At 47.0% G+C, this 281,263-nt stretch overlaps 13 protein-coding genes and 3 long non-coding RNA genes across 37 annotated transcripts in view; 10 read left to right on the top strand and 6 right to left on the bottom strand.

The window, feature by feature from the left end:
* RNF5 (ring finger protein 5) overlaps positions 1-5,380 on the top strand; it is a 10,268-nt gene extending 4,888 nt beyond the window's left edge. For all 4 annotated transcript variants that reach the window (XM_079964152.1, XM_079964153.1, XM_079964151.1 and 1 more), the window contains one exon: positions 3,817-5,380. In XM_079964152.1, coding sequence (XP_079820278.1) covers positions 3,817-3,905 — 89 coding nt within the window. In that variant the 3' untranslated portion in view covers positions 3,906-5,380. The remainder of the gene's footprint in view (positions 1-3,816) is intronic.
* A 2,221-nt stretch (positions 5,381-7,601) lies between these two features.
* PBX2 (PBX homeobox 2) lies at positions 7,602-49,107 on the bottom strand. 3 transcript variants are annotated; one of them, XM_079963745.1, is made up of 9 exons: positions 48,589-49,107; positions 46,181-46,266; positions 25,393-25,637; positions 23,147-23,337; positions 18,886-19,021; positions 18,576-18,624; positions 17,958-18,046; positions 17,147-17,233; positions 7,602-14,410 (listed from the first exon to the last, which is right to left on the bottom strand). In XM_079963745.1, the coding sequence occupies exons 1-9, from the start codon at positions 48,795-48,797 to the stop codon at positions 14,318-14,320; spliced, it is 1,185 nt and encodes a 394-aa protein (XP_079819871.1). In that variant the 5' UTR covers positions 48,798-49,107; the 3' UTR covers positions 7,602-14,317. The 3 variants fall into 3 exon arrangements, with proteins under 3 accessions (XP_079819871.1, XP_079819869.1, XP_079819870.1); XM_079963743.1 differs by having other exon boundaries at positions 18,480-18,624; positions 48,589-49,099; XM_079963744.1 differs by having other exon boundaries at positions 18,480-18,624; positions 46,181-46,254; positions 48,589-49,096.
* Positions 49,108-59,489: 10,382 nt separating this feature from the next.
* Positions 59,490-128,364, top strand: LOC307205407 (complement C4-A-like). Its single transcript, XM_079957734.1, has 41 exons — positions 59,490-59,633; positions 65,373-65,559; positions 65,790-65,979; positions 68,839-68,909; positions 72,073-72,161; positions 73,848-73,930; positions 75,142-75,238; positions 77,030-77,135; positions 78,415-78,538; positions 79,857-79,972; positions 81,493-81,663; positions 83,877-84,056; positions 84,538-84,720; positions 84,870-85,019; positions 88,084-88,210; positions 89,819-89,890; positions 91,269-91,469; positions 92,590-92,701; positions 93,691-93,761; positions 95,194-95,333; positions 96,726-96,935; positions 98,662-98,713; positions 100,185-100,274; positions 100,876-101,079; positions 101,647-101,722; positions 103,584-103,740; positions 104,048-104,188; positions 105,083-105,254; positions 105,398-105,612; positions 106,377-106,535; positions 107,151-107,210; positions 109,160-109,253; positions 109,767-109,950; positions 110,428-110,518; positions 113,042-113,116; positions 115,092-115,197; positions 118,360-118,449; positions 120,720-120,812; positions 123,564-123,647; positions 125,695-125,827; positions 127,609-128,364. Exons 1-41 carry the CDS (start codon positions 59,557-59,559, stop codon positions 127,748-127,750), a joined length of 5,175 nt encoding a protein of 1,724 aa, XP_079813860.1. The 5' UTR covers positions 59,490-59,556; the 3' UTR covers positions 127,751-128,364.
* Positions 108,574-108,832, bottom strand: LOC307209238. Its single transcript, XR_013835461.1, has 2 exons — positions 108,740-108,832; positions 108,574-108,678 (listed from the first exon to the last, which is right to left on the bottom strand). It is a non-coding gene; the product is annotated as an uncharacterized lncRNA (long non-coding RNA).
* A 3,401-nt stretch (positions 128,365-131,765) lies between the features above and the next one.
* LOC307208572 (uncharacterized protein) lies at positions 131,766-142,100 on the top strand. 6 transcript variants are annotated; one of them, XM_079963310.1, is made up of 6 exons: positions 131,766-131,919; positions 134,740-134,908; positions 135,966-136,070; positions 136,809-136,910; positions 137,475-137,576; positions 138,331-142,100. In XM_079963310.1, the coding sequence occupies exons 2-6, from the start codon at positions 134,896-134,898 to the stop codon at positions 139,710-139,712; spliced, it is 1,704 nt and encodes a 567-aa protein (XP_079819436.1). In that variant the 5' UTR covers positions 131,766-131,919; positions 134,740-134,895; the 3' UTR covers positions 139,713-142,100. The 6 variants fall into 6 exon arrangements, with proteins under 6 accessions (XP_079819436.1, XP_079819439.1, XP_079819434.1 ...); XM_079963313.1 differs by having other exon boundaries at positions 131,772-132,011; positions 136,812-136,910; XM_079963308.1 differs by having other exon boundaries at positions 131,772-132,011.
* A 2,060-nt stretch (positions 142,101-144,160) lies between these two features.
* Positions 144,161-162,462, bottom strand: LOC307206331 (uncharacterized protein). Of its 2 annotated transcripts, XM_079959519.1 has the most exons (6): positions 161,821-162,462; positions 154,850-155,225; positions 152,040-152,153; positions 150,532-150,651; positions 149,328-149,429; positions 144,161-147,608 (listed from the first exon to the last, which is right to left on the bottom strand). In XM_079959519.1, exons 2-6 carry the CDS (start codon positions 155,013-155,015, stop codon positions 145,300-145,302), a joined length of 2,811 nt encoding a protein of 936 aa, XP_079815645.1. In that variant the 5' UTR covers positions 155,016-155,225; positions 161,821-162,462; the 3' UTR covers positions 144,161-145,299. The 2 variants fall into 2 exon arrangements, with proteins under 2 accessions (XP_079815645.1, XP_079815646.1); XM_079959520.1 differs by lacking the exon at positions 154,850-155,225.
* Positions 162,463-162,542: 80 nt separating this feature from the next.
* LOC307206342 (uncharacterized protein) lies at positions 162,543-182,764 on the top strand. 2 transcript variants are annotated; one of them, XM_079959545.1, is made up of 5 exons: positions 162,543-162,638; positions 163,246-163,776; positions 169,764-169,870; positions 176,720-176,846; positions 179,424-182,764. In XM_079959545.1, exons 1-5 carry the CDS (start codon positions 162,590-162,592, stop codon positions 181,415-181,417), a joined length of 2,808 nt encoding a protein of 935 aa, XP_079815671.1. In that variant the 5' UTR covers positions 162,543-162,589; the 3' UTR covers positions 181,418-182,764. The 2 variants fall into 2 exon arrangements, with proteins under 2 accessions (XP_079815671.1, XP_079815672.1); XM_079959546.1 differs by lacking the exons at positions 162,543-162,638; positions 169,764-169,870 and having other exon boundaries at positions 163,561-163,776; positions 179,424-182,763.
* On the top strand, positions 164,175-168,172 carry LOC307209280. The gene is made up of 2 exons (XR_013835506.1): positions 164,175-164,696; positions 167,799-168,172. It is a non-coding gene; the product is annotated as an uncharacterized lncRNA (long non-coding RNA).
* Positions 182,765-184,378: 1,614 nt separating the features above from the next.
* Positions 184,379-192,829, top strand: LOC307208540 (uncharacterized protein). 3 transcript variants are annotated; one of them, XM_079963215.1, is made up of 6 exons: positions 184,379-184,494; positions 185,979-186,052; positions 187,810-187,936; positions 188,490-188,567; positions 189,688-189,801; positions 191,131-192,829. In XM_079963215.1, the coding sequence occupies exons 2-6, from the start codon at positions 186,026-186,028 to the stop codon at positions 192,534-192,536; spliced, it is 1,752 nt and encodes a 583-aa protein (XP_079819341.1). In that variant the 5' UTR covers positions 184,379-184,494; positions 185,979-186,025; the 3' UTR covers positions 192,537-192,829. The 3 variants fall into 3 exon arrangements, with proteins under 3 accessions (XP_079819341.1, XP_079819343.1, XP_079819342.1); XM_079963216.1 differs by having other exon boundaries at positions 184,423-184,508; XM_079963217.1 differs by lacking the exon at positions 188,490-188,567.
* A 4,575-nt stretch (positions 192,830-197,404) lies between these two features.
* On the top strand, positions 197,405-197,881 carry TOMM6 (translocase of outer mitochondrial membrane 6; the record flags this gene model as incomplete). The annotated part of the gene is made up of 1 exon (XM_079967147.1): positions 197,405-197,881. The coding sequence occupies one exon, from the start codon at positions 197,405-197,407 to the stop codon at positions 197,621-197,623; it is 219 nt and encodes a 72-aa protein (XP_079823273.1). The 3' UTR covers positions 197,624-197,881.
* Positions 197,882-200,474: 2,593 nt separating this feature from the next.
* On the top strand, positions 200,475-207,687 carry LOC307208981 (uncharacterized protein). The gene is made up of 3 exons (XM_079964046.1): positions 200,475-201,100; positions 203,321-203,410; positions 205,256-207,687. Exons 2-3 carry the CDS (start codon positions 203,374-203,376, stop codon positions 206,008-206,010), a joined length of 792 nt encoding a protein of 263 aa, XP_079820172.1. The 5' UTR covers positions 200,475-201,100; positions 203,321-203,373; the 3' UTR covers positions 206,011-207,687.
* A 3,607-nt stretch (positions 207,688-211,294) lies between these two features.
* LOC307207830 (uncharacterized protein) lies at positions 211,295-220,273 on the bottom strand. 3 transcript variants are annotated; one of them, XM_079961963.1, is made up of 4 exons: positions 220,162-220,273; positions 216,920-217,615; positions 214,684-214,810; positions 211,295-213,211 (listed from the first exon to the last, which is right to left on the bottom strand). In XM_079961963.1, the coding sequence occupies exons 2-4, from the start codon at positions 217,544-217,546 to the stop codon at positions 211,845-211,847; spliced, it is 2,121 nt and encodes a 706-aa protein (XP_079818089.1). In that variant the 5' UTR covers positions 217,547-217,615; positions 220,162-220,273; the 3' UTR covers positions 211,295-211,844. The 3 variants fall into 3 exon arrangements, with proteins under 3 accessions (XP_079818089.1, XP_079818090.1, XP_079818091.1); XM_079961964.1 differs by having other exon boundaries at positions 220,168-220,264; XM_079961965.1 differs by having other exon boundaries at positions 216,920-217,610; positions 220,162-220,262.
* A 2,584-nt stretch (positions 220,274-222,857) lies between these two features.
* Positions 222,858-233,534, bottom strand: LOC307208761 (uncharacterized protein). Its single transcript, XM_079963701.1, has 7 exons — positions 233,447-233,534; positions 231,897-231,986; positions 229,527-229,622; positions 227,798-227,917; positions 226,411-226,488; positions 225,861-225,962; positions 222,858-224,805 (listed from the first exon to the last, which is right to left on the bottom strand). Exons 2-7 carry the CDS (start codon positions 231,961-231,963, stop codon positions 223,448-223,450), a joined length of 1,821 nt encoding a protein of 606 aa, XP_079819827.1. The 5' UTR covers positions 231,964-231,986; positions 233,447-233,534; the 3' UTR covers positions 222,858-223,447.
* A 5,533-nt stretch (positions 233,535-239,067) lies between these two features.
* On the top strand, positions 239,068-252,692 carry LOC307206470 (uncharacterized protein). Of its 2 annotated transcripts, XM_079959781.1 has the most exons (7): positions 239,068-239,615; positions 241,886-242,012; positions 243,494-243,607; positions 244,095-244,208; positions 245,351-245,452; positions 247,394-247,483; positions 249,673-252,692. In XM_079959781.1, the coding sequence occupies exons 1-7, from the start codon at positions 239,409-239,411 to the stop codon at positions 251,625-251,627; spliced, it is 2,709 nt and encodes a 902-aa protein (XP_079815907.1). In that variant the 5' UTR covers positions 239,068-239,408; the 3' UTR covers positions 251,628-252,692. The 2 variants fall into 2 exon arrangements, with proteins under 2 accessions (XP_079815907.1, XP_079815908.1); XM_079959782.1 differs by lacking the exon at positions 244,095-244,208.
* A 2,558-nt stretch (positions 252,693-255,250) lies between these two features.
* LOC307206529 (uncharacterized protein) lies at positions 255,251-269,191 on the top strand. 5 transcript variants are annotated; one of them, XM_079959890.1, is made up of 9 exons: positions 255,251-255,576; positions 256,897-256,957; positions 258,402-258,539; positions 260,367-260,493; positions 261,085-261,192; positions 261,352-261,432; positions 262,727-262,828; positions 263,148-263,249; positions 266,298-269,191. In XM_079959890.1, the coding sequence occupies exons 3-9, from the start codon at positions 258,516-258,518 to the stop codon at positions 268,409-268,411; spliced, it is 2,658 nt and encodes an 885-aa protein (XP_079816016.1). In that variant the 5' UTR covers positions 255,251-255,576; positions 256,897-256,957; positions 258,402-258,515; the 3' UTR covers positions 268,412-269,191. The 5 variants fall into 5 exon arrangements, with proteins under 5 accessions (XP_079816016.1, XP_079816013.1, XP_079816014.1 ...); XM_079959887.1 differs by having other exon boundaries at positions 256,897-257,032; XM_079959888.1 differs by having other exon boundaries at positions 256,849-257,032.
* Positions 269,192-269,193: 2 nt separating this feature from the next.
* Positions 269,194-271,451, bottom strand: LOC307209253. The gene is made up of 2 exons (XR_013835479.1): positions 270,985-271,451; positions 269,194-270,282 (listed from the first exon to the last, which is right to left on the bottom strand). It is a non-coding gene; the product is annotated as an uncharacterized lncRNA (long non-coding RNA).
* Positions 271,452-281,263: the final 9,812 nt, after the last annotated feature.

Raw genomic sequence — 281,263 nt, 5'->3', positions numbered from 1 at the left:
ATGGAGGACACCTCCAGGGGTGAAGTCAAACTGCTATGTTAGCAGCATCAAAGTGACCTCTCTGAGGCTCAGGCCTGGGCTGCCCAAAGGACAAGACCCACCTCTCATCTTCGCTGATGTGGTGCAAAGGAAAGCAGAGCAAGAGTTTTGACAACAGCTTGGCTGCAGCAGTTGCCAGAAGGAGGCATGCAAAGCACCATCCAACTGTCTTAGGGACTCTGCTCCGGATTTGTGTAGGGTTTACTCCCTTAGCCTTTCCTACTTCTGAAGATATCCCGCAAGGCAGCATGGGTTTTAGGATCAGACTTTTCCTTCTCCTACCTTCCCAGGTGGGTGAGCTTCACCTGTCCCTCCCTTCCGTGTATGGCATGTGCAGAAACTGCCTTCTCGACGGTTGGACCCACTATTGGTCTCATCCACCGAGTTTGCCAGAGCCTGTCTTCACATGAAGGGGACGTCCCTAACACACTGAGGGTTTGAAATCCATCAGCTGCCCTCACCTGGTTTAGCTGGCCGGTCGAAGCCATTCCTGGGGTGTGACCACTGTCGCACGCCAACAGCTTTTAGGAGCCGCAGGTGAGAGAGCTGAGTGCAGGATGGGGAGCAAAGGTGGGCAAACTACCCCAAAAGGAGCATGATGTGTCCCCCGGCAGAGGTACTACCCCTCCCCTAACACCCTGTACATCCCTGGGATTACTGTATTTTTCGCTCTATACGACGCACTTTCCCCCCTCTTAAAATGAAGGGGAAATGTGTGTGCGTCCTATGGAGCGAATCCAGGCTTCAGGAAGCTATCCGCAAGCCTGCGGAACTCCCACCGGGCTCCGCAGGCTTGCGGATAGCTGCCTGCAGCTCGAAGCCCGGGGAGCGTGGCAGGCAGCTATCTGCAAGCCTGCGGAGCGCTCCCCCAGCCCGCAAGCTCCAGGAGTGGCGGCAAGGCTGCGCAACCATGCCTCCGCTCCCAGACCTGTTCTGGGGGCTGGGGTTGGGGGAAGCTCGGGCTTCCCCCGCCCCAGCCCCGTGGCTAAAAAGGAAGCCGGGTGCAGCCTCTCCCGGCTGGAGAGGTTGTGCGTGGCTAAAGAGGAAACCAAGACAGCCAGCGGGATGGATTAAAAATTATTTTCTTTATTTCCCCCCCTAAAAACTAGGTGCACCCTATGGTCCGGTGCGCCCTATGGAGTGAAAAATACGGTAATCCCTTGTGTTTTCCCATGCTACCCTTTGTGGGTTTTACCCAGGTAAAAGCTGCATCCTCACTCTGATTTGCAATGTCTGTGCTAAGTTCAAGTGTACCATTTTTTTGCGGCTGGGCTTGGGCAAGCCACCATGTCTCTCCCTGCTAAGCTGCCACTAATAGAACTTGGCAGCAGCCCCGTGCTGGGTCACGTTTACACAAGCAGGTGCTTGAGTCTTAACCTGCGCTTGAAATCCTTACCGTTCCACTTTACTGGCTTAGAGAAGGAGTTGTTCCACCGTCACGCTCTCACACGCGTCCCTTTCATGTTCCTCTCTCTCCAGGGCTGCGTTACTTCCTTCTGAGTAGTAGCATCGCTTTCCTTCTCTGTATTTGGAGAGGGATTTTAGCTCGGCATCAGAACACTTGCCTTGCATTCACAAGGTCCGAGGTTCCATCCCATAGTGGTATCTCCAGTTAAAAGGATTGCTGGTGGCATGTTCTGGGAAAGGATCTCTCTTTCTCTCTCTCTCTCTGCCAGAGATCCTGGAGGAGCACTGCCAGTCAGAGCAGACAGTACTAGTCTAGATTGTCTAGCCTTAATCAGTATCAGGTCGCTTCCTACCTTCTCTTCCTGCCTCAAGTCTTAGGGTAGGGAACTTCTGATCTGCAGGCCATGTTTGGCCCTCAAGGCTGTTTGGTCTAAGCCATGCCCACCCACTCTGCAATCAGCTGGTTGTTGGGGGCTTGCATAGCTCCAGGCAGGGTGTTTTGCAAATCCTGAGCACTGTAGCCTTTGTAGCTCTAGCAATACATGGAGATCTGCCCTGATTATCATGACACATCCATAATTACCGTATTGGCCTGAATATAAGCCTCACTTTCCCCCCAAATTCTGACTTAAAGTGCGACTTAAATTCGCAACCTTACAAAAATTGGCTTTTACATTATCACTGCTGAAACAGACAGACGTTAAAACGGAATGGGTGTGAGTGCCTGCAGAATTTTAAGGGAGCAGCTTATATTTGGGTATTGGCCTTTTTTTCTTTTCCCCCCTTGAATTTTAAAGGTGCAGCTTATATTTGGGTGTGACTTATATTCAGGCCAATATGGTATAATTATTGTATAATTATAAGATTATTGTATAAGGACGTGTCATTTGGAGGGATCATTCTTAATTTTTGCACATTTCTTCAGTGACTGGTCATAAAAAAAATGTTTTTGGGTATGAAGAATTCAAATTGGCTATTATTTTTGTCATCAGACAACACTAAGCTTGGTAAGTCTATGTTTGATGAAGAAGCCCATAACTTGCTTTCGGCAAACCAAATAATTTAAAATTTAACTTCTGGAAATGTCAGGTAATACCAAACAATGATGATGATGATGATGATGATGATGATGATGATGATGATAATAATATATGAGACGAAAGATACTTCTATTCCACCCCCAACACAATAATCTCTGTGGAGAGGATACTTGAGGTGATAATACATAAATAAACATATTGTTTGTGTACTATGCACTGCATATGAAACATTAAAAATGTACCACTAGACATGTTACAGTAGTTATATGTTGTTCTTGTATTTAAATGCAAAACAATAAAAATCGTTGGGAAAATAATATGAATAACAGTAGTAATAATGAGAATAGTAATAATAGTAATAATAATATATTACTGTAAGTACTTGGCAATCATTTTTAATTATTTCTATGCAGTCTTATACACATTTTGCTTACCAAGCAAAACTAGATGATGATGATGATGATTAATTAATTAATTAATTTTCTTATCTGTACCCCACCCATCTGGCTGGGTTGCCCCGACCACTCTCAGCGGCTTCCAACACATATAAAAACATAATAAAACATCAAACTTTAATAAGAACAATCTGATCCAATATTAAAAAGTCACAATAACTTTAAAACAGACAACTCATATCAAATAATGCAATTTTCAGTAATCCATTGGAAATTATATTAATTTAACCAAAATATCTTTTGAACTCCCAGGTCATGTTGCAACTTTTTTAGCATCCCTCATTTTTGGAATTTGAAAGCTGAATTCTTCAAATACGTCTCAGTGTATCATCTTATTAGAAGGGGTGTGATGACTGTGACTGTCATGAGGGACCCTGCACTTTTGAATTTGCCACTACACTTACTGCCTGGAAATGGATTTATATGAAAATGGTATCGGCTACCTTAACTTTTGGGGACGCGGGTGGCGCTGTGGGTTAAACCACAGAGCCTAGGACTTGCCAATCAGGTTGGCAGTTCGAATCCCAGCGACGGGGTGAGTTCCCATTGCTCAGTCCCTGCTCCTGCCAACCTAGCAGTTTGAAAGCATGTCATAGTACAAGTAGATAAATAGGTACCACTCCGACAGGAAGGTAAACAGCATTTCCGTGCGCTGCTCAGAAGCGGCTCAGTCATGCTGGCCACATGACCCGGAAGCTGTACGCCGGCTCCCTCGGCCAATAAAGCGAGATGAGCGCCGCAACCCCAGAGTCGGCCACGACTGGACCTAATGGCCAGGGGTCCCTTTACCTTTACCTTGAATTTTGCATTTACCTGTAATGGTATATGGTGCCTCCTCCTAACCTTGAGCTCCTCCGTCTCTCTTTTTTGCTTAGACGCAGAAGCTGCCCGCCCATCCAGCTGGCAGGATTCGCTCTTCCTCTTCATTGCCATCTTCTTTTTCTTTTGGCTGCTTAGTGTCTGACTGGCTGGACTCCGCTGGACTTGCCCTGTACTAAAAAAAAGAAGAAGTCTATCAGAACAGGATAGAAGGACTTTCAAACTATGGGGAGGGGAAGGGGTAGCTGCGGGGAGGAGGGTGGAATCATTTCCTGCCTGCGCCCAGGCGAGGCAGGAGGGGGCTGACCTGCAGGGTGGAGGGCAAGGTGGCAGAGCCGGAGCCTGGTGTTTCTCCCTCCTCAACCTCCCTCCTTGATCCCCCTACGCAGAATTAAAAGTATAATAGGGTGACTTGGGGAGCTGACGATGCAAAAGAGGTGTATATTTGTGTTCAAAGTGTATCTGTGTGTATGTGGGGGCGGGGGGCAAGTCGTAATTATCAAGGTGTTTTAATTGTTTCCTCTAATCGCCCTTGACTTGAAGCGTTCCAAAGTTTGCCTGGATTGCAGGTGGGCTGTGTTAAAAAAAATAATGGAGAAGATGTAGAAGAAGGTAGCCGTCAGGAGCTGTGGGGCCCGGGAGCCAAATCCGGCCTGTCAGTCCTCTGCTCTACTCGCCCCCCATGATATTTTGCTCACCTGCATTCTCCCTCCTTGCAGGCCAGAGGGGTTTGGGGTGGGGGCTATCACTTACTCAATAGCATTAGTGGGGCAAAATCCCACATTTGCAGCCAGACCACCCTCTCTTAATGGCTTAAATGCATCTCTTGGCAACTAGGCCTCAAACAACGACAACAAAATCGAGATTCGTTCCTACCTGTAAGCTTACAGTGGCATGAAATGCTACATAGTGGGGAAAAGGGGGCGTTTTTAGAAGGGGAAGAGAGCTGTGGTCTCCCTCCCTCTTTTCTTTATAGGGGCAAAAAGCCCACCACACCCACCTGCCTCAGCAGGTGTTGCGGTAGGGGGAGCAGAGGCAAGAAAAGTAGGGCAGTGGGGTGATAAAAGCAAGAGGTGGGCTATGGCAATGGAGGGCGCCACAGGAAAAACATCTGGGCTTCTCCCCCCCCCCCCCGCGCATTCCTGTGGCCAACCACTGGGAGGGAAATGGGCCTCAGGTGTGTTAATTTAACTGGTCACAATGAAGTTCCTTGTGGTTAGTTTTATATATAATAATAATAATGTTCCCGTCTCACCCCTTTAAAAAAATTGACTTCCAGAGATGTAAGAAGCCACGTGCTTTTACAGACTGTTTTATTTTCTAGGCTGGTGACGAAGGACTAGTCAACTGGCTGTATTTCTCTCTTTCCCCCTGGTGCCCTCCCCTCAATCTTCTGAGGGCGTATGGTACAGTCAGCGCTGGCGGGATTTGTTACTGCTTGGGTTGGGATGGGGGCGGGGGGAGTAGCCTTGGCTGGACTAACAGTATTTAATTGCCCAGAAATCTCTGTTGGGGGGGGGGACTCACCCACCCACTTCCCTTTCTTCCCATTTGGGTGACAAGAGGGAAGATGTGATGTAAATTAACCGATGCTGTAATTAAATTAACCTGTGATTCATATCTGCTTGTGAGTGCAGTCTCCTTGCTGTTTTCTGATGTTGCGAGAGGTGTGCGTGTGGGAAACATTGGGCAGGTTGATCAAGAGATGATTTGCGCAACTCATTCCGCTGACTTGTGTGATGCGGTGGGGCTGAGGGAGTGCCTTATGTAAGCAAACAGAAGTCCTGCAGCCAGGTCAGGCCAAAGGCCCTCGTCATCCAACATCCTGTTTTCAAAGTGGTCCACCAGATCGTTTCTGGGAAGCCCCCAAGGACTACCTCTCTCCGTACGAACCTACCCGGACCCTGACATCATCACCTGAGGCCCTTCTTCATGTACCTCCTCCAGGACAGGTTTGGAGCATGGCAGCACGAGAACGGCCTTTTCTGCAGTTTCACCTTGTTTGTGGAACGCTCTCCCCAGGGAGGTTCAGGTGGCACCTTCCTTATAAATCTTTAGGCACAAGGCAAAAACATTCCTCTTCAGCCATTGGCAGACTGACCTTCTATGCCCTTTTAAATGTGTTGTGGGAGGGGGGATTGTTGGTTTATGTTCTTATTTTTATTATGTGTTTTGTTTTGTTTTGTAATTTTATGTTGTGAAACAGCCTGAGATCTATGGATCAAAAGCGGTATACAAATTTTAATATTAATAATAGAATTGTAGAGTTGGGTCGGTCATCTAGTCCAGCCCCCTGCAATGCAGGGATTGTTTCCTCAATTTGGGTCTCGAACCCACAACCCTAAGGGCCACATGATCTACCAACCGAGCTATCTATTTGCTCCCTCTGCATGTTGCATTATTATATAAGCCTGTTTTCCTTTTTTCCTGAAAAGGCCCCAAAGTTGTAGTTTTATGGCTTTGAGCGGTTCCAGTCCCTTGTTTTCATTACCTTTTCCCAACTGCTGTGGGAAAACACAGGGATGGACAGATCTGGGTGTCTTGTATTAGATCAGCAGAGGCTTCTTGTCCCCCAATTATTTTACAATAGAAACAACGCAATGACTTATTTCCACCCAATTTCAGCCACTGAAATGAAACTACCCTGGAGCGCATGTTTTTGTAACAGGACTATGAGTTTGGTTGAGTTCTTGGTACTGAAAACCAAGCCTTGAGCTCAGAATGTCCTCAGTAACATCCTGTTATTTAATCCTAAGTGAATTCTAAGTCTCTTGCACCAGCTTCTGGTTGGTAGATCTTGGGCTTTTTTAATTATTATTGAATTTATATACTGCCCTATACCCAGAGGTTTCTTCTGCTTAGAAACAACCACCCAGATGAGATCCAACAAAGTGGAACTCTTCCCCCCCTTGCTTTTAATAGGGGAAGACACAAAACTATTCCCAATTTGAATGCACCAGAAATGGGATACTGCTAAACTTATTTTCAATCCCTAGCAATGGAATTTGTCTTCCCACCCCACCCCCCATCCACTGCTACTGCATTGAGTTGTTAAAAAAAATTCAAGCCATTGTCACGCAAGCACTCTTTCCTGTTTGGTTACATCCCAGATCCCATCAGCTTCTGAAAAGTTTGCCCTGGCTTATGTTAAGAACATAGCATCTGTGCTGCATCATGCCAAAGGCCCATGAGGTCCAGCTATGGAATTCACGCTCAATGAAGGTAGAACAGCCACTGATAAGACTGATCAGTCACAAATGTGTCTAAATCCTTTCAAAGCCACCCAAATTAGTGACTTTTGAGCGTGAATTCCATAGTTTTAACTATGCGCAGTGTGAAGAAGCACTTTGTCTGCCCTGAATCTTCCAACGTTCAGCTTTGTTGGGTGTCCCATCTGGAGATCTAGCGTCATAAGACAAAAACTTGATCCTCTTTCTCTCCACAACATGCAGATTTATGCCCCTCTTATCCGGTCTCCTTATTTGCTCGGTTTGGGGAAATCCTTTTGGAAGGCTTCTCAAATCTGCTTGGATTTCCATCCTGAATAACCGGGTCTTGTCTGCAGTGATGGCAACCATGCCCTATAGAACACAGTCATCTAGCCCAGCCGCCTGCAATGTAGGCTTCTGTTCGCTCCTAACTCCAGATCATCCATGAACATGTTAAATAGCAACAGCCCCGTCCTTTGTGTGGGATGGGGGACACCTCCAGTTTATATTGCATTTACTCTTTAGTTCCTATTTGTTAGCTGAAGATCTAGAGTGCACACTCTTTCTGTAGTATGCCTGCTAACTCAGAACTCTTTAAGTTCTCTAAAGTAGAAATAATGGGAAAGCACCAGTGGAAAAAAATATATTTTATTGTTTAGGCAAAACTGTACAAGAGAGTGATGGGGGGAACCTCCAGAGTATATTTCCCCCCCACAGCTGAAATCCATCCTTCCTCTGAAGCCTCCAAAGGCCCTCTGTATTTGTAGATCCCTTTGCTTAGGCTTCCGTCCGCAAGGAAGTAACAGACTCCACCTCAGGGAAGCCAACTTTGGGGGTGGGGATGGGACCTCTGTGACTTTCGACAGTAAAAATCCAACAGATGCTTTCTTTCTGCATCACTGTCATTACTACACTGGGGAAAAGGCAGTCACACCACCCAAATTAAACAATTGCATCCATGCCAAAAGGGCAGGGAGCCAGTTTTGGTGTAATGTTACTAAGACGGCTACTTTGCCCAGAAAAGAGCCCATTTTGATCTTTGGGTAGTTAAAAATGCAGGTGAGTGGGACATTCAGTGTTATAACACACTCTGTGATGCTTAGGAATAAAAGGGACACCATAGCCCACTCCGGGAGAGGAGTGTTCAAAAAGCATAAAGAAAAATAGGGGGAAATGGAACCACCATTTTACCACATTATCTATCCTTTTATGCATGTTAAGACATGAGAAATCTTGAACATGCACCTTGAAAGATCCTGTGTGTATATTCTTGCCCAGACATCTTAATTAACTCTCCATTTAACATCACCGCCACCAAGGTAGCCAAAGGTTAGTCTTCTGCACATACTTGGGAGCATAACCTATTAAACTCGGCAAGACTTGCTCCCAAGTAAACATTTAATGGGCATGCTTTAGTTCTGTCAGGGCGCAGTTTGGGGTTTGCAACAGAATCCTCAGAAACATTACCCAATGACAATTCCCAGAATGCTTTGGGGGAGGGAGCCATGACACTTCTGTTGGTAAAGCCTGGCTTCAGATTTGCAGTGGCAATTCCCTGAGACTTAGGGGATCATCGCAACGACAAATCTCAATCATGGCTGTAGCAAAGGAAGGATCCCCCACCCCAGCCAAATGAACTGAAATTTGGGGTTCATTCTTCCAGCGTGGCTGGAAAATCTATGGTCCTTTCAAACTCCCGTCAGTCATGATGAGGGTCACAGCCTAACATCACACGGGCCAATGGATCTCTATCATTGTCCTAGTGACTCCTCACTCCCCTTCTGCTGTTCTTTCTCTGTTAACATGCCTCTGTGCGCCTCTTAAATGCTTTTGTTCTCCCCCTCCAGCTCACCTATGCTTCCATGTGGGTCATGGGTTTTCCCCTTGGCTTACAAAAGGGCTTTTTATTTCTGTAGTGGGACAGAGCTGGGAGCAGATTAGATCCTGCCATTTCGTAGCCTCCAGCAAGAGAAACGCAAACAGCAAAAGCTTCCCGTTTGCTCCTGCGGCTGGGCATGTTGGGTGCGCACATGCACTGTATTCCAGTGTAGGGTGAAGAAAGCGCAGAGGCGCATAAACCACTCCACAAACAGCACTGGTCACCTTTTTAAGAGTCTCACAAGGGGTGGAAATTGCCACAATGGTGGTTTCCATTACAGGTACATCATGTTGGAACCTCCTGAAATATTAAGGCTGCCCCAAAAGAGTCTCAAAACCTGCGTCTTAAATGGTGTATAAACTGGGCAGGGCTGACAACCAGCTAGTCAGGTGAGCAGTATTATTTGGTGCAGTGGTTCCCAAATTTCTGCACCAGTTTGTTAGATGTTAAGGTGCGCACTGGGGGGAAAACCAAAAAATTAAAAATGGGGAAAAGCCACCGCCCCCCCAATCATTGGTACCAAAAGACAACCACCAGAAATGTGAATCTGGCTCATTCATTCTATCATTCTCATAAGTGTGCCATTCAGGGCCTTTGCTAAAAAAATAGAGGTGCCAGTACTCAAATGAAATGCTGAGGGTGCCAGCACAAAATGGTTGCCATGGGCATCCAAAAATAAATGAATGACATGGCTCTGTACTGGTGAGCTCTGTCACACACAAAAAGCACTGCTTCTAGCTAATCTGGACGGGTCGGCAGGAGAACCAGGTTCTGGAAATCTTCCATTGCCATCTTGTTTTGTATAACTACACCAGAAGGCTGCATATTGGAATGGAGGAATGTCGTGTGAATCCTTCCCCAGTCACACAGACCGTTTTCCCAGTCACATACTAAACCACCCCCTCACCCCACTTGCCTCACCTGGTAAAATATAGAAGTTACAAAACATACAATCACACAGAAATAATTAAGCCAACCCCCACTATTACTGTTAAAAAGAAAGAAAATACTGTGAAAGGAAAAAAACTACACATCTAGTTTGGCCTTAAGGCTGTAACTTATGTTGTCAATTCAAGTAGATCCAATTGGAATTTGTGTGCGGGAACTGTTTCAACATGGGTGTCCTAACCTCATTTATCTTTCCTCGTGTTGGCAGACAACCAGCCATTGTTTTAGGATTACCACTTAAAAGAGAAAATCAAAACCATAAGGAATAAGCTGCAGGGCCTGGTTTTGTTTTGTTTTGTAAGAAACAGAACAGGTACATCAGTCGGAAATTGGCCAAGTGGCAATCCTAACCCCTCGGCCTAAGAAACAAAATGGCTGCCGTCAGCCACCAAGGACCAGAACAGAGATTAAATGTTGTGCTAGGCAAATTGCTCCAAACAACTTTGTAAGCAGCTTCATGTGGCAAGCTGTGTGAAGTGGTTTCTCATATGGTTCAAAGCTATTCCAACCCGCTTCACAGTGGACATTGGCATGGTGAAAAAAAAAAACCCAAATAAGAGCTGTTCACAAAAATGTATTGGCACGTAAGCGCTTCTGCCACAAGACATTTTGAGCTTTCCCCCACACACTGCAAACTGGTCTGAATGGTGCAAAGTGTGGTTTGGTCTCTATGTGGGCTTATACAGATACCCAGCAAACAGATGTGTGTGTTTTGGGGGGTGAACCAGACTTTCCTCCCCACTCATTTCCTCCTCCTTTTACCCAAATGAATCCCAGGGCAAAAATTGTCTCCAATTTTATAGAAGAAAAATGATGATAATAAAAGCAAAGGCAATCTAGAGCAAGAAAACAAAACAAACCCAAAACAGAGTAAGTCAAAACGGCCAGTCAGGGTGATGAACCCCAATACCCTCAGTCAAAGGGAACGGGGCAGGGAGGTTTTTTGGGGGGTGTCTCACAGCACTGTTCTCCCCCCAAAAAAACCCCCACAGGGCACACAGAGGTAGCAGGTTCAAAAGGTCTCTGTCCCAAGACTCTATTGGTTTCTTGCGCCATGAGGTAATAAAGCTATTGGACTGACTAGCATGGAGCCCTCCCTGCAAGCAAGGGGGAGAGCAACTCGAAAAGTCTTATGTGGGTTTCCGTTGCTCCTAATGGGTCTCTCGTGCCATCAGGATTTGCGCCTGTCGCACCCAATGTCCACCCGTGGGTCTGAATCCCTTCGGCTTTGGCAACTTCCACAAGCAGGCCTTTCCTCCGTCCTTTGGACCATTCCTTCGTCATCTTTTGCAATCCGATTGCCGTTATCCACATTCCGTCTTTTGAGTCTTATTTTGGTATCTTCTCATGTCCAAATCCTCTTTTCTGATCCAAGTACACATTCCTCTTGTGAACAGGTGCCGCTGAATGTGTGTTTTCTTCTCTCCCCCCCCCCAATCTATTGGATCTTTTCTACTTTATAATCCTTTCCCATTAACTCTTCTAATTTCCCTCTTTCCAGTCTGCAATCTCCTCGTTAGTTCCCAACTCTTTCAAGTTTCAATATTCCTGCCCTTCAGATTTGTCTTCCTTAGTTCATATTCTCTCATCACGAGATTTTAGCTTATCTCCCTACCATTTCTGCTTTCCCATTGTTTCATTCCCACCTCTCACTACTTTTGATATCGCTCTCTCCTATTTCGTATTTCTCACCCACTATTTGCTCTTGTGCACTTGGATCCATTCTGTGTGGTTTTTACTAGATTTAGTTTACTAGATTTTCCTTTTCTCCCTCCTCAGCTTCTGCCTCTCATTCAGGCCATTCGCTTCCCAAACAAAACTATTTACACACTCATACCATTTCTTTCCATCACAGTGGGGGAAACGCCTTACTCAATTCTGGTTAAAACGGTCCTTTGAAATATAAACTATACTAGCTTCCCAAGCATCGCTAGTGACCCCTTTGGGCTGGAATTCATAGGAGCAAAGGGAGGGAAGGAAATCAATGAAGATGGGATACTGGAGTAATGCTTTTGGTTTGTTCAAATCCTCCATATTTGCATTGGGCTAAAGGAAAAATGGGAGCATCAACTCAAGTGAGCTTTTCTGCACAAATCAGGATTCTGGAGCAGGCGGTGGTTGCACAACAAATGACATTTCCTATTTTGTTCCCAAACCTCCCCTAGTATCTGTCCCTTCCTTTGAAAGACTATTGCGCTGCCAGAGCATTTAACCAGAATACGCTGTCCCTGGCAAAATGCAATTTCCCTGGCTGGTACTGTAGCACTTTCCTTGTTTTCCTACCTTCAGTTTCTCCATCCCTTGCAGATCTGCCACAGAGACTCTACCCAGTTGCAGAGGATTCTGGGAGTGTTCCTGGGGCATCTGATCAATCCACACTCAATCAAGCCATCACCAGATGTGAATTGAGAGAATATACCTTCAACCAAGCCTGCTGTCACCCCCCCAACACTCTTTTGACTGGTGGTGATGGTGGGCAGATACCCTTTCAAGGACACCCATCCATCAGGACCCACTTTCAGACCACAGGGGCTTCAAACCCCATTTTAAACCATACATTACATTAAGTCCCATCAATTAACCTGGTGGATTTTTAAAAAAACAAAAACTGCAAGCAGGACTCTTGCCAATAAAAAAGCCCCCTGAAGCAATTTCAGTAATGGCAGCTTTCCTTCCAAGGCAAGCAGACATTTTTGGGTGTGGAGGGGGATTTTTGGGAACTGCTCCACATGTCTGTTTTTAAAAGTGAAGAAATGAAATGGTGCATTTAACATAATTTATAGTTTGTCTCAGATACACAGCATATCTATTTAATGGGAAGGGATACTGCTATGCCCAACCTGTATCTCCACCATTCTGTAAACTCCCTTGAAAAAATATATTTAAAGGTCATTTTCTCCATTTTGAACGAGATTAGGGCCTGCACAAATATCACACAAAGAGGACTGTGACATTCAGAAACCGATCTGATTGTGCTTGGGTCAGACCAGGCAGAAAAGCCCTAAGATGGTGATGGGTGGAGAAAGGGAAAAGAACTTAACAGGGTGGAAATATCAAGAATATAAGAAACAGCAGAGGAAAAAAACTCAAGAGAGAAACTGTACACACAATAAGAAATGGTTACAATGGGAAAAACTGAAAGAGAGAGAGAAGAGGCCAAAAAAACCCAAACCAGCTCAGAAAGCAAGAGATTTGACAGAAAGAAAAGCAGACCCCCATCACCCATAATGCAGCTACAGTATACAGCATGTGTAATGTGGGGTGTGCTGGGCTCTCTTAGCCCTTTGGCTTCCCCCACAACTTCTAGTCCTGCCTAGGAGATAGGAAGTTTGTGCTTATTACTACTTCCCCTCCCCTATTACCTTGAACCACCATTTTGGAAAGCCAGCCCCCACTGTCTTTCTGATAAAAGGTACCATGGTATGTTCTGTCTCTTTAGCGGGGAACCTTTGGCTCTCCAGATGTTGATAAACGACATCTCCCATCAACCCAAGCCAGCATGGCCAACAGCTGAAGCCCAACAACCGTTGGAAGGCCAAAGGTTCCTCACTTCTGGCCTAATGGAAGGGCCCCTCACAACTTCTCTTCAGGGCTTTCTGAGTCAGATGGTAGCCATCTTAGATCTTCATACCCACGGAACCTATTCACTGAGAGGCATAACGGTTTCTCCAGCCTAGGTGAGGGTTTCGCCATGGCTCCACACAATCTTGCAGCGAGGCCCTTGTATCGCCTTACATGTTCGTTTTCTGCCAAAATATTTCATAAGGATGTTGGTGTCTCTGGTCAGCACCAGCAAAGGAGATGCCCAGCTTGAGTCCAGCCAGGATCCATGCCTGATTTCTCTTCTCTCTTTCTCTCTTTTATATATACATGCCATGTTCAAATCTCGACAGGAAGACGCCACAGTTTGCTATCTTGGAATCATCCCATCATGGAGAGATGCCAACTTAAGCTCTCTTCAGCCAACGTCTCTGCTCACCCTACTACCATTGGTTCTGCCATCTTGAATCGCAATCCCACGATAAGCAGTTTAGATGCCATCTCGACGCCCCTCGGGCAGGTGTGCTTATCTACAAGGCCGAGCCAGCAGATTATGATATCGCATTGCAGGTACATTAGCTCATCTGCCTAGCCCCTCCAAGCAGACGGACCGCTTGAGATAGCCCCTCCCACCCGCTCCCCACCCCGCCTCCCACCGTCTTGGGTCCCCTTCACCGCTTCTAGAGTTGCGTCTTGCTTATTAAGAGGTGCTGTTCAGGATCATGGAAGGATCTTGGATCACAACGGGTGCCATCTTGAATTCATCGTCCCCATGGAGTGTTGCCACCTTGAGTGCCAAGAGATGCTGTACTTGCTTCCCTCCCCTGCCCCGGCACTGCGGGTGGTGCAGTGATCTCCTGCCAGGTGGGAGAAAAGACGAGTTCTTTCCCTGCCCAGCCTAGTTCAGCACTAGGGTTAATTCCCTCCCCTTCACTGGAGCCAGGAAGAAAACGACAGAGGAGGGAGCGCAGCCCAGCAGGATCAGTTGGAGGTGTCAGAGTGGACACTACCAGGACCTTCTGTTGGGGAGGTCACAGAGGATGGGGTGGCTGCTTCCTGCCAGCCACCATTGGCCTGGTGAAAAAAAGGAGAGAAACAGTTGTTACCCCCCCCAAAAAAAAGTAGAGGCACGTTAATTTGCAGTTTCTTGCAAAGTTCCAACCTGCTAAACCTCTTTTCCTTTCCGTGGGAGTTCTCCTAGCTCCGCTTTCCCAGAGACCGGGCGGAGTGTTTGTTCCCTTGGCACCATTATAGACCATTAGGTGTCAGCAACTTGCCCAACTCTTCTCTGAATCCCTAATTTTGCTATCAAAAACAGTTCTACGGAAGAAAGAGTTCAGGGGTGGGTGGGTGGGTGGGTGGGTGGGGGTGTATGTATGTGTGTTGACCCCCTTTATTTTATTGGATCTAATGAGCAGTCCGTGCAAACAGCAGATCACGTGATAAAAGCTTCTCCTGGACCTTTAACTACTTTGGACTCAGATGAATCATTTTACTAAGCTTCACCAAGTAAGAAAGAAAACCTCGTATTTCTTTCTTTCCATTGAGGAACGTGCGCATACCAGAATGTAAAACTGGGCACATAATGCAGCTCCACAATCATCTTGGGCTTGTCCCTTTAAACAGGCTCCTAGGTCGCACGACTCTACAGTGGTACCTCGGGTTACATACGCTTCAGGTTACAGACTCCGCTAATCCAGAAATAGTACCTCAGGTTAAGAACTTTGCTTCAGGATGAGAACAGAAATCATGCTCTGGCAGCGCATCAACAGCAGCAGCAGCAGCAGCAGGAGGAGGCCCCGTTAGCTAAAATGGTGCTTCAGGTTAAGAACAGACCTCTGGAATGAATTAAGTATTTAACCCGAGGTACCACTGTACTTAGGAAACATGCTGGAATGCTTGCTGAAATCTCAGAAGCCACTCTGGTGTTTGAAGTCATTGAATGGGGCAGGGCTCCCACTACCTCACCTCCCCCATCGCTAGCAAGGCCAGAATAAAATATTTGAGTGAATTGATATTTAGCCTTTCCTGACATAGAACTGTAATTATGTTTAGCACCGAGCATGTGTACAGCTGTGGTTCGAGTCTAGGCTGTCCCCAAAGATAGTGGTTTTCTTTAGTTTTACTAGCAGGAATGCAGTTTATTGATGTGGGAGCATTCAGATATGCAACCGCCACAAGCTGCTGTTATACATTTCACCACACTGTGCACAATCCTCTACCCTCACTTGGGTTCTTGTGAGGTCCAGGAGAGCCTGGAGAAGAGGAGGTTAAGGGGTGATATGATAGCCATGTTCAAATATATAAAAGGATGTCACATAGAGGAGGGAGAAAGGTTGTTTTCTGCTGCTCCAGAGAAGCGGACACGGAGCAATGGTTCCAAACTACAAGAAAGAAGATTCCACCTAAACATTAGGAAGAACTTCCTGACAGTAAGAGCTGTTCGAGAGTGGAATTTGCTGCCAAGGAGTGTGGTGGAGTCTCCTTCTTTGGAGGTCTTTAAGCAGAGGCTTGACAACCATATGTCAGGAGTGCTCTGATGGTGTTTCCTGCTTGGCAGGGGGTTGGACTCGATGGCCCTTGTGGTCTCTTCCAACTCTATGATTCTATGATTCTAGGAATAATATCTTCAGTCCCTGAATCTCCTCAAACCAAATCTTCTTCACACGCAAGGCATAATTAAATGTCAGCCTGGAAGCTGTGGCAATGGCCATCAAGCTCAGATCGTTTTAAAAGGGGATTAGAGGGAGGATTTGCGAGGTGGAATCCAATTGGTGTCCTTGCAGCAAGGGGGACGGCTTTTGCATACGGAAATCGGAGGGAGGGAATTTTTGCAGATATCCCCCTGCAGCCCCAAAGAATTGGGAAGCCTTCCAGAATAGATGGAAGGGCTGAACAAGGAACTGGCAAAATCGCCTTCGCCTCCTCTTCTCTTAGCAGATTCCTCCCCATCAAAAACACACCTCTGTGAGTGCTGGGATACCAAATGGAGTCCACCCATAAGAGAATGGCAAGAAACCACAACTGGTTAAATGAAATCTCCACATTCAGAAGCAGTGTATCACCGAACAACCTTTGCCAGGCTATTGCATTCCTGCTCTGCTAGTGGCTTAACCACTGTGGAAAACGGGAGTTGGACTACGGTCTATATATTTCAAGCACCTATGATACCACTTAAAACAGTCACGGCTTTATTGAACAGTATTAATTGTTTTGATGACTCTGTCACTGCAGTTTGCTTTATTTATATGCTATTGTGTTGGTTATTATAATGATTGCAATGTTTGGTTTTTTTCAGTGCTATTGTGATTACTGTGAGCCGCTTTTGAGCTCAGCGCTTGTTGTTGGAAAAGCAGAATGCAAATATTAAACCAAATCAAAATTAATGCCTTTCTGTCAAAATAATTTTGGGAACTGTAGTTTCTTAATGGTGCTGAGGGGCCAGGAGACTGCAATTCCAGCTCACAAAGCTTCAATTTCTCTGTGAAGTGGGACTGATTGCTTGACCGCTCTGGGAATTATAGCTCAGTGAGAAGGAATAGGGGTCTCCTTACAACTCTTAAACACCATTAACAAACTACTGTTCCCAGAACTCTTTCAGGAAAACCACGAGTGCCTAAAGTAGCATCACAGTGCTTGAAATGTTTGGTGCAGATGAGGCCTAGGTGGACCTTTGTCCTAATCTAGCAGGACTCTTGTATAGTGTAAGCCCTGACATGAAAGCAGCACAAAGCAATACCTTCCAGACAGAACAAAGTTACCTCTTCAGTGAGAACCAGGTGGGTCAAGTCTCCCGACGCACAAACTCACCCTCATTTCTCGTGGACTGTACATCTGGGTGGCAGCCATGCTGTCCCCGTAGCCCCCTGGCCCCATCGAGTGACGCATCGATTCCACCTAGTAGTTGAGGGAAGACACATAAAAAGGGCAGAATGACAGCAGGGATGGGGAGAATAAGACAGGAGCAGCAGTTATGTTGGGCTGAAAACTTCTCATGAAGACTTGAGTGGGTGTTAAGAAGGATCGAGCCATGTGGAGTTTACTCAAAACTGTCAACTGATTTAAGGCACTGTTTTGCTATGTAGCGTATATTTTCCACTTTACGTCAATCTTTCCTCCCTCTTTTTTTCTACAGGGGACAGGGAAAGTTTGTTAAAATTGCCAATTTCCTCTAATTTTCTTCTCTTTTCATTTTTACAGAAAAATAAGACTTCTGCTAGTATTTTGGAAAGTGTTGCGGTTTTTGGGGTTGCAAACCTGGAAGTAACCCGTTCCTGTACTTCCGGGTTTCGGCGGTCTGCAACCCCCAAAAATGCAAACTGAAGCGCCTGTAACCCAAGTTATGACTGTACTGGACCGAGGCCATTTAGGGCTTTAAAGGTCAGCACCAACACTTTGAATTGTGCTCGGAACCGTGCTGGGAGCCAATGTAGGTATTTCAAGACCGGTGTTATGTGGTCTTGGCGGCCGCTCCCAGTCACCAGTCTAGCTGCCCCATTCTGGAGTAATTGTAGTTTCCGGTCACCTCCAAAGGCAGCCCCACATAGAGCGCATTGCCGCAGTCCACGTGGGAGATAACTAGAGCATGCCCTGAGCCGTCCCAGGAGGGAAAGGAACTGACCTGTGATGTGGGATACGAGTCTCCATTCAGACCCTGAAGGCCCATGAACATATCCCCAGAGCTGGAGAGGTTGAAGGAGCCGCCGGAGCCTGCCAGAAAACAGAGGAAGGGGCGGGAGCAAAAGACAGCAACAGGGTGACTGGGGGTGGAACGCACGGTTGCTTCGAGCAAAGAAAAAGGTGAACACCACTGCAAAAGGCAACTAGCTGAAGAAGCAAGCCGAGACGACCTGCCTGCGGGAGGAAGCCTTGGCTACTCCAAGGCCGACGGGCGGGACGCAAACACCGGTGTGTCGGGGAGCGGGGTGTGAGGGGGCACCTCGCCGCTCTGCGCCCAGGAGGGGGCGCGCACACTGACCATGGAGGTGTGGGGCAGGGGGCGCTGGTGTTGGAGGGATCTCCTTCGGGAACTCCAGCGCATGTTGGAGGGGAGGGTTCCACGTTTCTCCAACCCCAGCGAGGAGGACTCCCGCACCAACATGGGGTGTGGCGGAGCTTTCTTTTCGGGGGGGAGGGGAGTTACCCGCGGAGGAGGGGGTGTTGGGGGAGTCGCCCCCACTCTGTGCGGCGCTGACAGCCGTTTTCACGGCGTAAATATTGGCTTCCTCTTGGAACTTGCCGATGTTCTTCTTATAGCGGATGCGCTTGTTCCCGAACCAGTTTGAGACCTGGAAGGAGGGAGGGAGGGGGGAAGTCGGGGGGGGGAGGAAAGGTCAAACATGAAGGGACGGGAAGTGGGGAGGGAATGAGGGGGGGAAAAGAGGGGTGGGGAGGGAAGGGGAGGGAAGGGGATTATGTATTGACAGGTCAGCCAAACAATGAGCTTTTCCTCCCCATCCCAGCCAACCCTGTCCCATACTCAGGGGCCTCTCTAGCACAGCCTGGGGCCTGACCCCCACACCTCACCCCCCCAACACACACCCTGGTACCTGTGAGACTGTGATTCCACACTTCTTGGCAAGCTCCTCTTTGGCCTCTTCGCTGGGGTAAGGGTTGCTCAGGTGAGAGTAGAAATACTCATTGAGCACCTCCGTAGCCTGCTTGCTGAAATTGCGCCGCTTCCGCCTGCGAGCGAAAAAAAAGGATGCGCAGGGTTGGCAGAGGCAGCAATTTGGGAAGAGGAAAAGGAAGGCAGTCGGGGTAAGCAGTGGGGTGGGTGTGCAGCATGTGGAATCCAGAATTATTGTTGCTATTTATGAAATTTGCATTTCGCCCTATACCCGCGGGTATCGGGGTGGTGGAACCGAGCTACAGTGGTAACTCGGGTTAAGTACTTAATTCGTTTCAGAGGTCCATTCTTAACCTGAATCTGTTTTTAACCTGAAGCACCACTTTAGCTAATGGTGCCTCCTGCTGCCGCCGCACCGCCAAAGCACGATTTCTGTTCTCATCCTGAAGCAAAGTTCTTAACCCGAGGTGCTATTTCTGGGTTAGCAGTCTGTAACCTGAAGCGTATGTAACCCGAGGTACCACTGTATTCTTATTTATTAAATTTGTACCCCACCCTTCCTTCAAAAGGAGCTCAGGATGCCAAGTGATCAAAACAATTTCGGGCCCCACATTTCTCTCCACAGTGTAGGACTCGAACCAATGGCTTCAAGTTACAAGAGAGGAGATTGCAACTAAACATCTGGAAAAGCTTTCTGACAGTAAGAGCTGTTCAGCAGTGGACTCCCACAAGAGGTGGTGAACTCTTCTTTCTCGGAGGTTTTTAAGCAGACGTTGGATGGCCATCTGTCCTCGATGCTTTAGCTGAGATTCCTGCAGTGCAGGGGGTTGGACTAGATGACCCTCAGGGTCCCTTCCAACTTTACAATTCAATGATTCTAAAAGGCTTGTAGGAAGAGGAAGGTCTTTGGCAGGCGCCACAATAGCAACAGAGACCATGTCTGCCTGACATTTGATGGGAGGGAATTCTACCGGCCAGGTGTCACCAACTTGAAGGCCTATACAGTGGTGCCCCACAAGACGAACACCTCGCAAGACGGAAAACCCGCTAGACGAAAGGGTTTTCCGTTTTGGAGGCGCTTCGCAAAACGAATTTCCCTATGGGCTTGCTTCGCAAGACGAAAATGTCTTGCGAGTTCCTGCGGGGTTTTTTCCCTCCCCCCCCCTTTTCTAAGCCGCTAAGCCGCTTATCAGCTGATCCGATAAGCCGCTAAAAGCGCTAATCCGCTAAGCCGTCAATGGGCTTGCTTCGCAAGACGAAAAAACCGCTAGACGAAGAGACTCGCGGAACAGATTAATTTTGTCTTGCGAGGCACCACTGTATTGTGCAGTAGACTCCAGAAAAAGTGGCATCTGCAATAGGCCCTCAAAAAGTTAAAAAGACGTGAGGAGAATTAGAGGCTGGGCTATATGCTCTGATAAAGTGTGTGGCACAGCCCTTCTAGGCTTGACAAATTGCATGATTTGAACATCCCTTTGTGTGTTTTGTTTATTGCCTGCTTGTGTGGGAGACTAACATGCAAAAGTCAATGCATGTCAGGGCAGAGGCTTGGCCAGATACCAGGCCTGATACAAGCATACAGAGGTTTTGCAGAAGTGCTGAAACAGTCCACTGTGCACCCTTGGTGCGCCATTCAGCTTCTTCTGAATCAAAGATTTATATTTTATGTTGTTTTAAGAAGACAGGAATCTAGCCCTTATGGCTATAGCATCTTTCCTAAAAGTATGTTAGCAATGCCTGTTGAAACCCCGGGGGGGGAAACAGAGAACCACTGAGGTTGCCAGAGACTGGGGAACAGGTCTTCAGTGTTGTCCCTAGATAGTTGCCTCTCTCCCAGCAAATGCAGAATTATGCCGAGAAAAGGTAAAGATTTAAACACCAACATTTACTCAATTTGCATAATTAATACAGGTGGAGGAATTAAACTATAACCGATGCAAAATTTTAATTAATGAAGAGTGGACAGGTGCCCTAGAACTCATTCCCCTAACATGCTAGATTTCCACAGCTGGACTACTGCAATGCACTCTACGTGGGGCTACCTTTGAAGGTGACCCGGAAACTGCAATTAATCCAGAATGCGGCAGCTAGACTGGTGACTGGGAGCGGCCGCCGGGACCAAATAACACCGGTCCTGAGAGATCTGCATTGGCTCCCAGTACATTTCCGAGCATAATTCAAAGTGTAGGTGCTGACCTTTAAAGCCCTAAACGGCCTCGGTCCTGTATACCTGAAGGAGCGTCTCCACCCCCAATATTCAGCCCATACACTGAGATCCAGTGCCAAGGGCCTTCTCGCGGTTCCCTCATTGCGAGAAGCCAAGTTACAGGGAACCAGGCAGAGGGCCTTCTCGGTAGTGGCGCCCGCCCTGTGGAACGCCCTCCCTTCAGATGTGAAGGAAATAAGCAGCTATCTTCTCTTTAAAAAAGACATCTGAAGGCAGCCCTGTTTAGGGAAGTTTTTAATATTTAATGCTGTATTGTTTTTAACACTCGATTGGGAGTCGCCCCGAGTGGCTGGGAAAACTCAGCCAGATGGGCAGGGTATAAATATATTATTATTATTATTATTATTATTATTATTATTATTATTATTATATGCGGAAGAAGCACTGAAATACTTTGCCCGGGGTCATGCTATGGAAAGAGCAGGGGAGTCCTGCTTTGGAAAGAACATTCAAGGTGAGGCAGCTGAAGGGTGGAACGGGCCGTGAAGCCCCACTTCTGAAATTATCTCCCCAGCGAGGTTTGACTAGAAGCAGGGGTAGTCAACCTGGTCCCTACCGCCCACTAGTGGGCGTTTCAGGATTCCAGGTGGGCGGAAAGGGGTTCTACGCCACATGTTACTGAAGCATTGGTGGGCGGTAAGGAAATTTTACCATCAAGAAAAAAATGAATTAGTGGGCGGTAAGTATAAAAGGTTGACTACCCCATGCTTTTTGATGGCTTTTCTGTACAAAGTGAAATCCTCTCTAAGAATATAAGAACATAAAGGAAAGCCCTGCTGGGTCTTGCCTAGTGTCTAGGGGAAGCCTGGGCTGAGTGCTGCAGAGCTCTTCCCACCTGCGATTCCCGGCATCAGCTATTCAGAGGCATATGCTACCTCTGACAATATTATTGATTTCCCCCCGATGAAAAATTCAACATGGTGGAATGTTTTATCCTGCTGTTTTTCACCCTTCTCGTGTATCAAATCGTTCACGTAGTGTCTATTTATTTATTTATTTATTTATTTATATATTTTTTAAACTATACCCACAACCAAACACCACAAACTGCTCTGGAAATACTTATTGAAAGGCAGCGTGCAACTTAAAAATTTAACAAAATCAAGTTTCAACAGTTCTGCTCGCCACGGCAAGCCTTCCTCCCAACTCTGAAGCTGCGGAGGGAGTGGAAATTTTGTGCTAACCCCTGCCCCTCTCTCCGGTTCCAAGGAAGGACGAGGACTGGGTTGGCAACTGTACGGCCACAAGGGTCAAGCCAGCAGACCTTGATCTCTCTTCCTACTCCTAAGTGTTGCTAACCAGCATGGCCTGAATCCCTTCCTGGTCTTTTTCACAGGGCAGAGAAGCAAAAGGAGCTCTGAACCCCTTAAATAGGCAGCAGCTGCAGCTGGCATTCTTCCTGCCTCTCTTAAACGAGAGATGTTAGGTGCTGGCGGGATGCAACAACCCACAAGCAGCAGTGGCTTGTGCCCATTTGGAGTGGTAGGGGAGAAGGCAAGGAGACCAACTCTAGGGGGCACCAGAGTCAACTTATTCGAGTTTTGTCTCTGTCCTTCCTGCCAAGTCCGAAAAGAAGCAACGCCATAAGAAGGGCAGGCAGTGTTAGAAACTCAGTTATATAAATGTAAAGGACCCCTGACTGTTAGGTCCAGTCGCAGACGACTCTGGGGTTGTGGAACTCATCTCACTTTACTGGCCAAGGGAGCAGACGTTTGTCCACAGTTTTTCCAGGTCATGTGGCCAGCATGACTAAGCTGCTTCTGGCGAACCAGAGCAGCGCACGGAAATGCCGTTTACCTTCCCTTACCTATTTATCTACTTGCACTTTGACGTGCTTTCGAACTGCTAGGTTGGCAGGAGCAGGGACCGAGCAATGGGAGCTCACCCCGTCGCGGGGATTCGAACCGCCTACCATCTGACTGGCAAGCCCTCGGCTCTGTGGTTTAACCCACAGCGCCACCCGCGTCCCTAAGGTAAAACAAAAAACCACTTCAGATATAGATGAAGTAGTAACCTGGCGTCGAGGAAGCGGGATCTCAGGATCATGACAGCCTCGCAGGTGCTTTGCTTCAGCTGCATCTGGATGGAGCTGAACTTCCGGTGGATGATGCTGACCATACGCTCTATCTCCTTCGGCGACACGGGGCGCGTGCGGCTCTGCTCCCGAAGGAGGTTCATCACATGTGTCGTAAACTCGTTGCAGGCCTGACGAGGAGCAGGTGAGAAAGGGGAAGAGGCTGAGTTGGAGGAGCAGCAGCTCCCATACACAAACCCAAGGAATATTAATACCCCCCAAAAAAATCCCTGCCGCCAACTCCTAATGCAAACGTAGGGGACCTGTGCCCCACCCAGATGTTTTATTATGTATTTTTGGTTCTCCTTTTGCATTTTTATGTTGTGATCTGTCCCGCAATCTTCTGATGAAGGGTGGTACAGTGGTGCCCCGCAAGACGAACACCTCGCAAGACGGAAAACCCGCTAGACGAAAGGGTTTTCCGTTTTGGAGGCGCTTCGCAAAACGAATTTCCCTATGGGCTTGCTTCGCAAGACGAAAATGTCTTCCGAGTTCCTGCGGGTTTCCCCCCCTTTCCCCCCCCTTTTCCTAAGCCGCTTATTAGCTGATCCGCTGATAAGCCGCTTAACAGCTGATCGCTAAAAGCTGCTAAACCGCTAATAGCGCTAATCCGCTAAGCTGTCAATGGGCTTGCTTCGCAAGACGGAAAAACCGCTATACGAAGAGCCTCACGGAACGGATTCTTTTCGTCTTGCGAGGCACCACTGTATACAAATTTAATAAATAATGGCAATAATGGCAATCACATCCTTACCTGGTTATGACCTAGAAAGCCCTGTCTGGTTTTGTCCCAGGCTATCTGAAAGATCGTATCTCTCTATATGACCCTGACCAGGTGCTAAGATCCTTGGGTGAGCCCCTTCTCTTGATCCCACCAATGTTGGACTCATGCTTGGAGGTGGTGAGAGCGGAAACCTATTCTAGGTTGCTCCAATATTATGGAATTCCCTCCCAAGCTGTGTTGGAAATTAGCCAGGTACGTTTCACTACTGGCATGGGTCCAATTGTGACGACATGGGAGATTTCTGGGCACCAGGTGGGCAACCACTGTTTAAAAACCTCTGCCTTAAGTCCATAGTTAATACCATTTCCATTTCCACTGTGTGTGTTTCTCTTTTTGCAAACTGGCTCAAATAAGCTGGTGGAAAAGCAAGCTACAATCGAGCGATGCAGCTGAGCTTATAGAATTGTAGAACTGGAAGGGACCCCAATGGTCACCCATTTCAACCTCCTGGCAAATAGACATTCCCTTGTGCTGAGTGTAACCTAGATTTGGTAATTCTTCACAGAACTCTAGCCCAACGGTTGCCATCAATTTGATTTGAACTGATTTTATAATGAATTGATTTTAGAATGCTGCATTATTTTACTGTTGTTAGCCGCTCTAAGCCCGGCTTCGGCTGGGGAGGGCGGAATATAAATAAAATGTTATTTTATTATTATTTATTATTTAAGATGCCGTTTGGCACCTAGTTTATACATCTGAGTTTCCAACACTGCTCCCAAGAAAGGTTAGAAACATCTGGCTCCCTCCTTGTTACGTATACTAAGAACTTCCTGTTCAGACAGGCCTTTGAAAACTGCTGCGCCGCCAATCGACTGCTAAGCAAGCTGGATTTTAAACTGGCGCCCCTAAACGTGTTTCAATGTGGTTCCAACTCCTCGTTGTTAACTGGCTTGCTTTTCCATTTTACAGTGGGTGTTCTTGAACATGGTAGAAGCCGCCGCAAGTCCCAACTTGGGAGAAACGCAGGGCAGGAAAACAACGTATATAGTCTGCACCACCAGCATCCTTAAGGTAAAGGTAAAGGTAAAGGTACCCCTGCCCGTACGGGCCAGTCTTGACAGACTCTGGGGTTGTGTGCCCATCTCACTTAAGAGGCCAGGGGCCAGCGCTGTCCAGAGACACTTCCGGGTCACGTGGCCAGCGTGACATCGCTGCTCTGGCCAGAGCCAGAGCCAGAGCCGCACACGGAAACGCCGTTTACCTTCCCGCTGGTAAGCGGTCCCTATTTATCTACTTGCACCCGGAGGTGCTTTCGAACTGCTAGGTTGGCAGGCGCTGGGACCGAGCAGCGGGAGCGCACCCCGCCGCAGGGATTTGAACCGCCGACCTTTCGATCGGCAAGTCCTAGGCGCTGAGGCTTTAACCCACAGCGCCACCTGCATCTCTCCTGCATCCTTACCTGCTCGTATTTCTCCAGCTCCGAATGGTAGATCTGGCGGATCTGGGAGAGCTTGTTGCGGTAATCGGAGTGCTCAATGGAGTTATCTGGGGACACCCCCCCTGCCGCCGCGGCCGCTGCTGCCGCCGCCGCAGACCCACCCCCTTTCTCTGGGCCGGCCACCCCCTCGGCCAGCAGCATATTGTCCAAGCGCATCAGCTGGGGGTCCACTGGCTCCTCCTCCTGGGAGCTTCGGATGCTCAGTCCTAAAAAGGTAGACGGCAGGGGGAAGGAAGGAGTTAACGGTGGAGCGGCCATGTTCACACACACACACACACACACACACAGGCTTTCCCAGCCCCCCCTTTTCCTGCCCTTCCTTGGTGGGTTTCCCCTCCTCCCTCCCCCCTCCTGGTGCCTCCTTCCTCTTTTGTCGCTTGGCAGGAGACTAGGTCACCCCGAGGTCGTTGCCACGGCGACGGCGGGCCCAGAAAAGGGGTAGCAACTTTTGGCAGACAGACACAGAGATATGGGGGGGGGGCAGAGAGAGAAGAAAGAAAGAAAGAAAGAAAGAAAGAGCAGAAAAGAGGCCTGAGGTTGAGCCAAAGAAGCAACATATTGAGGATCCCTAGGAGAGAAAGGGGAAAAAATAGGGCCCCCTAACTCAACCCCCCCCCCAAGCACCACCTTCAATGTCAAAGCTGCCTCCGTTTAGGGACTGGCTCTGTTTTGGCTTTGAATTGCCACCTGATCCGCATTTTCCACGGAGGAAAAAGAGCCAAGACTCTGGGGGTACCCCAGACTTGATTTATTATGGCACTGAGCTTTCAGGCCCTAATTGTTTTGCTAAGTCTCTCTAAGGCAGGGGTGGCAAGCCCAGTCTGGCCCACGGAGCGTTTCCTGCTCTCTCCCCATCCCAAAGACCCTACAAATGTTGGCGATGAGAGGCAAAGCCACACAAAAATTCAAGGAGGGCGGCCGATCATTCCACCCCCCACCCTGACCATTGATATGATCAAATATCAATCATTTGATATGCAAAGAGAGGAGCGGTAGCCCTCTTCCCTGCATGCGGCCCCCGCCCCGCAAGGTTAGCGGCCCCTGGTGTTGCAAGACTCTTTGTTGATCTCGCATATATTTAGCAGCCGGGTGTCTTCACCGGCCAAAACGTCTGTAGGTCAGGCCGACCCTAAAACACAGCACAGGAGCAGGGGCCCAGTTTAATGTTTTAAAAAGGAGTAACACGGCTGCCAACTGGCCAAAGCAACAACAAAACCCGAAGCGAGAAACCACCTTGCCTACTCCTGTCCCTTTAAGAGAACTTTGCTGGGCAGAAATCCATGGCCCAGCGCCAGACAGGATCTCCAAGCCTATGGCTGCACCTCAAAGTCCTTTTAAAGAGACCAGCCGAATAGCTAAAGCACTCTCAGACCACTTTAAACACTCCCCAAGAAAGCTGGGAACTGTAGTTGGTTACTGGGAAGAGGGACAAGCTCTTAAACCACTCTGCGAATTGTAGCTCTGGGTTGCAGGAAGCTATGGCTGTTTAAAGTGGAAATATTCCCCTCCCAGAGCTACAATTCTCAGAGTGGCTTAACAGCTCATCCCTCTTCCCAGGTACTGCTGGGAATTCTAGCTCTCAGCACCCATAACCAACCACAGTTCCCAGGGTGCTTTGAGTTGGCATAACATAGTAAACTCACTTGGGGGGGGGGGACACACACGACAGAGTGTCTGACAAACTGCAGAGATTAGGCAGTAGAGCAAGGGTCAGCAACCTTTTTCAGCTGTGGGCCGGGCCACTGTCCCTCAGACCATGTGATGGGCCGGACTATATTTTTGGGGGGGAAATGAATGAATTCCTATGCCCCACAAATAACCCAGAGATGCATTTTAAATAAAAGCAAACATTCTACTCATGTAAAAACACCAGGCAGGCCCCACAAATAACTCAGAGATGCATTTTAAATAAAAGGACACATTCTATTCATGTAAAAACATGCCGGTTCCTGGACCGTCCGCGGGCCGGACTGAGAAGCCGATTGGGCCGCATCCAGCCCACGGACCTTAGGTTGCCTACCCCTGTGGTGGAGTTCCCAGGCAGGCCTAAGTGAGAAAAGCAATAAAAGCAACCACACCAGCTATTTTACACCCCCCCCCCAACTCCTCCAGAGCCTCCCCTCCAATGCAAGAGGCAAAACGGGGGCTTGGAGCCAGGGAAAATACTCTCCATCTGGTCAGGCCTCAAAGTGCCATGTGAGCCACAGAAAAAGACAGAATGAAATTGGGAGGCAGACAAAATGCTCTCTCCCATGGGGAGTTGGGCTCGAGATATTTTGATGCCCGAGGCCAATATGCCCACCCCAATATGGCAAAGTTTTCCCCTCATACATATTAACAGGGGGCAGGATTGGGGCGAGGCGGTGGGAGGGCCATAGGCACAGCAACAGATCCCAGTCCTTTTCAGCCAAATCCTGTCCCGACTGTAGCATTTTTCTAGAACCCTAACTAAGGCGGTTCCACAAACGGGAAGCAGGTGCCCCCTCTGCTCCATAATTCAAGCAATCCTTTTGCATTGAGAATGCGGGTCCAGCATCCTGTTTGCACAGTAGCCAACCAGATACCTATGGAGAACTGGCAAGCAGAACCTGGGTGCAATAGTCCTCCCCTGCGGTTTCCAAAAATGTTCAGAAGCATATGGCCTTAGACAGTGGAAGGACGATGTTCGCCACCATGGTTAGTAGCCATGCGTAGCCTTAAAGGTAAAGGTAAAGGGACCCCTGACCATTAGGTCCAGTCGTGGCCGACTCTGAGGTTGCGGTGCTCATCTCGCTTTATTGGCCGAGGGAGCCGGCGTACAGCTTCCGGGTCATGTGGCCAGCATGACTAAGCCGCTTCTGGCAAACCAGAGCAGTGCACGGAAATGCCGCTTACCTTCCCGCTGGAGTGGTACCTATTTATCTACTTGCACTTTGAGGTGCTTTCAAACTGCTAGGTTGGCAGGAGCAGGGACCGAGCAACGGGAGCTCACCCCGTCGCGGGGATTCAAACCACCGACCATCTGATCGGCAAGTCCTAGGCTCTGCGGTTTAACCCACAGTGCCACCCGCGTCCCTTCTGATAGCCTTATTCGTCAATAATTTGCCTAATCATCTACTAAATGCATGCATTTTTAAAAAGCAAGGCAGCCCCTATAGAAGCATGAGGTGGGGAGATGCACCACTGACAACTACTTGAAACACTGGAAAGCGCATCTGTCAAATGCACTGGCAAAGGCCGGGGGAAACTGAACTCTTCCCACGGGAGAAAATCCTCTAGCCAAGTACATGGGTATTTTGTTCATTTTGTTCTTAGCACAGTTCTAATAAGATTATTGGGACGCGGGTGGCGCTGTGGGTTAAACCACAGAGCCTAGGGCTTGCCGATCGTAAGGTCGCTGGTTTGAATCCCCGCAATGGGGTTTGGTCCTGTTGTTCGGTCCCTGCTCCTGCCAACCTAGCAGTTTGAAAGCACACAGTGCAAGTAGATAAATAGGCACAGCGTTTCCGTGCTCTGCTCTGGTTCGCCAGAAGCGGCTTAGTCATGCTGGCCACATGACCCGGAAGCTGTACGCCGGCTCCCTCGGCCAATAAAGCGAGATGAGCGCCGCAACCCCAGAGTCGTCCATAACTGGACCTAATGGTCAGGGGTCTCTTCACCTTTAGTAAGATTATAAGGAACTATACAATGTATTATGCTGAATACAGCTACTTTAACCTGACAAGATGCAGAGAACAACATTTTGAAAACTGCGCAGTTGTCCAGGATTTTTCCAAAACAAAACAGATAAATATCACTTGACTCGGGAAGGGGGGAGGGGAAAGGACAAGCGTTGATCCTTCCGGCACCTCTCACTTTAAGCTCCCAAAGTCTTGTTTTTACAGGACATTTGTGCACACCCCTGTGCCTTTCACCCAACCCTCTTTTCTGGTTGAAGAGGTTTGGTGGGTTTTCTAAAGCCACACAAAAAATATGTTTAACCAGTAGGAGAACCGGGAAGGGCGACCCAATTTGCAAACCACATAGAACTCTTGCCAGTAGAGTATTGCCTTAAGTATGCTCATGATAGCAGACCTTCAGGTGGTGTGGCAGATTATAAGGAGAGAGAGAGAGAGAGAGAGAGAGAGAGAGAGAGAGAGAGAGAGAATGAATGAATATGCCTTGCATATGGCTATAAGGCTCAGGTGGCAGGTGGCGCTGTGGGTTAAAGCCTCAGCGCCTAGGACTTGCCGATCGAAAGGTCGGCGGTTCGAATCCCTGCGGCGGGGTGCGCTCCCGCTGCTCGGTCCCAGCGCCTGCCAACCTAGCAGTTCGAAAGCACCTCCGGGTGCAAGTAGATAAATAGGGACCGCTTACCAGCGGGAAGGTAAACGGCGTTTCCGTCTGCGGCTCTGGCTCGCCAGATGCAGCTTTGTCACGCTGGCCACATGACCCGGAAGTGTCTCCGGACAGCGCTGGCCCCTGGCCTCTTGAGTGAGATGGGCGCACAACCCCAGAGTCTGTCAAGACTGGCCCGTACGGGCAGGGGTACCTTTACCTTTTACCTATAAGGCTCAGGGTGGAGGTGATGGGGAAAAATGTTTGCTTGAGATCCCAGAGCCACTGCCAGTCAAGAGGTGGCAATATTGGGCTAAACAGACAAATAAGTTTACCTGGCATAAGGTAGGTACTTTCATTGAAGGAGTAGTTTCAATGTATTAATGCCCCTGTATAAACTTCTACTATAAAGTACCCAAATTCTGCTCCTTGAACGCTCATTTCAGAGGGGAGTAAATTCGCTGCTGTTTCCCTACAGTTTTTTCCCCTGGCAGTGAAAACATATTTAAGTTAGAGGAGGAGAAGTGTGGGGGGGGAGGGATAAATCATTTTCTGTTCAGGAGGGTGAACAAGGTTCAAAGTCCCACTCATATCCAGGGATGAATTGCAAAAATAAGTAAATAAAGTAAGTAAGTAATTTAAGTAATTTAAGTAAGTAAGGGGGCTATCCAGCTACATCACTGAGTTATTTAAGTGCAAGGATTTTAATGGATCTGCCCCGAATTTGAATGATGTTAAACTATCACCCAGTGCATTTTAAGAGTGTTTATTGCGGCTGCTATTTTTATACCTCACTATAATCACAGCTGTGTTATCAACACAGGACAAACAGGCATCTCTTTTGCAGCGAATATTTATGAGCCTCTTGAGGCACATTCTGGCATTCTAATCCTCGGGGAAATTATGATTGCCCCAAGGGAGAGTGGGGCACTAACTCTGCCCTCCCCTCGTCACTTTCCACCAGCTGAAGGCAAAATACCAGCAGCAGGGGAGATTGCTCTACGAATCTAGGTCCCCTACACAATTTAGGATCCTGCATAGCCAGGGGACTAAATCAAACAGAAAAGCTACACAAGCAGAAAAAGGTTAATACTCGCAACTAGCAGAGGGCAAGGGGAAGTGGGGAAGGTAATACAAAAATGGGGAATTCGTGTAAGGGAGATTGGGTCGATCTTAGAAAAATTCTTTTAAGCATAATGATTAATGTATATAAGTTAAAGTTTGATATATAAATTGAATTAAGTATAATAACAAATTAGGGTTAAAAATTAGGGATAAGAACTTGTTGAATAAACATTTGGACATGGAATACAAGAAGGGGAGGCGAGGGGAAGTCGCAGAAAAAAGTTATTGAAAATTAGGATTTTAAAGGTTGAATGTTTTTGTTTTTTTTAACTTTGCTTTTTCTCTTTTGCTTTTTTCTTTTTTTCTTTTTATCTTTTTTGGAAAATTGTTTTTGGCTTTTGTGTATTATTTGAAACTATAATAAATATCATTAAAAATAAATAAATAAATAAAAACTGCTTCAGGATGAGAACAGAAATCGTGCTCCGGTGGTGCGGCGGCAGCAGGAGGCCCCATTTGCTAAAGTCGTGCTTCAGGTTAAGAACAGTTTCAGGTTAAGAACGGACCTCCGGAACGAATTAAGTACTTAACCCGAGGTACCACTATACTCTCATCGCCAAATAGCACCTTAAACCTAGGTTACAATTGCCGCAATTAAATGTCTAGGCGCTATTATTATCACCATTTCTATACCACTTTATATTTTAAAGAACAAATCTCAAAGTGGTTTACGACACATTAAAACATAAAACAAAACAATCCAGAATAAAACAAATTCAAGCGTCAAGAAAAAAATATTTCGCATCCTTCTCTAAGTGACATTTTGCTTCCCCCAGTCACCAGTCCAGCCCCTAGAGATTTCCACGTGGTCGCAACTGGATCTGCACCCGTCACAAAACACGCCTAATTTCTAATTTCTAACACTGGTCCCAGGTTTGATCCCCAGCATCTCCCTTTCCTGCAACCCTGCAGAACCACTGCTGTTCAGTGTAGACCGGCCGTTCCCAAATATTTCCCCTTAGAAATTGCTGAGGACCACTAAATGATTTTTCTGACTGTTATAGTAGCTGTAATGCACTGTGCTAGATGCTGCGTGGTTTTTAACGGAGTTAAGGTTCAAACTTTTATCTCCAGCCTCCCGTTAACTTGGCTTCCGATCTTGTCCACTTCTCTCAAGTGCTTCCTCCCCCTATTATTTATTATTTGTATTATTTGTATTTATTTTTATTTATTGAATTGAATATACTGCCCTGTACCTGGGGGTCTCAGGGCGGTTCACAGAATAAAATCAAGATATAAAACCACAAAATACCTAATAAAAATAAAAAACCACAACTCAATAGTCCCCCCCTCCAAAAAAACCCACCACATTTTAAAAGGGCACAGGATCAACCAAAGGCCTGGTTAAAAAAGAACATTTTTGCGTGGCACCTAAAGGTGTGTGATGAAGGTGCCAGGCGAACTTCCCTGGGGAGAGCATTCCACAGACGGGAAGCCACTGCAGGTAAGTCCCTGTTCTCGTGTTGCCACCCTCCGGACCTCTCAAGGAGGCGGCACACGAAGGAGGGCCTCAGACGACAATCTCAGGGTCACTTCCCCCAGTCACTTCCGGGCCATCCTGTTCACCTTCCCGGAAGATTTCTGGATTCCAAGAATGATGAAGCAGCAGCAGAGCCTGCCATCCTGAATGAGACTCATGGACCACCTCTGGGCCGTGGCACACAGCGTGTGAACCCTGAGCTAGATGCACCAATGATCTAAGGCGGCACCTTTTCCTCCTAGCGTGCTCCCCGCCTTTCCACCCATTGCATGAGGTGTTAGAACGCATGGTGTTAGAACACCAAAATCTGCCGCTCACAGTCCCCCAAGGTGAAGAGAGGATCAGCTATCCCATAATCCCGTACATCGGTTAAGAATGTATGCAGGGACGTTACTTTAGGTCTCTGCAATGTTTCCACTTGGTCCTAATAAAAGGTATTTCCCCTGCTGCTCCCTTTTTAAGAGGATGTTCTATAAATAGCCACCTCTCTCTGGCTGCGAAGATAAAATCCAGAGCCATCCCGACTGTGTTTTTCAAGCATCCTTGGGGAGGTAGCTGCAAATGACCGCTGGACTTCCAGCAGTAATTCAACACCAAACTACGGCTGAGTGTTAACAGCTGAGGAGTGGCAGGAACGCCCAGCGGAGGCTGAGTGATAACTATCAGGGTGAATCTACCTCTGCAAGAGGCCTCCCCAACCTGGCGCTTCAAACTACAGCTCCCACCAGCTCCATCCAACTTGTTTTACCTAAAAGCATGTTATTTTGGGTCCCTGTATCTTAATAAAATCCATGTTCGGGTTTTTCATAAGAGCTGGTTTGAAGAGCCTCACGTGGATTATCTCAGTAATGCTTTCAACAGACCCTGCAAATTTTGTTGGCAACCATCAGTCTCGAGATACAGTGGTGCCCCGCAAGACGAACGCCTCGCAAGACGGAAAACCCGCTAGACGAAAGGGTTTTCCGTTTTGGAGGCGCTTCGCAAAACGAATTTCCCTATGGGCTTGCTTCGCAAGACGAAAATGTCTTGCGAGTTCCTGCGGGGTTTTCCCCCTTCCCCCCCCTTTTTCTAAGCCGCTTATCAGCTGATCCGCTAAAAGCCGCTAAACCGCTAATAGCGCTAATCCGCTAAGCTGTCAATGGGCTTGCTTCGCAAGACGATAAAACCGCTATACGAAGAGCCTCACGGAACGGATTAATTTCGTCTTGCGAGGCACCACTGTACAATGGAGTGTGCCACTGAGGGTGAAGTCAAACTGCTGTGAATTAAAAAGTAAAGGGACCCCTGACCATTAGGTCCAGTCATGACCAACTCTGGGGTTGAGGCGCTCATCTCGCTTTACTGGCAGAGGGAGCCGGCGTACAGCTTCCGGGTCATGTGGCCAGCATGACTAAGCCACTTCTGGCGAACCAGAGCAGTGCACGGAAATGCCATTTACCTTCCTGCCGGAGCGGTATCTATTTATCTACTTGCACTTTGAGGTCTTTTGAACTGCTAGGTTGGCAGGAGCAGGGATCGAGCAAAGGGAGCTCACCCCGTCGCAGGAATTCAAACCGCCGACCTTCTGATCGGCAAGCCCTAGGCTCTGTGGTTTAACCCACAGCGCCACCCGTGTATTATACAATTGTGGAGTTGTAAGGGATCCCAAGGGTCATCTAGTCCAAGCCTCTGCAATACAGGAACAGCAAAACTATGTCAACTGCTTTGATACTCTTATTGTATGTGGAGGGAGGGCTGGGTGTTGACGGTGATTTGTTTATACTGTTTATACAGTTCAGATTACTTTTAGAGGCTTCACAAACCATGGTTTATGGCGCCGAAGGGTCTCGGGGCTGAACACTCCTCCCCTCCACCTGAACCAGGGAACTCCGGCTTAAAAACAAGCCAGGATCTTTGTGCCAAGTGCGATGGGGGAGAGAGAGGAATGAGCTCTCTCCACACCAGTGCTCCTTCCTGGCTTCACAGACCGCAGTTTATGTAGCCCCAAAGGCCCATCTGAACTGGGAGTTAATGGCCAAGCACTAAATTTTATCAAGAAAGTCCCTAGCCTAACCTCTTTGCCACTCTTCACAATGTCTCCTTGTAATAAATCAATTCTGCTTCCTTGGAGGTTTTTAAGCAGAGGTCATGTGGCCATCTCAACTCCTTCCTCCCCCCACCAAAAAAACCCCTTTTTGCTTCTTTTCCCCCCACAGCATTTGCCCACAGTTCCCCCTTTTCAAATTCACAGAATCGTAAGAGTTTGAAGGGTCAGCTTAGTCCCACTCCCTGCAAGGCAGGAATCTTTTGTCCAATGTGGGGCTCGAACCCACAACCTTGAGATTAAGAGTTACCTGTCACAGCCTAGCCTCCCTCGCAGGACTGTTGTGTGGACAAAAAAAGGAGTGGCGCAGAGGTGAAACCACTTTGATTGAGCTCCTTGGGAGAAAAGGGGAGATAGAAATGGAATAATAACTAAATAAATGCTAAACTGCACTAAGTCCTACCCTATCCCCGTCCTGTCTATTTCTGCCTGCCCTCTCATGTCAGACATCCAAATTATTCACACATGACCACACTCTCCCAATTACAGGCCTATAGGACCTGTTTTATGTTCAATCAAAAGATGTGTGTTGATTTAAACAGGCCCAATTTGCATTTATTTTGTTTTATTGCAACTTGCACAGCCTTTGCAGCTGCCAGATCTCCTCAAGGGCGCCATTTCACAACCACAGCTGCCAAGGGCACCAATTTAACTGCCAGGTTTCGCAGGCTAAAGATAAAAGAGGGGGAACAAGCGAAATTCAGCAAGATCCAAAGCGCTGCTCTTGAACACATTCAAGATTGAACCGTGTTTTTTATTTTTAAAAAAGTGTCCTCCATAAAATAGAAGGGGTCTGTGGATCCTGCCTTCCACCATCCCATTACTCCTTTCAGAAAGACACTCTTCCCTGGTCTACAGGGTTAAATATACATATATTGGAATCACAGAATTGTAGAGCTGGGATGCCAAGGGTCATCTAGACCAACCCGCTGGGCTGGTCTAGCGTAATGTACATGTCGTAATGTACATGTTAGCTCAGTACTATGTTCTTCCATCGGACTAGATGACCCTCAGGGTCACAATTCTATGATTTCTAGGTTCAGAAAGGTTCCACTCCAAGGATAAGCCCAGGCCAGGTGTGAGGAAACACTGGCTCTCCTGAGGTTGCTGAACCACCTCTCATGAGCCCCAGCAAGAATGGTCCAGGACAAGGGATGATGGGAGTTGTAGTTCAGCAGCACCTGGAAGGCTGAAGCTTCCCCACATTTGATCCTAAACAAATAAATATATAAAGCCACTTCTGGGCAGCTCTCACCCTTGGGCAACTGGCCTGTCCTATCTGAGCCAAAACAAGGCCTGAGGCCTGTGCTGCTGGGCCTGAGAAGCTTCCACTGACAATAATACTTGTATTTTTCTTTCTAAACCCTAATAAAAACTTTATTATTATTTTTTTAAAGAGCTCGCATTTTAAATATAATGTTAACTCTGGAGTGAGGATGCCATCATGGGAGATTCAGATGGCAGCCCCGTTTTTAAGTCTCTTTTACTATCAAGGGGCCCAGCTTGGCTTCTGTGAAGACACCGCGGACCCCGACAAGAGAGCAACGTTCACCACGAAACAACAGATTCCCATGTATGTGAGGAAAGCTACTGCAGCTCCTCCAGATGCAGGCGAGCATATGGATCTCTAAAAATAAAGGAGCCGTGGCACATTTTGCCTCCTGTGGAGGACGCCGGGCCTTGCCTCCCACCTTAACAATGAAAGCAACAGATGCTCTTTCCAGCCATGGGAAATGCAGCTAATTTATGTTCTTTCTAATTTATGTCTTTTGGGGAAGGGCTGCAGCCCAGCGGAGAAGCATCTGCGCTCCGTGTTGAAGGCCCAGGTTCAATTCCTTGGCATCTCCAGGTAACAGGCGAGGGGGAAATGCCTACTCCCTGAAATTCTGCACAGATGCTGCCGGTCAGTGTAGACAATACTGACCTGGGGGAGTCGATGGTCTGAGTCAGAATAGAGCAGTTTCTTATATTCCCCTAGTCCATCCACGCACCCAAAATCTTTAGGTGGGCAAATCACATACTTTTCTTAAGTTTTAAAAAGGTACCACCAACACCCATGTAGATCAGCGGTAGGAAGCCTTTGGTCACCCTGATGTTGCCAAACTACAACTCCCATCAGCCGCAAGAAGGAAAGCCAACGATGAGGGAAGATGGGAGTTGTAGTTCAGTAAACATCCGGGACAGCAGTCACGAAATTAAAAGACACCTGCTTCTTAGGAAAAAAGCAATGACAAACCTAGACAGCATCTTAAAAAGCATAGACATCACCTTGCCGACAAAGGTCCGTATAGTTAAAGCTATGGTTTTCCCAGTAGTGATGTATAGAAGTGAGAGCTGGACCATAAAGAAGGCTGATCGCCGAAGACTTGATGCTTTTGAATTATGGTGCTGGAGGAGACTCTTGAGAGTCCCATGGACTGCAAGAAGATCAAACCTCTCCATTCTGAAGGAAATATGCCCTGAGTGCTCACTGGAAGGACAGATCCTGAAGCTGAGGCTCCAATACTTTGGCCACCTCATGAGAAGAGAGGATTCCCTGGAGAAAGATTGAGGGCACAAGGAGAAGGGGACGACAGAGGACAAGATGTTTGGACAGTGTTCTCGAAGATACCAGCATGAGTTTGACCAAACTGCAGGAGGCAGTGGAAGACAGGAGTGCCTGGCGTGCTCTGGTCCATGGGGTCACGAAGAGTCGGACACGACTAAAGAACTAAACAACAACAAAACATCCAGGAGCCCAGAGGCTCCCCACATCTGACGTGCATCTGTATGGGATGACTTTTAAATGTTTTTTGATGAGAAATAATTATTCGTTAAATTTGTATACTGCCCTTCATCCAAGTATCTCAGGGCGGTTCATGAGATAAAATAAACATCGTATTACACAGAGACACGCACAACCTGCTTTTTAGAAATAGCTTAAAAACCGACCAGGACAGGTGATACAGAGGTGAAGAAGTGACATCATAGGGCCCAGCCAATCAGCACAGGGCACAGCCGGATTCTGATGGGAACATGTGACAGCCAATCAGCATAGTGCACAGCCAGCTTCTGATGTGGACAGGAAGGGATGGGTTTCCCCTGACTCAGAGGGAAAGGCTGCACTTCTGTACAAAACTAGTATATTTATTGCTCTTCTGTACAAAACTTCTATACACTTCCCTGGTGGGCTGAGTGCTTGTGTTGATGCACCCAGCTTGGAGCAAAAACATGCTTGCCCCGGAGGTAGATGCAGCTGCTATACAGATGGGGCTCCCCTGCTCCCTAGGAGACCAGGCCTTAAGGAAAAGGGTCTCCTTTGCGGATGTGGACCTGGCCTGAAGAGAGACTCAGGTGAACTTCCCAGCTTGAATAGTGCCTGTTGACTATGCCGGCCAAGATGCACCAAACCCAGTAAATCCCTCTACCTGCCTCTGACCTCACATCTGGTTCTGGCCACTCCAAGCCTTTACTGCCGCCTTGGAATTCGACCTTCCGTCTGCCTAGAACTCTCTTCTTCACATCTATCGCTCATCTTGCCTGCCCACACCCATAGCTGGACTGCGACTGCAGCTTGTCTCAGAGCTAGGGGAAGGCCCAATGACATTCTCCCCCCATTCCCAGGACTGCACAACTCTGCGCTCAAAAAGGCAGCCTGCAAAAACAAGTTTCTGGACCTCATGGTTATGAAGATGCACATAAAGCAGCCTGGGACATAAGGCCCTAAAAGTTATTAGCCTATAAAAATGTTTACTAGCCTACTGAGGACCTGCAGATGGTTTACCCGCTGTGTTTACATGCTCATTGTGCAGGTGGGAGCTTTTTTCTTCCGAAACAGGGATGGGAAGCTTTTGGCCCACCATTTTGGCCTGCAAAGGCCATGTCCCCCAACCCTACCCACCTGTCAATCAGCTGCTGGGTGGGAGGGTGAGGTCCAATTCTGAGTTGCACAGGCAAGTTTCCAGCAGCGAACAGGCGCTCACAGCCAAATCCCCTCACGAGCAGGGATTAAATCCTGCTCAGTTTGGCTGTGCATGTCTGTTGTTTGCTAAGTAGAGACCTGCACAGCCAAAGCAAGCAGCTCCAGGTTTTTTGCAGCATCGACTTGCAAACCTTTTCCCTGTACTACCAAAGGCAGAGCTGGCAACACCCCTTGCACTGTGGTTTACGAGTGCCCGGCGTGATGTCATTATGATGTCACATGATTGACAAGCAGGCTGTCCCTGGAGCCAAAAATCTTCACCCCTGCTCTAGCAGCTCACTCTGGTTTCTGTGCTGGGCACAGGAAAAGAATGGACAATGCCGTCGCTCCTCTGCCAGTCTACACACTTGCTTCCATGCACGTGTCTGTGGCAACCAGGCTAGTCCTTAACTGCAAGGTTCCTTTAAATAGTATGAGCAATGTGAGCCAGAAGTTTTAGAGACTAGAGACAGGTGTGGCCAATTAGCCTTTCAAGCAATTGTCAGAAGAATGCCAGTGTATTGCATAACTTCCCCCTTCTCCTTGCCAAACCAAAGCAGGATTAATTATGCAAAATGAGCAAATTATGAACATCTGCATCAACTCAGTCTTTTTTTTTTTTTTTGGTATGGAATTAAGCTTTCTTGCGAAGATTTGTTTTTTAAGCAGAGAGAACATACCTTGCTCTGGATCTTGAGGGAATGAAGATTTGCTTCTGGCAGTCAGGGAGGGGCGCAGCTCTAAGCCTCCCCGAAGGTTCCAGGTACGGCAGGGCAAAGGTTCAAAAAATAAATAAAACACCCGTGCAAATGCGTGAGGCAGCCAGTGGGAGGGGAGAATAATTAAAAAATGGCAAGACTTGGCATGCATACACGCCCTTTGTACAATTAGCGTGATTTCAGTGCCACTTCTAGACTTTAAATGGCTTGCAGCAAAAACGTTTAAACCGCAACAACTCCAAGCCACTTCATTCGAGTTGTAAAACAACCAGAAAATGACCCTGTAATTAATCCTGCTTTGCGAAGTCAAGAAGAATACTATCTCTCGCTCGGCATCTCATCCTAAGGGGGCCAAAAAGATATGAAGACAAGAGGTTTCACATGAGGAGCAAGGATTCCACTAAGCAGGATTCTTCAATTGCTGGGGGGGGGGGGGTTGGACTAGATGATCCTCAGGGTCCCTTCCGAATCAAATTCTGTGATTCCAGCAAGAAAACACTGCTCTGGCGAAGGATAGCCCTGATTTGGTGAGATTCTCAACAGGACATCTCTATTTGGTTTAAATCTCTCTCTTTGGAGGGGGGGGGGGGTCATATGAGAGAAGGTGCTCAGTCAAATATGCCAGGGCATCTATTCCTGCATTTAAGGGCGTTGGACTAGACGACCGTTGATGTCCCTTCCAACTCTACAATTCTACGAATCACCCTGACAAAACTGGTATAGTACATTCCTCCCTTGGGGTCCCTTCGCACCCCATAATTCTTGGATTCCAACAGCCAATGCAATGCATTCGAGACCAGCTTCAGTTTCCAGACTGTCTGCAAGGCCAGCCCTCCATGCAACTGATTGCAGTAATCAAGCCAAGAAACTACAGTGGTGCCCCGCAAGACGAACACCTCGCAAGACGGAAAACCCGCTAGACGAAAGGGTTTTCCGTTTTGGAGGCGCTTCGCAAAACGAATTTCCCTATGGGCTTGCTTCACAAGACGAAAATGTCTTGCGAGTTCCTGCAGGTTTTCCCCCCTCCCCCCCCCCTTTTCCTAAGCCGCTTATCTGCTGATCCGCTGATAAGCCGCTTAACAGCTGATCGCTAAAAGCCGCTAATAGCGCTAATCCGCTAAGCTGTCAATGGGCTTGCTTTGCAAGACGAAAAAATCGCCGCTATACGAAGAGCCTCACGGAACGGATTAATTTCGTCTTGCGAGGCACCACTGTACCAGCGGATGCATCACAGCATCTATCTAGATGCTATCTTGCTATCTAGAAAGAGGTGCAACTAGCTGGAAGAGGTGAAACCTCACACCCGGCTGCAACTACCAGAGCAGTCTTGATCCCCAAGTACGGTTATGGTTCAGATTGAGATGGGATGCAGAAAATCAATTTCAAAATTTTAAAATATGGAAAAAAAATTGCTGATTTTCAGGACCAAAGTCCTTTCAGAGCAGCTTGCAATCACGACAGCATGACCAACCTGACCTTTAAAACCACATACAGATAAGGATTTTTTCCAAAAGCCAAAAGGTTAGCAGAACACCATAAAGACAAAAAGAGGACCTATTACAATGCCAGGCTGCTTGCATCCATCATAGAGTCGACATACAGCCAGCCAGCTTGCAAATAACACAAGCAAGTTTAAACCATCCCAGCTACCTAAACAAAGGCAGATTGAAATGGGAATGTCTCCAAGGCTCAACTATATGGACACAGCCAAACTATGTCATCTCCAAGGGAAGGAGTCCAACAAGGGAAGGAGGGGCCACCAGGGTGGATAAAAAATCAATGATTATATTTTTTTAAAAAAATCAGATTTTTTAAATTTAAATCTATTTTTTTATTATTTAAATTGGATTTTTAAAATAAAATGCTTTTGGAGGAAAAATCTTTCTAAAGATAGTCTTCTATTTAAGTCACATTATAGTTCAAAGGCTATTCATCAGGAAATAAGGATTTGTTTTAGGATAAGGAAATAAGGATAAGTTTTTCATGTGTGCTAAAACTCAGTGTGTGTGTGTTTTTAAAAACTGTTTAAGCACACCAGTTAACAAACATGGATACATATGCTATAATGTTACTGTTTTAGTTAAATAAGTTGTTTAAATTGTTATTACGGAATTGATTATTTTTCTCCTTCCAATAATGTACAGCAGAAAAGTTGTCCAAATATAAACAGTTAACTTATTAAACCTCACAATAATTTCATAATTATCTGTCTATGTATTTCTAATAGTATAACCAAATCTGTAATTTTTTATAAAACTGTAAAAACTAATCTGAAAATTTCTTATTCCAAAAATGAAACCTTCCTCTGGTTGTAAATATTAAGATGATACCAGCAAGAATCAGTCTTTCTGTAAAAAAATGATTTAAATCAAGTCTTACTGACTAGTGATTTAAATTGATTTGATTTAAATCAAATCCACCCTGGGGGTCGCCACCAAAAAAGGCCCTGTTTCGTGAATTCACTAACAGGTCTGCACGCAGCGTCTCTGCGGCCCAACATTTACACCAATGTGAGACCCTTAAGGCCTTCTCCTGGAATCGACAAAGCTTCTAAACACCTGTATATGCACACCTATTGCCCTCTTTTCTCCTGGGAAAAGTACATAGAGCTAAAGGAGGAAGTTGAAAAAGCAACGCTCTCCCCCACTTCCTCTTTCGCCTTTAGGCGCTTTGCAAGGCTCAGATTACTTCTACTGGCTCCCACGGAAAAGCATTCACACCCTCTCTTTTTCTGTCTCTCCAGTTCGCAAGAAAAGGGATCAGAGGGGGTTGCATCCATGGCCCTTGCTCAAAAAAATACAAATGTGCCCACAAGCCGCCCCACAAAAAAAGTTTGACAGCCCCTGATTTAGTACAAGAATGTCTGAGCTGTCTAGCTACATTGCCTTACGTAGGAAGAAGATTCTTAAACTGGTTTATAACTGTTTAACCCAAAAGGACCCACAACAGGCTTTTTCAATATAGGCCTCACTACTGTCCTCCATTAAATGCAACTGGAAATTTTGGCTTCCTCAATGAATCATTATCTGCATCACCTCCCCTATCTAATTGGTATCAAAAGCACCAGGGTGGATCAGTCCAAAGGCTCACCTATTTTAGCATCCAAGTCCTACCCCAATTTAAAGTTTAATAGATTTATAAGCCACTTTAAGAAGACATTCTTCACAAAGCTGTGCATGATAACAAAAGCCACCAAGGAGAATAATTTCAAAACATATAGAAAACCAAACTTATTTTGTAATATTCTAGAACATAAGCCCTTCAAGCAGCGATTTATTTTTCCCATTTCTAAAGTAACAACGAACGGACACAAACTTCAAATAACTATAACCCGGCAACTTCCAAGTTTTTAAACGTGCTCAATTCGTTCTCTCAGAAAATAATTTCCAACGCATCCTGAAAAAATTCCAGTGCACATTACCCCAATTTCATAGGAACACTTTCCTAATTCAAATTTGTATGGGAAACCCACACCGGGGGCAAAAAATAAACATACTTCCTGAAATTTAGAGCATTATCTCTACAGTCCAGTTTGCATCAACCGCAAAAAGATACAAAGAAAAAGGTAGGTTCTCAAGGACCACCAAAAGGAAGGAGCCAAACTGTCCTCCCAGGCAACTGAATTCCTTAAGTATGGGGCCATCGCCGAGAAGGCCCTGCTCCATGTCCTCACCACACAGATCATCTTAGCTGTCAGGCACCTGAGCAAGGCCTCTGGAACAGATCTTAAGGCTATTTTCCCAGCAACTGGTATTTCAGAGGCATAACGCATCTAAAAACCGGAGGTAGGATATAACCATTATTTCTTGTTACCATGGATACATTTATCTTCCTTGGGATCAACTGCCTCTGAATACCAGTTGATGCAAACCACAGGTGGGGAAAGTAGTTCTGTTGCATTCAGGTCCTTTCCTCGTGGGCTTCCCATCGCAATATCTGGTCGGCCACTGCGAGAACAGAAGGCTGGACCAGACAGGCTCTTGGGCTAATCTAACAGGGCATCCTCTAAGCTAGGTACCCCAACCTTCGGCCCTCCAGATGTTTTGGACTACAATTCCCATCATCCCTGACCACTGGTCCTCTTAGCTAGGGATCAGGGGAGTTGTAGGCCAAAGCATCTGGAGGTTGGGGATGCCTGCTCTAAGCGCTGGCCCACTTATAAGACAAGGTGAGGCAACTGCCTCAGGCACCAAGATTGACAGTAGATCCAGCCTCTAAGAGAAGCATCTGACAGAGACTGACGCACTGGCAGACGGATACGGCACACACCTGGGAGGCGGGCCCCAATGTCCGCCTCTACAGTGGCCTCCTGGCCAACAGGAGGCGCTGCTGGTCTCCTCCCACCCTTGCTCCCAAAGTGGATCTTTATTGCCCCCTTGTTCCCTGGCAGGGAGGGGACACCATTTTGTGGTTCACCTCAGGTGCCAAAATGCATTTGTGCCGGCACTGGCTCCTCTTATGTTCTTATCAATTTTTTAAATTTAAAGCCGTCTTTGTCACCATTTTATGGCAGAGAATCCCATAGTTTAACTACATGCCCTGTACTTCCCCTTTTGTTCCTGAGGGCAGATCCACACTATAAAGTACACTTGACACATATTCAGAGCACACAAATTGCCCCCAAAGGATCCTGTGTACAGTGGATGCTCGGGTTGTGAACGTGATCTGTGCGGGAGGCACGTTCGCAACCTGCGGGCTGCGATTCGGCACTTCTGCAAATAGCGCGATTTAGCGCTTCTGCGCATGCGCAACTGCCAAAACCCAGACGTAATCCGTTACGGTACTTCCGGGTTTCGACGGGTCCGTAACCCGAAAAAACGCAACCCGAGGAGTCTGTAACCCGAGGTATGACTGTATTGTCAAGGGTGCTGGAAGCTGTAGAAGAGGAAGTTGCAGTTCCCAGGATTCTGTGAGGCAGGCAGAGTCATGTGCTTTGAATGTGAGTTGGGCATGTTTTAAAGGTATGGTACGGATCTGCCCCAAATCTTCTGTCAATCACCTTCAGAAGAACACTGAAAATTGAAATTGACCCTCTGGTAGTAGGAGAGCAGGAGAAGATAAACGTCTCCTTATCCATTTTCTTGGCGCCATGCATCAGTTTATAAACACAAACGATGCCTTTTCCCTTCTGACAACAGATTGCAGCGCTCATGTTTCATAAGCAGCCTTTGATATTGCAAGCTTCCACCCAGCATCTCTGCTTTGGGTGATGTTGCAGAAGCAAAACATCCATCTCATATGGAAACCACAAGGTGCTTTCCCCAACTTGCAATGCTTCAAATACGATTACACTCCAACGCCCATCAGCCCCAGTGAGCAAGGCCAAAGGTCAGGGAAAATAGGGAGATGCAGCCCAGCGATATCAGGAGCGGACCAGCTGCAGGAAAGGAAGCAAACCAAAAGCCGGAACCTTCTGCACATTTATTCAGAATCAAATGCCAATGTACTCAGTTGGTCTCCCTCCCAAGGAAGCATGCACAGGCTCCCATTGTCTGCACAAGCCCCACCGAATTTTGTGGAGATGATCTCTGAGCAAAGTTGCACAGGACACGGCTGTGACTGCTTGCCTAAAATAGGGACCACTTCAAAGGCAGGAAACTTTTTCAAACCGATTTTCTTGGCGACCTTCTGTGGGTCACATGACGTGGGTGAGTGGGGCCGAGCAAGAAGACATTTATTAACACACGCCAAAACATTCAGTCCCACAGCTTTCACCCATCGTTTTTTAAACCTCCGGACCTATCTTTGATCCCGAAATGCAAAGAAATGGGACTCGCTGTTCATATTTTCCTGCATCTCTCTCTCCCATCTATGACTTTTACCCCCTTTTAAAAAACACAACAACCCACCCTAAAGCAGCTGCTTACAGAAGGGACGAAAATGGGAGGAGCACCATCGGTGTGACACAACTTATCCCCGAGTGCACGATCCGCTTGAGAGTTCCAACCCACCGGTTGGAAGATCAGCAATTCAGAGCTCACGTTTGAGCAAAACAAAACAAAAAGTATTCCCACTCACTCTCTGAAACATAGATTAGTGTTTCTAGAATCCATCTTAATGCTTTTCTGGCTGCAATCCCACTCCCAGCGAGGCCTCCGAACTCCTATTGACTTGAGTAGGATTTAAGCAGTTTAAATAAACGAGCAGATGACCAAACGAGGCCCTAAAGACAGCTGGCCATTACTTCGGATACATGTGGCCCAAATCCCGGCAGCTTAAGACTGGATGAACTTTAATGACAATCCCAACACACACACACACAAACCCTTCGCTCTCACTCTCTCCTTTTCAGTAATCCTTTTAAGGCTTGGGCTGCTGGGTTCTTTTCACTTTTTAATCTGGGCACAGCACAACTTCCAAGGAGCTGGCAGGAAACTCCAGTTTCTCCTCCCTGCCTCTCTCATGCAGAAACACAGCCTTAAAGGCACTTTGCATATCCCACCCCCCTCAGCAAAAGAACACCCCACAGGGGAGCCTAAAACTTAAGAAGCAAGCCAGTCAAGGAAGCATCCCAAAGCAAGGGAGAATTTTGGGGAACACAATAGTGACGGGAGGAAAAGGCCGGGATGAAAGTTTCAAAGACAGGAGGGGAGACCGGGGTGGGTGGTATTTATTTCTGTGGACAAAAGATCCTGATGCTACCAGAGACCCCCTTTATGGACTAAGCGACCCCCATTACAAGTGAGGCAGTGTGAGCAGGGGGGGGGGGGGAGAGATAGGGGGACATTTCCATCCTTGCACAAAAAAATACAACATGGTCAAACAGCGGACGGGTGGAGGCAGAGAGAGGAGGCAGTTGTTGGGGCAAAGTTGCTACAAAGAAAACCAGGCAGGCGGAAAAAGAAATTTCAGACGCTTCAAGATGGCGCGGGAGACGACAGGCCTCTGGCAAAAACCTCTGGAGGGAAAACACCAGCTCTTCTGCCTTCCTCCTCTCTACCACAGACTCCCCATAATCCCCATTCCAATCCCTCCTTTTCTCCGCTCGACAATATAGTGGGTTGTGGGGTTATTTTGGTAACAGGTTGACAAATATATGTGTGTGTGTATTTGAACAACAACATACAGCCGCCCCTCTCAAACCCGGAGCCCAAACAATACAGTACCTGTCTTTTCTTTGATTTCGCAGAGGACGGTGAAGAGAGCTGGCTTCATGCGGTGACAATTCAGGGCATGTTTCCTGCAGTTTAAACAGTGGGAGAGAGAGCAGATAAAGCCGGTGGTTTTTGAGGGGAGGAAAGACTGGATTTGGAGTTGTCATAAAGAGAAAGGAAGCCTCTATCCATTTCCACAATAGCTCGCAGGCCTGAGCCTGGCAAATCAATCAATCAATCCTCGTTTATTCGCACATATACTGTAATGGAGTCCCCTCTCCGCCCCGAGTAATTCCCAGTATAATTCCAGCACCTGAACAGCCTAAACAATAAAAATAATATATATTTCCTTTTGTTGTTGAATGGTTTCTAAGAATGTGGAGGGGTGTTCAGGTTCAGTAAAATGGGCAAAGTTTAGTCAAGTTAGGGAAGGTAGACAAAATGGGGGGGGGGGGGTTTAAGCAATGATCCCTGTTTACCCTTCACTGGAATTACATTTTTGCATTGCTTTGATTCCTCCATCTCTCATCTTTTAAAATCCATTTTATGCAGTATAAAACAAATTTCAAACACTTTCTTCTGATATATAATTGCAGCCTTTGATATTCTTTTGGTTATATAGCTTTCCCCAATTCTAAACAATAACTCAGTTCACAAAACATTGGACTCATGTTTTGCAACTCAGAAATTGAATAAAACCTGGATATACCGGACAATCAAAGCACACATTCAGAGAAATAATCTTCAAATTAGTTTGTTCCCCTGCCCCAAACAGAACTCAGTATTTAGACCATCACACAAACTCACGATTCTCCCCTCAAAGCACAACTTCCAAGTTCAGACCAACACAGTGTCCTGAGAGCCCTTTTCTCTCTATAGTGCTACAACTTCCACAAACCAAGAATTCAGCACAGAAAACCTCTCCGCAGACCTTGATATCTACAATTCACCTCACATTGGATTTAATCCACATAGCTACACGGATCATAGGAAATAAAAAGACACCCCTGAGGATTTTAACTTTCTCAGTATAAAATACCTCTCTTCCCAACAGCCACTTCACAACCCTTAACCACACTGGTCTTGCATTCTCTCTCACAAACACGGTGCCAATTCCCAGCAGGGGGGAAAAACAACCTCCCAGGAATTTAGATGTCCAGACCTTTTGATACAAACCACTCCACACACAAACTCATATCTGAAACCAAACTTCTGGCAATCGTTCTTTCAAACAGAAACCATCTGACCAATAATATTGCCTCTAATCTAGAGATTGGCCTACAATATAAAGTCTTTTTTTATATAAATAAAAATAAAAAATACAGCAACCACACAAACTTATTATTCAAAGTTAGACAAAAGTCATAATTTCAGCATAAGACCTTTCAAAGAGTTTTATCTGCAAATAGGTAATTCTTTGCTCCCTCCAGCTCACCAAATATAATGAAAAATTTAACTGTTAATATATTTAACTACACAACAGAGACCCTCTAAAACATCAACCTCAGGGGTTTGGGATACCCCTGAACCAAATGTGAAAATCTGGTGGCTTGGCTAAGTGAACAGGCAGGGAGTGAAAAGCCAGGCTACTAAAACATCTGGAAGGGAAGCAAGGTCTAGTGGTTTAAGCAGAAGGTATGGGCCACAGGAATAATGTGAGCAGCAATCCCCAGAATCTCTCTCTTCAACCAAATTCCAGATCCCCCTATTATTTAAGCTGGGATTCCACACCAACCACCCCTCCCAAACCAGTTCACCAGCAACACCATCCTGTACATATGTACGCCCCACAACAAGCTGCAACCCCCTGAGAGTATGTTCGGTTACCCTAAAATGGCCCAAATCCCAAATGGAACAGGCCCCAGCAACCCTCTCTATAATCCACGCTTGGCTCCCCTGAAATCCGAACCTCTCCTTCCCAACTTCTCCACCCAACAAAAACAAGAGCCAACTTGCTCCAGACTTCCAGGCCTCAGGCTCTCCTCCTTTCAGAAGAGGCTCCACTCAAGTTCCCCCCAACAAACAAGGGAATCCATTCTTAACCCACAACCTCATCTTTCTTCCCCATCAAGTTCCCCCAAATAACACCCCCTCCACGTTCAGTTCCTGCCCAATCCAGCTTCCCAACTCCCAAATCCGGATTTGGGAGAATACCCCAATAAAACTGGAGCATCTCCACCCGAAACCTTGAACTTCCAAGTCTCCACCCAGGCGCACAACATGCGCCCCCGAGATCCGGCACCACCAAACTCCGCTGGATAGCGCGGGCCACCCCACGGCCCCCAGGTCTCGGTCCCACAGCTCGCATCCCAAAGTACTCCCCGCCACACACAAAGGGAGAAACCCTCCCAGGCAACTTTCCAGCACCCCCCTCTCCCCCACCAGCCCGTGCGCCCCGGAATGGCGAGAGGGTAACCAACTTTGCCTGCGCCTCGTCCAAGCTTTGGTCGGTGATGGTCATGATCTGTTGCAGGATGTCGCCGATGTCTTGCTTGCGCGGCTCGCCGTTATCCGAGGGGGGCTCGTGGAGGGAGTGGGGGGTCATGCTGGGGACCCCCGGCACGGCCGGGTGGCCCGGCGGGAGCCCCACGGCCCCCCGAGCTTGGATCAGCCTCCCTTGGTCATCCATTCCGCGGGGGTGCAAAAAGCCACCAAGGCAAAAACTGTCCAGCCGAGCGCGAGCGAGCGCGCACACAAAGACGCCGATCCTAAGGCTGCCCAAATCCGCAGGCGCCCGGGCGACGTCGTCGAGGCACGGCTGGGTTTTGTATAGCTATATCGATCTACAGATAGGTATATGCAAGATCTAGAGATCTCTATTATTCCATCTTGGCTGCGCACTCCCACGGCCCCCTTCCCTTGGAGACTTTGGGGCTGGGAAAATGGAGTCCCACACAAGGGCTGGAGGAGGAGGAGGAGGAGGAGGAGGAGGAGCTGGAAAGAGGGAGGGAAGAGGAGGAAAAAGGAGGAGGAGATGGAGGAGGAGAGAGCAGCTTCTCTGGGCTTTCCTCCCTCCTCCTCCTCCTTTCTTCTTGACGCCTCGCCTCCTTTTCCAAGCTGGCGCTGCTGTGTGTATATAGAATACATTTACTGTATATGGAACAGCGCGCTCTCTCTCGTCTCTTTGCTGCCCCCAGCCGGCTCGCTGGAAGAAAAGAACCTGGAGGGGGGCAGCGAGAAGGCGCAAGAAGCCAGCCGGCTTCCTTCCTCTGCTGCTGAAGATTAGAATACTGTATAATCATAGAGTTGGAAGGGGTCCTCCGGGTCATCTAGTCCAACCCTCTACAATATAGGACTATGCAGCTGGATCGAACCTGCTGCAGCCTTGGAGTTATGAGCTGGAGAGAAAGAAAGAAGGAATGGATGGGCGGGATGCTTATGCACAGTATCCTTAAAGCACATGACCCCCCAAGACTCCTGGGAACTGTAGTTCAGCCCCTTGCAGAGCTGCAGCTCCCAGCACTCTTAACAAACTACAATTCCCAGGGATCTTTTTTGTTTGTTTGTTTGTTTGTTTGTTTGGAAGGGGGGAACCATGTGCTGTAAATGTGTGTGTGTTCCCAGAGCAGGAGATTCTTCATCTCAGGGTTGTGGGTTTGAGCCCCATGTTGGACAAAAAGATAAAAATAAAAATAAAACGATAAACAAACTGGGGTGGAGGACCTGGAGGGATGATGGGAGCAGCCATTTTTACAAAGAAAAAAAATATCAAATTTATGGGCCCACCAAAAATGTTTGGGCAGGCAGATATGGGCCATGGGCTAACCAACCCTGACCTCGAGGGGTGTGTGTGTTATGTACTGAAGTTCTCACCCTGGGCCAGCAGGGGGATACTGTAGATAGTTCAGGTCCACATATGCAAATAAGGGATCCAAAGTGACATTCAGTGATTGGATAGTTACAGAAAATGGTTACTGTTGTGTTGTAGTGGAGTTCTATATAAGCAGGCTGGCTGAACCCTTCAGTTCTGTTCTGGCCTGTGAATAAACAAGAGCTGTTTGAAGAATCGCTGTGTCATCTGATATGTTCACCCACAACTTAACAGTGGGGCAGACCCCTACACCCCTAAAGGCTGCCCAGACTTTTGGACATAATTCTGTTAGTCTCACTTGTTTGTGTTGTATTGAGAATGAGATAAGTTCAGCAGAATTCTTCTGTTGTAAAGAAGACTAAGTAATAGGTGCTGAGTGAACTTGAGTATGAGCCTGAGGGGGCAAAATCCTAGTTGCTTCTGACCCTATAGCGTTGCCTCATGGATATCCACTCAAGTTGTGTGGGGACGAAAAAACCCACTCTAACAGAGGAATAGAGAACCATTTTAAGGGAGGGAATTTGCATTCTCTTCAGGTCCACTTTCTTTGGGTCGCATGCCAGTGTTGAGTGAGGCCAGAGGCAAACGTGGGTGGAACGACGAATGTGGATTTTACCTTTATGCTACTACTTCCCAGGCCTAAAAAAAGGGCTCTCTGTCCTCCCACCCTGGGCTACAACCTCTCAGCCAGCCTAAGTGCTGCAGAGCTTTCCATTTATGAGTTGTTTGTTCTAAACAACTAAATAAACACAAGGGATTCACATCCCATCCCAGGCCTGCTGTCACTTTCCATGTAGCAAAACCAAAAAGGTTTTCCGTGTAGGAGAAACGTAGTTTGTGATGGAGGTATAAGCCTCGTACAAAGGAGCACCGTGTATCCTACCCAGGTTTCTACTGAAGTTTAACATGAGAAATGGGAATTGGCTACAAAATTTAAAATCTTGGCTTTTGTTACGAAACAAGAAGGAACAAGTTTCTAGGGCTCATGATTCCAGAAAGAAACCTTCTTAAAAACGTGGTGCCAATACCTCGCTAACCCTCTTGAGCCAGAGCTCAGTCGAATGTATAGCAATCAGCAGGTGGAGCTAGCGGAAGCCAAATAAAATTATGCAAACTAAGGAAAAGTCTGCACTGATGCATCAATTATACAGATTACAGGCATTCGCTTTTCTTGGCATGGGATTTGGACAGGATCCCAGCACTTTTTAGGGCACATGACATTCTGTCCTGGTCACTCTGTGTCCTTGGATGTGACTGAAATATACAAAACGCTGAGGTAAAATGGGGAGGGGGGTGGGGGTTTTTTTGGTGTTGCCTCTTCTGTTCCCCCTGTACAGTGGTACCTCAGGTTAAGTACTTAATTCATTCCGGAGGTCCGTTCTTAACCTGAAACTGTTCTTAACCTGAAGCACCACTTTAGCTAATGTGGCCTCCAGCTGCCGCCGGAGCACAATTTCTGTTCTCATCCTGAAGCAAAGTTCTTAACCTGAGGTAATATTTCTGGGTTAGCGGAGTCTATAACCTGAAGCGTATGTAACCTGAAGCATATGTAACCTAAGGTACCACTGTAAAAAGAACCCCCCCCCCAGCTCTTTGGGAGCTGCATTCAAGAGGGTGCAAAAGTATCCACACATCCAAAGTGAAGGTATCGTGACTCAGAAAGCATTGATCTCACTATGCATTAGCTGCGTTTGATGTCAGTGATGTCATCATGTGGCCAGGTAGGGTTAGCTGTGAAGTAGTGTTGATACTACTCCAGTGTAGGGGGAAATTGGTGGCAAAGCAGCATGAAATGGGGGGATCAAACTGTGCCCAAGACAAGCAGCAAGGATTTGAGAGGAGACATTGCATGCTTTCAGAGAGCATTATGCTACACAGTGTTCAGATGTGAAAAGGAAAAGGTGTGGGTGTACTCTCTAGATTTAAAGCAGACTCCCCAAGTGTCACTCTATTCCAGGGACAATCCTGGATTTACAGAAGCTGTCCCGGTTTCTGATTTGATCCCAGAATGTTCTGCTTTTCCTTAGGTTGCCCTTATTTTCACTGCAGAAATGTCGGAGGGTATGAAGTTAACTGACCTCCAAGCCAAGGAGATAAGTAATAAGATTTCTTTAGAAGAAATCTGAATAGGGAAGCTTTTTTTTAGTGTGTAATGTTTTGTTATGTTTCTATAGAAGCCGTCCAGTGTGACTAGGGCAACTCAGTCAGATGAGGGGGGGGGGGATAAATAGTAAAATTATTATGGAATAGGACATAGGTAGGCAAACTAAGGCCCGGGGGCAGTATCCGGCCCAATCGCCTTCTAAATCTGGCTGGTGGACAGTCAGTGTGTTTTTACATGAGTAGAATGTGTCCTTTTATTTAAAATGCATCTCTGGGTTATTTGTGGGGCATAGGAATTAATTCATTTTTTCTCTCTTCAAAATATAGTCCCGTCCCCCCCCCCCACAAGGTCATCGGAGACATGTTTGAGGGTATGGAGCACACACAGAAATATCCAAACAGATCAGACTTTTGTGATAAGGAAAGTGATGGGGAAATGTGCTAGAAAGGGCAGGGCTTTGATGTCATGTCATCTAACCGTCCTGCAAACAAAGCAGGATGGATGCTCAAGAAGCGGATTATCTGAATGCCTTGAGTCAGGCCTTTGCTCCATCTAGCTCAATATTGCCTCAAGTGACTAGCACCAGCCTGGAGACTCCAGATCCAGTTGTGGGTGAACATATCAGACGACACAGCGATTCTTCAAACAGCTCTTGTTTATTCACAGGCCAGAACAGAACTGAACTGAAGGGTTCAGCTAGGCTGCTTATATGGAGCTCCAGTACAACGTAACTGTAACAACTTTCTGTAACTATCCAATCACTGAACGTCACTTTCAATCCCTTATTTGCATATGTGGACCTGAACTATCTACAGTATCCCCCTGCTGGCCCAGGGTGAGAACTTCAGTACATAACACCCGGGGTCTGCTGCATGCAAAGCTCATGCTCTGAACCTCTGATCTACAGATATTTCATAATCGTACGGTGAAGTGTCTCCCCTGCCACTTTGGCCTGTAAAGTGGAGTGATATCCATGTGCGTTACACGCACAAAAACCCCAAAATAAATGTGGGAAATGCTGGTTATGGAACATCTCTCTAGCCCACATACACACCCAGACCTGTTTGTTTTGCCTTTTGTGGGGGAAATATCCATGAATAAAATTCATGGCAGAGAGGGGTTGTCTAATGCCACCCCCACTGATGGCTCTGATGGTGGACTCGTTGGGCCGCGGGCCTCATCCAGCAGGGTCTCCTTATGTTCTTCATGTTAAACATGCAGAGCAAGGGAAGTGGCAAAATTGAAAAGCTTGCAGTTTCTAAATATGTTAACTGACCGTAAGTAGTTTCAGTTCCCGCAGGAAGCACTTCTTGGGCAACATTAGTGCACGCGTTCGATGGTCAGCTAAAAATCCGACTTGGCCTTCGCATCCCTGGTTTGGACTTCCTAGAGCAGGATATGTGATGGTGGTGCAGCTGCTACGTAAAATAAGGTTATCAGATGTTTTTTCAATGAATCCGGGGACACTTTTCAACTAAATAGATGGATTTTGTCAGGGGGCTGATTTGTAAATCCGGGGACTGTCCCCCGGAAACGGGGACGTCTGGTAACCTTAACGTAAAACCTAATCCACACTGGCAGCATTCACTCTCCTTCCTTGGAGGTTTTTAAGCAGGGGTCGGATGGCCATTGGTCATGGACGCTTTCGCTGAGATTCCTGCATTGCTGGGGATGGACTAGATTACAGTGTTTCCCAACCTTGGGCCTCCAGCTGTTTTTGGACTACAGCTCCCATCATCCCTAGCTAGCAAGACCAGTGGTCAGGGATGATGGGAATTGTAGTTCAAAAACAGCTGGAGGCCCAAGGTTGGGAAACACTGGACTAGAAGACCCTCAGGGTCCCTTCCAACTCTATGATATAAGGCACTAAGATACCACTTTAAACAGTCATGGCGTTCTGCCCAGACACTGAGGTCCCGCGCCGAGGGCCTTCTGGTGGTTCCCTCGCTGCAAGAAGCCAAGTTACAGGGAACCAGGCAGAGGGCCTTCTCGGTAGCGGCACCCGCCCTGTGGAACACCCTCCCACCAGATGTCAAAGAGAAAAATAACTACCAAACTTTTAGAAGACATCTAAAGGCAGCCCTGTTTAGGGAAGCTTTTAATGTTTAAAATATTATTGTATTTTAGTGTTTTGTTGGAAGCTGCCCAGAGCAGCTGGGGAAACCCAGCCAGATGGGCCAGGAATAAATAAATAAATTATTATTATTATTATTATTATTATTATGGCCTCCCTCAAAGAATTCTGGGGAAATGTAGTTTGTTAAGTGTGCTGAGAGCTGTCAAGAAGCCCAGAACCGCAGTTCCCAGAATGGTTAACAAGCAATCCCTCTGGCAACTCTGGAAATTTCACCTCTGCAAAGAGAATAAGGATCTCTTGGCAGGGATGGACTTGGGTAATCTTTCGCAATATGGCGCTCTGTGTGAATTTGCCAACGTTTAGTGCTACCAAATGGATCTTGTTTTTGCACCGTCTCAGCTCGGCGCCCGTTGGGGGTGGGACACACCAACCGCAGTGCCTTAAATCCGGCGCTGCTGTTACCAATGCTCAGCAACCTTAAGTGGCTACAGTTCCCATGATTCTTTCTGGGGAAGATACTGGTTATTGTTTAAATGACACTGCTTTAAATGTGTAGGGCAGATGGGGCCAGATTCTGCATCAGCCTGGCAGTGTAGAAACGTTTTCAACAAACTGTTTAAAAATTAACACTGAAGGCCCCTGCAGAATTTCCACCGGAAGAGTTTTCCACAATAAAGAAGGCTTGACTGCATGTTGATGTTCGTATTATGACGAGCAAGATTTTTGACACTGTTCTTCTGTGGAATGACAGTCAACACCTAGGGGGCTCCCAGGCCATCTTCCAGCTCAACGCTGACCCAAGCCAGACCTGCTTAGCTTCAGCAAGGTTGCTGGGTCATGGGCCCTGAGGTGAGGGAACGATAACATTGTGGGCCAGTTTAAGTCTGTTGACCTTCTTTCTCTCTTTCAGCTTGATTTTGTTACCCGGACTGAAATTAACTGTTAGCCATCTGCAAGCAATATTTGCATTACGATAACTTGCTGTCGTTAAGCAAATAAGTCTTAACTGATCTAAAAAGAGGACCTGGGAGCAGAAAATACGGGTCCCAAACTAAATCTAAAACCTCGCTCACACTGTGTATTTAAAGCATTATGATACTCCCTCTTAATAGTTGCGGCTTTCCCCCAAAGAATCCTGGGAACTGTAGTTTTGTTGAAGGTGATAAGAGATGTTAAAGGTAAGGGTAAAGGGACCCCTGACCATTAGGTCCAGTCATGACCGACTCTGGGGTTGCAGCGCTCATCTCGCTTTATTGGCCGAGGGAGCCGGCGTACAGCTTCTGGGTCATGTGGCCAGCATGACTAAGCCGCTTCTGGCGAACCAGAGCAGCACACGGAAAGGCTGTTTACCTTCCTGCCGGAGCGGTACCTATTTATCTACTTGCACTTTGACGTGCTTTCGAACTGCTAGGTTGGCAGGAGCAGGGACCGAACAACAGGAGCTCACCCCATCACGGGGATTTGAACCGCTGACCTTCTGATCGGCAAGTCCTAGGCTTTGTGGTTTAAGCCACAGCGCCACCCGCGTCCCTAAGAGTTGTTAAAGGTAAAGGTACCCCTGCCCGTACGGGCCAGTCTTGACAGACTCTGGGGTTGTGCGCCCATCTCACTCAAGAGGCCGAGGGCCAGCGCTGTCTGGAGACACTTCCGGGTCACGTGGCCAGCATGACAAGCTGTATCTGGCGAGCCAGCGCAGCACACGGAAACGCCGTTTACCTTCCCGCTAGTAAGCGGTCCCTATTTATCTACTTGCACCCGGGGGTGCTTTCAAACTGCTAGGTTGGCAGGCGCTGGGACCGAGCAGCGGGAGCGCACCCCGCCGCGGGGATTCGAACCGCCGACCTTTCGATCGGCAAGCCCTAGGCGCTGAGGCTTTTACCCACAGCGCCACCCGCGTCCCAGCGCCACCCGTGTCCCCAGCGCCACCCGCGTTAGGAGGCCCCAATTCCCCCCACAGAGCTAAAATTCCAAGAGTGGTTTTACAATCAATCCTTCTTTCCTGGGAACTCTGGGAATTGCAGATCCTAGTAACTGACAGCACCCTTAAGGAATCACAGTTCCCAGGATTCTTCGGGGAAACGCCACCATTGTATAATAGTGCATTAAATGGTGCAGATGGATGTAGTGCAAGTCGCTTGTGGGAGTCATGGGCACCCAAAGGACCTGTGTGAGATTGGGTGTGACTGGCCCACCCCAGCCACCCACCAATCCGGGGCCCATTTCCTGAACTACAACTCCCATCATCCCTCACCACTGGCCATGCTGGCTGCAGCTGATGGGAGCTGGATTCTCCACTTCTGAGTTAGGGGAACCAATGGCCTGGGTATTTATTAGGCAACGTCTTTCTCTGTTGTGTATAACCCTACTCTCATCTCAGTTCCCACAGCCTCCTAGAAGCCGTGCCTCCTAGCAGGGCTGGGGAGCGTGGCTGACACAACAGTGAGGCAAACACCTTCTGCACATGCTCAGAAACACCTTTATTCTCTTTCTCACACGCACACAAACACACACCAGGTACCTGTTTCCCAGAAGTTGCGTGGGCGAAGTGACAGACAGGACGACCTCAACAGCTCAGCAATCAGATTCTAAGACATGCTGGCTCATTTTTCTTCCGCTAATTAGTCCCCTAATTACAAGGCTGTTTTGCTTAATTAAAACCGGAGAGGGAGAGGGAGTCAGGAAGGGGGGGATTTATTAGGGGGTTCCACTCCTCGCTCCCAATCAGCGCTAATTAATATCATCTCCAACTGCACGCTTAATGAGCCACTAATTAACGAGGGAGGGAGGGGGAAGGACTCATTCATTCTCCGCTCACCTGATTAGCTAGTCAACCCCCCAAAAGACATGAACCTGATTATGATGATTGGCCCCACACGAACCTTTTTTTTAAACAGGCTTAGCCAAGGCCCCGCAGAATCCTGCCTCATTCCCACACACTCACTCTGCCAAGGGCAGAACTTTCCCTGGTTTCCAACCAGGAGTAACTTTCTGTTTATACAGGCAAGTGGATTTCTCGTAAATCACGTGGGTCCAGTTTCCAGCAGTGGGAGGATGCGAAGAGGAAGAGAAGCAACCAGAAATCCCCAGGGCAATGTCTAGTTTTTGAGTGTGCAAGCTGGGGGTGCGGGGTGGGCTTTTTGAGAGAATACGAGGACAGAGCAGCACTTCTCTCTCCACCCCCAACCCCACCCCACAAACAGGGTTTTATTTACCCTTAGCACAGGGAGAAGGAACCTGTGGATTTCCAAATCTGGCTGGGCCAAAATGGCTACCAGCCACATTGTTGTTGTTGTTATACCTTGGCTGTGCATTTATCAAGGGAGGGGGTTGTAAAAACATTTTGTGCCTTGAATGTGATACTCTGTACAGTGGTACCTCGGGTTAAGTACTTAATTCGTTCCAGAGGTCTGTTCTTAACCTGAAACTGTTCTTAACCTGAAGCACCACTTTAGCTAATGGGGCCTCCTCCTGCTGCTGCTGCGCCGCCGGAGCACAATTTCTGCTCTCATCCTGAAGCAAAGTTCTTAACCCGAGGTACTATTTCTGGGTTAGTGGAGTCTGTAACCTGAAGCGTTTGTAACCTGAAGCGTATGTAACCCGAGGTACCACTGTATTAGTGCATTATTAGTAAAGGTGAGCTGCTAGCTCAGTACCTAAATGCATGCCACCCACTCATAAATTTACTATAAAATGAAATAATAATCATAGAATCATAGAGCTGGAAGGGACCCTGAGGATAATTTCCTCCTAATATTTCTCTTTTCCCTAATATGCATTTCTGTATGATATTGTTACAGAAGTTGGGGGCCTGCCCAGTGGCGTAGGAAGGGGGGCGGAGGGGGCAGTTCGCCCCGGGTGCCACTCTGGGAAGGGTGACAAGATGGCCGTCTGTACGTGTTGTCAGTATCTCTGTTACATCCCTTATGGTCACCGCACATGTGCAGTCCGTCCGGGATGCTGCTCTCGCGGCAGCCTGTACAGTCACTGTGCAAGCGGCAGCCCAAATGGACTGTGCATGTGCACCATTCTGTACGGAGTGTGCATGTGCGGAATGCCACACCTGCGCAGTCCGTATGGGATGCTGCACATGCGCAGTCCGTGCAGGCTGCGCCGCCCCAGGTGCCAGAGAGAGGTCCTCTGCCACTGGGCCTGCCCCCCTCTCTGCCGAATGGTGGCAAGCGCCCATGGGTTCCCAGGCATACACACGCGGTCTGTGTCCATTTGGAGAATAGAAAACATGATGGAGACTGTTGTGCTTTCTCCCCCCCAACCCAGACATTTCCTTTTGAAATGTAAAAATCTGCCCAAATGGGCATGTTTAGGTTTTCCCAGATGTATGGCAAGTCTGGGGGGGGGAGATGGGGCCACGGACCCCCCGGGTGTGTTCTATGGACCCCTAATTGGGAACCACTGTACTAGACTATGTATTCTCAGACACCTGCCTTTTTCATACCTGTTACTCGGCTGGAGACCCACATTGCAAAATTCAAATGGGTGCCAATTTCAAAGGATGGCTGTGTTTGCAGTACCCTTTTGGAAAGTGCCATGAGGTAGATTTGCCTCAAAACATGAACGGAGACGATTATTTATGTATGTGACGGCAGCAGCATGGATACCACTGTCCCAGAGATGGAAAAAAAGATAAAATCCCAACCAGAGAACAACGTCTGATGAAGGTGATGGACTACGCCAAAATGGCGAAAATGACTGGGAAAATTAGGAATAAGGAATGGGAAAAAATTACAATTTACCTAAGAGAACACTGTAATCAACTGTAATCAACTAAAAACTTTGGCAGGATTTGAGTAACGCTTGTAATGCACTAAAAACTGAGGTAGAAATGGATTATTTTAAGAAAAGCAGAGAAATATATGATGCAGCTGGAAAAGTTTGAAGATGGAAACCATGGAAGGGTGGAGGGCATAGCTGTCAACGTTTCCCTTTTTTAAAGGGAAATTCCCTTATTCCGAATAGGATTCCTCGCAAGAAAAGGGAAAAGTTGACAGCTATGGTGGAGGGAAGTCTAAGGATTCAGGAAAGCCTAAATGTTGATGATTATGATTAGTGTTTGAATTCAAACGTGTGGTGTAAAACTGAACAAAAAAGATTACAAACAATAAAACATGAAGGGAATTTAATTTCTGTGCTCTGCATCCCTAGCTCTCCCTATCTGTCCCTCTTAAGTTTTCCTTTTCCCTGGACTTGTTTGCAAAATACCTTGTCTTAACCCGCTTGAGGGCAGGGCTTTGGGCCATGAATGGTGCTCACAGCAGCTGCACATCACTCCCCCTCTGACCCCGCCTCTTCTGTCCAGCCCGGAGACTGAATTGCAACATCCCCTTGCAGCCTCAGGCAGAGCAGCAGAACTGTCCACTCTGCGCGGTTACAGCCCAGAGATGGCATCTGGGAAGAGGGTGCCTCTCTGGCTGGCATGCTTCGGGGCTCTGGTGACTCTGAGCCATGGCGCTCCAAGGTGAATATGTTGGGCAGGGACGTGGCTTTGCCAGTCCCCAGTCCCCTTTATGACTCTTGTCTCAAGAATAGCTTCTGTTTTTCTGCATGGGCTTTAAGAACGACCTGGCAAACAGAAGTTCAACAGGTGAAGGGTGGGGTGGGTGTATTGCATCCTTGCTTCACTAACAGTTACCTGTTGAAGTTTTGCCTGTTGCCCAGGTGTCAAAGGCACAGGAAAAGTGACAATGCTTGCTCTCTTCAAAGGCATCTGCATGCTCTCAGTAATTCGGCTGTCTGCATGTTTCAGTTATTTTAACCATGTCTTAGGCTGCAATTCTATGCTCCTTTACCCGACCAATTGGGCTGCTATTGGCATGTTATTGGTCCTCAATGGAGAAAAACAAGTTGTTACAATCGCAGGAAATAAATATTAATCCGCATGCATTGCCAGTGATTAAGCAGCTGGCTCTTCTTCTTTAAAATGGATTGATTATGAAGGATTTGGTTTTGTGTTAATGCACTATTTTATGCATGATATAATTTGATGCAATTTTTATGCAGCAAATAAGGTTTTATGTAAAATATGCTGAACTTAAAGGGAGGTGGGGAAAATGTCATATAATAGTGTTATCTAAGCATCGGCTGCTCTCGAATGTAGAAAGTAATTTGTTTCCCCTCCAAACTTGTCAAGTATTGCTTACTTTGATCAATACATTATTGTCAATTTTTGTGATTAGATTTATTTCACAGGATAGTATGTAACTCTGAGGGCTATGGAGTGCAATCTTGGGCATTTTACTCAGAAAGAAGCACCACTAAATTCAATGGGATTTTATCTCAAGTAACCGTGGGAAAGGTTACAGTTTAGCTAAATTCTTTTTGGGTGCCTCCAGAGTGTAATAATTTTGTGGGAAAGATCCAAGCCCATGCTGGGACGTTCAGGGTGGTATTCAGTGTTAGTGCTACTCAGAGTAAACACATCAAAATTCATGAAGGTGACTAACTTTTAGTAATGGGTGCACTCAGAGTATCACTTGGAATCATAGAATTGTAGAGTCAGAAGGGACTCTGAGAATGATAGATAGATAGATAGATAGATAGATAGATAGATAATTTATTACGGTCAAAGACCAGCTCACCTAACATAACACAATAAAAACAGCGTTCACAAAGATAAAATATACAATCGGAGCAGATTGCAGCCATAGCTCATGCGTTAAAATTGAGATATATACCTACACCCGTACAACTGAGATTTGGGCCATAGCTGTCAACATTTCCCCTTTTTTAAGGGAAATTCCCTTATTCCAAATAGGATTCCTCACAAGAAAAGGGAAAAGTTGACAGCTATGATTTGAGCTACCCTGAGGATCATCTAGTCCAACCCCTTGCAATGCAGGAAAATCCCCATACGGGGATCGAACCTGCAAGCCTGGCATTATGAGAACCAAGCACTAGCCAGCTGAGCTATCCAGACTGAACATCAACCTTAGGTCTGCACCATTAAAGTGGATTAATAAGCTCTGTTGCTGTAGAGCAACGCATCCTGTTAAAAAGGGGGAACCTGACTTCTTGTGGTTTATAAAGCATCGGTTTCTGCAGAGCCATCAGCAGATTGGTATGTGCCTTTTTTCTTTTTCTTTTGCAGAACCAGCAAAAAAACAGTGCTGTTTACACACACACACACTTTTATTATTTGAAGCATTTTCTTTTAAAAGTGATAGTTTGTTCAACTCGGGAATTCCCCAACTCATTATATCTAGATGGCGTTAAGGAAACAACACTCAGTGGAAGGCTGCCAATATCAATATTGCGAAAGAGTGGAAATTTGTTCCCACTCTGAAATCTTCTTTTTTGTTGCTTGCGTTTTGATTATTTATCAGGGAAGGAACGGGGTTGGGCCAGAAGCTCGGACACAAACAGAACTGGGGGGTTGGGGGGTTGGGTTGGAGCCCTATGCTCAGTTTCCTGGGAGTAAGCACTCTGCTTCTGATACACTCCACCTTCCTACCCACTTCTATCATGAATCCTCCTTCTACAACGGTCTAACTTGGCCGACTCTACTTTCTTTCCCCACTCAAGAAACCCACTTTTGCCGCAGTCCCTCCCCTTAAGGTTCTATCTCCATACAGGGGTGCAAACTTGAATAAAATAATGTGGGGGGCCAGGTAAGGCCCACCCTGCATAATTGATCACATGACACAGTGCACCCACACTATTTGAATGGGAATACCCATTAACTTTGTGGGGACTCAGCCCCCTGAATATTTTATTGTGGGGGCTGAAGGCCCCCTTCATAGGAGTTGGCTCCTATGCATAGCTGTCAACCATCCCTTATTTGGTGGGAAACTCCCTTATCCCAGCGCCGTGTCCCGCTGCTGTCCCTTACTGATGATGTCCCTTAAATTTCCCAGGTTTCATGCTCGCCCAGCTCGGGAGGGAAGCAGCGGCTTAGGGTCCTCCGCCGCGAGAGCGCGCGCATGAGCTGCCGCGTCTTCGTCTCTCCCTTTTCCCACTCGGGCACGTTGTGAGGAGACGGGTGGCGGTAGGCGGGCAGGCAGCCCCTCTCTTGCAAGACTTCCGCCGCGCTGCCAGGGGAAGCTGGAGGTGGCGGAGGCGGCGGCGGCTGAGGAGGTGGCCTGAGGGAGAAGAAAGAGGAGGGGATGGGGAGGGACGCAGAAGGGTGGCACTTCAGTGGCCACGGCGATGCCACAACTGCCTCATGCCGGGCTCATGGGCGAGAGTCTTTCTCCCTCCCCCCTTCTCTCTCGGGCGGGGAAGGGCCGATGGAACTCCTCGCGCCAGGACGATGGCAGCCCCAACGTGCAGCTTAGCATACCCTTCAACCAGTGCAGCATCTTAATGTAGTGATTTCCCCCTCTGCATCCCTTTCATAACTCTTTCATAACTGCAAGAGCAGCATGGCTCCATGAGTGCCGGATTTATGTATAAGCTAAGCAAAATCCCTTATTTTGGCTGCTGATCCCTTATTTTTGAGGCTGCTGGTCCCTTATTTTCAAATCTGTAAGTTGACAGCTATGCTCCCATGTCTCCTCACCCTCTAAGATTTCTTTGATGAAAATAGGGACATCCTATTTGATAATATTGGGCACCGATCAAACATTAAGCATTAAAATACTTCTCTATGCATGGCTGTCTTCAGATGTCTTCTAAAGGTTTATAGTTACGTATCTCCTTGGCTTGGGGTGGGTCACATGACTCCATACCTTCCAACATTTCTCCAGTGAAAATAGGGGGCGTCCTACCATACCCTCCCAACATTTATTTGATGAAAGTAAGAATGTCCTAAGAAAAACTGGGACATTTCAGGGTCAAATCAGAAACCGGGACAGCTTCTGTAAATCCAGGACTGTCCCTGGAAAATAGGGACCCGGAGATCTGTATCTCTCTTTTGCAAACACACACATACATTTCTTCTTCTACTTTGGCAATCACTTGTAATCAAGTAAGATTGTCTTCCATAAACACGGTTTTAACAATGAGTCCGTAAGTAACTGTGGAGGCCAATTCTGGATCCACACATCCTTCCACAGTGGGGACATTGGTTTCCGGGTGGGAGCTGATCACGATGTGGAATTGCCAAGCGTGCCTTCCTCTTAGCACATTTCTCCCTTGCGTCCTGAGTTCGAGTGTCTTCAAAGCCCACGACACCTTTTGGTAAAGGCTGTTGGAGCACTCGCAGGCCAGTGCTTCCCAGTTGTCAGTGTTTATACTACATTTTTAAAGATTTGCCTTGAGACAGTCTTTAAACCTCTTTTGTTGACCACCAGCATTACGCTTTCCATAAACACACACAGGAAGAACATGTATCCCTCCCTCCCAGACACACATGCATACATTAGGGTTGTTGTATTTCAAAAAGTGAAAATCAGGACATAGTTGTTTAGTTATTTTTTTGCCCGAAGTTGTTGAGGTCCTTTTGGTTGTTGTTGTTTTTAAGGGGAACCAAAGTTGCTTAGCTTTTTTTTTAGTTGAAGGTACAATAATTTTTGAGTTTTGAAGCTTTTATTTTTTAAAAAATAATTTTTTATTAACAAACCAATCAAATCACATTAGTTCTAAATTACAAAGCCAAATTTTAAATTTTGTTGGGGGTACCCATGCTTCAAGCTCAGAAAGGGATCCAATCATCTCTTATTGCTGCTGCTTTGATGTTCACAGTTCTGTCCATATGATGTTTACAGTTCTGTCCATTCCTCTCTTTGTTGTTTTCCTTTACAAATCAACTCTTCTTATTGTTATCATATATTTTTCCTTTCTTTATAATGAAAGTCTCCACAAGCGAGTTGAAACAAACGTGTTATAGTCCTGTGTGGATTTTCACATTAATCCAAAAATCATATTCAGACAGCAGATGCCATTTCAGCACTTCCAAGGAAAACAGTCTTAGCGTCTGCTCATTAGCTTTTCACAGACTTGTCGCTCCCACTTCAATCTTTTTCAAATAAACACAGAGTCAAGTATGATAACAAAACCATGGCTTCCTCCCCCCTCTTGATCGTCAATCCTGCAACAAAGCCAGCCTGTCATGGCGAATCTCTTTTTAGAACTGCGTCATTCCAAAAGCCTTCCATTCCTTTCCAGATCTTCCACGACACAGAGTTTTGAAGCTTTTATTTTTTATTTTTTTTTATATAAATATTTATTGAAATTTTTTTTAAATACAAAATGCAAAAATGATAAACAATATAACATGAATCATAACACATTTTTCAAAACTTCTTTGGACTCCCTCACGTCTCCCACTCCCACTTACATCATTATTACCTTTTTCCAGCAATTTATCATCTTGTTTACATTCTTAAATCTCATTCAATTAATTTAATCTAATAATTCTCCAAAAAAATTTATATTTTCCTCAATCTCACTTATCGTCAAATTCAAATCTAATTCAATGGTAGGCAGTTATTTATGATCTAGCTTCCTTCTTAGCCTTCTGCCAAATTACAATACTTTTGTAAATAAATCTTGAATTTCTTCCAGTCTTCTTCAACCCTCTCTTCTCCCAGGTCTCGAATTCTACCAGTCATCTCGGCCAGTTGCATATAGTCCATCAGCTGCATCTGCCACTCTTCCAGTGTGGGTACAGAGTTTTGAAGCTTTTAAAGGGCATTTTTGGCACGATTTAACCCCCATTATTGGTTTTCCAGGATATTTGGCCGATTTCCGAAAAATAATCCAAGACGCCATTTTCGGAGGCGAATTCCAGGACATGTCCTGGAAAATCAGGACATATGGCAGTCTTAGCATACATACCCTTTCTCCTTCCTTCCTTCCTTCCTTCCTTCCTCTCTCTCTCTCTCTCTCACACACACACACAGATAAAACTTGCTTCCCTCTGCCACTCATGCGCTTGCCTGCCCAGGCTGTCATTCATATTCACAGTCTATTCCATATAATATATAAATGAGCATATGAAGAATTTGCTGGATCAGGCCAATGACCCACCTGGTCCAGCATCCTGTTCTCACAGCGGCCAAGCTGCTTAGAGGTTTTTGCTGTTAAATCCTGTTAAATTTTTTTTTTAAAAAGAAATACTATTGAAAAAGAAAATAATAATACATGCCAAAAGTATGCACCTGTATATGATCTGGTTTGTTCCTCCCTCCCTTCAGAGCCTTTTCTTGCCTGTCGCAGCTTGCAAAAGTGTTTGGCATTTTCAGAGCCGCATGAAGAATGGCTGCAGGAAGGAAATAGTGGGGCCAACTCTGTTACTATATCTCTGCCCACTTTGCAGGTTGCTGATGGTGGCGCCCAGCGTGGTGACGGTGGGGGTGGAGGTGTCGATCGCCCTTCAGGTAGAGGACGCCCCTCCAGGCGGGCTGTCAGGCACCGTTTATCTCCAGAATGAGTATACCAGGACACTATGTTCCCACGAAGTGCGCTTCACGGTCGGGCCTGATATACAGAAAGTGACCTTGAAGGTAGGAGATGCTGCTGCCCTCCGGAGATAATTCCTGGTTCTAAGCAATCGTCAACACCGGCAACTCCTAGAGCTACCTGGAGCCCATTGAAACTGATTGGGCGGAAGGCAAGGATGCCAACACTAGGGGGAGCCAGAGCCAACAAGAGGCAGAGTGTTTTGCACAAGCAAGACCTTTTGCCTCTCCCGGGGCCTTCTCTCCACTGTCTCACCCCTTTCTTGTTTTCTCAGGTGACCCCCGAACTTTTTAGGCAATGTGGCTTAACTCAACTTCGGCGGACAGGCTACATCCAGCTTGTGGCCCGCAGCTTTCAGCTTCCAACCCCGAACGGAGTTCAAAGCCTCAACCTGCGGTGGACGGCCCGGAAAGGGTACCTGCTTCTGCAGACCGACAAGCCAATCTATACCCCTCGGCAAAAGGGTGAGTCCTTGAGCATTTTGGTGTTGCTCGGCCGACGTTTTCCATTTGCAGGCAAATTATTATTAATAATAATAATAATAATAATAATAATAATAATAATAATAATAAATATATTATTTATACCCCACCCATCTGGCTGGGTTTCTCCAGCCTCTATAAAGCCCATCTTTTCCCTCAAAGTTCATTCCAGGCACTGTCGCCTGTTACCGATGGCTGGGAATTGTAACTCTGTGAGGGATAAGACAACAGCGTCCACAATTTTTTGAGGGAAAGCTCATAGATCATAGAGTTGGAAGGGACCCTGAGGATCATCCAGCCAACCCCGTGCAACGCAGGAATATGCTGCTGTCCCATATGGAGATCGAACCTGCAACGCTGGCGTTATCAGCACCACGCTCTAGCCAACTGAGCTGCCCAATTACGAGTGTGCTTTGAGTGCCCGAGGCTGCATACACACCAAATATTTAAAACACATTGTCCCCCACCCACCTCAAAAAGCCTGTGAACCATAGTTTGCTAAGGGTGCTGGGAATTCTAGGGGTTCTTATGGGTTCCAGGCAGCACGGTCTTAAGCCTATCCAGTGCCATGGTGCAAAGATCCCTCTGGTGCCCCCCAGCAACTCCAAAACAAAGGAGGGAGCAGTGGAAAATGTCCTCTGCCTTCTCCACCGCCCTGATCCCCTGCATGGTGGCGGCGATCAAGCAGGGAAACAGGCTGGTGGACATGATCTCCAGCGTCGGGAGTTGGCGTGGTGCAGCTGGCCGGTGTTCAGGGAAAGGGGAAAAGCCACGCAGCTCCTCCACTCGTTAGGGTGCCCCTGAGAAGCTGGCACCCTGGCGCAACGAACCACTAAGCCCTATGGGAAAGACGGCTGTGGTTCCAGGATTCTTATGGTTGAGGGAGATTACTTTAAATTCATAGCCTGGCATGCAGCCTTGGAACAGCAGCCAAGTGTGCTGCGTACATTTGGGGCTCATCCGAGGATCCCACTGCCTATGCTGCTGTTCTGTACTTAGAGGAGGAGCAGCCTTTCCCAACCTGGTGCCCTCAAGATGTTTTGAACTCCTAGGTCAGCCCCAGCCAGCACAACTATGGCTGCCTTCGGGCCCCACCCCCTCCCCACCAGACACCCCCTTTCTACAGTTTTGTGATTCCTTATTGCCTTATCCAAAATGGCACTGTGAGAGAACCACTTCTATCGCGGCACGTGGGTTGGGGAACAAAGACCCACCTCACAGAATCCTTTGCCAAAACCCATAGCCTGACTCAATGTTGTCCTTTTCGTGTACACGGCAACGTCTATTTGCATGGGTCCAAAGGTGAAATAGCAAAGTCCAGTTTGCTCCGCACCTCACGTTGCACACCCAACCCGGCTCAATTGCTTCTCAGCCTTTGTAAGCAAAGCCCTGCGGATTCCCACACCAGCACACAAACACACACACAGGAAATGTGGCTGCCAAGTAACTGCCAAGGCCGAAGCCAGTACATAATACTCTGCAAAGGCAGCCGCTTAAGTTATCAATGTAACTGGGATACAAAAGCAACTACACTTTAGAGTAGGATTAAGCAGTTTAATGTGCAATGCCATTCTAACTCTTCTTGTGTTGCTGTATAGGGAAGTATTTAATGTATGATATTTTATTATCCTTTTATATGTGTTGGAAGCCACCCAGAGTGGCTGGGGCAACCCAGGCTGGATCTACACTGACTGCTGAATTGCAACTTATTACCAAACTTAAAACCATGGAGAGATCTGGTCTGAACAAAGACACTGGATTCCACACTGTGAGAGCCAGTGTGGTGTAGTGGTTAAGAGCGGTAGTCTCGTAATCTGGGGAACCAGGTTCGAGTCTCCGCTCCTCCACATGCAGCTGCTGGGTGACCTTGGGCCAGTCACACTTCTCTGAAGTCTCTCAGCCCCACTCACCTCACAGAGTGTTTGTTGTGGGGGAGGAAGGGAAAGGAGAATGTTAGCCGCTTTGAGACTCCTTAAAGGGAGTGAAAGGCAGGATATCAAAGCCAAACTCTTCTTCTTCTTCTTCTTCTTATCTCATTATACATGACAAAGCCATTTTTCACCTTCTCACCCCTTGCTTTTTCCTGCAAGACCTATTGCAGTCGTTAAGAGTCGTCAACAGGCTCATCACGGCTATCTGCCAATCACCCAATCCCACCACCCTTCTGAGTAATACCCCTCCCCACCTTCTCACTATATAGAAGGGTCTGGTGACTTCTGTTTCAGTGTATCTGAAGAAGTGTGCATGCACACGAAAGCTCATACCAAGAACTAACTTAGTTGGTCTTTAAGGTGCTACTGGAAGGAAAATTTTTTTATTTTGTTTTGACCTATTTAACGTTATTCGAACGTTATTAGATATATCATTCTAAAACGTCACAGGGCATACTTGTAAATTAAAAGTGTTTCTTACCTTGTTTTCTCTGTAAAAATGTTGTTTTCTTGCTGCCAATTCCTGGTTGCTCTGCAGTGCTCTCTGTTGTCACATTTTAATGACGCATTGTGAACGTTAAAAGTAGGACGTAATGTATCCATTGATGTTATGAAAACCCTTCCTTAATATTCTAAACCATGAGTGTAGATCCACCCCCGGTCAGATGGGTGGGATACAAACGGCTTTATTTCAGCCAGAATTCGCCACCTCTGAGCGGGCACCATTGCCATTATAAGAGAACAAGGGAGGCGTTCATGGTGAGTTCCAGAACCTCTTTTTCTAGTAAAAGATCACTGGGTACAAACATTATATTATTATTATTATTATTATTATTATTATTATTATTATTTATTATTATTATTTTCCTACTTCTTCCTCACACTTCATTTTTGGTTCTTCTGTTTCCAGTGAATTTCCGAGTTTTTGTCCTGGATCACAAACTGAGGCCAACTTCCGAATCCGTGGTTGTCACTGTGCAGGTAAATAGGGCGTTGTTCCAAAATGCAAAGGCATGGGAAGTCGAAATTGACACTCCCTATCAAACAATCCATAGCCTGGCATGCTGTTCTCACAACAGCAGACCAGATCCCTGCGGGAAACTTGCGAGCGGGACTTTAGTGTGACACAAGCACTGTCCCCTCTTGTGGCTTCCAGCCTCTGATGAATTTATCTCAGTCTCCGCTACCAGGGAACTCTGGGAACTGTAGCGCTGCGAGGGGAACAGACGGCCTCAGCACCCATAACATATGTTAACGGAGAAATCTGAGGGCTCCCTTGGACAAAAAGCAAGGACACCAGCCAGGAATACCAGAGCAAAACAGCAGCCAGTAGGCTTGGTCTTTATTGAAGACTGTCGCGACAGTACTTCCACCTGCCACAAGGTGGAACAAGATGGAAGCCCTGAACAAAAGAGCACCCAAACTTTTATTAGCTGCCAATCCCCATGTTACACCCCCCCCCAAACTACATCACTCATACATCACGGTTACATCATGAAAGGGGAGGTCTGGTGGCAGTAATCTGAGCATCCTGGACCCTGCCCCATGGTTCCCCTTCCCCTCCACCAAACACCCATCAAGTGTAACAAAAAAGATATTTACATTTCCCTATTTCCCAGCCAAGTTAATCACATCCTTTTGTCTTCCTCTGGGTTTGTTATTTCTGGAATGGCTACCTGTCTGGCACTCAGGTATCAGGATGCCAGGGATTATCACTCAGGCAGAGGGGCTGCTGAGTAGCTGAGCTCACATGTCTATATGAATTTCTGATGCTTCCCCTGTGAGCCAGTACATAGATACATCTATCAGTGAATTCTTACATTTGGTATCGTGCAGCAAAGGCCCTTTGAATAGATAGGAAGAAACTGTGATGAAGTGTTTTGTGGGGACAAATCACAAAAGTCACAAAAGCGATTGTGCTGATTTTGGTAGTGGGCTGCATGTGCATGATATCTGCTGGAGGGGCAACCCCCCCCCCAACCTATACATAAATTTCTGCAACACATACTACCAGGGCTTTTTTTGCAGCCAGAATTTGCTGGAACTCAGTTCCGGCCCCTCTCAGGTGGGAACCATTGCCATTCTAAGAGATGAGGGAGGCATCCTGAGACCTCTTTTTTGAGAAAAATAGCACGGCATACTATACTTCCCAGGATTATTTGGGGGAAGCCAATACAGTTCAACCCCTCCCAATAAAATATTTGAGGGGCCTGCCATCCCAAGTTAATGGACACTGCCATTCAAAGGGTGGGTGCGCACAGCATCATGTGATTGATTATTTGGGGCGAGGCTCCCCCCCAATATTTTACAGTCATACCTCGGGTTGTAATTGGTAGGTTGGTAGGTTTCTGGATGAAACATCGGCTCTGGATCCATTCCAGTCCGGCTTCCGCGCTGGTCATGGGACCGAGACGGCTCTGGTCGCCCTAACAGATGATCTCCGCAGGCAGCTGGATCGAGGCAGGTCGGGGCTGCTGATTCTTCTGGACCTGTCAGCAGCCTTCGACATGGTCGATCACGAACTCCTGGACCACCGCCTTGCCGACGTGGGGATCCAGGGCACAGTCCTTCAATAGCTGCGCTCGTTTCTCTCTGGTCGGGGACAGAGGGTGGCGCTTGGGGGGGAATTGTCATCGCGCCACTGCTTGGTGTGTGGAGTGCCCCAGGGTGCGATACTCTCCCCGATGCTTTTTAACATCTTTATGCGCCCCCTCGCCCAGCTTGTCTGGAGTTTTGGGCTGGGTTGCCATCAGTATGCCGATGACACCCAACTCTATCTGTTGATGGAGGGCCATCCTTACTCGGCCCCAGACACACTGATCAGATGCTTGGAAGCTGTGGCTGGATGGTTACGTGGGAGCCGGTTGAAGTTAAATCCTTCGAAGACAGAGGTCCTCTGGCTGGGACGGGGCGATATGGGATTGAGGGGGCAACTCCCATCTCTTGCGGGGGTGCAATTAGTGCCAGCATCGTCCGTTAAGAGTTTGGGTGTAATCTTTGATACCTCCCTCTCTATGGAGGCACAGATTACAGCTATAACAAAGGTGGCATTTTTTCATCTCCGCCAAGCTAAGCAGTTGGCCCCTTATCTCTCTCGCCCTGACCTAGCCACTGTGATCCACGCGACGGTCACCTCCAGACTGGATTATTGTAACTCGTTCTACGTGGGGCTGCCCTTGAGACTGACCCAGAAACTCCAGCAGGTGCAGAATGCCACGGAGAGACTCCTTATGGGGTCTTCGCTGTGAGATCATAGTCAGCCGGTACTATACCAGCTGCACTGGCTCCCGGTGGAGTACAGGATCAGGTTTAAGGTGCTGGTTTTAACCTTTAAAGCCCTATACGGCCTAGGACCCTCGTACCTACGGGACCGCCTCTTCTGGTATGTCCCACAGAGAAATTTACGGTCTGCAAATAAAAACATCCTGAAGATCCCAGGCCACAGAGAGGTTAGGCTGGCCTCAACTAGAGCCAGGGCTTTCTCGGCCATGGCTCCAATCTGGTGGAACGCTCTGTCACAAGAGACTAGGGCCCTGCGGGACCTGACATCTTTCCGCAGGGCCTGCAAGACAGAGCTGTTCCATCAGGCCTTTGGTCAGGGCGCAGCCTGACCCCCTCCTCTGGCAATCTGCACAGAATTTTGCTTAATGGTTGCCATCAATTTGATTTTAATTAATTTTATAATGAATGTTTTTAGAATGTTGGATTATTTTGATTGTTGTTAGCCGCCCTGAGCCCAGCTTCGGCTGGGGAGGGCGGGATATAAATAAAAAATTTTATTAGTAGTAGTAGTAGTAGTAGTAGTAGTAGCTTCAGCTTAAGCATTTTTGGGTTGCGCTCCGCGGCGACCCGGAAGTAACGGAGCGCATTACTTCTGGGTTTCATCGCTTGTGCATGCACAGACACTCAAAATGATGTCACGTGCATGTGCAGAAGCAGCGAATTGCGACCTGTGCACGTGCAGACGCGGGTTGCGTTCGCTTCAGGATGTGAACGAGGTTCCGGAACGGATCACGTTTGCATCCAGAGGTACCACTGTATTCAAGTTAGCACCCCTGAACTGCTTTATATGTACATTGCAGATGTAGCCATTATAACCTGTTGTCAAAACATGGGTGTCTTCCTGTCTCTCTGTCTCCATCAGAACCCGCGAGGTATACAGGTGCGGAAAGTCGAGCGTATGCCGGTCCAGTTTGTGATAAATGATCACCTGTCAATCCCCGATATCTCTGAGTAAGTTTAACCAGTGGTGTGTCAATCAGGTCCAGGTTAATCCGAGAGGTGGCAGAAATTCAAGGGTGGAGACCCTAAAAGTGCCCCTATTTTCCAGGGATGCCCCTGATTTAGAGAAGCCGCCCAGGTTTCTAATTTGATCCCAGAATGTGCCGCTTTCCCTTAGGACGTCCCTATTTTCACCGGAAAAGTGTTAGAGGGTATGGTTAAGTAAAGGTAAAGGGACCCCGACCATTAGGTCCAGTCGTGACCGACTCTGGGGTTGCGGTGCTCATCTCGCTTTATTGGCCGAGGGAGCTGGCGTACAGCTTCTGGGTCATGGGGCCAGCATGACTAAGCTGCTTCTGGTGAACCAGAACAGCGCACGGAAACGCCGTTTACCTTCCCGCTGGACCTATTTATCTACTTGCACTGTGACGTGCTTTCGAACTGCTAGGTGGGCAGGAACAGTGACCGAGCAATGGGAGCTCACCCCATTGTGGGGATTTGAACTGCCAACCTTCTGATTGGCAAGTCCTAGGCTCTGTGGTTTAACCCACAGTGCCAACCACATCCCTAGAGGGTATGATAGGATGTCCCTATTTTCACTGGAGAAATGTTGAGGGTATGGAGTTATTTGACTCCCGAGCTGTTTAAAGGCAATCCTGTATAGGGAAGTTTTTAAAAAAAGTTTAATGTTTTATTGTGTTTTTATATATGTTGGAAGCTGCCCAGAGTGGCTGAGGCAACCCAGTAAGATGTGTGGGGATATAAATAGTAAAATTATTATTATGGAATAAGACGTCCCTATTTTCATCGGAGCAATGTTGGAGGGTATGTGAGCAGTGAAGCTGTTGGCCTTGTCTCCTTACGCTTGCGCTGTTGGGATTCCAGGAGCCAAATACTGCCCCAAAGCAGCAGCTCTTCCTAATGACCCAAGCACCTATAATAATAATATAATTATAATTTATTATTTATACCCCGCCCATCTGGCTGGGCCTCCCCAGCCACTCTGGGCGGCTTCCAACAAAATATTAAAACACAGTAATGCATCAAACATTAAAAGCTTCCCTAAACAGGGCTGCCTTCAGATGTCTTTTAAAAGTCTGGTAGTTGTTGTTCTCTTTGACATCTGGTGGGAGGGCGTTCCACAGGGCGGAAATACCTTGAAATAAGGAAGTAACCTTTTTTATCCAAGAAGGAATAAATATTGTACTTTAACAGTAGTGTGCTGGGCAGGATTTTAACCCGGGCTAAAAGGAAACAATGATGATGAAAGCTTTACCTGTTGGATTTCTGCATGCAACCGTTTCATGGCAGGCAAACAGTTGCTTGCTGCCTCATGCTGAATCAGGCCACTGGGACATCTGGCCTTTAAAGGCACAGGAGCATAGAGCGGCAGAGAGGTTGGCAACTGTTTTTTTAGGCCAGGGTGCAAAGGTCTGGTTTAGGGCTTGTGCTCATCTGGGAGGATTTAAAACAAAAACAAAAAAACCTGCTTTTCTCATTTGAGTGATAGACCCCTAGGAAGCGTTACAAACTCCTTTTGCAAATTTATTGCTGTCTAGATATACATTGCCACTCAGCTTTTTGTGAGGGGGGGGTGCAACTGCTGTTCAATATGCAAAACTAGTTCCCTGGTTCTTTACATTACTATGGCCTGGCTTGACTTTTCTTCCTGTTCTTACTGCCTTCCCCTCCTCCTAGGCCTGGCATTTGGCGAATCACGGCCCACTTCACCACCACTCCGGGTCACAACACGACCACTGAGTTCGAGGTGAAAAAATACGGTATGTTCTGCTAAGGCAGAGGGCTTTCTGAGAGCTGTGTGTGACAGGCAGCAGCTCAACAGGGGCGGTTGTTGAAACAACCTGATAATATGATTCTCCCACCCTCCCTTTTTGTGAGGAAGCGGTACATTCTTAAAAGGTAAAGGGACCCCATTAGGTCCAGTCGTGGCCAACTCTGGGGTTGCGGTGCTCACCTCGCTTTATTGGCCGAGGGAGCCGGCGTACAGCTTCTGGGTCATGTGGCCAGCATGACTAAGCCACTTCTGGTGAACCAGAGCAGCGCACGGAAACGCTGTTTATCTTCCTGCCCGAGCGGTACCTATTTATCTTCTTGCACTTTGACGTGCTTTAGAACTGCTAGGTTGGCAGGAGCAGGGACCGAGCAACAGGAGCACACCCCATCGCGGGGATTCGAACTGCCGACCTTCTGATCGGCAAGTCCTAGGCTCTGTGGTTTAACCCACAGCGCCACCCAATTATTAGGCTGCCAGGTGTTTTGGTACCATATCTCAAGTAACAGAAACCTGAGTGCTGCTGATGGGCTGAGGGGAATGGTCTGAATTGGAAAAATGCAGCTTCACAAAACTGGCAGCTGAGGGGGCTAAGATTAGGCACTTACCAGGATCTCAAAGACTAGCAAAGGTCTCACTCCAACACTGTGCACAGGGCATCCAAACATTGCAAAATGCAATATTCTACCTGCCTGCACAAGAAAGGCAGGTGAGAGAATACAGGAGCCTAGGGAGCTCCCAGAATCAGTCCCAAGCATCTCTGAGTAGGTACTTGGAGAGACCCGCATGTGAAATTCTGCCGCTCCCATCAGCCACAGCCAGCACATATAGAATCATAGAGTTGTAAAGTTGGAAGGGACCCTGAGGGTCATCTAGTCCAACCCTCTGCAGTGCAGGAATCTTTCACCCACCGTGTGGCTCAAACCTGCAACCCTGAGATGAAGAGCCTCATGCTCTACCAACTGAGCTATGAAACCTCTCTGTGTAGCAGAAGGCAACCCAAAAACCCTCTTTCAAAAGGCTGCCTACCTCGGCAGCGAGTCCCATTCCATAAAGCCGGGGGGCCATCGCAGACAAGGCCCTGCTTCCAACTGCATGGCCAGAGCTTTCCCAGAAGATCTTACATGGCACAGGCCATTTGCACCATAACGCTGATTAGCGCACCACATACCGAATTTCAGCCTGTCTTTCTCTCCTCAGTGCTGCCTCATTTTGAGGTGACGATCATCCCAGAACGGAAATATATCCTGACCTCACCCCAGCAGAACTCCGACTTGAGTATTGACCTTCAGGCTAAGTAAGTTCCTCTTACGGGTTGGGATGTTTCTGATATACTGTAATTAACTAATTTGAAACGTTATATAAGCCACCCTTCACCATTTAAACATAAACTTTAAAGGTGCCTAGCACAAAAGCCCATGGACCGATTTGTCTGATATTTGGAAAGTTTATTACTAGGGACACCTTTCTCAATGTTCCCCAAATTGAGGTCCCAACCAAATGTGGTTTGTTCACACCCCTACTAAGTGGGCCTTTGGTTTGGTTCAGCAGAGGTCACACTTGGACATATTCTATATTATATTGCAAAAAAACAGCACCGTTTAAGAACGTGTAGCGTGGTTGTTGCTTTAGGCCTCAAACAAGACCCCTGTTTGACCAGAGGGCAGACAGTCCATCTTTACACACACACACACATACGCACAAAGGAATTTTGCATTTCTGGTTTAAAGACCCATTTACTATTTTACAGTAAAATAGTTTTCCAGTGTCACGCTAAATCACTGTTTAGCATGATGTGAAGAAATGTAGCCACATTAGTGTAGCGACTTGACTGGGTGGAGGGCAGGGTCTGGAAGTTTTTTGTTTTGCCTTTGATTAACCATAGTTTGTTGTGTCGTCAAGTACAACAAACTACGGTTAAAACTAACTGGTTATTTCTATATTTGTCCCTGGCTTTTTTCTGGCCCACATAGGACCAGTCTGGATAGTTGGCCTTGGTGAAGATTTGATGCTTTCATCCCCAAAAAGTTTTTGATTTGAGTTTCTACTGAAATGAGGCTGCATTTTAATGTTGTATTTTAATCTTGTTTTTAAGTTGCATTTTAATCAATTGTTTTTATACTTGGAGGTAGCCGCCCAGAGCCTGGTCTTGGCTGGGGAGGGCGGGGTATAAATAAAATTTATGATTGTTGTTGTGATGTTGTTAATTTAATTTATATGCCACTCTATACCCGCAGGTCTTGGGGACGGTTCACAGAATAAAACCAAAATATAAATCACAAAATCACTAACTATACAGTGGTGCCCCGCAAGACGAACGCCTCGCAAGACGGAAAACCTGCTAGACGAAAGGGTTTTCCATTTTGGAGGCGCTTCGCAAAACGAATTTCCCTATGGGCTTGCTTTGCAAGAGGAAAATGTCTTGCGAGTTCCTGCGGGGGTTTTCCCCTTTTCCCCCCCTTTTCCTAAGCCCTAAGCCGCTTATCAGCTGATCCGCTGATAAGCCGCTTATCAGCTGATCCGCTAAAAGCCGCTAAACCGCTAATAGCGCTAATCCGCTAAGCTGTCAATGGGCTTGCTTCGCAAGACGAAAAAACCGCTATACGAAGAGCCTCACGGAACGGATTAATTTCGTCTTGCGAGGCACCACTGTAGTTAATTTCTACCAAGCCACCTTCAAACCATGATCTGAGACATGTTGAAATTCACTTTAGTTAGCCACAGTTTCTGGTTTGGACAACGCAGGAAGCTGCGATTAGCCAAAAGTAGAAACCAGAAAAAAGGGGCTACCAATGGCTACTCGGCAAGATGCCTACATTCTGCCTCCACAGCTGGAGACAGGGAAGCTTTTGAGTCCTGGTTGCTGGCCGCTGTGAGAACAGGAGGCTGGACTAGATGGGCCACTGGCCTGATCCAGAAGAATCTCCTTACGTTTGCAATTCTGCCTCTTAGCCACACAGGAGAGGAAAGGAGAAGCTAAGCCCATCCTGGTTCATTGTGACTATTAAATGCAGGCAGTGGCAATGTACCCTGCTTGCTCACCCCAACTCCTCGCCTTTGAATTATCCCCGGTTTCTTCTCCCGACAGATTTTTTTACGGGAAGGGAGTGACTGCCACGGCCTACGTGCGTTTCGGAGTGACAGATGAAGATGGGGGCAAAATGTACGTCCCGGGACTGGAGCAACAAGTCACGGTAAGAAACGTCCCTGCCCTTCATCAGCTCACAGGCCTTCCTGCTGGCTTTCCAGAGATAATAATAATAATTTATCTATGGATTCGAGCCCTCCTAGTTTCCCCTTGTAATTAGTGATCCATCTGACACTTAGCTCCTAAAATCAGGAGCGCTGGTGGGATACCTGGAGACTTTTAACCCTGCTCCCAGATGTCAGCGCATTGTCAGCGTGTGTGGAATGGATTCCGTAGCAAGGCAAGGTTTTCTGCACATGCTTAAATGCACTATTTCCTTTATTAGGGCCAGTTTTGGCAGATGGGCAGGACCACCCAACCTGTCATTCACCTGGCATTATTATGATGTCCGGTGATTGATAGGTAGGTGGTCTCTGTCAGGGAAAAAGGCAGGATGTAAATAAATAGATGATGATGGTGATGAGCCATAAGATAACGATCTGGCCCAGTGGGCCAAAAAACAAACTCCTCACCGCTGCTGTAATATAGCAAAGCAGGCCTAAAATAAAGTAATAACCAGGCAGAGGGCCTTCTCGGTGGTGGCGCCCGCCCTGTGGAACACCCTCCCATCAGATGTCAAGGAAATAAACAACTATCTGACTTTTAGAAGACATCTGAAGGCAGCCCTGTTTAGGGAAGTTTTCAATGTTTGATGTTTTATCGTGTTTTTAATATTCTGTTGGGAGCCATCTAGAGTGGCTGGGGAAACCCAGCTAGATGGGTGGGGTAATAATAATAATAATAATAATAATAATAATAATAATAATAATAATACTGTTTGCCTCTTCCAATACGCTTATGACTTAAGGCCCTCCATCTGACCCACAAAATTAGGGTCTCTTCTACCCTCCTCAATCCAAACTCAGCTATGAAATTCTAGTCTCTTGTTATGTTAAGGCCTAGGCCCTAGGGGAATTGTGGTTTGTTTTGCTTTATATATAAAACATATAAATATTTATATATTATAATAATAAATTCTATTTATATATAAATATATAATAATTTATATTTGTGGCACGCATGGTTCTTTCCTCCCATCCTTTATCCTAACAATGACCATCTGAGGTACGTGAGGCTGGGCGATGGTGACTGACCCAAAGACTGACCCCTGAACTTTATGGCTGAGCAGGGATTTGAACCCAGGTCTCTCAAGTCCTGAGCCAGCACCCTAACCACTACACCACACAGGTCTCTGAATGTGTCCTGCTTGAATATCAGCACGGTACAACTAATTTTATATCCCACTCTGCTACCATCTCCTCTGACCTAATTCCCTCCATATTCAGGTAACGGATGGTCACGGCTCACTCATCCTAAAACCCAGCCTCCTCTCTGAGAAACTGGGACGTCCGCTGAGGAGTCTAGCCGGGACGACGCTCTACATCACAGCCACTGTGATAGAGAAAGCAAGTAAGTTTGCAAATGGGACATGTCCACTTTAGACATGGCTTTCCCTCACCAAATAATTCTGGGAGATGTAGTTTCATATCACCTCATACAAGGTGACCCGGGTTTTGAGATCTTTGGGGGAGGCCCTTCTCTTGGTTCCACCATCCTCAGAGGCCTGCTTGGTGGGGATGCATGACATGGCCTTCTCAGTGGTGGCTGCTCACATGCTTTGGAACTCCTTACCTGAAGAAGCAGACTGGCTCCTTCCTTGCTGTCTTATCCCAACAGGCCTTTGGGAACTGTCTGGTTTTTTTCAAGGGAAGGTCTTTTAATAGTGTTGTGCTGTTTTTGTTATCTATTTTTTAATAGATTTTTATTTTAAAAATTGTTTTAATTTTATTAGATTTTATTTACTTTTTAGCGATTATCTTTTATATGTTCTTAGCATTTTGTATTTTAGCTGTGTTGTTTCAATTAGCGTGAGTTGTCTGGAATCCTGGTCTGGGGAAAAGGCAGGATAATAATAATACAGTCGTACCTTGGTTTTCAAGGGCAGGTGGCACTGTGGGTTAAACCACAGAGCCTAGAACTTGCCGATCAGAAGGTTGGTGGTTTGAATCCCCGCAACGGGGTGATCTCCCGTTGCTCGGTCCCTGCTTCTGCCAACCTAGCAGTTCAAAAGCACGCCAGCGCAAGTAGATAAATAGGTACAGCTCCGGCGGGAAGGTAAACAGCGTTTCCGTGTGCTGCTTTGGTTCGCCAGAAGCAGTTTAGTCATGCTGGCCACATGACCCGGAAGCTGTACGCCGGCTCCCTCAGCCAATAAAGCGAGATGAGTGCCGCAACCCCAGAGTCAGCCATGACTGGACCTAATGGTCAGGGGTCCTTTTACCTTTACCTTTACCTTGGTTTTCGAACAGCTTAGTTCTCAAATGTTTTGGCTTCCGAATGCCGCAAACCTGGAAGTGACTGTTCCAGTTTGTGAACTATTTTTGGAAACCAAACATCTGACAGGGCTTTCGCGGCTTCCGGTTGGCTGCAGCAGCTTCCTGCAGCCAATCAGAAGCCACGCTTTGGTTTCTGAATGTTTTGGAAGTTGAACGGACTTCCGGAATGGATTCCATTCGACTTCCAAGGTACAACTGTAATAATAATAATAAGGAGCATTGCAGAACAACCAATAAAGTAGGATCAGTCCACCATGATTGCACCATGACTGTGCCAAAAACACATTGTAGAATATAAACCCATAATAAAACACTGATCTGGAAGGGCCTTCAGAGAGCGAAGGCCACAATGGTTTCCGTTTCTTCACTGTCTTTCCCCTTCATTCTCATAGGTGGTGAGCTGGAGGAGCAGGAGCTGGCCTCAGTGAAATTTGTGGAATCTCCATATTCGGTCGACCTATCCAAAACCAAACACCATTTCGTGCCTGGGGCACCCTTTGAAGTGCTGGTGTGTATATTGCGTCTCCTGCTGCTCACATATTTCCCATTTTGTTGGTTTGTTCCAAGATTTTATCCATTTTAGGGCTCCCAAAGAGGCTGATAAAAGTTAGTACAGTGGTACCTCGGGTTACGTACTTAATTCATTCCAGAAGTCCATTCTTAACCTGAAACTGTTCTTAACCTGAAGCACCACTTTAGCTAATGGGGCCTCCTGCTGCTGCCGCACCGCTGGAGCACGATTTGTGTTCTCATCCTGAAGCAAAGTTCTTAACCCGAGGTACTATTTCTGGGTTAGCAGAGTCTGGGTTAGGAGAGCCATTGTGGTGTAGTGGTTAAGAGCGGTAGACTCGTAATCTGGTGAACCGGGTTCGCTTCCCCGCTCCTCCACATGCAGCTGCTGGGTGACCTTGGGCTAGTCACACTTCTCTGAAGTCTCAGCTCCACTCACCTCACAGAGTGTTTGTTGTGGGGGAGGAAGGGAAAGGAGAATGTTAGCCACTTTGAGACTCCTTCGGGTAGTGATAAAGTGGGATATCAAATCCAGACTCCTGTAACCTGAAGTGTATGTAACCCGAGGTACCACTGTAATCAGCGGCGTAGCGTGGGTTGTCAGCACCCAGGGCAAGGCAAGTAATTTGCGCCCCCTAACCCGGGGCAAGGCAAGTAATTTGCGCCCCTAACCCCTGACCTGCTGCCGCTTCCAGCTTCTTCTTGCTGCTGCCTGGGCTGGGGTATTTACGGTAAGGTAGCCACAGCGGCGGCGGCAGGTCCGTGTCAGGTGCTCTGAGGCGAGTTGCCGCTGGCGCTGCCGCCCAAATGATGCCGCTTGCCCGGAGGAGGGCAAAGAGGCGAGGAAAATGCAACATGGCCCAGCAGCTGCAGCAGCGGCGGCGGGGCTGTGAAGAGGGGCTGCCTGGTGCGCCCTCCGCGGCCCTGACGCGAGGGGACCGCGGCGAGCGCTGAGAGCCACTGTCTGCCAGACGCCTTCAGCCCAGACGTGCGCACAGCTTGTCGGTTCCGCGAGACATGGGGCTCTGCTACAGACTGCGCCCAAGGCTCTTCGGCGACTCCGGAGGCAGTGAGCGCCCCCCCCCCCAGATGTTGCGCCCGGTGCGGCCGGCCCCCCCCTGCACCCCCCACGCTACGCCACTGACTGTAATAGGATGGTCTTTTGCCCCTCAGACTTGCAATCCAAAAGACACAGCACACACACAAAAAGCGATTGGGGAGGGAAGAGGAAAACAAAGAAGCTCATGTCGCACTCCTGGATTTGGATGTTGTTGGGGCAGGGAGGGGAGCAAAGGAGAAGCTGGGTTTTAAAATGGTGGTTTTAAACAACAGCAGAGATTTGAAAAAAGCAGGGCCACAGAGGAGCTGTGTGGGGCTGGAAGGAGCCGCTAAGGGTTGCATTGGCTGGAATGAGCTTTGAGGATATGGAAGGGCCAGGTAGGCAGGATTTGCAAGCAATGCAAGCAAAGGTGGCACCCGGTGTGGATGTCGTCATAAACTTTTTATGTTTCATTCCAGGCTACTATTTCACTCCCAGATGGCGCACCTGCCTCCCGCCTCCCGATCCATATCTCAACCCAGATAGCAGGAGGCTCGTCGCCAGCTGATGCCCAAATAGAAAGCAACGATCATGGAATTGTGACACACAGATTCAACGTTCCCGCTGGTGCCACCTCAATCACCATCCTGGTATGTTGTTGTTGTTGTTGTTGTTGTTGTTTTGATTAATATCCGCCCTTCACGCGCAGGGCAAGTCGCAACAATTAAAAATGCGACATTAAAAACAGTCCAAAACAAATGACCGTTGCGTGAATAGAGTGTGTATACCTCAGGCATCAAATGCTGAGACACACAGAGAGGCTTGTCTTCCGCATGCAACGAAAATTTGGCAGCGAAGTTGCCACATGCTCTGTGGAAAGAGAGTTCCACAACTTAGGGGGCCATCTGAATTTCTGAGGGGAGTGGAACTACAAACTGGACCTGCCCTAAACAATAGGAAGTTCATTTCAACCTTCAGTTTCCTCTGGAGGAGGAGGAGTAGACAAACCACCAAAGGTGGGATCAAATGAAATTCTTGGGGCAAGGTGTTCCAAATGTTAAGTTTTGGGCGAACATATAAGACAACATAGCGATTCTTCCAAAGCAGCTCTTTATTTGTAAGCTGGAACAGAACTGAACTGAGGAGCTCAGTCACCCTGCTTATATAGAGCCCCACTAGAATGCAATAGTAACCATTTTCTGTAACTAGCCAATCACTGAACGTCACTTTTGATCCTTCATTTGCATACAAACTATCCAATCACTGAACGTCACTTTTGATCCTTCATTTGCATAACTATCTATAGTATCCCCCTGCTGGCCCAGGGTGAGAACTTCAGTACATAACACCAAAGATGCTGGGGTCACCACCGAAAAGACTCTGTCCCTGTTGCTGGCTAAATATATATATATATATTTCTCAGTGGGGCAACTCATACAGCAGAGTCTCCAAGGCCAGTCTTAGCTTCTAGCAGTTCTGGGTGAATGTGGGCCTTCTAATAACCAGGTCCCACACCACTAAGGCAGAGGCAGTATACCCTTTTTCAGTACTCGAGGGCTACCTTCTTTCTTGGCAAACCTTCTGGATTTGTGTGTGTATCACATGACAGTGTTGGGTGGGGCCAGAGGCAAGCAAGTTTATTTTATTTATTTTACTTATTAAATTTGTATACCACCCTTCACCCGAAGATCTCAGAGTGGTTCACAATTCAAGGATGCATTTGAGCTAGCCAAAAGCACTCATTTATTTCATTTGTTTATTTCATCGAATTCATTATTTTTATTTTTTTGTTTAAACAGCGCAAAGCGATTTACAAAAGACAAAACAGCAAAATCAGGAAAATTCCGTCCATACTAAAGTTTAAATACTAAAACAGATTAAAATCACCTCAGCTTTCTAAGAATCTGGGTAGACGTCTAAAGAAGAATAGGTAGTCAATGCAACTGTTGCAAATTGGATATGCATAAACCATATAGCCAAAGGGTTCTGTCAAACAGTAAATCATACTGTTCAAAGCTGGGATTAACTCTTTATTAGCACAAAGGTGATCTTTGCAGACTTGTGGTGGAGCATCAGGCCTAATGAGCACAGCAGCTCATCCCCAGTAGGTCTGGCCCCATGAATCAGTTGCTGAAAGTTCCCACCTCCCCATAGCTATCTAAGTCCCCTCCTCTGCAGGGCTTTTCCCAAGCAATTTGCTGAGATTGTGCCTGCACAAAGCTAACTTCTCCTCTGCCCTTTTCAGCCCTTTCCTGGTCCTGGGAAACCAGGGAGGAGGGGAGCTTGTCGCAGCAGGAGGGAGAGACACCTGTGACCCTTCACCGGCCAGACCCATCTCTACCTCTTGGTCTCCCTCCTCCTTATCACCTGCTTCAGCTTTTGCCTTGTTCTGGACTTCTCTCTGCCACAAACTCTCTCAGCTCACTAAGCCCTGCTACCTCTTCCCAGTCTTCTCCCTCTGAGCACTCATCATTGTCCTGCCACCTCTACCCGGGCTCTGAGCCTTCTTCCCCTGGTGGTTCCCCAGCTGGTTCCTCCCACTGTTCCTCTGCACCCAATCAGAAGCCCATGATAGATACTCAACATGGTGCATCTAGATGTTGTGGGACTTCAACTCCCATCAGTCCCAGCTCTCACAGCCCAGTGGTCAAGGGTGATGGGAGTTGTAGTCTAACAACCCCTACATTGGCTGTCCAGCAATCTAGCTCCTGTTGGCCTTCTAAAAGATGCCTTCTGTACCCGTTGAAGTTTCCAAACTGTGTTTAAATGTAGGGCCGTGTAGAGAGCACTCTAGTGGTCTATTCTGGGTCCGAGAAGCGAATATGTGACTTTGTGTTTTTGTGTGCCTTTGTCACCCACACAGCTAAGAGTCGGAACAGAGTCTCCAGCAGAGGTCACTTTGACTGCCAAACGCATGGACTCCCCAACAGGAAACTACTTGATCATCGAAAGCCCCAAATATCAAGGCTTGAACCCTGGAGAGACCCTTACATTAGGGTTGAAAAGCGTTGGATCGACTGCCTTCTCCCGATTCTATTACATGGTGAATCCTTCCTGGGGTGTTATAAGGGGCCCTAACCTTCCTAGGATGAAGGAAAGATGGGTTAAGGGCAAAGATGGGCCAATCAATTTTTGGTTTCTCTTGGTTTTTCGTTTTTCCAGATTTAAGTTCATTTCTCCGCATTCCCATGTCACTTTGTGTTGGTTCTATTTAAAACCGTCTCGAAAATTCATCAAGCATTTGGGTGTGGATTTATCCTAAGAAACACACTTTTGTAGGCAACGTAGCCTAAAATTAGGCAGTGCCCTCCTGAGGGAAGCAGGCTAGAATGTGGGGCACGGGGGAAACTGTGTAGCCGTCACAGCTCTGTCCTCAAACACCTCAACAGCACTAAGGCGGCTGCCTCACTCATGTTATAGGGCTACCTCAGTGCTAAGACAACATATGTGAAACATGAACATTCAAAATCACTGCATATTCCCATGCTTAAGCACTATTCTTTGAACTGATCCTTTCCCTCCAGGTGTTGAACAAGGGGGACATTGTCTCTGTCAACAGCGTGGCCCAAGGCTCCTACACTGTCGTTTCCGTTCCCATCACCCCCAGCCTGATGCCCACGTTTCGATTTGTGGCCTTCTACCGCCTCAGGGACGAAGTCGTGGCCAACTCCATCTGGGTGGATGTCGTTGACAGCTGTGAGGGGAAGGTAAGGCCTTCTCAAAAAAAATTTTTGTGAAAATTCTCCTTCTTGGAACCTTTCCTGAACAGAGCGGAAGTTTACAAGGGCATTGGGGGTGTTAAAATGCAGGGTGTTAAAATGGCTGCCCCTAATGTCTATGCCCCTCCAATCTCCAGCTGGTACTCCGGACGTCAAGTACTGATCTGCAGCCTCAGGACTTCCTGACCCTCACCATAGACACTGATGCGAGAGCCTACGTATCCCTGGCTGCCACCGATTCGGCTGTTTACGCCCTCAACCGGAAGAATCGCCTCACACAAGACAAGGTACAGCCACACACATTTCTCCTCAGTCTCTTTCTTATAGTTTTTTTATTTTTATTTTTTAGTTGTAATCAGCATTCATCATCCACTGAAATTCACGGATGTGAGGAACCCATCTCCATTAATTTTGAGGGTCTACTCTTGAGTAGAACTTAGTTGGAGACAGCCGTTTGTTTCTAGGCTCCTTGGCTACCCCTGGAATAACTTCCCACAGGTTATTGTCATTGGGGTTGCCTTTTCAAAGGCATATCTTTTTGCCTAGGCTCACCCTGGCCTTCTTTTGGTCACTTTCATTTTTAAAAAAACTTCCTCTATTGCTAATATTTCTAACAACCCAAAAGTGCAGCAGCAGAGTATGGCATCGTTCCATATGCTAAAGCCAACAAGCAATAAACAAATAAAGAAAAGAAAGTATTTATACACAAGTATAAATCACAACGTCCCCATTTCCTGAGCTGGCGTGGATGGTGAATATTTAGCATCTAAGTCCGAAGAATAGGAAATAAAACCTCAGCAGATGATGTTCTGAGTCCTCCACACCCCCCCACACGCCCAGAAACAAGCAGTTTGTGTGTAACTTCTTCTGCAACAGCCAAAGTCCACAAGTCCTTATTCCACAAAGACAAATGTGGATTTTCCAAGGTTTTCCACTGCTGAGCTATATCAATCCCAGCTACAGCTAACATCCATGTCAAAATTGATTTAGACAGACAAGCTTTCCATGTTGTCAGTCCACCTACCCAGTAATGACAGCCGTGGGGGAGCCCAAACAGGTGATTTAATTAACTTACTCAGTTTGGTCCCTTTTATGACCAAATTCCTGTTTGCAAGCTCTTTTTATTACACTGTTTTACAGGTGTGTGTGGTTTTTTTAAAGTAGCACCTCAGTTTTTACAATGCTGCTTTATTGGGGGTTTTTAAAATTGCACTTAGAGTTACGATCTGTAAACTTCTTTGAGGGTGGTTGCATGTGTGGGTTTTGTTTGTTTGTTTGTTTGTTTTACAACCATGCCGTTATATCAGTTTTGATAAATAAATAAATAAACAAGCCTTTTAGGAACCCTTTTGAATAAATACGTACAGGCAGTGACCAGTTTAATGATGCACAATCCAAATGATGCACAATCACACATGTGCGCATAGCTCCGAAACCAGATGAGGGTCCAAAGCATAACCCCGATGCAAAATGAGGATTGCCTGTGCGTAGGTAAATTCTGCTACCACCCTCATGTCATAGCAGGGAAGAGCCATAGCTCAGTCAATAGAGCATCTGCTTTGCATGCAGACGGTCCCAGGTTCGATTCCTGGCATCTCTGGGTACAGCTAGGATAGGGTTACCAGATGTCCCCAGTTTCCGGGGACAGTGCCAGATTTGCAAATCTGTCCCTGGACAAATTCCATCCCTGGAATGTCCCCAGATTTGCAAATCTGTCCCCGGGAAACATGGCAGCGGCAGCCTTAGCAGCCCAGAGCCAGCCTGGTAGCACAGCTGGTTCTGGCTGGCTTCAGGAGCTGCTCACTGCTGCCGCCGCCACTGCCGAGGGGGAACCAGGGACGTCCAGCAGTACAGATCTCCTGCCCCCTTTTCCCTTTGTTTTGACAGATTGGGGGAGGCTCGAGAGTTGCAGGCAGGCAGCCGTTGCCCAGGAGGGGCGCAAGGTGTGCGGTTTCTCTGCCAGGCAAGGTGCAAAGCCCCTCTTTCACACCCTGTGAAACATAAATGTGAAGAGTTTTTTTTTAAAAAACGGGCAAACCCCACGACTCCCAAGCCTCCCCTGATCAGTCAAAACAAAGGGGGAAGGGGGAAGGAGATTGGGGGAGGCTCAGGAATCACGGGCAGGTGGCACGCCGTTGCCCAGTTTTTAAAAAACTCTGCGCATTTATGTTTCACAGTGTGCGAAAGAAGGGCTTTGCACCTTTATACAATATGCATGTCTGCTTGGGCCCAGGGTCTTTTGCCTCACCATCCCCACTACTGACTGACTCAGCTTCAAAAAAAAAAAAAAAAGAGTCCCCGGATTCATTGAAAAAAATCTGGTGACCATAAGCGAGGAGAGACACTTGCCTGAAGCTCCTGAAAGCTGCTGCGGCTCAGTGTAGAGACATTCCTGAGAGAGATGGGCCTAGTGGTCTGACATGGTATAAGGTAGCTCTCTGTGTTCCTTATTTGCTCCTTCTAGCCTGCTTGTGGGCTTGTCTAACCAGAGGCACCTGGTTAGGCACTGTTGAAAACAGATTACAGTCTTGGATCCAGAACGTTTTCTGAGTCGAACGTTTTGGCTCCCAAACAATGCAGAAGCCAGCGCGGCTTCCGTGGCTTCAGATTGGCTGAAGGAGCTTCCTGCAGCCAATCGAAAGCCGCACCTTGCTTACCGAACGTTTTGGAAGTCGAACGGACTTTCGGAACAGATTCTGTTTGACTTCCGAGGTATGACTGTAGTGGCCAGTGGTGTAATCCAAGCAGGGTCATCTTATCTATTTATCAATATTTACATACAGTGGTACCTCGGGTTACCGACGTTCCAGGTTACAGATGCTTCATGTTACAGTCTCCGCTAACCCAGAAATAGTACCTTGGGTTAAGAACTTTGCTTCAGGATGAGAACAGAAACCGTGCGGTGGCGGCGCGGTGGCAGCGGGAGCTCCCATTAGCTAAAGTGGTACCTCAGGTTAAGAACAGTTTCAGGTTAAGAACAGACCTCCAGAACGAATTAAGTTCTTAACCCAAGGTACCAGTGTATCTCACCAAAGCCTGTGAAATGCAAAATGTACATTAAAGGATATTAACTGGTGTTATGTTAAAGGATGCCAGAGGCAAGTTTTCAAAATAAAATTAGGCACACTATAAAATAAAATCTCACATTTTAAAATACACACCAAATTTACAATGTCAGGTTAGGCTTGCTTAGACAAAAAAAGTTTTGAGCAGGCACGGAGACCAGGGCAGCAAACGCACCTGCCCAACATCAGTGCTGCCGCCGCACTGAAGGACTGATTCTGTGCACGTTTGGATCATGTCCTCTGTTGCACTGACCCATCTCTGTAATCCTCTCTTTCTGGAAAACAGGTCTTCCAGGCCATGGGAAGCTACGACCTGGGCTGCACGGCCGGCAGTGGGGAAAACACCCTCAGCGTTTTTGGGGATGCTGGACTCTCTATTCGGGCTGGCGAACTGATGAGCCCCCTCCGGAAAGGTGAGTTCATTAGGAGGAGCACAAAACAAGGATGTGGTCAGAGAGGGAGTTTGGGGGAGCGGGGAGCATTGTTGACTGACGCACTTACATCTCATTTCTACCATTGCAACTTGTTCTTTCTTTTTTACATAATGTTTATTTGGTTTTACATATTTAAGTTTATATTCATACCACAACACCTCCGAAATGACAAGATTCCCTCCAATCTCTGGACTTCCCACCTTCCCCTCCGTGGGTTCTTTTACTAAACCTTTTCTACTGCATCTTTTTTTAGATAAGCCAAGTTTTCTATAACTCCATTGCATCCATAGTTCTCGTTACATTACAAGTGGTTTTGCAGCCCTGCTAATGTTTTCAGCTGCTTACAGTGGTCTTTAAGGAAAATTGCAAATTTTCCCCGTTCCATATGAAAGTTTTGGTCTTCCTGGTTGCGTGGCGAGTTTCCGAAACCCCCCTCCCAGGTGGAAATAATGACACACGACACAATTATTAAGGTTAATGGGCTAAAAAAAGGCCACAACTTTATTGGGTACAGGTGAACTCCAGCCCGTCTGCTCGAAGTCCGGGAAGGGTTAACCACCAGTAGGGGGAGTCCTGCTGAGGCACATCAGCTAGGAACTCCACCGGGGTCACCGCTAGGGGGTGTGCCTTAGGCCCTCACCTCCCCAGGCTTCGGACAGGGCCACGCCCCCCCGGAATCCTTTACCGGACTACCCTTCAATATGTGGGGCAGGTGATGGCACTACCTCCCCTCTTCCATCTACAGAACAATACCAATGCCTAACCGCCAATACCCAGAAAGTTGTGACGATTTGCTACGAGGTAGGTGAAAACCAAGTGGCTGGTGCCAATTTGCCAAGTGGAAAAATTCCTACCAGGCCCCTCAACGGCGACCAACCATGGTCCATAGCAAGGTCAAGGAACGAAAACCTTATAGGGCCGGGAGGGTGGGAAAAGCAGGAACAGCTGACGGGCAGCAAAGAGGAAGATCCCTGGCTGCGTCCTGCCTTAAATAGGGCAGGCCACGCCCCCCAAGCCAGCCAATTGGCTGGCCAGGGGATGATGCAGCTGGGAATCCCCCCAATCGCGTGGGGCTGGTTTCTGCCTACCGCGCATGTGGGAGGAGCCGTGAAGTCCGCAACCCCACCTCCTCCTTAGGCAGAAGTGGCTTTCCTGAGCTTTCTGGTCAGTTTTGCCATTTGGGTATACAGTGGTACCTTGGGTTACATAAGCTTCAGGTTACACACTCCGCTAACCCAGAAATAGTGCTTCAGGTTAAGAATTTTGCTTCAGGATAAGAACAGAAATTGTGCTCTAGCGGCGCGGCGGCAGCAGGAGGCCCCATTAGCTAAAGTGGTGCTTCAGGTGAAGAACAGTTTCAGGTTAAGAACGGACCTCCAGAACGAATTAAGTACTTAACCTGAGGTACCACTGTAATCCAATAGCTTCATTTGCCATTCTTTTCTGGTAGGGACCTTATCTTCTTGCCATCTCTGAGCTAACAGCATCCGCGCAGCTGTCGTCGCATACATAAAAAGTCTTTTCTGCTCCCTTGGGATTTTGGCACCTACAATTCCGATGAGCACCTTGTTCTTTCTGTTCTTCTAGCACATGGATGCAGCTCCGATGCTTCCCGGAAGAAGCGTTCACTGGAGTTCCACAAAGAGCTCCAGAAGAAGCGTAAGTGACACGAGGGAAGAGGGGCGATAACCCTGAGGGGGTGGGAAATGGAGGACGCCTCCAGGGCCGGCTCTACTTTGAGGCATAATGAAGCAGCTGCCTCAGGTGGCAGATGCAGGAGGGCAGGGAGTGGTGGCAAGGTGTCGGAGACAGAGCTGTGTGTCCCCCGTGTGGCCAGTCCTGTGCCCCAATGCCAGTCTATGCCCCTGAGGCGTGGCAGAGGTTGCTGCCCCATTGCCAGCGCTGAAGTCAGATTCAACTGAGGCACACACTCCGACACCTTTGAAACACTCTACCTGTTTTTTTTTTTAATCATGTGTTTGCTATTGTTTAGTCATTGTCCATTTATTTAGCCAAAGGGGCTCTCGGAGTGAAGATGTCTTGCAGTCTAAAAAGACATGACACACGAGGAAAAAGAAAGGGGAGGGAGGAGGGAAAAGAAAGCATAAAGTGACAATTGTTATAACAACCCAGTTAAGACCAGCAACTCCTTGCTGATGTCGTTGGTGGATCTGACACCCACCAGTCAGTCTGACATCCGTCAGTCACAGCCACACACCCTTCCAAGATGACGCACCCTTCTAAGATTGTACAATAATATCATAATTATGCAAGAATTCTAATTAGGGGTGCACTGCAACCATTGATGTAGATCTCCATGTGTTGTCTTTCAGCTAGTTCTACTGTTTTCTGCGCTTGCAATCTGGGCAAATGGTTTGGAGTGCTTGTGCTTCCCATCAGTTCTGCTGTACGTAACAGAACTTGCACACCATTCTCTTGAAAATGAAGCACCATGTGTCTTTTCAGCACGGTGGCGCTGTGGGTTAAACCACAGAGCCAGGACTTGCCGATCAGAAGGTTGGCAGTTCGGATTCCCGTGACGGGGTGAGCTCCCGTTGCTCGGTCCCTGCTCCTGCCAAACTAGCAGTTCGAAAGCACGTCAAAGTGCAAGTAGATAAATAGATACCGCTCCAGTGGGAAGGTAAACAGCGTTTCCGTGCGCTGCTCTGGTTTGCCAGAAGCGGCTTACTCATGCTGGCCACATGACCTGGAAGCTGTACACCGGCTCCCTCAGCCAATAAAGCGAGATGAGCACCACAACCCCAGAGTCGGCCACGACTGGACCTAATGGTCAGGGGTCCCTTTACGTTTACCTTTAAATGCTTAGCTTTGGAGCGCGCAGATCAGTTCCTCCTCGGTTCTCTTCCCACGTACCACCCCTCTGTCCTTGCAATAATGCGAAAGAGGCCTGAACCTCACGGAAGAGAAAGTGGCTGCGTTTATTTTGGTTTCTCTCTCTCCCGGCCCCCCAACTTCCTGGCGTTCCTTTCCCATCCACCCATTCATTCGCTTTTTGGTCCTCCTTTCCTCTCTGCAGTTTCCAAGTACCAAACCCCAGAGCTTCGGCGGTGTTGCCAGGGGGGCATGGTGCTGCTGCGCCAAAAGCTGACGTGCGAGGACCGTGCCAAGCGGATCCAGGGCCCAGGCTCCCAGCAGTGTCGCCAAGCCTTCCACGATTGCTGCAAAGTTGCTGCTGGCCTACGGCGAAAATCCTGGGGATCCCACAGCCTTGGGCGGAGTGAGTCGAGAGATGGGGAGCCTCCAGTGCAGGATTTAGGGTGTCACAGCCAGTTCCCCCACACAAGGCACTGAACTGGGGGGCGTGCGCAAAATTGAGAAGATTGATAACTGAGAAGACCCACTTGGGGGTTGCAAAATTGTGGCCTTGCTCAGGGTCATAGCTGTCAAGCGTCCCTTATTTGGCGGGAAAGTCCCTTATCCCATCTCTGTGTCGCGTTGCTGTCCCTTATTGATGATGTCCCTTAAATTTCCCGGGTTTCTAAGGAAGCAGCTCCTCTCCCTCCCTCCCTGCCGGCCAAGGAGGAGGGAGGCTCCAGCTGTGTTGCTTGGCTGCGTTGCTCACCCAGTAAGGAGTCTAAGAATGACTGGGGGCTGGAGCTTGCATGCCTTGTGCCGATCAAATTGGCCGCATTGCCTGGGGACTCGCCTTTGCTCAGCGCTTCCCAGCGGAGAGGTGACGGTGGTTTCCCTTGCTGCATCGCCTTTGCCGCGTTGCTGTGCTGTGGAAACCACTGCTTGAGGCTTCGTTTGAGCTGCTGGCTGGGCTTTATGCAGTTGGCTTGGAGGGGCTCAGAAGTTGAACAAACCTGTGCTTGGAAAATCCCTAATTTTGGCTGCTGATCCCTTATTTCCGAGGCTGCTGGTCCCTTATTTTCAAATCTGTAAGTTGACAGCTATGCTCAGGGTGCCATATTACAGTGGTACCTCGGGTTACATACACTTCAGGTTACATATGCTTCAGGTTACAGACTCTGCTAACCCAGAAATATTACCTCAGGTTGAGAACTTTGCTTCAGGATGAGAATAGAAATCGTGTGGTGGCAGTGGGAGACCCCATTAGCTAAAGTGGTGCTTCAGGTTAAGTACAGTTTCAGGTTAAGAACAGACCTCCAGAACGAATTAAGTTCTTAACCTGAGGTACCACTGTATCAAAGTTTTTCGTAGGGGCAGATGGGGCTCATCCACCTGAGTAGGTAGCCCATCTAGGAGAAGGAAGACTCTGATCCAAAAAGTCTGCTGCCTTGTGAGATTTCTTCAGGAGAAGGGAAGGCAGAGAAGCGATACAAACTCTATCCCTCAGCCCAGCTCTCAACATGGAACCTCCTCTTTCCGTGCAGCACAAACCCAGGAGCTGGAAGAGGACTTATTCGATGAGGAGTTCATTCAGTTGCGGAGCGTCTTCCCCGAGAGCTGGCTCTGGAAATCGTTTGACGTGGAGCGGACCTTCACGTAAGTAGGTCAGAGAGCTGGGCCTCAAGGCATCCTGGGAACAGAAGGTAGGTAGACAGAAGACCAGGATCTGCTAATAGATCTCTGGGTGATTTGCAGTAGATCAGCAATGAATTCTGACTCTCACAGTAGCTGTTGTGGCGTGACCCCCGAAACTACTGGTTTGCTGACCTTGCAGAACTACAGTTCCTTTTGTAATTATTTTATTTATGCTTTTCAGGTTTATACATTTCACTAATTTTACAAGCGTTTTATCCTTTCAAAACTTGACTTCCTTCCTCCTCTTTCTGCAGTTCCTTACATTTATTTTTAATATCTTCTGCACATCCAAATTAACTTAATTTGTTCATTTATTCATCTTCTTTAAATATATACTTATGAAACTGCAGGTCATTACAATAATCCCGCCAGTGTTCTTATCTGTTTACAATTTATCTCTAAATACTCAATGAACCGTTTCCATTCTTTTATAAGGTTTGTTGTCTTTATTTCTTATTCTTCTGATGAGTTTTGCCATTTCTGCATACTCCATTAGTTTATCTATCCATTCTTCCTTTGCTGGGACTTCTGCTTCTTTCCATTTTTGGGCGAGCAACATTCTTGCTGCTGTAGTTGCATACATGAATAAGTTGCTATTCAGTTTAGGTAGCTCTGTCCCTATAATTCCGAGCTATAGTTCCTGGCGCCCTTTTACATGCTGTAGTTCCCAGGAATCTCCACGAGTAGAATAAGGTTTGGATGTGGCAGGTCTAAGATGACTGGGCTTGGTCATCTGAGGCTTGGTTCTTGAAATATACTCGGAGTTGAGAGTGGATTTCATGCTCTTTATTCAGCTCATAGTGGTGAGGAGGAATGGAAGTTCCCCCAGAATGTCTGCTTTAAATACAATATTTACACAATGGGTCCCACGTGATTGGCTTGCTCTTTCGCCATGTTGGTCCCTTCCTGCCTCTCACAGTATATTTAGGCCCCATTTCTGTCTCCCACAGGACAAACGTGATTCTTCCTGATTCCATCACCACCTGGGAGATCCAGGCTGTTAGCATGTCTAATACGAATGGTGAGCTGGGCGTTTATGTATTTCTTGGACCAAAACACTGTACTCTCTAGCTGCTGGTACCTTAAATACTCATTTATCCCTTTCAGGGTTTAATTCATCCGTTTTCATTCAACTGACTACAGAAACCCATCATAACACCCAGCCCATTCTGCCATGCCGCATAAGCCTATATTATTATTTACTGCTTTCTACAAATGGCATGTCTTCTCAAAGTATTTCACAATCTGATATCAGCATGCAATGAAATACTTTTTTAAAAAATTATAACTGAACAAAACAGCATTGCAAACAGTACTAAACACCCAAAAGCCAGCAATATGCCAGCAAAATATAGAAAAACAATCCAAAATAGTAATCATGCAGCTCAAATCTCTTTAATTAACTGAAGGTTTCATCAAAGAAATGAATCTTTAAGGCCTTTTTAAAAGCCACAATTCTCAGGGCCTGCCGGATGTCCAATGAAATTGCCTTCGGCAATGGTGCAGCCACCACCAAAAAGGACCCGCGTTTGTGTGCTCACCAGTCTCACCTCCTTGATCAACAGGCACCTCAGTAAAGCTTCAGAGGTGCATTTTTATGTGTACATGGCATCGCACATGGCACAAATTGAACACATTCATACGGGGTGGCAGCCAATGGCAGGCAAGTAGGGGTTGTGCCCTTGAATTCTGTGGGTAGAGAGAGTTATCCAGGAAAAGGCTTGGCACCTTCCTTATACAGCTTTTGGCGAATGTGGAAGGCACACCTCTTTACCTTGAGGTGTATATTTTTAGAACCTACCTAAATAATCATAAAAATAATTTATTATTTATACCCCGCCTATCTGGGCAGCTCGCAACAGAATATTAATAATAATAAAAAGAGATAAAACATCAGACATTAAAAACTTCCCTAAACAGGGCTGCCTTCAGATGTCTTCTAAAAGTCAGATAGTTGCTTATTTCCTTGACATCTGATGGAGGTCATTCCACAAGGTGGCTGCCACTACCAAGAAGGCCCTCTGCCTGGTTCCATGTAACCTTACTCCTTGCAGTGAGGAAACCTCCAGAAGGCCCTCGACGCTGGACCTCAGTGTCTAGGCTGAATGATGGGGGTGGAGACGCTCCTTCAGGTATACTGGTCCGAGGCCATTTAGGGCTCTAAAGGTCAGCACAAACATTGTGCTCGGAAAATATACACCTTAGGGTCCCAGTGAGAGCAATTAATAATAAGGACAATGATAAAATAATATATGTGCCAGGGACCTGCCAGCAAAATGGCAGCTTTCAGCTCAGTTCTGGAAGTCTGTGTTGCCGTTCTGATCTTTTCTTAATCCCGTGTCTCCTGCAAAAAAATACAACCAGGAAATGTCATTCCCTCCGGTTATCCGACTGCCCATATTTCCCTCCCTCCCTCCTCCTTCAGTTGGGCTCATTCGTTCTCGTTCTCTCAGGCATCTGCGTCTCAGAACCCGTTCGGGTCAGAGTCTTCCAGAACTTCCACATCTCTCTCCGGCTGCCCTACTCAGTGAAGCAGTTTGAACAGATCGAGCTTCAGCCGGTTCTCTACAACTACCAGCCTGAGTCCATCAGCGTAAGCAAGCTCCCACAATCTCCTCTCCCTTCCACTGATCCTGTGCTTGCACAGGTCACCTGCTTTGAATGCAGAACGCCCCTCGTTCACTGCCTAGCACCTCTGCTAGGGACCGTGACCATACCCTGTCTGGAAACCCAGGAGAACTGCTGCCAGACAGTGCAGACAACACTGAGGTGACCTGACAGCTTCCTATGTGAGTCCCTGGGAACTGCTGTCAGCCCAAAAAAGCCAAGGCAAGCGACATGAGGCAGGAACAGAAAGAGTGGAGCCGGTTCCACAGAAGATTTATGGGAAGTCATTGCAATGAAATAGCTGGAGAGGGCAAATAAGAAGGGCTTGTGGCTGCTAAGCATTGGGGCAAAAGGATCACTGCCCCACCAACCTCCGCTTGCTCCCGCCTACCTGCCTTCTTACTTTCAACCAATCAGGAGGCGGCACTGCCTGTCATTGGCTGTGGTTCATTTTACGGTGGTACCTCGAAAGACGAAAAACTCGCAAAACGAAAGAGTTTTTCGTTTTTTGAGTTGCTTCGCAAGACGGATTTCCCTATAGGCTTGCTTCGCAAGGCGAAAACGTCTTGCAAGTTTGTTTCCTTTTTCTTGCAAGTTTGTTTCCTTTTTCTTAAAACCGTGCATTCACTTCGAGGAGCAACTCATAGCACGCGGTGCGGTAGCCTTTTTTGAGGTTTTTGAAGACTTTGGTGATTTTTGAAGCTTTTCCAAAGTCTGTGCTTCGCAAGACGAAAAAATCGCAAGACGAAAAAACTCACGGAACGAATTCATTTCGTCTTGCAAGGCACCACTGTATTTATATATATCATCCCGCCGTTGCCTGTGGCCAAAATAGGCATTGCAGGTTTTCGAAACGGTACCGAAACTTGCGAAACCTGTTTACCAGAAAGGAAAGCAGGCCGTGCACATGCACCTTTCAGAATCTGTATTTGAAAACATAAAATAAACTCCACCTGTGTATCCACGGTCTATTCAATTACCGTATTTTTTGCTCTATAAGACTCACTTTTTCCCTCCTAAAAAGTAAGGGGAAATGTGTGTGCGTCTTATGGAGCGAATGCAGGCTGCGCAGCTATCCCAGAAGCCAGAACAGCAAAAGGGATTGTTGCTTTCACTGCGCAGCAATCCCTCTTGCTGTTCTGGCTTCTGAGATTCAGAATATTTTTTTTCTTGTTTTCCTCCTCCAAAAACTAGGTGCGTCTTGTGGTCTCGTGCATCTTATAGAGTGAAAAATACGGTAATCTTTACTTGGAGAAAACCTGCCGAAAAGCTAGGCGTGTCAGTTTCAGCAGGTCAGCCCTGAGTAAAAAAAACTCAGTTGAATGCTGCTTGATCGGATTCTTCTGCCTCTTGAGTCTTTCTTTTGTCCCCTTTCTAGGTGTCAGTATACCTGGAGCCCCATGACGGCCTCTGCTCTCCTGCCACTGTAGGCCCAGCACGGAAGCAGCGGGTGGAGGTGCCCGGGAACTCTGCGGTCCCCATCCCCTTCGTGTTGGTTCCCATGGGAGCGGCCGACATCCCTATCACGGTCGTCGCCCTTGGTGGCTTCGGGGGAGGGGACAAAGTCTCCAAGAAACTGAGGGTTGAGGTAAGAGGCCTTTCATCGCAGGGAATGTTTTTCCGCTCCTAAGGCCACCACCACTCTGGGCCCACCTCCTCCTCCTCCTCCTCCTCCTTCTTCTTCTTCTTCTTCTTCTTCTTCTTCTTCTTCTTCTTCCTGCTTCTGCTTCTTCTGCTGCTTCTTCTGCTTCTTCTTCTGCTTCTTCTGCTTCTGCTTTGGTAATCACTCGTAGCTGAGTAAGATTGTCTTCCATACATGGTTTTAACAGTGAGTCTGTAAGTGACTGTGGAGGCCAATTCTGGACCCACATGTCTTTCCACAGTGGGGACATTGGTTTCCGGGCAGGAGTTGATCACAGTGTGGATTTGCCAAGCGTGCCTTCCTCCTAGCACGTTTCTCCCTTGGGTCCTGAGTTTGAGTGTCTTCACAGCCCTTGACACCTTTGGTAAAGGCTGTTCTCCAACTGGAGCGCTCGCAGGCCAGTGTTTCCCAGTTGTTGTTGTTTATACTACATTTTTTTAGATTTGTCTTGAGACAGCCTTTAAACCTCTTTTGTTGACCCACCAGCATTACGCTTTCCATTTTTAAGTTTGGAATAGAATAGTTGCTTTGGAAGTAGATAACCAGGCATCTGCACAACATGACCAGTCCAACGAAGCTGATGTTGAGGAATCATTACACTTTCAATTTTTAAGTTTGGAATAGAGTAGTTGCAATATTATTATTTATACCTCCGCCCATCTGGGTTTCCCCAGCCACTCTGGGCGGCTTCCAACAAAGTATTAAAAATACAATAAAACACCAGAGATTAAAAACTTCCTTCAACAGGGCTGCCTTCAGATGTTTTCTAAAAGTCACATAGTTGTTTATTTCCTTGGCATCTGATGGGAGGGCATTCCACAGGGCAGGCTTTCAAGGAACTTAATGGCTAGGCAAGGATTCAAAGCTGGATTTTCCACACTGGAGACCAGCCAGCTGCCCCACTCTGGCTCTTATGGGGACATGCACCCAAGTCTTCTTCATTTTTTGATAATTTTATTAGTTTTCGATTACAATCGAATAATAGCCTCATTATAACAATGCCCCTTTATAATATAATTCCAATAGTTCAAATACCTAATTATATAATTTAGATTAGGTGGTTCCCCAAGTGCTAGAATTGATGGCTTGATTATTTGCTTTATTTCTGCGTTCCAAAATCTTATTTCATTTCCATTACATTCCAGTCAAAAAAATAACCCCTTATTCAGCAACTGCAATATTAATAACTTCTATTCGTGTTAACAAGTTAAATGATTTATAAAACTACAAGTGAGGAACTCAAACTATATCCTTGTTCTTCCTGTGTGTGGCAATTATTCTTTCTGTGGTATTTATTCCTGTCCTCATAAGATGTTATGTCCTTCTTTCCCCCTGTTGTTGCTGTTATCCATCATGTCTTGGGCGAAGCTGATATTCCATGGTTGTTTCAGAAATTTCTCCATTTCTCTGTTGTTTAGCAACTTTAACAACAGCTGCAAAAATCCCACTGTCCCAGTGAATAACCTGTTTTCACCATTTCCCCTCTCAGCCTGGGAAGAGGAGTGGTCTGTCAAATTGCTGATGACTCAGTAATAAACCATATCAGTTCCTTGGCAAGTTCACAGACTCCTTTCATTCTTCCATCCAACGGAAGATAAATGAGCAATTATACTTCCAATTAAATTAAATTCCAGGTCCTCTTAGCGTTATTCCAATTCTTCTTCATTTGCAGAAAGAGGGTGCCGTCCAGGTGGAGGAATATTCCGTTTCCCTGGATAGTAAAGGTAGGAGACTTGAACACAGATCTGAAACCCAGTTCCTGAGGGTGGGTGATGCAGAAACAACTATTGGCATTTAAATATGGAACACACATACATACACCACACCCAAAGCATTACATGGGTTATTTCCCCCTGTCACCCATAGGTTGATAGCAGGTGAGCATCCTTTAAAAAAATGGAGATGGTAAAAAAAACACCCAACCTCAAAAGAGAAGTCAGATAAGGAGGGAGCACCTGAGACCCTCTAGATGTGCCCCCCCCCCCCCGCCAGCATGGCTAGTATTCAAGAATCCCTTCCAGCATTGATGATATTTCTTGCACTTGTGGTTTGGAAGATGGGAGCTTGTGAGCAGAGAGCCTGCACTCTTGCCTGCCTGTATTTGGAGAGTAGAATACGCAGTATAATAGTAATAATAATAAATTTTTATTTATACCCCGCCCTTCCTGGTTCAAAAACCGGGTTCAGGGTGGCTAACAACAAATTTAAATCACTTAATTATAAAAGCAGCATAAAATATAGTATAAAAACATGATTAACAATAAAATTCAAAATTCAAAAATCAGTTTAGGGGAAATAAGTATTAGATAATCCCCAGGGCTAGCTGGCTGAATTGGTCCTACTTGGGCCAGCGAGGAGGCCAGGGGAGAATTAGCTGTGAGGTCTCAGAGCGGATGATCTTCATAAGAGGGGAGGGGGAGGGAAGAGAAGGGAAATAAAAGATCAGGCTGAATTCAAATTAAAGGGCAGGTGGAATAGCTCTGTCTTACAGGCCCGATGGAAGGAGGTTAAATCCTGAAGGGCCCTAGTCTCATGGGACAGAGCATTCCACCAGGTCGGAGCCATCACTGAAAAGGCCCTGGTTGAGGATAGTCTGACTTCCTTAGGGCCTGGGACCTCTAAACTATGGTTATTCATGGACCTTAAGGTCCTCTGTGGGGGCATATCAGGAGAGGCAGTCCAATAGGTAGGAGGGCTCTAAGCCACAAAGGGCTTAGGTGTATAGTGTATAGTGGCAATCTCCCAAATTATTATGATTTATTACATCTAGGATCATCCAAATGCTTGGCCGTTGGAAAGGAAAGGATTAGAGAGCAACAGAGACGTCTTGTGAGCTAGAACAGGAGGAGTGTCACTGTTCCATTATACCCAAAATGCATCTGGGTTTGCCACTGTCAGAACAAGGTGCTGCATTATGATGGGCCCATGGTCTGATCCTGCTACAGAGCTCTTCTCACATTCTTTATGCACAGGAACTTAGCTGCTCTAAGGAAATCTCCAACAGGCTTTTTGGGGAGGCTGCCTGATGTTTCCAGGAAGTATACAGACCATAGTAGTCTGGGCTGGCCAAGGGGGGAGGCTGCGAATCCCAGATCCCTAAATTCTTCGGAAGAGCTGCAGAAGCTGTTGGCTTGCAGTGGTGAGGAGCTAAATGTTTTTCCTTCCCTCCCCCCCCCCCCCCCCCGTTCGAGACAGATGGGCGCACCAGAACAGTGGAGATTTCAGGCGAGATTCCCTCCAACGCCATTCCCGGCAGCGACTTCAAGATGAGCGTCCGTTTGACAGGTGCAAGGAACAAGCCAGAGAGGGAATAATAGAATTGTAGAGTTGGAAGCCCTTGCAATGCAGGAATCTTGATTCCAAACCTTCCTTTAGCTTCACTTGTTCTCCAGCTGGCAGTTAAAAGATTTCCAGATTGTAGTGGCACACTGGCATGGCAGACTTAAACCGGTTTGGATCAAGCAAGCAGGGGACGCTGTGGGTCTCCAACAGAGAATTATCAGCACTTTAAACAAACTAATAATAATAATAATAATACCTATTTTTCTGTTTGTTAAGGGAGACCCCTGTTCCCCTCCCAGAGCTACAATTCCTAGCATGGCTTAACAATCAATTCCTCTTCACAGGGAAATTTGGGAGGGGAATAGTCTCCTTTAGCAAACTGCACCTCCCATAATCCTTTGCAGGAAGCCATGACAGTTCAAGGTGGTGCCACAGTGCTTTAAATGAACTGTGTTGCTGTGGCCCGGGCCTTGTTGCAAACATTGTTTTAAAAGCATAGAAGTTGGCCGGGGTTTTGGTAGGGGGAAGATGGGAAATAGTTTTGTTGTTTTCCCTCGCTGGCCCGTGCCGTGTTCTGAACCATTGTTTTGCCTTGGGCCTCCAGGCTCCATGCCTGCTGACGTCCTTCAGAGTTCCCTGACCCCGGACGGCCTCTCGTCTCTGCTGAGGGTTCCCCAGGGATGTGGGGAGCAAACCATGGTCCTGCTGGCCCCCGGAGTCTATGCCATGCAGTACCTGGACAAGACAGAGCAGTGGCTGCACCTGAAACCAGAGAGCAAGGAAAAAGCACTGGAAAACCTCCGTTCAGGTGATGGGCAATGATGCATGCTGGGAGACATAAAGGGGATGCGCTGAGCTGTATTGACTTACAAATTACTGCACACGCCTCGGTAATTTACACATCTGCAATTTTCACCAGGAAAAGCATACTATAAAATTACTGCATATATAAACAGACTGGCCACGTTCATCCTAACAGCTCAGTAGTCCAAAGAGGCTGCAGCACTGATTGGCTGGTGCCCGTGACGCCACAACTCCACCTCCCCATCCTGCCTTGCAGTCCATCTCCATGTGCCAATTGGAGCAGGCCAATTTGGGGGGTGGGCAGGGAAGTAGGAGGAGCATTCGGCCTTGGCCTCAAGCTCAGAGAGACTTCAAAGAGCATGGATCAGCTGAGGATCTCCCACTCCATTCGTTCATTTTAAGGATCTGCCTTCAGTCATGCATGGCCCCTGAAGGATCCTGGCCTGTTTCTTCCTTTAACCCTATGCCACCAAAACTAAAACTAAAACAAGGAAATCCTTATGGACGTTTTGCAGAGAGGAAGCAAAGCAGCCATGATAGATGTGGGATTCTCTTGCCTTTTGCACTGCAGGCTATGAGCGGATCCTCACCTTCCGGAAGTCAGATGGGTCCTACGGAGCTTGGATCACCCACCCCAGCAGTGTCTGGTGAGACTCAGCGCTGCGAAGGAGGCGGGAGGAGAGGTTCTGGGTGCGAGTATTGGGATGGTCCCATACTAGACCTGCTTAATCAATCTTTATCCCAATCCCCTTGCACTCGTCTTCATTTGGCCTTGGCTCTGTCTGTTTATGGCAGTGAGCATTTGTCCTGCATTCTGCTTGCTTTGCAAGGTGTTTTATGTGTCTTCCCATTATTCACCCCCTCATCCCTTTGTTTTCAAGGCCTTTCCCTGTCACTTTTCAAATCACAAAGAAGTCCAGTTCTTTTTTTTAGGCCTGCCCTGTTGCTCAGATATTATTAATAATAAAATTTATTTATTTATTTATTTATTTATACATACCCCACCCATCTAGTTGGATTTCCCCAGCCACTCTGGGCGACTTCCAACCAAAAATTTAAAAAAATACAGCATCAGACATTAAAAACTTCCCCAAATAGGGCTGCCTTCAGATGTCTTCTAGAAGTCAGATAGTTGTTTATTTCCTGGACATCTGGTAGGAGGGCGTTCCACAGGGCGGGTGCCACTACCAAGAAGGCCTTCTGCCTGGTTCCCTGTAACCTGGCTTCTCGCAGTGAGGAAACCGCCAGAAGGCCTTTGGTGCTGGACCTCAGTGTCCGGGCTGAACGATGGGGGTGGAGACGCTCCTTCAGGTATACTGGACCGAGGCCGTTTAGGGCTTTAAAGGTCAGCACCAACACTTTGAATTGTGTTCGGAAACGTATTGGGAGCCAATGTAGGTCTTTCAAGACCGGTGTTATGTGGTCGCTCCCAGTCAGATAGTTGTTTATCTCTTTGACATCTGATGGGAGGGCGTTCCACAGGGCAGAAGGCCCTCAGCACTGGACCTCAGCACTGGGGGTGGAGATGCTCCTTCAATTATACTGGAAAGGAAGTGGTCTGGCAGCCCCTAAGCACTTGTAGGCACAAACCGTATTGTCATACATGTGGATAAAATGATACATTGTTAACGTTAGGATTTTGATTAATTGGGATATGGATGAAAGTGTAGAACTATGCCAGACAGGGAATTCAGGGAAATCCTGGGCTGCCTTATGCAAACCAATCTGGCCGCCTGTGGGGAGAAGAACAGTTACAAAAGGCGTTGAAGGGCCTTTGAGGTGAGGAATCCTTTAGCATCCTGTTACCAAGGTGATGGAGTGTGTGTTTGAGGGGACAGGAAAAAGGAGGTTTGAAGCAAGGGTTTCTAGGAGTAAGCAGGGCTGAGATCCATCTTGGCGAGAAGAGGCAAGGTTGCCTGCAATGCTTTTTATGCCATGCCATAAAATCTGGACTCCCTCTGTGCAGACTGAAGGTGTAAATGGGCAAATTAGCCCTATTTCTTAAGAAGACAGTCTCCGCCGTGTCTTCTATTCTCCAAAGGGACACAAACCCTGTGTGTGTGCCTGGGACGCCATGGGCTCTTGCCACCGCTTGCATAGCTGTCAACGTTTCCCTTTTTTAAAGGGAGGTTCCTTTATTCTGAATAGGATTCCTCACAAGAAAAGGGAAAAGTTGACAGCTATGACTGCTCGGCAGAGAGAGGGGCAGGCACCTGACTTTCGTAACAGCATTAGTTGCTTGTGACTGATCTAGCAGCATCAAAAGGAATGTTGCGGCCTCTGAGTTTCATGGTATGTGCTTGAAAACCTCCGACATAATGCTGACCACTTGGAGGCACCCCAAGTCAGCAGCGCAGTCCCTGCAGCCATGTTTAGTGCCTCCTTTTTAAATACGAGCTCCCATTAAGGGCCCTGGATGCGCATGCGAGTGTTCAGATGTGCATGTGCACACCATCTCCACACCTGTGTCTGATTATTCGCCTGTCCTCCGATTCTCATTCCCTCCAGGTTGACGGCTTTCGTGACCAAAGTTTTGACTCTGAGCCGCGAGTACCAAGAGGTGGATGAGGCCAAGATCCGTGAGACGGTGCAGTGGCTGCTGAATAAGCAAAAAGAGGATGGTTCCTTCGAAGACCCACATCCTGTCTATCATCGGGAGATGCAGGTAAGCTCCTGAGCAACCATTAAAAAATCAAACCTAATGAAAACTCACCGGCGCTTTCATGCAAATTTCTCCTAATTAACACATTGGTTTATGTACACATTTTTGCAAACACTTTCCCCATAATATAATGCATTTCACCAATATCTTCATTTTTACGCACACTATTATTGTAAACTTTGTAAACTGCATCACAAAAATCAGGTGAGCAAAAATTTCAAAGGATGTCTGAGTTTTGGTTTCTATTGTGACTCGGAAAGGGTGAATCGATTCTCCGTCAGCCATGCGTTCCCTTGTCTTTCCTCCCCAGGGTGGCGTTGGCGGGCTTCATGGAGGCATCTCGCTCACGGCATACATCACCATTGCGCTTCAGGAGGCCTTGGCTGTGTACAAAGGGGAGGAGTCGGATCCTGAGCAAGAAAGAGCGAAGCAGGAACAGCTGAGCGGACTGGTAGGAAGCAAGGGAAGGCTGCGGCGGCAGGGCAAGCGGGAAATAGGTGCAGTGAGGTTACAGGGAACCAGGCAGAGGGCCTGACTCCCTCCTTTGGCAATCTTTACAAGACTTTAGTTTATGGTTGCCATCAATTTTGATTTTAATTCATTTTATAATGTTTTATAATGTCGTACTGTTTTAGTGTTGTTAGCCGCCCTGAGCCCGGCTTTGGCTGGGGAGGGCGGGATATAAATAAAATTTATTATTATTATTATTATTATTATGGTAGCTCCCACCCTGTGGAATGCCCTCCCATCAGATGTCAAAGAGATAAACAACTATGTGACTATTATTATTATTATTATTATTATTATTATTATTATACCTCGGGTTACATACGCTTCAGGTTACAGACTCCGCTAACCCAGAAATAGTGCTTCAGGTTAAGAACTTTGCTTCAGGATGAGAACAGAAATCGTGCTCCGACGGCGTGGCAGCAGCAGGAGGCCCCATTAGCTAAAGTGGTGCTTCAGGTTAAGAACAGTTTCAGGTTAAGTACGGACCTCTGGAACAAATTAAGTACTTAACCTGAGGTACCACTGCATTATATTAAGAAACCACTGGAGAGCCAGCTAATATGCTGGACATGGAAATCCAGCCGGCCCAGAATCTCCATTTTCAACTTTTTTAAAAAACAACAACAATCAAGTTTCTATCCCTCATGGCACCAGACACCTGGCTGATCCTGCCTCTTCCTGCCCAGGCAGCAAGGCTCCCCACCTCCTTCCCTTCCTCCTCCCTTGACATCACTGTAATGTTGCATGCCCCACCTTGCTGTGTTCTTATGGCAAATTGTAAGCTACAAACACTCAAATACGTATCAATCAATATTTGCTTTTCCTTCTCTTCCAGAGACACGGCCTGGCTCGGGCGACTGCCTTCCTTTCCCGCAAGTTGGAGGATCAGTCCCTGGGCCCGTACCCTGTCGCCATCACCAGCTACGCCCTGTCGATCGCTTCCGACGACAAGTCAGCCATCGCGAGTGCCGGCGTCCGCCTGAAGAGTCTCGCTACGGAGGACAAAAGTAATCGCCCTCAATCCCAATAAAACTCTGGACTTTCAGATTCCGAGCTAATGCACAAGATCCTGGCCATGCGTGTATGTCCCCTTCCCCAATACATCACATCTGCATGGCCTCTACATTCTGACCTCTCATGCTTCTTCCAGACAACACCATGATGTTCTGGGAAGTGGAGGAGAAAGACCGGCGGCAGAATGAGAAGAAAGCTGACCGAGTGCCTCCTGCTTCAGCCATCACGGTGGAGGCCACCGCATACGGGCTCCTCTATCTGTTGCAGAAAAACGACATTGCATCAGCAGGCAAGGTGGCTCGGTGGCTGACGGAGCAGAGGAACTATGGGGGCGGCTTCAGATCGACCCAGGTATGGTCTCCCACAGGGCATGTTTACAAAACGGAGGGATTTTCTTGATTTACAAAAGTGTGTGCAATGTCTCTTATCTGCTATTTTTTCCCCCATGTAACATTTTTGCAAATCAGTTTCATTTGTTGAGACATTAGGAAGAAAAGGGGGCAAGAGGTGGAGGGGGGGGGGAAAGATGGGTGGGATTGGGTGGTAAAGTTTCTATTTTACTTACCATATGTGGGGTTTGGTGTCAGCGTTGCTTGTGCAGGTTCTCTGCTGCTCACTTGTGTTCCTTTGGTGGTGAGAGAGGTTGGGGTTGGCCTAGGGTGTGGTTGTTCATTTGTGGTTGGCTGTGGTGGTCGCTGTTTTCATGTGAGAGTGGGGTGGGTGGGTGTTTTGGATTACATTAGCCATATTGATTTGTATGCTTTTGGTGGATTTTTGTCATTGTCTTTTTGGGCTGTGTATGTGATAAAGGGGAGCCATACCGGGGCGAAGGCATCTTCTTCTATTTGTCCCGGAGCCAGTTTCAGTTTATTGGTTAATTTTTCTAGTAGGGCTATTTCCCATGCTATTTGGCACCATTGGTCCATGCTTACTAAACGGAGGGACTATTGATGGCCACAGCTCAAGTGGCTTTCAAGGGCGCTTTGACGAATGCACGGAGGGTAGTCTTTGTGGCTGCTGGCCCTCATTTCTCAAGTTCCTGGGGACGAGCCCAGTGCAGGCTGTGTTTTCCCACTCAAACTCTCATAAACTGGCCCGTTTCTCTCTCCTTTCAGGACACAGTGATGGCGCTAGAAGCTCTGTCCCGCTATTGGATCAGCTCCTTCGAGGAGGAGGACAACGAGCTGAAAGTGACCCTCAAGATCCCCGGGAAAAGCTTGCCGAGGACCTTTTCCTTTGGGCGGTCGAGTGATCCGATCCAGGAAGAACTTCAGGTGAGGGTTTGGGGTAGGGATGTTAGTTTCTGTTTGTCACGGAGCAGCTGCACAGGACTCGGTTTACATTCCAGAGACCTTCCAGGCTGTTGGAAGTCTCACGGGAGACGGATGTGACGTTACTGGTTTCCTGTCCCTTTGTTTCAGTTGCTCTCTGCTTTCATAGAGACAGGATGTATTTTTCTTTGCTGTCTGCGTAGCTTAGAAATAAAACTCTTTGCAATGAAGCCATAAATCTCATCACTTCCACATGCTGCTGGAATCTCTGCTGAATCGGGGAAAATGTGCCTTGGAGCCTCATCAAAGGCTCAGGTCGCTAATTATTTGTTGGGAGGTGATTCCGAAGGCTTGGCCAGAGGAAGATAAGCTTTATCACCTTGGCTGAGCAGAGATCCTGACAATGGATTCCCGCCAAGCTAGGATTTTGGACACTCGCCTGATTCAATTTGGGCAGATCAGCCTGACCTGGGGTGGATCGTGGGATCCCTTCTGAATCCATAGTCCCACAGGCCCCTTCATGAGGCGGACCTTGGGGGCTGCTGTCGCCGTGTGGGTATTACAGTATTATTTGGCCTGGCCGTTCACTTTCCCTCCTCGTTTTTCTCCCACCTTTAGTTTTCCATGGGAAGTAACATCCATCTGAAAGTGGAAGGGAAGGGGAAAGGGACTCTAACCGTGAGTAGCTTCATAATTTGTCTGCTTTGCTTTTAATTAATACCAACTGATTCTCTCTCATTTGTATAAGCTTTATATTCAGGAAGGGCTGCACTGTGCTCTATGTGGAGCTACCTTTGAAGGTGACCCGGAAACTACAACTAGTGCAAAATTTGGTTATGATACTTTAAGAGATGTACAGATGCACAGCAGACAAACAAAAAACTCTCCAACTTTCATGTTGTTCGCCACCGCCCTGAAATCTCTCAGGCAGAGGGCAGAATACAAATATTTTAAACAAAGACAAAAACGTCAGACCTCAGCTGGGTCTGCAAGTTGGCTATGGAGCTGCATGCGAGCCACGAGCAGAAAAGATGCAAAGTCTGAAATTATGCATCACAGAGGCTTAGAAGGAGACCCGGTAACTACAACTAATCCAGAATGCAGCAGCTAGACTGGTGACTGGGAGCAGCCACCAAGACCACATAACACCAGTCTTGAAAGACCCACATTGGCTCCCAGTACGTTTCTGAGCACAATTCAAGGTGTTGGTGCTGACCTTTAAAGCCCTAAACGGCCTTGACCAGTATACCTGAAGGAGCGTCTCCAGCCCCATCATTCTGCCCGGACACTGAGGTCTAGCTCTGAGGGCCTTCTGGCAGTTCCCTCGCTGCAAGAAGCCATGTCACAGGGAAGCAGGCAGAGGGAATTCTCGGTAGTGGCATCCTGTGGAACGCCCTCCCATCAGATGTCAAGGAAATAAACAACTATCTACGACTTCTAGAAGACATCTGAAGGCAGCTCTGTTTAGGGAAGTTTTTAATGTTTGATTCTGTTTTTAATACAGCCATACCTTGGGTTACAAACGCTTCAGGTTGCGTTTTTTTGGGTTGCGGACCACCAAAAACCGGAAGTACCGGAACGGGTTACTTCCGGGTTTTGGTGGTCATGCATGCGCAGAAGCACTAAATCACGCCTTGCGCATGCTCTGAAGCTCCAAATCGCAACCTGCGTGTGTGCAGATGCGGGCTGCGAACACTGTGGGTTGCATCCCACATGGATCACGTTCGCAACCTGAGCGTCCACTGTATTCTTTTTTTTTTTTTAAAAAAAGATATTTATTAAAGTTTCAAAAATTATATAAAAACAAAACAACAATACAAACAAACAAAAACAAGTATAATTTCAATCCCTTATTTTCCTGTAACTTACTTCCCCGACCCCCCCTTTCTGTATTCCAATTTCTAATTATCAATTCAGCAAATCCTCTCCCTTATTTTTCATTTAATTTTTAGCCTTTCTTTTCTTTTTACTTGATCATTACAGCTGAAAACCACTTAATTTCTAAACCAACGTCATTCTAACATTCATTAATTTTGCAATGTTTCCTAAGATAGTCCTTAAATTTCTTCCAATCTTCTTCCGCCGTCTCTCTTCCCTGGTCTCGGATTCTGCCAGTCATTTCTGCCAATCCCATATAGTCTATCACCTTCATCTGCCTGGTCTCGGATTCTGCCAGTCATTTCTGCCAATCCCATATAGTCTATCACCTTCATCTGCCATTCTTCCAAGGTGGGTAGATCTTGTGTCTTCCAGTACTTTGTGATGAGTATTCTTGCTGCTGTTGTGGCGTACATAAAGAATGTTCTATCCTTCTTTGTTCTATCCGAGCGTCCACTGTATTCTCTTAGGAGCTGCCCAGAGTGGCTGGGAAAACCCAACCAGATAGGCGGGGTATAAATATATTATTATTATTATTATTATTATTATTATTATTATTATTATTACTACTACTACTACTACTACAGCCCCCCACCCTGCCTCACTTTCTACCTGAAGCCTGCCAGCTTCCTCCTCCTTAGGCTCCCACTCCTGGGCTCTGAACAAACCTTTACTCCAGTGTCGCTACTGCGAGCGCACAGTTCGAGAGCAAGGAGGAGCACTCCTCTTCTGTCTCTGCTCCCTTCCAGGTCCTGAAGCAATACCATGTCTTGGCTGTGCAAAACACTTCATGCCAGACTCTCGGGCTGCAGGTGGACGTGAGTGGTTCTTTTCAACGTGCACGTAAGTCTGGGCTTCAGATTCCAGTTCTGTGGTCAGGGAGATGGCTGCTCTCCACATTAATCACCGCGGGCTCCACTATTGCCCTCTGAGGCCCTTCTCTGTCAGCCAGCTCCACAAGAGGTTCAGAGGGCCGCAATGCAAGAGCAGGCCTTATCAGTGGTGGCTCCTCAATTGGGGGACGCTCTCCCCAGGGAGGCTCGCCTGGGACCTTCGTTACTTGTCTTTAGGCTCCAGGCAGAAATTTCTTTCCTCTGGGCCTTTGGCGTTGAATTATCCACAGCCTTCTTGAGTGGGCTTTATATATACATCTGTCATGAATCTCCCAGCATTCATCACTACGAGTTCACTACGAGTTATGAGAGAAAGAGGGGGGAACTTTTCTCCAGCCACTGCATAATTTTATAAACTTCTATTATGTCAACTCGCCTCTAAACTCAAATGTCCCAAATGCCACAACTGTTGCCAGTAGGGAATTTGCTCCATCCCCTTAACAATTTTGACCTTTTTCAACAGCCGAATTATTAGACTACTACTATGAATATGAAGATTACGGCCCAGAGGATTCTGAGCCAAAAGGAGATGCCGCCGACCAGCCGTTGTCACCGATCGAAGTGTTTGATGCCCGCCGACGCCGCAGGAGGGAAGCCAAAGACCCTGGGCAGGCACAGAAGGAGGTCACCTACAATGTCTGCTTCTGGTAAGGTTTGATGAACGGACTTTCCTAGAACAGGCATAATATTCTGGTTCTAACCAGAACTGGGCCATTTTGAGGAGGAAAGAACTCCCTTCCTCTCTTTGGGCACTGCCTTTTAGGGGAAGGCAATTACAGTGGTACCTCGGGTTAAGTACTTAATTTGTTCCGGAGGTCCGTTCTTAACCTGAAACTGTTCTTAACCTGAAGCACCACTTTACCTAATGGGGCCTCCTGCTGCCGCCGCGCCGCTGGAGCCCAGTTTCTGTTCTTAACCTGAAGCACTATTTCTGGATTAGCGGAGTGTGTAACCTGAAGTGTATGTAACCCGAGGAACCACTGTATTTGCCTGGGTCTGGTAGTGGCATGCTAGCCCAACACACCAAAGCTCAACACTCTAACCATTGCACGATATTGCCGCTGCTTGAAAAACAGAATATCCTTTCCCTAACCTTTCTGTTTTTGCTTCTTTCCTCCGTACAGGAGACAACCAGGGGCTCATGTCTCTGGCATGGTTATCGTGGACATCACCCTGCTGAGCGGCTTCCATCCGGACGAGAACTACCTTGAGGAGGTGAGCAGAGGCTGTGTGGGTATTTTGGCATATGACAAGGGTCAGGGTCCAGGCCTGCCAAGACCCTACCAAGCCCCATCAAGTTCCCTTCCCTGTGGGGCCTTTAGATATGCTTCAGCACAATTGGAGCCTGGCTGGGACTGGCCTAGTATTATGGGCCAGCAGTCAGTCTGCTGTATTAATAATAATAATAATTCCTAGCCCATCTGACTGAGTTGTCCCATCTGCTAGAGCCTCATCAGGACAAAGGACTGTGGTGATGCCATTCAGCTTTGAGAACCTTATCCTGCTTAGTAGCCTCAATTGTTGTTGTTGTTTAGTTGTTTAGTTGTGTCCAACTCTTCGTGACCCCATGGACCAGAGCACGCCAGGCACTCCTGTCTTCCACTGCCTCCTGCAGTTTGGTCAGACTCATGTTTGTAGCTTCGAGAACACTGTCCAACCATCTCGTCCTCTGCCGTCCCCTTCTCCTTGTGCCCTCCATCTTTCCCAACATCAGGGTCTTTTCCAGGGAGTCTTCTCTTCTCATGAGGTGGCCAAAGTACTGGAGCCTCAGCTTCAGGATCTGTCCTTCCAGTGAGCACTCAGGGCTGATTTCCTTCAGAATGGAGAAGTTTGATCTTCTTGCAGTCCATGGGACTCCCAAGAGCATAATTCAATAGCATCCATTCTTCGGCCATCAGCCTTCTTTATGGTCCAGCTCTCACTTCCATACATCACTACTGGGAAAGCCATAGCTTTAGCAGTAGCCTCAATGGCTATTATTATTAATGTTATTATTATTATTGTCACAATGGCCATATTCTCTGCTGTTGGAGGCATCACCAGATGTCAAAGAGAAAAACAACTACCAGACTTTTAGAAGACATCTGAAGGCAGCCCTGTTTAGGGAAGCTTTTAATGTTTAATAGGTTATTGTATTTTAATATTCTATTGGAAGCTGCCCAGAGTGGCTGGGGAAACCCAGCCAGATGGGTGGGGTATAAATAAATTATTATTATTATTATTATTATTATTATTATTATTACTATTACTATTACTATTTTATGCCTCTTAGAGCTCATGCAGACTTTCCTGCCACCTTCCCCCTGGGGAAACTCGATCTTTAGCGCTGAAGCAGAGCAAACATTGGCGCCTGCTCCAATTCAGTGCTAAAGAGTGAGTTTTCCTGGGGGGAAAGCGGCAGAGCACATGGGAAGCTGCTCAGACCTGTGTCTAGGAAGCACAGGACGAATGGGAAACTTGTTGGACGAGCCTTCAATTCCAGTGGGCGGGAATCGCAGGTGGGGAGAGAGTAGGGCCTCTGTCCTCAGGCCCTCCCTTCGGGGTTTCCGTGGGGGCGTCCGGTTAGCCGTTGCAAGAACAGAACGCTGCACCAGAGCCAGCTCTCCTTACGACCTCCACGCTCCTGCTTGCTGGTTCACCATTTTTGCAGAAATTTATGTATAGGTGGGGGGGGGGGAGTTTGCCCCTCCAGTAGATATCATGCACATGCAGCCCACTACCAAAATCTGCACAATCACTTTTGTAATTTGTCCCCACAAAACACTTCATCACAGTTTCTTCCTATCTATTCAAAGGGCCTTTGCTGCACGATACCAAATGTAAGAATTCACTGATAGATGTATCTATGTACTGGCTCACAGGGAAAACTTCAGAAATTCATATAGACATGTGAGCTCAGCTACTCAGCAGCCCCTCTGCCTGAGTGATAATTCCTGGCCTCCTGATACCTGAGTGCCAGACAGGTAGCCATTCCATAAATAACAAACCCAGATGAAGACAAAAGGGTGTGATCAACTTGGCTGGGAAATAGGGAAATGTACAGTGGTGCCTCGCAAGATGAAATTAATCCGTTCCGTGAGGCTCTTCGTATAGCGGTTTTTTCTTCTTGCGAAGCAAGCCCATTGACAGCTTAGCGGATTAGCGCTATTAGCGGTTTAGCGGCTTTTAGCGGATCAGCTGATAAGCGGCTTAGGGCTTAGGAAAAGGGGGAAAAAAGGGAAAAAACCCTGCAGGAACTCGCAAGACATTTTCGTCTTGCGAAGCAAGCCCATAGGGAAATTCGTTTTGCGAAGCGCCTCCAAAACGGAAAACCCTTTCGTCTAGCGGGTTTTCCGTCTTGCGAGGCGTTCGTCTTGCGGGGCACCACTGTAAATGTCTCTTTTGTTGCACTTGATGGGTGTTTGGTGGAGGGCAAGGAGAACCATGTGGCAGGGTCCAGGATGCTCAGATTACTGCCACCAGACCTCCCCTTTCATGACGTAACTGTGATGCAGTTTGTGGGGGATGTTACATGGAGATTAGCAGCTAATAAAAATTTGGGTGCTCTTTTGTTCGGGGCTTCCATCTTGTTCCACCTTGTGGCAGGTGGGAGTCCTGTTGCGACAGTCTGCAATAAAGACCAAGCCTACTGCCTGCTGTTTTGCTCTGGTATTCCTGGCTCGTGTCCTTGTTTTTTGTCCAAGGGAGCCCTCAGATTTCTCCGTTAACAGCTCCTTGTTTCTTTCCTTGATCTCCCAGCTGCGAACTCTCCCCGATCAATACATCAGCCACTGGGAGATCCAAGGACGTCGGCTGCTGCTCTACTTTGACTCGGTGAGAGAGATGCGTGCAGGATGCGTGCGGGGGGCAGGGGGGAAGGGCAGCTGCACAGAGGCGTTCAGATAAACTCTCTCCCCGCCCCCATTGCAATGTGCAAGAGGCCAGGGTGGCACCCACCCAACCTGTCTTTTGATTTACTCCACTTTGGACTAGATGGCAGAAGCAGAAAACCTTTTTTATCTGAACAAAATAAAAAAATTCCTTCCAGTAGCACCTTAAAGACCAACTAAGTTAGTTCTTGGTATGAGCTTTCATGTGCATGCACACTTCTTCAGATACACTGAAACAGAAGTCACCAGACCCTTCTATATAGTGAGAAGGTGGGGAGGGGTATTACTCAGAAGGGTGGTGGGAATGGGTGATTGGCAGATAGCTGTGATGAGCCTGTTGACGACTCTTAATGACTTATTACCAAACTTAAAACCACGGAGAGACCTGGTCTGAACAAAGACATTGGATTCTTATCTCATTATACATGACAAAGCCATTTTTCACCTTCTCACCCCTTGCTTTTTCCTGTAAGACCTATTGCAGTCGTTAAGAGTCGTCAACAGGCTCATCACAGCTATCTGCCAATCACCCAATCCCACCACCCTTCTGAGTAATACCCCTCCCCACCTTCTCACTATATAGAAGGGTCTGGTGACTTCTGTTTCAGTGTATCTGAAGAAGTGTGCATGCACACGAAAGCTCATACCAAGAACTAACTTAGTTGGTCTTTAAGGTGCTACTGGAAGGAATTTTTTAATTTTGTTTTGACTATGGCAGACCAACATGGCTACCTATCTGTAACTGGAAATTTTATCTGAGCGAGGGCCACATTTGCTTCTCTGCAACCTTCTGGGGGGCCGCATGCCGGAGGTGGGCGGGGCCAAGGGGTGAAAGTGGGCGGAGCGACAAAGGTCGATTCCTGCCCTTGTACGCTAGGCTAGTTTCTGCGCACTCTGACACCTGCCTCTCTATCCTCCACCCAAAGAAGCAAGAGTTTGAGGACACCTTCCAGCCAAGCAGCTGGAGTCCCCTCCCTTTTGAAGTGACTGGCCCAGTGAGCTTAATGGCCGAGTGGGGATTCGAACTCAGATCTCCCTCCTTACAGCACAAAACCAACTCTGAAATGATATGCAGGAGGCCCCGGATTTGGTCCCTCACGTCTCTACTTATCAGGGCTTTTGCCTTTGCAGGACTGTTTCCACTTAGCATAGACTGCACTTGGCAATCACGCCTGTGCCCTTCTGATGTTTTGGGCTAAGTGGAGGCCTTGCCAGCCTCGATCTGCCTTCAGCCTGCCACGTTACTTACATCCCATCCAGCAGGTGGCGCTGGCTGTCAGCCTCCTCCTTCCTTGGTCTCAGCATTGCCATTATAGAACTCAGCAGAGAGGAGATAACGCATTGCCTGTGCCTGCCGTTGGCTCTGGCGCCACCTACTGGCGGCCTCCCTGCCTCCCGCCCTATCACTTTTTATACCGTATTTTATGCTGTTTTTTGTTGTATCACAATTACGTGTTTGAAATTTGTTGTTAGCCACCCTGAGCCTGGTTTTCTGAACCGGGGAGGGCGGGGTATAAATAAAAAAATATTATTATTATTTATAATTACCAGTACCAGTGACCCCTGTGCTACCTTGGGGCTGATAGTTATCCAAACCATTTGGAGGGCATCAGGTTGGGGGAAGCTGGGGGAGATTGCCCAGCGGCCTGATCCAATATAAGGAAGCATCATATGTTTCCTTTACATTGTTGTTGTGCTCCCCCCTCTGGGCTTTGTGTTGGATTTTTGCCTCTGATCTTTTTCAGTGGCTTTTTGCAGTGGTTTAGTTGGTCGGCTGCTTCGTTTACTTATTTCAGAGGTGGTTGTGGTGCTCAGCTCCCGCTGGCCACTGTGAGAATAGGATGCTAGACAAGACAGGCCACTAGATCGATACAGCAGACAGGGCTTTCTCTTACATTCTTAAATATACCCATCTATAGGTGCCAGCATCCGGACGCGAATGCGTATCATTTACAGCAAAGCAGCTGGTGCCTGTGGGGAAAATCCAGCCAGCTAGTGCCACCATCTATGATTTTTATGAACCAGGTAAGTGATTGACAGGTCACAGGGCCTGGGGGGCGGGGTAACCAGGCTGCATCTTTCTGGTGGAGCAAAGGTTTAGTAGCTGCGGCCTTAGGGAGCAGGAGAGCATTGCCTTCGCTTGCCGTAGCAGGCAATTAAGGGATAATTTTTGCTTATTAAATTATAACCTGACATGACAACATCCTCTTCGGTTTGAGATTGTAATTTAATTACCACATGCACAACTACCCAGGTTAATTTTATCCAGGGTTAACAGGAGTTGCTTGCAACTTAAAAACCTAGGCAGAGAGAGAGAGGTGCTATGTCTGAATCAGGCCAGAGTGCTTTCCATGCATTAAATGTTCTGCAGAAGTTTGATATTTTCTATCCAGGGGATTAATTTAGGTTGGCTCTGGGCGGGAGTCAAATGAGTTTTTGCATTCATGGAACAAGATTCTCCCTTCCCTTTGTAAGCTGCCACAACCCCTAAATCTGCTTTGGAGCAATGGAAGAATTTCCATTGCAGGTTTATGGGGTACACAGTGAGAAGATAGGGAAGGAAAACCCTATGCAGGGGAGATTATTGGGTTGTTTTTGTTTTTATTATGTATTTTATGTTTTTGTGATTTTATGTTGTAACCATCTGGAGATCTGCAGGTATAGGGCAGTATACAATTTAATTAATAAATAAATAATAAAAGTAATAATAACCTCATTCACTTTCTGAAAAAAGACAAATATGCTGAGGTTTTGGTGATATGCAAATGTATTTTCTTTTATTTATAAAAATATTTCTATACCACTACAGTGGTACCTCGGGTTACAGACGCTTCAGGTTACAGACGCTTCAGGTTTCAGACTCCGCTAACCCAGAAATAGCACCTCGGGTTAAGAACTTTGCTTCAGGATGAGAACAGAAATCACGCGGCAGCGGGAGCTGGAGGCCCCATTAGCTAAAGTGGTACCTCAGGTTAAGAACAGTTTCAGGTTAAGAACAGACCTCCAGAACGAATTAAGTTCTTAACCCGAGGTACCACTGTATTCGCAAAAAACCACCACCCATCAGAACAGTTTGCAACAATTGTACATAACTCCATAAAATAAAACAAATCATTAAATAGTTAAAATAAGAAAGCAGCTGACTATTTTGGAAAAATGTGTTCTTGATTGCCTGTATGGGTCTGGTGGTGGAACAGAAGACTTGTCCACAGGCGTTTAAAACTTGAAACAGAAGGCAGCTGCTGGATCTCTGTTGGCAGAGTATTTATTCCACAATCCTGGGCTGATGATGCTAAAAGCTCGGTTTCTTGTTGTGTCCAAATGAACTTAACCAACTTGGGGAATGACAACAGCAATCACAGAGCTCAAGGTGGGATATAATGGTTTATGATCCCTGACATACTCTGGACCTATGCCTTGCAAATTAACAGAAGGACTTTGAACCTGGATCAGATTCACAAAAGCTTATTACAAAATTGTTGTTGTTGTTATTTAAATATCGCTTTATATTTCTAAGAAATAATCTCAAAGTGGTTTACAACACATTAAAACATCAAATAAAACAATCCAGACTGAAACATTACAGTGGTACCTTGGGTTAAGTACTTAATTCATTCCGGAGGTCTGTTCTTAACCTGAAACTGTTCTTAACCTGAAGCACCACTTTAGCTAATGGGGCCTCCTGCTGCGGCTGCGCCACCGGAGCACAATTTCTCTTCTCATCCTGAAGCAAAGTACTTAACCCAAGGTACTATTTCTGGGTTAGCGGAGTCTGTAACCTGAAGCGTATGTAACCTGAAGCGTATGTAACCCGAGGTACCACTGTACTGAATAAAGTCAAATATAAAACATACATTCAATGCAAAGTAATTAACAGGAAACTCAAACGCCATCTTAATGAATGAAAAAAAGACCATTACAAAGCAGGTGAGAATGCACATTTAACAAAGTTAACAAACAAAAAAATTACCTTAAGCATTTCAGAAGAAAACAAAAGCAAGTCAAATATAAAGTGCATATTTAAAGCAGCATAACAAACAAGGGAATAAAATATTATCATAAGCTTAGGACGTATCTGTTGCTGTTGCCACCAGACCTGCCAGTGGTGGTTCATAGCTATGGAAGCTCAGGTTCTGCACTAAAGAGACAGGTGGGGGTGGAAACATAACATGAAAAGCCTGGTCTTTTGGGGGAAGCAGGTTTGTTGTGCAAGACCTCCCAATCAACTTTAATAGAGCGGCCTGAGTTCGTCAGAATTTGTTTTGAGTCCTACCTGAAAATAGCATCTGCCTGGAAGTCCCAGGCTGTGTGGGTGTGAATATATACACACACATGCATGCACATTCACAGGCAATTTATTTTCTTCTTTTTTAAAATAATTTTTATTGAATGATTTTATGGTACAAAAAACAATACAGCCATACTACCACTAAATATAATTAAGAAATAAAAATTACATACATCAATATTTTGTTTGTCATTTGTGATTTACCATCTTATTTCCTCCCAAACATTCCATACAAAAACACACATATGTGCGGACACCCACACACAAAATGATAATAATGAAAGTAAATATTTTTCCCCTTTTATCTTACAAAATCTTTTCTTTAACTTTGACTTCCTGTCAAGTCCCTTTGCATATATTTTATCTTACAATCGAATGTACACAAAACAATAAACCTTTCTATACAAATTTTCCAATACATTCTGAAAACATAATAAATCCTTTTATTTCCTTTATCACTCGAATGCTAGCACAGAGTCAAAACTATTATTGTATTTTTGAACATATCTTCTATAACCATCCCATTTTTCCACAAATTTTTGCTTTGAGTTTCCTCTGAGTTTGCTAGTCAATTGAGCCGTCTCCACCAATTCCTGTAATTTAATTTGCCAATCTGTTATTTCTGGAGCCTCGTGATCTTTCCATCCCTTGGCCACAAGTATACGAGCCGCTGCGGTTGCATACAAGAATACCTCTCTTAGATTTTTTGGGATCTCTTTATCTAAAATACTTAATAGAAATGCTTCTGGTTTTTCCGTAAAAGTTATCCCCATCATCTTTTTTAATTCATCGTATATTTTCTCCAAAAAAATCTTAATCTTTTCACATGTCCACCACATGTGGATCATGTCACCGTTATGTCACACACAATTTCTAAGTGTTCTTCTTTCACCTTTCAGACCAGCGCTGCAGCATCTTCTATGGCGCCCCCAACAAACCTCAGTACGTTTCGGCCTTGTGCTCCGAAGACGTCTGCCAATGCGCCGAAGGTGAGGTTGCCTGGGCGGCCTTCCGCTGGGGGTGGTGGGAAATCTGGAGCAAGGCCATCGGAGGCCCATCCCTCCTGCAGCACAAACAAGCCACCTCCTTCATTTCACCTGGATGGTGGGTTGAGGTTCCCTAAGGCAATGAGACCAGAAGGCTCTTCCTTGCTGGAGCCCAACAGCAGGATCTGAGGGACCCTGCACATGCCTCTTCTTAGGCTGTGCTTCAAACCCCACCTACCTGGGAGTTGGGATGGAGAGATGGTGCCAGTGGCTGTTTTCTCTCTTTTTCCCATTTTTCAAGTCTCAAATTCAGCTTCTCTGCATTTCTGCAGCCATTTGTGATTAAACCACAGAGCCTAGGGCTTGCCGATCTGAAGGTCGGAGGGAGGAGGGAGAAAGGTTGTTTTCTGCTGCTCCAGAGAAGCGGACACGGAGCAATGGCTCCAAACTACAAGAAAGAAGATTCCACCTAAACATTAGGAAGAACTTCCTGACAGTAAGAGCTGTTTGACAGTGGAAATTTCTGCCAAGGAGTGTGGTGGAGTCTCCTTCTTTGGAGGTCTTTAAGCAGAGGCTTGACAACCATATGTCAGGAGTGCTCTGATGGTGTTTCCTGCTTGGCAGGGGGTTGGACTCGATGGCCCTTGTGGTCTCCTCCAACTCTATGATTCTATGATTCTATGGTTTGAATCGCTGCGATGGGGTGAGCTCCCGTTGCTCAGTCCCAGCTCCTGCCAACCTAGCAGTTCGAAAGCACGTCAAAGTGTAAGTAGATAAATAGGTATCGCTCCAGTGGGAAGGTAAACGGCGTTTCCATGCACTTCTTCACCATACCAGGAATCAGGATTGTATAAAAACACAAATACAAAAATCACATTATTTTAGAGGGACTTGCTTTGCAAAAATGGATACGTTAGGAGAAAGCTGCACTAAAACGCTGATTTATTTTCATGAGGGCTTTTATTATCTTTTTTTATATAAAAGAAACCTGCCAACTGATGTGGAAATGTGGAGAGTTTGAGATGAGAAAAGTCAGAGAGGAACTGGAAAGGACAGATTTGCCCATTGCTGGTCCCCATTCCGTGCTCACTTTCCCTATACCTCTCCCATTACAAACCTGGACTGCCTAAACTCCACCTCCCTGCCCACTTCTGTTGAAGCATCTCAGCACCCAGCCTTGCACTAATGCACCATCCATCCCCTGCCAGGGTCAAGCTTGGAGAGTCCCCCCCTCCCTTCGGTAACTCCATAGATAAGAATCAACAAGCAGTTGATAGATTTACAGTGGTGCCCTGCAAGACGAATGCCTCGCAAGACGAAAAACCCGCTAGACGAAAGGGTTTTTTGAGGCGCTTCGCAAGACGAATTTCTCTATGGGCTTGCTTCGCAAGACGAAAACATCTTGCGTGTCTTGCGAGTTTTTTCCCTTCCCCCCCCCCTTTTTCTAAGCCGCTAAACCGCTAATAGGGATGCTTCGCAAGACGAAAAAACCGCAAGACGAAGAGACTCGCGAAACGAATTATTTTCGTCTTGCGAGGCACCACTGTATAGCCAGTGTGGTGTAGTGGTTGTGAACGGTGGACTCGTAATCTGGGGAACCGGGTTCGCTTCCCCGCTCCTCCACATGCAGCTGCTGGGTGACCTTGGGCCAGTCACACTACTTTGAAGTCTCTCAGCCCCACTCACCTCACAGAGTGTTTGTTGTGGGGGAGGAAGGGAAAGGAGAATGTTAGCTGCTTTGAGACTTCTTCGGATAGTGATAAAGTGGGATATCAAATCCAAACTCTTCTTCTTCTTCTTTTATTAAAGCTTCATGTTGCGATCACAAATACACAGCTCTCCGCAAGGAGGGCAGTTGCCTGCTCTGAATCCGACCCCCTACCTCCGCAGCAATGAGCACGCCAACATAAAGTTCCTCCCCCTCTCTGCCTCTTTTGCTCTCTGATATGTACGGACCTCCGAGTCCGTGGGGAGGGGGGTTCTCCCACACTCCCAACTGATGTGTCTCCCAACTGCCCCCTCCCTTCTGGATCTCTGGCCATTATCTCGTAGCTGGGTATCTCCTCCCTAATCTGTTCAGCTTCTGTGTCTGTGTCTGCCTGTCTCTTTGCTTCTGAAAACGCTGGAGGCGGCAGCGGTGGTGGGAGGCAAATACTCCCCCTCCTCTTCTGAGGGAAGGTGGTCTGCCTGTGACTGCATTCTCCCATCTGCAGATCCAAACCATTCCCTGACACCTAGTTAACCTGACCTTATCTCCTCCCTCACTTGCACAGGTGCCTGTCCGCGTTTGAAGCGAACCCTCGACGAGGCCATTACGGAGCAAGCACGCATGGAGTTTGCATGCTATAGTCCCCGTGTGCATTATGGTAAGGGGTTAGGGGAGGGATTGGAGACCCCGCAGCCTCTCCAGCCCGGCTCTTTTGGCTCTTGCCTCACTGATGTCTCACCATCTCTAACCCCTAATAATAATAATAATAATAACATCCCATCAGATGCAGGGACGCAGGTGGCGCTGTGGGTTAAAGCCTCAGCGCCTAGGGCTTGCCGATCGAAAGGTCGGCGGTTCGAATCCCTGCGGCGGGGTGCGCTCCCGCTGCTCGGTCCCAGCGCCTGCCAACCTAGCAGTTCGAAAGCACCTCCGGGTGCAAGTAGATAAATAGGGACCGCTTACCAGCGGGAAGGTAAACGGCGTTTCCGTGTGCGGCTCTGGCTCGGCTCTGGCCAGAGCAGCGATGTCACGCTGGCCACGTGACCCGGAAGTGTCTCCGGACAGCGCTGGCCCCTGGCCTCTTAAGTGAGATGGGCGCACAACCCCAGAGTCTGTCAAGACTGGCCCGTACGGGCAGGGGTACCTTTACCTTTACCTTTATCAGATGTCAAAGCGATAAACAACTACCTGACATTCAGAAGACATCTGAAGGCAGCCCTGTTCAGGGAAGTTTTTAATATGTGACATTTTTGTGTATTTTTCATCTTTGTTGGAAGCTGCCCAGAGTGGCTGGGGAAACCCAGCCAGATGGGCGGGGTACAAATAAATTATTATTATTATTATTATTATTATTATTATTATTAATAATAATAATAATAATACCCCACCCATCTGGCTGGGTTTCCCCAGTCACTCTGGGTAGCTCGCAACAGAATATTAAAATACAACAGTCCATCAAACATTAAAAGCTTCCCTAAACAGGGCTTCCTTCAGATGTCTTCTCAAAGTCTGGTAGTTGTTGTTCTCTTTGACATCTGAGGGGAGGGCGTTCCACAGGGCGGGTGCCACTACTGAGAAGGCCCTCTGCCTGGTTCCCTGTAACTTGGCTTCTCACAGGGAGGGAACCACCAGAAGGCCCTCAGCGCTGGACCTCAGTGCCCAGGCAGAATGATGGGGGTGGAGATGCTCCTTCAGGTATACTGGACTGAGGCCGTTTAGGACTTTAAAGGTCAGCACCTACACTTTGAATTGTACTCGGAAACGTACTGGGAGCCAATGTAGGCCTTTCAGGACCTGTGTTATGTGGTCTTGGTGGCCTCTCCCAGTCACCAGTCTAGCTGCTGCATTCTGGATTAGTTGTAGTTTCCGGGTCTCCTTCTAAGCCTCTGTGATGCATAATTTCAGACTTTGCATCTTTTCTGCTCGTGGCTCGCATGCAGCTCCATAGCCAACTTGCAGACCCAGCTGAGGTCTGACGTTTTTGTCTTTGTTTAAAATATTTGTATTCTGCCCTCTGCCTGAGAGATTTTAGGGCAGTGGCGAACAACATGAAAGTTGGAGAGTTTTTTGTTTGTCTGCTGTGCATCTGTACATCTCTTAAAGTATCGTAACCAAATTTTGCATGGTGGTCCTTGAGATCAGGCAGGAGATTTCTTTCCGTGCTTGGATGCACCTGGGCCCATTCTTGAATCAACATGACAGACTGAACCTTAAAAAAAAATGCAGTGGTTTTAAACTGCTGATTTCAAAACTGCACTGATTCTAAAAACTGGTTTCAGAACTGCACCCGGGTTCATGGCTGCTAATAAACAACAAAGCCACAGCATTAACAAGCAGATGAGTTAACAGCTAAAAACTTAAAGGCCTGGCACAAAATGCATGGGAAAATATAAAATGACTTAACCAGGGACAGAGGGAGGTTTTTTTGGCAATAGGAAGACCTCTTTGAAAACGGCATTCCATATTGGAGTGGCTGCCACTGAAAATCCCTTTCCCTTTCCCTTCTTCATACATAGCACACATTTCCAACAAGGAAGTTACTTGGAAGAATTCAAGTTCCTAGTCCAGTGCACTTAACGGTCTCCAGATCCTTGTGGGGTTTTGTCTCCTTTTGTCAGTGAGCGCTTCCTGACAACCTGCATATTGAGAAATCACCCTGATTTGCTTGCACAATGCTCACACAGCAGTTAGACTGAGCCTGGCCTTTATTGAACATTCATTCTGATCATTCTGATATTTTTATGGGGAGGTTCTATGACAATGAGCATGTGTCCTTCATTCATCTCTGGTTGCTTGCAGGATATTTACAAATCTTCTCATAAATTATTTATTTATCTTCCATACTTTCCCTGTCTGTCATTTACCAAACTGCAAAATGTTGTTTTTTTAGTGGGATTTCTTGCCCTTGGGTGAAAAGAAATGTTTTAATCCACTTTATCTGCACAAACCTAAAATTCTGGTGTGTGACCATATTCCTCCTGCAAATTATTGAATGTCTGGAGGTGCCTTTTGTTTCTTTATTCCTTTTATATGTTGGTTTTGGAGACTTGTTTTCTTCATCAAGCAGTGTATGGTCTGAAATTAGCTCCCATCTTGTGGGTTGCGGACATGTACCTTCCCGGCTATTGTCACTTTTCTCTAAGACCCAGCATGGTGTAGTGGTTAAGAGCAGTGGACTTGCAATCTGGTGAACCGGGTTCGCGTCTCCGCTCCTCCACATGCAGCTGCTGGGTGACCTTGGGCCAGTCACACTTCTCTGAAGTCTCTCAGCCCCACTCACCTCACAGAGCGTTTGTTGTGGGAGAGGAAGGGAAAGGAGAATGTTAGCCGCTTTGAGACTCCTTTGGGTAGTGATAAAGCAGGATATCAAATCCAAACTCTTCTTCTTCTTCTTCTCTCCCACCTTCAGGGTTCCGAGTTCGAGTAGAGCGCGAGACCCAAGAAAGCGCCTTCCGCGTCTACGAAGTTATCATCCTGGAGCCCTTGCAGTACAGTGAGCAATGTTTATTTCATTTTGTTAAGTTTACGAATCGCTTCTTAGGAAATACCTTGAAGTGATTCAACCATAAAGACGACGACAGCAACAACAACAACAAAACAATTTGACGTATAAAAGCCATTACAGCAATTGCATGTATATAAACACGATTCAAACCCAACACAGACACTGGCTGGGCTAAAAATCTCCACTTCAGTGGCTTGTTGGAAGCAGAAGGGCATCAACAGAAGTTGAGAAGGCAATGGAGATGGGGACAGCAGCGGAGGAGCGTATGCCCCAAGGGGGCAGGGCGCAGAGGGCACCCTCTGCGGGTCACTGTTCAGGGTTAGGAGAGGGGCGGGAAACTGCTGCCCACACTCTGACCTGGCAGCAAACCTGGCACCAGAGGAGGTGCCTCGCTGCCAAGGAGGGTGGGCAGCGGTGCTGCCACCCACTGACCTGATCTCCTTCCTCAGGTCAGGCCTAACCCGGGCCCCACGGAGCTGCGCTGGGCACAGGCGCCACAGCCGAAGCACAGATCCTCCTGATGCGTAGTCAGGCCATAGCTGTCAACTTTCAGATTTGAAAAGAAGGGATCAGCAGCCTCACCTGTCCCAGGGACAGTCTACGGGATATCTAACAATCCAGGATAGCAGCAGGAAACGGCGCTGGAATAAGGGAATTTCCCACCCAAAAAAGGGAAGGTTGACAGCTATGCCTGCAGCCCGAATGGGTAGCTGGAGGAGGCAGTCCAGTTCCCAGCTCTGCTGGTTGGGATCATGCAATCACTTGGCTCCAGCAACTGACCTTTCCAAACCCTCCAACATTTCTCTGATGAAAATAGGGACATCCCATTCCATAAATATAAATTTACCATTTATACACCGCACATCTTATTATGTTGCCCCAGCCACTCTGGGAAGTTTCCAATATATATAAAAAACATAATAAAACATTAAACATTAAAAAACGTTCCTATAGAGGATTGCCTTAAGAGGCCTGGGGGTTGGATAACTCCATTCACTAATTCTAAACAGTGGCACTTGGAGGGTTTCTCTTTCCCAGCTATGAGTCAGGCTCCAATGAAAGAGCCTGCTGTGGGGGCGCAAACAGCAAAATTGGGCCCGGGACCACAGCACCCACAGCGCCCCTCTGCTTGGTGCCCATTCCAAATTGCCCAGCTGAAGCCTTCTTAGAGGGGCAGTTGGCTGCAGAGCTGTTTGCTATGTTTTGCTCCTGTTGTCTGCCACCTGTAGCTGGTCCCCCTCCCCAATGCAGTGCCGTAGCTCAGGCCCCTGGAGCGCTGCGTGTGTCCTCCGCCCAGGGGCGGGGCAAGCCACCCATTGGGTGGGGCGAGCTGGGCAGGGTGCGCTGCATTGAGCCTTGCCAGCGCAACCCAACCCCCAGCTGAGGGAGAGGCAGCAGGCGGATGCAATAATAATACAGTGGTACCTCGGGTTACATACGCTTCAGGTTACATACACTTCAGGTTACAGACTCCGTTAACCCAGAAATAGTATCTCGGGTTAAGAACTTTGCTTCAGGATGAGAACAGAAATCGGGCTCCGGCGGCGCAGCAACAGCGGGCGGCCCCATTAGCTAAAGTGGTGCTTCAGGTTAAGAACAGTTTCAGGTTAAGAACGGACCTCCGGAACGAATTAAGTACTTAACCCGAGGTACCACTGTAATCATCATCATCATCATCAATTTATACCCCGCCCATCTGGCTGGGCTTCCCCAGCCACTCTGGGCGGCTTCCAACAAAATATTAAAATACAGTAATGCATCAAGCATTAAAAGCTTCCCTGCCGTTTTGGGCAGTGTGGAGCCTGCAGGTGGCCAAGCCGCCACGTCACAAAGCCCTTAGCCATTTTAGCACCCCCCCCCCTTCCTACGCCACTGGATGGTGATTATCTTAAAAATGAAACAAAATAATTATAAGTTTTTATTGAGACCCATATCCCACAATGAAACTAATCTGACCTGTTCAGCTCATTTCCTCTTATATTATTCTCACTGCCCCCCCATCACCCCCTGAATTCCATTCTCTCTTGCTCTCCAGTCGCAGACATTGGAATCTCTGAGAACGAGATCAGGCGCTTCGTGGTCCGTTCTGCCTGTCGGACGCGCTTGGTCACCGGCCAGGAGTATCTGCTGATGGGACGCGATGGGGAGACCCGGGATGCCGAAGGACGGTAGGTTGAGGAGGGGAGGGGAATCAGGTGTTCATTGGGCTGGTTGGGGGGCAGGAACTGGCCTTCAGGGCTTTTTGAGAGAAGGGAGTTGAAATATACTCGGAGTCGAGAGTGGATTTCATGCTCTTTATTCAGCTCATAGTGGTGAGGAGGAATGGAAGTTCCCCCAGAATGTCTGCTTTATATACATTATTTACACGATGGACCCCACGTGGTTGGCTAATTCCGGGATTCACCTGTAGACCAATCAGGTTGCGGATTCACTTCCACTTGGAGCTGGATTGGGTGGCTCCTGTGGACCAATCAGACTGCTGCCTTTTGCATCCTATTCAACTCAGTACATAACACCAGTCATGCTTAGGGATCAACTGCTGAGACGGGGTGGCTAACGTGTGGTACCTTCTAGAGGTTATTAGACTCCTGTTCCCATCAGCAAGTCAGGGATGATGGGAGTTGTAGTTCAGCAACACCTGGTGGTACACAGATTCCCCATCCTTGGGGCAACGGTCAGGCACTTGCTGAAGCAGAGAAGAAGTGGGGTGCAAATGTTTAACAATAACAATGCCAGCGCCAAATTCAGAGGCAGTTTAGGTTGCCTTATGCTGAACCCATCTAGCTCAGTATTGTCTATACAATGTGGCTTAGGGCACTCATATTTACGGGATCGCCTCTCCTGGTATGCCCCGCAGAGGACCTTAAGGTCCATGAATAATCATAGTTTAGAGGTCCCGAGCCCTAAGGAAGTCAGATTATCCTGGGCCAGGGCCTTCTCAGTAATGGCTCTGACCTGGTGGAATGCTCTGCCCCATGAGACCAGGGCCCTGCAGGATTTAACTTCCTTCCGCAGTGCCTGTAAGACAGAACTATTCCGCTTGGCTTTCAATCTGAACTTAGCCTGATCTTTTATTCCCCTTCCTTCCCTCCCCCTCCCCTTTTTATGAAGATTACCCGCTCTGGGATCCCACAGCTAATTCTCCCCTGGTCTTCTCGCTGGCCCAAATAGGAATAATTTAGCAAGCTAGCCCTGGTGATCATCTAATGTTTATTGGATGGATTTCCCCCCTAAATTGATTTTTGAATTTTGAATTCATTGTTATTCACGTTTTATACTGTATTTTATGCTGTTTTTTGTTGCATCCATTAAGTGTTTTAAATTTGTTGCTAGCCGCCCTGAATCCGGTTTTCTGAACCAGGAAGGGTGGTGTGTAAATAAAAAAATATTATTATTATTATTATTATTATTATTATTATTATTATTATTACACAGACTGGCAGCAGCTCTCCATGGTTTCAGGCAGGGGGCACTCCCAGCCCTCCCCGGAGGATTCTGGGGACTGGAGAGACAGTGTGGTGTAGTGGTTAAGAGCGGTGGACTCGTAATCTGGTGAACTGGGTTCGCTTCCCCGCTCCTCCACATGCAGCTGCTGGGTGACCTTGGGCCAGTCACACTTCTCTGAAGTCTCTCAGCCCCACTCACCTCACAGAGTGTTTGTTGTGGGGGAGGAAGGGAAAGGAGAATGTTAGCCGCTTTGGGACTCCTTCGGGTAGTGATAAAGCGGGATATCAAATCCAAACTCTTCTCCTTCTTCTTCCTGCATGCAAGGCGGGGGCTCTCCTGCTCAGCTACAGCCCTTCCCTCAAACGTTCCTTCTCTATAAATGCAGCTGTTTTGGAGCGTATCTTTGCCCAGGCAGCTCCAGATTAAACTCTCCTGCGTACATTTTTTGTGGAAGGGGGTGGATATGCCTGGCTTTTTACACGCTGACTCATCTTCTCTGCAGCCCCCAGTACCTGATGGATATGAACTCCTGGATAGAGGAGCTGCCAAAGTCCCAGAGCTGCCGAGCCACACAGCACCGCAACACCTGCTCCCAGCTCCAATCATTCATCTCTTCCTTTGCTGTCAGCGGCTGCCGGGTTTAAGCCAGAGAAGGGGCTTCACATCTCCTGCGCCCCCCCCCCCCATTTAGATGCACCAGAACTCTGACCTCTGCAATGGAGTCACTTCAGAGTACGATATATTAGCTCTGCTACATTTGGGAGGGGGCCTCGGTCACCCTGCTGACGAGGGACCCCTGCGCCTCAGAGTGTGCCTGGCCTTTTAATGCTTTTAACGAAATTCTGGCTGCTAATTTCTAGGGAGCCCACAGAGCCACTTAGAAATAACAGGGATATGTGGCCAAAATGGCGGACGGTTGCCTACAATGTATGTCTTTAAAATCGGTGTCTGTTCCATAGGAACAGGAGAGTGTATGCCCAGAGCATATTTGAACAAAACAGGCATTCTCACCTGAATTTAAAACGACAGTTTTTCTTTGCATAACATCAGCTACGTTTACAAGTTCAAACAGCAACTTTCGTTTGCGAATGAAGACGAGGGGTAGCCATTAGCTGAATGAGAAGTACCGGCCTAGTCCTGTCCGAAAAGCTCTCGGCATTTACCTTTTTTATTTTAGGTTTCGCTTGCAGCACCTTACAAAGTATTTGCACTGTTTAAACGGCATTTTTATTCATTAAAAAGAAAGCGTTGCTTCCTGGTTTTGTTTCCTCTGCCTGTTAATTCTTTCTGCTGCATTCTTGAGTCTTGAGGAGTCACTAGGCTCAGGAGTAATGGAGTGTCCAGCTGAGGTGGACAAGGAGGGGAAACGGGAGGATGACATGTGGCAAGCTGAGCTTCAGGAGGTGGGTGCTTCACCCTCCCAGGATACGGATGCCCCGGCTGGAGAAGCAGGACTCCCATCTCTGCTCCCCCAGACTGACCCCCCAGACTCATAAAGAAACTGATAACACAAGGTTATGTTTTGCCTCTCGTTGCACCCAAGGTATCCATGGCTAGTCGTACTCAGAGTGGGTCCATTTAAGTTAATAAGGTAAAGGTGAAGAGACCCCTGACCATTAGGTCCAGTCGCGGATGACTCTGGGGTTGCGGCGCTCATCTCGCTTTATTGGCTGAGGGAGCCGGCATTTGTCCGCAGATAGCTTCCAGGTCATGTAGCCAGCATGACTAAGCCGCTTCTGGTGAACCAGAGCAGCGCATGGAAACGCTGTTTACCTTCCCGCTGGAGCGGTACCTACCGTATTTTTGCTCTATAAGACTCATTTTTTTCCATCCTAAAAAGTAAGGGGAAATGTGTGTGTGTCTTATGGAGCAAATGCAGGCTGTGCAGCTATCCCAGAAGCCAGAACAGCAAGAGAGATTGCTGCTTTTGCTGCACAGCGATCCCTCTTGTTCTGGCTTCTGAGATTAAGAATATTTTTTTTCTTGTTTTCCTCCTCCAAAAACTAGGTCCGTCTTATGGTCTGGTGCGTCTTATAGAACGAAAAATACGGTATTTATCTACTTGCACTTTGACATGCTTTTGAACTGCTAGGCTGGCAGGAGCAGGGACTGAGCAACACGAGCTCACCCATCACGGGGATTCGAACCACCAACCTTCTGATCAGCAAGTCCTAAGCTCTGTGGTTTAAACCACAGCAACACCCGTGTCATTAAGTTAATAGATGCAATTAAATTTGGCCAACCCGTTTGTTCAAACACACAGGGAAACCTCTTTGGTTATGCTAAATCAAGGTGCTTCATTAGTAAGCCAAAGATATTAGGTAGACAGAGAAACGGGTATCATAACATTGTAGAGCTGGAGGGACTCCAAGGGTCAACTCTATGATACTAGGTTTAAGAACCATACTGAACATGGGTTTAAAAACAATACAAATAAAAAGCCAAGCTGGAGACCTGTATGTATGTATGTACAGTGATACCTCTGGTTGCGAATGGGATCCGTTCCGGAGCCCCATTCGCAACCTGAGCAGAATGCAACCTGCGTCTGTGCGTGCGCGGGTCGTGATTCACTGCTTCTGTGCATGCGCACTATGTCATTTTGAGCAAATGCGCATGTGCAAGCAGCGAAACCCAGAAGTAACCCTTTCCAGTACTTCCGGGTCGCTGCGGGACGCAACCTGAAAAGATTTAACCAGAAGTGTCTTTAACCCGAGGTATGACTGTATTTAAATTTCTATACTGTCTTTCATCTGAGGATCCCAGGGTGGTTTACAAAAAAACAGCTGGAAAATCTTGTCGAAACAAAAATGTCAGTTGTTTCTGGAAAGTGCAGAGTATCTCTGCCTGTCATCTCTCAGTAGGGATGCTGTTCCCCAAAACCTGAAGCTGCCGCACTGAAAGCCCTACTCTCGAGTAGCTGTGCATAGGTTGGGCTTGGCTTTGGGGGGGGGGTTGCAAGGAAAGCTTTTCCTGCAGAGCACAGTAACCCACTGGGTGCCTAAGGAGTAAAGGGGTCTCTAGGGTAGCTTGACCTCTGGTTCTCTGGGGCCCAAACCTTGTACTTTGTCCTGGAACAGACTGGCAGCTCAGTATGCACTAGAGAGGGATGATGGGAGCTGTCATTCAACAATGGATGGAGGCCAGCCCCCTCTCCCACTAGTTCTTCCACAGTATCTAGGGTTGCCATATTTCAAAAATTGGAAATCCGGACACAAAAGTTGAACTTTTTTTGGTGAAGTTGTTCAGTTTTTAAGCTATTTTTAAGGAATTTCACACACAAAAAAAATCAGCACTTCCGATATAGGCTTCCATATGCCCAGTTTTTCTGGACATTTTAAGCAACTTTCAAAAATTGCCCAGACGCCATTTTTGATGGCTAGATCCTGGCTATGTCTGGGAGATTCTGGGTGTATGGCAGCCCCAACAGTATCTTCCTCCTCACAGAAGCTGGATTCAGATATGTCGAAGTCAACCAAACCCACCTGAAAGAGCAACTTCTCTCGGTGCAGAATCCACTCCGCACCGTCCTGTGCAATCCTATATATATATCGATTCATATGGCAGTTCCGCTGTGTTCAGTGGGGCAGGCAAGCGTACCTAGGACCCACAACTTGCAATTGCTTAGCATTCAGAAACTTTCCAATGCTTTATAACGGAAACAGCTGTATTACTTGCCTTACCCTCTCCCCCAAATTGCAACAACTCTCTGGGCTGGTGTGGCCATCCAGATGTTTGGCTGCATCTCCCACCAGCCCCAGCCTGCATGGCCAAACACCAGGGGTGATGGGATCTGTGCCACAACAACACCTGGAGCGCCACGGGTTGCAGTTCTTCCTCTAAATTTTATGGTTGCATCTCAAAATAGAGCAACCAAATCTCTAGTTCTCTTGATGCCATAGAAAAATCCTACTTAAAGAAAGAAACAAAATAGGTAAAGGTAAAGGACTCCTGGAAGGTTCAGTTCCGTCAAAGACGGCTATGGGGTGCAGAACTCCTCTCGCTTTTCTGGCCGAAGGAGCCGGCGTTTGTCCACAGACAGCTTTCCTGGTCATGGGGCCACCATGACTAAACCACTTCTGGCGTAATGGGACACTATGATGGAAACCAGAGCACACAGAAACGCCGTTTACCTTCCCGCCACAGCGGTACCTATTTATCTACTTGCACTTGCGTGCTTTCGAACTGCTAGGTTGGCAGGAGCTGACAGAGCAACAGGAGCTCACTACCGTAAAGAGGATTCGAACCATCAACCTTCCGATCGGCAAGCCCAAGAGGCTCACTGGTTTGGACCACAGCACCACAAAATAGATGTGTGGGGCCCTGGGTTCACTTCAGAAAGGAATCCTGCTTTGTGACCTCGGCTCCGTCAGTAGAGCAAAAGACTCTTAATCTCAGGGTTGTGGGTTCGAGCCCCACGTTGGGCAAAAGATTCCTGCATTTCAGGGGGTTGGACTAGATGACCCTGGGTCCCCTTTCCAGCTCTACAATTCTAGCAGTTCAATCCATCCATGCGCTCAGACTGCAGATTGGTCGGGCTGGACTTGCCAGTCGTCGGGCTCGGCTTCAGCGAGTCACATGATGGGAAGCGGAAAACAAAGGAAAAGCCTCCCGCATAAGCAGCAAGGAGAAGCCCGAGAGGCATTTAATGCAAGTCGTCCCCCCCCCGACCCCACTTATTTTTCATTTTTTTTTTAAAAAAAAAGCTTAATTCGAATCCTTTCCACTGACGATCAGTTTTGCATGCTGAAGATCAGTCGCAGCGCCATCCTAGGCAGGTCTACTCTGGAGCAAGCTCCGTGGGGTTTGCTCCCAGGTAAGTGTGCGCAGGATTGCAGCCTTAATGCGGATTAGCGGCCCCCTTCGTGCAGGTTGGACCATTGCCCGGCCGTGTTTGCGATGGGAAAGGTAAATTTAAAGGTCGTGCAATAAGGCGTGTGCGCTTGAAATAGAAATAAACCAACGCGTGCCGCTGGGGGAAGAGGGGATCCTAACCCGCGTTTGAGATCCTGGGCTTTTTTCGTTTTGTGTGTTTTGCTCTGTCGGGGTTTCATTGGCCTCGGGCAGCCGAAAGGGTCAGACTTTCCTGGGCTTTGACATTGGGGAGGCGCCTTGGAAATTGCTGGGCTTGCAGGAAAGCAGAGAAGCTGCAAGATCTAGTTAGCTGCTAAATCGGTTCAGAGCAATCTCTTCTCTCTCCCGACCAGCAAAGAGCCTCTCTCCGCTATTGTTTCGCCCCAATTGGTGCAAGCCACGTAGTTTTCCTGCATGACCTTTGAAGTGCTATATTCAGGCCTATAGTCAGGCACCCATTCTCTCTCTGTCTCTCTAATATTGATATAGGTGCTGGCTGAGCACTTTTATTGTTATTGCCACAAGCCTAACCAGGGATATCATTGAGGACTTTATTTATTACATTTATCTTCCAAGGATCTCAAAAGCGCTGTACGTTGTCCTCCTCCTCTCCATTCCAGCCTCACAACAACCCTGTGAGGGAGGTTAGGCTGAGAGCTGCCAACGGGCCGTCTTCATGGCTGCTGAGCGGGGATTCGAACCCTGCTCTCTCAGATCATAGTCCAACACTCTAACCCGGGGTTTCCCAAACTGGGGTCTCCAGCTGTTTTGGTATTAGAGTTCCCATCATCCCTGACCACTGGTCCTGCTAGCTAGGGGTGGTAGGAGTTGTAGTCCAAAAACAGCTGGGGACTCAAGTTTGGGAAAGCCTGCTCTAACCATTATGCCACACTGGCCAGCGCCAGCCCTACTGTGTTCCTTCACTGCAGGGGGTTGGACTGGATTACTCTATGTGGGGCTGCCCTTGAGACTGACCCAGAAACTCCAGTGGGTGCAGAATGAGACTCCTTACGGGGTCCTTGTTGCGGGATCACATTCACCCAGTGCTATACCAGCTGCACTGGCTCCCGATGGAGTAGAGGATCAGGTTTAAGGTGCTGGTTTTGACCTTTAAAGCCCTATACGGCCTAGGACCCTCGTACCTACGGGACCGTCTCTCCTGGTATGTCCCACGGAGGAACTTACGGTCTTCAAACAAAAACATCTTGGAGGTCCCTGGCCACAAAGAGGTTAAGCTGGCCTCAACCAGAGCCAGGGCCTTCTTGGCCGCGGCTCCAATCTGGTGGAACGCTCTGTCACAAGAGACTAGGGCCCTGCGGGACCTGACATCTTTCCACAGGGCCTGCAAGACAGAGCTGTTCCACCAGGCCTTTGGCCAAGGCACAGTCTGATCCCCTCCTTCGGTAATCTTCACAGAACTCTAGCCCAATGGTTGCCACAAATTTGATTATGAATTGATTTTAGAATGTATTTAAATTAATTGATTGTGATTTTATGTAAAGTGTATTATTTTTACTGTTGTTAGGTGCTCTGAGCCCGGCTTCGGCTGGGGACGGTGGGATATAAATAATAATAATAATAATGACGCCTTGGTTCCCTTTCAACTTTACAATTGAGGAGCCCCATTGAGGTTAATAGACATGACTGACTCGGGTTCATTAATTTCAATGAGTGGCCTCTGAGTCACATTCACATTTAATGTGCTGAGATTCCACTTTAAACAGCCTTGGTTTCCCTCCTAAATTCCTTAGGACCACAATTTCCAGGGTACACTGTGGAGAAGAGCTAGCTAGCTGCTGAAATGTCTCTGCGAAGGCTGGTAACTTTTGAAGGATAGTTTGCAAGGCAGGGTTCGTTCGCCCCCTTGGCTGCAGCTCAGTCCAAACCCTGGCAGCTCTGGGTATACCAAGCTGAGAATGTCCCCTGCCTGAAACTCGCAAGAGCCTCTGTCGGTCAGTGTAAGCAACACTGAGCTAATTGTGACTTTGTATAATACGGTTTCCTATCTAGGAAAGATTCTCCGCTTGAGACCCTGGAAAACCGCTGTCAGAAAGAGCCCTGGGCTAGATGAACCAGGGGTCTGATTTGATACCATATGCCATGCCAGCCTCAGTTACTTATCTGTAAAATGCAAATAATAGCGATTCATGTTGCAGGGTTGTTGTTGTGAGGGCTGCATGCAGTACAGAGCCTTTTATCCCAGTATACATCTTCACATAGCGGGTGGCGCTGTGGGTTAAACCACAGAGCCTAGGGCTTGCCGATCAGAAGGTCGGTGGTTCGAATCCCTGCGACTGGGTGAGCTCCCGTTGCTCAGTCCCAGCTCCTGCCCACCTAGCAGTTCAAAAGCACATCAAAGTGCAAGTAAATAAATAGGTACCACTCCGGCAGGAAGGTAAACGGCGTTTCCGTGTGCTGCTCTGGTTCGCCAGAAGCGGCTTAGTCATGCTGGTCACATGACCCGGAAGCTGAGTGCGGACAAATGCCGGCTCCCTCGGCCTATAGAGCGAGATGAGCGCCGCAACCCTAGAGTCACGACTGGACCTAATAGTCAGGGTTCCCTTTACCTTTACCTTTACATCTTCACTGCAACTATTTTTATATGTGGAATTATTTTCAGATCTTGGCATTGTTTGTATATTTGGAACCATTTTTACATTTTACGTTTATGATTGTAACTCTTCTTTTGTTTTACACAGGTATATATATATTTTTTATCATTGTAACCTGCCCCAGAGCCTTGTGTTGAAGGGCAGGTAATAAAAATTCTGTGGATTTTTAGCTCTTCTGTAGCAAAAGTGGATGGGTGCTGTTATTTTGTTTGAAGGAAGTCTTTTGAGGTTATGGCTGTGTGAGTTTCGTGAAGTGTGATGAAGATCTGATGCACTCAGACAGATGACGTCTATCCCGGGTGGTCCTGCAAGAAAATCACAGGAAAATGGCCTCTCTGGGTAAGGATTCCTTTCTGAATTTTGTGTTAGGCGCCTGAGAGGCTTAGAAGCCTAGGGCTGTCTTCAGCAGTTCCAGTACAGTGGTACCTCAGGTTACATACGCTTCAGGTTACAGACTCCGCTAACCCAGAAATATTGCTTCAGGTTAAGAACTTTGCTTCAGGATGAGAACAGAAATCACATGGCGGCAGCGGGAGGCCCCATTAGCTAAAGTGGTGCTTCAGGTTAAGAACAGTTTCAGGTTAAGAACAGACCTCCGGAACGAATTAAGTACTTAACCCAAGGTACCACTGTATTCATGAAAGATATGTGCTTGGAGATTACAGTGCTGATTTTACCCCTGCCCTTTGTGTGAATGAAAATGTGCTTTGAATAAGACTGGTTAGTCCAGATTTCAGAAAACAAAGGACATTTTATTGAAATTAGGAGTCGTCGTCCCCACCGTACTACAAATATTTTGAAATAATGAATGTCCCTTGTTGCTGGCAGATCTCATTTTTTAACTAGTTGAAACATGGCGGGGGGAATCACATAATTGCAAACATAAGAAAAGTATTATTATTATTACAGTGGAACTTAGGTTTTCAAGCGTCTCGAAAGCCGAACGATTCGGAACCCGAATGCTGAAAACCCGGAAGTGAATGCTTCTGTTTTCAAACATGTCTTGGAAATCGAATGGCTTCCAAGGCACGTTTCTCCATTTTCTCAATGGATTCTGCAAATCGTCCATTGCGTCTCAGTTGTCAAACGTTTCGGAAGTTGAACGATCTTCCAGAGCAGATTACATTCGACAACCAAGGTTCCACTGTATTATTATTTATTGAACGTATATACCAGCCGGTACCCACACGTCTCAGGGTGGTTCACAGAATAAAACTACAAAAAATGAATATCAATAGCATCAAAAACCCCACAAACAATACCCCAGCCCAATACATTATTATTATTATTATTATTATTATTATTAAAATCTACCAACTACATTCCTCATGCTTAACAGTTCCGGACATCACTAATTCCAGACGTCTCAGACCGTTCTCCTCTTCTCTTTGATTAGAGTTTCCTAACGTGACCATAAAGCTGGAAGACGAAGATGAGATGTCATGGCTCCCGAATAACCAGGGAACAGAGGATATTAAGAATTTCCCAGGCGACCGCTCAGGTAGTGGATAGGTTCAGCTAAACTGTGCGGTGCATATATAAGTATTCATAGATAATTTTTTGTTTCAGGTTGCCCACACCACGCTTTCTGCCGACTCTGGTGGATAGAAAAAATAAAGGCTGGCGCCTTTCATGAGAACTAGAGGCATGAAATAGCTGAGCTGCCAGCCAGGATACCCATTATGGTTATCTCTGATCTCAGCCCTGAGTTTGTTGGGCAGCCTTTGCCAAGCTTTGATTCTTAGCCTCCACTTTCCTTCTCCACCAGCTGCGGTATGGGGATAATACAAGAACTTCACATAGAACAGTGGTTCTCAACCTGTGGGTCCTACAACTCCCATCATCCCTGAGCTCTGGCCTTACTATCTAGGGGTGATGGGAGTTGTAGTTCAGCAACATCTGGGGGCCCACAGGTTGAGAAAGACTGACTTAGAAGGTTTTCCTAATGCTAAGTCCATATAAATGTTACATCAAATTATTTTATCAAAGGCTGTTCCAGGTGTTTATTGCTTTCCATTATTATTATTATTATTATTATTATTATTATTACTACTACTACTACTACTAATACTACCATCTACAGGAGGCTCTCTCCTGCCAATCTCAGTGATCAATTGGGGATACAGGGATGTGATGATCTTTCAGGAATCCTGGTCCCAATGTTGGTAAACAAAGCCCTATGTGACAAGTACCTGTTACCTTGTTCCTTCTGATTACATTGGTCACTTTTTCCCCTCAGCAGGATTCCCTGTTCCTAAAACTGAAGTGGTCCATGGGGGAGATCCATGGATCCCAGAGCCTGCTTTGGAGGACAGAGAGATCCCAGCGGACTACGGCTCGGGTAAATGGAAAGATCTGGGCAAACTCTTGGGAATCAACCTTGGCTTTTCACAGGAAGAGAATGTAGAAATTCTTGCTTGTTCATAACTTTGAGAGACAGTGCGGTGCAATGGGTAGTGTTAGATGATGACTTGGAAGACCCAGGTTCGCAATCTCATTCAGTCGGGATAAAATATTGGTAGAATGGGGGCCAACCATCGCAAACTTCTTAGAGGAAGGGTGACTCAACAGTGTGACACATCAGGGTTGGGAGTACTTGTGTGTCCCTCCAGATGTTGTCGGGACTCCATTTCCCATCAGCCCCTAGTCAACATGGCCGATGCACAGGAATGCTGGGAGTTGTAGAGACATAAACAGAGGAGCGCAAGGCCCAGCCTGTTCCAAACAGCTCCAAGGTCATAACAGGAGGATCTGGACAGCTTTTCTGCGGGTGGGGAAGTGTAACATGTAGCCTGGTTCTGCGTTATTGGGGAAAGCTCTGGGATTTGGACAGGTTGGTGCCCGCTTCTGCCTGTCAAGGAGCCAGCTCCTCAGCCGCCCTCCTCTCTTCTCATTCCCCGAGCAGAGCTTCCAGATGTGATAATTAAGTTGGAACAAGAAGAGGTGCCGTACGTTCCCTGCCGCCCGGTTTCGGAGACCAGTGTGACATTCCAGGCGGCCCACTCAGGTGAGTGAGCTTAAAACTAACTTGCTCTTGGGACCTTCATTAGCCTCATATCTGCATATGCAGTTTCTCCTCACGATTGTGGCCAACCTCACAAGCAGGACCCAAAATCTCCCAGCTTCTCCTTGCTGTTTGTTTCCGATATGTGAGGCGCACTTGCAGATACACTGCTTTTGAACATGGGGGTTCTGTCTTGGTATGGATAATATGACAGCAAGTGTGCCATGACTGTGGCAGAGAATGTTTCCCATGCAGAAAGTCCCATAGCAGCCATCTTCAGATATCTCAAGGGCTGTCACGTGGAAGAAGGAGCAAGCTTGTTTTCTCCTGCTCTGGAGGGCAGGATTCGAACCAATGGCTTCAAGTTACAAGATTATGACTAAACATCAGGGAAAACTTTCTGGCAGTAAGAGCTGTTCAGCAGTGGAACAGACTCCCTCAGGAAGTGTTGTATTCTCCTTCATTGGAGGTTTTAAGCAGAGGCTGGAGGGCATCTGCCATGGGTGCTTTAGCTGAGATACCTCCATTGCAGGGGGTTGGACTAGATGACCCTCAGGGTCCCTTGCAACTCTACAGTTCTATGATTCTGTGATCAGTCTTGAACATGAGACCTTCTGCATGGGAAATGTCTGTTTGCAGTGTTTGAGAGAGTGGTTTTGTGGGGCTTGTTTGGCCCTGCTGTAAAGTCTGTCTGTAAGTTCTTTTTGTCATTGACTTCGTAAAGAAAGACGTTAAAGCGCTCTGTTTACTCTGACAGGAGATGGACGCGACAAAATATTCATGGGAGAAATGCCATATTACTCAGGCTTTGGGAGAAGCTTCGGCGACAAAAAAGGCCTTATCAAACATGAGAGCCAACACCCCGCAGAGAAACCACACAAGTGTTCCTGCTGCTCTAAAAGCTTCATGAAAAGATCCAACCTTCGCACACACGAGAGAATCCACACGGGAGAAAAGCCATTTCGGTGCTCCGAGTGCGGGAACAGCTTCAGCGACGGATCCAGCCTTATTCGGCATAAGCGGAAACACACGGGCGAGAAACCCTACAGTTGCTCAGTCTGTGGGAAACGGTTCAATCAGAGCTCCAGCCTTATCAGACACGAGAGAAGCCACACTGAGCAGAGACCTTACAAATGCTTAGAGTGTGGTAAACGATTCAACCAGAGTTCGACCTTGGTCAGACACGAGAGGATCCATAGAGAACAAAAACTCTTTAAATGTCCGGATTGCGACAAAAGATTTATTCAGACTGCGAGCCTCCTTGCACATCAGAGAATCCACCGGGGCGAAAAGCCGTATAGCTGCTCCATGTGTGACAAGGGCTTTGTTCAGCGATCAAACCTCCTCATTCACGAGATGAAACACACCGGCTTGAAACCATTCAAATGTTCGGACTGTGGGAAAGGGTTCAATCAGAACTCGAGCCTTGTCATACACAGGAGAATCCACACCGGAGAAAAACCGTACAATTGTTCCCACTGCAGGAGACCTTTCAGCGACAAATCAAGCCTTAACAAACACGAGAGAGCCCACAGAGGGGACAAGCCGTTTAAGTGCTCCACTTGCGGGAAAAGCTTTGTCCGGAGATCACACCTTCTCACACACGAGAGAATCCACACGGGAGTGAAGCCGTTCAAATGTTTGGATTGCGGGAAAAGCTTCAGCAGCCGCTCGCATCTGATACGGCACGAGGGGACTCACACGGGCGAGAAGCCCTACGATTGCTCTTTCTGCGGGAAGAGCTTCAACCGGAAGTCCAACCTGACGAATCACGAGAGGACGCACACGGGAGAGAAGCCCTATAGGTGCTCCGACTGCGGGAAAAGCTTCAGCGACAGGTCGAGCCTCATCAAGCACGAGAGGATCCACACGGGAGAGAAGCCCTACAGCTGTGCGGCCTGCGAGAAAAGCTTCAGTGACAAGTCAAGCCTCATCAGGCACGAGAGGATCCACACGGAGGAGAAGCCTTACAAATGCTCGGATTGCGGGAAGGGGTTCAACCAGAGCTCGAGCCTCATCGTCCACGAGAGAACCCACACGGGGGAGAAGCCGTTCAAGTGCTCGGACTGCGGGAAAGGCTTCATCCGGAGAACGATTCTCAACAAGCATGAGAGAACCCACACTGAGGAGAAGCAGTGAAAGAAAGCCTGGACTGTGACCGTGGCTCAGGTCGTCTAAGCTGTGAAGAAACTCCACTGCAATGAGACTATTAGGACTGATATAGTGGTAGCGATTCAGCTGTGTAATAAGAAGTCCCTGGTTTGGTGAGATCGCCTCCGTTGTGATCTCAGGTCACCGTAGGCGAGCCAATCCTCCTAACCTTTGGGACGTGGATTCACACCTGGGCTGTGGCGCAACAGAGAACTAGGCCTAATTAAAATTCACTGATTACAGTGAGCCGAACATGCTCAACCTCAACATCAGATGGGTTATGATCCTCATATTTTTCCAGGGTGGAGAAAATGTCTGTGTTGGGGGAGGGAAATGAGCAAGGGGCTCAACACCAGGTATAGGCAGACTTCAGGCTTGCTGGTTCTAATTATTATTATTATTATTATTATTATTATTATTACATGAGCTTTTTTTTAAAAAAACAATCCATCTAAAAGGCTATCTATAGCAGCGAATAAAAACAGACAGAAGCCTAAATACAGAAAATAGTACATGCAGAAATAATTGGGTAATCATACTTTTTGCATTACAGTATTAGCACTGAAGTGAGGTCTGTGGGCTGGGGATTGTGGGAATGAGTCAGCGGGCATTTACTGTAACGGATTAAATAATCCACTTTTATGTTTTGGAGATTCTTGCTTGTTGGGAGTGGAGTTTCAATATAAATGACAAAACAGCCCATTTCCCCTCACCTTGATATTCAGAGTTAGGTTCTTAGCTTGCCCAACACCAAATTAGGCCTCTTCTGCACTATACATTTAAAACAGTATTTTATCACTTCAAACAGACATGACTTTCCCCCCAGAGCATCCTGGGAACTGTGCTATGTTTGTTTTTTAGACCCCTATTTTCCCTAGAAAACTACATTTCCCAGAATTCCCTCCAAAGGGGGCTTGACTGTTAAACCACTCATAAGATGGCAGCTCTGTGACGTAAACACAGAATTGTTAGGAGACCCCTGTTCCCCAAATCTGAGAGTCCATCCCTCTTCCCATGGAACTCTGGGAATTGTAGCTCTGGGAATTGTAGCTCTGGGAATTGGGGGTGTCCCCTAACTGCTCTCAGGGCCCTTAACAAACTACAGTTCCCAGGATTCCTTGGGGGGAGAAGCCATGACTGTTCAAAGTAGTACAATGCGGCTTTAGATTTATAATGTAGATGGGCACCTTTCAACCTTGAGCCTCACTAACTAAATCCAGGTGCAAAATATGGGTAATGCAGGTGGCGCTGTGGTCTAAACCACTGAGCCTCTTAGGCTTGCCAAGCAGAAGGTCGGCGGTTTGAATCCCCGCGACGAGGTGAGTTCCCGTTGCTCTGTCCCAGCTCCTGCCAACCTAGCAGTTTGAAAGCACACCAGTGCAAGTAGATAAATAGGTACCACCGCGGCAGGAAGGTAAACAGCGTTTCCGTGCGCTCTGGCACTTGTCACGGTCCTCTGTGCACCAGTAGCAGTTTAGTGATGCTGGCCACATGACCCAGAAAAGCTGTCTGTGGACAAACGCCGGCTCCCTCGGCCTGAAAGCGAGATGAGCGCCGCAACCCTGTAGTCGCCCTTGACTGGACCTAACCGTCCAGGGGTCCTTTACCTTTTCCTTTTTTTACAAAATATGGAAGTAGAGGGTAGGGCCACATACAAAATGGCGGCTTGGGATGTGTAGCTAATTACCAGCTGCACTTCATGAGCCACACACTGGAGCAACCTGTGTATACAATTGAAATTTTATAGCTTTGAGTTAGTGCTCATCAGGGATTTGGGGTTTTTTTTGCGGTGAGGGTAAGCGAGTGAGCTTCCCACAGGCCTCTAAGCGGTCATTGTGAGAACAGGATTCTAAATTAGACGTGCCTTTGGCCTGCATTGCTGCCATATTTAAACCGTTGGCCCCCAACAACTCCTGAACATGCATCGCAAATTATCCAATGATCTACCTGGCAACCCCAGTCTACCCTCTACTTACCCCTGGTGTGGAACAGTTTCCCACAGCAGTCACATCCACAATGGTTATTCAAATTACACTGCTTCCCGCCACAAAAATCCTGGGAACTGTAGTGTGCTGGGAATTATAGTTCTGTGAACGAGAATTCTTCAGGGGAAGCCATGTTCTTTAAAGATGATGTGTGTGTGTGTCCCATTCAGCAATACCAGCATATCTTCTCGCATGGATACGGCACCCCTCCTGCACCCCAATTCTTTTATCCTGCATGCTGATTATTCCCCTGCTGAGCCTTAAAAATAAAAGCCACGTTTTGAAGCTGTCTTGAGGCACAGGAAGGTTCTTTTGTGTGATGATGAAGCAATTTATGCATCTGTAGCAAGACGCAAGTAGACATCCTAATAAACAAATAGTCTCTCTATAATTATTTTGGTCTTCTGGTGTGTTTGAGCAGCCTTCCAGGTACTGGGCAGCGGTCAGTTTGCCCAATGGAATCTTTGGTGGAGGCGCCTGTCTAGAAAGAAATGGCACGCAAGGAAACAGGAACGGGAGCGGAGGAGGAAAAGCAAGTTTAAGTAGTTAGCTATGGCAGCTCAGGCAACGTGGTGGTCTCCCTACCAGTGGCAGGTGCTAGAGAATGAACCACAAATTAGGGGGGGTTATCTTTGGGTCCTCCTCATGAACTCTTGAGAGGCACCTGCCTGGACCCATGTTAGAAACAGGATGCTGGGTTCTGCGTCCAGCGATACCCAAAGGGCCAGAGTGAAGAGGTTGAGAGAGCCCAGCAGGCTGGATTACTGCAATGTGCTCTGTGTGGGGCTGCCCTTGAAGTTGCTCCAGAAGATGTAGCTGGTGCAAAATGCAGTGGCTTGGCTGCTCAGTGTGGCAGGATATTGCCGACACATTGCTAAGTCGAAGGTGCCAGGATACCTGAAAGATTCTTAGCCGGCTTATATATCCAGTTGTGCTCAGCAGCTTCCATCTTACCAGCAGGTCTGTTCCGCAGAGTGGAAGACTCGGTCTTCTGTGTGCTGGCACCTCCCCTTTGCAATTCCTCCCTGTTAAATACTCAATTGGCGTGTCTCATTTCAGCACCTACTGAAGCCCTCTTTCAACAAGCATTTAAAGCTAAGATCTTTTCCCAAACTGCACCTGTATTGCAAGGTGCTTTTATTGTTTTATTACTTGTTCATAACCTGGGCTCCCTTGTGAGGAGAGGTGGGATATAAAGTTAATTAATAAATAAGCTTTCTAAAATATGGCAGGCAAAACAACTCGCTGCATGCTTGTGTGTTTCTTGTCCGGGGTAGAAGAAGTATGTCCAAGATAACTTTCACCTCACTTAAGAGGTGACAAGCAGGCTCTGCAACAAAATGTTGCAGTGTACAGGTATACTGCTTTTTTTTTGTAGTCAACAGCCATTTTCTCCTTTATGAGGATATGTTCTATTCCATTACAGTGGTAAAAAAAGGTAAAGGTACCCCTGCCCATACGGGCCAGTCTTGACAGACTCTGGGGTTGTGCGCCCATCTCACTTAAGAGGCCAGGGGCCAGCGCTGTCCGGAGACACTTCCGGGTCACGTGGCCAGCGTGACATCGCTGCTCTGGTGAGCCAGAGCCGCACACGGAAACGCCGTTTACCTTCCCGCTGGTAAGCGGTCCCTATTTATCTACTTGCACCCGGAGGTGCTTTCAAACTGCTAGGTTGGCAGGCGCTGGGACCGAGCAGCGGGAGCGCACCCCGCCGCAGGGATTCGAACCGCCGACCTTTCGATCGGCAAGTCCTAGGCGCTGAGGCTTTAACCCACAGCGCCACCTGCGTCCCTTATGGGAGTATAATCCCATTTGGGTGGTGTAACCTCCAACATTGATTTTAGCTGTAGACCAAAGAGATCTTGAGGGCCATGGATTCGAAATTAAAGTGCACTCCTATACTTCTACCTAGAAGTTCCATTGATTTCAATTGGATTTACTCCCAGGTAAGCATGTATAGGATTGCAACCTGAGGTCAGGCATAAGACTGTTAAGAGGATTATCTGTATGGTGACCTTGGCATTAAAAAATAATTGTCAATGCACTCCAAATCTACATTTATACAATTTATACAATGCATAATTCCTTAAAAAAAATTGGCAATTTGCATCATTCTTTTTTGCTAGTCAAGGGATCTTTGAGACCCTGTAGTCTTGCCCTCAACCAAGGGAAATAGATCTGGCTTCTCAGATTTCAGCAAGCACTTCCCAAAGAGTTGTTCAAAGCCATAAGGACTAATAACTTGCACTTATTTTTCTATTTTAAAAAAATGTTTATTTGAGCAATAATATTCGTAAGCTGCCCACTAACATAGTTGCCCGGGCAGCTTCCAGTTACAACAAAACAAATCAAATATAGAGCAGAGAATAATACCAGCTTAACAACAACAAAAAAATAAACCTCAGCAACACCCAAAATGTGAAAGCTGGATGCTTCTAGAGGCTGATGGCATTTTTATGTACTTCTCAGGAATTGTGGCATACACACAACCCCTGACTCTTAAACTGAATTTAAATCCAGGTGTTAAGAATAGCTTCTGTTCTATATCAATGGACAGCAAAAGAGAGCTCAAATATTTGAAAGGGCATATTCTCAATCAGCCCCATCGTCATCAACCCCCCACCCCCAAAGTGGATCTACTTTAGCAGAGAATATTCTGAAAGTGGATCTGTTCCAGAGCAGATCTGTGGGATTCCACACCAACACACCAATGACGCATTAAGTGGGGGACTAGCGCAACTGTCCATCGCTTCCTTGCAGGCAGGATCTGACCATGGGAACTGGCCACCTCAACCAAATCTGGAAGTGGTTCTTTGATGAAACCCTGTTATGACTTGAACGGCTTCCCTCGCTTTCAGATGATGGCACAGACTGCGCATGCACCTTCCAGATGGCAAAAGACCCGCAATTGCAGAATAGAATTATCAGAGCGGGATTTGCCCTGAAAACATCTAATTTCAGATCTGCAAGAATGGACTCTTGTAATAGTTTCCCATGCTGTTTGATGTAGCCAGCCAAACCAAGCGTTCTCCGCGAACTTTCGCTTTTACCCTTACAATTAATTCCCCCGTGGGAACATTGCAAGCGTTAAAAAGTTTTTGTTCTGAAGTGCGGTACTGCAATGAAGTAAAACGAGAAAAGCGAAAGGTAATGGGGCGTACGTATTAAGAACACAGAGCTCAAGGATGAGGTCTGTGGGGTGAGGAACTGAAGATCACACTAACTAGCCACCAGGAAATTAGTGCTTTTTCCACTAGACTGGACTGCTAGAGGCCTGGTGTGTGTGTGTGTGTGTGTGTGTGCTGATCCGCCATATGCAAAATTCCCCGTAGATAGAAACATAACATGCCCAAGTTCCTTTTATTGATGTGCTAATTCTCTAGGTCCTGCCCCTGCCCCCAAATTATGGAACGTTCAACTATGTGAACACCCCACAGCAGTGTAAAATTGTACAGCCCAGAAAAAGCTCTATCACATGACCCAAAGGGAAGATAAAGCCTGTCGTGGTATATCCTGCATTGTTTCCTATGGCACAGCAGGAAATAATCCGCTGTGAGGTTTCTTCCTACCCTACCAAAGCACAAATCTTTCTAGAGTTGCTCTCCGGTGTGACTTTTCTGGTGCCTGATCAGATTCGACCGGTCGCCGAAACTCTTCCCGCAGTCCGAGCATTTGAACGGCTTCTCTCCCGTGTGGGTCCTCTCGTGCGCGAGCAAGTTAGCGCTCTGGTTGAACCCTTTCCCGCAGCTGGAGCACTTGTAGGGCTTCTCCCCCGTGTGGGTCCTCTCATGTTTGATCAGGCTCGACTTGTAAGGGAAGCTTTTCCCGCAGCTGGGGCATCCGTACGGCTTCTCCCCCGTGTGAGTTCTCTTGTGGACGGCGAGAGTCGTTTTGTTGGTGAAGGTTTTCCCGCAGTAAGCGCACTTATATGGCCTCTCCCCCGTGTGCGTTCTCTCGTGAACGACGAGGTTCCGTCTCTCGTGGAAGCTTTTCCCGCACTCGGAACATTTATAGGGTTTCTCTTCCGCCTGGGCCCCTACGTATCTAGTCAGGGCTGAGTCGCCACCGGAACTTTCCCCGCCGTCGGAGGATGGATTTGTTTTCTCCCCTTTGTGGGTCCTCTCGTGCCTGAGGAGATTCGACCTCTGAACAAAGCTTTTCCCGCAATCTGGGCAGGCATGCGGCTTCTCCCCCGTGTGAGTTCTCTCGTGCTTAACCAGGCTCGATTTGCTGGTGAAGCCTTTCCCGCAACCCGAGCACCCGTACGGCTTTTCTCCGGTGTGAGTCCTCTCGTGCACGACGAGGCTCGACTTGTTCGTGAAGCTTTTCCCGCAGGCGCGGCACCGGTAAGGTTTCTCTCCCGTGTGGGTCTTCTTGTGCTTCACGAGGTTGCGCCCGTCGTTGAAGCACCTCCCGCAATCGGAGCACTTGTGGGGCTTTTCCCCCGTGTGGGTCCTCTGGTGCACAATGAAGTTGGATCTCTGGCCGAAGCTCTTCTCGCACTCCAAACACTGGTAAGGTTTCTTCCTGGTGTGGGCTCTCTCGTGGATGAGGAGCTTGTACTTCAGGTTGTAGTCCCGGCCACAGTAAGCGCACTTGTACAGGCTCTCTCCGTTGTGAGGTCTCTCATGCGCGAGGCGCTTCAATTTCTGGATGACACTTTTCCCACAGGCGGAAAACCAATATGGCTTCCCTCCCGCTTGGGTCTTCTTGTGCCTGAGGAGGGCCGACCTATAGCTGAACCTTTTCCCGCAGTCGGAGCACATGTATGGCTTCTCTCCTCGATGGGCCCTCTCGTGTGTGACCAGGCTCGATTTGTCAACGAAGCTTTTCCCGCAGGCAGAGCACGGGTACGGTTTCTCTCCCGTGTGGCTTCTTTCGTGGATGACGAGGCTCAAGCTGTGGTTGAACCTCTTCCCGCACTTTGAGCACTGAAAGGACTCCTCTTCCTTGTGCATTATCTCGTGGGCGTGAAGGTGTGACCTCTGAACGAAGCCTTTCCCGCATTCGGCGCATTTGTAGGGCTTCTCGCCCGTGTGGGTCCTCTCGTGGATGAGGAAGTTGGACCTCTGAATGAAGCCCTTTCCGCAGTGCGAGCACTTGTACGGCCTCTCCCCGGCTTCCATCTTCTCGTGCCTCAGAAGTGCCGACTTGTGGCGGAAATTCTTCCCACACTCTGAGCATTTGTACGGCTTCTCTCCCGTGTGGGTCCTCTCGTGCCGGGTCAGGATCGACCTCTGGCTGAAGCTCCTCCCGCACTCGGCACACCGGTGTGGTTTCTCCCCCGTGTGGGTCTTCTTGTGTCGTACGAGACTCGACCTCTGCGTGAAGCTCTTCTCGCAGTCTGGGCACGGGTAGACCTTCTCCCCCACGTGGCTCCTTTCGTGGACGACGAGGTTGAGGCTGTGGTTGAATCTCTTCCCGCACTTCGTGCACTGATAGGGCTGCTCGGGCTTATGCGTCATCTCGTGTACCAGCAGGTGCCACCTCTGGACGAAGCTTTTCCCGCAGTCCGAGCACAGGTACGGTTTCTCGCCGGTGTGGATTCTCTCGTGGATGAGGAAGTTGGACCTCTGGATGAAGCCCTTTCCGCAGTGAGAGCATTCGTACGGCCTCTCCCCAGCCTCCATCTTCTCGTGCCTCAGAAGCGCCGACTTGTGGCGGAAATTCTTCCCGCACTCTGAGCATTTGTACGGCTTCTCTCCCGTGTGGGTCCTCTCGTGCCGGGTCAGGATCGACCTCTGGCTGAAGCTCCTCCCGCACTCTGCGCATTCATAGGGCTTCTCTCCCGTGTGCGTCTTCTCGTGTCGCACGAGGCTAGACCTCTGCGTGAAGCTTTTCCCGCAGTCTGAGCATTTGTTCTCTTTCTCCTCCGTGCACCTTTTCCCATGGCCCTCTTCTGTCGGGATAAAGGGAAAGCAAACGAGTGAACAAGCAAGTTTGACCGGGAAGGGAAAATGTACAATGTGTTATCTTAACAATGGGTATAAATCTACTTATGTTGTCATGCAAGTGGAATGCCTACTTGCTCAACAAATAAGATAGTTCAGTTGGCAGGGCATAAAACTCTTCATCTCAGGGTCACAAGTTCGAGTCCCACCTTGGGCAAAAGATTCCTGCATTCTGGGCCTTTTGTCAAATTTTTAGAGACAACTATATGCACTTGAAAGGGACGCAGGTGGCGCTGTGGGTTAAACCACAGAGCCTAGAACTTGCTGATCAGAAGGTCGGTGGTTCGAATCCCTGCGACGGGGTGAGCTCCCGTTGCTTGGTTCCTGCTCCTGCCAACCTAGCTGTTCGAAAGCACGTCAAAGTGCAAGTAGATAAATAGGTACCGCTCCGGCAGGAAGGTAAACGGCGTTTCCGTGTGCTGCTCTGGTTTGCCAGAAGCGGCTTAGTCATGCTGGCCACATGACCCGGAAGCTGTACGCCGGCTCCCTCGGCCAATAAAGCGAGATGAGCACTGCAACCCCAGAGTCGGTCACGACTGGACCTAATGGTCAGGGGGCCCTTTACCTTATATGTACTAGGGCCCTGGATTCTTATTGTAGCCTGGGTAGCTCAGTTGGTTAGAGTGTGATGCTGATAACACCAAGGTTGCAGGTTTGATTCCTGTATAGGGCAGCTGCATATTCCTGCATTGCAGGGGGCTGGACTAGATGATCCTCAAAGTCTCTTCCAATACTATTATTATCATCATCATTATTATTATTTCTACTACTACTACAGTGGTACCTTGGAAGTCGAATGGAATCTGTTCCAGAAGTCCGTTTGGAAACCAAGGGGCAGCTTCTGATTGGGGCAGGAAGCTCCTGCAGCCAATCAGAAGCCGTGGATTTAGCATTGGACATTCAGGTTCCAAAGAACATTCACAAACCAGAACACTCACTTCTGGGTTTGTGGCATTTGGGAGCCAAAAAGTTTGACTCGCAAGGCATTTGGGATTCAAGGTACGACTTATTATTATCCCTTTACACAGATGGGTCTCAAGGCAATGTACAATAAAAACAGCTTTTAAAAGTTAAAAGCAACACACACACAAACAGATAAATTTATCCAAAACAAAGCAGACATCCAGGCAGGGGCCCATACATTCAACTGGGAAAACCCATTGGAACAGAAATGTCTTCAGTTGTTTCCAGAAAGTGCAGATAGTGGTCACTTGTCATTATCTCGACAAGAAAGCTATTCCACAGAGCCTGGAGGAGGATCACACTTTTTTTGGAGACACATGTGCATAACTCCACACAAATGCACTCCCTTCCAGCAAACACAGAAGTTGTGCCTGACAGCAAAGTGATGAGAAAAGAGTAGAATTTTGTGAGTATCTGAGGGGCAGTTAACGTGCTGCTTATTGTGAAGCCTCTCTGTGCCTGTAGTAGTCTTTGGTTCCAACAGCCACTACAGCCAGCTGTCGCTGGAGATTGGGGGGCTGTCGCTGCATGTTGGGGGCAGAGAAAGCTGCTGCTGAAAATCAAGACACAAATGCGGTTTCGATTTTGCAAAAGCATATATATCAGTAGGTATTGTTGACCTGTCTCTCTGACAGTTATTTTAATAGGATCTTGGAAGAGTGCTTTTATTTAGGGATCCAGACTCAGCTAAATAAGCCTCTCACCTGAGTGGGCAGGTGGGGATGTTTCGTTTTCCTCAGAGCCCTGGTGATACACCACCCAAAGCTCGTCATCTTCTTCCTTCTTGATTATCACAGCAGAAAACCCTGGTCGGCGGGGAAGACACTTGTTAGTATGTTAATATCAGTACAGGACTTTCGATTTTCAAAGCACTCCCCCTGCATCATCTAGTTGCAATCTTTACAAACAGCCTAACAAGCCCCCCCCCCCATTTAACAGATGGGAAGACTGAGGCTGGGATACAAGTGGCTTGCCTAAGGGCAGCTACTAAGTTGATGGCAGAGGTGAGATTTAAACTGGGATTTCCCTTAACAGCTGCTACGCTCTGCAAGTTGTCCTAAGTGTGGAAGGATATCCTGACCTCCAACAATGGGTTTCCAGGAAGACCCCTCTCCCACAAATCCCAGGGCATCTCATGAGTTGGATTATCCCATCCCTCACTCAAGATGGGACACAACATTGTGAAAATATTAACCATTGGGAAGCCAAAGAACCACAGAATCATGGCAACCATCCAAGAGCCTGAGAAGGAGAAGAGTTTGGATTTGATATCCCGCTTTATCACTACCTGAAGGAGTCTCAAAGCAGCTCACATTCTCCTTTTCCCTTCCTCCCCCACAACAAACACTCTGTGAGGTGAGTGGGGCTGAGAGACTTCAGAGAAGTGGGACTGGCCCAAGGTCACCCAGCAGCTGCATGTGGAGGAGCGGAGACGTGAACCCGGTTCCCCAGATTACGAGTCCACCACTCTTAACCACTACACCACACTGGCTCTCTGAGAGCCACCTTCGCTTGGGGGGGTGACCTTTGGAGAAGGTGGGGCCTGTGAGTGGGGGTGGGGCCAAAAGCAAAAGTGGGTGGAGCAACAGGTGTGACTCTTACCTTTCTGTTTTAGGCTACATTCCAGAAAAACAATATTCTGAGGCCTCCACAGCTACCCACATACATCTCTCCGTCCAGACTAACAAGAAGCATTATCCCACACATTCCAGACAGGCAAATGCACTTCTGCGTGGCCAGAATGTGGCCTACTGTACAATGATAACAGTTGCGCCCACTTTCCCCTCTGTCCCTGCCCATCGCTGGCAGGTGGCCCCTCAAAGGCTCTCAAAGAGGCAGTGTGGCCCTCGGAGGTGGGAATAGTCCCTGCCCCTGAATTATAAAGGCAGGTTTAAGGCTGCTCCTCACCCGAGGATACCGTTTCTCTTTCCTGGAGAGAGGAGTTCAGCGGATTCGCTCCTTGTTCCGATTTCTCTGGAAGCCACAGCTCCTCTTCCTGTTCCACCTTTATGATCACATCAGGAAACTCTGAAAAAAAAAAAGACATGGTCCAGAGATTAATTGCCAACAAAGGTCCGTATAGTAAAAGCTATGGTTTTCCCAGTAGTGATGTATGGAAGAGAGAGCTGGACCATAAAGAAGGCTGATCACTGAAGAATTGATGCTTTTGAATTATGGTGCTGGAGGAGACTCTTGAGAGTCCCATGGACTGCAAGAAGATCAAACCTCTCCATTCTGAAGGAAATCAGCCCTGAGTGCTCACGGGAAGGACAGATCCTGAAGCTGAGGCTCCAAGACTTTGGCCACCTCATGAGAAGAGAAGACTCCCTGGAAAAGACCCTGATGTTGGGAAAGATGGAGGGCACAAGGAGAAGGGGACGACAAAGGATGAGATGGTTGGACAGTGTTCTCGGAGCTACCAGCATGAGTTTGACCAAGCTGTGGGAGGCAGTGGAAGACAGGAGTGCCTGGCGTGCTCTGGTCCATGGGGTCATGAAGAGTCGGACATGACTAAACAACTAAACAACAGCAACCAGAGATTAAACATTTTTGGGATATGATCCATGAAGAGATTTAAAAAGTGATAAAGGTTTAATAGAACAAAAGGGCAGAAGCAGACTTATTCGGAATTTTGGGTAAGGATATTCCCAAAGATAAAATTAACATATTTCTATACGCATCAACAACAGTGAGAATATTGGTAGCCAGCTAATGGAAAGGAAATACTATTCCAACAAAAAGAGAATGGTTAAGCAAACTATTTGAGTATCTGGAGTTAATTGATGGACTTAATAAGGCACAAATCCAAAATTATGGTACAGAGACAATGGGATTGTCTAAATGAATATTTACACAAGCAGGGCTCAAATACGAAAGTTTGGTTGTGCTTAGACTAACCTTGTGAAGAATATAAAGAATTCAAAGAATTGATGGACTATGAAAGAACTTAAGGAAAGGAAGTGAACGAAGAACAGATGTAAAGGTGAACTAGAAATTAAGAGATGTGTGGTGAATGCGGTGGAAGTCTTTTATAATATTTTAATTAGGATTTTTATAATGTAATGTTTAAAGTATAAATTTGGTATTATTGATGGATAGTAGTTTTTTCCCCTTTCTTTTTTCTTTTCTTTTCTTTTTTCTTTCTTTTTTCTTTTCCTTTATCTGTTGTCTTTTTTCTCCTTTAGTCTGCATTTGGTAAATATGTAGACCATTGTGTTTATATGGTTAGGTATGGATTTTGTTTTGATTTTCCTTTGTAATATTTAATAAAACTAATAAAAAATATTATAAAAAAGGAAACTCTGAAAAATAAATATTAAAAGGGAATGAGGCCGAGAAGGTGGAGGGAGTCGATTTTGGGGTTTCGCTCCAGGACAAATGCTTTCTTTTCAATTAGCTTGTTTAAGCTCTCTCACCCTCTCCATCGTCCAACGGCATCTCCCTCTCCTTTTTGGCGGAAAGATCCGGAACCCATGGGTCTTCTCCAGGGCCAAGTCGAGAGAGCATGTCAGGTTCAGGAAGAGAAAAGGCTGAGGGGAAAGGAAAGAGGCAAACACAGTCAGAAGCAACATTTTTTATAGCCATGTTAGCTATATTTGGAGGCAGCACATTCCCAGAATTCTGCTTTTGCACGTTTATAGCCGGTATAAGTGTTCTGTCACCCTAGTGCAACAAACGCACTTATTAAAAAACCAGATTTTTTGCAGGTTGGAAAGTAGATGGGGGAAAACATTAAAAATGAGCAGTGGTGAACAAACAATCAACAGGAAAATGTGTAAAATCAGGATAAGTGCAGGGCAAATGCTCATTGTCTTATATCCTCCCTTAAGCAAATCAAGATGGAAGGTCAATGGTGGAAGGGGAAGGCGGATTAATGGTTTGTTTTGTTCTTCTTTTTATTATGTATTTTGTGTTTTTTTAATCTTGCATTTTTACGTTGTGAACTTCATCTATGGATGAAGGGCGGTATACAAATTTTGATATACAGTGGACGCTCGGGTTGCGAACGTGATCCGTGCGGGAAGCACGTGCTTCCCGCACGGATCACGTTCGCAACCCACAGCGCGGCATCTGCGCACGCACGGGTTGCGATTCGGTGCTTCTGTGCTTGTGCAAAGAGCAATTTAGCGCTTCTGCGCATTTGCCGAAACCCGGAAGTAATCTGTTCCGGTACTTCCGGGTTCAGTGTGGTGCACAACCCGAAACCGGCAACCCAAAGCGTCTGTAACCCGAGGTATGACTTTATATATATTTAAAGAATAGGAAGTTGGTCCCTTCCAGATATTCTTGAACTTCCATAAAAACATAAGAAAAAGCCTTGCTGGATCAGATCAACAGTTCACACAGATACCAACTGATGCCTTTTTCTAATCATTGCACCTTTATTATTTTGTAAGGTAAAGGTAAAGGGACCCCTGACCATTAGGTCCAGTCGTGGCCGACTCTGGGGTTGCGGCGCTCATCTCGCTTTATTGGCCGAGGGAGCCGGCGTACAGCTTCCGGGTCATGTGGCCAGCATGACTAAGCCGCTTCTGGCGAACCAGAGCAGCACACGGAAACGCCGTTTACCTTCCCGCCGGAGCGGTACCTATTTATCTACTTGCACTTTGACGTGCTTTCGAACTGCTAGGTTGGCAGGAGCAGGGACCGAGCAATGGGAGCTCACCCCGTCGTGGGGATTCGAACCTCCAACCTTCTGATCGGCAAGTCCTAAGCTCTGTGGTTTAACCCACAGCACCACCCGCATCCCTTTATTATTTTGTACCATTGTTTATTTTCAACAAGAAGATAAGGAGAGCCTCCTATCACCGTGTCCAACCAGATGCCTGGGGGACGACGACTGGAAAACAGCCCTTTCCTCCACCATCCTTGCGGTTTTCAGCAACTGATATTCCTGTTGGCTACCCCTGGAGTGTAGGATTTTGAAGTGACCATACACTGAAGTTATTAAACCCCTCTCCCCCATAATTTCTTTAAACTTTATGTGCTTGTTTTGGTTTCAGACTCCTGCCCAGATCAGTATATTATTAATATTTCCACCTCACCCTTCCTCGCCAAAGGAGGCAATCTTTCCCTTGCCCCACGGGGCCTTTCGCTTCACTATAACTGCCCCACAGTTTTAAGTCTTTCTCAGTCTTCTTGGCATCAGTTGCCCCAGGCTCTGTATGCTTCTTTTGATTCTCTTTCTACCTGGTCCAGGTACACCTGCCACATAGCTACAGAGAAGCCAGGCTTAAATCTCACTTTATGCACATTAATTCTATTATTATTATTTTATTATTATTATTATTTGCAACAACCCTGTAAGGTAGGCTGGTATCTTTATCGCCGTATGACTCATTTACCCAATTTACATCCTGCCCAAAGAAAGAGTAGCCAAGGCAGCTTTCTGAAAGCTAAAAAGTCGATAGGAATATGAATTAAAACCGGAAGACACATTTAAAGACGACTGGAAAACGTTTACTGAATATATGGAAAATAATTGTGTACAGGTGAAAAGGATAAATTCAACAGTGTAAATAAGTTTTGGTGGATGTAATAACGGAATAATGAATGGTTTCGTTTACGTATGTAAAATATGCAAGGATTTATGTTTTGCAAAATGAACCATGGAAAGGGAAGAAGGGAAGACATTGATGTTTTAAGATTGTTTAAACCGCCCTGAGACCCCCCCAGGTTTAGGGTGGTACGTAAATTATAATAACAACAACAACAACAACAACAACAGAGACTAAAGCTGTCAGGCAGAAAGTACCGTAAGTCAGACGTTTCCTCGAAAGCAGGGGAAAGGGTATATGCAAATACTGACAAAATGATGAACAAATAAACAAGCGAATAGACAAACAAACAAACAAACAAACAAACAAATAAATCCCAAGTGTTATTTGGGGACTATGATTTTTGGAGCACCGCCACACTTCTGATCTTCTCGGTGCGCAATATGCACACCGCTTTTGTTTCCAGATTCACCGCATTTAGACGAGAGGCGTTTATCCCCCCGCTCCTGCCTCGTCTCGATTTCTTTGTCCGCAGCAAATCTAAACAGGGGTAGTGGAGAAGGGGGTGCGGGGATCCTCTGCGAGGATGTGCTGCAAAAGGAAGACCCTTTGATTTTGCGGGGGGAGAGGTTAGCTTTCCGCCCCCCCCCCCCCCGACTCATCTCTCCTACCTCTTCTTCTCTTTTCCCCTTAAAATGCAAGATTTCCCCCTCTTCGCTTTCTCTCACCCGCTCCTTGCAGCCTTTGCATTGCAGCCTCTGCGAATCTTGCAAACCCCAAATTCCTGCAAGGCGGCGTTAAATCATCCCAAATCCAGAAAGGGGCGGCGGAGGGGGAACACACAGGAAGGAGGTTCGCTTTTTGCTTTTTTTTTTGCACTTCCCCATCTCTCATACTTCCCCATCTGATCCTCTCTAGGAACAGGCGCTCTCTCCGCTTAACCCCTTGAGTCCACGGGGAGGGAACGGAGAGCAGCTGTCCGCAGAAACGTCCAAGCAAGTCCAGCCGATCGAATCTCCGCTGGGCGCTGGGTTCGAATCCCGCGCGCGCCGCAAATACTCTTGCGGTCGCGTAATCATGCGAGGAAGAAAGGGGCGGGGAAACCTGCGCATAATTTGAAATTAAAAGAAAATATAAAAGAAAAGAATTGCTTAGTAGAGAAAGTAGAGAATGGGCAAAGAAGGAGGGGTCGGCTGGGAAGGGCATGAATGAGACTGGGGGTGTTCTCTGTGGTGTTGTATTATTATTATTATTATTATTATTATTATTATATATTGCCGGCCTTTCAACAACAATCCAAATACAGAATAAAGACTTTAAAAAATACTGTCAAAATTTATATTTTACAAAAATCAGCACTATCTCAGGTGTCAAAAGGAAAGGCCAGGGTAAAGATCTGAGTCTTCAGAATTCACCAAAAGCTATATAACGAAGTATTCAACTGCATAACGGACACCTGCGATTTCCCCGAAGCTGATTGAAACCTTAAGCAAGCAAAATTCAAGGGCTAAAAGTCAGGGTGGTTCAGAGGAGAATGAACCTCAAGTCTCCCCATCTCTCTCTTTCTAAATCATAGAATTGTAGTGTTGGAAGGGACCACTATGGCCCATCTAATGATCCAACCATCTACAATGCAGGGTTTTTTTCAACTCTCTGAGCTATCTCCAGATATATTTTTTACTTTGCTTATAGGGTGGCTGGCTGCACTTCTTTCAGGCCTGCTGGGAATTTTAGCCCTTGAGGGTTGGGGGGGGGGTGTAAACTACAGTTCCCAGAATTCTTGGAGGGAAACTACACCTTTTGAGATTTAGTGCTCACAGCTTTAATGGTCTTTTGCTGCAACACAGGACAGATGTTCTGTCCCTCCAGATGTTACAGGACTCCAGCTGCCACCAGCCCCAGCCAGAACGACCAATCGTAAGAGATGCTGGGAGTTGTAGTTCAATGCCATTGGGAGGGCCACAGGTTCCTCATTCCTGCTCTCTTTCCACAAGGGTCAACATTGATGCCGAAATCCAGCATCGCCTGAGCTCTGCGAGTGCGGCTTTCTCCTGATTGAAGTGCAGAGTGTTTGAGGACCGGGACATTCGCAGGGAAACCAAAATGCTTGTTTACAAAGCTAATGTACTACCAAGCTTACTGTATGCTTGTGAAACATGGACCACTTATAAACGCCATCTCCAACTCCTCAAAAGATTCCATCAACGGTGTCTCCGAAAAATTTTACACATCACTTGGGAACACAGGCGAACTAATACCAGTGCACTGAAAGAAGCAAAGATCACCAGTGTTGAAGCAATGATTCTTCAACTTCAACTTCGTTAGACTGGTAATGTTGTGCGGATGCCTGATGATTGTCTTCCAAAGCAACTACTCTATTCCGAACTTAAAAATGGAAAGCGTAATGCTGGTGGTCAACAAAAGAGGTTTAAAGACCGTCTCAAGGCAAATTTCTAAAAAATTTGGAATAAACATTGACAATTGGGAAACACTTGCCTGTGAGCACTCCAATTGGAGAACAGCCTTTACCGAAGTGTCATGGGCTTTGAAGACACTTAAACTCAGGACGCAAAGGAGAAATGTGCTAAGAGGACGGCACGCTTGGCAAATCCACACAGTGATCAACTCCTGCCCAGAAACCAATGTCCCCACTGTGGAAGGACATGTGGATCCAGAATTGGCCTCCACAGCCACTTATGGACTCATTTTTAAAACTGTGTTTATGGAAGACAATCTTACTCGGCTACGAGTGATCGCCAAAGAAGAAGAAAGAAGATTCCTGCTATAGCATAAAACACAACTGCCCCTCTGGAATTCCCCCCACCCCAAGATCCCTCACATACTCTTTCCTGCATGTTTCTCCCTCCGTTTCCTCGCTTGCCCTCACCTCCTTGCTTTAGCAAAACCTTCGTCAACCTGGTGCTCTCCAGATATTTTGGGCTACAATTCCTGTTTGGATACCAGGGACTGGAGGCAGTTGGAGTCTGAAACATCTGCAGGGCAAAGATTGACAAAGGCAGCAGCTCCTCTTTAGACTCATAGCCTAAGTTTGAAGATGGCTGTCCTAGCTCTGCTCAGTCTCCTCTTCCACATGCTAACGATACCCAGCTCCTTCAAGCTCTCTTTATAAGGCCTGGTTTCCAGACTCTTGGTCATTTTGGTTGCCCTCCACGTTCCAGCTTAACATCCTTCTTAAATTGTGGTGCCCAGAACTGGACACAGTATTCCAGGTGTGGTCTGACCAAGGCAGAATAGAGTGGGACTATTACTTCCCTTGATCTGGAGACTATGCTTCTGTCGACGCAGCCTAGAATAGCATTCGCTTTTAGCTGCTGCATCACACTGTTGACTCATGTTAAGTTTGTGGTCCACCAATACCCCTAGATCCTTTTCACATGTACTGCTAGTAGGCCAGGTGCCACCCCCCCCCCCATCCTAAAGTTGTGCATCTGGTTGTTCTAGTCTAAGTGTAGAACCCTATTGAACTTCATTTTGTTAAAACAAAATAAATAAAAAAATTCCTTCCAGTAGCACCTTAGAGACCAACCAAGTTTGTTATTGGTATGAGCTTTCGTGTGCATGCACACTTCTTCAGATACCAGGAGAAAGTGTGGCATAGTTTCCTTGCATATTCAGTAGGGTAAGTGGATTGTAGAGGGTTCTTAATTTTAAGACCCTTACATATAATGTCCAGGTTCTTACTTTTAGTCAGAAAGAAGATGTCAGTCTGTACCTGTGCAAGTTTCTTGGTGAGGTTGATGGACTTCATTTTGTTAGCCTGCGTCCAGTTCTCCAATCTGTTAAGGTCATTCTGAATTCTGATTTTGACTTCTGCGGACTTAGCTATCCCTTCCAGTTTGCCCCTACTTGCTCCCACTGGAGAAAATACAAGCCCTTCTTTCTCCGTGGCAAGGTAGGGGGTACCAAAGAGCTTTCCCCCTCCCAAACGGGATGCTCTCTGCGTTTTCCACTTCTCCCTTTCTCTTGGCAAACTGCGAGCTCTCGCCCTTTGAGGGCGCTCCAGATATTTTTCCTGGACTACAACTCCCATCATCCCTGGCTACCGGCCATGCCGACTGGGGCTGATGGGAGCTGGAGTTCCATAGCACTTTGAGGTCCACAAATTTCTCCCATCTCAGCTTCAAGGGGCAGGAAACCAAATTTGGCACCTGATTCACCCAGGGGATGCAATTCTACCCCAAAATATGCTGAAGGGCGACATTAAATAAAGTGCCTTTCTGGAAGCCGTTCCCCTTTGAGCTGATAGGGATGGTGTGGTACTGAAGCAGCATGGGAAAGACACTCTGCACATAATTCTACTACCAGACTTAACACGGACACTGGCACCAGAGCCTGCAATAAACCCAGATGCCAACTTTGCTGCCACATATACCCGGACAACACCATTACTGGCCCCAACAACATCACACATACCATCTCGGGACTATTTAATTGCTCATCGTCTAACATTGTGTATGCCATCAAACGCCAACAGTGTCCTTCAGCTCTCTATATTGGAAAAACAGGCCAAACCTTACGCCAAAGGATAAACGGACATAAATCCGACATCAGGAATCACAAGACAGAGAAACCAGTAGGAGAACACTTCAATCTCCCAGGACATTCTATACAAGATCTCAAAGTAGCTGTTCTATTACAAAGGAATTTCAGAAATAGACTGGAAAGAGAAGCTGCTGAATTGCAACTTATTACCAAACTTAAAACCATGGAGAGACCTGGTCTGAACAAAGACATTGGATTCTTATCTCATTATACATGACAAAGCCATTTTTCATCTTCTCACCCCTTGCTTTTTCCTGTAAGACCTATTGCAGTCGTTAAGAGTTGTCAACAGGCTCATCACAGCTATCTGCCAATCACCCAGTCCCACCACCCTTCTGAGTAATATCCCTCCCCACCTTCTCACTATATAGAAGGGTCTGGTGACTTCTGTTTCAGTGTATCTGAAGAAGTGTGCATGCACACGAAAGCTCATACCAAGAACTAACTTAGTTGGTCTTTAAGGTGCTACTGGAAGGAATCTTTTTCTTTTATTTTGTTTTGACTCTGCACATGTTCAGGGCTACTTCCGCCTGCAATATCTTTTCCTGTTGAAGGCGCGAATGGGCTTGAACCCTGGTTATAAGGGAAGCGGCGCGCGCTCCGCATCCCCTCCCGGGTCAGCCGTTTCCTTCCTCGATGCAAAATGCTGTGCAGTGGATCGGCTTGCGCCTGATCCGGGTTCACTCCAGTCACATGATGGGCAGCGGAAAAAGGAGCAAGCCCCGAAATGAAGCTGCAAGGAGTTGTGCAGACTCTAAGCGGTCGCTCTTCCTGGTCTTGAAAGCACCTTTTTAAAGAGAGAAAGAGAGCGATCTCCATTTGCTCTGGATGGATGTTAGAAAGAGGAGCCCGGGCTCGCTTCTGCAAGAAGCCTAAGGAGAAGCAGCGGCGGGGAGGAGAGCTCTGCTGGTGAGAAAGTGGCGGGGTTCGGATGGGGAAGAAATGACACCTTTCTTCCAAGGAGCTGCTCAAGGCTTCTCATTTGGATCTGCACAGGTAGGCTAGGCTGAAGGATGGTGACCGGCCGAAGATTCGCCCCCTCTATTCTGCGTCAAGTGTTATGACTGAGCAGGATTGGAACCCAGGTCTCCACAGCCCTGTGTCTCTTCCCCCACACTCCCCAGTATGCACTGCATAGTGCCTCCGAAATAATACCTCTTTTCTGAACTGCTAGATCATAAAACATCAGGGCACTTTACTACTGCTGTTATGATTATTGCGATGTTAGAACATGGAACAGTTATAAAATGATACAAAGAACAATGCTAAATAAATAAATAAACAAACAATAGCCCTGCCAGAGTATTTCTATCTCCCCTCTTATTTGGCATCACCCTCCCATCACGACAGTCACAAACACATTGACAGGAGTGCCAGCAGGAGAGACAGATTGGTTCTGCTATTGCGTTTGCACCGTGCTGATCTCACCGCCAACCTGCCTTCCCAATATACCACAGCGCTGGCATGGATGGAAGGCCAGGTCAGCAGGGACACCCCACCGAACAATATTGATCGCTGCAACTATAGCATGTCACATTCCACTTTGTTTTTCTTCCAGCGTTAATACAATAAAGGTAAAGGGACCCCTGACCATTAGGTCCAGTCGTGGCCGACTCTGGGGTTGCGGCGCTCATCTCGCTTTACTGGCCGAGGGAGCCAGCGTACAGCTTCCGGGTCATGTGGCCAGCATGACTAAGCTACTTCTGGTGAACCAGAGCAGCACACAGAAACGCCGTTTACCTTCCCGCCGGAGCAGTACCTATTTATCTACTTGCACTTTGACATGCTTTCGAACTGCTAGGTTGGCAGGAGCAGGGACCGAGCAACGGGAGCTCACCCTGTCGCGGGGATTCGAACCGCCGACCTTCTGATCGGCAAGTCCTAGGCTCAGTGGTTTAACCCACAGCGCCACCCGCGTCCCCATTAATACAATAGCCAGGAATAAAAATGGAGGTGGTGCATGCAGCACCATCAGTTCCAGGAGGGCAGCTCAAAGGAATCGGAGACCCTCATGTCATCCAAGATGGGGCCGTGAAGGAGTTTCTTTCTCAACCAGCTCTCCCCCCAGTTAAGGAGGAGCCAGAGGAGAAAGTGTTGCAGCACTGGGAAGCCCAGTGGCAATTTCTTCTCCTCAGGGCTGTGGCATCTCATTCAGGAAGAGAAGTCGCTTGGCTGCCCGCATGCGTAGCAATAGCTCCTGAAGCGCTGCTGCCACACATCCAAAGCAGCGTCGCCCTGGTCCAGAAACACTTCCTTTGTTTCCACAGAAGATGAGGGCAGCTGGGCCAGTTGGGCTTCTCCCAAAGGATTCTGGGAAGCAGCGTCGCCCTGGTCCAGAAACACTTCCTTTGTTTCCACAGAAGATGAGGGCAGCTGGGCCAGTTGGGCTTCTCCCAAAGGATTCTGGGAAGCAGCGTCGCCCTGGTCCAGAAACACTTCCTTTATTTCCACAGAAGATGAGGGCAGCTGGGCCAGTTGGGCTTCTCCCAAAGGATTCTGGGAAGTGGTTTATTAAGGGTGCTGAGAGTTGTGAGGAGATATCTATTCCCTCACCGAGCTACGATTCCCAGTGTGACTTGACAAGCAAACGCTTTCCCCAGAGAACTCTGGGAATTGTAGCTCTCAGTTTTAACCACTGTTCATATTTTATTGAACCATCCTCAGGGTTGCCATATTTTCAGGAAAAGCTCAACAATTTGTTTTTGCCCTGATTTTCACTTCTTGAAATATGGCAACCCTAACCCTTCTATCTTGGAAGCACTGTTTTTATTATTATTTTAAAGTCTTCCACTAGGCAGCAACTACCGCATTTTTTGCTCTATAAGACTCACTCTTTCCCTCCTAAAAAGTAAGGGGAAATGTGTGTGCGTCTTATGGAGCGAATGCAGGCTGCGCAGCTATCCCAGAAGCCAGAACAGCAAGAGGGATTGCTACTTTCACTGCGCAGCGATCCCTCTTGCTGTTCTGGCTTCTAAGATTCAGAATATTTTTTTTTCTTGTTTTCCTCCTCCAAAAACTAGGTGCATCTTGTGGTCTGGTGCGTCTTATAGAGCAAAAAATACGGTACTTAAAAGTCTACTACTTGGTACCAGCCAATTCTGTTTTGTTGGTATGTCTTTTATATAGGCACTGGTACCTTTTGAAGAGATGGTGGAGAATTCCTTCAAGACAGAACGGCCTACATCAGATGCCGCTGTAGAGTTTGATTCTTCCATGGAAACCACACAGGAGGATGTTGGGGAAGTCAGGTTGCTAGGTAGGACCTCTTTGGCCCTGAATTGTTGGACGGCACTCATCTGCTAGAGTAGGCGTAGACAGGGCCGGCCCTCCCATGAGGCAATATGAGGCAACCACCTCAGGCGACAGCATCTACGGTGGCAGCAGATCTGCCTTCCAATAAATACATCATCTGCTGCTGCTGTCATTGTGGCAGCAATGGCTGCAGCACACGCCTTAGCGGCCTGTCCTGCTGCCTTCTCAACATCTCCTCCCAGCACGGCGTCTCTACAGCGACCTCTTGGAGAATAGGAGGCACTGCTGGTCTCCTCCCTGATGGATTCTTGCTGATGTAGATCGTCACTCCCTGCCCCCAGCTTGTTCCTGAGGTAGATCCTCACTCTTCCTTACAGAGACCCACTGCACAGGTTTCTCCCTATTAACGTTTAGCGATCTTCCTCTGTCCGTTTCACTTCAGACAGGTGTCACGGACACAACACTGTCCTCCCCGGTATCTTGAGAAGCCTCTCTCAGCAGCCATTCTCCTTCTCACACAGAGAGAGAACAGAAAAGCCGTTAAAAATGACAGTTACTGGAATAACAGTCACAACAGAAAGGAATGCCTCTCTCATGTGATTCACAGTCAGCCAATCACATGAGAGCTACTGCCAGAGGAGGGAAAAAAACCCATGTTAGAAGTACACAGTACAGTGGTACCTTGGGTTACAGACCCTTCAGGTTACAGACTCTGCTAACCCAGAAATATTACCTCGGGTTAAGAACTTTGCTTCAGGATGAGAACAGAAATTGTGCTCCGGTGGCGGAGCGGCAGCAGGAAGCCCCATTAGCTATAATAATAATAATTTTTTATTTATACCCCGCCCATCTGGCTGGGTCTCCCCAGCCACCCTGGGCGGCTTCCAACAAAGTACAGTGGTCTGTTAAACATTAAAAGCTTCCCTAAACGGGTACCTCAGTGGTTCCCTAAAGTGGTACCTCAGGTTAAGAAAGTTTCATGTTAAGAACGGACCTCCAGAATGAATTAAGTTCTTAACCAGAGGTACCACTGTAATTTAACATAAGTAAACATTCCCATTTCAGGGAATTAAATCATTATCTTTAACAAGGGATGACAGGAATTGGAGTCTAGCGCCGTCTGCAGGCCCACAGTTTCCCTACCCCTGGTTTAAACCCATACCGATGGGTCTGCCATTCTCCTTATAGCTCATTGCCCAGAACTGGCCACAGCACACATGTTGCGGTCAGACTTGTGTGGGGATATAATGGAAGTGAGCACTCGGTCACAGCATAATTTTGTGTCGTTCTTCTCTGTGTGTTCCAGCAGAACATGAGCAAAAGGGGGCTGATGCAGGGAAGAAAGAGTACAGGTGCTCTTGCTGTGAGAAAGTCTTCACCTGGAGATCCCACCTTGCCAGGCACGAGAGGACCCACATGGGAGAGAAACTCTATTGCCGTGCCGTCTGCAAGAAGAGCTTTGGCCAAGCGTCGCACCTCGTCATCCACGAGAGAACCCACACAGGAGAGAAACCTTATAAATGTACCGCATGTGGGAAAACCTTCATCCAGAGCTCGGCGCTTCTCAGGCACATGGTGCACCACACAAGCGAAAGAGGCCATAAGTGTCCGCACTGTGGGAAAAGCTTCAGGCGGAGGTCACAGCTTGTTAGGCACATGCCTAACCACATAGGCGAGAAACCATACAAATGTGCAGCTTGTGGGGAAACCTTTGTCCAGAGCTCAGCCTTTTTTAGGCACATGATGCGTCACACTGAGGAAAATGGCTTCCAGTGTTCGCACTGTGGGAAAAGCTTCCAGTGGAGATCACACCTTGTTAGGCACATGCCCATGCACACAGGTGAGAAACTCTACAAATGTTCGTGGTGCGAGAAAACCTTCACACAACTGTCCGCCCTCCCTATACATGAGAGAATCCACACGGGGGGAAAGCCATATTCATGCTCCACCTGTGGGAAAGAGTTCATTGCTAGAGCTCACCTTGTTGTACATGAGAGAAGCCATACAGGGAAGAAACCCTATAGTTGCTCCTCCTGCAGGAGAGGCTTCAGCAGCACATCATGCCTTGCTAAACATCAGAGAATCCACACGGGCGAGAAGCCGTATAAATGTTCTCTCTGCGGGAAATGCTTTGGCCACACGTCGTCTCTCACCAAACATCAGAGAAGCCACACCAGGGAGAAGCCGTACTGATGCTCAGACTGTGGGAAAAGTTTTGTCGACAGCTCAAAGCCCACGCAGAGGAGAGGCCCTACAAATGCGCCGTCTGCGGGGAAAGTTTCAGAGAGAGCTACCACCTTATTAGACACGAGAGGAACCACGCAGGAGACAGGCCCTATCCGTGCTCAATCTGTGGGAAAAGCTATGTTAACAAATGGCGCTGCAGTACGCACGAGAGAACCCACACAGGAGAGAAACCGTATCAGTGTGCGGTCTGTGGAAGAAGCTTCAGCGATCAATCCAATCTTCTTAATCATCCGAGAATCCAAGCTGAAGCGAAACTGTATAGATGTGATATCTGTGGGAAATACTTGAGTCGGCGAGAGCACCTTCTTAATCATTATAGAACCCACACTGGGGAAAAACCCTACAAATGTCTGGACTGTGACAAGAGCTTCATTCAACGAATTCAGCTTCTTGTTCATGAGAGAACCCACCACAGAGGAGAGATTAAATGAAATGTCAAGCCTCTTCCGCAACTAGGTCTGTGATACCTCAAGAACTTCCCCCCCCTGCCCAAACTTTAAGACCAGCCTCAGAGTTCTTGCATTTTACCCTGCCTTTGTGGGAGGCAGGTGCAAGAGACAGGGCGTTTTTAGTGGTGGCACTCAGGGCCAGCTCCAGAGGGTGGCAAGATTGGGCTTCTGCTAGGCCCCAGGACTAGAGGTCCCTCTGTGCTTAACAAGTCTATTATTTCTACTTTGCGCAGAGTATCCAAAAAGAACAGAACTCCCAGTTTGTATGTCCTTTCTCTCCAGATGAGGTGGGGAGCTCTGTTGAATTTGCAGTGTCCCGTGCACAGCGGAATGATGAGGAGTACGTGCCACATACTCTATATTACTTTATTTACACTTCAAAGCTGGTAGGTTACAGAAAAACATCTTGCCTCTGCCGGAGCAGAGAAAGCATCCTCTCTCCTCTAAAGCACGGAGAGAACTGTGAAAAACAGGAAACCAGTGTACGTCACATCCAGTCTCCTTTCCCGTGAGAAACTCCAACAGCACAGACTGTGGAATGTAAACACCCGTCTCGTGACAAGCACTTCGCTGCACAGTGAAGAGAGCAGAAACCAACAAGCTCCTGGGGGGTGTCGTTCTGAGGACACGCCCCCCCAAATCCTGGAGCCAGCACTGGTGGCACTGAAAACGTGGCAATCCACAGTTCTTCCTCTCCTGTTTATTACGTGTGTTTTCATAGAATTGTAGAGTTGGAAGGGATCCCGGGGTCATCTAGTCCAACCCCCTCCAATGTAGGAATCTCAGCTAAAGTATCCATGACAGGTGGTCATCCAACCTCTGCTTAAAAACCCCTTAATGCTCCAGTTGTTTAAAGCATAATTAAATATCTAATGACCTACTACTTTTCTGGTACCAAACTGGCGTAATGGTTAGAGTCTTGGACTAGGACCAGGGAGACCAGGGTTTGAATCCCCGCTCAGCCATGAAGCTCACTGGGTGACCGCGGTCCAGTCACCGTCTCTTAGCTTAACCTAACTCACAGGGTTGTTGTGAGGGTAAAATGGGGAGGAGGAACTCCTTGGAAGATAAAAGTGGTAGAGGTAGATAATTTATTACGGTCAAAGACCAGCTCACATAACATAACACAGTGTTTCCCAACCTTGGGTCTCCAGCTGTTTTTGGACTACAACTCCCATCATCCTTAGCTAGCAAGACCAGTAGCCAGGAATAATGGGAACTGTGGTCTGAAAACAGCTGGAGACACCAGGTTGGGAAACACTGACATAACACAATAAAAACAGTGTTCATAAAGATAAAATATACAATCGGAGCAGATTGCAGTAACAGCACATGAGTTAAAATTGAGATATATACATACACCCGTACAACTGAGATTTGGGCTACCATAAAAAATTGACCCTGGGGCGCCCCAAAGGGCGACTTCAGCATTTCCCTAGTAAGCTATTTTATTCTAGAGGATGATCTGTGCCTACAAATCTGGGCGCAGAATCTGGCTACCAGCCAGGTCGTCTTATGATCTGTGCCTAAGAGGAGAGAATTAAGTTTAGACTCTTCAGCAAAGGGTCAGTGGTGTCTCTATGAATCTCAAAATAAAAAGGACATCTGTCAGAGCTGCCTCTAGGTCCCAGCTCACAGAGGACCAACGCTAGGCTGTAGTAATGTACAAAAGTCTTTATTGAAGTTCAGTTTCCATTTCAAAGCCACAGCGTGCAGCCCTACGTCTTAAACCCTAGATCGGCGAAGTCCCATCTGAGTCTCCTCCCCTATGACACCAGTTTAAGATCCTAGCCCTGCTCCACCTTTTACGCTGCTCTCTCCTCCTCTGGGTCCTCCTGCCCGCTGGGGCATTGCCCTTTCTGGACTCTTCCGAAGCTGAGTCGCTTAGCTTCTCCCCCTCCCTCCGGCGGGCTTTAGGACCCGGTTCCCAATCCTCATTCTCTGCTGTCCTGCGCTCCTGTACACTTGAACTTGCCTCTCGCGCCAGCCCAGTGACCTTTCTCCTAACCGTTACAGTACTTCGGTCACTGCTTCCCTCTTCCGGGACACTGGCCGGATCTGACCTCTCCTCCGTTGTCCGACTTTCTGATGGAGGCGTGGTCAGCCCTGCCTTATCTTCTCTCCCTGGTGGGGAATGCACTGGCCCCGATCCTTGGGACTCTTCCCCCCCACTCTGCTCTGGTGGGGAAGCTGGTCCTGATTTCCAGCTACTGCTCTGGGAGTCCCTGCTGCCCCCTTGCTCCTGGGGCATTCCCCTTGGGAACCCCCTACCCCTGGCCACTGGCGCCCCCTTCTGTGAATCTTCCGATTCGCTGGAGAGGCTCATGGAATCCCTCGGTCCACTGTCCTCTTCTCCTACGCTCCCCTCGGATTCTTCCCCTTCGCTCTCCATCTCCTCTCTTCCCTGTGCCTCTGCTCCTGAGCCCCTGACATCTAAAAAAATATATGTTCAAGGCTTCCTATTTCCCATAATGGGCAGGTGCAAAGTTTCTGTGCATATAGGACCCTTCTATAGGAGCCTTCTGGAGCCGGTGAGGGCAAGGCCGAGCTTCTAGCAAGAGTGAAAGCCCTTGCGTTTCTGGATGTGAGGAAATAGAGATACACTGCTATAAAGGTGGTATATACCGGTAACTGAAATAGATAGTAACAGGGTAGCAAAAGGCAAGCGCTTGTAACCTTGTTTTTCCAAAGTTATCCAGACTGTTTGGATTTGCCACCTACAAGAATGGTTTCCCCTCAGTTAGCTTCAAAATATGTTTCAATTTCCACTTGCACCAGGTAAAAACCAGCAGAACACAGCTTTACTCTGAGGCAACATTAAGAAGCACTTAGTGCTTGGGATACTGTATAATTGCTGTAATAATAAAATAAGGGCATGGACTGTATGAGGTTAGCCAGAGACCTTTTTTCTTCTTTATTATTTTTAAACCCAGGCAAGGTGGATATTCTAAAATAAAGAATGCTTACCAAAGGATAACGAAACGAAACAAAAACGTTAGTGAAATCTGTGGTGGTTCTGCATGGCCCAGAGCGCTGCCACTGCTCAGAATGTGTATTTTTCAAACTTTGGCTTGTGCAAATCATAGAATAGCAATGCAGGGATCTCGGTTACAGCATCGCTGACAGATGGCCATCCAACCTCTGTTTGGAAACCTCCAAGGGGCAGTGTCATGGCTGAAGGGTTGAGGTTTTAGACAATGCCATACTCGATGGGTAGGGGAGCAAGTGATGCGAGCCTCTCATCCACCATGGTAGATCGCTAGTCTATTTGATGAGCTTTGACTCTGAGAAGCTCTGATCATCCCTGGCAACAGAATCTCAACATAACAGGACCTCTCCCTGGCCATGACGAAGTAACCAGTTTACACACTTGTGTGTGAAGCAGAATAGATGCTAATTTGAACATTATGCTATTGTTTTGAAGCAGGGGTTCCCAAAGCAGGCGGTATCGCTGAATCAAGTCCATCAGTTTTGTTGAATTTATTAAATACTTGAATTTGGATTTGGAATAAATGTGCAATTAATTGTTGCTGCTGTGAATTTTATTGTGCTTTTATTTGTCTTCCTTAGTGGGCCGTACAAACCGCTATTCTTAACAACGCTTTTTATACGGTTGGGGTGAGGTGGGGACCAATGGGAACAAGTTTATAGAAGCGGGGGTTCAAAAAAGTTTGGGAGCCAACTCTACGATTCTCTGATTCCATAAATGCAAATAAAATTTGGACTTCCAACTGCAGGTTGTATCGAGGGTGCATCTCCTAATCCACAGTACACACCCCTTAGCGGTGGTATGGCCCTATAGAAAATATTGTGTTTTATTTTGGCACATTCTTGTGACAAATCCCAATACAGGAGTTGTGGTTTTCTCTTGCAGCAACTGATCAAGACATTTTGATGCCTGAGCTGAAGCAGGAAGGGGTGCCCTCCCCACCATCACCCACTTTAAGGAGCACAGTATCCAAACTGGTCGTGCCATTATAGCTTCTGAGGCTGAGACGGGGTGGGTGGGAACTGTAGTACAAAATGAAGGCACAAGGTTGGCAGGTGTCACTCCGACTAGGGGTTGGGCTTGTCTTGCATCATGCAAGCAAAGCTCGGAATAGTCCATTGTAGAGTCGGAAAGGACCCCAACAATCATAGCTTATGATCAGCAATGGTGGGAACTGTAACACAGTGAGATCTGGAATCTCAGTAGTAGTAATAATAATAAATAATAATACATTTTATTTATACCCCGCCCTCCCCAGCCAAGACCGGGCTCAGGGCGGCTAACACCAAGTATAAAACAATTGATTAAAATACAACTTAAAAACAAGATTAAAGTACAACATTAAAATGCAGCCTCATTTCAGTAGAAACTCAAATCAAAAACTTTTGGGGGGTGAAAACATCAAATCTTCACCAAGGCCAGCTATCCAGTAGTAGTAGTAGTAGTAATAATAATAATAATTTATTATTTATACCCCGCCCACTCAGCGGCTTCCAACAAAAGATTAAAAATACATCAGTCATTAAAAACTTCGCTAAACAGGGCTGCCTTCAGATGTCTTGTTAATGTGAGATAGTTGTTCAGTGGTTTTCCATCACTGGGTCTCTGCCTTTTTAAGGTCAAAGCAAGTTGCCGGGGCAACCCAGTCAGACAGGTGGCGAAGAAGAAGAAGAAGAAGAAGAAGAAGAAGAAGAAGAAGAAGAAGAAGAAGAAGAGAAAGAAGAGGAAGAAGAAATAATAATTCCCCTGAGCGGAGTCGCTCAGGCCACAAATCTCCCCCACTGTGACTGCCCTATTCAAACTACAGCAATGATTTCCAAATTTCCATTTACCCATGCAAATTTGTATTTGCAAATCTGTGCCCTCTTTTGTCCTTCTCTTTCCTCCCATTTGGGGTGTGTGTGTGTTGCTGAATTTCCTCTTTGGCGATGCACAAATGCGGCCGCGCCCCCCCCCCCTCGCTCCCCCGAACGCAACATCACAAAAGGCAAGTGTGGGCAAAGTAAGGGCACAAGAGGCTCTTCGCCGGTTGCGAGCGCGCATGCTCGTGCCAGGAGCGTGGGGGCACGTCCCTGTATCATAATAAGAGTTAGGAAAATTTTTCTCTCTCCTCTCTCCCCCCCCCCGCCCCCTGATTTGCAGTTTATTCAGTCTATCTGGCCTGTCTTCGTCGTCGTCTCTGTGACCTCTCCAAAAGGGGACCCCCGTTTGGCTTGAGCTGCTCGGAATTGCGCCGCAAACACCGCGATGTAAGGTACAGGCTCCCCAAGCAAAAGCCCCTTTTGCGCCCAGCTCTCAGCTGCCTGGGAAACTCGGGGGTGCATCAATGGAACAAGCTCCTTTCTGCAACTGTAAAACCCTCCCTATAGTGAAATTTGGAAAAGACCAGGGCAAAATATATTTTAGGAGCCAGACTGAGGGTGGGGGGGGGGGGGAGCCGTTCACATTCCTAAGGACTAGCGGCTAGGCTTCAAGTTCATCCCATTTCAGTATCAGCTTTTCTTTTTCTTGTCTGGCATTCCTCTCCCCCCCGTTCCTTGTTTCCCCAGCTAGATTTAGGGGACAGAGGAAACCAGACCTCTCCAATTGCACCCAAGGGGTGCAATCTGACACCTCGATTTTTAAAACTATTCCTTCCTTAGGCTCCCGCACAATGTAGTTCTCCTTTGGGTAGGTCCTTTGGTCCTTAAAGGGGCATTGGACTGCATTTCCCATCAGGCCTCCCTCCCTCCCTCTCTCTCTTTCTCTCTCTCTTTCTTTCTTTCTCTCTCTCCAACCCACCCCTCCGTGGTGCCGCAGGATTGTTGTAGGAATTTGCAAACTTCCTTTGTAACTTACCCCATCGTTCTGATTGGCGGAGCCAGCAGTCCCCGCCTCTCTAGGTGTGCAACGCGGCAAAAAATAAATAAATATGAAAGTTGTGGTGCCTGAAGGTAGCCCTGAAATCCCAATTCTCTCATGTTAGGACAATCAGACCTTTTAAGCTGAGATCTTCCCCAGTTTGCCTCTGTATGCTGAAATTGCTTTAAATATGTTTTTATTGTTTTATCGTTTGTTTGCCACCCTGGGCTCATCAGGGAGGAAGGGTGGTATATATAAGTTTAATAAATCGTAGAAGTGGTGGAGTTGATAGAGGGTTTCTGCAGTCTTTCGTTGCACTGTTAAAGGCCATGGCTCTGTGGTGAAGCACAGGGCATCTCCCTGTGCTTCTTGTGGCATCTATGATTCTACACCTTGGAGGTCCCAAGTCGCAAGGTGGTTAGGTTGGTCTCAACTAGGGCCAGGGCCTTTTCAGTACTGGCCCCGACTTGGTGGAACGCTCTGTCACAAGAGACTAGGGCCCTGCGGGACTTGACATCTTTCCGCAGGGCCTGCAAGACAGAGCTGTTCCACCTGGCCTTTGGTTTGGACTCAGTGTGACCCTTATGTTTCCCTCCCCTTATGGTTTGGATCTATGGGCTACTTTTAAAATGAGGCTGAATTTTAAATTATATTTTAACCTGTATTTTAAATTGGGGTTTTGTGTTGGGTATTTTTTTTTGTAATTTTACTGGTGTTAGCCGCCCTGAGCCCGGCTCTGGCCGGGGAAGGCGAGATATAAATAAAAATTTATTATTATTATTATTCACCTAGGAAGGACAGGGGAAAGACTGAATCATAGAATTGTAGAGATGGAAGGGCCCCATCACCCAGGCCTAGCTAAAGGTAAAGGTAAAGGTACCCCTGCCCGTACGGGCCAGTCTTGACAGACTCTGGGGTTGTGCGCCCATCTCACTTAAGAGGCCAGGGGCCAGCGCTGTCCGGAGACACTTCCGGGTCACGTGGCCAGCGTGACATCGCTGCTCTGGCGAGCCAGAGCCGCACACGGAAACGCCGTTTACCTTCCCGCTGGTAAGCGGTCCCTATTTATCTACTTGCACCCGGAGGTGCTTTCGAACTGCTAGGTTGGCAGGCGCTGGGACCGAGCAGCGGGAGCGCACCCCGCCGCAGGGATTCGAACCGCCGACCTTTCGATCGGCAAGTCCTAGGCGCTGAGGCTTTAACCCACAGCGCCACCTGCGTCCCTAAAGGTAAAGGTACCCCTGCCCGTACGGGCCAGTCTTGACAGACTCTGGGGTTGTGCGCCCATCTCACTTAAGAGGCCAGGGGCCAGCGCTGTCCGGAGACACTTCCGGGTCACGTGGCCAGCGTGACATCGCTGCTCTGGCGAGCCAGAGCCGCACACGGAAACGCCGTTTACCTTCCCGCTGGTAAGCGGTCCCTATTTATCTACTTGCACCCGGAGGTGCTTTCGAACTGCTAGGTTGGCAGGCGCTGGGACCGAGCAGCGGGAGCGCACCCCGCCGCAGGGATTCGAACCGCCGACCTTTCGATCGGCAAGCCCTAGGCGCTGAGGCTTTAACCCACAGCGCCACCTGCGTCCCCAGGCCTAGCTAGGTAGATAAAAAAAAAAACATGACATTGGATAAGGCAGGCTTCTGATCTTCCAGCTGATTTGTAAAAAATAAGGCACAGAGATTAAGTTTCCTTTGAATCTCCTCCCCCAAACAATGCTTCATTTTGCTTTATGGTGAGAGCAGCCCAGACTCCAGGACTTCAATAAATCATGAAAAGTCTCAGTGGGAGGTTCTCGGATGTGCACAAACCACTGGGTCATTACCATATATTGGAGGAAAAACAGCTTTTTATGAATGGCAGGCTCCAGTCCTGTACACACATTAACACATATATACTGCTTGTTATTTTAAGTATAGTAAGCCTGCAATTTACGTTACGTTTCAGGGATCAGGCTTGGGGGTTTCAAGCACATAAAACAAGGTCCAGTCTTCTGGGTCAGGAAAAGCCTGGGCAAAAAGCTAAGTCCTTGCAATATATCCCAAGTAACTGTTAATTATTTAACTCTAAGTTTGCATGCATTTGATTGCACCACACCATAGCCTGCTTCACAAACTATGGCTTACTGTAAACTAGAAAGTGTGGTGTTCATCTTTTAGTGAGGTGCGGTAGGGTTCAACAGAATCATAGAATTGTAGACTTGGAAGGGACCTCGAGAGCCATCTTAGCCCAACCCCAACCCCCCCCCCCCGCCCTTATTATAGTTGCTGGATTAGCACTTTTAGGATTTTTTTTTCATTGCATTTTTCCTGTGTAAATTTTTTTAATCGATTATCAAGTTCTGTATTTTGTAGATCTGTAAGTCGCTTTGAGCCATCTTGTGGAAAGTGATCAATAAATATAATTAATAATAATAATAAAACAAGCTAAGGTAATGCTTCTGAATCTTTTCACACTAGGGAATGTACAGGTCATGTTTGTGTTTCCTATATGTATCTGGCTGACCCCTGTGGAACAGAACGCAGGACTGGGACTCTCCTGGTGCAATGCTGCAGCAGTCCCCTATTCTTTGCTCCTACAATCTGGTAATTCAGAGATATACTGTCACTGGCCCTGGAGGCTCCATTTGGCTTCTTCTAGTAGCACTGAGCCTCTTGGGCTTCCCGATCAGAAGGTCGGTGGTTCAAATACCCGCAACGGGATGAGCTCCCGTTGCTCGGTCCCAGCTCCTGCCAACCTAGCAGTTCGAAAGCACATCAAAGTGCAAGTAGATAAATAGGTACCGCTCTGGCAGGAAGGTAAATGGCGTTTCCATGCACTGCTCTGCTTTCGGTGTTCTGTTGCGCCATAAGTGACTTGGTCATGCTGGCCACATGACCCGGAAAAACTGTCTGTGGACAAACGCCGGCTCCCTCAGCCAGTAAAGCGAGATGAGCGGCGCAACCCCAGAGTCGTCTGCGACTGGACATAACTGTCAGGGGCCCTTTACCTTTACAGTGGTACCTCGGGTTAAGTACTGAATTCGTTTCGGAGGTCCATTCTTAACCTGAAACTGTTCTTAACCTGAAGCACCACTTTAGCTAATGGGGCCTCCAGCTGCCGCCATGCCGCCGGAGCATGATTTCTGTTCTCATCCTGAAGCAAAGTTCTTAACCCGAGGTACTATTTCTGGATTTGCGGAGTCTGTAACCTGAAGCGCATGTAACCCGAGGTACCACTGTACTAGCTAGCTGCTGACAGACCTGGCCTCCAGCCTTTCAAACATTTCCTGGTCCCGTTGATAAGGCAATGCCTCCTTTCTCATTCTGAACTTGGGTGAGGGTCTGCTGCAGTTTTGCGCATCAGCTTCCGATTCCTCACCCGCAACACCCTCCGCTCCTGTTAGGCTGCCGTCCTAGATGCAGACAAGGGTTGCGCTGGTCGGCTGAGAAGGCGGTGGGTTGTTGGGGGGGGGGAGAAGTCATTGGGGCCGCCACAAATCACGTTTCTTGGCTGTTGGATGACCAGATGGTCCCCAGCTCCTGCCTGGGGACCGAGGAGAGGGGAGGAGTTTGCCCTCCGGAATCCTTTCTGCTCAGTCCGGCGGGGTTGAGCTTCCTATAGGGACAGAGGCAGAGCAAAGAGACAACAGATCTCCGGGAGGGGAAAGAAACCCCTCGATTCCCGAACTTATTTTGCATCCAGACTGGCGCGCGCTCTCCAGGACGCAGTGAGTGGATCTGGGCTGGATCAGTACTTTAGATGTGGGTGAGAAAGAAAGAAAGGCGAAGGAAGAGGAGGAGTTTGTTTTGTTTTGCCGTGGGAACAGAGGGTGCCAGCATGGAGCAAGGCAGCGAGAAGGGACTTGGGTAGGTGGGCAGGGAAATGGGAGAGCGGGATCCTCGGCCTTCCGATTCCCAGCGACTCCATTGCGCCGGAGACGGGGCGCTCTTTCCGGCGCTGCGCAGGGACCACGTGCAACCCAGCCAGCGGGGCGCGTTCAGGGTGATGCCCTCTGCCTTTCTTTGGCTGCCAACCCATTTAAAGCACCCCCCCCCCAGAATCCCGAGAGGTGTCCCTCACATAGTACAGTTCCCAGCATCTCATCCCATGGTTCTTTGTTTGGTGGGTGGCATGCGCTTTAAACGGACGGTGGGTGTGCACAGTCTTTGTGGGTCAAGGCGGAAGAGGGCTGCGGATGGATGGATAGCTGGGCGGTCCTTGCTGGGCACGTTTGGTCCTGATGATCTCGAAGTGGGATGTGAGCTGTTTGTTGTTTCTGTTTACTAATGGAGAGACCGCCTTACGCCTTACATGGGGTCACTGAATTCTACGGGAGAGAAGTTCTGAAAATAGCAGAAGCAACTGGGAGCAGGGTTCCCACTGTGGCTGCTTCTGTTTTGGGGGAACACCCCTGGAGATGACAGGTGCCAACTATTTGTAGTTTCTGGAAACGATCGGAGACATTTTTGTCTCGACAAGCTTTCGCAGCTAGATATAGATATGGATATATATGGTCTCTGCCTTGGGTGTTTATTTGTCTTCTTTTTAAACCTATTTTAGGTTGCTTTAATTATATGCTTGGGCGCTGTGGGTTAAAGCCTCAGTGCCTAGGGCTTGCCGATCGAAAGGTTGGCGGTTCGAATCCCTGCGGCGGGGTGCGCTCCCGCTGCTCGGTCCCAGCGCCTGCCAACCTAGCAGTTCGAAAGCACCTCCGGGTGCAAGTAGATAAATAGGGACCGCTTACCAGCGGGAAGGTAAACGGCGTTTCCGTGTGCGGCTCTGGCTCGCAGCAATGTCACGCTGGCCACGTGACCCGGAAGTGTCTCCGGACAGCGCTGGCCCCTGGCCTCTTAAGTGAGATGGGCGCACAACCCCAGAGTCTGTCAAGACTGGCCCGTACGGGCAGGGGTACCTTTACCTTTACCTTTTTGAGTTAGTGTAATGAAATAGGCTGAGTCAGGAACAGTTAGGGTCTAGGCAGACAAGTAAACACCTGAGAGGTGGTTAGTGAGTAAGAGCAGGTAGTGAAAGTTATAGGTCTAGATAGGCACTCCATGAATGTAATTGACTGATACTGTTCGTGAAACCGCACACTTGTTAAACTGCAATAAATAAACAAAAGCTTATGTTTCAATTTAACCCTGACTGGACTCAGTATTGTCCCAGGCAGGGCCTGGGTGGTGGCAGCAAGAAATAAAATAGTGGCACAGGGATCAATAGACAGTGAAACAATTCAATCTACCTTGGATCTGGGCTGTTTTCACACACTACATACCCCCACCCTGTAGAATTCTATCAGTTATATTTTATCCGCAAAAGCAGATTTCTGGAACCAAGTGGCTTTTTCTGTGCAGCCTGAGCAGTCACCACTAAGAAAAAGATACTTTCCCAAAAAGACCTGAAGCTTTTCTACTGGGATTGATTGGAAAGGAAAGCAGAAAAAAAGAGAAAAACCTCTTTTTATATGCTACAACAGCAGCCAGAAATATATTAGCTCAGAATTGGAAAACAGACATAGTACAGAATATAATGGACTGGCAGGTTAAAATGATGGACTACGCAGAACTAGCCAGACTATCCAGAAAATTAAGAGATCAGGATGAGCAGAAGTTTCAAGAAAATTGGAGTAAATATTTGATGTATATAAGAAACAATTGTAAATCTTTGAAGACACTGGTAGGGTTGGAATAACTCTTACAGCGTGTAGTTGATAATATGATATATAAAGTACGTGACATTAGAATTTTATTTGATACTTACCAAAGAAATGGAGGGAACTCAGAGGCATGATAGAGCCTAAGTTAAATATGTAACCTATATACGGTATGTGTATTTTATGAATGTATGTATGTTTACTGAAAATCAATAAAAAATTAATTTGCAAAAAAAGAAAAGAAAAAGAGGTCAGAATAGGCCAATATATATGTGGACTGTCCCTGGATCTAGAGGTTTTTCTTCTTTAAGTTCTCAACGCTGTAGAGCCCTAGGTCAAGGTTGTCATCTGAACTAGCCAGATGTTTAACTGGGAATCAATCACAATCCGTCCATCATTTGGAAAATAAGACTTTAGCACCGTCTTGCCCCATAATGGCAACTGGACATTCCGTTTTGGCGACCTCAACCTTGGAGCCATTTGGCGCCCAGCTTATATATCTGAGTTTCTAACGCTGTGTAGGTGTGGTGCTTGGTGTGAGCTAGACCCCATTTTAACCCTGCATGCAAAGCTGGTTGAAAATCAGGCGTTGCACAAAGCCTGACCGGACAGCAATGTTGTCTTTCAGATGCCAGTGAATTTCAAAGAGGTTGCGGTGCATTTCCCCGGCGATCAAGGGCCTCTGCTGGATCCAGATCAAAGAATCCTGCACAACAGCATCATGCCGGAGAACGATGGGAATGTGGCCTTTCTGGGTAAAGAGCCCTTCATCCTTTCTCAGTAGATATCTGGGTAGTCTTAGATGTGTAATTACTTCTGTTTGCAACGTTCAGTGCTGTGTGTGTGGACGCTTAGGGCAGCCAAAATGGCATTGCCTGCAAACAAGATGGAGCTATTGGCAGGCTCAGGGGACACCCAAGACCTGCAGAGAAAATGGCATTGGGGGTAGGTAAACTGAGGAGGGGACCCCAAAACAACCCAGTAAGAATGCTTATTGTTTGAGGTGGGGGTGGGGACATCGCGGGTGGGCGGGGCCAGAGGCAAAGGTGGACTCAGCAATAGATGTAAATTTTGCCTTTGTGCCATAGGCACAAAGTCCCACACCCCACCCTTGTCTTCTAGCCAGGCAGGCAAGAGGCGTTATCAGAGTTTAAGGACACAAAATGCTTGATTCATAGAATCATAGAATCATAGAGTTGGAAGAGACCACAAGGGCCATCGAGTCCAACCCCCTGCCAAGCAGGAAACACCATCAGAGCACTCCTGACATATGGTTGTCAAGCCTCTGCTTAAAGACCTCCAAAGAAGGAGACTCCACCACACACCTTGGCAGCAAATTCCACTGTCAAACAGCTCTTACTGTCAGGAGGTTCTTCCTAATGTTTAGGTGGAATCTTTTTTCTTGTAGTTTGGAACCATTGCTCCGTGTCCGCTTCTCTGGAGCAGCAGAAAACAATCTTTCTCCCTCCTCTATGTGACATCCTTTTATATATTTGAACATGGCTATCATATCACCCCTTAACCTCCTCTTCTCCAGGCTAAACATGCCCAGCTCCCTTAGCCGTTCTTCATAAGGCATCGTTTCCAGGCCTTTGACCATTTTGGTTGCCCTCCTCTGGACACGTTCCAGTTTGTCAGTGTCCTTCTTGAACTGTGGTGTCCAGAACTGGACACAGTACTCCAGGTGAGGTCTGACCAGAGCAGAATACAGTGGCACTATTACTTCCCTTGATCTAGATGCTATACTCCTATTGATGCAGCCCAGAATTGCATTGGCTTTTTTAGCTGCCGCGTCATGAGTGTGTGAAGGGAGGGGAAGTTGCTGGGGAGGGTCCTGAGGGCCAGATAGAAAGGCTTGGAGGGCCACATTTGATCTCTGGAGGCCCAGGGTTCCCCATCCCCTAGATACATCTTGCCTTCTGTAATCATAGGAACACAGGTGTCAAATGTCACTTTTCTAGATTTATTTTATATTTTTATAATGATGTTCCAGCCTTGTTTTCTCATAAGAGACTATGAAACTACAGTGGTACCTTGGGTTACATACACTTCTGGTTACATACGCTTCAGGTTACACACTCCGCTAACCCAGAAATAGTGCTTCAGGTTAAGAACTGAAATCGTGCTTTGGTGGCGCGGCGGCAGCAGGAGGCCCCATTAGCTAAAGTGGTGCTTCAGGTTAAGAACAGTTTCAGGTTAAGAACGGATCTCCAGAACGAATTAAGTACTTAACCTGAGGTGCCACTGTAGTTAGGTACTTGGTCAGTGCTAAGCTATAATGTGGTCTAAGGCACCTGTGTTATCACAGAAGTATCCATGGGGCATTTCATGCCTCTTACTTAAAACCCAGCGCATGAAATGTGCCTTGCAGTAGCAGCCAGCACTCTTTGGGAAGCAAGCCAGGACAGTTTATGAACAGAAGGTGCTAAACAGCCCAACTAGGAGTTGCCTGGGTGACTCAGAAAGTGATCTGTGCCATTCTATGTGTATTTACTTGGATCTAACTCCCACTGAGTTCACTGAGGCTTATTCCCAGCGAAGTATGGGGTGTGTGTGTGATTGCAGCCTTATTGTGACATGAGCTTTCGAAAGCCACAGCAGTATCCTCCCGACTCATTTCTGCTGTCCTCTTCTTTTAATTTGATTTTATTGGCTTCCTACTACAAAAGCAATTACAAAACATTTGCGAAACGTTTTGCTAACTTTAGGCAAAGTACAATTTTTAGAAAAAGAAGAACCGGATCTCGAGAGAGTATAATACAAATGGTGTGTTTTTGTCAGCCCATAATAATAGGATGAGGGACATGGGTGGTGCTGTGGGTTAAACCACAGAGCCTAGGACTTGCCGATCAGAAGGTCGGCGGTTCAAATCCCCCGACGGGGTGAGCTCCCGTTCCTCGGTCCCTGCTCCTGCCAACCTAGCAGTTCAAAAGCACGTCAAAGTGCAAGTAGATAAATAGGTACTGCTCCGGCAGGAAGGTAAACGGTGTTTCCGTGCGCTGCTCTGGTTTGCCAGAAGCGGCTTAGTCATGCTGGCCACATGACCTGGAAGCTGAACTCCCTCGGTCAGTAAAGCGAGATGAGCGCTGCAACCCCAGATTGGCCATGACTGGACCTAATGGTCAGGGGTCCCTTTACCCTTTTTAATAATAGGATAGACAGGTTGGATCAGGCAAATAGTTTTGATTTAAGTTTTCGCCAGTAAGTGAAATACGTTTGTTTACTTTTGGAGACATTCCACTAGTTATAAACCATTCAGTTATTTCCCCCCAAAATCTCCTGACTCATTTCTGAATAAGCATCAGGTCATGATTATCTGTTTCTTCCAACAGGTGATGGGCAGGCAGATGCGAACGAAGAGGATATGCAGATGCAAAGTTCTGAGCAAGACAAACCAACGGGGCCATCACCGGGATTAGCAGGACAAGCAGTTTCCCAGTGCCTTGAGAGAAGAGAGACGGTGCTAAATCATCACAGGGCTGAGAGGCAGCTGGACCACCACCTATCAAGGAGAATGGCTAGTGCCATTCCTAGTGGGGGTGGCCCCCAGGATCTCCGCAAAGGCCCAGCACGGAAGCGAAAACGCAGGTCTCAGGGCCCAAGGACGTGCAATGAATGTGGGAAGACTTTCGCTCAGGCCTCGAACCTTCTGGCACATAAAAGAATCCACACAGGCGAGAAGCCATATAAATGTGTGCACTGTGGGAAAAGCTTCACCGAGCGGTCCAATCGTAACAGGCACCAGAGGACGCATTCCGGAGAGAAACCGTATCAGTGTGTCGACTGCGGGAAAAGTTTTAGCTTCCGATCGGACCTTATTAGACACGGGATTACCCATACAGGAGAGAGACCATATAAATGTTCGGACTGTGGGAAAAGCTTCAGTCACGCCTCCACTCTGATTAGACATGAGAATATCCATACAGGAGAAAAGCCCTATTCCTGTGCAGACTGTGGGAAAAGCTTCACGCAGAGCTCATCCCTTCTAGCACATAAGAGACTCCACACAGGAGAGACGCCCTTCCTGTGCCCCGTTTGCGGGGAGAGCTTTAACTGGAAGTCGCACCTTGTCACACATAAGAGAACCCACACAGGGGAGAGACCCTACAAGTGTGCAAAGTGTGGGAAGAGCTTCATCGAGAAGTCGAAACTGAATAGACACCAGAGAACCCATCTGGAAAAAGAACTTTACGAATGCGCAGAGTGTGGGAGGATTTTTAGCATCCGTTCCAACCTCCTTCGGCACGAGAGCGCCCACAGAGGAGAGAAGTCGTTTACGTGCTTCAGCTGTGGGAAAAGCTTCAATCAGTCATCAAAGCTGATGAGGCACGAGAGGATCCACACGGGAGAGAAACCCTACTCCTGCGCCGACTGCGGGAAAAGTTTCAGCCAGACCTCTGAGCTCCTCCGACACGAGAGGATCCACACGGGAGAGAAGCCATATAAATGCGTCATCTGTGGGAAGTGCTTCAACCGGAGGTCACACCTGAACACCCACGGGGCGACCCATGTCGGAGGCCAGCCTTACAAATGGCCAGGTAACGGAGCGAGCTACGAAAACGGTTCCCTCCTTGTGGCAAACGTGAATCCGCCTGAACAGTTCTATGTGGGGAACCAGTCCTATAAATGCTTAGAGGGCGAGAAGGACTATGGTTGTGGCTCCCTCCTCGTCGCAGGCATGAATTCGCATGGGCAAGCACATATAGAAGGCCAGCTGTACGAATGGCCAAACACGGAGACCAGCTACAGTCACTGCTCCCTTCTCATTACAAGCGTCAGTCCACAAGAAGGAATCCATGCGCAGGAACAGACATACAGGTGTGCGGACAACGACACGAGCTGCAGCCGCGGTGGCCCGTTTTATCTAACCGGCGCGAATGTCCATGAGGGGATCGTTGCGGGAGGTCAAGCATATAAATGCCGGAGTGGCAACGATGAAAGCCACAGGGGTCCCTCGCTCCTTACAACGGACGCGGGCAACCAGAGAGAAGAGAAGGTGTTTAAGTGTTCTGAGTGCGGGAAGTGCTTTAACTGGAAGTCGCACTTTGTTAGGCACAAGAGAATCCATACGGGAGAAAAGCCGTACTGCTGTCCGGACTGTGGGAAAAGCTTCAATCGGAGGTCGCACCTTGTCAGACATGGGAGGACTCACGCAGGACTGAGGCCGTACGCTCAGGCTGAGGAGGAAACTTTGGTTCAGAGTCTCGTCATCTCGAACCCAAGTGAATCTGCGCTTGAGGGAAACAGTATAAACACACAGCCTTCTCACGCTGTATTACAGACCGGCGAAGTCATGCGGGAGACAAACCTTATGAATATTCTGTGACATACCTTATTGCACATTAAAGAACCCAGACAGGGAGGAAACCTATGGCGGGGGGACTTCCCATTGTGCATCATTTGTTGCTAGACACAGGATACACACACAGGGGAAACTATTGCTTAGTTTACACCAAGGGTGGAAGAGATGGTTAAGGTGTTCCTAGACTGGTAGCACTTAAGTTGCCCAGGAGAGGACCATATGATTGTTTGAGCATCTGGCTGTGTGATTGACTCCAGCACATGCACACCCTATGTAAATGCGGCACTATACTGCACAAGCATGTGTGATCTTTGCGTACAGTGGTACCTTGGGTTACATATGCTTCAGGTTACATACGCTTCAAGTTAAAGACAGGTGGCGCTGTGGGTTAAACCACAGAGCCTAGGGCTTGCTGATCAGAAGGTCGGCGGTTCGAATCCCCGTGACGGGGAGAGCTCCCGTTGCTGGGTCCCTGCTCCTGCCAACCTAGCAGTTCGAAAGCATGTCAAGTGCAAGTAGATAAATAGGTACCGCTCTGGCGGAAAGGTAAACGGCATTTCCGTGCGCTGCTCTGGTTTGCCAGAAGCGGCTTAGTCATGCTGGCCACATGACCCGGAAGCTGTACATCGGCTCCCTTGGCCAATAAAGTGAGATGAGCGCCGCAACCCCAGAGTCAGCCACGACTGGACCTAACGGTCAGGGGTCCTTTTACCTTTAAGTTAGGACTGTCCATCAGTTTCAATAGGTCTGTGTCAAGTAGGACTGGCACTGATTACAACCCATAATAATATACCTACTGTGTTAAAAGCCTTTCTGGATACCAGGCGGATAATGCGTGAACTGACCTGTGCGGTTCAGGGATAGAGAATCTGCAGCCTTCTGAATGTTCAGTTATATCCACAAACATTCTTATAAATCATTTCACTTTTATTTACATAAATCCCTTTGCATTAGGCACATTCACACATTACATTGAACCACTAACCGGACAGTTGCTAAACTGTTTCCCTCCCCCACCCCAGACAGCTAATAATATTGTGAAATGGGGAATAATGGGTATGGAAAATGGTATTTTTATGCCCATTTCCATCTATTATTCTTGCAGTATTTCTGTTCGCTCTGCCAAGGACATCAAAATGCTGCTTGTAGTTTGCTTCTTTTGTAGTGTTAATGATTTTCTGCATTCCTTTCTAAACCTGCCTCTAGAATTGTATTGAAATATATTGTCTTCCAAGAAAGCAATTCTTTCACCACACAAGTCTGGACTCTGTGAGCTGATCTGTAATACAGGGCATTAAAGAGGGGTTTGGGTTTTTCCCCCTGACAATTTTTATTAAACTTGTTTTAGATGAATATTTTAGATTTGTCCTGTGTATTTCTACAAAAGCATGACTTTTATTTATCACCATAATCAAAGCACTTCACATTCGGGTAGGTCAGTAGTTAGCAGACCTATAAACATGTATGCAGTGACACCTCTCTCCTTTCAACTACTTTTTTTAAAAAAAAACACACTACAATCTTTCTGTACATGCCCTGCGCCCTCTGTTTTTGTCTTCACAACCGCCCTGAGAGGTAGGCCACGTTTAGAGGACATGACTGGCTTGAGGTTGAATCCTGACAAGACAGAAGTACTGTTTTGGGGGGATGGGGTGGGCAGGTGTGGAGGACTCCCGGTCCTGAATGGAGTAACTGTGCCCCCAAAAGACCAAGTGCGCAACCTGGGAGTCATTTTGGACTCACAGCTGTCCGTGGAGGCACAGGTCAGTTCTATGTCCAGGGCAGATGTCTGCCATCTCCATCTGGTATGCAGGCTGAGACCCTACCTGCCTGCAGACTGTCTCGCCAGAGCGGTACATGCTCTGGTTATCTCCTGCTTGGACTACTGCAATGCGCTCTACGTGGGGCTACCTTTGAAGGTGACCCGGAAACTACAACTAGACTGGTGACTGGGAGTGGTCACCGAGACCGTATAACACTGGTCCTGAAAGACCTACATTGGCTCCCAGTATGCTTCCGAGCACAATTCAAAGTGTTGGTGCTGACCTTTAAAGCCCTAAACGGCCTTGGCTCAGTATACCTGAAGGAGCATCTCCACCCTCGTTGAGGTCCAATGCCGAGGGCTTTCTGACGGTTCCCTCACTACAAGAATTGAAGTTACAGGGAACCAGGCAGAGGGCCTTCTCGATAGTGGCACCAACCCCGTGGAACTACCTCCCATCAGATGTCAAAGAACTATCAGACTTTTAGAAGACATCTGACGGCAGCCCTGTTTAGGGAAGTTTTTAATGTTTGGTGTTCTATCGTGTTTTTAATATTCTGTTGGAAGCCTCCCAGAGTGGCTGGGGAAACCGAGCCAGATAGGCAGGGTATAAATAATAAATTATTACAATAATATTATTACTATAAGAGCAGCCAGCAAACTTTGTGGCAGAGCAACGATTTGAACCAGTGCTCACCCCAATACCCCTTCTGCTCTATTTGAAGTTGGAACTGGGGTAATGTAGAACAGATGCTACTCCTGTTTCTCCTCCGTATTCAAAAGCGAGTTCACAAGGGCACGTTTAGTGCTCGGCGACCCACCAATGAGCCCCTATATCGCCTCTAACCAAGCAGCTACGGCAGGTACTCGAGTCCTACCCGCGCCTGCATTTGACACCGGGGACAACTTTTCACCAGCGAGGAAAGCGCGGCCACAACAATCGATCACGCACACGCGTGTGCACAAACACACGTGCACACGTGCCCGCATCTCCCCCACCCTTGCAATTTTTAGCCCTGTCAGGTTGTTAACAGGACACCCTGCAGGCGATCCTCCTCTGCTCGCCAAAAACAGGACCCTCTTTGTCCTCGCCCACGTTGTGGAGTAGAGAGGCTCCAGGAGAATCTGCTTCTAAGTGAGGGCAAGAGAAGGGGGCGCGAGAGGGGCGGGGAAAGGCTTCGGTTGCTGCTACTGAGCATGCGCACACTCCCTTTGAGCATGCTCAGTGGCATTTGGTCTTCGCATAGGTAAATCCGCGCGAGCCTGGAGGACTTGCTTCCTCTGCGTTGCAAAACGCTTCGCTCTCTTTGTCGCCGGGGCTGCTTCTTGGCGGGCAGAGGTAGGCGTCTGCTGGTATAGGAAAGGGGAATGGGGGGGGGGTTGCTGAGGCTTGCTGATTTTGCTAGGGAGCCAAGTCCTTGCTTGGATTGGGCCGCAGAGACATTCCTGTCTGTCTGTCTGTTTATGCAAACTCCCCCCCCCCGCTTTTTTAGTGAAAGTTCATTTTCTGGGTTCCTTCCATCGTCTCCTCCCTCTTTGCATTTCTTGTTGCTCTTGTTCCGGAGAAAACATGTGCCTGTAGTATGTATAAATCTGCGTCCATAACTGATGCAATTAGTAACTTGGCAGAGTTTGCTACCCTGAAACTTTATTGGGAATATTAAGAAGCCTCCAGTGGCACAATGGGGTTCGTGTGTCTGCCTGTTAAACGAGAGGATTTGTGGCTTGATCCCGCTCAGGGAAGGCTGTGGGCAGGATTCTTGCATTGCGGGGGGTGGGGTGGACTAGAGGACCCTATGGGTCCCCCTTCCAGCTCTATAATTCTATGGTTCTTTAAGGGCTCCGTTTGTTCCTAGGAGTCTGCTTTAGAATGCCATGCCATAACCCTATATCTTCCACCTGCTCAAATTATATTTAGATTGTAAAGAGTTAGGGCAGGGTTCTCCAGGAGCTTCTGGAGATGATCAGAGACCTCCTGGTGTTTGGAGATGGGTGAAGGATGTTGTAAACAAAAATCTGCCCTTTTTTCCCTTATGGGGTATCCAAGAGCCCATATAGAGTCCTTATGTAGGTTCCCTATTGGTAGGAGAAAATAACAGAGGCCAACCAGAGAATATTGAGAAGCAAAGCAGCTAGTAAGCCTGATCTTTATTGATCTGTTGCAACAGGGTCCTCACTCACCACACGCAGGAGGGAGGAGGAACCCAGAACAATGGTGTGCAAGACCGTATATAGACTTTTGAAATTGCCACCCTGTAGATCAAGACCACCCCCAGATACATCATACCTACATCACAGAAGGGGTGGTCTACAGCAGAAATCTTGAGTGAGTTGTTTACCTCCTGTCTGCCAGGTTATCTGTTAATGGTTACTTGATTGGATACCCCGGGGAGCCTGGCCAGTCTTTTGTAATGATAAATACTTAGTTCCTGGGCCAGGTCACAGGCTCACACCCTATTCATATCTTAAATGTGCCCTTAAGACAGGTTTTGTGAGGAAAGAGACAATGGGGAGGTTTCCCACTTTGACCTTGCAGAGAAATAATTGAGGTCAGTTTGGGAGTCAAAAATGGTTTCAGGTCGGTCTTCTTGTGCTGATCTATGGACCTGCTTGGTTGGTACACTTATGAACATTTAACATATGTCTAAGACCTCAAAATTCCTATCACACAGGCTGCTTGAAAGCTTTGCAGTACTGTATAGATAGAAGGAAGAGAGAGAGACAGAGAGACAGAGAGAGGGGGGGGGGTTAGGGGCCCAGCCATAAGAGAGAGAGAGAAAAAGGGTCACAGTGTTTTCTGAATTAACTTTCTTCCTCCCACAGGAGGTGCATAGTTCCCAGAGTCTTCTGCTGCATTGGCTTGACAAAGAATGGCTGCTGCGGTGGAGACAAACCAGGTGCGAGAATTGTTTGAGATAGCTGACGATGAGTCTCATAGCAAGTTGGAAAGTGGAAATAGCACTTATCTCGGGGGCCCTCCAGAAATCCTTTTTATTCTGTGTGCATTCTGTACCACTGTACAGCATTAAATACAGTGGTACCTCAGGTTAAGTACTTAATTCGTTCCGGAGGTCTGTACTTAACCTGAAACTATACTTAACCTGAAGCACCACTTTAGCTAATGGGGCCTCCCGCTGCCGCTGCGCCGCTGGAGCACGATTTCTGTTCTCATCCTGAAGCAAAGTTCTTAACCTGAAGCACTATTTCTGGGTTAGCGGAGTCTGTAACCTGAAACGTATGTAACCCGAGGTACCATTGTATTAAAAACTTGCCTAAACAGAGCTACCTTCAGATGTCTTTTAAAGAGAAGACAGCTGCTTATTTCCTTCACATCTGAAGGGAGGGCATTCCAAAGGGCGGGCGCCACTACTGAGAAGGCCCTCTGCCTGGTTCCCTGTAACTTCACTTCTCACAATGAGGGAACTGCCAGAAGGCCCTCGGTGCTGGATCTCAGTGTCTGGGCTGAACGATGGGGGTGGAGACGCTCCTTCAGGTATACAGGACTGAGGCCGTTTAGGGCTTTAAAGGTCAGCACCAAGACCAATGGGCAGACAAGTGGGAGGCTGGGCAGTGAGGCTGGCACCAGGCCTGCCTGGGAGCTGAAGGGGAGCCTTTCCACCATGCAAGTGTGCCCACTGCTGCCTCCCAAGGTAAGGCGCTGGCTTCACCTTTGGCCAGTCTCCGTTGGGCCACTAAAGCTGGGGGCATCCTCTTCCCAGGCCCCTGTGGGGCAGTGTGAGGAGGCACCTCTCTCTGGGGCAGGGGGGCAGATCAGAGACCAGGGGCAGTAGCAGCAGTTGCCTGAAGGACTCCCAAGTTGCCCTTTGGGGCGCCTCAGGGTCAATTTTTTATGGTATCTCAGTTGTACGGGTGTATGTATATATCTCAATTTTAACCCACAAGCTGTTACTGCAATCTGCTCCAATTGTATATTTTATCTTTATGAACGCTGTTTTTATTGTGTTATGTTACGTGAGCTGGTCTTTGACCGTAATAAATTACCTGCCTCTACCACCTTTATCTTCCAAGGAGTTCCTCCTCCCCATTTCACCTTCACAACAACCTTATGAGGTAGGTTAGGCTGAGAGACAGTGACTGACCGAGGTCACCCAGTGAGCTGCATGGCTGAGTGGGGATTCGAACCCTGGTCTCCCTGGTCCTAGGTCAGCGTTCTAACCATGATGTCACACTGGCTCTCAGATCCGTTGCGGGGAGCCTTTGGCCTTCTAGAGCAGGGGTCAGCAAACTTTTTCAGCAGGAGGCCCTCAGACCTTGTGGGGGGCTGGACTATATTGGGGGGGGGGAATGAACGAATTCCTATGCCCCGCAAATTACCCAAAGATGCATTTTAAATAAAAGCACACATTCTACTCATGTAAAAACACCAGGCAGGCCCCACAAATAACCCAGAGGTGCATTTTAGATAAAAGGACACATTCTACTCATGCAAAAACATGCTGCTTTCCGGACCATCTGTGGGCCAGATTTAGAAGGCGATTGGGCCGGATCCGGCCCCCAGGCCTTAGGTTGCCTACCCATGTTCTAGAGGTTGCTGAAATGGTGATGAAACTACAGAAAATCCATTGCACAACTCCCAGCTTTTAAGTGTGGCCCCAGGCCAACAGTTGCTTTAAAAGTTTCCTTCTTCTTTTAGGAGCCTGTGGCTTTTGAGGATGTGGCCATGTATTTCACGAAAGCAGAGTGGGCTCTGCTGGACCCAACGCAAAGAGCCACCTACAGGGACGTCATGCTGAATTGCTATGAGAATGTGGTTTCTGTGGGTGAGCATCCCTCATTTGAAACAATAGATCCGGCCACAGAGACATGCCCTCCCTTTCTGCTTTAAAACAACAACACTTGAGGCTGGTGAGGAGGGCAGGTGTTGCAGTGCGACCATTGGATTCTTGTGATATGCTCTACAGGTGGCTGCATTTGAAAAACATCTGGAAACTATAAGCTGGTCCAGGATGTAGACTCCTATACTTGACCATTGCCTTGCAACAGCTGGCAAGGATGGGCTGGTTGGATCTCAGGGGTTATAAAATGCCTCTTCGCAGCAGTAGGTGATTCCATGCGCACATTAGGAGGCAGATGCGTCACAACGCTTGCAAATGGTGCATTTGTGCAGTGGGGGTTACCCATGATCTGTGGAGGTCTCCGGAACGGAGCCATAGGATTGAACCCAGCATGGGCCTGATGCTTTAAACAATAACATCATCAACAATAATAATAATTATTACATTTTTTTTCTGCCTATCCCACCAAAGGATCCCAGAGTGGCAGGCACAAAAATCATAAGAAATGTGAACATCTAAACATAATTCCAATACACAGATGCAGACTGGGAAATATATCTACAGTCGTACCTTGGATCTCAAACGCCTTGCAAGTCAAACATTTTGGCTCCCAAACGTCGCAAACCTGGAAGTGAGTGTTTCGGTTTGCAAACATTCTTTGGAACCCGAGCGTCGGGTGGGGTTCCGCGACTTCCTATTGGCTGCAGGAGCTTCCTGCAGCCAATCGGAAGCTGCGCTTTGGTTTCCAAAAGTTTTGGAAGTCAAATGGACTTCCAGAACGGATTCCGTTCGACTTACTGAAAAGGCTTGTTGGTAGAGTAAGTTCTTCAGTAGGGTGCCAAGAAAATAACAGCCCCTGTTTACCATTTAACGGGAGGGAATTTCAAAGGGTAATAATAATAATAATAATAATAATAATAATAATAATAATATTTATACCCTCCCCATCTGACTGTGTTGCCTCAGCCACTCTGGGTGGCTAACAACAGAAACATACCGTATTTTTCGCCCTATAGGACGCACTTTTCCCCCTCCAAAAATGAAGGGGAAATGTGTGTGCGTCCTATGGGGTGAATGCAGGCTTTCGCTGAAAAAAGTTCCCGCCGGGCTCCCAAGGCTTGCGGACAGCAGCCTGCAGCCTGAAACCTGGGGAGCACAGCAGAGCATGCCCCGGGCTTCTGGCAGATATCCACAAGCCTGGGGAGACCGGCGTGACTCCCCACCGGGCTCCCTAGGCTTGCGGATAGCAGCCTGTTCTGGGGGCTGGGCTCGGGGGAAGCTCAGGCTTCCCCAGCCCCGTGCCTGGGGGGGAAATATTTTTTTTTCTTTATCCCCCCCCCAAAAAAAAGAAAACTAGGTGCGCCCTATGGGCCGGTGCGCCCTGTGGGGCGAAAAACACAGTAATTATCAAACATTAAAACCTTCTGATATAGGGCTGCCTTCAGATGTCTTCTAAATCTCCTTGACATCTGATGGGAGGGCGTTCCACAGTGTGGGCACCACCACCGAGAAGGCCTTCTGCCTGGTTCCCTGTAACTTAACTTCCCTCAGTGGGGGAACCACTGGAAGGCCCTCGGAGCTGGACCTCCACATCTAAGTGGTTTGAACTCACCCTGGGACCTTGTGGTGAAGGCTAAGAAATCTAACTAACAATAGGAGTTCTTTTTTCTGGTAACATACCAAAACAGCCTGTGTTTTTCCCCCACGCTCTTGTTTTTCCTTCCTCTCATAAGCAGCACTTCAGCCTTCGAAACCAGACCTGATCTCCGCCCTGGAGCGATGGGAAATGCTGTGGGCACCTGATCAGCAGGAACACAAGGAGCATGAGATCCCACCAGGCAGTAGCTCAGGTGAGCCATTTTGAAACAGAGGCTGGCAAGGAGCCATTCGGAGCTGGGCCAATCGCAGTGCCACGCTAGATCTTTATGCAAACCTGCAGGCTGCTTTGTGTTCATTTTGCACAATGTGCCCCTCACGGGGAGGGAAAGAGTGCTAAAAGTCCAGTGCTCCTGTTTGTCATTGAAATTCTACTCAATATTGATCCAGAGCAGATTTCAGCGTATAGTTAGCAGAGTAAAAGCTTAAACACATTGCAGGATTCCCAAAAAATAGACCAGAGGCAATTGTATTTCATTGGCACTGCTCATAAGAAATCCAGTTGCAGCAGACTTACCTTAAACTTACAATAACCTATAATAAGACTAAACCTTAACACTACAGTGGTACCTCGGGTTACAGGCGCTTCAGGTTACAGACTCCGCTAACCCAGAAATAGTACCTTGGGTTAAGAACTTTGCTTCAGGATAAGAACAGAAATTGCGCAGTGACGGCAGCAGGAGGCCCCATTAGCTAAAGTGGTGCTTCAGGTTAAGAACAGTTTCAGGTTAAGAACGGACCTCCAGAACGAATTAAGTACTTAACCTGAGGTACCACTGTATTTATATACAGAACACCACACCAGAAGGTCATGACCTTGACTGAAGAGATAAGAGAACCAGTTTAGGCCAGCTGTACTCAGCTTCTCGGAAGGAATAACCCAAACATCATGGACCACCTGCTTGTTTCTTTCATAGAGAGAAGCTTGCGGAATTAAGTATAATAGGAAAGATCTCTACACATCAGATCAATACTTTCTGCAGTAAGAAATACAAATTGACACTTTTAGCATTCCAGCTCTAGCCGGAATAGATTTTGGTCAGGGGCCCTACATGCTGCTGTTTTTAATAATTATAATAATAATTGTTTCAATAATAATTGCTTCAATAATATTGCTTCAATAATAATTATAATAATAATTGTTACTATTTTAACACACTTGGTTTGGGGCCCCCCAAATGTGGCCTGGCAGCATCAGGTGGGGAAGCAAATTAGGTCTGGAGATAATTAGGATGGAAGATTGCTGCAAGTCCCATGTGAGAACAGGGCATCTGGGCTGTGTATACCACCTCTACCCTCATAGCATCTTCACAACAACCCTGTGATGTAGGCAGGGATGCCAGAAGGGTTTGGTCCACAGTTTGCCCCCTTTCTGCTTCCCCCACACCATGCATAAATCATAGGTTAGCTGTGAGTAGCCCATGACTCCCAAGAAGCTTCCTTGATTTTTTTCCTGCTCCTCCTACAGTGTTCGTAGCTCCTTTCAGAATACACATTGACAGTTTCCTGTCTCATTCCAACAGGAGATGAGCAGGTGAGTGAGAATACAAAGAAACCTATTCAGCCGGAAAGTTTCGCCCTGGGGAAGCAAGAAGAGATGCAGTTGCAAAGGGGTGAAGAGACCCAGAGAAATGGGGAGAGCTCTCAGACCTGCCACAGAGCTGGGCAGCCTCAGAGAAAGCGTCTTGGAAATCGAAAGGCCAAAGCCGTTCCTGCTCGGAAGAGTAAAGAGCAAACACAAATCAAGAGCCGACCAAAGAAAAACACTCCTCCTATAGCCCCGAACAGAAAACGTAGAGTAGCAAACTCGGAAAAGTGCCCTGTCTGTGGGAAAACCTTTTGTAACAACAGTTACCTTGTTATACATCAGCGGTCCCACACGGGAGAAAAGCCATACACATGCTCGAACTGCGGGAGAATGTTCAGTTCGCCGTCAAACCTTCGCTCGCACGAGAGAATCCACACGGGAGAGAAGCCTCACTCGTGCGCAGATTGCGGGAAAGGTTTCATACACAAACGAAGCCTTCGTCAACACAGACGCGTCCACACCAGAGAGAAGCCATACGGGTGTTCCTACTGCGGGAAGAAATTTAGCAGCAAAGCACACGTTGCCAGACATGAATACATCCACAAAGATGAGCGGCCGTTCCAGTGCTCAGAGTGTGGGAAAGGATTCAGAGCGAAAGAGCACCTTATAGTTCACAAGAGGACACACACAGGAGAGAAACCCTACAAATGCTTGGACTGCGGCAGGAGCTTCAATTGTGTGTCTAACTATATCAGGCACAAGAAAACTCACGGAGGAGAGAAACCGCATAATTGCTCAGATTGCGGGAAAAGCTTCCGAAATAATTCAGATCTTAAATCGCACAGGAGAATCCACACTGGCGAGAAGCCTTATCAGTGCTCATTCTGTAGGAAGAGCTTTCGTTGCAGTTCGGTCCTCATAAATCACGAGAGAACCCACAGAGCGGAAAAATCATTTCCGTGCCCCGAATGCGGCAAACGTTTAAGTCAGAAATCGTGCCTTGCTAAGCATTTGAGAATGCATAAGAATCAATGCTCAGACTGTGGGAGGATCTTCGGCAAAAGTTCAGCCCTTCAACATCACCACAGGAAAAGACATTCAGGTAAGAAGCCGTACAGATGTTTGCGCTGTGGGAAGAGCTTTGACCGCAGGTCAGCCCTGATGATTCATGAAAGGATTCACACAGGAGACAGACCTTACGTTTGCTTAGAGTGCGGGAAAGCCTTTATTCAGAAATGTAAACTTGAGCGACACAAGCGAATACACACAGGAGAGAAGCCATATGAGTGCCCCCACTGTGAGAAGAGCTTCAGCGAGAGAGGAAACCTTCTTCAACATGTGAGAATCCACGAGAGGAAGAAGCCCTACAGAAGAGGTTCCCGCAAGATCACACGCCGTTGAGCACGACAGATTCCATCCAGGAGATAATTCCCATGACTGTTCAGGATGTGGGAGAATCTTTTTGGCCGTATTTCATGCCGCCTTAAACGTTCAAGAACAACTGTAAATAAGTTTTGATGGATGTGATCGTGGAAAATTGACTGGTATCGTTTTTTAAAAAATATGCAGGGATATAAGATATGCAAAATGAACCATGGAAAGACAAGAAAGGAAGACATTTATATCTTAAGTATGTAAAATGTTTATTTGAGATTGTAAGATACAAAATTTAATAAAAATCATATTTAAAATGAGAGAGTTTAACCCTTTCTCTCCTGTAGGGCTGCCATATGTCTGGATTTTTCTGGACGTGGGGGGTGGGGGTGGGGATTTCCGAAAGGCGGTGCTTTGTCCAAGATTTGATGGCTCATAACACCTGATTGGCTTTCTCAACACTCATGCTCATTGGCTAAAGCTACTGCATATTGTGTTTCCTTTTTCTGGTTATTTGGCTATAACTATTGATAAATTAAGTTAACTGGACAATTAAGTCCAGTTGCAGACAACTCTGGGGTTGCGGCACTCATTTTGCTTTACAGGCCGACGGAGCCGATGTTTGTCTGCAGACAGTTTTTCCGGGTCATGTGGCCAGCATGACTAATTCGCTTCTGGCGAAACCAGAGCAGCGCACAGTAACGCCGTTTACCTTCCCGCTGGAGCGGTACATATTTATCTACTTGCATTGGCATGCTTTCAAACTGCTAGGTTGGCAGGAGCAGGGACCGAGCAACGGGAGCTCATCCCGTCGCGGGGATTCGAACCGCCGACCTTCTGATCAGCAAACCCAAGAGGCTCAGTGGTTTAGACCCAGCGTCACCCACATCCCTTTTGATAGAATACAGATCACTGAACAAACTTTGTTGCATTACATGTCTTCATTAAATTATCTTTCCATTGATATATAATTTTATGGTATTACCTCCCAAAAAGTGGTTTTATGAGCAATCAAACCTCAGAAATACATTTTTCCCAAAAGGTTTCCACAATTTTGACTACTAGTGTATGTATGTGGTTCTCCCTTTCCCCATTTTATCTTCACAGCAACCATTTGAAGTAGGTTAAGGCTGGTTTTTTTGGGACGCGGGTGGAGCCGTGGGTTAAGCCACAGAGCCTAGGACTTGCCGATCAGAAGGTCAGCGGTTCGAATCCCCATGATGGGGTGAGCTGAGCTCCCGTTGCTCGATCCCTGTTCCTGCCAACCTAGCAGTTCGAAAGCACATCAAAGTGCAAGTAGATAAATAGGTACCACTCCAGCGGGAAGGTAAACGGCGCTGCTCTGGTTCGCCAGAAGCAGCTTAGTCATGCTGGCCACATGACCCGGAAGCTGTACGTCGGCTCCCTCAGCCAATAAATCAAGATGAGCGCTGCAACTGGACTTAATGGTCATGGGTCCCTTTACCTTTAAGGCTGGGTTTGCTCAAAGCTAGACCCCTGGCCTCCCAACATTTAGGCCAACACTCAAAACAAAATCCTGGAGAGATTTTTTAGAAGTTCTTGTTTAGAAACCAGCAGATAAATCATAGAAAAATGGGGCAACTTTGTCATGTTTTGGTGTAATAAGACAGGGATCTCCCTTTCTTTCCCTCTGTGTGTGTTTGTGTACATACACACACATATAAACTCCCAATTCTGATCAGCCCCCAGTCAGCATAAATGGCCTGGGGGGTGATGGGAGTTGCAGTCCAGCAACAAATGGAGGGCCGCAATATAAACCAAGCCGTATGAGGAATGGTTGAAGGAGCTGGGTATGTTTAGCCTGCGAAAGAGGAGACAGCGGAGATAGGAGAGCCATCTTCAAATATCTCAAGGGCTGCCACATGGAAGAGGGAACATGCTTGTTTTCTCCTGCTCTGGAGGGAAGGAGCTGAACCACTGGCTTCAAGTTACAAGAGAGAAGATTCACGCTAAACATTGGGAAAGACTTTCTAACAGTGAGAGCTGTTTGACAGTGGAATGGTCTCCCTTGAGAGGTGGATTCTCCTTCTTTGGTGGCTTTTAAGCAGAGGTCAGATAGCCACCTGTCATGGATGCATGAGCTGAGATTCTTGTATTGCGGGGGTTGGTCTAGAGGACCCGTGGGGCCCCTTCCAACTCTACAATTCTATGGTGCTTTTTTAAAAAAAAATCAATTGTGTATTATATAAAATACACATATAACTTCATATTTTTAAAAACCAGTTTTTATTGGATCTTTTAACAAACAGCAACAATGGGGTTAAGCCTGCCTGTAGCCCATACAGTCAATGTCCACATCAGTTTGACACTGCAAAAAGATGACAATAATCCAAGCTTACATGTGTATTTCTCCAAAAAAGGTCAGTTTTTTAAATAAAAAATATGATTTTATTTTGTTGTCGTTTAGTCGTGTCCGACTCTTCGTGACTCCATGGACCAGAGCACGCTAGGCACTCCTGTCTTCATGATTTTATTAAAACTCATAATACCACAAAATAAAAGGAACTAAACAAAAACGAAGAGAGAAAGAGAAAAGAAAAACACCAAAGGAAAGCCAAAAAAATAGAAGAAAAGGGGGTGGGAATAGAAGAGAAGAAAAATTAAAAGGACTTTCTTTATGACAGTTTCCATGCACATACCATAGGGAGCTGCACTCGAACATTCCCAGCTTTAGGTAAAGGTAAAGGGACCCCTGACCATTAGGTCTAGACGTGGATGACTCTGGGGTTGCAGCACTCATCTCACTTTACTGGCCAAGGGAGCCAGTGTACAGCTTCCAGGTCATGTGAGAGCAGCGCACGGAAATGCTGTTTACCTTCCCGCTGGAGCGGTACCTATTTATCTACTTGCACTTTGACATGCTTTTGAACTGCTAGGTTGGCAGGAGCAGGGACCGAGCAATGGGAGCTCACCCCATCGCGGGGATTCGAACCGACGAGCTTCTGATCGGCAAGCCCTAGGCTCTGTAGTTTAACCCACAGCACCACCCACATCCCATAAGGGAGCCGATACTTGACCCAAATTGATAAGGGCCTTGTAGATCAATAGAATAACTTCGAACCTGGCTCGGCAGCATGTTGGTGGTCATTGCAGACTTCTGAACATCAGGGTGATGTGCCAGTGAGACTCTGCCTACATCAATGGTCTAGCCAAAGTGTTTTCCATCTGTGGGACCTCCTAACCAGGTGCAAAATTACAGCAGACACTGCAATAATTGAATATCAAGGTTACTAGCAGACTCTCCAAGTGTCCCTATTTTCCAAGGACGTCCCTGATTTGGAGAAGCCATAACGGTTTCTGATTTGACCCCAGAATGTCCCATTTTTCCTTAGGTTGTCCCTGTTTTCATTGGAGAAATATTTGAGGGTATGGGGCTATCTGACCCCCGAAACGTCTGAAAAAGGTTTTTTCAAAAAATGTTTAATGTTTTATTATATTTTTAATTTACGTTGGAAGCTGCCCAGAGTGGCTGGAGCAACACAGTAAGATGTGCGGGGTATAAATAGCAAAATTATCATTTATGGAATGGGACGTCCTCATTTTCATTGGAGAAATGTTGGAGGGTTTGTACTAGCTCATGGTCCGAGCAAGACCTGGAAGGCTAAAGGTTCCCTATCCCTGTCTTAAGGAGAGGTAAAACCACAGGTATGGCTCCTTTCCTGCTAGAAACCAGGTGACTTCCCTCCTCAGTTTAATTCCTGCAGTTCTGAGCTGCCTCCTGCTTGAGAGTCTGTAGTGATTCTACTTTTCAGTCAGAATATGGTTATTCACCTTGGTATTTGATGGTCAAAAGATGCTTGGCAACCTTGAAATTACTCGTTATGAGGGCATGCAGTTGTTTTTTGATCTTAATATGCCCAGGTTTTTTAATAAAAAAAATGTGTTTAAAATACGTTTTGTACATACCGTATTTTTCCGTGTATAAGATGCCCCCAATTTTTGGGGACTCAAAATTAAGAAAATGCACTATGCACTATCTGCGTATGAGACTATATTTTTTCCTTAATTTTTGAAGTTTAAAATAAGGGGTTGTCTTATACACGGAAAAATACGGTATGTTTTTTTTTCAAAAAGTTTTGGTGTTTGCTGCTCTGTGCTCCTTTGGAAGGAAGGAGGGGCAGATAATATATTTTTAAGAAAATAAATAACAGATATGCACCCGGCTGGTTCTTTTTCACCAAACAGATGAGAGGTTTGTATTCTGCAATATATATAAATATATATTATACTACACTACACTGAAATGTTAAAATGTTCCTTTGATTGTCCTTGAATCTTGCCACCACCTTTGCCAACCTCTCCTGCCATCCTCTCTTTGAGAGCCTTTGTTCCAAAGGCGTCCCAACCTTGCTATCCCAAGGACTCATTCTTGACCCCTCTCACAACGCACACCCCCACAGTCCGCTGCTGGCATTTTTGGGGCACATGCAAGTGTTTAGTTAGTGGCATTATAGACTCATAATCCTATTACTTTTTACAAAAACACCCCTGAATAAGCATAAACACAGAACTCCCATGGACTGTGGAATTCTGGCTCGTAGCATATATATGGGTAAGTTAACATAACAAGAGCTGAGAAGAGCCCTTGTGCGTCGCTGAGGAGGTTCTGAAGCAGCGACGATGGCGACGGGTGGGCAAGCAGCGAGCGGTGGAAGCAGCTCCAGTGAGGTGACGCCCGAGGGGCCGTAGTGCCAGAGAGCCAGTGTGGTGTAGTGGTTAAGAGCGGTAGTCTCATAATCTGGGGAACTGGGTTCGCGTCTCCGCTCCTCCACATGCAGCTGCTGGGTGACTTTGGGCCATTCACACTTCTCTGAAGTCTCTCAGCCCCACTCCCCTCACAGAGTGTTTGTTGTGGGGGAGGAAGGGAAAGGAGAATGTTAGCCGCTTTGAGACTCCTTCGGGTAGTGATAAAGCGGGATATCAAATCCAAACTCTTCTTCTGGGGCTGGATCTGGGGCGCCTACCGCTTTGCCACAGACCGCAATGACTTTCGCAGGAACCTCATAGTTAACCTGGGTCTCTTTGCAGTGGGAGTTTGGTTAGCTAGAAAATTAACAGACATCGATTTGATGGCACCACAGCCTCCTGCATAGCAGAAACGATGTGAATGAAGACGATCTGCATGAAGTCTGAGTTCCCCTCTTGCTTTATGACCAGATGAATTGGTCCATCACTGTGTTGATTTACATGGGATGTTATCTGCAATGCAGCTTCTATTGAAGCAACTGGAGGCATCAGCATCGTGAGTGAAGGACTAGAGAAAACACTGAGGCAACAATTTACCGGTACATTTCTTTTTATCATGTTCACTTTACTTGCTTGGGAGCACTATTGAGTACAATTAATGTACAGTGGTACCTTAGGGACGCAGGTGGCGCTGTGGGTTAAAGCCTCAGCGCCTAGGGCTTGCCGATCGAAAGGTCGGCGGTTCGAATCCCTGCGGCGGGGTGCGCTCCCGCTGCTCGGTCCCAGCGCCTGCCAACCTAGCAGTTCGAAAGCACCTCCGGGTGCAAGTAGATAAATAGGGCCGCTTACCAGCGGGAAGGTAAACGGCGTTTCCGTGTGCGGCTCTGGCTCGCCAGAGCAGCGATGTCACGCTGGCCACGTGACCCGGAAGTGTCTCCGGACAGCGCTGGCCCCTGGCCTCTTAAGTGAGATGGGCGCACAACCCCAGAGTCTGTCAAGACTGGCCCGTACGGGCAGGGGTACCTTTACCTTTACCATTTACCTCGGGTTAAGAACTTAATTCGTTCTGGAGGTCCGTTCTTAACCTGAAACTGTACTTAACCTGAGGAACCACTTTAGCTAATGGGGCCTCCCGCTGCCGCCATGCACAATTTCTGTTCTCATCCTGAACTGTTAACGGAAAAATCCGAGGGCTCCCTTGGACAAAAACAAAGACACCAACCAGGATAACTTGGAGCAAAACAGCAGCCTGTAGGCTTAGCCTTTATTGAACTGTTGCAACAGGGTGCCCCTCTCACTTGCAGGAGAGAGGAAGGACAAAGAAAATGGTGTAAAAGACCTTATAAAGACTTGAAATTGCCACCCTGGCGCTGTGGGTTAAAGCCGCAGCGCCTAGGGCTTGCCGATCGAAAGGTCGGCGGTTCGAATCCCTGTGGCGGGGTGCGCTCCCGCTGCTCGGTCCCAGCGCCTGCCAACCTAGCAGTTTGAAAGCACCTCCGGGTGCAAGTAGATAAATAGGGACCGCTTACCAGCGGGAAGGTAAACGGCGTTTCCGTGCGCTGCTCTCACATGACCTGGAAGCTGTACACTGGCTCCCTTGGCCAGTAAAGTGAGATGAGTGCTGCAACCCCAGAGTCATCCACGTCTAGACCTAATGGTCAGGGGTCCCTTTACCTTTACCTAAAGCTGGGAATGTGTGCGGCTCTGGCTCTGGCTCTGGCTCTGGCCAGAGCAGCGATGTCACGCTGGCCACGTGACCCGGAAGTGTCTCCGGACAGCGCTGGCCCCTGGCCTCTTAAGTGAGATGGGCGCACAACCCCAGAGTCTGTCAAGACTGGCCCGTACGGGCAGGGGTACCTTTACCTTTACCTTTACCTAGATCAAGACCACCCCCAGAAACATACATCACAGAAAGGAGGGGTTGAGGGAGGAGTTGTGATGGTAACCTGAGTGTTCTGTCACCTGGCTGGTTCCCCCTTTCCCCCTCCCCATGAGTACTTTCCAGGTGACAGAGGGGAGTTTGCAGTTTCCTGCCCCCAGAGGGAAGGGCTGATTATTGTCCTTTGTTCCAGTCCGTGCTGAATCCACTCCCATATGCAAGTTCTTTGTGATCTTGATGGTCTTCTGTCTAGGACCATCAGGGTTGGCATAGCAACTGGGCAGGGCACCTGTGTATGTACTGGTATGCTCAAGGATTATGGCTGCCCTGTATCAAACCTTTCCCATTTTGTAGTCCTTCCTTCATGGAGTAAACTAAAAATGGAACAGTGCAAATCCGATGTATGGCTGATTTTCTATGAATTTATAACAGAAGGGTATGTAGTGTATGAGTGTGAGTGTGTGTGAAGTTTGTACAAACTGAATGATTTGGGGGGGGGGTTCCTGCTACAGTTGCAAAATTCTTAATCTGAGGTACTATTTCTGGGTTAGTGGAGTCTGTAACCTGAAGCGGCTGTAACCTGAAGTACCATTGTAGTACCTTCTGTTCTATTTTTGCCAGAAAATATAAGTTCTTTTGCAGATGGAATCAACTTCTGTACCAAGAGTTTAACAGATTCTGAAGTGTGAAATAAAGACATGCCAATGAAAAAAGAAAAGAAAAAAACCCATAACAAGAGCTAGCGAGGGTCGGAAGCAAAATAATCTGTTTACTGAGAATTGGAGCAGTTTTGTTATGTATCACAGCAACAGCTGAAGGAAAGATGCAGCCCTTGGCGGTTTGTTGTAAAGTGCATTATTCCAGAAGGAAAAACAAAAAAAATTCCTTCCAGTAGCACCTTAAAGACCAACTAAGTTAGTTCTTGGTATGAGCTTTCGTGTGCATGCACACTTCTTCAGATACACTGAAACAGAAGTCACCAGACCCTTCTATATAGTGAGAAGGTGGGGAGGGGTATTACTCAGAAGGGTGGTGGGAATGGGTGATTGGCAGATAGCTGTGATGAGCCTGTTGACGACTCTTAACGACTGCAATAGGTCTTACAGGGGTATTCTGAGTAATACCCCTCCCCACCTTCTCACTATATAGAAGGGTCTGGTAACTTCTGTTTCAGTGTATCTGAAGAAGTGTGCATGCACACAAAAGCTCATACCAAGAACTAACTTAGTTGGTCTTTAAGGTGCTACTGGAAGGAATTTTTTTTGTTTTGACTATGGCAGACCAACACGGCTACCTATCTGTATCCAGAAGGAAAGACTGCCTTTGTCTTAGAATTTATGTGCTGTATCCACCTCTTAAATACAAAGAAAGCAATTGATAAGCATGGATGAATAAAAAAAAAATGTGGCAATGACCAGGATGACAGTCTTTCCCAACCTGGTGCCTTCAGGCTAGCTTGGAGGACGCATCCCAACTGGCCCCAAGGCGTCTCTTTTCAAAACCTCCTTCCAGCCTCCCTCATCCATGCGCTCAAACAGCAGATTGGTGAGGGCTTCGCCTTGCCCATCTTCTGGCTTGGCTTCAACCACATGATGGGAAGCGGAAAGAAAAGGAAAACCCGCCTTTGGAAGCGGGAGGAGGGGTGGGAATAGCAACCCGCAAAACCCAGCACAACAATAAGGGGGAAGCGAGCGAGGCTTCTTTGCGTTCCTCCAGCCACCCGCTCCTTTAAAAAGCTCCAGCTGCGCCCTCGTCCAACCCATAAGCTCCCTTCGCGGGCTCCGCATTCCGAGCACGCAGCCGCGGTTCTTTCAAATGAATGCAGGTGCGCACCACCTGGACGGCGGCGAGGATGGAGCCTGGTGCGCGCGCCGGAGATTCGTGTTAACTGATTGACGCAGGGTAGAAAGTACGTGTGATAGTCAAGAGTGTCAACGAGCTGCTGGTCGAGGAGAAGAAGAAATCTGCCCGAGAGGGGCGATCTTAAGGTCTGCTGTCTGAACAGGTAAGAAGAAAGGCTTTTAAGAGCGATGGAGTGGCGCCAGGTGCGATTCCCGGCATCTCCAGGTGAGGCTGCCGGGAGAGACACCTGCCTAAAACCTTGGAGTGCTGCTGCCAGCCCAATGATCTGATACACTATAAGGCACATTCCTACTCTTGCATTTAAGAGATGTGTAGAGCTGATAATGGGACGCGGGTGGTGCTGTGGGTTAAACCACAGAGCCCAGGACTTGCTGATCAGAAGGTCGGCGGTTTGAATCCCTGTGACGGGGTGAGCTCCTGTTGCTCAGTCCCTGCTCCTGCCAACTTAGCAGTTCGAAAGCACGTCAAAGTGCAAGTAGATAAATGCGTACCGCTCCAGCGGGAAGGTAAACGGCGTTTCCGTGCGCTGCTCTGGTTCGCCAGAAGCGGCTTAGTCATGCTGGCCACATGACCCGGAAGCTGTACGCCGGCTCCCTCCGCCAATAAAGCGAGATGAGCGTCGCAACCCCAGAGTCATCCACGACTGGACTTAATGGTCAGGGGTCCCTTTACCTTTACCTTTAGAGCTGATAATTTTCCACAGGTGTAGCTTGCTAAAGGTGCAAGTCCCGTCCCCCTATTTATCTACTTGCACTTGATGTGCTTTCGAACTGCTAGGTTGGCAGGAGCTGGGACCGAGCAACGGGAGCTCACCCATTGCTGGGATTCAAACCGCCGACCTTCTGATCGGCAAGTCCTAGGCTATGTGGTTTAACCCACAGCACCACCTGCATCCCTTCGGTGAGGCTTACTTCCAGGTAAATGGGGTTCCTATTGCAGGCTCAGCCTCTTTACAGGATAATTATATATATATATAAAGCCTTCTACTAAAGAGATTGGAGAAGGAGGGATAGAGTTGAGGAATGGCTTGCCTTCTCTGCCAACCCACTGCCTCTCATGCTTGAAATTCCTGCTCTGGTATTAACATTAGCAAAACAACAACAACAAACCTATGGTTACGTAAAACATACTCAATAAACACACAAAACGTAACCGGCTGTGCTTTTGAATAAGTAAGATATACTATTCATTGTATCAGATTGTAGATTTCAACGGAAGTCTCATAAAGTTCAATGAAAAAAGCAGACGACCCAGTGGATCAGTTCATTCTTTAGTCATGCATAAGGTCCATACATGTATAAGTGTATATTCCACCTGTCTGTTCATAGAGTTGAATAATCCACATGAAGGGTTGTTACAGTTCCACAGAGTCCTTTCACAGACTCTAAGACAAGGATTTCCGGAATATTAGCCTTGTATCGCCATCCTAGGCTTCATCAGTAGAACAGGCTCTAGGTAATGCAAATAAATACAATATCGTAATCTCACACATTTTTACAGCAAAATTGATATAAAAAACCATAAACAACAATACATGCCATATGTAATATTACAGGATAGTGGATCTTATAGCAGCTAAAAGCTTCCAAAGAACCCCCTCTATCCATTTTTCCCACACGTTGAACTTTTTTTAAAAAAGCGTTTATTAATTTTCCAATAAGAACATCCAATTAACATATCAAATCAAATCCAATAAAAATAAAAAACTAAAATAAAAAAAGTCCAATTGTCTTCCAAATTGTAATAATTTTTTGTTTTGGCTTCCCACGGTCTGAATGCCACACATTGAACTTAATGTGCCTCAGTCAAGTTGGTGATTTTAAAATCAATAAAAATCAAGATGTTGATCAAGATACTTAGTGCTGTCCCTTGTGGTTTAAATCAAGACAAAGGATTTTTTAAACATTACACACAGCTTTGTCACGCTGGCCACGTGACCCGGAAGTGTCTCCGGACAGCGCTGGCCCCTGGCCTCTTGAGTGAGATGGGCGCACAACCCCAGAGTCTGTCAAGACTGGCCCGTACGGGCAGGGGTACCTTTACCTTTACCTAATGCCAGCATGGGCTATCTGTGACTGTTCCTTGCAGATGGCTCCCTGGGCTTCTAAGACAACTTTATCAGATATATGAAGTGTCCCCCTTTCTGGTTAGGGTGCTGCATATACCCTAAATACAGAGAGAGGAAAGGAAAAACAAAACCCTGTTTTGAGTGTGGAGGTCAAGTGTTGGCTGCTGCAATTTTAATCTGGCCAGTGCAGACTCCATGCTCAAACCCACCCAGAACATTTCCCCAAATGGGCTAATATATATTATATTTTACCTTTGTTTTTCTCCATGTGGGTGATGTGACTGCCCTTCCCAGGGGAGCAAGTCAGTTTGCTGGATTCATATCCAAGAGCTGTATCGGGAGACACCATGCAGGCAGATGATGGTGGCGACGCCATCTTGTTGGGTAAGGATGCGTTTGATAGAGCCCCTGGCTTTCTTTATAATATTTGTCATCAGCTGCATGCTTGCTTGTGGTGCATGTGGGTTTTCTGCTTGTATGTTTTTGTCCTTACGGTGTTTGCTTTTAAAACAGTCAAATAGCCCATATAAACGAGCCCACGAAAGTTACTAGGCTGCCACTTATTTCATTTTCTGCTATCCTGTTTGAGAGATGGCGAAGGATGTAAGGGCTCCATCCCTCCAGACTTAAAAAGAGTGTTGCTGGATCAGGCCAGAGGCCTGGCATTTGTACAGCATCCTGATCTCACAGTAGCCAACCAGATGCCTCTATGATGCCCTCAAGCAAGACCTGAGTCTCTGCACTTAGCTACATTAATAAAGAAACAGTGATTTGAATGCACTATAAACATGCAACACCAGATGGCGCCAGAGAGCAGTAAATTTTAAAATGTGATGTTCCATAGAGATTTTTTTCTTTTGTTATAACAATCTAATTTCTGACTTATTTATAGGTTTGTTTTCCTGTGTCTAGATCCTCCCTCCCTCCCTCCCTCTCTCTCACACACAGCCTCATGCTGCATTTCTGTGCAAGGCAAGGAAGTGGGGAAAGGGGCTTCCTCTCTCTGGTTTCCTGCTTGGCTACTATCCTGGGTGCAGAGGATCATCTAGCCCAACCCCCTGCAATGCTGGAATCTCAACTAAAACATCCATGACAGATGTCTGCATCCAACCTCTGCTTAAAAACCTCCATGGAAGGAGAGTCCACCACCTCCTGAGACTGTTCCACAGTCAAAGAGCTCTTAAAACAAAAACACAGTAAAGCTGTAGCATAAAAAACGAATTCAGGGAACTCGGGAAAATAAAAGCAGGTTTTGAGGAGTCACTTGGGGAAAACAGGCTACTGACGGTGGCTGCTTCATGACTAGCACAGCAAAGCACACTCCATAGTCCTGGGGTAATAGCGAAAAATGCCCAGTTTTGAGTCACCGCCCTATGATATTCTGTAGGGTGCGGTGCCACAGATAAAATGCCCAGACGATTGGAGTGGTCTTACAGGTCTAGGCAGGGGCCTGAAGAGGGCGGAGGAGAGGTTGGCTGCATGCAGACGCAGTCTCTGATTGCTTGGGGAAAACTCTGGAGAGGAGGAGACTTAGCTGTGGGGAGACGGGGGTGGTGGTTTCAGTCTCGGCAACAGATCCATGGGGGCAAGACCTACCAGGGACGGAATGCTGTGCTCACTAGGCCTGACACACTGCCTGGTCTGTGCAGATCACATTCCTACTAATGCAGTCATACCTCTTGTTATGTTTGCTTCAGGTTAAATCTTTTCAGGTTGTGTCCCACGGCGACCCAGAAATACCGGAAAGGCTTATGTTATGTACTGAAGTTCTCACCCTGGGCCAGCAGGGGGATACTGTAGATAGTTATGCAAATGAAGGATCGAAAGTGACGTTCAGTGATTGGATAGTTTTAGAAAGTTGCTACAGTAACGTTGTACTGGAGCTCTGTATAAGCAGGCTGACTGAGCCCTTCAGTTCAGTTCTGTTCTGGCCTCTGAATAAACAAGAGCCGTTTGAAGAATCGCTGTGTCGTCTGATATGTTAACAGCTTACTTCCGGGTTTCGCGGCTTGCGCATGCGCAGACGCTCAAAATTATGTCATGCGCAGAAGCAGCGAATCACGATGCGCAGACGCGGGTTGCGTTCTGCTCATGTTGCGAACGGGGCTCCGGAACGGATCCTGTTCGCGACCAGAGGTACCACTGTAAAGAGTTAACGCCGAACTTGCAGGGTGTGATTTTACTGCCCACTTGGCTCCTGACACCTGACGGCCCATTTCTCTGTTCCAGGCAGCGAGGAGCGTGGAAAGATCTACCCGGGAGAGAGCCCGCGCTACTGCCCCCTCTACGCCAAAAGCTTTGGCGGCACGCCGAGTCGCGAGAGGCCCGTCGCGGGCGACAAACGCTACAAGTGCACCGAGTGCGGGAAGGGCTTCAAGAAGCGGTCAGCCCTCCTGACTCACGACCGGACGCACACCGGGGAGAAGCCCTACGGCTGCGCCGAATGCGGGAACAGCTTCAGCAACAAGTCCAGCCTGACGCGGCACAAGAGGAAGCACACGGGCGAGAAGCCCTTCAGCTGCCCCGACTGCGGCAAGAGGTTCAGCCAGAGCTCCAGCCTCATCCGCCACCTGAGGAACCACACGGGGCTCCGGCCTTACCGCTGCTCGGCGTGCGGCAAGAGCTTCAAGCAAAGCTCCAGTCTCCTGGTCCACAGAAGGACTCACACGGGGGAAACCCCCTACAGCTGCTCGGTCTGCGGCAAGCGCTTCTCGCAGAGCTCCAACCTGGTGAAGCACGAGAGGATCCACACCGGAGAGAAGCCCTACGGCTGCGCCGAGTGCGGCAACACCTTCAGCAACAAGTCCAGCCTCACTAGGCACAAGAGGAACCACACGGGGCAGAAGCCCTACAAATGCCCCCAGTGCGGGAAGCGCTTCAAGCAGAGCTCGGGCCTGCTGAAGCACGAGCGAGCCCACGTGAGGAAGAGCCTCGCGAAACTTCCGGAGCCCAGCAAGCGCTTTGACGTTGGCGAGGCCTTGTGAAAACGCCTCGCTCTGTTGAGGAAAGGTCGAAAAGCATGAAGCTTGTTGGCGTTGAAACCGTGTGAAGTCAGAAATTGTGGGGCTACGGCCCTTCTGGAGTTCCTGGGCTGCAACGTCTGCCATCTCCGACTCTTTGGGGGTGGAAGAAGTTGGAGTTCAGCAACTTTTAGGAAAGTCACAGGTTTCCCCACTTCTGATACCACGAGTGTTCGGTTCAGGGCATGCAAGGCCTGCACAACTCTAGAGCCTGACGCCTAGCTAGATACTAGTCAAATGTCCTCTGCTCTCACAGTCCACACAAGGCTGACAAAATGGCCGCCACTGCTGACAGGCTGTGGTTGGTTGGTTGGTGTGTGTCGCAGGCCCGGCGGCAAGGTTTTCTGATGTTTAGCTCTCTTTGTACATGGGAGGATTCCCTCCTGGGAGAAAACTTTTAAAGCGAGGCAACTGCTCCTTACTCAACAGATAATTTCCCAATGAGGACCTGGAGAAGGGAGGCAGGAACCTGTTGCTGGAACCATCAGGCGATTCGAACCAGAGAATCATCAGCTTCCCGGTCCAATAAAGGATTTTGTTATCTTCTATGTTCTTAGAGTAGCCTTGTAAATAAAAGCCACAGAAGTTACCTCAGGACTGGCCAAACCGTTAGGCAGCATGAGGCGGCTGCCTCAGGCAACTAATTTTGGGTGTCATGAAAGTGTAGCAAATGGTCTTATGCTGTTGTCTTTTTACTCCCAGCCTTTGGTTTTACGCACCGTGACCTGAGAGGCTGCCATTTGTTCCAGCCGAAGCAGCTAAAATGGCTCAGGCCGACCCTGATATACCTACTTAAAAGCAAGTACACTGCAAGTCCGTGCTGGCCATGGAGGAGGGAAGTGCAATAATAAGAAACTTGGGTTTCTTCCCTCCTCCATGGTCAACATAGAAACCTAAGTTTCTTATCATTGCACCAAAGTGGACTAGCGGAGAAGGTATGAATCGCTCTGTTTCTTTCTGTAGAGCAATCTGTCCCTTCTCCAGTTTGCTTGTTTGCCTGCCTGGAATTCCCGCTCGCCTGTGGCGACCAGGTAAGCTCTTAAACACAAGGCTGCATCCGATGGAGTTGTTCACTGCCATGTTAAAAGCATTCTTAGTTGCCTCGGTTAGAGACGCTAACGGACGTCTTTGTTTATACATGTAAAGAATATTATTTGGTAAACAACAAATCCCTTCCCTGTTTATAGCAAATGGGAGACTAAAATTAACTCACACACTGGTATTTTCTTTCTATTTGTTTAAACGCATTTAAGGTGGCAGTCTGATGCACATTTAACTTTCCACCCTCGGGACTTGCTCATGAGTAAGCATGCATCGACTCGGGCCTTTCAAGTCTATTTCTTAATCACGGTTTCACACCCTTTTCAAAATTCTAGTGCTAGCCTTAATTTTTAAGCCTGAGCCTTAATTTTTCTGAGTAACCTTATCACTCTGTTGTTGTATCGGATGCCTCAGTAGATAAGAGGCTTTAATTTGGGTGTGGATGTTCTGGCTTCATGTCCTGCCCATAGGTAGCCTTCCTGTCTTGTCCAAGTTAGCCTCATTTAACCCATCTGGAAAATGGGAATAGCCCCCCTCCCCCGAGCCTACCTCACAGGGTTGTTGTGGGGCTGAACATAAATAAAGACTGTACACCCTTCACTCCTGCAACTTTACTTTCCTTCCAGCCCCTAGCGTGCAATAATGACAGCAGCTTTTTAGATAAATGTTGAGGTTTGAGGTCAGGTTCAAGCTGCTTCTCTTTGCTCAGTCGGATCCACTTCCCATATCCCTTGACTGAAGCAAAGCCAGAGCTTCTTGCTTGAGTTGCATACGGAGCCAAGCCTGCCCAAGCAGAGATATGAAACTAAAAAATTGAGCAATTGCAGCTGGAAAATTGCACCCTTTTTAGAAATGTAACGCTTCTTCAGGTGCATTGCTTTTAGGCACCCTCCTCTGCACCCAGATGAGGCTGCAAATGGCCAGAATGCCTTCGCCCTTGCCCTGCCTCTGCAAATAGCCTCTGCTTCCTTTGCTCACTTTCTCGACCCGGAAAGCCACTCAATGAGTTAAGGGAACAGAGTGCTGCAACTGTTTGCGTTCCTAGACAACTTGTTAGTGAGGGAAAGGAGGACTGCCAGCTACATTTCCCCCCTGTCGCGCCCCCTCCTGGCAAAGTGGGGCAATGACAGCAGAAAAAAAGCAATTTAAGAAGGATATTAACAAGCTGGGACATGCAGAGGAGGGCGACCAAGATGATCAAGGGTCTGGAAACCAAATCTTATGAGAAATGGTTGCTTGAGGGAGCTGGGTATGTATAGCCTGGAAAAGGGGAGACTGAGAGGAGATAGGATATCCCTCTTCAAATCAAGGGCTGTCAAATGGAGGAGGGAACAAGCTAGTTCTCTCCTGCTCTGGAGGGTAGGACACAAACCAATACAAGAGAGAAGATTCCTGCTAAACACCAGGAAGAACTTTCTAACAGTGAGAGCTGTTTGACAGTGGAACTATCTCCCTCCAGAGGTTGTGGACTCCTTCCTTGGTGGCTTTTAAGCAGAGGTCAGATAGCCACCTATCATGGATGCATGAGCTGAGATTCCTGTATTGCGGGGGTTGGTCTAGAGGACCTTTGGGGTCCCTTCCAACTCTACAATTCTATGGTACTATTTTTTTTAAAAAAAATATCAATTGTGTGTTATAGAAAATACACATATAACTTCATATTTTTAAAAATCTGTTTTTATTGGATCTTTTAACAAACAGCAACAATGGGGTTAAGCCTGCCTGTAGCCCATACAGTCAATGTCCACATCAGTTTGACACTGCAAAAAGACGACAATATCCAAGCTTACAGGTGTATTTCTCCAAAAAAGGTCACAATTCCATAATCCTATAATTCTATACTGGGTAGTGCAGATTTCCTGAAGGTGCAAAAGGGGGGCGGGATAAAGGAATAGGTTTGTGTTTGTAAATGAAGAGGGTCTGCGTTACATCGAATCAGACCACTGATCCACCCAGCCCAGTATTGCCTAGGGGTAGGGGACCTTCCTGAGCCCAAACCCCACAGAATTCCTTGGGCAGAGCGGTTGGTTGCTAAATTACTCTGGAAAAAATTGTAACAGAAGACACCTGAAAACCCTCAGCACCCTTAAACAAACGACAGCTCCCGGGATGATCTGGCGGAAGCCATGGCTGTTTATTGTGACATAAGAGTGCTTTAAATGTATAGTACAGATGGGACCTTTGTTGGATATCACCTGTACTCACTTCATAGGGTGCCTTTGAATGCAACAAAGTCTACAGCCTAATAAGCAATAGCTAGGACACGGCTGAAATACAACGTTTAATCTTTTTCATTCACGGATACAGTAATACACCAGAATCAAAACTGCTTCCAAAAAATTTCCAAGCCCCTTTAGCAATTTGTATTTGCCTGATAAACACTGGCACCTGGTGATGAATGTAACTGAAGTTTAAGTTGGTCGAGTTTCCAGTTCAACCCCAAAAAAGCTCGCAAACTCTTGCTAGTCTGCACAATTTATTCTGCCTCTACTAAGCTGATGGGAGAGACAAAGAGCTACTCAGGTCCTTGCACCAAATATTGGAGGGCCCTGAAATTTCACTCAGTGCAACCAACTTAGACAAATCCCAACCTCTGAAGGACTAGAAACTTGGTAAGCTTAAATTCTCTGGATGCCTACACCCAGTGTGGCCCAGCATATAATGTTCTAATGCTCACTTGTTTTATGTTTAAAAGTGCTTCTTCTCACTGTGTGTGTTCCTCAGCAACATTTGCTTAATGTACAGTGGTACCTCGGGTTAAGAACTTAATTCGTTCTGGAGGCCCATTCTTAACCTGAAAACTGTTCTTAACCTGAAGCACCACTTTAGCCAATGGGGCCTCCTGCTGCTGCCGCTTGATTTCTGTTCTCATCATGAAGCAAAGTTCTTAACCCGAGGTACAATTTCTGGGTTAGCGGAGTCTGTAACCTGAAGCGTCTGCAACCTGAGGTACCACTGTACTGAGCTGGTCCACTGCTTTCTTGATCCCTTCCTTGCCAGAAGCTGGAAGCAGGCTATGAAGGAAGGAGCTTGCCCCCATTCTACTCTCGAGGAGGAAAAAGAAGTTTCTGGATTGGCTACGCTAAGCTACTTGGCACTTAAATCTGTGCTTTTAGTAGTCAAAACACTTCTCGGTCAACCTTACGATCGTGAGAGGTAGGCCGGTGTTATCGCCCTCTGCACTGAATGTGGCAGCAGAGGGCAGGTCGAGGATGAAGGAATAAATGGCTTCCCTCAGGCCACTGAGTGAATCTGTGGCAGAGGCGAAACTTGAATGGGGGTATCTGTTGAGACAGTTGCTGCTTCTCAGACCAAACTACCTCGCAGGACTGTTGCAAGGATGAAATGGGAAGGGTGCAGAAGAGAGACATGACTAGCACCCAGAGCTCATCGGAAGAATGATAGGATAAGGAAAACGTAATTAAATGAAAATCCTACAGCTGCAAACCTCCGCTGCACTCAAAGGAGGGCTTGTGTGTGGTGAGGCTCTGGCAAGGACACAGTACAGGCTAGTCACATCACACATAATTTTGGGAACTGTAGTTTGTTAAAGGTGTTGTTAAGAGGCCCCTCACAGAGCCACAGTTCTCAGAGTCCCGTGTGAAGAGGGATTATGAAACCGCTCTGGGAATTGTAGCTCTGTGAGGGGGGAATAGGGGTCTCCTGGCAACTTTCAATACCCACAGAAAACCACAGCTCCCAGAATCCTTTGGAAGAAGCCATGACAGTTTAAAGCACTATCAAAGCACCTTAAATGTATGGACTGAACTGGGCTAGTTCGTAGCAAACCTGGGAAAGAAAGAGACGCCCAAGATGCTTGTGGAGAAAAATAAGGAGAGGCCTTGTCTTGGCTGGATGTGTAAGGCCAGGCCGGTTTACTTTGCAGGGACATGAAAACCTGCCTTATACCGAGTCAGAACATTTGTCCTTCTAGCTTAGTATTATTGACACTGATGCTCTCCAGGGTTTCAGATCCAATCCCTAGACAGGCCAAGGATTGAGCCCAAGACCTTCTGTGCCCGAGGGAGATGCTCTGCTACCGAGTTATGGCCCTTTCTAGAGAGCACACCTTGTTTTCCATGCGAATTGGTTGCAGAATTGCGGCTGCAACCACTACACTACACCACCAACTGAACACCTTGTGTGGCGACAGCAGCCACAGTTTGAGCGACAAGTCTTAGGCCAAAGATCTGCAGGAATCTGTGTGAGATGCTGATCACATGAAGGAACGACGCCAGAATATAATACAGGGGTCAGCAAGCTTTTTCAGCAGGGGGCCAGTCCACTGTCCCTCAGACCTTGTGGGGGGCCAGACTATATTTTGAGTGCGGGGGAGAAATGAACGAATTCCTATGCCCCACAAATAATCCAGAGATGCATTATAAATAAAAGGACATATTCTAATCATGTAAAAACGCGCTGATTCCCGGACCGTCCGTGGGCCGGATTTAGAAGGCGATAGGGCCGGATCCGGCCCCCGGGCCTTAGTTTGCCTACCCATGATATAATATGTTGAAGAGATTAGGAAGGGTAGATGTGGAACTGGGAAGGCTGGGCTTTAAGTTGTGAAGATGTGAACGGCAACAGAAAAAAGAAAGTGTGAGGGGAATCTCTGTGGCCCATCAGAGATGTTCTCTCCTAGTCGAAGCAGTTACACAGGTTCTCTCAGGTTGGACCTCACCTAAAAACTGAAGTAATAAGTTCTCACAATCTCTCCTGCATTAATTTCTGCCTCACTAAGTATATGATTCCATCCCTTATGTGCTTTCTGCCATGTGCAAGGTGGCTTCGACTCTGGCTGAACCCCTTTCCATTGTCAGACCATGTAGATGGTTCCTCTCGTGTTTAAGGAGGGATGCTTTATGACTAAACCTTTTCCCACAGTCTGTGCACTCAAACGGTTTCTCTCCTGTGTGGCTTCTCCGGTGATTAATAAGGTTCGATCTCTGGCTGAAGCTCTTCCCGCATTCCAAACACTCGTACGGCTTCTCGCCCGTGTGAGTCCTCTGGTGGCCGATGAGGAATTCTCTGCGGCTGAAGCTTTTCCCACACTCCGGGCACTCGTACGGCTTTTCACCCGTGTGAATTCTTTCGTGGATCCTAAGAACCGAATGGCAACTGAAGTTCTTCCCGCAGCTGGAGCACTTGTAAGGTTTATCTCCTCGGTGCGTTCTCTCGTGTGACGTCAGGCTCGAGCTGTTGCTGAACGATTTCCCACAGTCTGTGCAGCTGTACGGCTTCTCTCCCGTGTGGATTCTCTGATGATTAAGAAGGTTCGAGCTCTGGCTGAAATTCTTCCCACAGTCTAAGCACTTATACGGTTTCTCTCCAGTGTGAAGCCTCTGGTGACGAACAAGGCTTGACCTAAAGCTGAAGTTTTTCCCGCAGTCTGTACACGTATACGGCTTCTCCTCCTGTTGAGGATCGTCGGGCTGTGGGAATTCTTTTTCACTTTCTGAGAATTTAGACGGATTCTCTCCGGTCTGGGCTCCCTCTTGTTTTCTGGGGGCTGAGCTGGAAATAAAGCTTTCCCCACAACTGGAACATATATGAAGACCATCTCCAGTAAGATCAGAGCCCTGGTTGAAGTTGTGTCCGCATTCAGAGCACTTATACGGTTTCTCTCCTGCAGGGATTCTCTGAGGATCACTAAGATGTGCTCTCCCACCCAAGCTGGTTCCACAATCCATATACAACTCTTCTCCTGCTTGGACGTTCTCCTGCTGAGGGGTCAATGTCCAACTTTTCGCACCATCTGTATGCAGGTGTAGCTTTTTCTCAGTTTGTGTGTCTTGGAAATCAAGGGTTTGGCTGAAGCTTTTTCCACAGCCAGGGCTCATCCTAGTATCCTTGTCCTTGTCTCTCTCCTGGAAGGTGTTGCGATTTAGGAGTTTGTTACCATCTCTCTCCCAAATCAGTTTTTCTCCTCCCCCTCCTTCTCTCCGCCCTGGGTAGCTTCCCTCTTTCCTGTCTGCCCTTTGCTGACTTTTGGGCACATTTTCCACTTGAGGAAATGGGGGGAAATCCCATTTGGCTTTGTCCAATGAGCCACCAGAAAGTTCCGCCTGCCTCGATGCTCCTGGCTCAAAAGGCTTCTCCTCATTTTTGGCCATTTTCCCATCGCCTGACAGAAAGAGAACACAATGGCGACATGAGTGACATCCTGCTGTGGAGACTTAAGCCACATTCACACCCTATGTTTAAAGCATTATGATGCTAATTTAAACAGCCATGGCTTTCCCTAAAGAATTCTGGGAGTTGTAGTCCATTAAGGGTTGTTAGGAAACCATTTTCCCTCACATATTCCCCTCACAGAGCTACAATTCCCAGAGTTCCTTGTGAAGAGGGATGGTCAAGCCACTCTAAATTGTAGCTGTGTGAGGGGAATAGGGATTGCTTAGCAACTCTCAGCACCCTTAACAAACCACAGCTCCCAGAATCCACTACTGCTTCCTGCCCCTGCAGATTGCCCAATCAGCAAGGGTGCCAAGGAAGTACAAGGGCAGGCATAGTTGTCATCCCCATTCAAGGCGTCCCCCTTCACCAGTCTCCAAAAACTCCACTGCTAATTCATTCCCTGTTTAATGATTTCTTTTAGTATCTTCTTATGCACTTCCTGCTGAACTTCAGGTGCATGACTAATAAATACTACTACTGGGTGGCGCTGTGGGTTAAACCACTGAGCCTCTTGGGCTTGCCGATCAGAAGGTTGGTGGTTCGAATCCCCGCGACGGGGTGAGCTCCCATTACTCGGTCCCTGCTCCTGCCAACCTAGCAGTTCAAAAGTACGTCAGAGTGCAAGTAGATAAATAGTGGGAAGGTAAACGGCGTTTCCATGCACTGCTCTGGTTTGCCAGAAGCGGCTTAGTCATGCTGGCCACATGACCCAGAAGCTGTACGCCGGCTCCCTCGGCCAATAAAGCGAGATGAGCGCCTCAACCCCAGAGTCGGTCACGACTGGACCTAATGGTCAGGGGTCCCTTTACCTTTACTAGTACTACTTCTACTTTCTTGTTTAACCAGGCATTTGAAGGTGGTTTTTCCTTTTTTCACACATTTTTATCATTTGATCTCCCCATTTTCTCTGTATTGCTTTTTGTGCACACCGCTTAGAAATACCAATAATTAAGCGGCCATAAATAAATAAATAAATAAATAAATAAATAAATAAATAAATGTATGTACTTTACCGGGTGCTCCAGTTACAAGCAAAGCCTATGCCAGTGGTCAGGAACCTCTGCCCTGCAGGCCTGATCAGGCCCACAAGGTCTCCTCCTTTGACCCATCAGGCAGTTTGAGCCAAGCTACACCCACCTGCCCTACACGCATCATCATGCCTGACATCAGGTGTGGGGCGGGGAAAGACACGGCTGAGCCAATAAGGGGGTGGGTTTGCAAACACCACCAATCAGCTGACTGGCATCGCCTGAAATTCCCCTCCCATCCACAGGCGCTGATTGTTGGCACTTGCAAAACGCTGTGCCTTTTGCCAGCAGGATTCGAACTCAGACCACGCAAGCAAAAATGGGTCACCGGACATCCTAGTGATGCCAGGGGGTGGGACAGGTGAGCAGCATCGGGTCTCCGAAGCATTACCTAGTGGCAGGTGGGAGTCTCCATCACCCACTTGCTGCACTTCCATGTAGGGCTGTGCCTTCGTAATCTCCGAAGAGGTGAGTTTGGCTTTGGGGGGACCGGTTGCCTTCTTAAATGGCTCCGAAATCTGAAACACAGTGCAGGGCATGGTGAGAAGATCTGGGAGACTTAAGACTGTTTGGAAAGAAAAAAGGCCTTCCTGGATCAGGACCAAAATCCGGCAGACCTAGTAGTATTGTCGTCTCAGCAGCAGCCAAGAAGGTGGGGTTAGGATCCTCAACAGCAGCAAAGACAGCTAAACTGGTGAGCTCTCCTTCATGGGGTGTTTATAAGCAGAGGTTGGAGGGGTTCCTTAGCTTTGATTCCTGCCCTTTGCCCTGATCTGTAGCAGCTGCCTTTTGGATGGGTTGGAAGATCAGTAGATCTGAAGGAGCGACTCCACCCCCATCGTTCTGCCCAGACACTGAGGTCCAGCGCTGAGGGCCTTCTGGTGGTTCCCTCACTGCGAGAAGCCAAGTTACATGGAACCAGGCAGAGGGCCTTCTCGGTAGTGGCACCCGCCCTCTGGAACGCCCTCCCACCAGATGTCAAAGAGAAAAACAACTACCAGACTTTTAGAAGACATCTGAAGGCAGCTCTGTTTCGGGAAGCTTTTACAGTATTTTAATATTTTTCTGGAAGCCACCCAGAGTGGCTGGGGAAGTCCAGCCAGATGATCGGGGTATAAATAATAAATTATTATTATTATTATTATTATTATTATTATTATTATTATTATTATCATCATCATCATCAAACCAAGCAACAAAAAATCATTGGGTTGCCATGGCTGACTTCCAGGCAAGGGAGGGGAGTGTTGGTGTTTGAGTTCTGCTTCTTTCTTTCTTTTCTTCGTTTTTAAAATATTTTTATTTTGCTTTAAACAAATACAGATATAAACAACCAAAAATACAAAAAGAAATTACAAAAAGAAAAATCCTTAATAATAGTAATAATGGAAAAGCTAAAAAAACTACAAAAAATATCAACCTACATGGCACAGAACACAAGCCATTATGAGAAAGAGAAAAGAAAAAAGGAAAAGGAAAGAAGGAGGGGGGGGGAGAAAAAGAAAAAATAAAAAGTAAAAAAAAAGGGGGGGGGAGAAAAAAAGAAGAAAAAAAAGATGAGCCAAAACATAAGGAGGCTCATCTATTGTACGCTTCCGTCAAGGTCACAACAGATCATTGTTCTTATCAATTCTCTCTATCTGCATTCCTTAGAATCCCTCATCTTGGTATCAGGGAACATTTCCCTATGCGGTATCATTCTCGGTATCATTCTAAACATAACCAGGTCTTTCTTGATGAACCCTTGTCCCCTAGACAATTATTTAAACATTCCCATGCTTCTTTTAGCTGCTGGTTTGTGGGTGGAAGTGCGGTTTGATCATTAGTTATCAATTACTGTTAAGAGGGAAGGGGGCGGGGCTGTATTGTGGGCTATTACACCTTGCAAGGGTTTTGCATGAATTTTCTTTTCTGTGGTATAATAAATTGATGCCTATGTATCTCGAGGTAAGCTACTTGGAGACTGTGAAGGTGGCAAGCAATTAATCCTTTTTAATAATAATAAATGAGACACAGGGAGGCCATAAGAACACAGGTCGATGGTCCAGAATTGTGTTCTCACAGTGGCCAACACGATGCCTGTGAGAAACCAGCAAGCAATAGCCAGCATGGCTAGAAGCCATCGATAGCCCTCTCCTTCCTGAAATCATGTTCTAGTTCAAAGGTTTATAGAAAAGCCAACCTTCAGCAATGCCACGCCATACCTGAAGGAGCGTCTCCACCGCCATTGTTCAGCCCGGACGCTGAGGTCCAGCGCCAAGGGCCTTCTGGTGGTTCCCTCACTGCAAGAAGCAAAGCTACAGGGAACCAGGCAGAGGGCCTTCTCGGTGGTGGCGCCCACCCTGTGGAACTCCCTCGCACTAGATGACAAAGAGATAAACAACTACCTGACGTTTAGAAGACATCTGAAGGCAGGGAAGTTTTTAATGTGTGACATTTTGATGTATTTTTAATCTTTGTTGGAAGCTGCCCAGAGTGGCTGGGGAAACCCAGCCCGATGGGCAGGGTACAAATAATAAATAATAACAATAACAATAATAATAATTATCATCCCACCAAAGAGGTAAGAGCTGCCGGCGTGTCGTCAGAGTCACCTGGGACAGCCAAAGTTAACAAAATTTCCTCACCCAACGCTCCTGCATTTCGACCTCCTCCTTCCAAAGCAAGAAATCTTCTGCCAGGGCCACCGCCTTGGCGCAGGTCTCAGGGCCATCGCCCCTAACCCAGCCCTGCATTTCTAAGGGCAGGATGTCCAGGAACTGCTCCAGAATCACCAGCTCCAGGATCTGCTCCTTTGTACGAGAATCAGGCTTCAGCCACCGGCGGCACAGGTCCTGGAGCTTCCGCAAAACCTCCCGGGGTCCCTCGTCCTCCCGGTAGCAGAACTGCCTGAATCGCTGGCGTTGCCTCTCCTTTTCCAGAACCCCTCCTTCCACGCTCAGTGAAGAACTCTGACTTCTGGGGACTTTCCCAACGAGACCCAGCAAGGTCTGAGACTCCAGCTTTCCTCTCGGCCCACGGTTGCCGTCGGCGATGGCCTTCAGCGATGCTGAAGATAACGCCACGTCGTCCCGGCCTACAAATCCAGGCACCTGGGATTTGCCTTTTTCTGAGCCAGTTCCCTCCTGGGATTTCTGCCACTCCCAATGCTGGACCAAGTCTTCATCTAGCTCCCCTTTAACCAGCTGTGTGCCGACACCAGACAGAAACCTCCCAGCCTGGCCGAGACGAGGGTCTCTTCTTCCTTCCTCCATTTTCTCCTCTGGAACTGGCACAAGCGACGTTCTGGTCTGCCACTTTTATTCCTGGCCGTGCACCCTGTCCTGGAAGAAGGTGAAATGAGAATCAAATAAAAGCACCCACAAAATGGATCGAGCCAAGAGTCCATTTGGCCCAGAGTTCTCTTCCCGGCAAAGGCCAGCTATATGACAGGACTTCGCTGCTGTCGTCGTCCGTCCCTCCCATTTCCCCATGGAGGTTCCATTCAGCCATTGCTCCTTCTGTTCCCAACATTCGAAGCACAAGTGTCAATCCTTACGTAGCCAAAAATATATATCGGCAGGCTTGAGGAAACCCCAAGGTTTGCAAATGGTTCAAAAATATTCAGGCAGTTAAAAAAAAAGTTTTTTTCAAAGGTGAGTGGAAAAAAACACCCTGAAATACTCCACTGAATTCTGAACATGCTCAGAGGCCATGGAAGGCTGACTGACTGTTGGGGAAGGTGGCTATCACAGCTCATGGCCCTTTGATTGGCACCTTCATAAACAAGTCCCAGGCCATTGTGGCTGTCATTACTCAGTTCTGAATAATGCAAACATTATTTCCATTAAGTGCAAGGAGTAGAGAAATAACTCTTAGGAGCTGCTGTGCCTTGCTACAGTTTTTAATGTGCTTTCAGGAGTACCCTTTTCGGAGCTGTTTTCCGCTTCCGTAGCCACGCAGGGTTGGGACCCGACCCACCCAGATGCACACTTACTCCCCCCCCCCCGCAGGGGCGTAGCCAGGATTTTTGTTGGGGGGGGGCAGAACATCAGCTAGCTACGTATTTTTATTTATTTATTTTTGGGGTAGCTACCCCTCCCTGGCTACGCCCATGCCTGGGAGTAAGCCTCTCTGAGCCTAGCAAAATACTTACTACTTGAGTAGTAATTGTGCCAAAAATGGGAGCACAAAGTCTCCTATTTACATGGGAACGAGGTCCCTCCGAATTCAGTCATACACGCTACTTTATAAATTGGGCTTTCCGATTCTTGAAACAAATAATGTCAGAACCTGTTTGTGCGTGGAGAGGGGAGAGACGCAGAAAACAGCTGTGTTTGGCAATACTTGGGACACAACCTGCTGCAAAATCTGCCTGCCTGCCTGACAGGTAAAACTATGGAGTATGGGGGTGGGGTGGGGGGAGCCAGCCCTGCCCCTTTCCTTTCAAGTAGCCTGAAAGTGAAATAACCAGTCCAGCCAGTTTTGGGTTCCTCCCCCCACTCCTGGTAGGCTGGCACCCAAACTTGCCCCTGCTTGTTCTGCAGCCATGTGGGGAAGACTTGCCTGGCTGGAAAATTAGCTAGTCTGGCCTCAGGGCACTGTCAAATTGGGGGCAGGGGGTGGAGATGGGAGGGGGGGGTCTCCTGCAGAGAAGCATAAATATGCTCCTAAACATTTTTTTAATTGTTAATAAATTATATAAGAATAAGTATACATGACCCGTATCTTAATATGTGATTTTATTTCACACTGTATATTGTTATGCGTTTGGGGCAGGGAGGAACAGTCTGGGTGATATCCCCGGGTTTCTTCCAGCCCTGTATCTGTGGGGTAGAATCTATAAGGAGAAAACTTGCCTAACCAGTTCTTTTTATTGAAGTAATGGCTTTGGCTGGCTAGCTTAGTTGGTTAGAGCAATAATGTCTTTGCCTGGCGCAGAAAAGGCTTCAGAGAAGAAGCCAGCCAAGCCGCTCTGGGGGAGGCCATTTCGCAATCATATTCCCTGAACTCTTTGGAGGGAAGGCAGAATAAAAACGTACAAATTCTGCCTTCCCTCCAAAGCGTTCAGGTCCTACCTACCCTCAAAACAACCTGTCAAGGTAGGTCAGGCTGAGTGACTGCGAATGGCCCCTTGGGGCCCTGTGCGCTTCATGGCTAAGAGCAGGGATTTAAAAACTGGCTGGTTCTCCCTGGCGGGTGGCTGGGGAGGAAATCCACCACTCAGCACAACCACAAAACCACCATACCTCAATTCTCTCACCCCATCCATACACACATACCCATAAGGAAACCCCACTGAGATCAATGGGTTTACTCCCAGGCAGATGAGTACATGGGCTGCAGTCCACCAAACACACCCTTACTTACCTGTGTTGTGTGTCTCATTGAACTCAATGGCGGGCTCCCCAGCCGCTTCTGCAATCCTATGCAGTCCCATGTGAGTAGGCTCGGGCTGGCAGCCTTGCCTCGGAATAAAGACGCACCAGGGTGGGCCGTTCATGAAATATCCGTGCGCAGCTCAGTCAGTAGAGCAGAACACTCTTAATCTCAGGCTCGTGGGTGCGAGCCCCACGTTGGGCATTGCAGGGGGTTGGACTAGATGACCCTTGGGAGTCCCTTCCGACTCTACAATCCCACGATTCTCCGCCCCAAACCGATCCCCTCGCCTTCCCCTCTCTCTGGCCATCCGTGCGCCTTGCTCTGAGACGTGGTCCGCGGATGGGAAGGGAGGACTGGGGAGAATTCTTTGGAGACCGTCCCCAGCCCGGGTCGTTGGCCGACACAGCTCCATCCGTCCACGGCCACGGATTTCCTGCTTGGCGGCTCCCTCTCCCTCTTGCTGCAGCAGCTGGGGGGTCCTACCTCCCTCCCGAGCTCCTCCACTCACCTTTACCTGGCGAGATTCCCCAACCTTGTGCGCCCCCCGCGCATCGCAGGTCCAGCGCGCGGACGCCTCCAGGTCGCTCCCGCAGGAAAGGGATCTCTCTCTCTCTCTCTCTCTCTCTCGGAGGGTAGGTGGGTGGGGTTGAAAGCTGGCCAGAGAGATCACAAGCTCCTAGAGAGACCGAGTTGAAGAAGGCGAGGCCAACTCCTCCTTCCTCCTCTTCTTCTTCCTCCTCCTCCATCACCGTGGGAAAGCGCTCATTATATTTCCCACCCTTTTGGATAACTGCGCGGGGCGCTTTCCCGATCCTTTTTGCAACGCCTGAGCGAGCGTTTCTTCCCAGCTCCAGGTCATATAAAAGGCATTACACACCCACACACACCCAGATCAAAACCTGTGTTAAAAAGATACAGCAGCAGGTCAGCCGGTGCGTTTTTTTGTTTAGCCACTTGGCAACCCTGTTCACACGTTCAGTTCCCTGGGGGGAAAAAGATGCTCAAACGGTTAAACAAGCAGAGCTGAAATTCCTAGAGAGAGAAAGCAGGAAACGTGTGATTGGGTAAAAAGAGGGAAAGAAAAGGAACGAAGCAGGAGGCTTTTTCCTGTCCCTCCCCCTTTAGGGAGAAATGCTTTATTGGTGCAATTGTGGGCTGCAGATCCTGGCCCCCGGAAGGGGCTGGACAAAGTGGGTGAGTGGTAGGAGAAGAGGGGATATCTGAAGGGTCTGGGGTGGTAGAAGAAAGAACACCCGCCCCATGACTGGTGCAAGAAGAGGGAGTCGGTGGGGTTACAAACACAGGCACTCCAGAGAGCAGGGAAATGCAAAGGGTCTTCTTGCTACGCTGAAAATCAGGAACTGACTACAGTGGTGTCCCGCAAGACGAATGCCTCGCAAGACGGAAAACCCGCTAGACGAAAGGGTTTTCTGTTTTGGAGGTGCTTCACAAAACGAATTTCCTATGGGCTTGCTTCGCAAGACGAAAATGTCTTGCGAGTTCCTGCGGGTTTTTCCCCCTCCCCCCCTTTTTCTAAGCCGCTTATCTGCTTATCCGCTAAGAGCTGCTAATAGTGCTAATCCGTCAGTGGGCTCGCTTTGCAAGACGTAAAAACCGCTAGACGAAGAGACTCGCGGAACGCATTAATTTCGTCTTGCGAGGCACCACTGTAAGCAACATCCTGTAATAAACAAAAATCTGGCCTTATTCCCTTATGGGGGATACAAGAGCCCTTATAGAGTCCTTTGCAGGTTCTCTATCGGGCGGAGGAAAGAACAGAGGCCAACCAGAGAATATTGAGAAGCAAAGCAGCTTGTAAGCCTGATCTTTATTGAACTGTTGCAACAGGGTGCTCCCTTCACACCTAGGAGAGAGGAGGACGACCCAGAACCAAGGTGTGTCTGCCCTTATATAGACATTTTAAATTGCCAGCCCTGGAGTCCATGGCCACCCCCAGAAACAAAATACCAGCATCACAGAAAGGGCGGGCTACAGCAGAAATCTGAGTGGGTTGTTTACCTCCTGTCTGGCAAGTTACCTGCTAATGCTAACTGGATTGATACCCCTGGGAGCCTGGCCAATCTTTTGCAATGCTAAATACTGCACTTAGTTCCTGAGCCAAGTCACAGGCTCACACCCTATTCATACACAGACATACCCTTAAGACAGGATTTGTGAAGGAAAAGACAATGGGAGGCTTTTCCATTTGACTTTGCAGAGAAAACACCTGGTCAGTTTGGGAGTCAAAAATGGCTTCATGGCTGTTCTCCTGGGCTGCTTATTATTATTATTATTATTATTATTACTTGACCCCAGCATCTGGTATTCAGATACAATGCCCCTGCACGAAGAGGTTCTGTTTGGCTCTTTGCACACCTCTGTGAGTGTCTCTCACCCTCTTAAACCAAAGGCCTCTCTAGTCCGGCATTCTCCGTTTCCCCCAGAGGTTTGCTAGATGCTTCTGAGCACAATAACACTCTCCCACCCATGTTCCACAGCAGTTGGTACCCAGGGGCAGGCTGCCTCTGCTACTGTAGGTACTATATATCCATCATGACTAGTAGCCACTGATAGCGTTGACCTCCGTGAATTTCTCTAACCTGCCGTAAGCTGCCCAAGTTGGAAGCCATCACTGCATCATGGTGCAATGAGTCCCACAGTTTAAGTATGCCCTTTGTGAAGTAGCCTCGCCTTTTCCTGGTCCGAGATCTCCTGCCCTCCAGCGTCCTGAGGTTTTAATATTATGAAAAGAGCAAGGAAAACGTCTCCCCATCCACTTTCTCCACACTGTATAAACCTACAGCCCTCTGTCATGTCTTCCCACCCTGTCTTACTTGCCTTTTCTATAATCTTTCTGTGACCTTTCTGGGCAGTCCCTTGGTCATCGTGACTGCCCTCGCCCCTTTTTAAAATGAAGATGTCAGGGATTAAACTTCTGCCAGCAAGCTAAGTGCTATATCACTGTGCTACAATCTTCTTTCATAACAGGTAATTCTGTTTTTGCTGAGGGGGAGAGGATTATGTACCGTGGTACCTCGGGTTACATACGCTTCAGGTTACAGACTCCGCTAACCCAGAAATAGTACCTTGGGTTAAGAACTTTGCTTCAGGATGAGAACAGAAAGTGTGTGGTGGCAGCAGTGGGAGGCCCCATTAGCTAAAGTGGTGCTTCAGGTTAAGAACAGTTTCAGGTTAAGAACGGACCTCCGGAACGAATTAACGGACCTCCGGAACGAATTAAGTACGTAACCAGAGGTACCACTGTATTCTTTTCTCTCCCAAATCGATAATGAGGGAAGAATGAAGGAAAATCCTCAGTTCATAGAAAGCCATTGCCATGTGCCCCTCACATTCTGAGACTAAAATTATTTATTTATATATATATACAGTCATACCTCATGTTACGTCCGCTTCATGTTATGTTCTTTCAGGTTACGTCCTGCGGCGACCCGGAAGTACCAGAAAGGGTTACTTCCGGGTTTCGCTGCCCGCGCATGTGCAGAAACGCAAAACGATGTCATGCGCAGAAGCGGCGAATCGCAACCCACGCGTGCGCAGACGCGCCACTGCGGGTTGCGCTCTTTTCATGTTGCGAACGGGCCTCCGGAACGGATCCTGTTTGCAACCAGAGGTATCACTGTATGTGAATGAAACGAAACACACACACACACACCCTCTTTGCCTGAAAGTTGACTGAGGTGACACACAAACTTAAAAAGCACATCACGCACAAATCAATTCACAATCTCGTTTAGGATCTGTACTCTGAAACGGACGCCTGCCGTGTCCCGAGCTCAGCTTTTGTGTGACTTCCCTGCCGTGTGGGTTCTCTCGTGAGCAGTAAGGGTGGAACTCTGATTGAAGCTTTTCATGCAGTGTGAGCACTTGTAGGGCTTCTCCCCGGTGTGGATCCTCTCGTGCCGAATCAGGTGTGCTTTGTGGCTGAAGCTCCTGCCGCAGACCAGGCAGGTGTAGGGCTTCTCTCCCGTGTGGCTTCTCTTGTGCCTGTTAAGGTTCGACTTCCCGCTGAAGCTCTTCCCGCAGGCCGTGCAGGTGTACTGCTTGACCCCCGAGTGGCTCCTCTGGTGGCCAATCAGGTCCGTCCGGTGCTTGAAGCTCTCGCTGCAGTTGGAGCACTTGTAGGGCTTTCCTCCGGTGTGGATCTTCTCATGGCGGAGGAGGTGGGCCTTGTGGCAGAAGCCTTTCCCACACACCGAGCAGAGGTACGGCTTCTCGCCAGTGTGGCTCCTCTCGTGCCTGGTGAGGTTGGACCTCCCGCTGAAGCCTTTCCCACAGATGGCGCACGCGTACGGCTTGTCGCCCGTGTGGGTCCTCTCGTGGATGACGTAGTCGGAGCGGTGGTTGAAGCCCTTCCCGCAAGCCGGGCACTCGTACGGCTTCTCGCCCGTGTGGCTCCTCTCGTGCGCGGCCAGCTTGGCGCTCTGGCCGAAGCTCCTCTCGCAGTGTGAGCATTTGTAGGGCTTCTCCGTGTGGGTCCTCTCGTGGGAGATGAGGGTGGAGCTCTGGCCGAAGCTCTTCGGGCACCGCGAGCATTTGTAGGGCTTCTCGCCCGTGTGGATCCTTTCGTGGCGGGTCATGTGCGCTTTGTGGCTGAAGCCCCTGCCGCAGGCGGAGCAGGCGTACGGCTTCTCTCCCGTGTGGCTCCTCTGGTGCCGGTTGAGGTTGGACCTCCCGCTGAAGCTCTTCCCGCAGAACGAGCAGATGTGGGGCTTCTCCCCCGTGTGGGTTCTCCAGTGAGCGAGGAGGTAAGACCTCACGTTGAAGCCCTTCCCGCAAAGCGAGCACTTGTGGGGCTTCTCCCCCGTGTGGGTTCTCTCATGAGCGAGGAGGTACGAGCGCCCGTTGAAGGTTTTCCCGCAGTGGGAGCAGGCGTACGGTTTCTCTCCTGCGTGGCCTCGCTCCTGGGAGAGGAAGTATTTTCTCCAGACGAAGGCCTTCCCGTAGTTGGAGCATTTGTAGGGCTTCTTGCAAACTCTCTTCCCTGCCTGGCTTCCTTGCTGCCTTTCTGCTCTGTACTGACTGGCTCTCCGGAAAACGCTCCCTCTGGACATCATCAACGATGCCCTCGTGGGTTCCGTGTGCTTCACGCTCCCAGGCAGAAAATCTTCCTCTTCTTTGGCGCCGCCATTGCCTGTCAGAAGCAACAGGGAAATCAGGACACCGCACGTCAATTCCTGCGCAAATGATCGTTCTGCTAAATGTATTGATTACGAGTTCCTGGCAGGGACTGGCAAGATGCTGACAAGTGTGTGTCAGGGGAAACGGGGCTGGAGTCTGACTCGGGAGCTGGGGCCAGTGATTTGTGGGGAACTATTCCAGTCAGGGGGACGTGGATGGTGCTGTGGGTTAAACCACAGAGCCTAGGACTTGCCGATCAGAAGGTCGGCAGTTCGAATCCCTGCAACAGGGTGAGCTCCCTTTGTTCAGTCCCTGCCAACGTAGCAGTTTGAAAGCACGTCAAAGTACAAGTAGATAAATAGGTACCACTCTGGCGGGAAGGTAAACGGCGTTTTCGTGCGCTGCTCTGGTTTCGCCAGAAGCGGCTTAGTCATGCTGGCCACATGACCCGGAAGCTGTACGCCGGCTCCCTCGGCCAATAAAACGAGATGAGTGCCGCAACCCCAGAGTCAGCCATGACTGGACCTCATGGTCAGGGCCCCTTTACCTTTACTATTCCGGTCAGGAGGCAAGAGTCAGAGGCAGGGGAAGTTTAAGAGCCGGAGTATGGAGCCCAGGATGGATTAGAAGAAGAGGAAGAGGCAGGTCAGGAGGCAGGTGGGGAGGCAGGTGCTTCTCCACCTTCTCCAGCACCTCTGTCTCCCAGAACCAAGAGGGGATTGAACAGGGATGAGCAGAGGACGTTTCCATGCAGGCACAGTCTCCAGGTGTGTGCATACAGCCCAGCAGGGAAAGGTATATTCCAGGCATCTAGTATTGAGATGTTTAGGTGCCGTCTGAAGACATTTTTGTTTTAAGATGGGTTTCCCTGAGGGATGACTCGGTTAGCTATAGAACAATACCATACCCAATTAAAACTAGTTTGTTGTTTTTAGAATTTGTGAGGATGGCTTTATTGTTTTTATAGTTTTTTGGGTCTTTTTGTGTGTTCGTATTTTGGTCTAGTACACCACTTTGATGGCTTTGAAGCGCTCCAAGAATTCGTTACATCATCACTGAATCCCTCACCTGGCTGGACTCCTGAGACAACCGCACTTCTCTGAGATGTCTGGAGACTGGAGAGCCAGGGCTCCTCTTCTGGTTCCACCTTTATTATCACACCAGTAAATCCTGGAGGAGCAGAAGGAGAAGATCAGGTGTTGAAATTCTGGCTCAAGGACTGCCAGAGTGGTGGTGGTGGTGGGGGCTGCATAAGTTGCTGGACTCCAACTCCCATCAGCCTCAGCTAGCATGGCCAACAGTCAGGAATGATGGGAGCTGTAGTCTAACTGCATCTGGAGGGCACTCTCTGGACTCTCCCAGTCATAACTTGATAGGGTTAGAGGTACTGGCACTGACTCAGGCAGTAATCTATCACCATCACACTTAGGTGCAATTGATAGCCTTATTAATCAATAGCCGGATTTGCCTGTTCCCCTTTTAAAAGCCAGCTCAGTTGGCAGCCTCTGTGAAGAAGGGCCTCCTCCTTTTGTCCACCCTGAGTCTCCCACCACTCTGCGAGAGGAGATGTGGGGGTCATCTCACAGCCAGACTCTTCCCTCTCTTGGGAAGGCCTCACCTTCCTCACAGCCTTGATGATCTGACTCCCAGGGCTCCTCCTCTTCTTCTTCCACCTTCACAGTCACCGTAGGAAGCCCTGAGGGAGGAAAGAGATCTAAGAGGATCTCCGGAAAGACACATATTCCAGACAACCTCCTCTTATATTCTTTCTTTTAAGGATTTAATCCTGCCGAAAATAGGACCTCGGGTTTGTGTTCCATAAGACACGACACAAAAGGAAATGGGATTGGGAGGGAGGAGGAAAAAAGGCAACCTTGGGCAACAATTATTATAAGACACATACCACCAGGTGGTTCTGCTGTTGCAGGCTGCCTCTGTTTCCCTCTAAGACATAGCCTTGCATTCAGACCCTCTCTTCCTTCACAGGGCAGCCAGTTCTGACAGCCTCTATTCAACAGTTCAGAACTGCAATCCCTCAAGGACCACCTCTCTCCAAATAAACCGATCCAGACTCTGCATTCATCCTCTGAGGCCCTTCTTTGTGTGCCTCCTCAAGAGGTCTGGAGGGTGGCAACACAAGAAGGGGCCTTTTCTAAAGTGGCTCCCCATTTGTGGAGCGCTCTCCCCAGGGAGGCTCGCCTGACGCCTTTATCACATGTCTTTAGGCACCAGGCAAAATTGTTCCTCTTTAGCCAGGCTGATTAATATTCTACAGTCTTTAAATATGTCTGTGGGAGTGGGGAGAGGCTTATTGTTTTGTTTTAACTTTTTGTTTTGTGCTTCCGCCCAGTATTTTCATCTTTTGAACTGCTCCAAAATCTTCAGAAGTAGAGCAGTACATAACGATACGATAATCTTTATTGTCATTGTCCCATACAGAACAACGAAATTGAAAAAATCCACATCTACATTTAATTGATTGATTGAATAATGTGAGGGGAGAAAAGGTGCCCAGCTCAGCAGACAAGCTTACTTTGGAATCACAGACACAATGGGGTTGCAGACACGAAGAACGCTATGGGGCATTCTCCTGGGTTCTAGAACATTCCAAGACTACAGAACCACTGGCGGGTGTGTGTGTTCGTTTCTGCCCCTGTGCTATCCTCCTCTCTAAGGATCAAAGCTACACATCAAGGCTTTCAAATGCCAAAGCCAGCCTTTATTAAGGTTTTCTTCCCACAACGTTCAAATCTTGGGTGTTTCAAGGTTGGGGAGAATGTGCGAAACCTGGAGATGATCGGCAGAAGAGAGGTGTGCCGCAGATTCAGAGTAAGTCACTGGGAGAGGGAGGGGGGACGACAGCAGGGCAAGCGCAGCGGCAGAGCAAATCCGGTGTTTCTATGGGTTCACAACGCACCAACCTCCCTGCCACCTCACCCTACAACACACTTGCTGAGGCGATGATGTTGTGGGTCCAGCCCACTTGGAGAGCTGCTTCTGGTTACCTGTGCATTTTAGTGGAATCCACCCCTCACCTGAGCAGGAAGCCCCAACAGCCTTGTTTTCCTCCATGCCTCCACCATCAGGTTCGTCTTCTTCCATCTTTACCATTACTTCAGGGAATCCTGATCAATACAGGGAAGGCAACAGGTGAGTGCTAGTTTTCTGTGGAAAAATTCCTCTCACCTCCCTCAATACACAACAGCTTTCAAATGAGGTGGCTTCTCCATTACCTCACCATCTTTGTTTTGTGCTACAGAACCCAAGCCTTCTCTCCTCCTCATTAAAATCCAGGATTCCCACTCAGGCTTGAAAACTGAAAGTTCTGCTAAAGTGCAGATGACGCCGACGTAATCAAATAGGGAATAATGTGAAATGCACCAGAGGGGTGTTCATTTTAACCCCCACGTGTACCTCCAAAGTTTGTGAAGGGTCTTGTGGGAAGCCCCACAGCCTGCTGGCTGAGCATATGGAGTTGTTGCGGGGTGGGGTGGGCCTCGATCCACAAGAGCTTAAAGGTAAAAGGTAAAGGTACCCCTGCCCGTACGGGCCAGTCTTGACAGACTCTGGGGTTGTGCGCCCATCTCACTTAAGAGGCCAGGGGCCAGTGCTGTCCGGAGACACTTCCGGGTCACGTGGCCAGCGTGACATTGCTGCTCTGGCCAGAGCCAGAGCCACACACGGAAACACCGTTTACCTTCCCGCTGGTAAGCGGTCCCTATTTATCTACTTGCACCCGGAGGTGCTTTCGAACTGCTAGGTTGGCAGGCGCTGGGACCGAGCAGCGGGAGCGCACCCCGCCGCAGGGATTCGAACCGCGACCTTTCGATCGGCAAGCCCTAGGCGCTGAGGCTTTAACCCACAGCGCCATTAAATCCTTCAGGATTCCAGGAGCCACAACACGCTTTGTCGTTTTTTGCTGCCAGAGATGAATATGGCCACCGCACTGGAATGCGGGGAAACCAGGGAGAGGCCTGCCCACAGATGATGGCAAAATTAGGGTTGCCATACATCTGGAATTTCCTGGACATAGCTGGAATACAGCAGTTGGAAGCAGAAATGACCGAAATGCCTGGGAAAATCCGGACATATGTCGAAAGTCTAGATTTTGCCAAATTTCATTTTTGAGATTTTGCACAACAACTTTGGCCGAAAAGAATACAGTGGTACCTCGGGTTACATACGCTTCAGGTTGCAGACTCTGCTAACCCAGAAATAGTGCTTCAGGTTAAGAACTTTGCTTCAGGATAAGAACAGAAATCGTGTTCCGGCGGCGCGGCAGCAGCAGGAGGCCCCATTAGCTAAAGTGGTTAAGAACAGTTTCAGGTTAAGAACAGACCTCCGGAACGAATTAAGTACTTAACCCGAGGTACCACTGTAATAAAAAAACAACCTCAACAACTTTGCCAAAAAAAAGGTCCGAATTTTCACTTTCTGAAATACAGTGGTACCTCAGTTTTTGAATGTAATCCGTTCTGGAAGACCGTTTGAGTTCTGAAACGTTCAAAAACCAAAAACTCAACAGCCAACAGCTAGGCATCTGGATCTTGCACTCAGCGGAAGCCGTGTGACATGTTTGACTTCCAAGGTGTGTTCGAAAACTGAAGCATTTACTTCTGGGTTTATGGCGTTCGAAAACTGAAATGTTCGTCAACGGAGACGTTCGGAAGCCGAGGTACCACAATATGGCAACCCTAGCTAAATGGGTCCCAGTTTCTCGATTAGATCTTTCACCTGACTGGGCAGTTTGGGAAGTGCTGTTTTCCTCAGAAGTCTGATGATTCTGGGCCGAAGGTTCCTCTTCTTCCTTTATCCTCACGTCAGGGAACTCTGATCAAGAGAAAAACGCCAGAAGAAGAGGTACAGGAGGATGGTTCAGTTGTGAGTGGCAGGCAGTTTCTCTGCCTCCTCCCATTCTGAGCTGCCCACATATTAAGATCTGCAGTGAGAGGAAGGTCTGCTGGAGGCCCACACACTAATGACACTTGTGGCGTGGAGTCCCATGCGCAGGGCTCTCTCTTGCCGTTGGAGCACCAACCCCTCTGAGGCGCACCTCATCACAACATTGGTGTCGTTTCATGAGCTGGTGAAGTTGCATCTCTGTTGTCAGGATTTTGGGGTGGGGGTGAGATGAGGCACCTGAATTTCTGTCGCGGCTGGTGGTTTTATTGTAAGCGGATTCTGTATTTTGTTTTTTCCTACACTGTTTCAATCCTATGGTTTAAAAATGTTTGCTTTGGGCGGTATAACATTCCTTGCCCTGGGACTTTTGGGCGAAAGGCAGATTATAAAGTAAAGGTAAAGGGACCCCTGACCATTAGGTCCAGTCACGGACAACTCTGGGGTTGCGGCGCTCATCTCGCTTTATTGGCCAAGGGAGCCGGCGTACAGCTTCCGGGGCATGTGGCCAGCATGACTAAGCCGCTTCTGGCAAACCAGAGCAGCGCACGGAAACGCCGTTTACCTTCCCTTCCCTATTTATCTACTTGCACTTTGACGTGCTTTCGAACTGCTAGGTTGGCAGGAGCAGGGACCAAGCAACGGGAGCTCACCCCGTCACGGGGATTCGAACAGCTGACCTTCTGATCGGCAAGCCCTAGGCTCTGTGGTTTAACCTACAGCGCCACCCGTGATAACTGTTAATGTTGTGGTTCTTATCAACACTCTTATCAACTGGGTGCACTGCCCACATGATCCATGCTTGTTTCCTTTGATCTGTGCTCTGTGGGGGCTGAGCTCTCTCTGGAGAGCAGTCTGTCTGGGAAGTCGTTTTGTTTTTTGTTAAGAGGCAGAGAGCTGCGAACATGCAGCTAGATTCTGCAGGTTTTCTTTTCTGTTTTGAGTGCTACTAAATAAAGAGTTTTGGATTAGAAGCACTGGTGTCGAGCTGCGTTACTGAGGACACCACGTCGACACAGACAAGCCATTTGATGCTGCGTGTGAACTCTGCTATTGTCCGGCAACCGGAGAGAGTGGCAGCGCGCAGAGTGGCAGCGTGTGGGCACCATTGGAAGTTTGTTGGAGTGACAATAAATCAAATTTATCGCAGGGCCATTGCAGTAGACTCAGTGAGTCAATAGATATACGACCCAACAAACGTTCACAGTTAAGGGATGAATGAATGAATGATCATGATGAAGAATCTTTCTTTCTCCACGACTACAAGAAGAAAATAAAATCTCGCGGCAGGGGGTGGGGGAAGACCCTCAGAATCAGAAAGTGTGAGGCTCTCTGTATAGCTTCATTGCTAATGTGAACTAATAAAAAAGGACCCAAAACACATTCATATACAAACAGAGCACATTAGAATAGCCACCTGTCATTTTGTGACCAAGCAGAATTGAACTCCCTCTTAAAAAGCAGAGACATCACCTTGCCAACAAAGGTTCGTATAGTTAAAGCCATGGTTTTCCCAGTAGTGATGAATGGAAGTGAGAGCTGGACCACAAAGAAGGCTGATCGCCGAAGAATTGATGCTTTTGAATTATGGTGCTGGAGGAGAGTCTTGAGAGTCCCATGGACTGCAAGAAGATCAAACCTATCCATTCTGAAGGAAATCAGCCCTGAGGGCTCACTGGGAGGACAGATCGTGAAGCTGAGGCTCCAATACTTTGGCCATCTCATGAGAAGAGAAGACTCCCTGGAAAAGACCCTGATGTTGGGAAAGATGGAGGGCACAAGGAGAAGGGGACGACAGAGAACGAGATGGTTGGACAGTGTTCTCGAAGCTACCAGCATGAGTTTGACCAAACTGCGGGAGGCAGTGGAAGAGTGCCTGGCGTCCTCTGGGAGGAGTGGGAGGAGTGCCTGGCGTCCTCTGGTCCATGGGGTCACAAAGAGTCGGACACGACTAAACGACTAAACAGTAAGGCACCCACAGGTGTACAGGGAGTTCAATTCTGCTTCCTGCAGGGATAGGATTTGAGAGCAGCCCAACTACCCACATCTCTGCATGCCCCATAGAACATCAGGCAGATGGGAACAATTTAGGGGGAAACAACCTTGTAGTCAATGGGGAGGCCTGGTGTTTCAAATTTGGTCGGGGGGCCAAAGTTCCCTAGGTAACCTGTATCATCCAAATCCACCCCACACCTAGCCAGTCACCTGGGAAGATCTTGCTTTCCTCCGAGCCCGGGAGGTCTTCCTCATCTTCTTTTTCTTCCTCCTTCATTTTCAGTGTCACCTTAGGACACCCTGAAACCAAGAGAAAGCAGAAGGAGAAAGTGTAAGGATGGAGAAGACCGTGGATGGGGAGTTGGGGGAAGGGATGTGGACTAGTTTCTGCTCAAATACCAAGGCTCAACCCCTCTAGTATCTCCAGGTAGGATTGGGAGAGAATTCTCCCTGCCTGAAACTATGGTAAGCTGCTGCCAGTCCGTGTAGACAATATTGAGCTACATGGTCTGACTTCGTATTTTCTTTGTTCCTAAGAAGAATAGACAATGGCAGACGCATAATAATAATAATAATAATAATAATAATAATGATAATAATAATAATAATTTTTCTTTATACCCCGCCCTCCCCAGCCAAGGCCGGGCTCAGGGCAGCTAACAAGCAATAATAAAAACAAGTTGAATGGATACAAGTTAAAAACAAAATTAAAATACAACATTAAAATATTGAAATATTAAAATATTAAAATGTAGCCTCATCGCAGGAGGAGAAGGAAAAGAAAAAAGAAAGAGGGGGAGGGAATCAAATTGGCTCCAAGCCAAAGGCCAGGCGGAACAACTCTGTCTTACAGGGCCTGCAGAAAGAAATCAGATCCTGCAGGGCCCTGGTCTCATGAGACAGAGCGTTCCACCAGGCCGGAGTCAGAGTTGAAAAGGCCTTGGCTCTGGTTGAAGCTGATCTAACTTCCTCAGGGCCCAGGACCACTAGGGTGTTGCTATTTATGGACCTTGAGGCTCTCCGTGGGGCATACGGGAGAGGCGGTCCAGTGGGTACGAGGGTCCTAAGCTGTGAAGGGCTTTAAAGGTCAAAACCATCACCTTAAATCTGACCCTGTACTCCACTGGGAGCCAGTTCAACTGGTAAAGTACTGGGTGAATATGCTCCCATGGCAGAGACCCCGTGAGGAGCCTCGTTGCAGCATTCTGCACCCGCTGGAGTTTCTGGGACAGCTTCAAAGGCAGCCCTGTGTGGAGCATAAGGGCAGAAAACGTTCAATGGCTCCTATAGAGGACTGCCAGCTCCCTTCCTGGTGCTGATCCAGATTTTTTCAGCAGTGACCAGAAACCGAGCAGGTGGCACGGTGGAAAAACTCAAGGTCCACTTTTTCTCCCTGCCCCATGGGAGTTAATGAGAGGTTCTGCATCTCAAACCCTCAAGGTTCTTCAGCTAATAATTCTGTCCCTGAGACGTCAATACTAAAAGCATACTTGTTAGAAAGGGAGGCTGGTCCATTAGCACAAAGGGGGCACTGCCAGCTCTGCCTTCTTAGGGGCTATGGCGCCACCTAGTGTTGGCCTCCCTGCCTTTCACCCTATCAGATGGATACCAGCTGCCAATGGAGCTTTACAATAGCTTTTGATCAAACAGCCACAGGATTGCTCTGGTAAAATGATTTTAAGCAGAAGCATTGTAACAAATCTCCAAAAAACTGGTTTATTGGTCTATAATGACACGTTCTCTGTGCACCTGGCTCTCACCTGAGTGGGCAGCTGAGGAAGTCTTGGCGATCTCCACTCCTATAATTCGCTGTACCGTCTCTTGTTCTGTCAGATCAGGAGCTTCTGATTAGGAGAAAGATGGGGAGGGGGGGACCCAAGGCATTGCTGAGGAGAGATTTCAATCTTTGCAAGCTGCAGGAAAGAATACAGCTGGTTTCTATACAAGAACGGAAGAAGATAAAAGAGCCAGCTGGATCAGACCAACAGTTCAGCATTCTGCTATGGTACACCAATTGTGGAACGACTTTCCCAAATATTATCAGACTTTTCACATGCTGCTGCTTTTAATTATTACTACCAGTCTATTTACTAAAGCCCTGTACATAGCCCTGGGCTGTTTTTAAAACGTTTAGTGCTGGATATTTTCCAATTTGTTTGGGATTTTTTTTTAGTTGAAATTTGTAATATAATTTCAATATATGTTGCATTTTAATCTGACTAGCTGCCTTTTACGCTAACGTGATTTTTTTTCTTTGTATTTTTATGTTGTGAACCGCTCCAAGATCTACCAGTGAAGGGCAGCGTAAAAATTCAATTAAAAAATAAATGAAAGAAAAGATAGAGGGAAAAAATGTTTAAATTAATAAGTGGTGAGAGCTTGAAAGGTTTTTTATAATTTTCACCCAGAAGAGAGATAAAAAATTGCAGATGTGCGCTGAAGAGAAGAACAGAAATGATAGAAAATGAGATAAGGTGGACATTTCAATGGGTGGGAACGGCTGTTATCCTCAACACAAGTCCTACTGAAGAGCACATAAATAATGCCCTGTTATTAACTTATTACGTCTCTAATCTTGCTCTCCTACAAGGAACTCAAGGCGGGCGACATTGCATCCTCGTCCCCAATTTCTCCTCTCAACAACCCTGAAAGGTAGTCTAGTCTTAGAGAAGGGTCTGTCCAAAGGCTGACTTCATGTCTTGAGTGGGAATTTGAATCTAGGTCTCCTCGCTCCTAATTCAGCCCTCTAACCTAGACAGCATCTTAAAAAGCAGAGACACCACCTTGCTGACAAAGGTCCGTATAGTTAAAGCTATGGTTTTCCCAGTAGTGATGTATGGAAGTGAGAGCTGGACCATAAAGAAGACTGATCGCCGAAGAATTGATGCTTTTGAATTATGGCGCTGGAGGAGACTCTTGAGAGTCCCATGGACTGCAAAGCAATCAAACCTCTCCATTCTGAAGAAAATCAGCCCTGATTGCTCACTAGAAGGACAGATCCTGAAGCTGAGGCTCCAATACTTTGGCCACCTCATGAGAAGAGAAAACCCTGATGTTGGCAAAGATGGAGGGCACAAGGAGAAGGGGACGACAGAGGACGAGATGGTTGGACAGTGTTCTCGAAGCTACCAGCATGAGTTTGACCAAACTGCGGGAGGCAGTGGAAGACAGGAGTGCCTGGCGTGCTCTGGTCCATGGGGTCACGAAGAGGCGGACACGACTAAACAACAAAATTTACTTATTACGTCTTTAATCTTGCTCTCCTGCAAGGAGCTCAAGGCGGGCGACATTGCATCCTCGCCCCCAATTCCTCCTCTCAACAACCCTGCAAGGTAAGCCAGTCTTAGAGAAGGGGCTGTCCAAAGGCTGACTTCATGTCTTGAGTGGGAATTTGGATCTAAGTCTCCTCGCTGCTAATTCAGCCCTCTAACCACTACACGACACCGTTTTACAATTGTGTGGCACCTTTGCTTGGGGGAGACGTTGCACTTACGCTTAGGGTCGCTTCCCTGGCGGAAAGGATCCTCGGTCTCTCTGCTCTCCCTTCCGTTGCCGGCTTGAAAGGCACCCTCACCAGGAATCGGGATCCTCAACCGATCCCTTTCTTTTCCTCTTGCGTTTGCGCCAGGAATCCCTACTGCGTCTCCTCGATCACCACCACCGTCTCCTGCGCGCTTGTCTTTTTTTTATTTTATTTCTATTTCCCTTTCTCCTCCTCCAACAGATCGCTCAGTGGGGAGAGCTGGCGGCTTTGCTCTTTGTTTTCCGCTTCCCACCATGTGATCGAAGGAAAGCCGAGAGGAGGGGAGGGGGGGGGGACACAGAAAACCCTCTTGCAAGGCAACCCTCCAAAAAGGGAAAAAAATCCTCCCCCTTGGCGACCTGAGCGCATGGATGGAGCGAGGGTGGATGCGCTTGGCAATTGATTCCTTGGGGCTGCTTGAATTCATTGCCTGCGGGAGTGGGGTTTTTTTGCAATTTTTGTTTGTTTGGTAAAACCCACCACCAATCATATATGCAGGCTTACTCTGAAATAAGTGGAACGGGAGTGGTGGACTCTCCTTACTTGGAGAGTTTTAAGCAGAGGTTGGATGGATGCTTGATTTGGAGGGTTGGACTAGATGACCCTTGGAGTCCCTTCCGACTTTATAATTCTATTATTCTGTTGTGTATTGAGTCAAAGGATTTTATATCTGTATTATTATTGTCTGTATTTGCATTAGGGTAAAGTAACTGCCTTTTGGTTCCAGAGGGTACAGCTACTATTGGTTCATTTAAGCTGCTGTATTTGGATCCTCTGTCTTATTGGTTTCCTCCAAAAGGCAGGACTGTGATTGCCTGATATTGTTCCCTTCAAAATGTATCCTTTCTAGCTAGTTCCCTGTCCCTATAAATGTAGCTCTCCCCTCCTCAAGTCTCAGTCTTGTTGTTTTAATAAAGAAGTGTTACTAGAGAACTGTCTCCAGCAGATTATGTCAAGAGAGCTGAAATCACAAAGCCCACGTCACAACATATTCTATGATTCTAACTCCGTGATTCTAAACCAGGGGTAGGCAAACTAAGGCCCGGGGGCCGGATCCGGCCCAATCACCTCCTAAATCCGGCCCTCGGACGGTCCGGAAATCAGCGTGTTTTTACATGAGTAGAATGTGTCCTTTTATTTAAAATGCATCTCTGGGTTATTTGTGGGGCATGGGAATTCGTTCATCCCCCCCCCCAATATAGTCCGGCCCCCCACAAGGTCTGAGGGACAGTGGACCGGCCCCCTGCTGAAAAAGTATGCTGACCCTTGTTTTAAACCCTTAACTCTGGAGTTGAGGGTTTGTTCCCAGGCAAATGCACAGGGCTGGGTTTCAAGGCTGCCCGCATCCCGAATCTTTTGCGCGCTTACTCGAGAGTAAACCATTGAACTCAGCGAGTCTTTGTAGTAAAAGCACGCAGGATTGAGTTGCTGATCTTTTGGCCCCCGCCCCTTTCTGCTCCCTTTCTTGGCTCTTGCGCAAAGGTGACTTAAGAGAGCCACCTGCTCTCATTCCTCCAGCCTAACTTTGGCAAATATATGTAGAATACAGTGGTACCTCGGGTTACATACGCTTCAGGTTACAGACTCCGCTAATCCAGAAATATTACCTCGGGTCAAGAACTTTGCTTCAGGATGAGAACAGAAATCGTGCTCCGGTGCCGCCACGGCAGCAGCAGCGGGAGGCCCCATTAGCTAAAGTGGTGCTTCAGGTTAAGAACAGTTTCAAGTACAGACTTCCGGAACGAATTAAGTACTTAACCTGAGGTACCACTGTATATGTATTTGGAAACTAAGGTGCAGAGGATGCTGATGACTGGGCTGCTGTCCGTTCAAATTATATTTTAATTGCTGGTTTTAGATACACTGTGATGCATTTTAAGTATTGTTTTTAACCAGTTTGTTATTATTCTGTATTTTATAACTGATGTTGTAAGCCGCCTTGAAACCTGACTTGGCAGGATAAAAATATATTAAATAGAAAATAGATTTAAAAGAAAGAGAGAGGCAGTGGGGTGGAATCCAGGCTGACTTTGAGCTTCTTGGAGGATGAACCTTATTATTTTCTGCCTTCTGCACATCACAACTTCACTTTGCTTTGCGCTTGGTAACTGTTGCCCATTATTTGTTGTTTGCAATGTTCCATGTTATTCCTCTATATCACAGAATCATAGCATTGTAAAGTTTGAAGGGACCCTGGGGATCATCTAGTCCAACCCCCTACAATGCAGGAATATGCAGCTGTCTCAGACAGGGATCGCACTTGTAAACTTAGCAGTACCAGCACCATGCTTTAACCAACTGAGCTATCCATATGTATCCATATATTATAGAAGGGAGCGGGTGATGCTGTGGTCTAAACCACTGGTCCTCTTGATCAGAAGGTCGGTGGTTCAAATCCACACAATGGGGTGAGCTGTTGCTCTGTCCCAGTTTCTGCCAACCTAGCAGTTCGAACGCACACCAGTACAAGTAGATAAATAGATACCGCTGCGGCGGGAAGGTAAAAAGTATTTCTGTGTGCTCTGGTTTCCATCACGGTGTCCCATTGCGCCAGAAGCGGTTTAGTCATGCTGGCCACATGAACTGGAAATCTGTCTGTGGAAAAATGCCGGCTTCCTCAGCCTGAAAGTGAGATGAGTGCCGCAACCCCATAGTCTCCTTTGACTGGACTTAACCGTCCAGGGGTCCTTTACCTTTTCACTTTACCTATTATATGCTTTTACAGTGGTACCTTGGGTTAAGAACTTAATTCGTTCTGGAGGTCCGTTCTTAACCTGAAACTGTTTTTAAACTGAAGCACCACTTTAGCTAATGGGGCCTCCCGCCGCCGCCGCTCAATTTCTGTTCTCATCCTGAAGCAAAGTTCTTAACCTGAAGTACTATTTCTGGGTAAGCAGAGTCTGTAACCTGAAGCATCTGTAACCTGAAGCGTCTGTAACTTGAGGTACCACTGTATTGTTGATTCTTTGGTTTCTAATTGCTATTATATATATAATTTTTTTTTTTTAAAAAATGCAATTATTTTCAATATGTAATACTTTAAAATATGTTTTTAATGGACTTGTGAAATCGCTTTGAGATGTAATATAGGAAGCAGCCCATAAATGAAACGAATGGATGGATAAAACATATTTTTTAAAAAAATCATTAATTGCTTCAGGACCCACCCTCACCCATCTTCCCCCCTCCCCCCCCCAATGTCTCAACAAATGAAACTGATTTGTAAAAATGTTACATGGAAAAATACGAGAGACATTACACATACCGGTACTTCTGTAAAACAAGAAACTCTTTAATTAAAAAAAAGAACAAACAAAAATTTAATTGCTACAGGATATTTCATGGGAAGCCCCTCGTAACTGAAATAAATGCATGTGTGCCTAGCAGGAGCCTTGCCACTGAGAGGCACTCCATCTGAGGACATAGCACAGATGATGGATTTGCACTGCCAGGGATCTGGTGTGGCCTCAGTCACATGGCGGGAAGCGGAAAAGCAGGCGCACAGGTCAGCACAGGCAGTCAGGAGAAGGAGAAGCGGTGCAACATCAAAAGGAGCACTTCCAAAACATCAACCCGCATAATAAAGGGAACGGCTGGTCAGGGATGCAGCTGAGCAGGGAGTGATCTGCTGGTGAGAGAGGGAAAAGGGGGTGAAGTGTGGTGGACGGCGGGGGGGGGGGGAGAGATCCACATATCTAGACACCCCCAGTATTGTAAATTTGTGCATTGGAAAAATAATCTCCTGAGGCTTCTGTCTCAAAGGGGGAAAGGATTTTAAATGTCCTCTGCATTTATATTTTTTCCACTTTGGACTAGACTAGAGGCACATGGTAGATGTGTGGTGTGATGTGGTGTGTGTGTGTGTGTGTGTGTGTTATTCCTGAGCCCATGCTCTAAGGCAGGGGTTGCCAACCCTGAAGAAACCTTGACTGGTGTTCAGTTTTTTAAGTTGGCGCTAGACAGCACAGCAACTAACGAAAGAAAAGCACTTTGCACATGCATAGAAGCCTATGTGTAGCTGCTCGCTCCATATATCCTTGGCCTGAGCACCCCCACAAAAAATGCGGGAACTAAAGACCTGTGAGCTCAGGCTCCAGTGAAACCCTGCGGTCTGCCTCCTTAACTGCTCCCAACTGCCATGGTTCAAAAAACCAACATCCTTGGAATAGAATCCCTGGCCGTTGTTTTTACCTTTCCTCATGGACTCAAGCTTGACTCGTCACCTGTTGCAAGATCCCTGTTGCAATACGACCACCTCACTTTTCCCACCATCCATTTGGGTTGACACTTTTATATCTATGGAGGGCACAGCCCCATGTAACCTTGTCACTTTTCCAGGTCTCGCAGGAGCATCGTCCCCACCTCTGAGGGAAGCGGAAGCAGCAATGGACACACAGCTGCCTCAGGTACGGGGCGGGGGGGGGGGGCTGGGGCTGGGTGTGGGATACCTGGGAGAGGGGCAACTCCTGTATTGAGAGACCTCAGGGCCCAGATTCCTCTGTTCTGGCTGAGTTGAGAGGGGGGTGCCATCGTTCAGCTTCAGCATCCAGGAAGGAAAATTCCTTGGCAAATTCCAAAGCATCTCTTACAGTCAAAGGGATGCAGAAGTAGGACTGGCCCCAGGTTGACTTGTTTTAGTGCTCAAGATCACAGCAAAGTGTTGTTAGTCTTCTGGGATCATGTACTAGAAGTTTGAACTATGAGCTGGAAAGAAAACCCCCAATTCAAATCTCAGGATAGGGCTTAGCTAAATGTGATTTGGGCAGTTCATAGACAGATTCTTGTGCTGGATTTTGGGGTGTGGGGTGTGTTGCAATAGCAGCCAAAGCATATACCCCCCCATGCCAAATAAAGGACCGTGGTGCAGATGGAGGGGGTTTCAGTACAGTGGGACCTCAGGTTACAGACGCTTCAGATTGCAGATGCTTCAGGTTACAGACTCTGCTAACCCAGAAATAGTACCTCAGGTTAAGAACTTTGCTTCAGGATGAGAACAGAAATTGAGCGGCGGCGGCGGGAGGCCCCATTAGCTAAAGTGGTACCTCAGGTTAAGAACAGTTTCAAGTTAAGAATGGACCTCTGGAACGAATTAAGTTCTTAACCCAAGGTACCACTGTATGTTTGGTACATTTCTGCCCTGAGGGTAACTTTGGGAGACAGGGTGATATTAGGACAATGACATTAAGGAGTTAATCCCACCTTCCCCCAGCACTGCCATCCTGATCCAAATTGGCAGGTGCAGGCAACAACACTCATTTTTTAAAAATTGTAGGAGACCCAGTTGTAGGTCTGCCATACTGCTAGCTAGTTGAATACTCAGTGGCCTCAAAAACAACCCACGGTCTGTCTTCTTCTTAAGCTTAGTTTACAGGGTTGTTGTAAGGATTACAGAGGAAATGGGTGAAACCCAACTGAGTCAATCTTGAGGGTACAAGTCAGCGAATTCATCTATATCAGTCAGTCTCCTCTGAGTGTGACTAACAATGGATATTGGCCATTGGACATAGATTGCCTAGCTGTTTTTATTTAGGCAATTTATAAGCTGCCCTTCTTCAAAAGGACTTTCAGTGTGGTGTACAATTTAAAGCAAAACTCACAAAAGTCACAAAAACCAAACAACACTTGTTGCTTCCAGACAGCCTGTTTAGTAAGCATGCCTCCTGATTTGTTTGCAAGATTAGATGACGTGGGCTATTTAATGAGCATTCACACATTTATGGGGAGGTTCGATGCTGCTGCATCAAAGCAAGCATTATCCCACACTTTCCAGTATTTTCCCCATCTTTTTCCTTATTACAAAACATCTGTTCTTTTGGGGGAAGCCAGGTCTCTGTGCAGGACCTACCTGCCAATCAACTATAATTGCGCAATCTGAATTTACCAGTACCTTGGAAGTCGAACGGAATTCGTTCCGGAAGTCCGTTCGACTTCCAAAACGTTCAGAAACCAAAGTGTGGCTTCTGATTGGCTGCAGGAATCTTGCTGCAGCCAATCGGAAGCTGCTGAAGCCGTGCCGGACGTTTGGCTTCTGAAAATCGTCTGAAAACTGGAACACTCACTTCTGAGTTTCAGTAGTTCGGGAGCTGATTTGTTCGTGAGCCAAGGCATTCGAGATCCAAGGTACGACTGTATGTGACTGGATCCCATGCACAAATAGCAGCCACCCAGAATAAGGTTACCAGACGTCCCTGTTTCCTGGGGACAGAACCCGGATGAATGAATTCTATTATTTCGGTCACAGACCAGTTCCAGCCCACATACAATATCAAGGAAGTCATAAAACACAATAGGGATACATTTGAATTTGCAATTAGGTATAACAGGGTATAACAGGGACAATACAGATATAGCAGCAGTTAAAAATATATAAAAATATATAAATTAAAACTTAAGTCACTAACATATAACCTAAAATTATCATTTAAAGCCTTAATCGTGATGATAGCACAGCTTGTTCCCTAAGTTTTATGGCAACCACACCAAATTTGGCTTACAGATCAGTTTCCTGACAAAATCCATCCATTTAGTAGGAAGTTGAAAAGTGTCACCGGATTCATTGAGAAAAATCTGGTAACCTTAGCCCAGAATCATCCCAAGTCATAGTTATCTGTAGCAACAGGGAACTTCGTATTTGCATCACGCTTTCCCTAAATGTTGCTATTTCCTTTCTTTCCAGGGCTGTGTGGCTTTTGAGGATGTGGCTGTGTATTTCACAGAGTGTGAGTGGGCTCTATTGGATACACATGAAAAAGCTTTGTACCGGGACGTCATGCAGGAAAATTATGGGCATGTGGCTTCTTTAGGTATGTTATGTACTGAGTTGAATAGGATCCAAACTGCAGCAGCCTGATTGGTCCTAGGACAATAGGATCCAAATTGCAGCAGTCTGATTGGTCCTAGAACAATAGGATTCAGAATGCAGCAGTCTGATTGGTCCTAGAACAATGCAGCAGTATGATTGGTTGGTAGGAACCACCCAATCATGCTCCAGATATAAGTGAATCCACAACCTGATTGGCTTACAATAGAATTCCAGAATTAGCCAATCATGTGCAGCCCATTGTGTAAATAATGTATATAAAGCAGATACTTTGAGGGGACATGCATTCATTCCTCCTCACCACTATGAGCTGAATAAAGAGCATGAAATCACTTTGCGACTCTGAGTATATTTCAAGGTAAGTGCCCCTTTTCTCAACTTTTGATAGGAAATGTAATTCTCTTCCCTCCCCTCCACCCCTTTCATTCAGAAATTCATTTCAACACACACTTCTGATGGTGTGGGACTTGTTCTAGGAGAGAGGTACTCATATCTTGTAGCATAGAAAGAAAAGTGTTATAACGTGTCTGGTATTAGTACTCTATTAGCTCCTAACACTGAAAAGATATCTTTTGGGGGTGGATGAGCTCTTAGTTGCTTTTCTTATTTGCATTTGCTAATGTATTGAAATTCAATCAAAACAATTTGGGGGGGAAACACATAAAAGACCATCATTAAAATAATAAACTGTAATAGAAAAAATATCTATTAAGATACAGTTCGTTGTCGCGACAACAGCTGCGAGAGTCCTAATAGCACAAGAATGGAAGACTGAAGAAATTCCAGCTAAAGAGTCATGGCAAGAAAAATTGATGGACTATGCAGAACTGTCAAAATCAAAACTGACATATAAGCTACGGGACAAGGATAACTGTGACTTTAAAGATGAATGGGAACCCTTTACAAAGTATTTGAAGACACAACAAAGTAAATTGGACTCCTTGGCAGGTTTTGAATAAACATTCACAAACATTTTATTGATAATAATTAGTTAAATAATTTAAGGATTTATACAACTTTGTAACATGCAGAGAACAGCATTCACAGAGAAACCAAAGACTGGAACTGAGGGAAGTCGGGGTGGGGGTGGGGTTTGTGTGGGAGGGTGGGGGGAGGGAGTAAAATGGGAGTGAAATTAAGGATGACATGTTTTTAGATAATATGTTTTGTTTAAATCTTTAATAAAAATGATACAAAAAAGGGGGGGGAGACACAGTTCGTAAAAAACAATAGAAACTTTAAATACAGGCTCGTTGAGTGAACTTGCCCTGTGCTGATGTCAAATCCTTAATTCCCCGCAATTTCTTCTTCTTTATTTTTCCGTAATTTTTTTATGGAATTATTTGGTAGCCAGTGCAGTCATGCCAAAATTGGTGTTATATGTTCTGACAATCATGCTCTCGGCAGAACCATCTTTGAAGGCAGCCCCGCATATTACTTGAGTTTCTTCTGTTCCCTGGCCAGGTTTTCGAGTTGTCAAACCAAACTTGATCTCCCAGCTTGAGCAAGAGGAGGACCCATGGATCCCAGACCAGCCAATTGTGGAGGAAAAGGAGATCATTTTGGAGCCTGACACAGGTGGGGAAGCTGAGACACCACCCCAATACACATTGAATCCAGTATAAAGGGACCCCTGACTGTTAGGGTTGCAGTGCTCATCTCGCTTTACTGGCCGAGGGAGCCGGCATACAGCTTCCAGGTCATGTGGCCAGCATGACTAAGCCGCTTCTGACGAACCAGAGCAGTGCACAGAAACACGGTTTACCTTCCCGCCGGAGCGGTACCTATTTATCTACTTGCACTTTGACGTGCTTTCAAACTGCTAGGTTGGCAGGAGCAGGGACCGAGCAATCGGAGCTCACCCTGTCGCGGGGATTCGAACCGCCGACCTTCTCTGATCGGGAAGTCCTAGGCTCTGTGGTTTAGACCACAGCGCCACCCGCGTCCCTGAATCCAATATACATTGGGCTAAACTCTGGAACACAATTTTGGGTTCTGCCCCTGTCTAGAGTGATGAAATGTCCCTCTTAACCATACTCTTTCTCACATATTTCCTGTGAACCAGAGATTCCTGGTGTGATAATAAAGCTGGAAGAAGAAGAAGAAGAAGATGAAGAAGAAAAAGAAGAGGAGCAGCAGCTTTGGGTTCTGGACCACCAGTGGCAAAAGACCTTCCCAGGTACAGTGGTGCTTCGCAAGACGAAAAGAATCCGTTCCGCGATTCTCTTCGTCTAGCGGTTTTTTCGTCTTGCGAAGCAAGCCCATTGACGGCTTAGCGGATTAGCGGCTTTTAGCAGCTTAGCAGCTTAGCGGATCAGCTGATAAGCGGCTTAGAAAAAGGGGGGGGAAAGGAAAAAAAAGTCGGAAAAACTCGCAAGACATTTCGTCTTGCGAAGCAAGCCCATAGGGAAATTCGTTTTGCGAAGCGCCTCCAAAACGGAAAACCCTTTCGTCTAGCGGGTTTTCCGTCTTGCGAGGCGTTCGTCTTGCGGGGCACCACTGTACTGCCAAATCAGGTAAGGGGTGGAAATTAGGATCAAGAGGATGGCCGGACGGTGCATTGCTTTAACGTGATGCAAATAATAAAGAGGATGCAAGATGAACAAACACCAGTGAAAGTCAGCATTAATAATAATAATACAGGGGTACCTCAGATTAAGTACTTAATTCGTTCCGGAGGTCCGTACTTAACCTGAAACTGTTCTTAACCTGAAGCACCACTTTAGCTATTGGGGCCTCCTGCTGCCGCTGCGCCGCCAGAGCATGATTTTTGTTCTCATTCTGAAGTAAAGTTCTTAACCTGAAGCACTATTTCTGGGTTAGCGGCGTCTGTAGCCTGAAGTGTATGTAACCTGAAGCGTATGTAACCCGAGGTACCACTGTAATAATAGTAATAACCACAATAAGAAACATCCTAAAAAATAATAAAATAGTGAGCGTTAAAAAACAAAAACAAAATCCAGGCGGAGGACCACAAATAGTTATGGTAAGATAGCAATTGCATCCATCCTCCAAGGGCTAAATTGGAAAGTGTTGATGACCTTCTGCTACAGCGTTGAGAATGGGGAAGACGAACTTCCCTAGGCAGCTTACAACCAGATTACAAATCAGGGGAGGGATCTGATAAGTCAAATGATAAGTAACTCTTGAACAAAACTCTTGCCTTGCAGCGGGGCTCGACTAGATGACCCTCAGGGTCCCTTCCAACTCTGCAGTTCTGTTCTGATTCTCTAGTGGTGCTCTGCATCTGAGGTAGGCTGTTGGAATTTTGCACCTGAACACTTCGTTTTACCTCTCCTTTCCCTACCCCCTTTGATTCAGGATTTCCCGACCTCGTGATAAAGCAAGAACAAGAAGAGGAGCCCTGCATCCCAGAACACCCAGGAGCTGACGAAAATGTGAATGCTGCTGGAGATCAGTCAGGTGTGGTAACAGTTCTTCTGATCTGGGGTTCACCACCAGGTCTCGATGATCCTTAATTTTAAAGGGTTTACGTGGGCATTTCTACCCAGGGCCCTCACTCCTGCTCTGCAGGTGCACAAGGCGATCGTGGGAACATAGCAAGCTTCTCTCCCATCCTAACTCAGACCATTCCTCCACTCCCTTTGCCCAGCTCAGTATTTTCTCCTCTGATCAGCAGTATTTCTCCAGGGGCACAGCCTGGGTTCTTTTTCAGACCTATTGGGGACATAGCTGTCAAGCGTCCCTTATTTGGCGGGAAAGTCCCTTATCCCAGCGCTGTGTCCCGCTGCTGTCCCTTATTGATGATGTCCCTTAAATTTCCCGGGTTTCAAAGGAAACAGCTCCTCTCCCTCCCTCCCTGCCGGCCAGGGAGGAGGGAGGCTCCAACTGTGTTGCTTGGCTGCGTTGCTCACCCAATAAGGAGTCTAAGAATGACTGGAGGGTGGAGCTTGCATGCCTTGTGCCAATCAAATCAGCCGCATTGTCTGGGGACTCCCCTTTGCTCAGCAGAGAGGTGACGGTGGTTTCCCTTGCTTCATCCCCTTTGCCGGGTTGCTGCGCTATGGGAACCACCGCTTGAGGCTTCGTTTGGCTTCTGGTTGACTAAAATCCCTTATTTTGGCTGCTGATCCCTTATTTTCGAGGCTGCTGGTCCCTTATTTTCAAATCTGTAAGTTGACAGCTATGATTGGGGATGACTAGGACTGTACCTGAGAACTTTCTCCATAAAGACTGGGATGATACAGTCCCTTTCGCACCAGGCCGTCCTGGGTCCTTGCAACCTGGAACTGTCCAGATGTTTCAGCCCCTGCCAGCACAACTGGAGCTTGGCCTAGGAAACAAACCTGATCTAAAAGTCTTAAAAGGCACGGCTGCCAGACTTTTATATGCACAAAAATGGAAGGGCACATCATTACTAACAATGGAAGAATGGCTGTTAAAACTGACAGACTTAGCTGAGATGGCGAAGCTGATGTGTTTGATCAGAGAAAAGGCACTTAAAAAAAAATATTAGAAATTTCAGCACAATAATTTTAACAAAAATACATCATCCACATTGGTTCCCCCCTCCATTTTCCTCCCCCCCTAAACAAAAAACCCAACCTCCCCCCACCCCTGGACTTCCCTCAACTCCTTTCTCTGGTTTCTCAACACATCTTTCTGTCTGCATGTTATAAAATTGTAAAGATCCTCATATTATCTATCTATGTATTACAATAAAGAGTTTGTGAATGTTTATTCAAAACCTGCCAAAGAGTCCAGTTCATTTTGTTGCTTCTTCAAATATTTCATAAAAGGTTCCCATTCATCTTTAAAATCACAGTTATCCTTGTCACGTAGTCTGTGTGTCAGTTTTGCCAATTCCGCATAGTCCATCAGTTTTTCTTGCCACAGTTCTTTCGTCAGCATTTCCTCATTCTTCCATCCTTGTGCTATAAGACTCTTGCTGCCCTTGTTGCGTACAGAGAGAAAAGGCACTTTTGTTAAAGATTGGAAACGTCTCTTAGACTTTTTGTGTGAAAAAGACAATGATGATTCAAGATAACGTTTGTTTATAGAAAGTGGCTTTGTTGGGTGTTATATTGGATTGGACAAAGTGAATATTGTTTTTACATAGCAGACAGATGAAGAATAAGAAGTTCTTTATTTTCTATATCTTATTCTCCTATCTTTCTCTTTTACCCTCTTTTCTACTTTTTAAATTTTCTTTCTTTTTCTTTCTCTCCCCCACACCTTTTGTGATTTTATTGTATCTAGATAAAAGTCTTGGTTTGTTTTTTAAAAAGGGAGATGATAATAAGCTTTGTATTTTTCTCTGTAAGCCTTAATAAAATTTATTTTTTAAAAATAAAAGTCTTAAAAAATTATAAAACCTTCTCTGATCTCCTTCCTCCCAAACAGGATTTCCTGGTATAATAATAAAGCTGGAACTGAAAGGAGAGACCTGGGCCCAAGATTTCCAAGAAACTGAGGAAAGGGCAGCTGTTTCAGGTGAGGCACACCACAGTGCCAGCAGCAGGAAACAGGAAGAACCTTGGCAGGAAGCTAGTCTCCACTTGCCAGATGAAAATATGGTGCCTGAGACACTAAGAAAAGGCTAAAGCAGGGGGTAGGCAATCTAAGGCCCGGGGGCCAGATGTGGCCCAATCGCCTTCTCAATCCGGCCCACGGATGGTCCGGGAATCAGCCTGTTTTCACATGAGTAGAATGTGTGCTTTTATTTAAAATGCATCTCTGGGTTATTTGTGGGGCATAGGAATTCGTTCATTTCCCCCCCCCAAAAAAAAAATATAATCCGGCCCCCCACATGGTCTGAGGGACAGTGGACCAGCCCCCTGCTGAAAAGGTTTGCTGACCCCTGGGCTAAAGTGATATACCATCCTTGTGCCTTTTCCCTTTTGGGTGCCAGGACAGAGAGGGGACAAGATCTGCCACGCCCGTTTATTATTGTTATTATTTCTTTGTTTATTAAATTTGCATGCCACCCTTCATCAGTAGATCTCAGGGTGATTCACAGCATAAAATTACAATATTAAAAACCACAGAATACATAAGAAAAATAAGGGGTGGGGGAACAAACCAATAATAATAATAATAATATATATATATATTTGTATCCCGTCCTCCCTGGTCAAAACTGGGCTCAGAGCAGCTAGCATCATATAAATAAGACAACATGCAAAATACAACATGCAAATAAAATAACATTCAACATTCATTAAAATAATATAGAATAATATTAAATATCAGCATTTCAAATGAAACAGAAATCCACTCTTAACAGTCACAATAAGTAATTTCTAAACTCCAATCAATAAAACGCAGCAAACCACAGTGCACAACATAATGCAATACAAAATGAGAAGCAGAGACTGGAGGGTGGGGCAAGGCAGGTGGAAAGAGGCCTTGCCTGATGAAGTGTCTTTCCTCACTGTCTCCCCCCTCTTCCCACATTTAAAAGGGCTTTGGGTGCCAATCAGCCAAAGGCCTGGTTGAAGAGGAACATTTCTGCTTGGCCCCCAAAGGTGTATAATGAAGGTGCCAGGTGAGCCTCCTTGGGGAGAGAATTGCACCTTCTTTTCGTCTTGGAAGTTCCAGTCAAACTGCACTGGCAGCATCCATCAAAGTGAGGATCCCTTCTGGTTTTCTCTAAAGATCTGCTCATAAGGTGTAGAAAAGCTGTACAGAAAGGATATCCATAACCATCACTGTTTGGTCAGGTTCGGGGCTTTATTTCAGCTGGAACTCGCCAGAACTCGGTTCTGGCTTCTCTCAGTTGGGCACCATTGCCATTACAGTGGTACCTCAGGTTACAGACGCTTCAGGTTACAGACTCCGCTAACTCAGAAATAGTAGCACCTTAAAGACCAACTAAGTTAGTTCTTGGTATGAGCTTTCGTGTGCATGCACACTTCTTCAGATACACTGAAACAGAAGTCACCAGACCCTTCTATACAGTGAGAAGGTGGGGGGGTATTACTCAGAAGGGTGGTGGGATTGGGTGATTGGCAGATAGCTGTCAATCACCCAATCAATCAACCCAGTCAATCAGCTATCTGCCAATCACCCAACCCCACCACCCTTCTGAGTAATACCCCTCCCCACCTTCTCACTATATAGAAGGGTCTGGTGACTTCTGTTTCAGTGTATCTGAAGAAGTGTGCATGCACACGAAAGCTCATACCAAGAACTGACTTAGTTGGTCTTTAAGGTGCTACTGGAAGGAATTTTTTTATTTTGTTTTGACTATGGCAGACCAACACGGCTACCTATCTGTAATCAGAAATAGTAGCTTGGGCTAAGAACTTTGCTTCAGGATGAGAACAGAAATCATGTGGCAGTGGCGCAGCGGCAGCGGGAGGTCCCATTAGCTAAAGTGGTACCTCAGGTTAAGAACAGTTTCAGGTTAAGAACGGACCCCCGGAACGAATTAAGTTCTTAACCTGAGGTACCACTGTATAAGTAAACAAGGGAGGTGTTCATGGTGAGTTCTGGTACCTCTTTTTCTATAAAAATAGCATTGGTCTGGTTGTCCCTTATGGAAGCCAAATTACATATCTTTATCAAGTAAACAAAACAGCGAATTGCCACACGTTTCGGTTGATGACTTCTTTCCTCAGGAGACAAACTAAGGCAATATATCTCTTACTGCTATCACAATTCTCTGTTTATCCGAACAGGCAATGGGTACATGAAAGAGGAAGGCCACTTCCCACTGGAAAGCACTCACCAAGTGGCAACGGATGAGACACTCTTGGGAACTGCCAAGGAGAGAATCTTCCAGTATCCAAAGAAGGCCGAGGTCTCTGTGAAAGAAGGCCAAGCCGAGAGGCACCAAGGAAATGCCTCTGGAAAGAGAGTGGGAAAGACTTTATCTCATGGGGGAAGCGGCGTCAATGAAACCAAACTCCAGAAGAGAATCCATAAGTCTGGGAGAATGCTTAAAAAAGGAGAGGAACCATATAAATACCTAGATGACGATAAGAGATCTGGTTGGAGATATTACCTGATGACCCATGGGAAGAGCCACGCAGGAGAGAAACTATATACATGCTTAGTCTGTGGGAAAAGATTCTTTCGGAGATCACATCTTATTAGACACAAGCTAAATCATACAGGGGAGAAACCATATACGTGTTCAGTCTGCGGGAAAAGCTTCAATCAAAGATCCCATCTTATTAGCCATGAAAGGACCCATACAGGGGAAAAACCGTACCCATGCTCTGTCTGTGGTAAAAACCTGAGTCGTAAGGCACTCCTTATAAGACATGAGAGAATTCATATGGGAGAGAAGCCTTACAAGTGCTCTGAGTGTGGTAAAAGCTTCTGTCAGAGCTCTGGGCTTGTTGCGCACAAGATTACCCACACAGGAGAGAAACCATATGCGTGTTCAGTCTGTGGGAAAAGCTTTAGTCGCAAAGCAAGCCTTATCAGACATGAGAGAATTCATATGGGAGAGAAACCATATACATGTCCAGTCTGTGGTAAAAACTTCAGCCAGTGCTCCGGCCTCCTTCAGCATGAAAGAATTCATACAGGAGAGATCCCGTATAAGTGTTCTATCTGCGGGAAAAGTTTCAGTCGTAAAGACTGCCTTCTGGGACACAAGGGAACCCATACGGGAGAAAAACCATATTCATGCTCTATCTGTGGGAAAAGCTTCAATTGGAAAAGTTACCTGGCTGTCCATGAGAGAAGCCATAATGAAGAAAAGTCCTATATATGCGCAATCTGTGGGAAAAACTTCAACCAAAGATCCAATCTTCTTAGCCATGAAAAAACTCATACACAAGAAAAAACGTACACGTGTTCTATCTGTGGTAAAAGCTTCATTCACAAAGTAAGCCTTATTAGACATGAACGAGTCCATACTGGAGAGACACCCTATAAATGTTCGGTATGTGGAAAAGGGTGCAGCGGGAGAACTAATCTTATTTCACACGAAAGAACTCACACGGAAGAAAGGCCTTATGCCTGCTCTTTCTGTGGTAAAAGTTTCAAGCAAAGATCCAACCTCACGAGCCACGAAAGAATTCACACTGGAGAAACTCCCTTTATGTGCTCAGTCTGTGGTAAAAGCTTCAGCTGTAAAGCAAATCTTCTTGGACACATGAGAACGCACACAGGGGAGAAACCGTATTCGTGCTCAGTTTGCAGGAAAAGCTTTGGTAATAAATCACAAGTGGTCATACACGAGAGGATTCATACGGGGGAAAAACCATACACCTGCTCAGTCTGTGGGAAAAGATTCAAACACAGAACGAGCTACACCGAACACCAAAAAATCCACACGCAGGAGAAACCGTACACCTGCTCGGTCTGTAGCAGAAGCTTCAGTCGTAAGGAGCACCTGATTATTCATGGGAGAATCCACACCGGAGAGAAGCCATATTCATGCTCAGTCTGTGAGAAGAGTTTCAAGCAAAAGTCAAGCCTTACTTCACATGAGAGAAGCCACACAGGAGAGAAACCACATACATGCTCAGTCTGCGGTAAAAGTTTCAATCGACGGTCAAACCTTATTCATCATGAGAGAATTCACACGGGAGAAAAACCACACCAATGCACCGTCTGTGATAAAAGTTTCCGGAGTAAAGCATACCTGAGGAGACATGAGAAAATCCATGCGAGATAAGGCAATCCATATGGGAGGTGGGACAGCGATATGGGGAGTGAAAACTGAAGTTGGAAAAAGGTTTAAATAGAAAGAAATTATATATATATATATGTAACTCTAAATCACAGTATAGCACTATAGGAATGAGTCTGCATGGCCGGCAAAAAGAGTTTGAAAAATTACACTTTGTTTGTTTTTTTACTGTCCACAGTTACTTAATTTGTCCAAGGCAAGAACTGTTAGCTCTTAACTATGGTTTTTAGGGAGATATGCTAAGATCGTAAACCACAGTTTGTTCAGCTTATTTCCCTGAACCAGTTAAGATTAACCACAGTTTACTTAGGTTCAAATTTCACCTCGGCTGAAAATGGAAGGAAAGCTTCCCAGATTCTCCTTGTGGCTGCTCCGGAGGAGAGGAGTGAGGGAAAGCAGTGAGCCCCAAAGTTTGTGCATGTAACACTAAACTATAGTTTGGCATTATGTGTGACACAGGCCACTGAATATAAGAGCTCCAGTTCTGTCAAAAATATCAGTCGCATCCTGCCTCTTTGGCAACAACTTGGAGCATTAACTCTGGAGCAAATACAAAAAAAGTCAAGGTTTGCAACGAATCTCATAACCGTATCTCATGTTCCATAAATCTCATTTATCTCAAAACCGTATCTCATGTTCCATAAATAAAAAGCAAATATTAGGACAAAGCATTAAGAGGAAAAATCAGGATGAAGACAAAGGCATATGCTGAAATGATATATACCATATTAAATAATGAAATTTTCCCCAAAGAGATCTGTAGTGCTTTGCCTACAGTGTAATTGTACATACATTTCAGGACTGATAATATTTATGGTCCATGAACTGTTTCAGTTCCGTAACAGCAAAACTTCTATTTGATGTATGCACCCTTCTAATAACACATCCTGCTTCTTGCCCTGTTTATTAACACTGAATTCTCGAAGCTTTTTATTTTAGCTATAAAATATTCTGATGCAGAGTTTATAAAAAGCATTGTTTTGTTTTACTTTGACTAAATCTGTCTTGGAGTCACTTATGTAACTTATTAAATAAAGTGTTTGACAATTATGTATTTTGTGATCTAGCCACTGTGGAACCTGCATAGATTCACAGAATTGTAGAGTTGGAAGGGGACCTTGAGGGTCATCTAGTCCAACCCCTGCAATGCAGGAATCTTGGCTGAAGAATCTGTGACAGAGGGTCATCCAACCTCTGCTTAGAAACCTCCAAGGAAGGAGAGCCCACCACTGTCAGAAAGTTCTTCCTGGGATTTAGTTGGAATCTCCTTTCTTGCACTTTGAATCCATTGGTATGCAGGAGAAAATAAGCTATCTCCATCTTCCCCATGACAGCCCTTTTAATCTTTAGATCCTATGTCCTCTCAGTCTTCTCTTATCCAGGCTAAGCAGCCCCAACTCCCTCAGCTGCTCCTCTTGACCTGATTATTTGTGGATTGCATACCCTCCCAACATTTCTCCCATGAAAATAGGGACGTCCCGTTCCGTAATGATAATTCTACTTTTTATTTTATTTTTTAATATATTTTATTAAAATTTTAAAGGTTACAAAAAGAAAAGTAAAAAAAGTTAAACAAACAAGGCACAAAAACAAACAAAAAGAGAAAAAAAAGGGGGGGGGAAACGAAAAACAAACACAAACACAAATCCAACCTTTACATAACTTTCTTTCCTTTGCTTATTTCCTTGACCTCCTCACACCTCCCTTTTTTGTATTCTAGTTCAATTAGATATTTCAGCAAATCCTTTCCATCTTTGTTTTTATCCTAAAAAATTATCTTAATATACTATAATTTTGCATTCTCCTCTTTCACTAATTACCAATCCATTTTTACTTAATCCTTTATAACATTTCTGCTAAAACCACATAGCTTCATTCCAACATCCTTCTAACATTCCTTAATTTTACAATGTTTCTGTAGATAAACTTTAAATTTTTTCCAATCTTCTTCCACCGACTCTTCTCCCTGGTCTCTGATTCTGCCAGTCATTTCCGCCATTTCCATGTAGTCCATCACCTTCATCTGCCATTCTTCCCAGGTGGGTAAATCTTGTGTCTTCCAATACTTTGCAATAAGTATTCTTGCTGCTGTTGTGGCATACATAAAGAAAGTTCTATCCTTCTTTAACACTAATTGGCCGACCATGCCCAGGAGAAAGGCCTCTGGTTTCTTCAGAAAGGTATATTTAAATACCTTTTTCATTTCATTATAGATTATCTCCCAGAAAGTCTTAATCCTTGGGCATGTCCACCAAAGGTGAAAGAATGTACCTTCGGTCTCTTACATTTCCAACATTTATTATCGGGCAAATGATAGATTTTTGCAAGCTTGACTGGTGTCATGTACCACCTGTATATCATTTTCATTATATTCTCTCTTAAGGCATTACATGCCGTGAATTTCATACTTGTGGTCCATAACTGTTCCCAGTCAGCCATCATAATATTATGTCCAACGTCTTGTGCCCATTTAATCATAACAGATTTCACCGTTTCATCCTGAGTATTCCATTTCAACAGCAAGTTATACATTCTTGACAAGTTCTTAGTTTTGGGATCTAACAATTCTATTTCCAATTTTGATTTTTCCACCTGGAAGCCAATTTTCTTGTCCAAATTGTAAGCCTCCATTATTTGGTAATAATGAAGCCAATCTCGCACTTTATTTTTTAGTTTTTCAAAACTCTGCAGTTTTAATCTATCTCCCTCTTGTTCCAAAATTTGATAATTCTACTTTTTATACCCTACACGTCTGACTGGGTTGCCCCAGCCACTCTGGGCGGCTTCCAACATATATAAAAACATAATAAAACATTAAATGTTTTTTAAAAAGCCTTCCCTATATACAGGATTGCCTTCAGATTGCTCAGGGGTCAGATAACTCCATACCCTCCAGCATTTCTCCAATGAAAATAGGGGCGTCCTAAGGAAAAGTGGGACATTCCAGGATCATATCAGAAACCAGGTGGCTTGTTTAAATCAGGGACGTCCCTGGAAAAAAGGGGCACTTAAAGGCCCTGGGATTCTCCCCCCCTTCATCTATGATAATGAAAACACAGAACTAGATGGTATTTTTGGTTCAGCTACTATTGTAAAAAGGTAAAGAACCTCTGGATGGTTAAGTCCAGTCAAAGGCGACTGTGGGGTATGACTCAGTCCCACTAACCAAACAAATTGGAAGCTGTCTAGAGTGGGCAGATATCAAGAAATATTGTTATTACTGAAATAGTGTGCATACACACAAAAGCTCATACCAATAACTAACTTAGTTGGTCTCTAAGGTGCTTCTGGAAGGATTCTTTTATTATTTTTATTTTATTTTATTTTATTTTATTTTATTTTATTTTATTTTATTTGTTTTGTTTTGTTTTGTTTTGTTTTGTTTTGTTTTGTTTTTTGTTTTGTTTTGTTTTGTTTTGTTTTGTTTTGACTACGGCAGATCAACATGACCTGTAACTATTATTATTATTATTATTGGCCAACTTCCTTCTAAGGAGGAATATCCAGGTCTGCTCAAGCTCAGGGGGTGAGGTTGCTTCATTCTGGAAAGCAAGAAACGGAGAGGGAGGAAGATTGCAGACCCTGATTGCAGACATCACCCACCCACCCCCCTCCATCCATCCTCTCCCTTCCCTTCATTCATGAGCTCAGGCAGCAAGACAGAGGATGCGGCCTCGTTTTGCCAGGAGTCTGGTCCCGACTTCAGTCACATGACGCGGAAGTGGGGAAACAAGCCTCCACCCCCCCGCCCCCTTCCAACACACACAAACCCCACCGTAAGAGAATAGCAGCTGCGGCGGGTGCAACGTCGAGCCGGGTCTGTTGGCGAAGAAAACGAACCCCAAAAACAAAAGCGCCTCTCGCGGGGGGAGGCAAATGATGCAAATGGTGCAGGATCGAGTTGGAGAGGAAAGATCCAGGGACGAGGGGAAGGGTAGGTGGAGAAAGCGGAGTGAGCTCCCTGGGCGGGGAAGCCAGCGGGCAAAGGGGGTCTGCTGGGGAAGGGGAAGAAAGAAAGGGGGGCGACGACGACTGAGACAAGCATCTGGGGCTCAGAAGTGGCCGGAGGGAGGGTTTATTTCTTAGGGGACGCGTATTTATTTTGTCCCACTGGCCGCTTCTAGATAAACAGGCTTTGCAGGGATTTATTGATACATTTATTGATTCCTGCGGTTTGAAAGCACACCAGTGCAAGTAGATAAATAGGTACCGCTCCGGCGGGAAGGTAAACAGTGTTTCTGTGCACTGCTCTGGTTCGCCAGAAGCGGCTTAGTCGTGCTGGCCACATGACCCGGAAGCTTTACGCCAGCTCCCTCGGCCAATAAAGCAAGATGAGCGCCGCAACCCCAGAGTCGTCCGCGACTGGACCTAATGGTCAGGGGTCCCTTTACCTTTACCTACTGATACAAAAGCCTGCAAGATCTAGTTAGCGCCCCCCAATCTTCATTAAAAACAACAACAATAACAACAACAACAGTTTCTAGCATTTGTAGAGATGTTTCTCCCTCTTTCTTGGAAAATGCTTCTTTCTCCCCCCGCCTCCCCCCCCAAAAAAAATTATGCAGAATACCATGTTACCATGTTATCTTGGGATTCGGGTGGCTCTGTGTGTTTTACGTCTCCATCCTCTGTCCTCTGGGACTGGGTGGTGCTGTGGGTTAAACAACAGAGCCTAGGACTTGCTGATCAGAAGGTCGGCGATTCGAATCCCCGCGACGGGGTGAGCTCCTGTTGCTCGGTCCCTGCTCCTGCCAACCTAGCAGTTCATAAGCACGTCAAAGTGCAAGTAGATAAATAGGTACCACTCTGGCGGGAAGGTAAACGGCGTTTCCGTGCGCTGCTCTGGTTCGCCAGAAGCGGCTTAGTCATGCTGGCCACATGACCTGTACACCGGCTCCCTCGGCCAGTAAAGCGAGATGAGCGCCGCAACCCCAGAGTCAGTCACGACTGGACCTAATAGTCAGGGGTCCCTTTACTTTTTACCTTTACCATGTTATCAGAGGTGAAAAAGATGGGAAGAATTGGGACGTGTTTACACATCAGGGACAAACCTTCTCTTACAATCTACCTTTAATTCTTTGATTGTCTTGTCTTACCCCTAAAGGGCCAGACAATAAAGGAATTTGGCACAGATGGCATAGCTGTCATTGGAGCTGGCTTTGAAGGAAAGGGCTCCCCTTTTCGTTTTTTTGTGTTCTGCTCTCAGCTCCCTTGAAAAACAACAATTCCTCTCCATCTCTTCATTCTCACATAGAGGGATTCTTCTCCCTTTTGTTGGTCTGCCTCCATTGTTGGCAGTTTGCAAAATATAAATGGTAAGAGCAGAAGAGGAGGCAAAACAGGATCAAAGTCTGTTTAGGATCTCTCTCAGGCTCTGGGGAATCCGCCAAGTTAGTAGAATAACAATAAATGAAGAAGAAAAGAGGAAGAATATAAAAATATCTTGGTGAGTACTAACTATACTCACCAAGATGGCCTGATAGAATTTCTAACAGCTGTAACTCAGACATGTACCTGGGCAAACATTTGTTCATTTTCTGAAATATATATTTGCATGCTGCTGCTGCTGCTGTAACTCACCTTTGTACGAAGTTGCAACTCAACCCAATAGTTGAAGATTAATGACTTGAAGTACAGAAAGGACCCTTCTAAAGAGCTCCAGTTGCTTTGATGCTTAAAGGGGGTGGGATTTATTAAGATCAAAGAAAAAACTCTGATCCCAATAAGTCTGTGACAAATGCAAAGCAATAAATCATTAAAATCAGAGGGTTTCTACGATTCACAGGTTATAAACTTGAGGCACACCTGGAATAACTTTATAAAGCTGTGCCTGTGATTTTACCAAAGGTGCATTGCTGTTTGTCTTAATTTATATTAAATATAATATTAAAGCAAGAGCTGTTTGATAGGAAAGCAGGATATAAAACTTTTTAATAAATATTTCCTAGGCCTCAGAGCTGATATTGATTTTTTTTTTTAAAAAAAGATGGGGAGCCTCAGATCCCAGAAAGTCCAGCACCAAATTAAACCTCACATTCTTACTCAGCCAGCTGCATCGTTTAAGCGGCTGGATTCTGAACTTCTAGGCAATTTTGACATCTAAAGGGAGCTCTGTTCAGGGAAGGATTAGTGTGTGATGTTGTATTGTGCTTTTACTATTTTGTGTTGTGAGTTGCCCAGAGTGTCTGGGCAACCCGGTCAGATGGGCGGTATATAAATAAATTCTTATTGGATTTTAAAATGTTAGCTGTCTTGGAATAGAACTTCTAAAGTGGCTTGCATAGATTCTCTTGCTTTCTCCTCATAAGATTTTGTTGTCCCATAGGAGGACAAACCATATACAGTGGTGCCCCGCAAGACGAATGCCTCGCAAGACAGAAAACTCGCTAGATGAAAGAGTTTTCCGTTTTGGAGGTGCTTCGCAAAACAAATTTCCTACGGGCTTGCTTCACAAGACGAAAATGTCTTGCGAGTTCCTGCGGTTTTTTCCCCCTCCCCCCCTTTTTCTATGCCGCTAAGCTGCTTATCCGCTTATCCGATAAGCCGCTAAAAGCCGCTAATAGCGCTAATCCGCTAAGCCGTCAATGGGCTTGCTTCGCAAGACAAAAAAACCGCTAGACGAAGAGAATCGCAGAACGGATTCTTTTCATCTTGCGAGGCACCGCTGTAATTCTACCTGCAAGCCTTCGCCTTGCTTTCTCATTGTTGCTCTCTGATTGCAAACTCCTTTCTCTCTCTCTCTCTCTCTCCTTTGTAAAGGACATAATCCTGACTTGAAGCCCTGAGTACTTTTGCCCCACACACTTTTCCCGTATTCAGTACAGCACAACATTCAAGATCCTTGCTAGATGTACAGATCCTTGGAAAGTGGAAATGGCTGTGACAGGGTGGCCTCAGGTATGTTGATGGAGGCTGGGCTCACGCAAGAAGACATTCTGCTGTCTTGAGGCAGAACTGTGAATGTGCAGCAATAAAACCAAGCTAAGCAGGGTCTGGTCTGGTTTCAAACTGGATGGGGGACCACGTTTTGGGATTCCTGCATTGCAGACTAGATGACCCACGGAGGTCCTTTCTAACTCTACAATTCTATGATTCTGTGGCCAATATCCACAGATAAACATGCTGAATTTCATCACTCTCTAGAGCAGTGTTTCCCAACCTTGGGCTTCCAGCTGCTTTTGGACTACAATTCCCATCATCCTTGACCACTGGTCTTGCTAGCTAAGGATGATGGGAGTTGTAGTCCAAAAACAGCTGGAGGCCCAAGGTTGGGAAATGCTGCTCTAGAGCATCAGAATATCTTCCAATTGATACTATGCACAGTTCTTTGAACCACTGGAATTTCTTAGGCTGCCAACATTTTCTAGTACCTTGGATTTCCCTCCACCCTTAAAGAATATGAGGGAAGTACTTGACTACTGGCCAGGGATGATGGGAGTTGAAATTCTGGGGAGGCAGGCCAAATTTCCCCACAACTGTGCCATTGTCCTTAATAGTTTCCCAGCTGTCAGAGTGCAGCCCACTTGACTCACTAATGGCACCACCAACAGAAGGAAGAAATAGACGCCTTTCATTCTTTCTTGCACTACCTTCATCTCAAAAGAAGTCCTCCATCGTTGCCGGCAGCTGATCTTCAGTGTCATGAAAGAGCAACAAGTGGTTAATTATTTGATTTATCATTTTCACTTCCAGGGGAAGGGAGACTTGTTCGTGGGAGTCTAGGAACAATTGGAAGTTGCTTTATATCGAGTCAGGCCGTTGGTTTATCTAGCCATTATGTCTACACTGACGGGCAGAGGCTGTCCAGGGTTTTAGACAGGGAACATTCCCAGCCCTACCTTGAGATAACCAGGGATTGAACCCAAGACCTTCTGCATACAAGGCACTTCCACTGAACTGCAGCCCTTCCTCAGTTTTCAGCCTCAGGTGCCAAAACACCTTGGCTGGTCTTTAAATCCAGTATTGTCTACTCTGACTGGCAGCTCAAAAATAAGACCTATCACTTCCAGCATCCAATTTCACACAATGGCTAACCAGGTTTCTGAGCACAATTCAAAATGTTGGTGCTGACCTTTAAAGCCCTAAACGGCCTCGGTCCTGTATACCTGAAGGAGCGTCTCCACCCCCATCGTTCTGCCCGGACACTGCGGTCCAGCTCCAAGGGCCTTCTGGCGGTTCCCTCACTGCGAGAAGCCAAGTTACAGGGAGCCAGGCAGAGGGCCTTCTCAGTAGTGGCACCTGGCCTGTGGAACGCCCTCCCACCAGATGTCAAGGAGATAAAGAACTACTTGACTTTTAGAAGACATCTGAAGGCAGCCCTGTTTAGAGAAGCTTTTAATGTTTGATGTTTTATTGTGCTTTTAATTCTGTTGGGAGCCTCCCGGAGTATTATTATTAATAATAATAATAATAGCACAGCTGTGGAGTCCAAATTGGCTCACTGTGTTGGTTCCAGGCCTTCAATCCAATCAGCTCTGTGGGGTCTGAGGTGGAGGTTTCCCCCATTACCTTACACTGGATCCTTTTTAACTTGAATGGTTCTGTCTAGTGAACTTCAGCTGGGGCCTCCTCAGAGTCAAAGTTCACATCTCTGCTTAGATCACTAGCTCTCAGTTGTGGTTCATAATCCAGGCTTACTTTCAACGGGATGGTGTAAACATTGCTGACATAAGGTGTGTGAAGCATCTGAGGCGCTTGGAGAATGGTTTGCTTATGTTTCCCCAGGAACTGGTGACTTTTGAGGATGTGGCCTTGTATTTCACACAAGGGCAGTGGGCTCTGTTGGATCTGGATCAAAGAGCTTTGTACAGGGAAGTCATGCAAGAGAATTACAATCATGTCGCTTCCTTAGGTAAGGACCCCTTTGTTAGGGATATCTGAACAGAGATTGCATCCATTACATCTTCTTTGGTGATCACTCGTAGCTGTGTAAGATTGTCTTCCATAAACACAGTTTTAACAATGAGTCTGTAAGTGACTGTGGAGGCCAATTCTGGATCCACACGTTCTTCCACAGTGGGGACATTGGTTTCCGGGCAGGAGTTGATCACAGTGTGGATTTGCCAAGCGTGCCTTCCTCCTAGCACGTTTCTCCCTTGGGTCCTGAGTTTGAGTGTCTTCACAGCCCTTGACACCTTTGGTAAAGGCTGTTCTCCAACTGGAGTACTTGCAGGCAAGTGTTTCCCAATTGTTGGTGTTTATACTACATTTTTTAAGATTTGCCTTGAGACAGTCTTTAAACCTCTTTTGTTGACCACCAGCATTACATTTTCCATTTTTAAGTTTGGAACAGAGTAGTTGCTTTGGAAGACGATCATCGGGCATCCGCACAACATGACCAGTCCAACGATGCTGATGTTGAAGAATCATTAGCACAACATGGATCTATACTTAAAGCCTGAAATTCTACTCAATAACATCTTTTTTAAAACTCTTTGAGCAGGATTTCCACTTGTCAAGCCTGGTTTGATCTCCTGGCTTGAGCAGGAGCCATGGTCTGCAGAACGGCTGGGTTTGGAGGAGACAGAGGCTCCCTTAGAACAAAACACAGGTGAGGGAATGAAAAACAGAACTCATAAAAAGTATATATTCGTGTGAAAACTCCCGAGATTGTACCAAATCTAGTTCTTCTCTTACTGGGGCAGAAAGCCAATCTTTGCATGACCTTTGCCTCTGAATCCCAATTTTCTTACACTTTTATCTTGATCAGGGTTTCCTGATGTGATAATAAAGCTGGAGGAAGAAGGGGATCCATGGAACCTGAATCAACAGGAATCCAACACCTTCACAGGTACCAAGATCTATCTTTCCTTACCTGTCTGGATTTTTTCCATGTTAATTGAACAGCTCTAAGTAATTTTGCGTCAAGGGGACAGTTCTGCACATTTTCCCAACACTCTTGTTTTTTTGCAATATCGTTTCTGCTGAGACTAACTTTTCTGAAGCCTGTGCAATGTTGTTGTTGATTGTTGTTGTTGTTGTTGCTATCAACATTATTCCAGTACAGTCATACCTCGTGTTGCGTTTGCTTCATGATATGTTTTTTCAGGTTGCGTCCTGTGGCGACCCGGAAGTACTGGAAAGGGTTGCTTCCGGGTTTCGCCGCTCACGCATGCGCAGATGTGCAAAATGATGTCACGTGCATGCGCAGATGCGGCGAATCGCGACCTGCAGACACACAGACGCGAGTTGCGTTCTGCTCATGTTGCGAACGGGACTCCGGAACGGATCCCGTTCGCAACCAGAGGTACCACTGTAGCAGGATGTTTGTGTTGTCACACTGCTTTGTAGCCATTTCTTAAACATTTTTATTTAATTTTATTTTGGAAAAAGTATTCATAGACTGACCTTTCTTGGGGGAAAAAGCAGTGTACAACAAAATGTACAATTAGAATAACATACAAAATTCAGTAAGAACAGGACAAAATAGTCATAAAGATGATCGGCTCACCTTGAAAAGGTTTAAACCACTGAATAGGTCTGTTGGCATAAAAAGATTCAGGTAGGTAGCCATGTTGGTCTGACGCATTCAAAATATATTAGAAAATAAAAAAATTGTCCAGTAGCGCCTTAGAGACCAACCAAGTTTGTTCTTGGTATAAGCTTTCGTGTGCGTGCACACTTCTTCAGATACCAAGTGGGACAATTTTTTAATTTTTTAAAATAGATTTCGGCATAAAAAGAGTGAGTGTGCCTGCTGCATCTCTGCAGGAAGAGTGTTCCACAGTATGGGGCCAGCAATACTAAATGTCCGAATGCTAGCTGAAGCCACTAGGGCTTCCGAAACATGGGGGACAATTAACAGTGCTCCACTGGACGGTGTCTGCGATCACAGGGGGAATCTATATTTACATATATTTAATGTGGAACGCAGTGATCACGGCATGTTGTTTTTGCACCTCGTTTTCCTTTAACTTCACCGCCTGCATTTTTACTTCTTCCACACCCTTCCAACGTTCAGCTTCACAGGATGCCCCAAGTTCTCGTGTTAAAAGAGAGGGAGGAAAACTCTTTACCTGCTTCCTCTGTTCTGCATGATGTCATCACCCTCTCTGTTTGTCTCGCCTCTTTTTATCCTGACTCAGGACTTCCTGGCGTTCTAATAAAGCAAGAGCGAGAAGAGGAACCAGGGGTCTTGGATGGTCAGAGAACTGAGGAACGGCCCAGTGCTGCTGGCGACCAATCGGGTGAGGGAGCAGTTCGTCTACAATTCCTGGTGTGGTTTAACAGTCAATCCCTCTTCCCAGGGAATTCTGGGAATTGCAGTTCTGTGAGTGGAACGGGGGCTTCCTAACAACTCTCAGCACCCGTAACCAACTACAGTTCCCAGGATTCCTTGGGAAAAGCCACAACTTTATAAATTATATGATACTGCTTCAAATGGATATAGTGCAGATGGGGCCTCACTCTCTGTTCTAATAGCAACAAAAGAAAAGTTGGTGTCTTTTTTTTATATAAAAAAGCTAGATGGTCACACCTCACATTCTCCTCTTTCCTCTGACTCAGAATTTCCTGGTGTGATAATAAAGGTGGAGCCGAAAGAGGAACCCTGCGTCCCAGTGCTCCAAACACCTGTGGGAATCACATCTGTTTTGGGAGTCCACCCAGGTAAGAATTGGATTCAAGTAGTTCATGATTCACACTCAATATGTTTTGAACCTAGTTTGGTTGTCATTTTCCAGGCCAATGATATTCACACCGATTGTAATAAAAAAGGAGACCATCTTCTCTAAAAGCAACGTCAGGAGTTGCCTTATAGATCACATAATAATAATAATAATAATAATAATAATAATAATAATATATTTATATCCTGCCCTCCCCAGCCGAAGCCGGGCTCAGAGCGTCTAACAACAATAAAAGCAACACAGTTTACATAAAATCACAATCAATTAATTGAAATGCATTCTAAAATCAATCCATTCTAAAATCAATTCAAAATCAAATCAATGGCAACCATTGGGCTAGAGTTCTGTGAGGATTACCGAAGGAGGGGGTCAGACTGTGCTTTGGCCAAAGGCCTGGTGGAACAGCTCTGTCTTGCAGGCCCTGCGGAAAGATGTCAGGTCCCACAGGGCCCTAGTCTCTTGTGACAGAGTGTTCCACCAGATCGGAGCCACAGTCGAAAAAGCCCTGGCTCTGGTTGAGGCCAGCCTAACCTCCCTGTGGCCCAGGATCTCCAATATGTTTTTATTTGAAGACCGTAAGGTCCTCCGTGGGACATACCAGGAGAGGCAGTCCCGTAGGTACGAGGGTCCTAGGCTGTACAGTGGTACCTCGGGTTAAGTACTTAATTCGTTCCAGAGGTCCGTTCTTAACCTGAAACTGAAGCACCACTTTAGCTAATGGGGCCTCCTGCTGCTGCCGCGCCACCGGAGCACGATTTCTGTTCTCATCCTGAAGCAAAGTTCTTAACCCGAGGTACTATTTCTGGGTTAGCGGAGTCTGTAACCTGAGGCGTATGTAACCTGAAGTGTATGTAACCCGAGGTACCACTGTATAGGGCTTTAAAGGTTAAAACCCACACCTTGAACCTGATCCATTGGTCTATCTTGCCCAGTGTTCACTGCACTGGCTGGCAGCAGCTCTCCATATTTTCAAGCAGGGAGTCTCTCCCTCCTGCTGCGACCAGCTCCTCTCCCTCCTGGTCTCCCGGAACTCACAGAGAAATGAAACGGGCAGAGCAGAGGCTGGTTGTGCGCAGGCGCAGCCTGAAATTGCGTGGGAGAAAGACCCAGGAAATGATGAGTCCTAGTAGGCAATGGGAAGGTAGGGACCTTCAGTCCTTACAACTGCTTAATCTCGACAAGACCACCTGGAAAGAGTTGCAGAGACCACTGGGCCAGAGCTGTGGTCGTTTCCTTGAATACTAGGGTGAGTTATTGCTTTGTTGACGACCTATGCCTCACTCCAGCCTTAACATCCAGTTCTCTACTCCCACTCCACTCCCTGTATATCTGCTCCTGAGGGCTTGGTGGACTGCAACTCCAATCATCCCTGACCACTGGCCATGCTAGCTGGGGCTGACGGAAGCTTCAACAACAGGTTCTCCATTCCAGCTGCCGCCTGTTTACGGCTCAAAGCAAGGAGGGAAGCAATGCACTCCTTTATGATAAAATTAATAATAATAATAATAATAAGAATAATAATAATAATAATAATAATTTATTTGTACCCCACCCATCTGGCTGGGCTTCCCCAGCCACTCTGGGCGGCTTCCAACAAGATTAAAAATACATTAAAATGTCACACATTAAACACTTCCCTGAGCAGGGCTGCCTTCAGATGTCTTCTAAATGTCAGGTAGTTGTTTATCTCTTTGACATCTGATGGGAGGGCGTTCCACGGGGCGGGCGCCACTACCAAGAAGGCCCTCTGCCTGGTTCCCTGTAACTTAGCTTCTCGCAGTGAGGGAACCGCCAGAAGGCCCTCGGTGCTGGACCTCAGTGTCTGGGCAGAACAATGGGGTGGAGATGCTCCTTCAGGTATACTGGGCCGAGGCTGTTTAGGGATTTAAAGGTCAACATCAACACTTTGAATTGTGGTCAGAAACGTACTGGGAGCCAGTGTAGTTCTTTCAAGACCGGTGTTATATGGTCTCGGTGGCTGCCCCCAGTCACCAGTCTAGCTGCCGCATTCTGGATTAGTTAAGGAGTTGTTTCCTCAAATTATTCCCAAGCATTGTATGGAAGCTTATTTTCTCCACGCTTCTGTCTTCTTCTCTGCCCAGTTTTTCCTTTACGAAACCAGTGGGAACAATCAGTATAGTAAGAGAAGCAAAGGAGGAGATTAGACGTTTTCTTAAATGTGAAAACAGCATCAAAGCGCTGTTGTTTTTAGCCTGCCAAGAATGGTGGAAACTGCAGTTAGTTGAGGGTGCTGAGAGTTGTTAGGAGACTCTTGTTTCCCACACAGGGCGGGAAGTCCCAGAGTGTTTTTACAATCGACCCTTCTTCCCAGGGAATTTTGGTGGGAGATCTGAAAGAGGAGTGAGGGGGCCTTAATACAGTTTCGTCCCTGGCTAAGGGACTCCTTGCGTTATAATTCTGACTTTTAAAGCTCTAAACAGCCTGGGCCCAGTATACCTGAAGGAGCATCTCCACCCCCATCGTTCAGCCTGGACACTGAGGTCCAGCTCTAAGGTCCCTCTGGCGGTTCCCTCACTGTGAGAAGTGAGGTTACAGGGAACCAGGCAGAGGGCCTTCTCGGTAGTGGCGCCTGCCCTGTCAACGCCATCAGATGTCAAGGAAAATAAACTACCTGACTACCTGACTTTCAAACATATGAATGCAGCCCTGTTTAGGGAAGTTTTTAATGTCTGATGTTTTATTGTGTTTTTAACATTCTATTGGGAGCCAGCCAGGGTGGCTGGGGAAACCCAGCCAGATGGGCAAAGTATAAATAATAGATATTATTATTATTATTAGTAGTAGTAGTGCTTTTTTTCCTTAAAAAATGTTTAGGGGTACTCTCATTTTGACTCCCCATTTTATAGTTCAAATTGGGAAAAATAAATACAGTAAATGGACAAAAGTACAAAGATTCATAAAATGTGAGGGGTGTGTACCCCAGCACCCCCCCCCCCAGAAAAAGCATTGATGATGATGGTGATTATTATTATTATTAGTAGTAGTACCACTATCTTTCTCTTAATAGGCAGCAGGTGTGAGGAAAAAGGAGAAGAGAGTCTTCCAGGAAGCGCTCACCTAGTGGCAGCAAACAAAATATCCTTAGGAATTACCGAAGGGAGCGTTTCGCAGTACCAAGATATCGCTGATAACCGAGGCAGAGAAGAGAGGCATCAGAGAAATGACCTGGGAGAGAGATCAGGAAGGGCTTTGCCTTGTCGGGGAGGTGAAAAAAGTGAAACCAAAATGCAAAAGAAAATTCACAAGTATGGGAGAACTCTTCAAAAAGGAGAGAAACATTATAAACAATTAGGTTGTGAGAAGAGAATGAATGGGAGCTACTGCCTGATTTCTCAGAGCAAAGGCCGCAAAGGAGAAAAAATTCATGCTTGTTCAGTCTGTGGTAAAAGCTTCAAGTGGAAAAGTAACCTGATTATCCACGAAAGAATCCATACAGGAGAGAGGCCGTATGCATGCTCAATCTGTGGTAAAAGCTTCAGCAAAAGATCGTACCATGCTGTCCATGAGCGAATGCACACGCAGGAAAAAACATACACTTGTTCAGTGTGTAATAAGAGCTTCATCCATAAAGTCAGCCTTAGGAGGCATGAACAAGTCCACACAGGAGAGACCCCGTATAAATGCTCAAACTGTGGGAAGGGCTTTAGTCAGAAATGTAACCTCCTTTCACATGAAAGAATCCACACAGAAGAAAGGCCTTACCCGTGTTCATTCTGCGGCAAAAGTTTTAAACGAAGATCAAACCTCAACAGCCACAAAGTCAGCCATACGGGAATAAAAACAAATATGTGCTCGATCTGTGGTAAAAGCTTCAGTCATAGATCAAACCTTGTTAGCCATGAAAGAACTCACACCGGAGAGAAACCGTTTTCATGCACAATCTGTGGTAAAAGTTTCGCTGACAGAACACACCTTATTAAACACGAGAGAACTCACACAGGAGAGAAACCATATATGTGCTCAATCTGTGGGAACAGCTTTAGCCACAAATCAAATCTGGTTAGCCACGAAAGAACCCACACAGGGGAAAAACCATACCCATGCTCAGTTTGCGGCAAAAGTTTCACAGATAGAGCATATCTTCTTAAACACCAGAGAACTCATACAGGAGATAAACCATTCAAATGCTCTGTCTGTGGGAAGAGCTTCAGTCGTAAGGATTACCTTATTAGACACAAAATCATCCATACCGGAGAAAAACCATACATGTGCTCAGTTTGCGGGAAGAGTTTCATGTGGAAAAGTTACTTGTCTATCCATGAAAGAATCCACACGGGAGAGAAACCGTATACATGCTCTTTCTGTGGTAAAAGCTTCAGTGAAAAATCATACTACATTGTACATGAACAAATGCATACAGCGGAAAAAATACATGCTTGTTCAGTCTGTAGTAAAAGCTTTGTTCATAAAGTAAGCCTTATCAGACATCAGCAAGTCCACTCTGGCGAGACACCACATAAATGTTCAGTTTGTGGGAAAGGCTTCAGTCAAAAATGTAGCCTTATTTCACACGCAAAAATCCACACAGAAGAAAGGCCTTTCACATGCTCCTTCTGCGGCAAGAGCTTCAAGCGAAGGTCAAATCTCACCAGTCACGAAAGAATCCATACAGGAGAGACCCCCTATGTGTGCTTGGCCTGTGGCAGAAGCTTTAATTGTAAAGCGCATCTTCTCGGACATGAGAGAACTCATACAGGGGAGAAACCATATTCATGCTCGGTTTGTGGGAAGAACTTTGGTAACAAGTCACAGGTGGTTATACACGGGAGAATACATACAGGGGAAAAACCATATACTTGTTCACACTGTGGGAAAAAGTTCAAGCACAGGACAAGCTATACCGAGCATCAAAAAATCCACACGGAAGAGAAACCGTTCATATGCTCAGCCTGCGGCAGGAGCTTCAGTCGGAAGGAGCACCTGATTATCCACGAGAGAATCCACACGGGAGAGAAGCCATATTCATGCTCGGCCTGTGGGAAAAACTTCAAGCAGAAGTCAAGCCTTACTTCACATGAGAGAAGCCACTCGGCCGAAAAGCCACACTCATGTTCCACCTGTGGCAAAACTTTCAAGAATCAAGTATACCTGAGGAGACATGAAAAAATTCATATGAGATAAAGGACGAGGGTGGTGCTGTGGGTTAAACCACAGAGCCTAGGACTTGCTGATCAGAAGGTCGGCGGTTCGAATCCCCACGACAGGGTGAGCTCCCATTGCTCAGTCCCTGCTCCTGCCAACCTAGCAGTTCAAAAGCACGTGAGAGTGCAAGTAGATAAATAGGTACCCCTCCGGTGGGAAGGTAAACGGCATTTCCATGCGCTGCTCTGGTTCGCCAGAAGCGGCTTAGTCATGCTGGCCACATGACCCGGAAGCTGTACGCTGGCCCCCTTGGCCAATAAAATGAGATGAGTGCTGCAACCCCAGAGTCGGTCACGACTGGACCTAATGGTCAGGGGTCCCTTTATGTTTGAAAAGCCTCATCCTCGTCAGACTTTATTTAAGCATCAGAAATGTGAGGGTTGGGTGTGTCACGAGATATGGAAGACATTAAGGCACAGGTGTGACCCAGAAACCCATACCAGGGACAGAAATAATACCTGCAATATTTAATAAAGCACCAGTAACCTTTTTTCTCCCAATGATCTATAGTATTGGACTTAACAGTGCTGTTGTGAATACATTTCAATATTTCAAACTTTTCCTGGCCTTGAATTTCCTAGCTTCATCTCATAGTCTGAAGACTAATTGCCACCCGCTTCGGCTTCCATATCTGCTTTTTTGAACATTTTCATCAATTCTGGAGCACGTTTGTTTTTGTAGCTGTGTGAAAGAACACTTGGTTTAGCTGCAGATGTGTTGTAATATATAATGTATTGAATAAAGAATTTTAGAAACTTGGCTTTACCCAGGGGTGCAGAGGTGTAGTTCTAATGTTCTGTCATCTGTGAACGGTGAAAGTACGGGGCTCAGTTATATTTTCAGCCTGCTCTCCATAGCACAGCCATACACAGAATGGGGCATTGCCCCACCAACGCCAGTCTCCCCTCAGCCAGCCCCCACCTGCCTGGCACAGACTGCCAGCTGCCGCCTCCTTAGTCTCAATGTTTCCCTTGGAGAAAGCAGGGAAGATGATGGGGGCAAAAGCTAGAATGACGTGGCTCGACCTTATCATTGGCTCTCTGGCGCCACCTACTGTCAGCCTCCAGCTTTTCACCCTACCAGTTCCAACAGCCACCAGCCACCACTGGGTAACCGTAACTGAGCTCTATCTACCTGTGCCATGCATTTAAAACAACCATACAGTTGTGGCTTTCCCCAAAGAATCCTGGAAATTATAGTTTGTTAAAAATGGCAAGAGTTGCATATAGTATAAAATGGACCAAAGTTCGTGCCTCAGGTGAGATTTTGTATCCTACGGCTCACGGTGTCCTTAGGATTCATTGCCTCAGCACACTTGGATCAATCAATCAAATCTCTATTACGGCCATAAACCAGCATAAGTAGGGTGAGGTACAACAATTTAAATCTGCAAAACAGTTTGGAAAGCTAAAAATTGTTAAAACAAGGTATATATAAAAGACTGTAAGAATCTAAAAGAAGGGTTAGGAGCATTAAACGGATGTGGAAGAGCATAAAAGGTTAGTACAGTAGTACCTTGGTTTACAAACAGCCCTGTTTACAAACTATTTGGTTTACGAACTCCGCAAAACTGGAAATAGTGTCCTGGTTTGCGAACTATACCTTGGTTTATGAACAGAAGCCGAACGGTGGAAGGGCACTGGCGGCGGGAGGCCTCATTAGGGAAAGCGCGCCTCGGTTTAAGAACGGTTTTGGTTTAAGAATGGACTTCCAGAATGGATTAAGTTCGTGAACCGAGATCCCACTGTATATAAAAGGCTATGGCTATCAGTTTACAGAGCACTCTGATATAAGTGTTCATTAAATCTAGTTTGTGGCACAGGTCATCATCTGATTAATTTTGAACGCTGCTATGCAGCCTGTTGTCTTTGTCCATGGAGTTTTCTTGGCAGGGATACTGGAGTGGCTTGCCGGTTCCTGCTCCAGGTGGATCACGTTTGGTCAAAACTCTCCACTATGACCTGTCCATCTTGGGTGGCCCTGCACTGCATAGCTCATAGCTTCTCTGAGTTATTCAAGCCCCTTCGCCACGGCAAGGCAGTGATCCATGAAGGGAACCTAGACAGCTTCTTAAAAAGCAAAGACATCACCTTGCCAACAAAGGTCTGTATAGTTAAAGCTATGGTTTTCCCAGTAGTGATGTATGGAAGTGAGAGCTAGACCATCAAGAAGGCTGATTGCCGAAGAATTGATGCTTTTGAATTATGGTCTGGAGGAGACTCTTGAGAGTCCCATGGACTGCAAGAAGATCAAACCTCTCCATTCTGAAGGAAATCAGCCCTGAGTGCTCACTGGAAGGACAGATCCTGAAGCTGAGGCTCCAATACTTTGGCCAGCTCTTGAGAAGAGAAGACTCCCTGGAAAAGACCCTGATGTTGGGAAAGATGGAGGGCACAAGGAGAAGGGGACGACAGAGGACGAGATGGTTGGACAGTGTTCTCGAAGCTACCAGCATGAGTTTGACCAAACTGCGGGAGGCAGTGGAAGACAGGAGTGCCTGGCCTGCTCTGGTCCATGCGGTCACAAAGAGTCGGACACAACTAAACAACAACAAATGCAGAACCTGGCAACATTGTATGTTGTAGCAGGGTTAGTATCTGAAAGCAGCAGGGAGGTAAAGAATTGTCCTGTGCGCCCTGGGTATTTATGGAGTAGTGGGGAGATGAGGCTAATATGGATGTCTCTATAATATTGGCACTGGAGAAGCACATGCTCTATTGCCTCTGTTTGTCCAGAATCACAGGGACATTGTCTCTCTCGAGTAAGCAATCAGCCATACATCCTAAAATCTAGTGCAGGGGTAGCCAACGGGGTGCCCTCTGATCTGGATGCTATTGAACTGCCAGCTCCCAAAGCTCTGGGGTCCTTTGGAGGAAAGTATTGGGTGTAAATTTAAATAAATAAACAAGCCTCAGCCAGCATTGCCAGTGGCCAGGGATCTAACACACATTTAAAGCGTGTGACACTCCTTCCTGAAGCATCTTGGCAGCTGTAATTTTGCCCTGGCATCTCTGTCAAATAAGTAACTGGGAATTAGGAATAAAGGGCTGCATGCTACAACCAGCTGTTTTAGCCTTCCGTCTACAATTTTATTATTATTTTTTACATTATTTTTATTGAGTTTTCCATATTTCATTTCATTACATTACACATATCTACAGCTTACATTGTTACTCAAAAAGAGCATCGACCTTCCTCTTTTCTGACTTCCCTTTAACATATCTGTCGCATTTCAATAGTCACTTCTTTACCTTATATCAACTTTTAGAATCACCCTCTCGTTTGTAAATTAGCTCCTTAATTCCACATTACCAAACATTTCATGTTAAAGCTACAATTTTTTTAAAATGCATTTATTTCCACATTTGGCCACAAGGTGTCGGTTTTTCACCACGAACAATTCCATTGGGCTGCTTCGCTTTTTTTACTGTTTGTGTTTCTGCATATTATTTGCAAGATTATCACTAGCCCAAGGGACAGCTGGGGCTCCTCCACCTGGGAATAGTCCATCAAGGAGGAGGAGGAAAACTCGGATCCTAAACCTCCTGGCAAATAGAAGGGGAAGAAATGGAGGCAGTGAGAGATTTTACTTTCTTGGGCTCCATGATCACTGCAGATGGTGACAGCAGCCACGAAATTAAAAGACGCCTGCTTCTTGGGAGAAGGGCAATGACAGGCCTAGACAGCATCTTGAGAAGTAGAGACATCACCTTGCCAACAAAGGTCCGTATAGTTAAAGCTATGGTTTTCCCAGTAGTGATGTATGGAAGTGAGAGCTGGACCATAAAGAAGGCTGATCGCCGAAGAATTGATGCTTTTGAATTATGGTGCTGGAGGAGACTCTTGAGAGTCCCATGGACTGCAAGAAGATCAAACCTCTCCATTCTGAAGGAAATCAGCCCTGAGTGCTCACTGGAAGGACGCTGAGGTCCAGTGCCGAGGGCCTTCTGGCGGTTCCCTCATTGCGAGAAGCAAAGCTACAGGGAACCAGGCAGAGGGCCTTCTCGGTCGTGGCGCCTGCCCTGTGGAACGCCCTCCCATCAGATGTCAAAGCAATAAATAACTACCTGACATTCAGAAGACATCTTAAGGCAGCCCTGTTCAGGGAAGTTTTTAATCTGTGATATTTTAGTGTATTTTTGGTTTTTATGGAAGCCGCCCAGAGTGGCTGGGGAGACCCAGCCAGATGGGCGGGGTACAAATAATAAATTATTATTATTATTATTATTATTATTATTATTATTATTATTATTGTGAAGCTGAGGCTCCAGTACTTTGGCCACCTCATGAGAAGAGAAGACTCCCTGGAGAAGACCCTGATGTTGGGAAAGATGGAGGGCACAAGGAGAAGGGGGCGACAGAGGACGAGATGGTTGGATAGTGTTTTCGAGGTTACCAGCATGAGTCTGACCAAGCTGCGGGGGGCAGTGGAGGACAGGAGTGCCTGGCGTTCTCTTGTCCATGGGGTCACGAAGAGTCGGACACGACTAAACGACTAAACAACAACAAACCTCCACTGCCTTGCGGGAAAAGAAAAGAATAATAATAATATTCCCAAAAATAAAACCAGGTTATTTATGTATGGGACGTCAGCAGCAAGGGTTAGAGTGGCAAAACACTGGAAAGATAAAAATACACCCAATAAAGATGAATGGGTAGTCAAATTGTGTGAGTACAGTGGTACCTCGGGTTAAGTACTTAATTCGTTCCGGAGGTCCTTTCTTAACCTGAAACTGCACTTAACCTGAAGCACCACTTTAGGTAATGGGGCCTCCTGCTGCTGCCGCCCCACTGGAGCACAATTTCTGTTCTCATCCTGAAATAAAGTTCTTAACATGAAGCACTATTTCTGGGTTAGCGGAGTGTGTAACCTGAAGCGTGTGTAACCTGAAGCGTATGTAACCTGAAACGTATGTAACCCGAGGTACCGCTGTACTTGGACCTCACAAAGCTGACAGATGCAATAAGAGATAAACCTAAAAAGATGGTGAAAGAAGAATGGAAATGTTTAAATAATTATCTAGGGGACAAGGGTTCATCAAGAAAGACCTGGTTATGTTTAGAATGATACCGCATAGGGAAATGTTCCCTGATACCAAGATGAGGGATTCTTTGGAATGCAGATAGAGAGAATTGATAAGAACAATGATCTGTTGTGACCTTGACGGAAGCGTACAATAGATGAGCCTTTTTGTGTTTTGGCTCATCTTTTTCTTTTTTTCTTTCCTCCTCCCCCCCCATCCTCCTCCTTTCCTTTTTCTTTTTTCTTTCCCATAATGGCTTATGTTTTATGCCATGTACTTTGATATTTTTTGTAGTTTTTTAGCTTTTCTCATTATTATAAGGAATCTTCTTTTGTAATTTTGGTTGTCTATATTTATATGTATTTGTTTAAAGCAAAATAAAAGTATTTAATAATAATAATAATAATAATAATAATAATAATAATAATAATAATTTATTTATACCCCGCCCATCTGGCTGGGTTTCCCCAGCCACTCCGGGTGGCTTCAAACAAAATATTAACATCCTTAAGACATTGAATGTTGTTTTGTGTACCTCCTTCCACTACTCTTGCAGCCAAGCTGGTGCCAAATGTCTGGCTCTGCTTTCCTTTGGACCACATCTGTGAGGCCGAGAGGGGGGTGTGTGTTTCTTATCCTCTGGGCAGCCCAGTCGCTCCAAACACACTGCCCAGGCTTGTGCCCCTCGGAGGTCACTTGGGTGCTGTTATTAACAGTTTTTGGCTTCACCCCTGGAGGCGCATTCCATTGTCAACAATCCCAACCCCACCTTCCCTTTTAGACACACCCTTTGGAGCAGGGAAGGGCAGCTATTCTTGCAAGGCATGCCAGAAGGCAGTTGCTTCATGCAAGAGATAAGTTTGTCTCACTTCAATTGCAGATTGATCATGAGTAGAAGAGCCAATCAAAGTCCCACTCCCGCTGGTAATGCTATTGCAAAAAAGGGGAATTCCTCGAAGGCTTTAAATGCACAGTTACAGATAGGTAGCCGTGTTGGTCTGCCATAGTCAAAACAAAATAAAAAAATTCCTTCCAGTAGCACCTTAAAGACCAACTAAGTTAGTTCTTGGTATGAGCTTTCGTGTGCATGCACACTTCTTCAGATACACTGAAACAGAAGTCACCAGACCCTTCTATACAGTGAGAAGGTGGGGAGGGGTATTACTCAGAAGGGTGGTGGGATTGGGTGATTGGCAGATAGCTGTGATGAGCCTGTTGACGACTCTTAACGACTGCAATAGGTCTTACAGGAAAAAGCAAGGGGTGAGAAGGTGAAAAATGGCTTTGTCATGTATAATGAGATAAGAATCCAATAAAATGCAATAAAATGGTTTTCTGAAATGCAGACACGCACCCCCTCTTTGAATGCAGAATAAGAGCAGGGATGCGACCTTGCCTGAATTGATTGTCTCCCTGATTACGATTGTCTCAATTCTCCATATATAGGGATAAGGATCGCAGTTCTGCACTTTGGAGCCTCGCCAGAGCTGATTGGCTGCCAAGTGAAGCGGCGTTGCCCCGCCCCCGCCTATCCATTCACAACCCCAAGATCCATTCATCAACAGAGTGGCAGTCTCTGACTGGCTCCTTTTCTCGCGGCGGCGATTTTGATTTCCTTGCCTGCTGCTTCGGCTCCTCCTCTTGCTGCTCACCAGAGCTGCTCCGGATCAGGCAAAAAGGGGTCCCCTTGCTCCTCTCTACGCCGGATTAGGAGCGCTACGAATTCCTGCTTTGGCCGGACGTGGAGACGGAAGGATTCTCCGGCTCGGATCCGCTTTGCTCACCGATCTCGTCCCTCAAGATTTCTAAGGTGAGAGAGATTCATTGCTCAATAGGCGCGCCTCACCCGGCAGGACCCTTTTCCCCAGTATGTCGCGCGGGAGATACGTGTACACGGTCGTGTGAATGGCTTTTATTTTGCAATACCCCCCTCTCTTTCCTTTGCTCCCTCTCTCCGCTCTGCCCGGACTCGGAAAAATAAAGGTAATCTTTTTCTCCGACCCCATTTGCAGACCCCGATCAAGGAGTTGAGCGAGATTTTTGGCTCAACAAGTTCGCGCGTAACGCTGCGGGCTCCTTGCGTGGAGATGTCGTCACGTGTACACGATACGTGTGGGTGCGTTTTATTTAGCGATGGGAAGATGAATGACGGTGGTTCCCCCCCCCCCCGGCCTCGGTTTTGTCCTTCCTGGACATCCCTGGCGATTCTTTAAAATAATTGGGACTGCAGGTCTTTTTCCGCGAGCTGAGTGAGCTATAGAAAACCTGTGTAGGAAATGAAGGGTTCCGATTTCTCAGAAATTGCTGTTAAATTAGAAAGAAAAACGGGGCGGGGTGGGGGGAGATGCAGATGAATTTCTCAAGAAGCCGGAACTTAAATGTGTAAGTCCGTCTTCTCTCATCTGCTTTCCGTGCAGAAGGTCCCGGGTTCAAATCCTGCCACCTCCAGGTGCGGGTTTTTGGGGCGCGCGGGTGGGGGAGTTTAGCTCCCAAAAATTCCAGCGCCATCCACGCTCTTTTTAGCACTTCCCACGATTGGCAGCGACGTGTTTGTGTTGCTGGATGTTTGTGTTATTTGTGTTGCTGGATGAGTGTTTTAGGACTCTCCTATTGCACGCGGTTTTGCTCTCTGTTTACACCTGGATTTTAACCGATTTAACCTCTCCATCTTTTACCTTGCTAGTTGGGTAAGAGCCAAGTTTTTGTACACAGCAGCTAAGAAACGCGGCAAATAATACGGCGTCCGATTGTAATCTACATCATGGGAGCCATCCTCATGATTTTTAAAAATGAAGTTAAAAGTGCCTCTCTCACATCCAGCCCCCGGTTTACCTCCTTTCCCATGTCGTTTAAACATAAACCTTTATTGTCAATTAACTAGAGATTTTATTTTAAAAAGTGGTGTGTGTGTTAAATAAAATAAAATACAAACGAAGCTGTTTCTGGACCAGGGATTTTCCAACAAGCTTCAATGGCTAGCTTAAAAATGTTGACTTTCGATTGTATTTTGTGAATTACTTGGAATGCAAATAGCAAACATTAAAATACCATTCAAGAAAAAATATATATGAAGGAACAAAATGCAATTGAAAACCACTGAACACAGGAGGAATCTGTCCCCCTTTGTGAAGAGATCTGCCTTTCCTAAATACTTGAGGGAGGGTGATCATCTTTCTTTCCAGGGTGTAGGAGATGCATTTCTTTCATCCCACATATAAAACATCAAACATTAAAAGCTTCCCAATACAGGCCTGCCTTCTATATCGTCTAAAAGTTGTGTATTTCTTTTATCTCATTGGCATCTGATGGGAGGGCGTTGCACAGGGCGGGTCCCACTGCTGAGAAGGTCCATACGGATGGGGCAGGGGTTACATTTCCCATTTCAGATTAAAGTTCACAGGGATCCTGACTCTGCTCCATCTCTCTTCCAGGTGCGGCTGCTTCTGGAGAAGGAGAGTGGTCCCTCTCAACAGGAGTGGAGCCATGGCTGAGGAGAGGTACAGAAAGAGGATCCGGAGTGAAGTCACCTGTTCCATCTGCCTCAGTTACTTTACTCGTCCGGTGGAACTGGGCTGCAGGCACAACTTCTGCGAAAGCTGCATCTTGAGATGCTGGGAGGAGTCTGGTAAGAAAACCAGGTGCCCCGAGTGCAGAAAGGCTGTAAAAACAGACTACAAGCGAAACAGGCTTCTCACAAATATGGTTGGAATCATCAGTGAGTGGGATCATTCTGAGGAGAGAGATGCTCGAAGGAGGCGCTCAGAATGTCAGAGGCACCAGAAGACCCTGGACCTCTTTTGCCGGGACGATGAAGCCCCCTTCTGTGGGGAGTGTGACACATCCCAAGGGCACAGCGGCCACAGGGTGGTTCCTGTGGAAGAAGCCATTCAAGACTACAAGGTAAGAATGAACCATTCATAGGAACGGCTAGTACAGTATATATGATGGGAATTAAAATCATAGAATTGTAGACTTGGAAGGGATCCTGAGGATCTAGTCCAACCCCCTGCAGTGCAGGAATATGCAGTTGTCCCATAAGGGGATCGAACCTGCAACCTTCATGTTATAAGCACCATGCTCTAACAAACTGAGCCATTCAACAATCAAGGTTAAAGGCTGTCCACAAACCACTGTCTCCTCTGAGTGAGCGTTTATCCCTCTAATCCTAGGTGTGAGGGATGCAGTCTGCTGTCAACTGACTCTGCACATGCTCAGGAGGCCTCTCATCTAATTATATTTTACACATCCTAAGATAGATATTGGCTTTTATGGGACTGAGGCTTGCTTTGCCTTATAAGACTCCACTAGATGTGTATATTAGGTATGATTGTGTTAAAAAATAATAATTAAGCTGATCTAGAAAGATTGAACGATGTTAAGGTGGCCTTTCTAGAAAAAATAAATGCAGCTCAAATGAGTGCACTTTGCAAACTACCTGTCCTGTTTCAGAATCTGATAATACAAAGAGCGGAGCAAGCATGGTAAGATTGGAAATAACTATTATTGTACATTGTTTTATTTGGGATGGAAAGAAATGTACAATTGCTTTAAAAAGGCAAGCAAATAATAAAACCTAGAGGGATGGCAATTTGGGCATCTCAGAGATGCTTGCTGTTATAAAGTGGGAGTTGTTCAGTAGTTGGCATACTGGCGTAAATTTAAGATAAATATTTTAGGCACACAAAAGACGATGCCATGAAAACTGTTTTCCAAAAAAAATTATGGCTTTTTTAATAATATATATATATATATATATATATATATATATATATATATATATTCATAAATATACCAAGCAAATACTCTCTCTCTCTCTCTCTCTCTCACACACACACACATATCTGAAGCAGCACAGGAATACAGTCCTGAAACCATTTTGACTCCCAAACTGACCAAATGTATTCTCTGCAAGGAGGGAAGGGTGAGGGAACCTTCCCATTGTGAGGAATTGGGAAATCACCATCTCAAAGAAATGGCCAGACTACCAGGAAAGGCAATCAGATAAGGCATTATCAGATAACCTGGCAGACAGGAAAAACAACAACATTCAAATTTCTGTTGTAGACTGCCTATTCTGTGATGTAGGTATGATGTTTGTGGGGGAGGTCTTGAGCTCCAGGGCAGAGAATTTCAAAATGTCTTTATAAGGGTGGACACACCTTGGTTCTGGGTCCTTCTCCTTTCTCCTGCGTGTGAAGGGAGCATCCTGTTGCAACAGCTTTAATAAAGATCAGGCTTACTAGCTGCTTTGCTTCTCAATATTCTCTGGTTGGCCTCTGTTATTTTCTCCTACCGATGGAGAACCTACAAAGGACTCTATAAGGGCAGATTTTGTTTGCAACAGTGTCAAAGGAGAATAGGAAAAAATAGTGTGATGGATCAGATCAAGAGGTGAAGATTTCTCTCCTTGGTTGTATTTCCATGTTAGCAAATCTATTTATATATACAGATACTGCCCTTCACAATAACCCCCAACATTAGAGACATCAAACAACGCTGCTTTCTCCTGTTGCCAGCCCTAAACTATGCAAAGAACTCAAAATTCATGAGTTTTAAACCAGTTGTATTAATATAAGTCTATCACTGGTGCTTGATCTTAGACTATTAGTGCAGAACCTGGTGTGCTGTTTCACAGGAGGAGCAGATTTCAGATTTACAGTCAAAGTTAAGATCCACATGCTTGGATAAATGCAAGATTTTTATTTTTTTAAATCCTGCCAATGTTTTCAATTGTTTACAATATTCTTTCAAGTAACTTTAAAAAATTCTCCATTACTGAGTAAAATTATTGTCCTCTTAATCTTCCTGATCATTTTCGCCCGTTCAGTGTAGTCCATCATCTTTATCAGCCGTTCTTCTTATGTAGGTAAGTTGTCCTCCTTCCATCTTTGGACAAGTAGCTTCTGAGCAGCTGTTGTGGCATACATAAATAGTCTCTTTAAATCCTTTGGTATTTCTGGACCTAAAATTCCTAATAAAAAAGCTTCAGGTTTTTTTAACAAAAGTTATTTTAAACATATTTTTCAGCTCATTATAAATCATTTCCCAATATGCTTCCCCCCCCCCCACATGTCCACCACATGTGATAAAATGATCCTTCCTTCTGTTTACACTTCCAACATGTATCTGTGGCAGTTCTATACATTTTTGTCAATTTAGTAGGAGTTAGGTACTAATGATACATCATTTTCCTATACATGTAATTCTCTTTCAACGTATAACATGCTGTAAATTTTAGTTCTTCCCTCCATATTTTTTTCTATGATGCTAATTGGATATTATATCCAATGTCCCTTGCCCATTGTATCATTATTGATTTTCACTTCATCTTTAGTATACCATTCTAACAACAATTTATACATTTTTGAAACCAATTTTAAATTATTCTCCAATAATTCTTTTTTGAACCTTGAAGTTTCTGTATTAAAACCATTCCTTCAATCTTTCGTAAACACATCATTTAGTTGGTGGTATTGCAGCCAGTATGTTATCAAATGTCCTCCATTTCTTATTTTCAATTGATTATCTACTTCAAATAACAACTCTTTATAAGTCACCCACTCACTTTTTGCATTAAGTTTTTTCACAGATAACGCTTCCAGTGGTGAGAGCCACCAGGGTGTTTCTGTTCCAATAATTTTTTTTATTTGTCCCACAGTTGGTAGATCTATGTTCTTACCATGTGGTTTAGGAAACCTTTATGCACTTTTGTCTTTTCATACCATAAATATGCATGCCAACCAAATCTATTGTTATGACCTTCTAAATCAAAAATATCCACATTCTTTGACTCAATCCACTCCTGAAGCCAGCATAGATAGGACGCCTCATAGTATATTCTCAAATCTGGCAGGGAGAAGCCACCTCTTTCCTTAGTACCTCCAGTTACGAAGGGGATCCATTCCGGAGGCCCGGCTGCATCCCGAAAAAACGCAACTAGACTGCCGTTTCTGTGCAGGCACGCAGTGTGATTTGGCTCTTCTGCACAGGCGTGAGCGGCGAAACCTGGAAGTAACCCGTTCTGGTACTTCCGGGTTGCTGTGGGACGCAACTTGAAAAGACGCAACATGAAGTGGATGCAAAACGGGGTGTGACTGTATTTGTTAACAATTTATACTTTATTCTTGGTTTTCTTCCGCTGCCAGAATAAATTTAGAGATAGCTCAACATTTCTCCATAACACTCATCAGTTGCAACTCTTGTAGGCTCAATACTCTGGATGGCAGAAGCAGGCTCTTAAATCTCAAAAACAGGGGAACAATAACATAATTCAACTGTCCTCTCGCTTTCCTTTTCTTCTCTCTGTCTCATGGATGATTATGATAGTTATCGCCTAGAAACCTCTCACCACGACCCAAATGGGAACTTTCGCTTTTCTTTTCAGGATCAGCTCTGCAAGGGCCTGGAGATTCTGAAGGGGCTGAAGGCAGAAAACCTGAGGTTTAATAGAAGAACAGAAAACACCATTCAAAACCTGCTTGTAAGTGTCGCTCTTACTGGGAAGTAAGCAAATAATCAAAAGAACTATTGTTTGGTGGGGATAAAAAATTACACCCTGAAGCCATCAGGCAGCTCCACTCTTTTAGATGTCTATTTATTTGGGGACACCTGTTCTGATGGGAAGGAAAATTTTCCTTTGCTTGAAAACTGACGTATCATCTGTGAAAATCTAAAAATTCAGAAGCACCCAGCCTGTTCCCCTGCAGTAATCCTCAAACCCTCTTTATGCTGCAGAAGGAGTAGCAATGTTGCTAACAGCCTGTTTTTCTTTCCATCTTTCTTGCAGGAGAGACTAATGTCTCATAGG

The sequence above is a fragment of the Podarcis cretensis genome (genome assembly GCF_951804945.1).
Source record: "Podarcis cretensis genome assembly, chromosome: 2".
Classification (NCBI taxonomy): domain Eukaryota; kingdom Metazoa; phylum Chordata; class Lepidosauria; order Squamata; family Lacertidae; genus Podarcis; species Podarcis cretensis.
This window is presented reverse-complemented; position numbering and strand designations above follow the sequence as displayed.

Coding starts and splice junctions, on each gene's coding strand:
- PBX2 (XM_079963743.1), bottom strand. CDS start 48,797: ATGGATGACCAAGGGAGGCTGATCCAAGCTCGGGGGGCCGTGGGGCTC. Junction 25,638..46,180: donor CGAAATCAAAGAAAAGACAG/GTACTGTATTGT, acceptor CTACCTTTTTAG/GACTGAGCATCCGAAGCTCC. Junction 23,338..25,392: donor AGCTGGAGAAATACGAGCAG/GTAAGGATGCAG, acceptor GCTCCTCGTCAG/GCCTGCAACGAGTTTACGAC.
- LOC307205407 (XM_079957734.1), top strand. CDS start 59,557: ATGGCATCTGGGAAGAGGGTGCCTCTCTGGCTGGCATGCTTCGGGGCT. Junction 75,239..77,029: donor AGTATTGACCTTCAGGCTAA/GTAAGTTCCTCT, acceptor TTCTCCCGACAG/ATTTTTTTACGGGAAGGGAG. Junction 105,255..105,397: donor TCTCGCTACGGAGGACAAAA/GTAATCGCCCTC, acceptor TGCTTCTTCCAG/ACAACACCATGATGTTCTGG.
- LOC307208572 (XM_079963310.1), top strand. Junction 136,071..136,808: donor TTTCCCAGGCGACCGCTCAG/GTAGTGGATAGG, acceptor TTTTCCCCTCAG/CAGGATTCCCTGTTCCTAAA. Junction 137,577..138,330: donor ATTCCAGGCGGCCCACTCAG/GTGAGTGAGCTT, acceptor TTACTCTGACAG/GAGATGGACGCGACAAAATA.
- LOC307206331 (XM_079959519.1), bottom strand. CDS start 155,015: ATGAGAGATGGGGAAGTGCAAAAAAAAAAGCAAAAAGCGAACCTCCTT. Junction 152,154..154,849: donor GCAAAGGCTGCAAGGAGCGG/GTGAGAGAAAGC, acceptor CTTTCCCCTCAG/CCTTTTCTCTTCCTGAACCT. Junction 150,652..152,039: donor GCCGTTGGACGATGGAGAGG/GTGAGAGAGCTT, acceptor TTTTTTTTTCAG/AGTTTCCTGATGTGATCATA.
- LOC307206342 (XM_079959545.1), top strand. CDS start 162,590: ATGTTAGAAGTACACAGTACAGTGGTACCTTGGGTTACAGACCCTTCA. Junction 162,639..163,245: donor TTGGGTTACAGACCCTTCAG/GTTACAGACTCT, acceptor GTGTTCCAGCAG/AACATGAGCAAAAGGGGGCT. Junction 169,871..176,719: donor TGCGCCGCAAACACCGCGAT/GTAAGGTACAGG, acceptor GTTGTCTTTCAG/ATGCCAGTGAATTTCAAAGA.
- LOC307208540 (XM_079963215.1), top strand. CDS start 186,026: ATGGCTGCTGCGGTGGAGACAAACCAG. Junction 187,937..188,489: donor TGAGAATGTGGTTTCTGTGG/GTGAGCATCCCT, acceptor TCCAATACACAG/ATGCAGACTGGGAAATATAT. Junction 188,568..189,687: donor AAACATTTTGGCTCCCAAAC/GTCGCAAACCTG, acceptor TCTCATAAGCAG/CACTTCAGCCTTCGAAACCA.
- LOC307208981 (XM_079964046.1), top strand. CDS start 203,374: ATGCAGGCAGATGATGGTGGCGACGCCATCTTGTTGG. Junction 203,411..205,255: donor TGGCGACGCCATCTTGTTGG/GTAAGGATGCGT, acceptor TCTCTGTTCCAG/GCAGCGAGGAGCGTGGAAAG.
- LOC307207830 (XM_079961963.1), bottom strand. CDS start 217,546: ATGGAGGAAGGAAGAAGAGACCCTCGTCTCGGCCAGGCTGGGAGGTTT. Junction 214,811..216,919: donor TCGAAATGCAGGAGCGTTGG/GTGAGGAAATTT, acceptor ACTGTGTTTCAG/ATTTCGGAGCCATTTAAGAA. Junction 213,212..214,683: donor AGACTCCCACCTGCCACTAG/GTAATGCTTCGG, acceptor TCTTTCTGTCAG/GCGATGGGAAAATGGCCAAA.
- LOC307208761 (XM_079963701.1), bottom strand. CDS start 231,963: ATGAAGGAGGAAGAAAAAGAAGATGAGGAAGACCTCCCGGGCTCGGAG. Junction 229,623..231,896: donor GGAAAGCAAGATCTTCCCAG/GTGACTGGCTAG, acceptor TCTCTTGATCAG/AGTTCCCTGACGTGAGGATA. Junction 224,806..225,860: donor TGTCTCAGGAGTCCAGCCAG/GTGAGGGATTCA, acceptor TGCTTCTGACAG/GCAATGGCGGCGCCAAAGAA.
- LOC307206470 (XM_079959781.1), top strand. CDS start 239,409: ATGGACTCAAGCTTGACTCGTCACCTGTTGCAAGATCCCTGTTGCAAT. Junction 242,013..243,493: donor TGGGCATGTGGCTTCTTTAG/GTATGTTATGTA, acceptor TTCCCTGGCCAG/GTTTTCGAGTTGTCAAACCA. Junction 247,484..249,672: donor GGAAAGGGCAGCTGTTTCAG/GTGAGGCACACC, acceptor TTATCCGAACAG/GCAATGGGTACATGAAAGAG.
- LOC307206529 (XM_079959889.1), top strand. CDS start 258,516: ATGGCTGTGACAGGGTGGCCTCAG. Junction 258,540..260,366: donor CTGTGACAGGGTGGCCTCAG/GTATGTTGATGG, acceptor ATGTTTCCCCAG/GAACTGGTGACTTTTGAGGA. Junction 263,250..266,297: donor TGTTTTGGGAGTCCACCCAG/GTAAGAATTGGA, acceptor TTCTCTTAATAG/GCAGCAGGTGTGAGGAAAAA.